The 271332-nt window shown below is 39.3% G+C and overlaps 9 protein-coding genes and 2 long non-coding RNA genes across 36 annotated transcripts; 4 read left to right on the top strand and 7 right to left on the bottom strand.

Annotated features, from left to right (window-relative positions):
- Positions 1-5423: 5423 nt before the first annotated feature.
- garem (GRB2 associated, regulator of MAPK1) lies at positions 5424-19970 on the bottom strand. The gene is made up of 6 exons (XM_062993995.1): positions 19632-19970; positions 14072-14212; positions 13123-13253; positions 9653-10837; positions 8620-8795; positions 5424-6524 (listed from the first exon to the last, which is right to left on the bottom strand). Exons 1-6 carry the CDS (start codon positions 19750-19752, stop codon positions 5714-5716), a joined length of 2565 nt encoding a protein of 854 aa, XP_062850065.1. The 5' UTR covers positions 19753-19970; the 3' UTR covers positions 5424-5713.
- A 4120-nt stretch (positions 19971-24090) lies between these two features.
- ncf2 (neutrophil cytosolic factor 2) lies at positions 24091-42281 on the top strand. The gene is made up of 15 exons (XM_062993994.1): positions 24091-24264; positions 24471-24553; positions 24721-24829; positions 24930-25064; positions 25356-25463; positions 25597-25656; positions 26893-26936; positions 27024-27165; positions 27995-28060; positions 29885-29986; positions 34017-34168; positions 34313-34424; positions 39717-39828; positions 41221-41324; positions 42109-42281. The coding sequence occupies exons 1-14, from the start codon at positions 24091-24093 to the stop codon at positions 41307-41309; spliced, it is 1488 nt and encodes a 495-aa protein (XP_062850064.1). The 3' UTR covers positions 41310-41324; positions 42109-42281.
- A 100-nt stretch (positions 42282-42381) lies between these two features.
- dph2 (diphthamide biosynthesis 2) lies at positions 42382-62768 on the bottom strand. Its single transcript, XM_062993993.1, has 7 exons — positions 62693-62768; positions 57400-57584; positions 52996-53108; positions 52652-52872; positions 50819-51496; positions 42855-43046; positions 42382-42700 (listed from the first exon to the last, which is right to left on the bottom strand). The coding sequence occupies exons 2-7, from the start codon at positions 57550-57552 to the stop codon at positions 42564-42566; spliced, it is 1494 nt and encodes a 497-aa protein (XP_062850063.1). The 5' UTR covers positions 57553-57584; positions 62693-62768; the 3' UTR covers positions 42382-42563.
- A 935-nt stretch (positions 62769-63703) lies between these two features.
- mcur1 (mitochondrial calcium uniporter regulator 1) lies at positions 63704-71151 on the bottom strand. The gene is made up of 9 exons (XM_062993990.1): positions 70769-71151; positions 69610-69729; positions 69399-69502; positions 69139-69240; positions 68605-68646; positions 67309-67380; positions 67150-67203; positions 66947-67061; positions 63704-64858 (listed from the first exon to the last, which is right to left on the bottom strand). Exons 1-9 carry the CDS (start codon positions 71070-71072, stop codon positions 64803-64805), a joined length of 969 nt encoding a protein of 322 aa, XP_062850060.1. The 5' UTR covers positions 71073-71151; the 3' UTR covers positions 63704-64802.
- Positions 71152-73260: 2109 nt separating this feature from the next.
- On the top strand, positions 73261-76659 carry rgs9bp (regulator of G protein signaling 9 binding protein). 2 transcript variants are annotated; one of them, XM_062993992.1, is made up of 3 exons: positions 73261-73350; positions 75611-75917; positions 76040-76659. In XM_062993992.1, exons 1-3 carry the CDS (start codon positions 73261-73263, stop codon positions 76405-76407), a joined length of 765 nt encoding a protein of 254 aa, XP_062850062.1. In that variant the 3' UTR covers positions 76408-76659. The 2 variants fall into 2 exon arrangements, with proteins under 2 accessions (XP_062850062.1, XP_062850061.1); XM_062993991.1 differs by lacking the exon at positions 73261-73350 and adding an exon at positions 74928-75026.
- A 5530-nt stretch (positions 76660-82189) lies between these two features.
- On the bottom strand, positions 82190-83413 carry LOC134312225 (uncharacterized). Its single transcript, XR_010011521.1, has 3 exons — positions 83327-83413; positions 82420-82499; positions 82190-82302 (listed from the first exon to the last, which is right to left on the bottom strand). It is a non-coding gene; the product is annotated as an uncharacterized LOC134312225 (long non-coding RNA).
- A 218-nt stretch (positions 83414-83631) lies between these two features.
- Positions 83632-86073, bottom strand: LOC134312226 (uncharacterized). Its single transcript, XR_010011522.1, has 2 exons — positions 85990-86073; positions 83632-83811 (listed from the first exon to the last, which is right to left on the bottom strand). It is a non-coding gene; the product is annotated as an uncharacterized LOC134312226 (long non-coding RNA).
- On the top strand, positions 85606-122246 carry kif9 (kinesin family member 9). 7 transcript variants are annotated; one of them, XM_062993988.1, is made up of 21 exons: positions 85614-85696; positions 89301-89398; positions 91585-91750; positions 92477-92583; positions 92773-93003; positions 106530-106613; positions 106802-106894; positions 107583-107730; positions 107833-107897; positions 107998-108075; positions 110142-110210; positions 111306-111410; positions 111520-111575; positions 111658-111742; positions 113275-113396; positions 113541-113657; positions 115071-115282; positions 118278-118457; positions 120327-120430; positions 121457-121561; positions 122051-122246. In XM_062993988.1, the coding sequence occupies exons 2-21, from the start codon at positions 89306-89308 to the stop codon at positions 122141-122143; spliced, it is 2313 nt and encodes a 770-aa protein (XP_062850058.1). In that variant the 5' UTR covers positions 85614-85696; positions 89301-89305; the 3' UTR covers positions 122144-122246. The 7 variants fall into 7 exon arrangements, 6 of the variants coding, with proteins under 6 accessions (XP_062850059.1, XP_062850058.1, XP_062850057.1 ...); XM_062993987.1 differs by having other exon boundaries at positions 111658-111751; positions 115074-115282; XM_062993984.1 differs by having other exon boundaries at positions 111658-111751.
- A 2238-nt stretch (positions 122247-124484) lies between these two features.
- scrib (scribble planar cell polarity protein) lies at positions 124485-244835 on the bottom strand. Of its 19 annotated transcripts, XM_062993973.1 has the most exons (48): positions 243740-244835; positions 199144-199261; positions 196162-196240; positions 193766-193855; positions 191799-191855; positions 190658-190721; positions 189261-189335; positions 187720-187864; positions 185843-185961; positions 182255-182454; positions 181888-182054; positions 180088-180218; positions 179827-179955; positions 178456-178635; positions 176039-176425; positions 170191-170253; positions 165495-165584; positions 165332-165409; positions 164859-165188; positions 160479-160559; positions 156093-156338; positions 155678-155788; positions 155423-155599; positions 150284-150400; positions 149976-150164; positions 149753-149872; positions 149608-149664; positions 149119-149175; positions 148820-148900; positions 142886-143281; positions 142047-142118; positions 141217-141276; positions 140709-140756; positions 140487-140612; positions 139544-139654; positions 139106-139156; positions 138803-138946; positions 137888-138047; positions 137593-137800; positions 137106-137195; positions 136837-137019; positions 134733-134867; positions 132922-133061; positions 132784-132821; positions 132362-132436; positions 130420-130471; positions 129060-129093; positions 126502-126591 (listed from the first exon to the last, which is right to left on the bottom strand). In XM_062993973.1, the coding sequence occupies exons 1-47, from the start codon at positions 243896-243898 to the stop codon at positions 129077-129079; spliced, it is 6003 nt and encodes a 2000-aa protein (XP_062850043.1). In that variant the 5' UTR covers positions 243899-244835; the 3' UTR covers positions 126502-126591; positions 129060-129076. The 19 variants fall into 19 exon arrangements, with proteins under 19 accessions (XP_062850034.1, XP_062850035.1, XP_062850040.1 ...); XM_062993964.1 differs by lacking the exon at positions 129060-129093 and having other exon boundaries at positions 124485-126591; XM_062993965.1 differs by lacking the exon at positions 129060-129093 and having other exon boundaries at positions 124485-126591; positions 179827-179952.
- Positions 153035-153771, top strand: LOC134311210 (uncharacterized). The gene has a single exon (XM_062992814.1). The coding sequence runs from the start codon at positions 153061-153063 to the stop codon at positions 153769-153771; it is 711 nt and encodes a 236-aa protein (XP_062848884.1). The 5' UTR covers positions 153035-153060.
- Positions 244836-252740: 7905 nt separating the features above from the next.
- Positions 252741-269992, bottom strand: puf60b (poly-U binding splicing factor b). The gene is made up of 12 exons (XM_062993963.1): positions 269934-269992; positions 267973-268059; positions 267429-267524; positions 266804-266893; positions 264893-264943; positions 263623-263784; positions 262393-262485; positions 257874-258087; positions 256054-256244; positions 255720-255837; positions 255346-255596; positions 252741-253426 (listed from the first exon to the last, which is right to left on the bottom strand). Exons 3-12 carry the CDS (start codon positions 267504-267506, stop codon positions 253127-253129), a joined length of 1548 nt encoding a protein of 515 aa, XP_062850033.1. The 5' UTR covers positions 267507-267524; positions 267973-268059; positions 269934-269992; the 3' UTR covers positions 252741-253126.
- Positions 269993-271332: the final 1340 nt, after the last annotated feature.

The raw sequence follows: 271332 nt of genomic DNA, 5'->3' as shown, positions 1-271332 counted from the left end.
GCTGCTGTGTCTAATCCACTAATACCAGCACAACACACACTAACACACCACCACCATGTCAGTGTCACTGCAGTGCTGAGAATGATCCACCAACTAAATAATACCTGCACTGTAGTGGTCCTGGGAGAGTCCTGACCATTGAAGAACAGCTTGAAAGGGGGCTAACAAAGCATGCAGAGAAACAGATGGACTACAGTCAGTAATTGTAGAACTACAAAGTGCTCCTATATGGTAAGTGGAGCTGATAAAATGGACAGCGAGTGCAGAAACAAGGAGGTGGTTTTAATGTTATGGCTGATCTGTGTATTTGTACCATGCTGTGTAAACCAAGCGACATAAAAACAACCCCAAAACCCATATTTCCTTTTTTGTTTTTAACATTTACTGAAGCTTCTGAACCGTGTCGGTCAGTGCTGCATGACTTTTCTCACCTTAGTAAATATGTGCTTTTAAATGTAGTGTGTAAATCACAATTTTTTCTTTTACTCATTTGTACATATATAAATATCAAACACATCAGTCAGTATGGTCTGTTTAAAAGGTTCAGGTCCTTTGCTAAACACAGAAATAAAATAATGGCTTGTGGCTGATAATCCTGCTTTAATGGAGACACATTTACCCCCAACCACTCTGGCTTCATCACAAATTTCATACTACTGCACTCAACAGTATTTCAGTAGTGACGTTTTCGTTTCCAAGAAACTACATAGGAAGTAGTGTGCTGTGTTTAGGATAGAGCCAAACTAAAGGTTTTTTTTTTTTATACACTGGGATGTGAATTATTGGTATTTGTTGATTTGTTGGTCAGGCCAGCCACATGAGTTACTGAGGCGGGTGGAATTTCGACCCGTAGACAGCTTATTTGTAAAAGTTTTCTGACTTACTTATAATGGTTTACCAGCTGATGTCACCAAGTAGATAATCTATGTAAATGTCTGGTGTAGAAATATCAATGATTAACTGCTTAACCGATCAATCAACAAAGAAATCGACTGTTCGATGGAAGTTTAAAATGTCGTTTTTTTTAATCCATTTCCGACAGCTGCTGTTTGATTCCAATTGAGAGTGCAGCAACAGTCTGTACTGAGTAAGAGCACTGGTTTAAAACAGCCTCAGCTCTGCTTCCAGATACATTCAGAGATTCTAATCCAAACAGGAAACTGTTTTATGCATTTATATCATTTGAATGATGACCGAACTATTAGGCATTAAAATCACAAATGCTGAAGCTGTTTCGTTTCAGTAAAACTCTGCTTATACACTAAAAGGACTACGCTCAAGTTGCCAGGAAGAGCTTTAATATGCAGACTGCATATTTATTATGATCTTTAGCCCTTGTAATTAACTGTTCGGTACCGACTACTGTATACAAATGCTAAAGTGGTTTTGCTCACAATGTTAATGCTCATCTTACTGGTCTACATTACTGGCACGTTCATCACAAGCTTGCCTGTTACTGGTTAATAGAAATTTTCCATAATTGCACCATTAACCTGGTGCCATCAGGTGGTAGAATAGCATGGTGTACACAATGATATACAATATTCTTCATAAAGGTGTGTTCTCAACTATAAATACCTAATTATTATACATGACCTGGTTCAGCTGTGCATTCTGTCTTTGTACTGGCTGCATGAATTATTCATGAATAGTCTCCTCCCTGTCTGCACTTGCTAACCATTGCCTTCTGATTTTCATAATATTCTTTTTTTTTTAATTTTCCAAATAACCACCCAGACACAAAAAAGTTCACAATAGTTAAATAAAGTGGATTCAAAATGTATTCATATGTATATACCCCTGACTTCTTGCACACTAACTGCAGACAGCTGGGCAAAAAAATCTAATCCCAACAAAATAATCAAAAAACTCGTAATAATTAAAAACGTTTTATTAATGAAAGTATTCAGACCCTGTGCTGTTGCATCTCAAATTGTGGTCAGTGCATCATGTGTGATTTAACTATCTTTGAGTCGTGTCTAGAATTTTATTGAGTTCACCTGTTGCTATTTGAACTGATTGAACATAGTTTGGAAAGGCAATCACCTAGGTAAAAAAAAAAAACGGGTTTTGGCTGGGCCACTCCAGATGACTTGATTTAAAGTAAATCAATCAATCAAGTCATCAGGAGTGACCCAGCCAAAACCCGTTTTCCCCCGTGTACGGAGAGCCACACTCTGTACCGCACTCCTTTCCCATCTCCGTGCAGGCGCCACCAACCAGCCAGCAGAGGTCATAATCGCACTAGTCTGTAAGAGAGTCCCCATCCGGCTTAATCCCACCCTTAATTGAACAACAGGCCAATCGTTGTTCATGTGGCCGCTCAGCCTCAGTCGGCAAGGCAGAGCCGAGATTCGATACGATGTATTCGAGATCTCAGCTCTGGTGAACAGCGTGTGTTTTACCGCTGCGCCACCTGAGTGGCCAAAACCCAGACTTAAATCTCATTAAACACTGTAGAGCAGAGGTGGGCAGTTACATTTTCCAAGGGGCCACATAAGAAACTGTTACTGTTGTGTGTTACAGTTGAGCAGAACTTCCTTCTGCTCAATATTAATAAGAGTTATTTTTATTGCCTAAATTTTACAGTTCTGATAAGTTGTTACTGTTAAGAGTAGATGTTACAATCAGAAAATGAAAAGCAGGCAGAGTAAAAACATCAACATTATTTCACTATTTATTCAACTTTCTTGAAAACAAATGTGAACAAAATGTGCATTAACTTTACACATTGCTATTGCTATTTGGATATCACAAAGCTGATCTTAACTGCTTAACTGCCAGTCCTGGATGTGGAAAACTTTGAACTAAACTTTGGTTTGCAGTTTAGTTAGTGAAGCTTCAGATGTGACGCTCTGCATCGTTCAAGTTCTTGTGTTTCTGTGTTTAGCACCGTATCGCCGATATAAACCTTAGATTTAAATTGTGATCCTTAAGCAGCTGTACACCTGACTTTTGACGTTTTGAAGCTGGACACACTCGTCTCGCACACACGTAAATCGAAACTTGCGGAAATGTAAAGAAATGGCGCTCCCGTCAAAATAAAAACAATCCTGTTATATGGCGTGTGTGATGTACATTTATTTACGTCTGATTTTTAATTGGCACTGACCTCATGCATACAATGCCCAGGTCTGCTGTAGAGAGACCTGAAAAATGACAGCTCACAGACACATGGCATCCAAATTTGCCATGAAAAAGGAATAAATTGCCCAAATCTACATGTGTTAAGCTTGTAGACACATATCCAAAAAGACTTGCAGCTGTAATTTACATTTATCGCATTTAGCAGATGCTTCTATCGAAGGTGACTCAGATATTTGGGTTAAAAGCACTTGAGATTTAAAAGCCTTGCAAAGGGGCCCAACAGTGACAGGGCTTGAACCAGCAACTGTTTGATCAGTTCAGTCCTCTAACGACTAAGCTACCAATAGCGTTCTACAAAGTACTGAAACAAGGGTCTGAATACTTCCACAAATAAGAGATTTCAGTTTTTAATTAGTCACAAGCATCCCAAGTGTTCTTTGTAGTTTATATTTTGCACATGCCATCCTAAAGAGAAATTGGGCCAATTTTAAATACATACTTTAAGGTCTATGATAATTTATCAAATCCTGTTTCCAGAACAGTTGGTACATTTTGTTTAACACAATAAAAACATTTAACTGACAAAAGTACAGAGAAAAGACTTCCAGTGTTTGCACTGATCAGCTTCAGTGTAATTAAAACAAAAGTCTAACAAAAGTTGGGACTGATGCATGTTTACCATGAGTTGTTACATCAACTTTCTTATTAATAAAATTTTTATGGTTTGGGAACAGTTGCAGCTTTTCAAGTGGAATTTTCCAAGTTCCGGTGACGTCATCAGCCAAATGGCGGCATAAGAAAGTGTCTCCTGACAAAAAGTAAAGAAAACACCCCTGAACTTTGAAGTTATTATCAAAAATAAGAATAAATTTCACATGGATGAAGGGGCAGGTATGGCGACTAGGTTTAAGGGTAAAAAGACAACCCAACACCCAGAAAAACGTGACGACGAACCTAAATCAGGTGGCAGTGATTCTCCAGCCAACGCTACAGACCAAGATGGCGGGCACGTGGAAAAAACAGTAGAAGTAACGAATTTGGAGTTGATTTTAAGAGAAATAAAAGATTTTCGGCAGGACTGCAAAAGCCAGCTCCAAGCAAGTAAAGGAGAGATTTCGAAAATTAACTCAAGGCTAGACATTGCTGAAACGCGAATTTTACAAAGCGAAGAAAGAATACAGGGCACAGAAGATGTCATGGCTGAGATGTTAAAACTTCAAATACAGCTTCAGGACAAGTTAATGGACCAAGAGAGCCGTTCACGACGGGAGAATGTGAGGATATATGGGGTTCCTAAAGGATCTGAGGGGAAGGTAGGATCTATGATTGCTTTTGTCGAAATGTTGCTACAAGAAAACCTAGAAATACCAGCTACCATGGACATTCTGATAGAGCGAGCTCACCACGGCGTGAGCACGCAGCCCCCCGCCGGGGCACCTCCGAGATCGCTGGTCGTCAGATTTCTGACTACAAAACGAAAGAAGTTGTTTTGAAACTGGCGTGGCAAAAGAGAGGTTTTGTGTGGGAAAACAGCAATTTACGCGTCCGGAATCCTCGCCAAATGACGAGAATACGTAGAGGCGCGTCGGGCTCTGAAAGACAACAACAAAGTTTCAAGTGGAATTTTCCAGCAATTCTTCAGCTGCTCAACAGATCATGGTGGTCATTAGTCTGATTCTTCTCCTCATGATGTGCCATACATTTTAACTGGAGACAGATCTGAACTGCAGGCAGGCCAGTCAAGCACACACACACCATGTTTTTTGTCTACAAAGTCACACTGTTGTAGTGCGTGCAGAATGGGGCCTGGCATCGTCTTGCTGAGTAACCATGGAGGCCTAGGCACAAGATGCTGCGTTGATGGCAGCATATTTATCTCCTGTGTCAATGGTACCTCACATTCACATGTCACCTATTCTGTGGGCACTGATGCACCCCATAGCCAAACCAGTTGTTGGCTTTTGTAAAGTGTAAAAAATGTGTAATGAATATTCTGTAAACCTTTCACTCAACATTTTTTGAATGAGTTACAGGCATCAAATACAAAATACAATCAAGTTGGTCAGTGAAAAACATTAAACACTGGACATCTTTTGTTTATACTTTTGTCAGTTAAATAAAGGCTCAGAAGAATTAATAAATTAAGATTTAACAATTCAATTAAGATTTAATTAATTAAATAACAGATTCTTGTTTTTTTACTGCATTTAAATAAAATGTACCGTTATGTTCAAAAATGGGATTCGAATAAACCATTATAAATTATTACCAATTAAAAACATTGAATCCATGACTGAGTTGAATCAAAGTATATTCATAATTCTTAAAGGCTTTGGGTTTAAACAAAGTGTTAAGGTTGTTGTGCAGGTACCTTAAGGTCACAGAAAGATTACATAGGGACAAATAAACACGAGTTAACACACAAAACACCCCATATTCATATTTTTATACATATTTATACTATACAAACCAGTAAATCAGTAAATCAATACAAGGCTTTAGACTGTGCATAGCATGTGAATACAAAACAGTCTAATGCAATACTGAAGGCCAAAGGGTCATATGCTGCTGCAGCACATTGAATGTTTCACTGTGTACTAGTTCTGTGTGTTTGGTTTGATCAAACTTACATTTTAGGCCTCCAGCCACCAATGAACTGCATGAGTTTTTTTACTTGTAGTTTGCTTAGTTTAAAGTCCTCTGACAGAATCTCCTCTGTAAGCTGCAAGAGCAAATTGCCATCGATTTTCTCTCTGACAAACAACCCGACCACGTCCTCTGACATGCCAATGAAATGTAGTGATTTAGACACTTCTTCTATAGAAAGGCTGGAGAGGTTGCTTGGCGGTTGCCACTGTAGCCCTGTAGCAGCAGGACAGGAGGGGGTAGAACCTTGAGTCTCTCTCTCACCCTGCAGTTGTGTAGTGTCAATACTGGTGACTTTCGCTGACGCACAGGCCCTGTCCTTCTTTGCATCGCTGGATTTAGGGGTTCTTGGTGGTAATATTGGGCATGACCGGCTTTGTTTAGTGTTGCATTCCTCAATAGGTTTGTCACTGTATGTTTCCAAAGAATAACTAGTGGATTTAGTACAAAACTGAGCAGGCCGTTGAGCCTTTGTGGAAGTAGTACTCCTCTTAGAATTTTCTCCTTGATCGAGATCAAAGAAGCCAGAGGAACAAGTCTTAGGGGTGCCAGGAGTCCTTTTCCTTGGGTAGCTGGAATAACTGCGACAATGGGCTGATGAGAAGTCCTCGCTTTTGTGGAAATCTGCCCCACAGAAGTCGTTTGGCCAAGAAAGACGGGAGAGTGCCGTGTCAGCGGAGGGGCTGAGGCAGGATGCATGTCTGGTGCCTTGGGTGCCATCTTGTTGACTCCAGTTGCAACACGTGTTGTTCTGCTCCTCTGTTTCTTTTTGAGACCCACCCTCTCCTCTTCTGCAGAAAGACAGAAGACTGAGCACGGCTAAATACTAAAAAGGTTCAGTGCTGTTAAAGGATTTGACCCTGTTTATATAAAATCTAATATTAGACAGTGACAACCTGACTAAATCCAAAATACAATTTTAAGCATTAAGAAAAAGAGTAATGCATTACTATTGGGCGTGTGTGAACAGTAATTGCCCCACTACACGTAACTGGATGTGCCACTTTCAGCAGCAATCAGTTTTATCAGTCTCACACCACTGTGGAGGAATTTAGGCCCACTTTTCCATCCACAAGCGTTTAGTTCAGCTACATTTCAGCACTTTCGGGCATGAACTTCCTGTTTAAGGTAAGAACTTTGGCCACTCCAGATACTTTTTGTTTCTTTCAAGCAGTTCAGGGGTGGGCTTGCTCTTGTTTTTTCAGATGGTTGTCTTGTTGCATTAACTAATCACTTCCTATCACAGACCGATGAGTGGACTATTTCACTTGTGTGTACCTGTTACCACTTCAAGTGAAAATGGGCTTGCTGGCTGACAGCGACCATCCTCGGCTTTTCCAGCATCTGATAATTTGAAGTTCGTTATTTAGCCATCCAGCTAAATTACCCACATAAATGCACAGTTAATATGGAATATTTTTACACATTTAGCTGCTATTAAAAAGCTAAACTTTGAAGCTTTTGCCAGCCAGGGAGTTGCTAAAGTTGAGAATGTGCATTTACCTAGGGTCAGCGTGCTAATAATATTTTTCCCCTTACTGCTTTTTCCCTAATTTAGTCATGTCCAATATTCTATTGTACTTGCTTCCTTGACAGAATGTACAACACCCACACTGAACAAGTAGGTTCACAGGTCAGCACAGTGGATTACTACAGAGAGATTCCTACCACATAGGAACACACTGTGACCTCTGTATTTGACCACTGCACCACCTTTACATGTTTTTAGTACAGTGTTATGTTTTGAGATTGACCCAACATGCTTTATTTACAGCAATTATAAACAGCAATTATGCAACAGTTTCGAAAACACCCTTTCCAGGCCTAGCATGACTGTTTCGTTCATGCATAAAATCAGATCCATGAACACACAGCTTGATGAGTTTATTGTGGAGAAGCTTAGGTGGTCTGCACTAGGGATGTAACAATGCACCACAAGACAGTTAAAAATTGGTGCACATGTGCCACCATTCGAATTGGTTATTCATTTAAGATGAATCTATATTCGTTTTAAACAGCAGAGGGCACTGGCACTATTCACCTCGCCTGGTTGACGTCACTACAGGGTTGCCAGGTTCGGAATTTTCCAGCCAAATTGATTTATGTGAGGATACTTTCTTCATTTGTATTATGCATTTATTTTTTACTTACTTATATAATGTTGGATTTGTTTTAAAATTTCATTTCCTTTTTTACACAATAAGCATTATGTGGCATAGTTTGTACCTACCTCAGAAATAAAAGGGCATTCATTATTTAGATAAATAAAAGATAAGCACAAATACAGTATTTTATTTTATTAAGAGAAATAATAAAATGAAACTTTGTCATAATTTGTCTTCAATTTCATTTTGTTTAAAAAAACAAATCGGGGAAAAAAACGTATCATGAACCCAGTATCGTGAATCATATCGCATCGTGGGTAGAGTGTATCGTTACATCCCTAGTCTGCACAGATCCCTGACCTCAACTCCATTAAACTCTTCTATGATGCATTGGAACGTCAATTATGAGCCAAGCCTTCTCATCCAACATAAGTGCCTAACCTCACAAATGACATTTTGACAGAATGGGCACAAATCCCCAGAGACACACTCTAAAACATTGTTGAAAGCCTGAGCAATGAGACATCAAAACTGACTAAAGCATAAAAAATAAAGCTAATGTGTTGTTGGACCTATGTACAAAGTTGCACAACCTTTGATCTGGCTTGCCAGACTGAGCATGTAACAGTGGACTGAATATAAATAACATAAAAATGGCTAAAAATCTCATTTGAAAATGCTTAATGTTGTGTGAACCAGCTAAAATAATCGACTTGCAAAATGCAAAAATAAACATTCTCTTCAAGATAAACAGATAACACGTTATTAGTTCTCTACTCACATGCTGTGCAGTCCAGATGAGTAGTAGGACAGTGTTGGGCTTGGGGAGCGAGTGTCTGTCTGCCGTGGTTTGGTGGGTGGGTATGGCACTGAAGCAGTGTTGGAGCTCAGGCTTGTCTGTTTGGAACTTCTCGGAGGAATTGGAGGAGCATTTAAGAGCCGACACTCCTCTCTCACCTACAGAGATGAGTTAAAACCTCATGTTTGTTATTATTATTAATACTACAAGTCAAGTTCAAATCGGACCACGCTATTCCAAAACCTTTTTTTTTCTTTTAAGCCATTGAGAGGTGAACTTGCTCTGAATGCAGCACAGACTACAGAAGGATGATCACATGTGTAAAGGAGCACAGTTTTCCATTGATTATGTACTCAATACAAAAACACATACATCAAACATGGTCAGCACACTACACCAAAAAAAGGTCTGTTACACTAGCAATCCTACGGCAATTCAGTTAGCAATCGCTTAGAAGTCTAAAGCAGCTAAAAACACTACTCGGGTAACGGAGCTTGGAAAACTCCCAACCAATTCTGTCAAAATACAGGTTTATATTCAGTCGTTAAGGTAGGCTGTGCTATGTATTGTAACTTCAATTTATTCTATCATTTAATTTATGAGTGTAGTTTAATGACTTTAATTTATGAGTGTAGTTAAATGTAGCACTTTTTTAAATATCCATGAAATCTGTGATTTTTGAAAAATGTTTGTAAAATTAAGCACATTTTCCCATGAATTTAGTAAATTGTAAATGTAATGAATTAAGTTTGAAGAAATAAAATAAACATGTGTAACAAATATGCAGAAATAGATAAATCCCAAGTACAATAGTTTCACATTCTCTAGAAGAAACACTACACTAAATTGGCCAAGATTTCTTTCTGGGGTGCTTTAATGTAAGGAAGATGGACAAACTGCAACCCTGAACAGAATAAAGCAGTGGTAGAACATGAAAATGAAATAAAATGAAAAAGCTCAACAACATGTGACTGACCAAACATAAAAACAAAGACAACAAAGCTGAAATACTCACAGCTTCAGACTTAGGAGGCACAGGGGGTGGAGGTAGATTGACATCAGCACTGAAGAAAGCAGCACTAGTAGAACCCACAGTAGGGTATGACGAGCCAGACGTGCAGCTAGAGATGTTTACGTTTCCTCTGACGCCCTGACTTTTCTCATGTGTGGGGCTGCGTGTCTCTGCCTGGTCCAGCCACAGCTCCTCGTATGGTAGGTCGGCTTTGGGTGGACTGGACAGGCTGTCTAGCAGCTCTGGAAATGGATAATCGATATCTGGTGCATCAGGAGGCACAAACTCCCCATAGAGACTAACACAGCCCTGCAGGTTCACCTCACTATTGCCATGCAGATTGTTCCCGTAAACACAGACAGACAGTCGGTGGAAGGACTGAGTAAGCTCATCTCTGGCTGAACTGAGCGAGCTGGGCAGGTGGGCAGGGCAGCCGTTGGAGCCAACACCACCTCCGTTTCCTGTTCCACCCCCTCTTTCTATTCCACAGGTGCTACTCTTTTTTGGGCTCTTGGTATCCTCTGGCCAATCACCCTTCACATCGCGCACTGCTCTCGAGTAGTTATCAATATCAAACTGATCCTGGCAGTACGCGAACCATCGGTGAACCACACTTTCCAGCCACGCCTCGCCGTGCAGCAGGCCCTCAGGTACCAGCAAACGTGGCAGCACGGCCGAGACGTGCAAGGGAAAATGCACGGGCGATAGAGCATTGGGGCGTAATATGCAGCACACCACCACCGTCTTGGTCCTCACATTGACAAGCTTGTACCGGTGGCCCTCACGGATTGGGTGCAAGTCATGCGGGTTGCGGGGCGGACACGCAGGCACCGTGACGTTAACCGGCAGCCGTGTCTTCTCAACGATGGCGCGGATGCTGTGCTCGCCTTCCTGCATCTGCAGCTCCAGAGGCGAGCACGTGCTGAAGCGGCCGCGGCACTGGAACGGCAGGCTCACGCTCTCATTGGTGCGGTGGTTCATGCAGATGAGGCACGGCATCTTGCCACGGCCTGGACGAGCGATTGAGTTTAGCTTGCCGATGCGTCGGAAGATAGTGTTGAGGCGTGACTTTTCTCTAGACGTTTTGGCATACAGGATCTCCGCTTGGCCCATGAGGGTTAACTCGTCACCCGTGTTGAGTGTGATGTTGTAGACCTCTGTGTCTTCATTGCATTCTCCTGATGCCATCTGCAGGAAAACGTTAGCTTTAGCAACTAAACACTTTCAGCTGAATTTGACTTTTAAATAAGATCTACAGTGTATCACAAAAGTGAGTACACCCCTCACATTTCTGCAAATATTTCATTATATCTGTTCATGGGACAACACTATAGACATGAAACTTGGATATAACTTAGAGTAGTCAGTGTACAACTTGTATAGCAGTGTAGATTTACTGTCTTCTGAAAATAACTCAACACACAGCCATTAATGTCTAAATAGCTGGCAACATAAGTGAGTACACCCCACAGTGAACATGTCCAAATTGTGCCCAAATGTGTCGTTGTCCCTCCCTGGTGTCATGTGTCAAGGTCCCAGGTGTAAATGGGGAGCAGGGCTGTTAAATCTGGTGTTTTGGGTACAATTCTCTCATACTGGCCACTGGATATTCAACATGGCACCTCATGGCAAATAACTCTCTGAGGATGTGAGAAATAGAATTGTTGCTCTCCACAAAGATGGCCTGGGCTATAAAAAGATTGCTAACACCCTGAAACTGAGCTACAGCATGGTGGCCAAGGTCTTACAGCGGTTTTCCAGGACAGGTTCCACTCGGAACAGGCTTCGCCAGGGTCGACCAAAGAAGTTGAGTCCACGTGTTCGGCGTCATATCCAGAGGTTGGCTTTAAAAAATAGACACATGAGTGCTGCCAGCATTGCTGCAGAGGTTGAAGACGTGGGAGGTCAGCCTGTCAGTGCTCAGACCATACGCCGCACACTGCATCAACTCGGTCTGCATGGTCGTCATCCCAGAAGGAAGCTGACGCACAAGAAAGCCCGCAAACAGTTTGCTGAAGACAAGCAGTCCAAGAACATGGATTACTGGAATGCCCTGTGGTCTGACGAGACCAAGATAAACTTGTTTGGCTCAGATGGTGTCCAGCATGTGTGGCGGCGCCCTGGTGAGAAGTACCAAGACAACTGTATCTTGCCTACAGTCAAGCATGGTGGTGGTAGCATCATGGTCTTGGGCTGCATGAGTGTTGCTGGCACTGGGGAGCTGCAGTTCATTGAGGGAAACATGAATTCCAACATGTACTGTGACATTCTGAAACAGAGCATGATCCCCTCCCTTCGAAAACTGGGCCTCATGGCAGTTTTCCAACAGGATAACGACCCCAAACACAACCTCCAAGATGACAACTTCCTTGCTGAGGAAGCTGAAGGTAAAGGTGATGGACTAAACCCATTTAGCACCTGTGGCGCATCTTCAAGTGGAAGGTGGAGGAGTTCAAGGTGTCTAACATCCACCAGCTCCGTGATGTCATCATGGAGGAGTGGAAGAGGATTCCAGTAGCAACCTGTGCAGCTCTGGTGAATTCCATGCCCAGGAGGGTTAAGGCAGTGCTGGATAATAATGGTGGTCACACAAAATATTGACACTTTGGGCGCAATTTGGACATGTTCACTGTGGGGTGTACTCACTTATGTTGCCAGCCATTTAGACATTAATGGCTGTGTGTTGAGTTATTTTCAGAAGACAGTAAATCTACACTGCTATACAAGTTGTACACTGACTACTCTAAGTTATATCCAAGTTTTATGTCTATAGTGTTGTCCCATGAAAAGATATAATAAAATATTTGCAGAAATGTGAGGGGTGTACTCACTTTTGTGATACACTGTATATGATCGTAGGCATACAAAATGTTTTCTCTACTACCAGAAATTTCGAGCCAACAACAGACAACTTATATAACCTTTCACTCAAACAACTGGACTTGGCCGTTTGGACAAGGCAAATCCATTGTGAATTCAGCTTGGAGGACAATGGACAGTTTGTTTTAGATTCAGCGGCACTGACTATGGTCCCAGTGAAGGCACACACCGCCAGTCAGTGTTGGGGACTAATAGTACACATTACATATTTCTTTTTTTTTTTTTCCATTTACATTAACCGCTTCTCGACCAGGGTCATTAACCGCTTCTCGACCCCCCCCCCCCCCCCCCCCCAGACATAGCCTATTATGTCTTTGCAGATGCACAGCAGGCTAATAGCACCTCTGAGATTCAAACCCCAAACTGAGCGATGGTGGGTTAGCGTAATAGACCACTGCGCCACCAGAGCACCCAGATTAAATAATATAAATATAAAAATGGGAACAATCCATCATGATTACGTGACAAGTCAGAACAGACTACAAACGCTACCAAAAATGAGAGTAAATAAAAGCTTTCAGACACAGAAAAAATTTATACAAGTAAAAGTTGTAAATGGTTGAAAAACAAAAAACAAACAAAAAAACCCAGACCTTAACATTAAACGTAATATCCTCCATGACATAGACCCGTTCAGGAAAAGCTTTGGCCACTTCCTCCACACTGTTGAAGTACTGTACAGGTTCTTTAATGTCCCTGTCCTGCTCCAGCAGTTTGAACTGACCTGCTCAAGAGAAGAAACATATTTGCAATCTCAATACAGCCTGTCCACCACTGTGCAAGGACACAGCAGCTTGTGTATTTAACCCTTTCAAGTTTAACAGCACAGAAATTCCCTGAAATGATCTTTTTCTCCAACTTGAAAGTGATTACTTTACAATGACCCCCCAGATATTGGGGATTGTGATGATTTGGAATTTAAAATTTAATTAAGCTGATTTGTTTTAAGGGTACAATGAAGGACAATGGAAGTGTACAGAATGTACAGAATGCTCTAGTGCCACAGGAAACACTCTGGACAGGGCATACTAACTCACACAGTTAGTTAGAATTATTATTGCACCTAATACATGTTTTAGAAGGTGAGACAAATCTCTCATCTTCTAAAACATTAAACTTTTCAAAGACAGTGAATTGTGGCAAGCATCAAGCTCAGGTCTCAAGAAGTGTCAGTAATTGTATGCCCACAAAGTTCAAATGAATGGCAGGTGTAGCTAATAAAGTAATTAATGAATGTATGCACCAGACAGGTGTACCTAATAAAGGGCTCTGTAAGTATATTTTAAGTAATAAATGTGTTGGATAAATTTCACAAACCAATTATTATTATTATTAATATTATTAATTGACAATATTATTAATGTCAACACTTTAAGGTATTAATAAGAATGGCCTCAATGTCCTGAACATTTGTGCTCCAACAGTCTTTGAATAATAATCCCATCAATAACAGAAGCCTTCTTTACATGGCCAAAGGTTTAACATGGCTAAAAAACTGAGCCTGTGCTATAAAACACAAAACAGCATACTGAGCAGCCTCACCCTCATAATGGACCGGGATCTCGATTTTTGGGCCGATGACATAATGGCCTTCCTCCAGGCTATGGGCGGTGATCGTGGTCCACTGCCGACACGAATGAATCAAGAGGTAGTCATTTTCTCTAAGCCCTTCCACTGATTCCCCTGGGGAGAAGGACAAGCTTTTCAATTACGCTCATCAATATGGAAACAGGACACTATAGTATTGCCCCCATAAGAAAGCATGAAGAGAGAAAATACTGACTATTTACAGACTCTGTAACATGCAAAACCAAACAATATTTTAACCAATTTTAAATTAGGTTAAGATATTTTATATATTTCCTGTGCATTTATTTATCTTAAAATCTACACGTTAACTTTGTACTTAAAGAAGATTCAGAAAGTATCCAGACCTCTTGAATTTGTGCATGCTTTATATTGTGAATTTTATTTTATATTAACATAACTGCCATTTTTACCCAATAATCTACCCTGAATCACCTATAATGAAGTGAAGTAATGAGCCATTTGCTTTGCATCCTGTCCTGTTTGCTTTAATTACATTATGCTTTAAATGCATTAAGAATTCAAGTGAAGTCTACTTAATATGATTGGGTCCATAATTTACACTGCATTGCCATGACAAAAACTAAGCTAAAGTTCAAGGAACTGTGGATCTTTGTGATAAAAATGTGGCAAGAAATAGATCAGTGCAAGTATATAAAACAATATCTAGGGCTTTGAGTGTTCCCAGGACCCCATTGGCCTAAGCAGTTTTGAGTTGGAAGAAGCTATGCTCAACTCTGAACCTTCTATTAGGCATCTGGGCAAAAAGGTCCCTCCTTGGTCATGGAGGTTATTATTAAGAGTCATTATAAAAGGTATAATATCCATTTAAAATGTATGTAACAAAAGTTACGTTATATGATCATTTCAAGTTCTAGTGTCATGTTGTAAAACAAAACACATGTTCTAAGTTCTCGTCTAGCTTAATCATAATAGTTGCCAGTGGTTAGGAACAATTTAAACAAGTACCAAACATGGTAGAGGTAAAGAATCTTAAAGTTCTTAGTGACAACATTATTAAACAACACTTCTCCTAAACATCCTCATCAGTACAAACGATTTAATAATCCGTAAACAGAAAGTGAACAGAGACAGAACTTCCCCACAAATTTTTACAGTGCTTTCCGACTAATGTTTAGAAGGAAAACAGATAAGCTAGCAGTACCATAGTAGAAAAATACATTTTACTGAAATAAAAAATAAAAAGTCCTGTGTGGAAAAAGTCATTTTTATCCAAAACCCTGTGATGGATTGGCATTCTGTCCAAGATATTCCTGCCTTGCACCCAGTGTTTCCTGGCAGACTTGGACATGATGAGACCCCAACCAGGATGAAGTGGTTGATAGAAATTGAAACTTAGTAACTGCTGTTGCCACTTTCAGAAGCAAAAACTGCAACCAAATGCTTTTGATACTTTAGGATTTGTCTTTCACATTGAATTTGCTTTTTGCACTGTGTGGTGCAGTGGAACTTTGTAGCCTTCATTATAAAACAATAAACAAAATGCTCATTTAATACTGTAGTTTGTGTTTACTTAAACTGTCTATCTTGTTTTACATATTGTTTGGCAAGTTAAAACAAGTATGACATGCATACATAGAACAAAGGGAAAATACTTTTTCAAGGCATTGTATGCTTTTTTGGATGTCATTTTGCCATTATTTCCCTTATGACTAATTTCAGCTGTCCAAACCTGTGTAGGAGAATTTATTAAGGACAGTAGAGTAACATTAAAGAGTCTGGGTGCTTACTAATGATTATTCTGCGTGAGCATGCCTGCAGCAGAGAATGAGCCAGTGTGTTTTCAATGGCTTCCGTAGGAGGTTTGTCTCAAATTCCATGTAATAGGACTTGGAAGACATGCATACAAAGTTAGTAGAAGACACATTCCAGTGCTGACAGACAAAAGGGAAGGCACTACTCAATAGAGCAGAAACTGCAAAGAATAAGCTTGTGTCTGTTGTAACGCTATTCAATCAAAGAATCCAAAAATAAACAAGTACTGAGATGTAACTAACAAAAGCTCATACTTTAGTGAATATAGCATAATAAAAGGGTGAACCCATAGCAAAATTCTATTATAGACTTACACTGATCAGCCATAACATTAAAACCATCTCCTGGTTTCTACACACATTGTCCATTTTATCAGCTCCACTTACCATATAGAAGCCCTTTGAAGTTCTACAATTACTGACTGTAGTCCATCTGTTTCTCTACATACTTTTTTTAACCTGCTTTCACCCTGTTCTTCAATGGTCAGGACCCCCACAAGACCACCACAAAGCAGGTATTATTTGGGTGATGGATCATTCTCAGCACTGCAGTGACACTGACATGGTGGTGGTGTGTTAGTGTGTGTTGTGCTGGTATGAGTGGATCAGACACAGCAGCGCTGCTGAGTTTTAAATACCGTGTCCACTCACTGTCCACTCTATTAGACACTCCTACCTAGTTGGTCCACCTTATAGACGTAAAGTCAGAGATGATCGCTCATCTATTGCTGCTGTTTGAGTTGGTCATCTTCTAGACCTTCAGTGGTCACAGGATGCTGCCCACAGGGTGCTGTTGGCTGGATATTTTTGGCTGGTGGACTATTCTTAGTCCAGCAGTAATAGTGAGGTGTTTAAAAGCTCCATCAGCATTGCTGTCTTATCCACTCATACCAGCACAACACACACTAACACACCACCACCATGTCAGAGTCACTGCAGTGCTGAGAATGATCCACCACCCAAATAATACCTGCTCTGTGGTGGTCCTGGGAGGGTCCTGACCATTGAAGAACAGCAGGAAAGGGGGCTAACAAAGCATGCAGAGAAACAGATGAACTACAGTCAGTAATTGCAGAACTACAAAGTGCTTCTATATGGTAAGTGGAGTTGATAAAATGGACAGTGAGTGTAGAAACAAGTAGGTGGTTTTAATGTTATGGCTGATCAGTGTATTTTTAGCTAATCTTGGTGGCACAGATCTAAAGAATACAAGACCGTCTCAAAGAGAATTAAATTATTTCAGAGCTCACTTCAGTCCATCGTCTAGATGTAAGAAACCACAGCCACACTGTCTTTATCAAGCCGTCCCACTAAACTAGGTGGAATTTGTTAGAATGGTTAATGTAACACCAACCGTCTCTCTGACTGTTTTGTTTAGTCAATGGCCACGACCAAATGTTCGTGGATCAGACATATCCAAGGTACGACACCAAAAATGTCTTTATGGAAGAACTGCTGGGAAAAAGGTTTTTGAAATAAATAAATAAATTCTGAATCATCATTTAAAAAACTCCCCTGCCAAAAGGAAGACAGGCCTGTGGTCAGACTAATGTGGAATACTTCAGGCTTGACTTCTAAGTGGTGTGTGTGGGGTAAATTCGACAAGGCCATTAATCAGCCAGGTAACACTGCTCCCACTGGAAACTGTTTTGGTGGGGGTGGAATCATCTTACAGGGATGTTTCCGGCAGCAGGGACTGGCGATCTGATCAGGATCAATGGGAAAGTAAATCTTAAAAAAGGCTTACTCTTAAACCTTTAAAAATACAAAAACTGCTCCATCAAGTTATGCTTGACTTTTTCTCAAAAAAGGCTGATAGCAATAATAGCTACCAATGTGGCTCAACCAAGGTCCTGGGTTCGAACCCCAGGTGGGGCGGTCCGGGTCCTTTCTGTGTGGAGTTTGCATGTTCTCCCTGTGTCTGTGTGGGTTTGCTCCACGTGCTCCGGTTTCCTCCCACAGTCCAACGACATGCAAGTGAGGTAAATTGGAGATACTAAAATTGTCCATGACTGTGTTCAATATAACCTTGTGTGAACTGATGAACCTTGTGTAATGAGTAACTACCATTCCTGTCATGAATGTAACCAAAGTGTAAAACATGATGTCAAAATCCTGATAAACAAACAATTGTTGACATTATGGATGACAATGGTTAAACGATAACCGACAAAGAAATCCGTTTTTGATTACTGCTGTCGGTTTAAGCATAATTTGTATTTATTTTTAACAGCTGATGCTTGATTTGAACTGAGAGAGGGGCTGAAGATCTCTACACACAAGAGCTCAGGCCACTGATTTAAGGTTCAACCTCAGTGGGCATGCGCCACTGAATCATGCAGGACAGAACTGTTGCACATTAAAATCACAAGCGAAAGCTGTGTAGTGTCAGTATGGAGTCAGACAGCATGTTAAACTCTGCACATCTCCATCTTTATGTATTTATTATTTTTTTCCACAAATTATGTGGATATTTTGCATCATGTTGCAGTATAGAGGTAAAACTTTCTTACACTACCTTTATTTTCCATGTATACATACAAGTGTACAGTACAATGAAATTCTTTTTTTTTTTTTTCACATACCCCAGCTCTTTTGGAAGCTGGGGTCAGAGCGCAGGGTCAGCCGTTGTACAGTGCCCCTGGAGCTGAGAGGGTTAAGGTCCTTGCCTAAGGGCCAACAGTGGCTGCACTGCATATAATAACTACACTAATGTTATCAGGAAACGCTTTAATTATACAGACTGCATCTCTCTTCATTCTGAAAACTAAACTTTTTATCCTACATACACATTCTCTACATTACACTGTTTCTCATTTAATAAAATAAAACACTTGTTATTATAAAACTGTGATGTGTTTATTATTTTAATAAGGCGCTATAACTTGTGGATTATTGGTTAGCCGTCGAATTACGTTCGGATATGGGTCAAAAGAAAATGGAAAAATTGCATCCCTAGTTGACATTTCTATTTCAATTATATAGTTTTCTTATTTTTTGATACTTACCGACAAAATACGTGCCTGGTTTAAATGGTAAAAGACTACAAATCCCGGGCTGTGTGGAAATGGGCATAAATAAACGTGTACGGTCTGTCATTCAGTGGATAATGAATCTCAGCTGTGTGGAACACTGTTACTGTGTAATGTTCTTAGCAAGCTGAAGAATTCATGTTGACATGTTTCTACGGAACAGTGTTAACTTGAACATAGATTGTATCGGGTATCTGGCTAGTTTGTGTCTTTGGAATTGTCACCAAGCCTCCAACAAAATGTTAATTGCAGTAAATTTTTATGCAACCGACCAAATTACTGATATTTACTGCTAACTTGTAAGAGGTTATTTTGTGGTGACAGGATAGTTATGTTAGGATACGTCCCAAATAGCATTCCAAGTTACTAAACAGTATGTCCAAACAACCTTTGTAACATATACTACTACTGTAAAAAATGCGTTTAGGGACTACTTAAAACCTTGGTCTCGGTTAGGCACAAGCTAACTACCTGGTTAGCCACGGCCATTGTGAACGCTAGCGAGTGGGCTAACTAGCAAGCTAATGTTAGCAGGCTAGCTGGAATTCCAGCCGAGCAAGATTGCCACCCACGCTCCAAACAGCTCCTGACTTTTAGAGCAAGTTTATACCGAACAAACTCTTCACCTCAGGCACAGTTAACAACACAAACAGGTCAATTTCGCGTGCACTGCATGTTATCGGTTTGTTTCTGTGTAAAAGAGCTCACCGCACTGCAGTCGGACAATCTGAGGCAGTCTGTACGCGCTCACTAGTCGGTCCAGAGGCAGAGTAGTGCTGCTCCATGTCACATCTTTTAAACTATTGTAGAGCATCGAACCCAGGTCCATGTTAGCTCCCTAACTAACACAACCGCACCATCAACCCGCCGCCACATTCATCAGCACCACCAGCGCCTCTCTCATGGAGAAACGCGTCCTCTGGTGCTGCTGTGTTTACCTAAACTCGCTCATGATCCTGCATTAAAGCCATGTCGGGTCAATTCACTCTCACTCTCTCTCTCTCTGTTTACACTGACAGGAAATGCCATGTATCCCCGACCATAGAGATCCTAGCGCTGCTAATGCCATTTCCTCCTCCCAGCTATTGCTCGATGTTAACCGTGCAGTCATTGGTCCAGCAGAGAACAACGACCTCCCAAACTTTATATAGTTCTGATGGAACACCGCAGTGATGCCCTGTCATAACATTTAGACGTTAATACGAACTATTTTAGCTTTTTATTTATTATACTAATACAAGTTTTAGTACCGAGTTCTAACAAGACATTAGAATATGAACGTAGAGTGGTGGGTAGGTGAATGGAAGTCTATGTGTTTGGGTGATAGTTGACAAATGCCTTTAAAACCAGTTGTCTATGATAAAAACTTAATTTTTATTACATATTACACAACTTTATTTATTTTCATGTTCATATAATAAATACATTATAAATCAGTTGCCATAAAAATCTTCTGTTCATTCCTTCTAATGGTATACCTTCCTGAAGATACAACCCCAAATCAGAAAATGCAAATATAAAAAAAACACAGAGTTTCTAACATTTACTTTGGCTTTTATTTAATTGCAGAAATAATGAACCTGATATATTTCATGTTTTATCTGCTCAACTTCATTTCATTTGTTAATAAACATCCATTCCTGCATTTCAGGCCTGCAAGACATTCCAAAAAAAGTTGGGACGGTAAAGCATTTACCACTTTGTAATGGTGCCATTTCTTTTCTCCACACTTAAAAGATGTTTTGACACCAAGGATACCAAGTGATTTAGTGTTTCAGCTTTTATTTCGTCCCATTCTTCCTGCAAACACGTCTTAAGATAGCATTTTTTGTTTCAAAATTCTCCACACATTCTCTATTGGGGACAGGTCAGGACTGCAGGCAGTCCAGCCCAGTACCCTCTTCTTATGCAGCCATGCCTTTGTAATGTGTGCAGCATGTGTTTTTGCATTGTCTTGTTGAAAAATGCATGGACATTCCTGGAAAAGATGACGTCTTGAAGGCAGCATATGTTGCTCTAAGATCTCAATGTACTTTTCTGCATTAATTCTGCATCACAGAAGTGTTAATGACCTTTGCCAAGGGCACTGACACAGCCCCATACCATGACAGACCCTGGCTTTTGGACTTGTTGCTGATAACAGTCCTTTTCGTCTTTGGTCCGGACACAACGTCCATTTTTTTCCAAAAAAGACCTGGAATGCTGATTCATCTGACCACAATACACGTTTCCACTGTGTGATGGTCCATCCAAGATGCCTCAAAGCCCAGAGAAGTCAATGCCACTTTTAGACATGGTTAACATAAGGCTTCTTTTTTCCACAGTAAATTTTAAGTGGCATTTGTGCATGTAGCTCTGTATTGTAGTGCTTGACAAAGGTTTGCCAAAGTAATCCCTCACCCATGTGGTTATATCAGCTATTGTTAAGTGGCGGTTCTTGATGCAGTGCCGTCTGAGGGATCGAAGATCACAGGCGTTCAGCCCTTGGCCTTTACGCACTGAAATTCCTCCCGATTCCTTGAATCGTTTTATGATATTATGCACTATAGAGGGAGAAATATGCAAATCCCCTCCAATCTTTCTTTGAGGTACATTGTTTTTAAAAATTTCAATCATTTTCTTACACATTTGTTGACAAACTGGAGATCCTCTGATCATCTTTGCTCATCAAAGACTCAGTCTTTCCTGGATGCTGCTTTTGTACCAAACCATGATTACAATCACTTGTTTACATCACCTGTTAGGAATCACATCATTATTTAGTTTTTTCACCTCATTACTAGCCCTAAATTGCCCCGTCCCAACTTTTTATGGAATGTGTTGCAGGCCTGAAATGCAAGAATGGATGTTTATTAACAAATAAAATGAAGTTGAGCAGACAAAACATGAAGTATCTCAGATTCATACTGTCTGCAATCAAATAAAAGTCAAAGTAAATGTAAGAAATGCTGTATTTTTATTTTATTTGCATTTTCCATACTGTCCTAAATGTTTCTGATTTGGGGTTGTTTTGTTTTATTTCAAAAGTCCTAAATCAACCAATAAATATGTATAAAAGTATCAAAAAGACATTTCTGTTTAAATGTGTATTACAGACAAAGAAGTCATGTCTTGAGGTCTGTCTCTCTTCTAAGGGGTGGATCAAGCTGTTCAGTTTCTTTATTGTTAAATTAATGTTTAAAATACTACATCCATACAAACACAAACCCCATTTGTCTCATTGAAAATAAGAATCTTTGATTTGATATCATCCTGAATCTTTCTTTGACTAACAAAAGTAGAAAGAAAATTTATTTAATAATTTTATCACCGCTTTATCCTATTCAGCGTTGTGTTGGGTTTGATTCACTGGGCAAAAGGCAAAAAACACTTTGGACAGGTCGCCAGTCCATCATCGGGCAAACACACACACACACACACACACACACACACACACATTTACACACACTCATACCTAGGAGCAAATTTGTATCTCCAGTAAACTTGACTGCATGTCTTTGGACTGTGGGAAGAAACCAAAACACCCGGAGGAAACCCACACAGACACAGGAAGAACATGCAAACTCCCAAATTTTTGAAAGAGACATACCTGTATGCTGCCATTAAGGCAATATAATTTCCTGGGAAGCTCATGGTTATTTCAGCAAGACAATGGCAGGCCTCATTCTGCACACACTACAACAGTGTGACTTTATAGACACTGGGCCTGTTCGAAAACCTTGTGAGCTACCTTGCTGTCTACTGCCTATATAAGCAACTGCCAAAGTAGAGATGATTCTAATAAGTCATCAACTTATAAGTCAGGTTATTCGAACACACTACTTATACAGCGATTACATCAGTTTTCACTTACTAAGCTAACACAGTTAGCCTCATGCCATACAAACCAATGGGATGAGGTGGCACAGTGTGCTAGCATGTCAACTAACATCTCCTTCTGTGTACCAAAAATGGTTAAATTGTCACTGACGAGCCCAAATTTGCAAATAAATGACACTTTACACGGTTATACAAATCGAAAATCAATGTTAATTTATTTACATTGGAAAAGAACTCCATTCGTTGCTCCACATTCGTCCACCATATTTGTAATTTCTTGTTAGAAAAGTTGTGTCGCACCGAATGCTGGGATTGCCTTCACCGCTAAGGAAGCATCTGGCGCTCCCTCGTTATTCAGTCAAAATACAGTTCAAATTTAAGGTCCCTTACCAGGCAGCATTTTACGCCATCTGAGAATTTAAACAGCCTTCTGCTTGGGAGCGCGCGTAGGATGGCGTAAAATGCTGTCTATGTAGAGAGCTCACTAGGTTTTCGAACACACCCTTGCTTGACTAGCCTACATGCAGTCCAGATCTGTCTTCTATTAAAAATGTATGGTGCAGCATTAAGAGGGGAATCTGACAACTGTGGTCACAGACTGCTCAGCTGCTAAAAATCTCGTAGTTTACTTGCAAAACTGCAACAGTTAGTGTTCTCAGTTTCCGATCATTTAAGTCTCATTAATAGAAAAGATGATGGAACACACTGCTAAACCATCCTCTGTCCCAACTTGTTTTTAAATGTGCTGCAAGCAATGTTAAAATGTGTTTATATTTACAATATTTACAATAACTACAATGAAGGTGATCAGTAAAAACATTAAAAATCTTTTTCTTTCTTTTGAATAAGAATTCAAGAGAATGAACAAATCAGTTACTTTTTTTTAATTATATTTTACAAAATGTCCAAGCTTTTTTGGAAATGGGATTTGTACATGTATTAGCAAAATAACAAACAGTAAAAAGCGATGTTTTAAGTTTAAGTTTTTAGACCATCTGAAACTGACAGCAATAGTGTAATTTAGTGTTAGTTTCTGTCACAAACAACACCAATAATCATATAAATTTGAATAAAATAAATGTATTAACACAAAAATAAATAAATACCTTTATTGACACCACTGGTGGATTACAGTTGGATGGTTTACAAATTCGTACATCAGTCCAAACATGTTAAACTCTCTCTCCTTTCTTTCTGATGTAACTGCAGGAAATAATACAAGGTACTAATTAAAGCACTTCCTCAATGTCTGAGATGGGGTTTTCCTGAGTTCAGTTTCAACATTTTATTAGACTGTGAAAAAGGGAAGAGTAGTTTTCAGTAAGTTTTCATGAGCGGTTGAGGGAACATGTCGTTTGTGATCACTCTGCGCCAGTGGGATGAAGCAGTGGCTTATGTGGAGAAAGGTGACCCGGCCTCTGCTCTCAGAACTTTCATGAACATTGAGGAGAAAATCTCAAAAATTAATTACAACATTGGATGGCTTCACCTGAACAACAATGAACTGGATGCTGCTGAAAAGGTAAAGTGTGTATTGCCAAGTTATGTGTAGATGACCAATGGTTTAAAGGTGTATTGTAAATATTGTAAACTGTCTTTTACTGGAATTTAACATGTATCTAAAACAGTCATAGAGAGTAGCTTTGTTATGATATTTGTTAACATTAAAATGTTGTTTAAAAAAAAAAGGAAGTAAAAGTGTCATGGGTAAAGTTCTCTCTTTTGAAGGCTTTTGACAGTAGCATTGGCAAAGATGAACATCTGGCTGTTGCTTTTTTTCAAAGGGGAGTTACATTCTTTAAAAAGGAAAGGTAAGATGCCAGTCATAATGAGCACCACATAAAATACAAAAAGAAAGAGTAAATATCTTAACTAAATCAGTGAACACATATTTATTGTAGTATTGCACAATGAAGACATTTTGTTATTTCTGTAAACAAGTCCATATACATTGTTAACAATGTAAATATATCTCAAGGTTTGAGGAATCACTCATGGATTTCCAACAAGCTTTTAAGGAGTTGAGAGGGAATCAGCTGATAGACTACAAACCCCTAGGACTGATGTATAAACTTTATGCCTGTGAGGTAAGAGATGATTCATTTTTACTGCCATTCAATATATTTATATGTAATTGTAATAATTGTTTTCACAATTATAGCTATTTGATTCTCTCTGCGCTTTGAGGTATTGCACAATATTGGACTTGTTCATGCCCAGCTGGGGAAATGGGAGAAAGCCCAAGAAAACCTTCTCACAGCTCTTAATCTCGGTACAGAGGCCAAATTCAGTCACATCGACAAGGCTCTGGAATCTATTCTGGTTAGCTGTCCTACACCACACATATTACACTACAGATAATAATATGTTGCTTTACTGTATTTGAACATGATTTGAACCACCGGAAATGCTAAAATGCTATTTCTCAAATATTTCTCTATTTATCAAAATACCACAGGCTATGACTGTACATAATTCTGCCATTTGGAAAATTTAATATTGTATGGTAATGTTTTATTTATCACTTTAGTAACTAGATCACAACAACATTTAAGTATTTAAGATAAAGAATTAGTAACCAGTATACCACTTTTTTACTGTGTATGCACGCAGAAGCAGAAGCTTTTTCCTTTAGTAGTGATTCGAGGTGAGCTGCTGTTCAAACCCAATAAGCACTATGTGGCAGAGCTGGAGAAAAAGGACTACCTTGGAAAGGCCAAGGTACCCAAACAAATCATTACACCAGAGCACACTACAATAAGTAACTTTTAAAAGCAAGATACAACAAAGAGCACAAATACTATATTCAAAGTTAAAACTTAATCATTGGCCTAAATGTATTCTCTATCCTCAGGTCATATCTTCTGTTGTTCCTGCTGATAATTTCTCAGGCTTTGCCCCTCTGCAGCCACAAGTGAGTCAGTTCATTTCCATTTCTCTTGGTTTCTAGTCTTTAAATACCCTTTGTTGCTATAAATTAATTAAAAAAAAAAAACCTTTGGTAGAGAAACAAAATTGTTATGCTAGAGAGTGCCTTGAAAAAGTGTCTATTCCAGGCTTTCCTTCCCATGAATGATTTAAGGCAGTCACTTTTTACCAAAAAAGAGAAAAGACAATCTACTTTTAAACTGTAAACACGCATAGTGATTGTAAACAGCATTTGCCAAATGAATAAAGTGTTGGTAATGGCATTGCAGACCTGCATTCCTACTTACACTCACTGAAACTATGGAGTTTGGAACTAAGGGGTTTTGTATAACATTAAACTAAAAATTTTGTGTTAACTTATAAACTTTTGGAATGAAAAGCCTTAAAAACTCGGTATGTCCTTCAGGCAGAAAATGCACAAAAATAGGCTGGACAGCCAAGGGGTACGTTTCCTTGTTTAATACCTGGTTAAAATGTCTTTGGCACATATTACAGTCTCTCATTCTTCATGTAAGTCACAATAAACTTTGCACTACTGATATAGCAATTTTGGCCCTTCTGCACTGGTACAAAATGCAACTAATGTAAAAAAAGACGATTAATGAATGTACTTAGAAAATAGCTATAATCTATAAACATGTACATATCTAGAGACCACTTATGTGCACAGCAAGGGACAAGTAACTGTACAGTGTTTAAAACCTTAGTAACACTACATTACACTTTAACATCATCAGGGCTTTACTGAGGATTTTACACTGATCAAATAACATCTTATCAGTGGTAGTCCTATGGTGGTCACTTTCTACTGATAGGTAGGGTAAAGAGTTGAACTGTGGGAAATGTATACCTACAAAGTTCTAAATAATTGGTGTACAAAATGGTTGGTATAAAAAATGGCTAATAATAATAGATAAAAGGTCAGTACATCCAACACAGTAAAAACAGCTATATAATATAACAATACATAAAAGAAAAAGATAAATAAAAGTGTAAAATCCCTGAATATATGTACATATAAAAAGATACATGCATAGCATACAATAATTATAGGTCTTCTTTATAAATTATTGAATACTTGGAATTACTGATTTTGAGTAAATGTCATAGTGCTGTGTACTCATTGCCAGTTATACAGCATTATAACATCAGTTTTAAGTCACATAATACAATGAGGGATTTGACGTACATGAACATGTAAAATCTTTTCTTTCTTTAATAGGTTGAAGATGTACCACTTACGCCCAAGGCACCTGAAGTGCTAAGGTAAATCCAGTGCATACACTCTGGCCTTTTTATAACATGCTAACCAGTAACAGTTTCATTAACTGCTATTTTACCTGTAATTTACAGAGCACTTGAAGGTGAACCTCACACTGTTCTGTACGAGTTTATTCCTGAGACCAAAGAGGAATTAGCTGTGTTACCAGGCAACGTGGTTTTTGTTCTTCAAAGAGGGACTGACAACTGGGCTTCTGTTATTTTCAATGAAAGGGTATGTATTGTGTGTGAGTGTGTGATAAATCAGTCTACATTTCGTAAAGATTCATGATTTTATGTGGTTTGGGGACATTTACTATTTATCACAGCTATGTTTACTTTTCAGCCCTGGAAATTTGTAACAAAGCAAAGTTTGCATTAAAGAAATTAATTCAAGTCAGACATAGGCATCATCACAAAAAACAGCATAATGCTTACATCTAGATTTACAAATTATTATTATTTAAAACCACACACCAAAAATGCTTATATGATTATTCATTAGCTCGAGGGTGGCATGTGTGCCGCACTGCTAAAATGTCCAGAAAATCTGGGTTTAAACCCAGCTATGAAATGTGACTGTGTAGATTTCCCTAAAATCTCCTTTTTGTCTCACATCACAAAAACGTGAAAAAGAGGAATTGGTTTAATTGCTCTGTTAATGAGTAAATGGGTAATTGGGGCAATTAGAGGAGCAGTTAACAAGTTCATAAGAACTCTGAAGACCCAAACAGAAGAAAGGATGTTCTGATAAAACACCATTTTGTAGCCAGGAGTCAGAATTAACTTGATGGTACTTAAAAAAATATATAATAAAAAATCTATGATAATATGCTTACAAATGATAATGTACAGCTAATGCCTGTTTACACAAATTGCTTGAAACACCATATTCTGTCAGTATGTCTCGAAATCTTTAAATGCTTGATATTTATGTTTTAAATATATAACATTTTTTTCTATAAATAAAATTATTTATTTAATTAATGAAGTAATGCATTAGTATTATTACGTTGATAAGTTGAGATGAACATTTCTCTAAATAGCTTTCCTGTTATTTTCAGAGAGGGTTAGTTCCATACAATTTTTTGGAACCTTTGGATATTACTATGGCATCAAAAACTGTTCAGGTAAGTGTCTGTTTGAATAACTTAATTTTCTTTTAAAATATAATAAGCAGTGTTTACCAATTCCAACCATATAATTTTTTAGAATATAATAAAGCAAAACAATAAAAACTAATCAAGATACAATCTGTGAAACAGGCCCACCTGTTCTGTTGAGTGGTTACTCTATCATGCACCAGCAAATAACTGACAGTCCCTGGTTCCTCAATTGGCAGTCTCTGCACCTCATTAGGCGTTAACTTGTTGCAGCCATGGTGGCGCTTTACATATTGTTCAGGTGTTTCAGGTATCTGCACTCTATGTGGGCTGGTACACTGGGCTGGACTATGCCCAGTTTTTTTTATAGGCTCCTATGCTGGCATTGTTTTGACCTTTTTCTTGGGAACTCAGCCTGTGGGCTTTTATCTTTTTCAGTGGGCTGAAAAACCTCAGGTGGAAGCAGCGTCTCGTTGCAGAGAAAAAAGCTCATTTGTGAGCAGTATAGTTATTCTATTTTAAGTCCGTCCGCCCCCGCCGGTCCGTGGAACTATATTTTATATGAAACCGGTCCGTGGTGCAAAAAAGGTTGGGAAGTGCTGGACTAGGGGATCTGTTTATTTTAAAGTAAGAAAGTAAGAATGTCTATTTTCTATGTCAACTTCTGCATTATGTACAACATACAAACTTGCCAGGAAGGACTGCAAGCATTTTTTAACAGCCATCAGCAGATTCCCACATAAAGCTGTATCAGACATGAATGAACATGCTTGATTTAAGTATTGTTCCACTTCCTTATTCTGGCACCTTGGCCAGACATTAGGGGTCGCTGTTTGATGAGCAATAAGGTAAATCTCTATTCAGCTTTATCTACCTCTGACACAGCCAACTGTGTCTGCAGAAAGTCTGCAAGTCTGAGAAAGTCTGGTTGTGATGGGCTGGGAAAATTGATTTAACAAAAAAAAAAAAAAAAAAAAAAAATACAAATAAACCACACACACACACACACACACACACACACACACACACACACATAAAGCAAAGAACAACATCACAATGCAATTGCTTCCATTTTCTTAGTTTTTTTTCTTAGAAATGGTTTTAATAAAATGACACAGTCTGGTATTACACAGTCATTTCTAATTATAATAAACATGAATCCACTTTCATGTTCAGTACCCGCTTCATTCTGAGGTCATGGTAGGTCTGGCAGCACCCATAAACAATGGGTGCAAGGCTGGAATACACACTGGTATAATCTTTCACATCCACTTATTCACTTGCTCACTTGCTCACTCCTGCTGGCGATTTACAGCAGCCAGTAGAACTACTGACATTTTGAGAGGTTGAAAAAGGAATTCTGTCTAGACCAGAAGAAAATCTGTCAACCTTCTCACAGACAGTGCAAGGACTGACCCCAGGTTTTCAGTATCTCACAGATGTGCAGTACCAAAACAACCGTCTGTGTCACTGTGCCACCCACATGGATGAATTCACACATTGCATAATAAAACATTAACTAATGAACACATGATGTAGACTTCTCTCACACATTCTATTTGTATGTTATGATTGCATTATTTTCAATGTCATTAAATCCCGGAACTGCTAATAAATCTGAGGAACTGAGGTGTGTTTAAAATGCACTTTTTTAATAAGAATGTATTTTAAATGTATTCCAAAATGAAAGTAGAAATCCATTGCTGCTTTATGTACATTGTACTGGTAACAATATAGCACAGTTTATAATGGCATGATGTAATAAAGGGTGTTAAACATTATTATATTTTGCAACAATTTGTTATTTTCTACATTCTATAGAGAAAAATGAATGTGCCCTTTTCTCTATAGGTTGCATCACCAATCATCACTGATGAAATCCCAGCTCCACCCAGAAGAGCAGCACCCAGTAAACCTATAAGTAATGCAGGTGGTGATGCTGCCAAGACAAAGGTAACACGTTCAGCTATCATAAATTATATACTTCATGGGTAAAAGTATTGGGACACCACTTCAAATTTTTGAATTCATGTATTTCAGCCACAACAATTGCTAACAGGTGTAATAATCAATTATATAAGGGGAATTATATGCTTGCAACTTTACTGTTCCAGCATGACTGTGCTCTGTATAAAGGCCTGAAGAAAAGCTTGGTATAAAGAAACTTCACTGGTCTGCACAGAGCCCTGACCTCAGCCCTACTGAATTCATTCCAATGGCTTTCTTGACCAACATCAGTGCTCAGCCATACAAATGTTTTTTTGACTGAGTGGGCACAAATTCCGACAGACATACTCCAATGTCTCTTAAGAAGCCTTCTCAGAAGAGTGAGTAGAGTTGTCACTCTTCTTTAATACCCTTTGCTTTTGAAATGGGGGTCCAACAAGCACACAGTCAGGTGTCCAAATACTTTGCGCAATTTAGCATATACAGTGGGGCCAAAAAGTATTTAGTCAGCCACTGATTGTGCAAGTTCTCCTACTTAGAAAGATGAGAGAGGTCTGTAATTTTCATCATAGGTACACTTCAACTATGAGAGACAAAATGAGAAAAAAAAATCCAGGAAATCACATTGTAGGATTTTTAAAGAATTTATTTGTAAATTATGGTGGAAAACAAGTATTTGGTCAATAACAAAAGTTCAACTCAATACAAAGTAACATAACTTTTGTTGGCAATGACAGAGGTCAAACGTTTCCTGCAAGTCTTCACCAGGTTTGCACACACTGTAGCTGGTATTTTGGCCCATTCCTCCATGCAGATCTCCTCTAGAGCAGTGATGTTTTGGGGCTGTCGCTGGGCAACACGGACTCCACAAATTTTCTATGGGGTTGAGGTCTGGAGACTGGCTAGGCCACTCCAGGACCTTGAAATGCTTTTTACGGAGCCACTCCTTCGTTGCCCGAGCGGTGTGTTTGGGATCATTGTCATGCTGGAAGACCCAGCCACGTTCCATCTTCAATGCTCTCACTGATGGAAGGAGGTTTTGGCTTAAAATCTCACGATACATGGCCCCGTTCATTCTTCCCTTAACACGGATCAGTCGTCCTGTCCCCTTTGCAGAAAAACAGCCCCAAAGCATGATGTTTCCACCCCCATGCTTCACAGTAGGTATGGTGTTCTTGTGTTTTTCTTCTTCCTCCAAACACGACGAGTTGAGTTTTTACCAAAAAGTTCCATTTTGGTTTCATCTGACCACATGATATTCTCCCAATCCTCTTCTGGATCATCCATAAGCTCTCTGGCAAACTTCAGACGGGCCTGGACATGTACTGGCTTAAGCAGGGGGACACGCCTGGCACTGCAGGATTTGAGTCCCTCTCGGCGTAGTGTGTTACTGATGGTAGCCTTTGTTACTTTGGTCCCAGCTCTCTGCAGGTCATTCATCAGGTCCCTCCATGTAGTTCTGGGATTTTTGCTCACCGTTCTCATGATCATTTTGACCCCACGGGATGAGATCTTGACCCCAAGGGAGATTATCAATGGTCTTGTATGTCTTCCATTTTCTTACAATTGTTCCCACAGTTGATTTATTCACACCAACCTGCTTGCCTATTGTAGATTTACTCTTCCCAGCCTGGTGCAGGTCTACAATTTTCTTCCTGGTGTCCTTCGACAGCTCTTTGGTCTTGGCCATGGTTGAGTTTGGAGTCTGACTGTTTGAGGCTGTGGACAGGTGTCTTTTATACAGATAACGAGGTCAAACAGGTGCCATTAATACAGGTAACGAGTGGAGGACAGAAGAGCTTCTTAAAGAAGAAGTTACAGGTCTGTGAGAGCCAGAAATCTTGCTTGCTTGTTATTGACCAAATACTTATTTTCCACCATAATTTACGAATAAATTCTTTAAAAATCCTACAATGTGATTTCCTGGATTTTTTTTTCTCATTTTGTCTCTCATAGTTGAAGTGTACCTATGATGAAAATTACAGACCTCTCTCATCTTTCTAAGTAGGAGAACCTGCACAATCAGTGGCTGACTAAATACTTTTTGACCCCACTGTATATGAAAGTGTTAGACGTGTTCTATTGGGGGTCCTAACTATTTGGCTGATCAGTGTATTTATTAGTAATCTTTGTGCTTTGTGTCATTCACACTTGCTGCATTAATTTAGCAGAATACATACATCCAGATATTTGCTATAAAAAGATACTTAAGATGTAACATAAATTCCACATCTAGCTAACCTGGTGGAATTTACAGTTCAAACTAATTGTCCCGGCATTATCTGATTACCTGAAAATACGCAAATTATTTTGCGTAAAGGATCCATTCATTTAACAATCAATTTTTCCCTGACACAAATGGTAAAAGCATTTTTAATTACTCTATTTGCAACCTGATTTGAAGTTTATTTTAAGCTTTTCTTGTGTCAGTGGTGTGAGGGGTGTGGTAAAGGTTTTGGACTGTTGACAGGCTTGAACCCATTGTCTACCTAGGGCCACTAAAATTATATCTACTTTACCATGCTAATATTTCAAATAATCTATACCCAAGTCAGTGTGTATACAGAAAGGTATGAGGTCACATACTGCTTAACTAATGTGACGCAGAATTTTGCCTCTAGGGTGTATTTTTATACACTGCCTGGCCAAAAAAAAGGTCACACACACTAATATTTCATTAGACCGCCTTTAGCTTTGATTACGGCTCACATTCGCTGTGGCATCGTTTCCACAAGCTTCTGCAATGTCACAACATTTATTTCTGTCCAGAGTTGCATTAATTTTCCCCCAAGATCTTGTATTGTAAGTCTTCTCCAGCACATGTCAAAGATTCTCAATGGGGTTCAGGTCTGGACTCTGTGGTGGCCAATCCATGTGTGAAAATGATGTCTCATGCTCCCTGAACCACTCTTTCACAATTTGAGCCCGATGAATCCTGGCATTGTCATCTTGGAATATGCCCGTGCCATCAGGGAAGAAAAAATCCTTTGATGGAATAACCTGGTGGTTCAGTATATTCAGGTAGTCAGCTGACCTCATTCTTTGGGCACATAACGTTGCTGAACCTAGACCTGACCAACTGCAGCAACCCCAGATCATAGCACTGCCCCCACAGGCTTGTACGGTAGGCACTAGGCATGATGGGTGCATCACTTCAGCCGCCTCTCTTCTTACCCTGATGCGCCCATCACTCTGGAACAGGGTAGATCTGGACTCATCAGACCACATGACCTTCTTCCATTGCTCCAGAGTCCAATCTTTATGCTCCCTAGCAAATTGAAGCCGTTTTTGCCAGTTAGCCTCACTTACAAGTGGTTTTCTTAAGGCTACACAGCTGTTTAGTCCCAATCCCTTGAGTTCCCTTCACATTGTGCATGTGGAAATGCTCTTACTTTCACTATTAAACATATCCCTGAGTTCTACTGTAGTTTTTCTACCACTTGATTTCACCAAACGTTTAAGTGATCGCCGATCACGATCATTCAAGATTTTTTTCCGACCACATTCCTTCCTCGAAGATGATGTTTCCCCACTGTCCTTCCACTTTTTAATAATGCGTTGGACAGTTCTTAACCCGATTTTAGTAGTTTCAGCAATCTCCTTAGATGTTTTCTCTGCTTGATGCATGCCAATAATTTGACCATTCTGAAACAGATTAACATCTTTTCCACAACCACAGGATGTGTCTTTCGACATGGTTGTTTAACAAATGAGAAGCTACTCACTGCATCAGTTAGGGTTAAATAACTTGTTGCCAGCTGAAACATAATCACCCATGCAGTAATTATCCAATGGGAGGCTCTTACCTATTTGCTTAGTTAAATCCAGGTGGTGACCTTTTTTTGGCCAGGCAGTGTATAATCCATCTGCTAATCTATCCAGCAGTTAAAGTGTTGCTTTCCAGGATTATGTAAAAGAGATTTTCTCTCTTTTGTCTAGACAGACAAAGATCCATGTATTTATTCATGCATTAATGTAATAGTTGTCTGCATTAATTACTTGGCTTTGTTCCATATCATCTGCTTTTTCCACCTAGAGTAAGGATGCTGGAGATTCCTCGTGCTGTATTGTGAAAGTGCACTTCCTGTTTACCATAACCTTCTGTATTGCACCAGGACAGCCATATAAAGCCATCCTTCAGATGATAAGTACTAAACTCCAGCGAGCTGCCTCTGAGCTCACACTAACGTAACTACACTACTTACTTACACAACAGTCATAATTTAGAACAGAAGGTCATCTCTCATGCACCTAATATAAGAATATAACACAGTGTGTGCAGTACTTATACATACGGCAATAAGGTCAACCAACGTTTTAATGTCTTTTCAGCTACACTAAGCCTGGCTGTTCAGAAAGAGTGACTGTTGACGAGTCAGAGATGGACGTTCTGTGGAGCTGTGTAAAGAACAATCGCCTCACACTGTGGTGTTCGGCCACTGAGGTATTCGTCTTCCAAATACCTTTTTGTAACAACTTTTCTGTAATCATTATGTTCTGTACTAATAAATCTACATTGTATTTGTGTCATAGAAATTATAAGCAATGCCTTTTATGTGAGGCTTTGGATAAGGTTGGCATATCACCTCTCATTCTCATTTCATAACATAAATACACTGATCAGCCATAACATTAAAACCACCTCCTTGTTTCTACACTCACTGTCCATTTGATCAGCTCCACTTACCATATAGAAGCACTTTGTAGTTCTACAATTACTGACTGTAGTCCATTTGTTTCTCTACATACCTTTTTAACCTGCTTTCACCCTGTTCTTCAATGGTCAGGACCCCCACCGGACCACCACAGAGCAGGTATTATTTGGGTGTTGGGTCATTCTCAGCCCTGCAGTGACACTGATATGGTGCTGGTATGAGTGGATCAGACACAGCAGCGCTGCTGGAGTTTTTAAATACCGTGTCCACTCACTGTCCACTCTATAAGACACTCCTACCTAGTAGGCCCACCTTGTAGATTTAAAGTCAGAGATCATCTATTGCTGCTGATTGAGTTGGTCATCTTCTAGACCTTCATCAGTGGTCACAGGACGCTGCCTATGGGGCGCTGTTGGCTGGATATTTTTGGTTGGTGGACTATTCTCAGTCCAGCAGTGACAGTGAGGTGTTTAAAAACTCTATCAGTGCTGCTGTGTCTGATCCACTCATACCAGCACAACACACACTAACACACCACCACCATGTCAGTGTCACTGCAGTGCTGAGAATGATCCACCACCCAAATAATACCAACTCTGTAGTGGTCCTGGTAGAGTCCTGACCATTAAAGAACAGGGTGAAAGCAGACTAAAAAGATATGTAGAGAAACAGATTGACTACTCTTAGTAATTGTAGAACTACAAAGTGCTTCTATATGGTAAGTGGAGCTGATAAAATGGACAGTGTGTGTAGAAACAAGGAGGTGGTTTTAATGTTATGGCTGATCGGTGTATTTTAGTTTTTCAAACATTTTTATCACAATAACTTGAGTTAACAAAATAGGTCTGATCATTTCACTTATTAAAGAAAATGGTTACTCTACATAATTAACTCCTATGTAAAGAAGTACAGTGGTGTTCAAAAAAATAGCAGTGATTTTAAAAAAGCGAATAAAGCACAAAATCATTATAATAACTTTTATTTCCATAAATGCAAATGCACTGAAAATACTACACTTTCAATTCTAAATCAAAACATTAACAAAATTTAGCCAGTTTGTGTTAAACCTTTACAAAGAATTAAGAAAAATGAATATTAGGCTGTTCAAAAAAATAGCAGTGCCAGCATTTTTCCTTAAAAAACTCAAAAAATGTTTCTATAACATGAAAAAATGTTTGAGGTTTCACTTTACTTTAAATTACTGAACTAATATTTAGTGGCATAATAATTGAGTCGACCAACTTCTGGCACCTCTGAACAGGTATTCCAGTCCAGGATGATTACACTACATTCCACAGTTCTTCTGTAATTTTGGGTTTTGCCTCAAAAAAACGTGTTTCAGATGTCAGAACACAAGTTCTCTCTGGGATTGAAGTCAGGGGATTGGGCTGGCCACTCTATTACCTTAATCTTGTTTGTCTGTAACCAAGATGTTTTGGGTCATTGTCATGTTGAAACACCCATTTTAAGGACATTTCTTCTTCGACATAGGGCAACATGATCTCCTCAAGTATTCTGATATATTTAAACTGATCCATGATCCCTCGTATGCCATAAATAGACGTAACACCATGGTACGAAAAACATCCCCATATCATCATTTTGAACCACCAGGCTTTACTGTCTTCACAGTGAACTTTGGCTTGAATTCAGTGCTCGAGGGTCGTCTGACATACTGTCTATGGCCACTAGACCCAAAAAGAACAATTTTGCTTTCACCAGTCCACAAAATGTTGAGCCAGTCAATGTGTTCTTTGGGAAATTTTAACCCATTCAGGACACGTCTTTTTCTTAACAACGAGACTTTGCAAGGAGTTCTTGCTGGTAAATTGGCTTCACTTAATCATCTTCTGTACTCACTGGTAACTTCAGATGTTCCTTGATCTTTCTGGAGGTGATCATTGGCTGAACCTTTGCCATTCTGGCTATTCTTCAATCCAATCGAACAGTAGTTTCACACTTCCTTCTGTGTCTTTCAGGTTTTGGTTGTAACTTCAAGGCATTTGAGATCATTTTAGCTGAGCAGCCTATAATTTGCTGCACTTCTCTGTATGTTTTTTCCCTCTACAATCAACTTTTTAATCAAAGTACGCTGTTCATCAGAACAATGTCTAGAACAGCCCATTTTACCCAGTATTTCAGAAGGAAATGTGCTATGACCAAGCTGTGCAACATTTGCCACCCTCCTACCTTAAATAAGGGCCAAAATTGACACCCGTTCTTCTGCAGAATGAGTGACTTCACCAATTGAAATCCTCACTGCTATTATTTTGAACAAGCCCCTTTCAATCAATGCTTCAATAACTCAGAATGAGTGGCATGCATGTCCTAATTGTTGGGTTTGTTTTGTTTTCATTACTCTACTACACTTTCAAGAAAATGTTTTGCTATGTAGAAATAGCATTTCTACTGAAAACAGTGATTTATCAGGTTAATGGTGTTGGATTGCTATTTTTTTGAACACCACTGTAAATGCGTTCCTAAAATCATTGCCTGGATGTGCCACATTTAGCATTAACTACAGAAACCAAACAGTTGCAAAACCCCTCTTTCACAACACAGTGAAGTAATTTTGGCCCAGTCTTCTTTGCAAAATTGTCTAAATTTACCCACATTAGAGGCTTTAGAGCATAAGCTGCATCTCAGTGGGGTTAGAGGACCCAAACTGTGATCTCGTTTTCTTTGAAACGTTGAAGTGGGCTTGCTCTTGTGATGTGGCTAGTTGTCTAGTTAAAATTCCAGTTGGACTTCAACTTTATATCATTGAATGAACACTGAACATTTCTTTCTTTTCTTGTAGTAACAAAAATTCATTCTCATAAAACACCTTGGTCAGGGTCGTGACAGGTCTTGTTTCACTGGGAAACAGTGGGCACAAGGCAGGAATATTCTGAACAGGGAGCACATCCATTGCAGGCAATCTCTCCCCTCAGATATCTGTCAGTAATCATGTCTGTGACACCCAGCAGGCAAATAGCACTGGTGAGATTTGTATCTGGACCCTTAGCAGTGGTGGGTTAGTGTAATAGACCCCTGTGCAGAATTCATGGTTACATTTATTATGGCAAGTCACTGTGTTATGTTTTAACTGTTGGTGTAATGCTGTTAATGTAAAATGCTATAGTAACTTTATGCCAACTGTTTCAAGGGTTTCATCAGGATTCACTAATGTGCTGCTTGTTGGGATCTTATAGCCTACTTCACAAAGCTAAAAATCTTTAATTAAAGTGATGTTTAGAGCCAGCGTAGCTGATCAATCCTGCGTGTCTAGTGTAGCTGAAGCCAAATGTTAACTAAACTTGAATGGTTTGTTCGGTTTATTAAGTGACTAAGACAGTAATTATTCTTTCATATAGTTGGTTTAGATTTTTTTTCTAAATTGTATTTTGTGTTTAATTAAGCTATCTGTCTTACATTTAAAGATTGGAAACAATTAACTGTAAAAAATACTTGGGTATGGGTACCACATATCATTCAAAGTACACTAACTCCCTAAAAACTTGCAGGATAGTTTACTGGTAGTTAGTTATGTCTAATGTTAATGGTAGTTGCTGTTGTCCTGTTAGCTATGTGCATGTGTTAGTTACATAAAACAACAATTATTGTGGAATATATTTATATGTTTGAACATTAATCTAAGAATATACAATTATAAATTGAGACTGATATATCCTACTTACACTGATCAGCCATAACATTAAAACCACCTCCTTGTTTCTACACTTACCAGCTCCACTTCCCATATAGAAGCACTTTGTAGTTCTACAATTACTGACTGTAGTCCATCTGTTTCTCTACATATCTTTTTAGCCTGCTTTCACCCTGTTCTTGAATGGTCAGGACCCCCACAGAGCAGGTATTATTTAGGTGGTGGATCATTCTCAGCACTGCAGTGACACTGACATGGTGGTGGTGTGTTAGTGTGTGTTGTGCTGGTATGAGTGGATCAGACACAGCAGCACTGCTGGAGTTTTTAAATATTGTGTTCACTCACTGTCCCTTCTATTAGACACTCCTACCTAGTTGGTCCACCTTGTAGATGTAAAGTCAGAGACGATCACTCATCTATTGCTGCTGTTTAAGTTGGTCATCTTCTAGACCTTCATCAGTGGTCACAGGTCGTTGCCCATGGGGCACTGTTGGCCGGATATATTTTTGTTTAGTGGACTATTCTCAGTCCAGCAGTAACAGTGAGGTGTTTAAAAACTCCAGCAGCATTGCTGTCTTATCCACTCATACCAGCACAACACTAACACTAAAACACCACCACCATGTCAGTGTCAATGCAGTGCTGAGAATGACCCACCACCCAAATAATACCTACTCTGTAGTGGTCCTGGGAGAGTCCTGACCATTGAAGAACAGCATGAAAGGGGGCTTACAAAGCATGCAGAGAAACAGATGGACTATAGTCAGTAATTGTAGACCTACAAAGTGCTTCTATATGGTAAGTGGAGCTAATAAAATGGACAGTGTGTGTAGAAACAAGGAGGTGGTTTTAATGTTATGGCTGATCTGTGTATTTCTACCAGTAATTAATGAGACCTGGTTTATTAGCAGTTGGCTGGAGGGCCTGGTGGTTGTGTGACATTACCTACTGTACAATACGCAAATAAATCTCTATAACTGATAGCCTGACACTAAAATTTTATTAGTTATCTTACCTCTGACCAATTTGAGCTATCAATCATTTATGAGTTATCAAGTGGCAACCCAAATGGCATGCTGCATACAACAAATGTGTCAAATAGTAATGACATGATGGGTAGTACACCAATTAGACTTTTAGGTATAAGTGTATACAGTTTGGGGCACAACATGGAAAGAAAAAAATGCAACCTGCTCAACTTAAGCTCAAGACTAGTTAATGTCCTAAAATTGTCATTTGTTTTCTTAAATCATCTTTTCTGTCAACTTTCTGACAAGCAGCTGTTAGATAATTTCTCTATTGTCTTTGCTTACCAAGAGTTTATTTTACTGTTATTATTTTGTCTCAAATGTGATATGCATATTATGAATGACATAAATACATATAAGACCTTAAGGTTTACCTCACTAATTCATTTAAATCTCTGTTCTAGCACAAAACTGTTACTCAAAAAAGAGACATGGTGGCTCTGTACTCCTACAAAGCCTCCAAAACTGAAGATCTAGAGTTTTCCCAAGGTGATGTCATCACTGTCCTCTCAGAAGGTAAATAACTAGTTGATTAGTTAGATTTCTACATTTTGCTGGGATTTACATCATCAGTCAAAAGTTTGAACAAGGCCTGTTAAAAATACTACAAACACATACACTATATTGCCAAAAGTATTCACTCACCCATCCAAATAATTAAATTCAGGTGTTCCAATCACATGGCCACAGGTGTATACAACCAATCACCTAGGCATGCAGACTGCATCTACAAATATTTGTGAAAGAATGGGTCTAAATATTCCACAGTCAACTGTCAGTGGTATTATAACAAAGTGGAAGCGATTGGGAACGACAGAAACTCAGCCACAAAGTGGTAGGCCATGTCAGCAAATTCTGAGGCGCATAGTGCGCAGAGGTCGCCAACTTTCTGCAGTCTCAATCACTACAGACCTCCAAACTTCATGTGGCCTTCAGATTAGCTCAAGAACAGTGTGTAGAGAGCTTCATGGAATGGCTGAGCAGCTGCATCCAAGCCTTACATCACCAAGCGCAATGCAAAGCTTGTAAAGCACGCCGTCACTGGACTCTACAGCAGTGCAGACGTGTCCTCTGGAGTAACGAATCACGCTTCTTTGTCTGGTATGGACGAGTCTGGGTTGGCGGTTGCCAGGAAAACGGTACTTGTCTGACTGCATTGTCAAGTGTAAAGTTTGGTGGAGGGGGGATTATGGTGTGGAATTGTCATTTGGGAGTTGGGCTCGGCCCCTTAGTTCCAGTGAAAGGAATTCTTAATGCTTCAGCATACCAAGAGATTTTGGACAATTTCATGCTCCCAACTTTGTGTGAACAGTTTGGGGATGGCCCCTTTCTGTTCCAACATGACTGCGCACCAGTGCACAAAGCAAGGTCCATAAAGAAGTGGATGAGCCAGTTTGGTGTGGAAGAACTTGACTGGCCTGCACAGAGTCCTGACCTCAACCCGATAGAACACCTTTGGGATGAATTAGAGCCAGGCCTTCTCATCCAACATCAGTGTCTGACCTCACAAATGTGCTTCTGGAAGAATGGTCAAAAATTCCCATAAACACACTCCTAAACCTTGTGGAAAGCCTTCCCAGAAGAGTTGAAGCTGTTATAGCCATCATATTAAACCCTATGGATTAAGAATGGGATGTCACTCAAGTTCATATGCATGTGAAGACAGACGAGCGAATACTTTTGGCAATATAGTGTACATTTCTCTTCACCAGCTTAATTCGTTAATTCGCAATAAGCACTGTTGCCCATTTTCTTCACTTAATCAGGTGACAATCAGTTCACTTTAATCAAGCATATCCAACTTTTGACTGGTAGTGCATAGGACACAAAAAAACTTGTACTTGTGGGCTATGTACTGTTGTATTCTTTTGGCAATTTGGGTACTATTATAATTGTTCTCTATTTCAGTTAATGGAGAGTGGCTGGAAGGGGAGTGTAATGGAAGGAGTGGTATTTTTCCAGCAGCTTTTGTTGTATGTCATGAAGAGAACCAATAGACAGGAGGATTTTAGGTAATTAATGGCATACCAAAAAGCAATTAACTTGTATTTAAGTAGAATGTGAGGTAATTACATTATATGAACCCTAAATAATCACTTGAGTGTAATTAAATGACTTTTGAATTGTTTAAACAATATGTGCTGCTGAACTGGCTCATATCTTTCTCTGTTGTAGCTCAGTACAGACACACTGTTTTATTTAAAAGAAATACTAAACTGTACAGTACTGTATTCAAAAGCAAAACGTTTCTCAAATACCTTGATGGCCTGAAGCTGCAGTTTTTATGTGATTAGGCCTGAACTCTGATGTGTAAATTAGGAGGTTCCTTGAAATCTGGAAAACATTGAGTAAGAATTGGTAAATTATTGATTTTATTTCCTCAATTCTTGTTAGGGCTGCATGGTGGTGCAGCTGGCATTGCAAGTGCCACATACCAGTATAAATTCCTTGGGAACTGCGTCCAATTTTAGCCTAAATTTATTCAGTTTTGCATGTTCTCTGTGATGTTAACAGATTTTTCCAGGTACTCAGATTTCCATCCACTCTCCAAAATACACCAATAGGTGGCTTGGCTACTCTTAATTGCCTCTAGGTATTAGTGAAAGTGTTTTGCTCTGAGATATACTGACATTATATTGTACCTAGTATTTATGTGTGGTGCCAGGCCCACTAAAAACACAATCAGTTTTTTGTTAGTGGACTGGTGGCAGTGTTAATCTGGTGGGAAACATTATGAATTGCTATATACGACAACTACAACAATTACAAATTATAACAGTTTCAAAACCATTACAGGAAACTGATGAAGACAAGTTACACACATGCCCCTGTCCCAGCTTTTGGAATGTGTTGCAGTCATCAGATTTAGAATGAGCACATATTTTAAACTAAATAAATAAAACTGTTCAGTTGAAACATTAAATATTTTGTCTTTGTACTGTTTTAAATTGAATACAGGTCAATAAGATTTCACCAATTCATTTCTTACATTGCTGTAAACACGGTAATTTTAATAAATATCACTGCTTTAATCAGCAACATGCGCACAGAGAAATTCTGAGAGTCACATTACTTTAGACAGGGCATGTATTAAACTGTTAGGTCCAGTCCCATTGCACTATGATACTCTTACACTGGTATACATAGCATGTACATAGATTATGATGGAGATGCCGCTGCTCATGTATCTTTCTCATTTCCTTTTATACTGCAGACTGAGCATCTTGCACACTTAGGCTGTATGGTCAGGTTCAGCAATCTTTGCTGTCTGTACCCTCCTCTTCATAGGCAATTGCAATACCCCGTCTTCCTTCCACAGCTTTCACTACTGGCGTTTCACCCAGCTTGGGTTCCAAACCCTGCCAACTACGGCCTGCAAGAAACGAAGCTGCCAACAAAAAGCACAAAAAAACATTTTTCTTTACATAAGCAAAAAACAGTGAGAGATTTTGGAAAGCACTGCATTTAAAATTCACTTTCTGTTCTAAAAGGACCATTAAGAGCCCAGGTGTGAACTTCATCTGGTCCCATAAGCTTATTACCTGCAGTGTTAGTGTTGGCCAGAGTTAGAGTCTGATTCCTGGTGACAAGAGAAGAAGTTGAGGAACCATCTGCTTGCTCAGAGAAGGAACGCAAACAGGAAGTACGCAGGGCTCCGGTAATCAGTGACACATCTGTTAGATCATCATTATTGGTCTGATTGGACTCGGGAAAGTCCACATGATTGCGTCCTCCTGTTAAAAATAATTACACTTAGTCACCTACTTACTAGAGTGAATGAGTGTAGTTTCAATACAAAAAATCACTCAATTTCTCCTTTGTTGTTCATGACCTGAGAAGTAGGTGGTTAGTTCTCCTTATTCAAAGGGTCATGATTCATACTTTGTACTATTAAAGTTCTTTTTAAAAACAAAAAGTGGTCATTCTCGTGGTGGGTCTAGGACAGTGGAGGGCAAACTACGGCCCGCGGGCCACATACGGTTAAGGCTGTTTAATCCGGCCCGCTGAGTATTTACAAAATTGTCCTAAAATCGCATTAATTTCACCTTTTTCCTGCAATACCCTGCGTTTCAATTGATTCCACTAGCGATCTTTGTTAAAGCCGAGTCTATCCGGTCTACACACAGATATTCATTCGTCACATTTGCCATCGCACTGAGCCCTACTACCCCCCCTGGAGTCGCCTATCACGCCAACGTGATTTAACCACTAGGTTGGTTTAAAATGTCACACATAAACTGTTAACTTATGTCGAAAGTGCTGCTTTTTTTTTTTATTTATTATTTTTTTTTTACCCCTTTTTCTCCCCCTTTAGCGCATCCAATTGTTCAATTAGCATCGTGCTTCCTCTCTGTCTATGCCGAACCCTGCCCTGACGGAGGTGATTGAAGCTAACCCGTACCCCCTCCGAAACACGAGCAGCAGCCAGATGCATCTTTGCCACTCACACATTGACGAGTTTGGCGCCACCTAGCGTTGCATGCGGAGAGACACACCCTAAGGGCACCCTCTCCCATCTCTGTGTAAGCGCCTCCAATCAGCCGGCAGAGAACGCAATCGCATTCTGACAGAGAGAGACCCACATCCGGTTCTTTGTCCCACCCCCCACATATGAGCAACCGGCCAATCGTTGCTCATATAGCCACTCAGCTTCGAACCGGTAAAGCAAGGCTGGATTCGATACCACGCTTCTCAGAATCCAGCCCTGGTTGCAGCGCGTTTCTTTTTGAAAGTGCTGCTTTAAACGCTAAATTGGTTTTGTTTAGACGGCTATACACCAAGAAGAAAAAAAAAAAAAAAAAGAATAAAAAATACATTTAAAAAAAAATCACATTGATACGTGTAAACATGCACATAATGGGACGGGTCTGGCGTTTCATTTATATTCAAAAATGTATCCTTTAATCACGAAAATAAAGGTACACTGTCAAAAAAGGGTGACCAACAACACTGTTCCCACTGAAAGTGAATAAGGTAGTTGGGCAATCTTCTTAGATTTTACATGAGTTTCACATGTAATTTATATTAGTTCCAAACCCCCACCCCCGCACCCACCCGGCCCGTCTGTCAATTTTTAAAACCCAGTGTGGTCCTTGAGCCAAAATTTTTGCCCACCCCTGGTTTAGGACCTTAATAAATGTATAAAAAGCAGAAACACCAGGGTGTTCTAAACCTCTCTCAGTAGAGCTCATACAAAAGATTACTTTATACATGAACACAATGACATGAAGTCTTATGTAACAGTTTGCCCATTGTTATCATTAATTAAATTTCATGATTTGTTTTTTCTGTGAGAATAACCTAGAGCGGGGGAAATAAGTATTGAATGCATCAACATTTTTCTCAGTAAATATATTTCTGATGGGGCTATTGACATGAAATTTACAAATTAAGTTGTGTAATGTGTAATAAAGTGGACTGACACAGGGAAAAAGTATTGAACACGTGAAGAAAAGGAGGTGCAAAACACCAGCTGAAATCTGTCCGTATTAGGAAGCAATCCTGCTCCTGTCAGTGCAAATTAATATCAGCTGGTTTAGTCCTAATTGATGGCCTATAAAAAGGTTTTTTATTACCAAAGTGTCACACAAGAAGCATTTCGTGATGGGTAAAAGCAAAGAGCTCTCTTAAGACCTTCGCAACCTTATTGTTGCAAAACATACTGATGGTATTGGTTACAGACGTATTTCTAAACTTCTGAATGTTCCAGTGAGCACCGTTGGGGCCATTATTTAGAAGTGGAAAGAACATTATTTCACCATAAACCGGCCACAACCAGGTGCTTCTCGCAAGAGTTCTGACAGAGGAGTCAAAAGAATTATCAGAAGAGTAGTCCAAGAGCCAAGGACCACTCGCAGAGAGCTTCAGAAAGACCTGGAATTAGCAGGTACAGTTGTTTCAAAGAAAACAATAAGTAATGCACTCGACTGCCATAGCCTCTATGCAAGCTCACCGTGCAAGACTCCAATGGTGAAGAAAAAGCACGTTAAAGAATGTTGATGCGTTCAATACTTATTTTCCCCTCTGTAACATATCCTTTGCAAGAAACACTTCTACATATTTTATTGCATAATTTGTTTAAATTAGTATTGGTCATTAAAATCTAAAATGTGGGACACGCAAAAGTTATGACACATTTTATTTAAAGTTTATTTTCAAAATTTGATCAATTCAGCAAATAAAACCTAAAATACATATTTAGAGAAAGTGCTATGAACAAAACCATTTTTTTGCATAAGAAGTGGACTGAATAATTTATTTAACAAACCATTTTGTCCTCTGCTTAACTGCTCAAGAGCTTGTTGATTTCTGAATTCATGTAATCTACACCAACCAGATATAACATTATGACCACTGACGTGAAGTGAATAACACTGATTATCTCTTCATCACGGCACCTGTTAGTGGGTGGGATATATTAGGCAGCAAGTAAAATTTTAACCTCAAAGTTGATGTCTTAGAAGCAGGAAAAATTGGCAAGCGCAAGGATTTAAGTGAGTCTGACGTTAATGGTGATGGTTGATGGTTCCTCAGAAGTTAATGCTGGTTCTGATAGAAAGGTGTCAGAATACACAGTGCATCGCAGTTTGTTGCATATGGGGCTGCATAGCCGCAGACCAGTCAGGGTGCCCATGTTGACCCCTGTCCACCGCTGAAAGCGCCAAAAATGGGCACATGAGCATCGGAACTGGTCCACGGAGCAATGGAAGAAGGTGGCCTGGCCTGATGAATCATGTTTTCTTTTATATCACGTGGATGGCCGGGTGCATGTTCGATGCTTACTTGGGGAACACATGGCACCAGGATGCACTATGGGAAGAAGGCAAGCCGACGGAGGCAGAGTGATGCTCCTCTTCCAGTCCTGCTTCTCTTATTATAGAATATGTTTAGCATACAGACCCATGTGTATTATATATCTTTTCTTTTATGACCTATCTATTAACATCTCTTAGCATACCCACTCAAAACAACCCATATTTTTCCAATGTTTACTTCTGTTGTGTTGTAGTATACATATGTTTATAGTTTTTCTACTCTTTTGCAATATTAAATAAATCATCTGTAGTTTACTTTGATTTGTTTCTGTGTTTTATTCCTAAGTTCTTATCTAATCTACAATGACCTCCTTTAGTTTCATCCATATTTCCTCTGGTTCCCTATTATGTGTCCAGCATTCAAAATTAGTGTCTGAAGTTTTCTTTTAAAGCAGCTGGTATTTCTGTCTCCCAACAAAAATGTGGCACATTATAAAGCACAATATACATACATCAACTGAGATCACTACCTGTCCAAAATAATCATAGAACATTGTTAAACAAAAAGGTGATGTACCAGTGGTAAACATACTGCAGTGATCAAGTTTAGAATGAAAATTTCTATTCAAAAAAGTAGATTAGTTAAAACAGTTACTATTAAATAATATAGGTGAAATATGATTTTCAAATCATTGCTGTCTGTTTTATTTACAAAATTACATTTTATTTCTTGGTGCAAACAGTGTATTCTGTTTAATTTTGGTAAACTCCATCTGCTGTCCAGGTTACAAACTTGTTTTGATTTGTTGTTCTGGCTGCTTGAAAAACATATCAGTAATTACAGTCCTTGTACTTGTGGGAGTTGAAAAGTCATTATCATGCTTCATTTCTGCATTTATTTACCTCCTTCTTGTTTCTAAGCTTGGCATTCTAGTCTTCTATTACCAGCAGCATATATTGTTTGCAGTTTAATTTAAGGCTAAACTTGATTATAAAACATTTTGACCTCATTTCTTGCACGTCATACTTTGTACTATTCTGACAGTAATTTAGTTTGTAGCAACTTTTAATATTTTCAGGCTTGTTAACCTCAGCAACTAGCCATTTAAACATGTTAAAAGGTGCAGAAGCACACAAGCTGTAGTTGTTGTGGTTTCAGAAAGCAACCGTAATGTTTTACTTACTGTGCACTGTTACTTATTGTGCACTTTGTGTTGTGGATTTGATTTGGATAGATATAATTGCTATTTTAGCCATTATCTACACTTAATTACACATAATGACAAAGAGAAGACAGTTTTATAAATGTATAAAAAAAATCAAAATTGAAATCGCTTATTCACAAAATATTTCAGACCCTTTGCTGTGGAACTCCAAACTGTGGAGATGTGTCTCAACTTATTGAGAAGAGTCTAGAACTCAACTGGAGTGTAAAAAGGTCCATAAGGGCCCACAATTTACACTGCATTATTAGGACAAAATCCAAGCAATTAAGTCCAAGAAATTGACTGTCACTTCTTTAAAACTGTGGCAAGACATAGAACTGGGCATGTAAATAAAACAATATCTATGCCTTTGGGCGTCTATCATTATAAAATGGAAGAAGCTTTGTACAACATTTCCTTCAGAAAGTTGGTGACCTGATCTAATTGGGCATCTGCACAAGAATGACCTAGGTCAGGGACATAAGAAAAAACACACCAGTCACACTAAAAGAGCTTCAGAAATCCTGTGCATAGATGGGAGAACCAGTTGAGCAGGCAACCATCTCTGTAGCACCACAGTTCATTATGGCAGTGGCAAGACAGAAGCCACTGTTGAGTAAAGAGCACATGACAGCCTGATTGGAGTTTGTTAAACAACATGTGAAAAAGTCTGGCAACATGAGAAAAAAGATTTTCCGGTCTGATGAAATGGTAATTTATTTATTTATTTTATTTATTGATTTTTGGGCATTCAATTGCCCGATTGCGTCATGCTTCCTCTCCACTAATGCCGACCCCCGCTCTGATTTTTGAGGAGAAAGAAGCTAACCCACGCCCCCTCCGAAGCATGGAGAGCAGCCGTATGCATTTTGTCACCCAGACTAGGCGAGTGCATATATGCAAATCAGCCTTGTGTACGGAGAGACACACCCTGATCAACGCACTCTTTCTCCACCTCTGTGCAGGCGCCATCAATCAGCCAGCAGTAGTGCATCAGTTACGAGGAGTCCCTATCCGGCTTAATACCACACCCCTATATGAACAACAGGCCAATCTTTGTTCATGTGGCCGCTCAGTCCAGCCGGATGGCAGAGCTGAGATTCGATACGATATATTCGAGATCCCAGCTCTGGTGCGCTAACGTGTGTTTTTGCCGCTGCGCCACCTGAGCAGCCTATGAAATGGTAATTGAACCTTTTGTTCAGAACAGCCAAAAACCGGCACGTGCAGATGTATTTCAGAAAAATTGCAGCTGAATTGCTGCAAAGAATTAAATAAAGGGTCAGAGAACTTTTGTGAATAAGAAAATGTTTGCACTTTGTCTTACGGGTCATTCATTGTACATTAATCAATAAAATGACAATTATATGAATGAATAAATGCTTTTATTGCATTATATTTAAAATAAAATTATATTTGAATCTTTTATAAAAAAGATTAGGAGCAGAGCCATTGACCTTTCATTACTGCAATGGCATACACATGTCTTATTAACGGATAAAAACTGGTTTAACTGTATAAGCATTGGTAACAATACAAGAACACTGTTTTCAGGTTGAGCCTGGGTACATGGATTAGACAAAACACTTTAGACTTTCTGTCTATCACAGCTCTTGTAAACCATTCTAACTCGATAAGTTCCTTCAGTGCATTTTTATGAATGGCTTAGTAATGAGCGAATTATGCAGAAGAATTGAGACATCAGTGGACTTCCCCTTTAAAAACTAGTTTAACGGTTTAACTGCATTAGCAGAAAGACAGTAAATTATTTGCAGGAAATCACAGGCTTTACTTTTCATGCTCTCATGAATGGTTCGTGTACACACAGGACCAGCTATACCTGTTTACAATAAGGCAAGAAGCAGAACGTGACCTTTGAAGTACACTTCATTAGAATCACACCCTCAAAACTGAAAGATAAGTCCATGTGCTGTCCTTCATTTGTTTTAGACATAGCATGCTCCTTAGATAAATTATGCTGTTAATAGGGCTGGCTCAATACCACTTTTTTATGTCCGATACCGATACCGCAAATTGAGTATCTGTCGATACCGATACCAATCCGATACCGTCATTTCTCCTCTCAAACAACTAAGCAGTAATAATACATGTCTCAATGCACCATGGTTAAACTAGCTATCTAAATAACAATGCTCACACTGTGAAACAAATATTCTAAAGGAATAAATACAGAACCTACAACATCACACTTATGCAAAACTGCTGTTTTTATTTTAACTTTTACACACAGAACATTTAGCATCATTTTTGGCTTGTTTAACAAAAGTGTCTACAATTGGAAGATGTGGATGTCAATCAAACGCGATGGACTAATTAGAATTGACGCAGAGTTGAGTTTTTTCCGTTAAAGTTCTGTCACGTTTTTAGATGATTAAAAACCAAAGTGCGCTTATTATTAAACCCTGCTGGATTTTGAAAAGGAAAATGGGAAACAGTGTAGTTTGTTTTATTTCATAACACTAATGGATTAATAGTTGACGATGTGAGAGATCTCCAAGCCGAGACAAGACCGATTTATCCAAGTCCGATTTATCATTTATAAAGCGATTTATACAGCGACTTTTATTGTGTTTAAACAAGTGTTTTAAATGTGGCAGTAGTAGATGATTTTTTAAAATGCTAGTAGATCAGTGTGTTTTAATTTCTGAACGGCTGTTGCGGATGAGTTGTAGATCAGTGGCACATGTTAATGATGTCATCAAGTGTGAGTGGCAATAAACGACACTAGTCGTGTAATGTGAATTACATATATATTGTCTGGCCGTTTAAGAATGTTAAGTGTACAATGCTAGGGTATAGGGAGCGAGTGTGTAGGGAAGAGATTAGAAAATTATAGTCTCCGGCTGTGCCTTGTTATAAGTGTTATTTACATTAAGTAACAGTATCGGATCGGATTACACGTTTTTTTCCTTCCGATATCCGATCCAGTGATTTGGGCCAATATCTGACCGATACCGATACAGAGTATCGGATCAGTGCCAGCCCTAGCTGTTAATGAAATTCATTTCACAACAAGCAAAACACTAATCCCTGTACATACTGTGATGTGATGAGCACATGATTTAAGCACCTTTTACTTTGATTATTTATTTAATTTAACAACAAAGACCTAAACACGAACACACAATATAGAGTAATTCAGGGTAGCCAATTCACCTAACACATTTTACTGCAAATGTAAAGAAACCCACCAGAGGAACCAAATAAGTAAAACATGTTTACATGATAAAACACAATGGCTGGAAATATGTAATCACGTTGATTTTATGTTAAAAAATGCCTAGGAAGTTTAAATGATTCTATTTTTCCTGCCAGTCACTTTGCAGAAATTTTCTCAAGGTCTCTTAACTACACCCTATCAACTGCAAGAAGGTTCAATAATGTCGAATGTGGGAAGACTAAATTGTAAAGCTGCTTCTTTCACATTTACAAAAGAAAGTGTTATATACGACGATGCAATTAATGAACATAATTACATTACTGTACCTGATTAAAAAAGGAAATATCTAATAGAAAAGTACATACCAGGCAGGAGGTCTCTGAAATCTGTGACGTATTCTCCAGTCCACTTGCGATGCTTGTTGCAGGCCAGCTCCATCTCAAACGGCGTCACCACTGGCCTGTAGAACTCGCTACAATCCAGCAGTGAGTTCTCTGGACAAGCAACTAACACATACACATCAATTTCCAAGAAGTTGGCCAGCTTTGGTACGTTGATCTTGCCCATTGCAAACATATAGCTCTTCTTGCCAGCTTTGCGAATACAATCTTTCAGCTGTTCGATGATGGTCAGGTAGTTGGCAACACCTAGCGTACCCACTAAGATACCCACCACACTGGCATCCTTTGCCCGCTCAATGGCGTAGTAGCGTTTCATCAGCGCTTTGTTGATGTTGACTGATTCGACTCTGCCTGTTGATGTGGCAGGGTCAAAAGAACTGAAGGTACAATGGTTCCAAGTCATCATGAAGTTTGTAAGGGTGAGACCCTCTCGGCCAATATAAAACATTGCGTAATTTTCTATGCTTTCTCCTTCTTTCAAACAAAACTGCCGGCCACATTTATAAACAAGCCTGTCTTCTGCACAGTCCAAGTCAGAATTACCTCCAAAAGGTCCATAGACCTGACCGTGAGAATGATCTGCTCTCAGGAGAGAGAACACAACGTTGGGGTAAGTGTCACCCAAAAGCTCCTTGAAGTCATCTAATGAGGAAAAAACATAAATAAGGTTTTAAACATGTTACAGACAATTAACCTGATTTTAAATGGTCATTAAATAATGTTTCAGTTAAAAACAGGACAATTTGTGGCTGATTTAAGATAATGCACTAATGAATTATTACGTTCCCCACAATATATTATTACTTAGTTTCCCAGACTGCCTTGCACTGTTTTGTTGACACTACATAAAATGCATAAACCCATTAAGTTTGGTTTAAAAAGGTAGCAACAGAATTAAGTGGGGCCCGATCCAGAAAGAGGCCGTTACTCCGCCTCTGTGGTTGCTCACCTGTCCAGGGCGGCTCCCTTTTGACGCTCTAAACAGACTGCAACTCTAGCTACTTTCCCAGATAGAAATAAAAGTGTGTTGGCCTCATACACCAGCAGAAAACCAGACTGGACCAAGCCTGGCATCATAGTTTCAATAAAAAAGCAGATTGCCAACAGAGGAGCTGGCAAATATGTGAGAAAGAAACTGTAATAAAGGGAAACACTTCCACCTGGAGCGAATTAATGCTCAACGTCAACCATCAACCGAATCATCTGCACCTTCATGCCCCCTGTGCCGACCAAATTTAGACCTCTATGGCAGGTGGGCTTGTTACAATAATCACAGTTATCACAAAAAATTACATCTTAATGAAATCTAATTTATTAAAAGTGACAGCTCAATAGAATCTCATTTATTTGTATTGTCTGTAACAGACAGTATAGAAACAATAAAACTTTTTTAAACTAGCAAAATACATTTTAGGCCCAGAAATCTTATTCACATAAGTTTGGCTTTATTCAGAATCTAAAAGGAAAATGTTTTCAGATGTTATGCATTCATGCTGTCCTGGAAAATTTAGACATGCCTGCCTAAATAGCAGCAAGGTGTCACATCAGGTATTGTGGGTGCTACACGGCAACAGGATGGCCTGCATGGCTTTCCTTCAGGTAATCTGGTTTCTTCCTTCATGATCACTGCTTTAAATTGTCCCTAGATTAAAGTGAATGATGTGTAAGTGCATGGTAACAGAATAGTGCCTGAATACGATGTATATTCCTGCCTTGAAAGAAGGCTGTGTTTGAGTAAAGCAGTCATTAAAAATCAATTAATAAAAGATAAAAGCTGGAATGATGCTGTTAGACTACCTATGGCATGCCAGTAGGTGACATCATACAATATGACCACATGGCTCTCTTGGTCTGGGTAGAGCTCTCTGAACGCTGAAGCACACTTCTGCACATCGATAGTTCGCTTCCCGAACACGTACATGAGGGGTAACCGTCTGGATGGACTGAGACATGAGCGGCCATAGTGCACGATGCAGTCAGCTCCAACATGTTCAGCAGCCACTTCATCTACACAACAACTGAGAGGAGAAAACACTCTTTACAAGCCATTTGTTTTAATTTATGACAACTATAATGATGTTACAACACTGTATACTGTATACAGTTAAACACAGAAGCAAAAAATCAGCACCAGTACTTACCTGCCATATGAGGTGTCACCTAAAATATAAGTTTTTACTTGGGTTTCCTTCTCTATTGTTGCAGAGACTGCAACTGAATCTGCCAGAAGTTCATCAGGAAACTGCAAAGCTACCTGTGGTCCAAAGAGACAATGATGCTTTAAATATACATTAAGGTACTGCTAAGAATTAATTCATGGTCAAAGGTTTGTTGACATCTAACAATTACAACATTGGCCCTTCCTTTGCAACTTCGACAAACTGTACACTTCTGGGAAGGCCTTTTAGTTGACTTAAAAAACGTAATAACAGAAATTCCTATGTATTGAGCCACGACAGCTTTAGTAAAAACAGGAACTGATGTTGGCCAATAACACCAAACAATATGAAATGTGTTGAATGGGGTTGAGACCAGTCTACACCAAATGCCAGTTCCAGAACTTTTGTTTAGGTGAGTAAATTTCTTAAGAATGTCAATAATTTGTCAAAAAGTGTGCACCAGAGCCAAATGACAGTGTGTTTTACATCACTTGTTGAATCTTACACTGAGCAAAGAATATCCATTACATGATGCTGCCAACTAACAATTAAAGTTACTTCAAATGGCAGTTTGTGCTGCAACCAAGTGGCTGGTGGATGAAGCTGGCTAGCCCTTTTGAGCAAATTTTACGATTCTGTGTGACACAAGCATGTTTATAATAAATTCCCAATTTCTTAATTAGCCGTTTTCTCGGTGCTTGGTTAGTTACAGTACTTTATTTAAATTTTTTTTATTATTATTTATGCATCTTCTCCCCTTTTTCTCCATTTTTAGCGCGTCAAATTGCCAAATTGCATCATGCTTCCTCTCCACCAATGCCGATCCCTGCTCTGATTAAGAAGAACAAAGCTAACCCATGCCCCCTCCGACACGTGGGCAGCATGCCATATGCATCTTATCACCTACACCAGTGGTGTCCAAACTTTTTTCTAGGAGGGCCAGATTTGATAATGTGAAAGTGCCCGAGGGCCAACAGTCCCTGATGACATTATTTTAAACAATAAAATATGCAGGCTGCTCAGGTGGCACAGCGGTAAAGTACGCTAGCTCACCAGAGTTGGGGTTTTGAATACATCATATCGAATCTCAGCTCTGCCTATCCGACTAGGCTGGGCGACTGTATGAACAATGATTGGCTGTTGTTCAGGGTTAGAGGGCAAGAAAGTCGGATCATAGGTCCTCATAACTGGTGCGACTGCGGCCCCTGCTAGCTGACTGATGGCGCCTGCACAGTGCTGAGGAATAATGCTGATGGGGGTGTGGCCCTCCATACACAGTGCCCGTCAAGTGTATGAACTCGACCCGTGCAGGTGAAAAATGCACTATCTGTACTGACTGTGCATACCGGAGGGGGGCGCAAATCAGTTGAGAGGCATCCTCAGTCAGCGGTGAAGGGTCAAATCAGTATAGTGGACGCAATCAGGGTAACTGGACACGATTAGGCTGGGGGATAAAAACGGGGGGGAAAAAAGAGGGGAAAAAATATAAATAAAAAAAACAATAAAATATGCATAGGGTTGGGCGATATTGCCGATTTTCATACCGTCTTCAAAAAATACCGCGGTATATGGTATTACCGCGCAGGGGGAGTGTCTGTCTGCTAGTGATGGGTCGTTTGCAAACGATCCGATTCTATTGAACGGCTCTTTGAAATGAACTAAAGGAACCCAAGTCGCGCCTCTGGGAGCTGTTATATAGGGTGTGTTCGAAAAGCTATATATTTTTATTTTATAATGAGCGACACACACACACACACACACACACACACAGATAAAGAGAGCGCTAGTAGTATTATGACAAATAATTGAGAAAAAATTCGTTTAATGATGTTAAATCTGATTGGTTCATGGCGTGTATGTTTTAAAGCAGAAACAAACACAGGCACAAACACATCTCTGCACAAGAGAGGATTTTTATGAAACTTAATGCAATGCAACCAGTCTGTCTCTTTCCTGTAGTTTCCTTTTAAAATAAATCTTTTTTCTCATTGAAGTGTTGTTTGAATTATGCCTACATTTAAGGCAAGGTAGCAAAATGTTCATGATCGTTCATCATTGATATTAATATCGGGGCTGTCTTATACTAAGCTAACAGTTAGCATTTTGCCATTCAAACCGATGGGATAGCACAGTGCGCAAGCATGTCAACTCACAAGCTCGATTTTGCAAATAAAAACACATGTGCATGTTTATACAAGTTCAATAATCATTTATTTACGTTTGAAAATAATTCAGTTTCTCCGCACCGTCAGCCATGTTTTAAGCCAAGGACACTTCCGATGCTCACTCGTTCTTGAAATGTTAAGATACCGAACTACAGCTTATTAAGGCATCTAAGAACAGCCTCCTTCTCGGGAGCGCGCATAGGATGACGTAAAACGCGTCTATGTAGAGCGCGCACTAGTTTTTGTGTTATCGCCTCAGTGAGCACCTCCACAACCAATCAGTGAGCTCCAACCGCCTACCCCTCCCACCCCTCCCTTACTGTGGATGCGCGCATGTCCTAAAGTCTCCGTTTTTAAGGTAAACCTGAAGCAGAAATTTGGCGCTTCACATTTTTAAAAAATACCGTCACCATTTTTAAATACCGTCACCATTTTTAAATACCGCGGTATACCGTAATACCGTCATACCGCCCAACCCTAAATATGCATATAATATGCTGTTATTTAATCATTTTATTTTCACACAGCGAACAACAACCAAATGTAAGCATTCAGGTGCCAAACATGGTTTGGGTTTAAACTATAACAATGCATGGCTACCTTTGAAGTATTTCCTGGCATAAATAACCAGAAGACAAAACAGAAGAAGACGTTCATCCTTGACATTTTGACATCCTTGACATTTTTAGATCTATTAATCCTTGACATTTTGCTTAAGTTATCTGGCTAACTCAGAAATCATGCTATTCAAAATATTTTGATCTAATATTGTGCATCAATAACACTTCAAAACACAAATAGATCTATTAAGAAAACCTTAAATACTGTAATGTGCAGAAACATGACTGGGAAATACTGTTCTAAATTACCATTTAAACACCTATAAATACCTGAAACAGTCAAGTTACCAGACATTATCTTTACTTTGTAAAGTTATTTACTGCTATAAAAAGTTCAATTGTGTTAATAAATACAGTCCGTGTAAATGCTTAGTCCATATAAATATCAGATACAAATGTGTTTTTAAAAAACTACAAACATCACAAATATAAATCATTTTTACAACCATGTGATTGAATAACCTGAATAAACTGCAGAGATGAAACATCACGCAGCAAACGAGTTTCGCTTCTTTCTTAAACAGTACCGGAGGGGAAGGAGGCGGAGATAAGCGGTCTAGCAGCCAATGGAAATACTCGTTAAAGAGATTGCGTGATTTCATTCATCTTTTAATTAATCATTTTGATATTCGCTGCTATGGACAGACAGAGATTTATACCCACAATCAACACGTGTAAAAAAGTGAAAACCGCTAAAAGTGTTTTTAATCAGACAGCGACGATAATTTTTTTTTTTCTGTTTGACTGTGCTGGCGGGTCATATAAAATCCGATCGGGCCGGACTTTGGACATGCCTGACCTACACCATTACTACGCCATCAATCAGCCAGCAGAGATCCTAATTGCATTAGTTATGAAAGAGAGACCCTATCCGGCTTAATCCCGCCCATATCTGAACAACAGGCCAATCGTTGTTCATGTGGCTGCTCAGCCTAGCCAGCAGGCAGAGCTGACTTTTGATACGATGTATTCGAGATCCCAGCTCTGGTTCCAGCGTGTGTTTTTACCCCTGCACCACCTGAGCGGCTTTATTTATTTTATTTTTACCAGTTTCCCTGGTATCACTGCGTGCAATGCAGGAGCACACCTCAGAAAAGACAGCAATCCAAACAATGGCCAATCACGTATGTATGTAAATGCCCGACCAGCTGATAGTACTACTGGGGGTTTAAACCCTGAATACCAACGGTACTGGGTTAGCACAATGTGAACCAAATGTGAACCAAACTTGCCCTCACTACACCATCAAGCCCTTCATATAATATCTTTATGAGTGCAACCAAGTAATGCCTTATTCCATGTTTCAGTACTGTACAGTCCTGTTTTGTGAGCTTCTTTTTATTCCTAGATTTCCAATTTGTAATTACATTTGAACAGTGCATGGCAGAAACATATTAAAAAACTGTTTTTGCAGAATTATAAAAACATTTGAACAGTGCATGGCAGAAACATATTAAAAAACTGTTTTTGCAGAATTATAAAATGAAAAGCAAAAAACAATGCAATTCTATGCTTTCTAAAAGCCTGGGATTGAACACTGAGTTGTTGACATTTTAATATAGAAAGCTTTATAAAAAGTGTTTATGAAACTGTAGCTTTACCTTCTTAAAATCATTACTCCAGATAAAATGACAAGTCTCACTGATCTGATAAATCTTCGCTAGTTCTTCTGCACAGCAGCCTGAATCGGTGCTGCTGACATCCACCGAGCGCTGCAGCACGGTCTCACTGTTACTGCTGAATGCTTCTGTCATGTTCCTGTAAAGGCTGGAACTACATTAAGCACCTAGAGGATTCAACACAAAAATTAGAATGCAATGTCAGAAACTGTGTAGCCTTTAAAAGGGTTCATTAATACTATCCATAACATATACAGTAATGTGAAAAAGTTAGGACACCCCATGAAAACCTTTGTCTTTTTAAACATACAAACATTTGAGCTTCATTTGAACAGTACTGAGAGATGGAGCTTATATAACAAAACAACAAAATGTTAAAAATGACTTTTAAACATAAGTTATAAAATGTAATGAACAAAAATGGAAATTTATTGTAAGGGAAAAGTTAGGACACCCTCACATTTATTACTACTTAAAATGTCTAAAATTATGATTAGACCATCGTTAGAGGACATTGGAGTTTTATTTAAACCTCAGACATTAGTTTGGTTTGCTCTTGATTGTTGAAGTGAGTGTTATCACCATGGTGAGATCTAAAGAGCTTTCTGAGGCCTTCAGAAAGAAGACTGTAGATGCATAAGAATCTGGGAAGGGATTTAAAATGATCTCAGAACAATTAGAAATCAGCCATTCCACTGTCTGGAAAATCATTTACAAGTGAAGAACATTTAAAACAACTGCCAACATGGCCAGGTCATGCCGTCCTAGCAAGTTCAGCCCAAGAGCAGACCGCAAGATGCGTAAAGAGGTCTAATCTAATCTAATCTAATAAATATGACCTAAAACATCATCAGATTTTCACACAAGTCCTAAAAGTTGATAAAGAGAACCCAGTTAAACAAATTAGACAAAAATATTATACTTGGTCATTTATTTATTGAGGAAAATGATCCAATATTACATATTTGTGAGTGGCAAAAGTATGTGAACCTCTAGGATTCGCAGTTAATTTGAAGGTAAAAATAGAGTCAGATGTTTTCAATCAGTGAGATGACAATCAGGTGTGAGTGGGCACCCTGTTTTATTTAAAGAACAGGGATCTATCAAAGTCTGCTCTTCACAACACATGTTTGTGGAAGTGCATCATGGCACGAACAAAGGAGATTTCTGAGGACCTCAGAAAAAGAGTTGTTGATGCTCATCAGGTTGGAAAAGGTTACAAAACCATCTCTAAAGAGTTTGGACTCCACCAATCCACAGTCAGACAGACTGTGTACAAATGGAGAAAATTCAAGACCATTGTTACCCTCCCCAGGAGTGGTCGACCAACAAAGATCACTCCAAGAGCAAGGCGTGTAATAGTCGGCAAGGTCACAAAAGACCCCCAGGGTAACTTCTAAGCAACTGAAGGCCTCTCTCACATTGGCTAATGTTAATGTTCATAAGTCCACCTTCAGGAGAACACTGAACAACAATGGTGTGCATGGCAGGGTTGCGAGGAGAAAGTCACTGCTCTCCAAAAAGAACATTGCTGCTCGTCTGCAGTTTGCTACAGATCACGTGGACAAGCCAGAAGGCTATTGGAAGAATGTTTTGTGGATGGATGAGACCAAAATAGAACTTTTTGGTTTAAATGAAAAGCGTTATGTTTGGAGAAAGGAAAACACTGCATTTCAGCATAAGAACCTTATCCCATCTGTGAAACATGGTGGTGGTAGTATCATGGTTTGGGCCTGTTTTGCGGCATCTGGGCCAGGACGGCTTGCCATCATTGATGGAACAATGAATTCTGAATTATATCAGAGAATTCTTAAGGAAAATGTCAGGACATCTGTCCATGAACTGAATCTCAAGAGAAGGTGGGTCATGCAGCAAGACAACGACCCTAAGCACACAAGTCGTTCTACAAAGAATGGTTAAAGAAGAATAAAATTAATGTTTTGGAATGGCCAAGTCAAAGTCCTGACCTTAATCCAATCGAAATGTTGTGGAAGGACCTGAAGCGAGCAGTTAATGTGAGGAAACCCACCAACATCCCAGAGTTGAAGCTGTTCTGTACGGAGAAATCACACCAGATACTGAAAGCAAAGGTTCACATACTTTTTGCCACTCACAAATATGTAATATAGGATCATTTTCCTCAATAAATAAATGACCAAGTATAATATTTTTGTCTCATTTGTTTAACTGGGTTCTCTTTATCTACTTTTAGGACTTGTGAAAATCTGATTATGTTTTAGGTCATATTTATGCAGAAATATAAAAAAATTCTAAAGGGTTCACAAACTTTCAAGCACCACTGTACAGGTAGCTCTTACCACAGTTGATGTCAAGGTATATACATCTACCATCAAAAAGAGTCTGCACACGTTTGATCTGCAAGGGAGATCTGCAAGGAGGAAACCCTTGCTGTCAAAAAAAAAAATCAGGGCAAGACTAAAGTTTACCAGAGAACACCCTAGACAAAGACCAGGAACAGTGTGCTTTGGACAGAATTATTTGGGCTAAGTAACAGAAGACATGTTTGGCGCAAACCAAACACAGCATTTGATCACAAGAACCTCAAACCAACTGTGCAGCATGGAGGTGGAAATGTCATGGTTTGGGGCTGCTTTGCAGCAGCAGGGCCTGGCAATCTCTACATTATAGAATCCATGATTAATTCTTCACTGTATCAGAGGGTGCTTGAGGAAAATGTAAGACCATCTGTCCAAATACTGAAGCTGAAACGCAGGTGGACCATGCAACATGCCAACAACCCACAACATTCCAGTAAATCCACCAAAGACTGGCTTAAAATAAAGAAATGGAGAGTTCTGGAATGGCCAAGTCAAAGCCCGGATCTTAATCCTATTGAGATGCTGTGGGGTGATTTCAAATGGGCTGTGCATGCAAGAAACCCCTCAAACCTCACACAGCTGAAGAAATTCTGCATGGAGTGGTAAAAACTTTCTCCCAGTCGATGTCAGAGACTGGTAGATGTTTATAGGAAACGTCTAATTAAGGTTATTTCAACCAAAGGGGGAAATACCAGCTATTAGGGCATAGGGTGTCCTAACATCACAATAAATTTCCATTTTTGTTCATTACATTTTACAACTTGTGTATAAAAGTATTTTTTTCAGTTTTATTTGTTTAATGATATAAGCTCAATCTCTCAGTACTGTTCAAATGAAGCTCAAATGTTCATATGTTTAAATATGTCAAAAAGACAAAGGTTCTCATAGCGTGTCCTAACTTTTTCACATGACTGTACAGTGCACATGCAAATGCTGCCACATCCTTTTACCAATAAGGCATCATCACTAATTGGCGTTTAAATTAACCAACAACCTAACAACATCATTGAGTTATATTAGCATTTAAGCAATGTGCTTTATCTAATAAAAACAGTGAAACTTACCAAATGTAATAGTGATGTATAACAATAAGAAACGTCATAGTAACAGCCAAATTTACATAGAATCTAAAGCTCTGCTCTAAAATCAAATCATGCATCAACTAATGGAAGTGCATTTAAGTGACCTTATTAAATTAACAGCATTAAGTGATCAATGACCAGATGTTTGTGTTTTGTTTTAGTATGAGTGTATCAGGTGCAGGAGTGTTGTTGGGATTTTTAAACACCTCAGTGCTAGGAGGAGAATACTGCTCCATCAAAAATACATATAGAAACATCTACAACAAGTGCTAACAGGGCATGTGTTCCTAATAAAAAGGAGTATGTTTAAACATTGCTGTACCTGATACCCTTATACCATAACAACACACACAACCGTGTTATTACAGTTTTAGTGTTGTTACAGCTCTGAATGACTCTGAGAATGGCCCACCACTCAAATGACATAAAGATCAGTGGTCATAGGTCTGTAGGTGCCACTAAAACAGAGACACCTTACACTGCAAAACCAATAAGGCAGCAAGCAAAAACCCCACAAGAACAGCTTCCACACACTCCCATGTTCCACACATTACTGCTAATGAGACACAAAGACTGTATGATTATAAATACAATGAATAAGTGGCAGATTAAGTGCTTATCGAATGTGTATGTGAATATATGAGACAGAACGAGCATGTGCAATAGGCTATAGGCTATTTAATTTAAAACCACCTCCTTGTTTCTACACTCACTGTCCATTTTATCAGCTCCACTTACCATATAGAAGCACTTTGAAGTTCTACTGACTGTAGTCCATCTGTTTCTCTACATACTTTTTTAGCCTGCTTTCACCCTGTTCTTCAATGGTCAGGACCCCCACAGGACCCCCACAGAGCAGGTATTATTTAGGTGGTGGATCATTCTCAGCACTGCAGTGACACTGACATGGTGGTGGTGTGTTAGTGTGTGTTGTGCTGGTATGATTGGATCAGACACAGCAGCGCTGCTGGAGTTTTTAAATACCGTGTCCAGTCGCTGTCCATTCTATTAGACACTCCTACCTGGTTGGTCCACCTTGTAGATGTAAAGTCAGAGATGATCGCTCATCTATTGCTGATGTTTGAGTTGGTCATCTTCTAGGCCTTCATCAGTGGTCACAGGACGCTTGCCCACAGGGCGCTATTGGCTGGATATTTTTGGTTGGTGGACTATTCTCAGTCCAGCAGTGACAGTGAGGTGTTTAAAAACTCCATCAGCGCTGCTGTGTCTTATCCACTCATACCAGCACAACACACACTAACACACCACCACCATGTCAGTGTCACTGCAGTGCTGAGAATGCCAAATAACACCTGCTCTGTGGTGGCCCTGTGGGGGTCCTGACCATTGAAGAACAGGGTGAAAGGGGGATAACAAAGCATGCAGAAAAATAGAAGGACTACAGTCAGTAATTGTAGAACTACAAAGTGCTTCTATATGGTAAGTGGAGATGATCAAATGGACAGTGAATGTAGAAACAAGGAGGTGGTTTAATGTTATGGCTGATCAGTGTATATATATGTATGTTTTACAATTGTATATCTTGTACAAACCAACAAGAAATGCAGTAGAATTGAGTTAATACAGAACAAAAGACATTGAGTCAATTATTAAGTCATAATTATTATTTTTTTTGCAGACTTACAAAATGCTTTTACGTGGTTTGTTCCATATTCTTTCTTCCCAAAGATTTTGCTAAATATTGTTTATTGCCCAAATATTGGCTAAAGTTTGACGTCACACCGCAGAGCACATTACTACCCATATACAAATGCATTGATCTACTGAGACACATTTAAAAATAAAATGTTCATTTACATGATTTGTTATATTTGTAAAGTTTGCTTTACGTACTAAAATAAAAGCCCGCAGTCCAGTCAAATAAACATCCACGTGAGGACATCAACTCTTCCTTACTGTAGTCTTCTTCAGCATATTACCCACAATGCTACAATGTAGTACTGCCCTCTACTGCGGTAAAGTTCATCATGGCAGGTTGAGGTCCTTAGTAGAGTATAAAACATTTACAAGGGAAAACACAAAGCACTTCTGTAAGTCACTCATGCTGTAAATGTTTAAAGGTACTCAAATATACACTGATCAGCCATAACATTATGACCACCTCCTTTTATCAGCTCCACTTACCATATAGAAGCACTTTGTAGTTCTACAATTACTGACTGTAGTCCATCTATTTCTCTGCATGCTTTGTTAGCCTGCTTTCACCCTGTTCTTCAATGGTCAGGACCCCCACAGGGTAGGTATTATTTAGGTGGTGGATCATTCTCAGCACTGCAGTGACACTAACATGGTGGTGGTGTGTTAGTGTGTGTTGTGCTGGTAGGAGTGGATCAGACGCAGCAGTGCTGATGGAGTTTTTAAACATCTCAATGTCACTGCTGGACTGAGAATAATCCATCAAACAAAAAACAGCAAACTCAAACAGCAGCAATAGATGAGCGATCTTCTCTGACTTTACATCTACAAGGTGGACCAACTAGGTAGGAGTGTCTAATAGAGTGGACAGTGAGTGGACATGGTATTTAAAAACTCCAGCAGTGCTGCTGTGTCTGATCCACTCATACCAGCACAACACACACTAACACACCACCACCATGTCAGTGTCACTGCAGTGCTGAGAATGATCCACCACCTAAATAATACCTGCTCTGTGGGGGTCCTGACCATTGAAGAACAGGGTGAAAGCAGGCTAAAAAGGTATGCAGAGAAATAGATGGACTAGTCAGTAAGAACTACAAAGTATATATATTTATATATGTGTGAAATATATATGTGCATCTTTTGTATATGTGAAATACAAAAGAAAACAACAATAGACAAATACAAACAATATTTATTCTTTTCCATCTTTTTATTATTTTTGTCATATTATCAGAATATGGAGATTATTATACAGCTTTTTAAATTGTGGTAGCAATGGAGTATGGAGTGCTATAAACATGGAAACTATAGTGGTTGCATGACCTTGAAAAAATTGAAAACACTAAGCTAAAGCATTACTAACCATAATTAGCTTCTAACAGACTAACAAATGCCCTGTAATTACAAATAGCACATTAAAACACAAAACTGACAAATGCAAGAACTTAAAACTTAGTCTTTGGTTTATTCACTAAATGAATGCGTTGGTTAAACCCGTAGTTGATAAAAGGTATTACTATTTGACAGTGGCAACAGTCAGGGCCCTCTCTAAGGGCCAAAGATATTCTAAACATAATTTGACAATCAACATTTAAATACATATAAGTCTAAGCAAATAAATCATAACCGTTTATTCTTGTTGGAATGTACGGGGTTAGATTAAAGAAGTTTCTTTGTCGCCCTCTGGTGTCGGTAAAAAGAACGTCAGGTCAGCGGTAATATCTCAGAGGCCTTGGCAATCATTTTCTATTGGACACCAATTTCAAATTACAGTAAATTTGTAATACATGTTCTCTCTAAATGGGCAGGCTTTGTTATCGCTAACATTTTTACAAGATCTACCTGCTGTATGGACATAAGTGTAATATAGAATTGTTAATAGTGATGGCTTTGCACAGACAAGTATATAACACAAGTTTGAGTATATTGAAATCACACACTGTAGTTAAGGCTGTAATTAAATAAATTAGCTATTGCTATTTCATGAACTCAAGTTTCATTCAGCCTGAACAGTCACTTTTACAACATAATTATAATAAAAACATGTACTATGTAACATGAAGTGCAATAAAAATTATAATAACTGGACTGCCTCAGTACACAGGTACAAAATAGTGACAAGTTAAAAAAAAATAATTAAAAGAAAGAGTGCAAGAACCTGACAGATCTAGCCGACAGTTAATCATTTTGAATTTAAGTGTTGCTTAAATTCTTGCTTAAATTCATTATGACTCGTTGTCTTGGTAAAGAACTGATTTGGAGTTGCTGTTTGTTCCCGCCGATGTTCCACATCTCTCTGCATTTACATCCATATTCGATAAAATCCAAGTACAACTGTGAGACATGTGAACACCGACCCTGTGAAAAGTCCAAAAAACACAAAGCAATTAGTACGCTTTACTAGCAATTCCTCTGGTGCATACACCCCACCCATGTACAGAAGAACATGCTGTGTTTCTCTGACGCTTGCGCCAGAGCCTTAACCAGACTGTACTTAACCAGCTGCTTTTAGCTTTATACTGGAACATAATGCAAAATATCCACATTATTTTTGTGAAGAAACACAAAGATCCAGCTGTGCAGAGATTAAAACTCAAAATTAAAAACATAATTGTTCATATGCTAATCAAACGAGCAGTTTGTTTAATCAAAATTATTTTATCATGTACAGCAATGAGCCAAAGATCAGGATCAGCATAAAAACCTGACTTTGATGAGAGCCTAATTATTTTGGAAGTGTCTCTTAAACAGGCAGTCATGGCAAGTACCCACAAGCAGTGGTCCAAATTGGAACAACCCACAAACCGCTTACAAGTTGCTGGACGGGCAAGACTCATTGATGAAAAAACATGAAGGCAGTGTAATCGCAAGCCAGTCAAAGTCTCACCCTAACTCCTATCCACTGTCAAAAGCACCTACTATGGGCACACAGGCACTGGACCTAGACATCAGAACAATTGGAGAAGGTCGATTGTTTTAATGAATCCTGTTTTATCCAAGATACATGTGCATGGCCTGCCACGTGTGCACTGTTTATTTGTTGAAATGATGGCACCAGAAATAGTGTAGAACGATCCAGAAGTTGAAGGACCTGCTGGTAATGTCCTGGTGCCCAATACCACAGGACACTCTCAGTTGTCTTGTGGGGTTCACACCATGGTGGTTTAAAGCTGATTTTTTCAGCATATTAAGTGGTTTGCCACATGTTTTGGCATATTAGTGTATTTGTATATATAAATTGATTAAATATCAGACAAAGAGGTTAACTTTAGCTTTCCAAATGATGAATAACAAATATTCTTTAGCTATTTGCATAACCCTTTTCCGTATTCTTTTAATGTAGCTGCCAAAATCACCAGACCTTGTACTATTGATATTCTGTAAATATATCAACCTTGGTTGTCCAGGGTATGTTAGGTTAAAATATTGTGCCAAATGCTAAACCAAATAAGACTCCTACTTGGAAATCTTTAGAATACCTATAATTTTAAAAAGAAAAATAAATAAAATCCTGCTCACCCAAGTCAAATTGCAATGTATCACTCAATTAAGTGTCTGTGTGGTCATGTGATGTTGTCAACTCATAAGGTATCAAGTGCAGGGTTTCTCAACAACTGGGCTACAAGTGTCCACTTGTAGTTCCTAGACATACACTAGGAGAAGCCAATGGGCATTACTCAGCCACAATGGGCATTAGTCACCACAGGAATGAACATGATTATGTTTATCAAAGACTATTCTTACAAATGATAAAGCCAAAACCAAGTAATTTACGTTTGTACATTTTACAATGACAATTTTTTTATTAGTAGTAGTTGTAATGTTTAGCATATTAGAAATTCCATTTATGAATGGAAAAATGGACTGAAAAAAGAAGTGGAAGGAACATAACTGGCCATCAAGTTATTGTGGCCAGCGAAGAGTGAACATTACTATGTGTGCGGCCATCAACCAACGAGGGGTACTCCACCACCATGCCATTTCTGGACCTTAAACACATGCTGGGGCAGTATAATTCAGCTGTTTGGGGTATTAAACTGTACAGTACATTAAGGAATGAGCTAACGTATACATTTGTCTTTTGTGTTCATCAGGTCAACAGGTTTTTGAGGGGGAGATCCCCATAGAACATTACTTATTGTTTTTGTAGTATTGTTTTAAATTTATCTCACCAGTGTGTAAGACTATGTTGTAGTGTGTTTTGTCTGAAAAAGAAATTCAGTTTTTCAGCAAGATTTTGTGGTTTTGATTGAAGCACTTCATTTTGACCTAAAAATAGGAAGTTTGGGTAATTGGGTGCAAAGTTATGGATTTGTGTAAAATTGTACAATTTTGTGAAATAGAGGCATAATTTTAAGAAATGTGTTTAAGCAATCGAGAAGAACTGTGATAGCTTGTCCAGCACTGGATACTGTTAATAACAAAAAATAAGGGTACTTTTAATACCTGCTAGATATTTAATGCTGTCCAGTTTATGGGATTCCAACATGGTTTTGAGGCCAGCCACTTCTGTATCGATTTTAACATTGTTCTTTGTTACATGGCGTTCTTGGTCAGCAAGCTGAGAAAAATGAAACACTTACAATTATCTTTAAATAATTTTTGCATTCATTGTTTTCTTAATATGATACACTATAAAACATATCTACCATCTCCATCATCTGGTTTCTTGCCTCCAGAATCTTCTTTTCATGGTCTGCTTTCTAAAATAAATTTCAGACCACATAAACAGATCCTCACTTAAATCCTTTGAGAATCATATAGGGTTTTTTGATGCATGCAATATGTTTGACCAGGATTTGACTCACCATCTCTTTAACTTGACTTTTTTCCATGTTCATATCTAACTTGTTTTCTAGGCGTACTTTGTTCATCATATCCTAACAGCTCAGATAAAACACTGCAGGTAAGTCACAGCACAAAAGCAATAAAAAGGCAGTTTAGGTACAAAACACAGCAGACAGCCTGCTGAATGTCCGGTTAAGTTGTAGTTAACCGGGTTGTGGTTAATTGTTTCAGGTTAATTGGTTAATCAATTTAAAGAATGCATAAAAATAGTTTTACTTTATTCAAAGCAGTTACTCAGTTTACCCTAAACCCATTTACTTGTAATAACCTTAAAATAATTGTAATGTATTTTAAATATGTAGACATTAATACAACCCCAAATCAAAAAAAGCTGGGACAGTATGGGAAAACACAATTAAAATAACAGTGTTTTTTACATTCTGACTGGTATTTAATTTCTGTTTTCACTCTTGAATGTGTGTGGAATCCAGTTACAGTTCGTTACAGTTCTTTTTGACCTGACAGTTTACTCACAATGTTCATCACAAAGTAATGAGCCACAACCCATCTTGTACCCAGCTTGTAAATACTGAGCCTTTGACAGATCCTCTTTTTTAACCTAATGACTTGTTTACTGTTGAATTTCTCTTTGTATTTTGTCAGTTGATTAAAGGTTCAAGAGAATTAAGAAATCACAAATTCTAGTTATTGCATTTCACAAAATGGTCCAATGTTTCAGAATAACAGGATAAATTATCTTGTGTACTATATTCTTAATATTTTGCTATTATTATCATCTATATATGTTAAATGATTAAATAGTTTTAAAAACTACACTAAAATACATCAACAAAATAGTTGACTTCAAATCATTTCTGTCAATTAACTATATTTAATGAACACAAATATTATTACAATCAAGTAAACTAAAATTACTAACACTAAATTAAAGTAACTTTTTATGTGGAAATGGTTTATGCATTCAAGTCAAATTAATTAAAAGCAACCTTTTTAATGTACTAACTTTTGGAATTTGTAACACCTCTTATTAATCACTACTTTAAACTGAAAATAGCAGGCACATTCATTTTACTTCTTAAAACCTAAACGTGCAAGGACAAAGCCTGGATTTTCTTAACTTGTTCCTAGCTGCCATTATGGTTCCTTTAAAACCAACCTGTAAATGTTTGGTTAAGTGAAGACAGCTACTCTAAAAAATGCTGGGTGTGTTAGGCTACATTCATGTTAAAGCCTCCAGGATTTTGGCTAGGGAGACAATAGACCAGGACGTAATAAACAGATAGTTTGGCACTTACATAGAGCTGTAACTTCAGCTGTGCAAGATCTACCTTGATTCTCTGTAAGGAAACAAATGCAAACAACCAGGATCAATTCAATTCCTTTAATGAAAATACATTTCTCTACATGATAAAGTTGCCAGGTAAAAACTAAAATCAGGTTTTGTTTCAGTTTAATATAACAATGAAGAGGGGTTAACTCTTATCTTGGATACCTGTGTCCACAACCAGGATCAATTCCAGACTTGTTTGAAAAAAGCTGACATTAATGTTTTCATTAAAGTTTTTAAAAGCATGAGATAATATTTTAAAAGCATTAGATAATAAGTATGTCAATGTTGCACTTATTAACATCTGTCATTTGTGTATTAGATAAAATTATCTTATTTATGTTTATTCAATTATTCAATTAAACCTCAGAACACAGATTACAGAAGCAGAGTTTGGTATCTGATATCACACTAGTGTTAAAAATAATCTTTTACACAAAGTAGAGTCCCCTTTAACATGTACTAGACATAGTGTATACTCAAACTGGACAACTTTACTTACTTCATTCTCTGCCAGTAATGTAGAGAATTCACTTTTCTCCAAAATGATCATATCCTTTTTCACTGCAGCAATATGAGACATGACCTTCTGCAACATGATCTCCTGTCAAATACAGATCAGACACCATGTGTGTTCCATCATTTAAATTTTTCATTCATAAACAAAACTTGAACTGATGAAACACCATAAATAAAGCAATGAAAAACTTCTTTAGGTTTGCACTAAATTGCATTTCAAAATGTCAACAGTAAAAATCATACCTGCTGAGTCTTTGTAACCATGTCACTATACATGACATCCATGTTGGAGTTGGTTGCATTCAGTAGCATCTTGACAAGAACCTCAGCCTGCTGGACTGTAAAACCTGAGAAAACCTAGAGTCAATCTAAAACTATAATTACACAACTTCACTACAAGATAAGACTTTAAATTGGCAATGAATATACAATAATCCTTAAACATAATACAAACCACTCTCTTCAAGGAGTTTAACCATGGCGTGTGTATCAAATAGAAGCTTTCTGTTGCCAGATTTGGAGATGTCAGACCTACTCAGGTCATACTGCATTGCTCTGATGGAGGTGTTCAACTCTGTAATAGACATAGTTTATAAGTGAATAGGTGATTAAGCAAACCAACAAAGACAATACAAAAAAGATTACGAAATCTGCAGTTGTGCCTTTTTTTGTCATCTTTTTTTTTTTTTTTTGTAATAACATCAAGGTTATGGTTGGTTGGTTATATAAGTTGGTATAAAGGGCATCCAGTGGCCTGCGCTGAGTCTTGACCAAAACTGTATTTAACACCTTGAAAATAAACTGTAATGTCAATAGCGTCAGAGATTTTCAGTGCCTTACAAATCTTATTTGACTCAGTAGGCACAACTTAATGCAGACACACTTATTAAAAGGCATTCCTTTTACAGAAACAGTTAATAAACTCCACATTAAAGATCATGCTTTTTTTAATAGGATGTCCAATAAGCTCATGTGTCCATGTATGTTTGGTCAAATTTCACATTAAATGGTCCAGCTGACTCAGTATCATGATGATGCAAATCATTAAAGTAAATTTTAAAGGCCAAAGGAAAGTGTAAAGCAGATTAGTACATTGAGTTTTAGTATGAACAATGAAGCATAGTACTTAGTAAATTACATTCTGGCTTTCCTAACTCAGACACATTGACTGTTACCAACTTCTACTACTTACAATTAACTGAAATCTAAATGAAATCTAAACAAAAACATATGTCTAATTTGAAGACATTACGATTTGTTTATGCAATTTCAGATAATGTAATGTAAAATCCGGCACGGATAATAGGCGTTAAGGATCAGGTGCTTTGTAGTAAGTGATTAGTTTGTTTTTATACAACAGTTAGTTCCGACCTTACAATCGGATTGGTTGAGAAGCGTTCTGTCCGTGACTGCTGATATTCGTGATATCGCCTTCGGCTCGTGCCTGCGACCAAATCACAGCCGTGATGTTATTGGCGATAACACACTCCCTCTCGTGTTCTATTGCTTAAATATAATAAGTATCGCGGTATATACAGTTTATGGTAAGTATCGCGACAGTATATTATCATATCGTCCACCAACTGTGTGTATGTGTGAGAGAAAAGTGCTACCTCTGATAATGGACCACCTGACTCCGCTCAGTAACCGGGCGGTTTTGGTTCCACACTCGGACTTGTTTGAATTAAATGGACGGCGCAGTGCCACACTGAGATGTGTTAAAACCTGCTGATATTTAAAAGTGAATATCTGACTGAGAACAGGAGAAACTCTCCAGCAGCGCCGCGCTCCAACACTAACAACTCCCTGTACTGTTCCCAGGTGTCTCCTGTCAAAGTCAAACCGGGGACACACGTTTTTACTGCTGCTCCTCAGACCGTGCAGAAGAATCACTGTTTGATGATATCCCAGAAGCATTTCAGGCTTTATTTCCTTTCACTATTCAAATAAAAATACTTCTTTGTCGACAGGTCATAACTTCCGCTAATGCTGTACGCCGATGTCCGCGCGTAAGCAGTTACGTCATCACGCACAGCCAGCTCGTGCAACTTGAGTAAAACCAAAACAGACTCCGTAACTCCGACCAGCAGATGTTAAAATTTTATCATTTGTCATTGTCTTTATTAGAACACAATCAGAAAATACAGGAAAGTTGTATGCTTAAAAGCAGAAAAAAAATCTAGTGTGATCTCTCCCTACACTTAAGCAAAATCTGGCTCTCTTGAAATGGAATGGAACCCTAAATAATGTCATTACTAACACCTGTATTCTACTATTTTATGTTAGAATGACTGCTGTAATAACGTCTATTACACCAGCTTTGTGTGAGACATGCTTGAGCATTACATACACTTGTATAAGTTTTATTTATTTTGAGTTTGATAATCTATTCCATTCAAGTTTATTTGTATAGCACCCTTCATACACAGTGGCAATTCCTACGACGGCGTATTAGGGCCACTTGAAAGAAAAATATTTTTTTTAGGTTTCGATTTCGAGAATAAAGTCGAAATGATTTCGAGATTAAAGTCAAAATGATTTCGAGATTAAAGTCGAAATATTATAGCCATATAGCAACCTCCTTGTGTTAAAATGAGGGATGTTCTTGATTTGGTAAAGTTATACTTTTGTATCAGTTTTACAAATAAAGAAATCCCCAATCTCCTGGCACATCAGCACCAGTTTGTTATTGGAATAAGGACGCTGAAATGGCTTTGCAATAAACTGTGTTTATTTAGAACGTTATTAAGAACGTGCGCCACTGGTGCGCTCGGTGTCTGCGTCGTCGCCAGTACTTCAACCAAGCCTTATGGACTCGTATGTTAAACTAAAGTCGTATGGCATCGCTATAAATGGTTGCATTGCCGGGTTTAGTTGTCATGTGGATGGAATCATACAATACAAACTACACAAAAAAAGTAATCGCGAGTTACTAAATAACGTGCATTAGAGGCTGCCTTAGTGCTTGTGTGCCGATTCAGGCACTAAGACCCGTGCTTCTCTGAACTGACAAGCCTACAACGGCTGCACACTCTTTGGCCATAATATTTCGACTTTATTCTCACAATCATTTTGACTTTAATCTCGAAATAATTTTGACTTTATTCTGGAAATCGAAACTTAAAAATATTAAAATATACCTAAAATATTTTTTACAGTGGCCCTAATGCCGTCGAACAATTCAAAGTGCTTTACATAAGGAAAAATTAAAAGCATTAAAACATTCCTGAGATCTAGAACCTCAGAAAGGCTTTTTGCAAATATAGTTACAATTAAAAGAACATGAAATAAAACCAGAGAGATAAAATGCTTTACATAAAAAATAAAAAATAAGAACATTAAAAACTAAAAAGCTTATAAAAAGTGCAATAAGAAACATAAAAAAAGCAGCACTTTAAACTCTATTCTGTAACTAACCGGAAGCCAGTGTAGAGATTTTAGAACTGGAGTGGTGCTCTGATCTCTTTGTCTTGGTTAAAATTCTAGCAGCAGCGTTCTGAATGAGCTGTAATGGTCTTTTTGGGAAGTCCAGTTAAGAGAATATTACAAAAGTCCACCCTACTGATTGTTAATGTGACACTGGTGAGTTAGCTGGAACAAGTAAGAATGTCATGGGAAAATATAGCACAATCCCCCAGTCTGCTGCCTTTCACTTGAAAAGAAAGAGGCAGAGTGGGAGAGAGGCTAAAAGGCATGTATTGAGAGAGGGGTAGTTTGTGTAGCTGAGAAGGCAGTGGTGTGTTGTAAGGTTCGGGTATCACTGCACCTCTTAGCAGCAGATAATAAGCTTAGCCAGCTTGCTTGCGTAAATCAGTACACTCGGGTCAACTGCTGGATTAACGCTCAATCTCTCTCCTTCATTATTCATCATTTTGGACAGTTTCAGTTCCATTCAGTTGCAGTTATTATCTGAAACTTCTACAATTCTGATTTTAGATACACCTGTTCATTGTGTAGGTACAGGATGGTAAGTGTGACCATGAGACTACCTGGCCCCAAAATGTGCAGAAGAAGCTGAAGCTGGATCAGATTTAGGTGGGTGACAATTTCACCCCTTTGGATTTCAGGACAGGGGCTGCCCATGTCCACTGGAAGAAAGAACCTTATGGTACTCACCAGTAACAAGGTTGCTGATGATGGAACCTCATCACAGTCCCTCCAAGAGGGGCAAGCTATGGTGGACTCCCTCACAAAGGTGGGTAAAAATGTAAATCATTAGTCAAATTATGCTACATTAAACTATGTGTTTATTGCCATAATTTTTAAACATGGTATAAGAGTAAAAATATGTTAAACATAGGTATTTTATATACTGTTACATAATAATAATACATTTTGAAAAATAAGAATTTAAAAATATTTTTATATAGGTTCTCTTTATTGTTTTAACCATTCATGAAACATATATTCCAACTTATCAACAAAGTCTGTGAAAATTAAACTCTGAAAATAGCCAGATTTGTGCCACATTTAAGCCACACTGACTCTGTCCTCATTTCCCTTTGTGTAAAGCAAGAATGTTGGCTTTAAAGCATCCAGAATCAGCACATGCTCCTGCCCTACGGGTAAAAAAACACTAGCTGTACATAGAAATATTCTATGGTTCAGATGATTTTTTCTTCTATTGTAAACATGCATCAGTACTAAAAGGCTATTCTGCATTGAGCAAAAAAGGCCCAGTTTGGGAACCAGCAAGTGCAACAGTAGTGCTACTCAAATTTGGTATATGCTGTATTGCATTAATAGCAAAGGTGTGTTACCAATTACATTAGGGCATTTCAGCAAAATAAACAGCCTATTTATCATATTTATATATATTCACACATTTACACATTTTATATACATATTTTTAGTGGAATATTTTCCAACAAGGACAATATTTCTACATATTTTATACAGCGTTAAGTAACACTTAAGCAACATAGCTGTAGTTGGAAGACAGGAGTAAACAGATTTGCACTGTATGCTATAACCAAATGTATTTTGAGATTTTGAAATGTATTTTCCGTTAGCATTTGGCATTCTGAGATAGGCCGCAGGGCCTTAATACTCATCCTAAAATAGCCCTCTTATAACAAGTAGATTATCAGTAATATTTGCTGCACATCACAATCTGTCATGCCAGCTAAAATGCTAACGCTACAATGTTTGAAGTCCAAAGACATGCAGTCAGGTTAATTGGAGCTACCAAAATTAAAAGTGTGTGTGTGTTTGCCCTATTATGGACTGGCGACCTGTCCGGTGTCTTTCCTATATTTCACCCGGTGAATCAGACCCACTGTGACTCTGAATAGGATAAAGCAGTGGTAAAACATACAATAAATGAATGTATAAATTTGATTTGCTCATACATTTTCAATTCATAAAATAAATTGTTAGCTTTTTGAATTCCAAATTCAAAATGCTAACAAATATATCCAACCATAAGGGTAAAAGAGTAATTTAGTCAAACTAAATTAAGAAGTAGTACTTAAATGTGATTTTATATAAAACCTTTGAAATTATAGCTACAAAGGCTCTTTTTTCTCATCACAACCAAAATCAAATTACTTTTTAGTATGCTTTAAGGAACGAGGGGACAAAAAATTATAAAAGGTATTAGTATGCTGTGCTGTCTGGAGAAGGATGTAGAAGATGGTAAAATACATTTTTATATAATTGGAAAAGTTGAGAGAGCTTACAATACAGCTTTAGCACCATCTGATTTCCACCTTTCTAGACAGATCAAAGAAGCTTTAAGGGGAAGAAGATTTTCATGTGATGATGATGTAAAAGCAGCGATGCATCAGTGGCTACACGCTCAACCAAAAACAATTTTTTTGCTGATGGCATTAAGAAGTTGGTATGACGCTGGGAAAAATGCTTTGGAAGGTGACTATATAGAATAGTGATGTCATTTGTTTGTGAAATTCTTGAAACAGCAACTCACCTCATTTCATTACAAAAAGTATTTTTGTTCATAATAGGGGCATTCTTTTGTTCTCTTGATGAATATTTACATTATGTTGGTACATTACAACTAAACTGTCAATGTAAGCAGTTATCTTCTAAATGATACAAATAATATTATTATTTAGAGTTATTTCAAATGTTACTCTTTCCAAGACCCTCATATTTCTTCATATAACTTATGTTTTCAACAACTTTTTTTGTTACTTAATATACTGGTACTGGTAAGTTTTGTAGTTCATGCTCAAAAACCAATGTAGCTAAAAATTTCTTGTAATGGTGTAAAATAATAATGCAGATTTAATCTTCCATAAATAAAACATTAGGAGCAGTCTTAGAACCACAGCCACGGTCACCATGCTGGGTAGCTACAGTGCCTCTGAATTTGTAGACCAAATGATGTTGCTATGAAGGAAATGTGATTAGCCTGAGTAATCAAAGTGACCAATGATTATTTACTGAGCTTACTCAGATTTTAAAAGTTATAAAAGTTATATCTCCTTTAGGTTGTGGCATGTTACCGGCACCTGGCTAGCTGTGTTGGTGGATGCACAGACAGTCCAAGTCTGCGGAAAGATCTTCAGAAGACTCGTGCGCATGCTCAGACACTTGCTACATCCTGTCGCAACTACCTAACAACTCGACTACGGGACAAAACCCTGCCTCAAGGGGAAAGAAAGAGCACAGAGCTGCAGTGGGTGGCCTTCTCCTCCTGTCTAGAGCTCTTTTATGCAGACATGTGCAAGGTCTACTACATGGGAAATAGCTTCTCTGTGGCTAACAACAGCACCATGGTTCAGACTGGCATGCAGGGTAAGCATAGAGAACAGTGGGCTTGTGTGACATTGTTATGCTGTAAATCCTTTACACATTAGTGATCGTTTACCAATTCAAATTTTTTGATGGTTGACTGAATGCTTGTTTGTACTGTCTAGGAGGTACAGCAGAAGTAGCAGCCTGTGCCCTGAGCTTGCCTGACCTGCAGGAGGAGCGTGGTGTGCAGACTGCCAGCATGGAAGGCCTTGAGCAAAACCAACTGGAGCAGGAGATTTCACAGGTAGACCGCACTCTGGAGGACATGGAGATGAAAGTGAATGTGCTGCGCTGGACGGTGGAGGCACAAGGGCCACAGTATGGCGATCCAGTCAGCACTGACAGCGCATCCTTAGCGCTCCTGTGCTATGATGAAGAGGAGGCAGTGCAAAAATTATGTGACCGTAGCCAGATGTTTGTGGTGATGCTGCTGTGTGGAGTGGCAGTTATTGCTTTGCTGCTGTCAGTGTGTGTGGTTTTCCTGGCTTGAGGGACAGGCACTGATGTTATTGAATACACTACATATTTTGTAACCCATGTTGCTGTAGGGAACTGGCAAAATACATGCCAACCTTGATATCTTACAAAAGATTTCAAGCCCAACCAAGGTTCCAAGCCTAACCAATGTTTTAAAGACATTTATTTCTGAATTCTAGTGACTTTACATCTGAAAAAACTATTACATTTAAAACAATAAAGACTCACCTGTTTCCAATTACTTGCTTGAAGTTAAAAATCAATAGCTGGTCACTACTGAAGATGGGACTTTACATGGTTATTCTTTAAAGTAATATTTAACTGCATATTAGTCAATCAAAGATTTATTAGTAAAATAGTAACTATGGTTATCAGAATTAACAATGTTGTTCATAAATGAAATGATAAATAAATAAATGATAAATAATCAATGACATTTGAAGTGACTGTCTGGTTAACCAAATAATGTCTAATAACCTAGCTCAATCAAACCAATCTGGCAACCATTTGCTGTTATTAATAACATACACTATATTGCCAAAAGTATTCACTCACCCATCCAAATCATTGAATTCAGGTGTTCCAATTATGGTCACAGGTGTATAAAACCAAGCACACAGGCATGCAGACTGGGTAGCTCTGAGGAGCTCAGTGAATTCCACCGTGGTACCGCGATAGGATGCCACCTGTGCAACAAGTCCAGTCATGAAATTTACTCACTACTAAATATTCCACAGTCAATTGTCCGTGGTATTATAACAAAGTGGAAGCAACTGGGAACGACAGCAACTCAGCCACGAAGCGGTAGGACACGTAAAATGTCAGAGTGGGGTCAGCGGTTGCTGAGGCGCATAGTGCGCAGAGGTCGCCAACTTTCTGCAGAGTCAATCGCTACAGACCTCCAAACTTCATGTGGCCTTTAGATTAGCTCAAGAACAGTGTGTAGAGAGCTTCATGGAATGGGTTTCCATGGCCGAGCAGCTGCATCCAGGCCTTACACCACCAAGCGCAATGCAAAGCGTTAGATGCAGCGGTGTAAAGCATGCCGCCACTGAACTAGAGCAGTGGAGACGTGTTCTTTGGAGTGACGAATCGCGTTTCCCCGTCTGGCAATCCGATGAATGAGTCTGGGTTTGGCGCTTGCCAGGAGAAACGGTACTTGTCTGACTGCATTGTGCCAAGTGTAAAGTTTGGTGGAGGGGAGATTATGGTGTGATGTTGTGTTTCAGGAGTTGGGCTCGGCCCCTTAATTCCAGTGAAAGGAACTCTTAATGCTTCAGTATACCAAGCGATTTTGGACAATTTCATGCTCCCAACTTTGTGGGAACAGTTTGGGGATGGCCCCTTCCTGTTCCAACATGACTGCGCACCAGTGCACAAAGCAAGGTCCATAAAGACATGGATGAGCAAGTTTGGTGTGGAAGAACTTGACTGGCCTGCACCTCAACCTGATAGAACACCTTTGGGATGAATTACAGCGGAGACTGTGAGCCAGGCCTTCTCGTTAAACGTCAGTGTCTGACCTCACAAATGCGCTTCTGGAAGAATGGTCAAAAATTCCCATAAACACACTCCTAAACCTTGTGGAAAGCCTTCCTAGAAGAGTTGAAGCTGTTATAGCTGTAAAGGGTGTGCCACATCATATTAAACCCTATGGATTAAGAATGGGATGTCACTCAAGTTCATATGCGTGTGAAGGCAGACGAGCGAATACTTTTGGCAATATAGTGTATAACACTGTAACTTGAAATAAAAACAAATTGAAATCCCCCTAGTCTGATGTACAGTGTATCACAAAAGTGAGTACACCCCTCACATTTCTGCAGATATTTAAGTATATCTTTTCATGGGACAACACTGACAAAATGACACTTTGACACAATGAAAAGTAGTCTGTGTGCAGCTTATATAACAGTGTAAATTTATTCTTCCCTCAAAATAACTCAATATACAGCCATTAATGTCTAAACCACTGGCAACAAAAGTGAGTACACCCCTAAGAGACTACACCCCTAAATGTCCAAATTGAGCACTGCTTGTCATTTTTCCTCCAAAATGTCATGTGACTCGTTAGTGTTACTAGGTCTCAGGTGTGCATAGGGAGCAGGTGTGTTCAATTTAGTAGTACAGCTCTCACACTCTTTCATACTGGTCACTGAAAGTTCCAACATGGCACCTCATGGCAAAGAACTCTCTGAGGATCTTAAAAGACGAATTGTTGCGCTACATGAAGATGGCCAAGGCTACAAGAAGATTGCCAACACCCTGAAACTGAGCTGCAGCACAGTGGCCAAGATCATCCAGCGTTTTAAAAGAGCAGGGTCCACTCAGAACAGACCTCGCGTTGGTCATCCAAAGAAGCTGAGTGCACGTGCTCAGCGTCACATCCAACTGCTGTCTTTGAAAGATAGGTGCAGGAGTGCTGTCAGCATTGCTGCAGAGATTGAAAAGGTGGGGGGTCAGCCTGTCAGTGCTCAGACCATACGCCGCACACTACATCAAATTGGTCTGCATGGCTGTCACCCCAGAAGGAAGCCTCTTCTGAAGTCTCTACACAAGAAAGCCCCCAAACAGTTTGCTGAAGACATGTCAACAAAGGACATGGATTACTGGAACCATGTCCTATGGTCTGATGAGACCAAGATTAATTTGTTTGGTTCAGATGGTCTTAAGCATGTGTGGCGGCAATCAGGTGAGGAGTACAAAGATAAGTGTGTCATGCCTACAGTCAAGCATGGTGGTGGGAATGCCATGGTCTGGGGCTGCATGAGTGCAGCAGGTGTTGGGGAGTTACATTTCATTGAGGGACACATGAACTCCAATATGTACTGTGAAATACTGAAGCAGAGCATGATCCCCTCCCTCCGGAAACTGGGTCGCAGGGCAGTGTTCCAGCATGATAATGACCCCAAACACACCTCTAAGACGACCACTGCTTTATTGAAGAGGCTGAGGGTAAAGGTGATGGACTGGCCAAGCATGTCTCCAGACCTAAACCCAATAGAACATCTTTGGGGCATCCTCAAGCGGAAGGTGGAGGAGCGCAAAGTCTCGAATATCCGCCAGCTCCGTGATGTCATCATGGAGGAGTGGAAAAGCATTCCAGTGGCAACCTGTGAAGCTCTGGTAAACTCCATGCCCAGGAGAGTTAAGGCAGTTCTGGGAAATAATGGTGGCCACACAAAATATTGACACTTCAGGAACTTTCACTAAGGGGTGTACTCACTTTTGTTGCCGGTGGTTTAGACATTAATGGCTGTATATTGAGTTATTTTGAGGGAAGAATAAATTTACACTGTTATATAAGCTGCACACAGACTACTTTTCATTGTGTCAAAGTGTCATTTTGTCAGTGTTGTCCCATGAAAAGATATACTTAAATATCTGCAGAAATGTGAGGGGTGTACTCACTTTTGTGATACACTGTATTTCCCATAACTAAGTGAATCTGTTAAACAACCTGTGTAGAGTTTAGAACAGAGAGTGTAGAGGTTTTTTTGGCTACCCATACTACGTTCTAACAGTATTATATAAAGTGTTTCTAGAGTGAATTGTAACTGCTCCTCTGCATAGAAATATAGAGGTACAACACATAAACTGTCAGAAAATATTTACAATGCACCTGTCCATCACAGGGCATCACACTTATACACCTACTTAAAATTTAGAGTAGACAGTTCAACCGCTGACATGTCTTTGGGAGGATGGAGGACACCAAAGTACCCAGTACCCAAGTAGTTTTTAGACACCAATAAAACTTTATGTGGTGGTATACCGGCACGGTGGCTAAGTGGGTAGCACTGTCGCCTCACAGCAAGAAGGCCCTGGGTTCGATCCCCAGGAGGGGGAGGGGCGGTCTGGGTCCTTTCTATGTTGAGTTTGCATGTTCTCCCCGTGTCTGCATGGGTTTCCTCCCACAATTCAAAGATGTGCAAGTTGGGTGAATTGGAGACACTAAATTGCCCATGACTGTGTTTGTTATAACCTTGTGAACTGATGAATATCTGGTTTTAATGTTATGGCTGATTGGGGTATATATGTCACAATCACAGCCACCCCTGCATTTAGAACTTTGTGTAACCTCCCTTTGACAAAATAGTATGACTAAGATAAGAATAGAAATGACAGAACATGGTATATAGAGGCTCTTCTTAACAAGAATTTCTCTAGAACCCTCAGTCTCCTACCTTGTTTCTTCTGGACTTCCTGTCTCAGCCTGCTCTACTCATTTTAAAAGAGGTTTAAGTTAGGGACGGACATCTACAATGCTATGTATTTTTACAAGATTTCCATGGGAATAGTGGAAATAGTACTCATCTAATGGGAAATCATTTTGGAGCTGTGTATGCATATGGCATTAGAGTGTATACAGTTTCATTCTTGGTTGCTGAGAAAGTGTTACCAGTGTACTGATCAAGGACAATACGCCAGCTATATTTTGGGGATTATTTTAACCCACTGTAATTGGATTTAGGCTGACACAGAGGTCACTCACCTGTCATACTTACCTGTGTTATGAATTATACAGCAGGCCCACATAGTCTGATATGATTATGATAAACAGTTATATAAAAAATGTAGGCAGATGGACAACTTTATTGATTTATAGCTTAGACTTAGTTTTTTAAACATAACCTTGCTATTACCTTAGCGGAAATCTTACATAAGAAAGGAACAAAAATATGAAAGTTAAATGAGAAAGTTTAGATTGTCAAGGACCGTCTCACTCTACATAGATCATGGTTCTGCCATCAATGGCTGCTTTTGGTCTTTATACTTTGTGGATAAAAACACATTTCTAGACAAACAACAAAGGCAATAGAAAAAATTAAAAAAATTATTTGTAAATCCTCTTAAACCTTTATTTAACTGACAAAAGTACACAGATAAAATTTCCTAATATTTTCACTGACCTATTTAATTGTATATTGTATGTAAAAACAAATTTAGACTTTGTTGACTTTATATATTTACAACACACTTAAAAAAGTTGGGGCAGAGGCCTGTTTACCACTGTGTTACATCACCTTTCCTCTTAATTACAATTTTTCATTGTTTGGGAACTGAGGAAATTGCTGTTACAGTTTTACAGGTTACTTCAGCTACTCAATGATCCATGTTCATCATTGTCTGATTCCATGATGTGCCATACATTTTACATTTTACGTACAATATGGATTTTCTTTTTATTCAAATGTTCATGTCTTAATACGCAGGATATAACTTACCTTTACTTTTGATTAAGATACGTCCACTCTCTCTGAATTTACCCTTTACTAGTTGATCAGTGAAAACATTGAAAAACATTTTCTTTCCACTTTTGTCAGTTAAACAAAGATTCAAGAAAAATAACAAATCACAGATTCTTCTTTTTTTTTACATTTTACAAACTGTCCCAAACTTTTCTGGAAATGGGGTTTGTATTAACAATTAGGTGAACATAAATGATTTATAAAAACAGATTAAATCACTCAGAGCCAGAGGCAATTTAAAGACAGTCCGTTGTAGTAGCTAATTCATCTTCTGCATGTTTTAAGAGATATGAGAAAACAGAGTACCCAGAGGAAACCCACATGGATATGTGGACAACATGCCAAACTGCTCACTGTTAATGATCAAACACAGAAGATCACTCTTATCTAATTATTATTCTACCTATTTTTGTACTTTTTGCTGATTTTTGAGACCAAGACAATCTGATGTTTACCAAGACAATCACAATGGTTTACAATACAGTATATTATTCTTATATCACTTTATGGATATAAATGATGAGCATAATCATTCATGCCAAGTAAGTGTTTCCATACCATTTGCTTTATTTATTTATTTTTTGACCCCTTAGTTAATACATTTTTAAGAGTTAAGCAGTACTCTTGTGTCAGGTTCCCATTGCTTTAGATGTGAACTGTGACAAAAACAAACAAAGAACAAAAAACAATAGAGAAGATGAAAAAGATAAACTGTGTTTTAACAATGAGAAAGAAAATGTAAAATCAATGTAAGATCAATGTTAAGAACTTACTGTGACAATATTTATGGCCATTATTCTCTTGTGGCTTACTGTTTATTTTGGTGTATGACTTTTAAGATCCATTGTTCTTTCTAAAGAAGAAAAAATGCATTATGTCTTCATGGTTACAACAAATAAAGGTCATTGTTCTTGTACTGACTTGCAATTACTTTGCATTTTCATGTTTATTTATTCTCAATAAATCTGCTTTAAGGGGTCAAGATCCCTTGAGTCCAGCACAAACCAGAAACACTGGATGCAAGGCAAAAATACACATCACAACATTTATCAGACGCTTTTATCCAAAGCAACTTACAGTACTGTGACAGTATATTATCTGAGCAATTGAGGGTTAAGGGCCTTGCTCAAGGGCCCAACAGTGGCAATCTGGCAGTGGTGGGACTTGAACCAGCGATCTCTGGATTACTAGTCCAGTACCTTAACCGCTAGGCTACAACTAGGTCCGCTAGGTCACAAAACAGCACAATCACTCATTCACTCTCACACTTGCACCTAGGGACAATTTAGAGCAAGATATTGACCTTCTGCATGTTTTGTGAAGTGAGAGAACAACTTATGTGGAGCCAGAGAGAACATGTCTAACTTCTCACACCAGCGAGATAATTAAATGTGGTTTTGTGGCACCCACTCCATCAACAGCATAAAAGTAATATGACTACTACTACTTCTAATAATAATAATAATAATAATAATTTAGCCTTAGATGTTGTTTTATATCCTAGTCATGATTTATGCCCTGCCACAGGCAGTTATTTTCTTTCTACTTTTGTCAGTTAAATAAAGATGTAAGAGAATTAACAAATAACATATTCTTATTGTTGGGGTTTGCAGTAGTAGAAGTAGTAGAAGTAGTAGTAGTAATAATAATAACAATCATTATAATGATAATAATAATAACCTCTTCAGGGGACATCTTTCCAAAGAAAGGCTTTCCTCCTTCTTTATGTTGGTTTTGTAAAGGTGAATAAAAGTCAATGGGATAATCCTGTTACTTCCAATAAATCAGAAAGTTAATCAGCAATTTCTAGATCATCATTATGAGCATCTCAATTTTGTATTTGTTCATGTCAAATATCAGTATTACTCAGAATTAAGCTACATTCTTGACAATTCTTGAGAATATATGTCTTTAAACTACTTTTATCAAATAAAGTCCATTAATTTATGTACATAGTGCTATTGTTGTTAACAAATAATACTTGCCATGTTTTCTTCCTGCTCTGCAAATGCTGGCAATACTAAAGTAGTGCACAAGATAGAAAGCAGTATTGCTGTCCTCATTTTTACTCAGTGTGTAGCCAAACTGCAGGAACACTGCACATACTGCTTTTTAAGATATTAAGGGATCGAGGAGGAGCTAATCATAAGCTAAAAGTCATTGACCTATGAGGGTATTTACACACAAAAATTTTTTGTTGGTTTGTCAAACTGAAACATTGCATCTTTTAGACCAGACTGTCTCTAGTGTTTAGATAAGAGGAGTTAGAATTATTAGGCAAACAAAGATACATTGTTCATCAATCACTTTCACATTTTCACTCAATCAGCCACTTTATCCTGCCTGATTTTGGTTGAGGTGGGTTCGGTGTAGGAATACAATCTACACATATACATAGTGCTCTAACCCAAACATACATCTATACAGTATAATCACAGTCAGCAACCTAAGATCATTTGAATAGAAGAAGAACAACGGGATATTATGAGGCAGTTGTGTAGTATAAACAATAGAAAGAGCATTGTTTAAAGCCCTTAAACTTTACAACTACATCAATATAACATTGCCAACGATCAAATTAGTGGATGTAGCGACTACTCTGTAGTCATGTTTTGCTAGTTCTTAAATTATGCCAGTCTGAAGTATGCAGTCTTCAGGAATGATCTGTGCACACTGCGTGCTACGCACTGTTTGTTGTTTTTTTTGCGTACGGTTTGTAGTATGCTACTACTTTACTAGTGTATTATACTATTAATACTGTGCTGTTTAAAAAGCCTCTGTTGCAGTTTACCGAGGTATAGTTAGTTTGATTATTGACTAAGAGCAAGAAGAAGAAAGAAACTAGATGGTCAGGCGAATGTCCAATATAAAACTAACATTACCACGGTCATAAGCATTTGTGATCCGGTAGCGTTTTACAAGAAATAGTTCAATATACACCGATGAGGCATAACATTATGACCACCTCCTTGTTTCTACATTCACTGTCCATTTTATCAGCTCCACTTACCATATAGCACTTTGTAGTTCTACAATTACTGACTGTAGTCCATCTGTTTCTATACATACTTTTTTAGCTGTTCTTCAATGGTCACGACCCCCACAGGACCACTACAGAGCAGGTATTATTTGGATGGTGGAGCATTCTCAGCACTGCAGTGACACTGACTGGTGGTGTGTTAGTGTGTGTTGTGCTGGTATGAGTGCATCAGACCCAGCAATGCTGATGGAGTTTTTAAACACCTCACTGTCATGGCTGGACTGAGAATAGTCCACCAACCAAAAATATCCAGCCAACAGCCGACAGGGCAACGTCCTGTGAACGCTGATGAAGGTCTAGAAGATAACCAACTCAAACAGCAGCAATAGATGAGCGATCATCTCTGACTTTACATCTACAAGGTGGACCAACTAGGTAGGAGTGTCTAATAGATTGGACAGTGAGTGGACACAGTATTTAAAAACTCCAGCAGCGCTGCTGTGTCTGATCCACTCATATCAGCATAACACACAATAACACACCACCACCATGTCATTGTCACTGCAGTGCAGAGAATGATCCAACACCCAAATAATACCTGCTCTGTGGGGGTCCTGACCATTGAAGAACAGGGTGAAAGCAGGCTAAAAAAGTATGTAGATAAATAGATGGACTACAGTCAGTAATTGTAGAACTACAAAGTGCTTCTATGTGGTAAATGGAGCTGATAAAATGGACAGTGTGTGTAGAAACCAAGAGGTGGTTTTAATGTTATGGCTACTAATTTAGATTTTGGCGTGACAGAAAGTGCACAATTAGCATTTGAATATTTCACTATCTCGGTATGTTTTCAAATTTCGGAATCGAATAAGGAGCCGACTCTGGAATCGAACAGCGCTTGTTTACCGAAAGTATGCTTATTGTAAGTGTAGCGTTGGTTAGGTAGGCGTCTCCATGCAACACGGTTGTCCTGACAACATTTTCAACACTGGAGCAGCTCACGCATTAGCAATAAATCTGTTCGTAAATGAGTTTGCATTTTAAAGAACTTACGAGTTGAAATGATAAAGGTGAGTTTCTTTCAAAGCCTTCTTGTCCAGAAACTAAATTTCACATCACTACTGGTACGTCCAAACTAAACCTTTAACTATGTATTCAACCAGTATAGCGCTAATCCACTCTTAGGAAAACGTAAGTCACAGTGTTCCACACAGTGCGTTAATAATGTTCTGTACTGCTGTAAAAAAAGCACACTGCTCTATATTGAATTGCTTGTCCACTTCACTCTAAAACTTCAGTTTTGTTCTTCTATAAATCTCAATTACTTTTGGGTTATTTTCCTGCTGCATAACAAATTTTGTACCTCAGCTTTAGCTCCTTAAAAACGTTCTGAGGGAGAGCAGAATTCTTCCTTCCTTTAAACACAAGAAGTTGTTCAGTTGTGCAGCACATCACTCCATGCCATACTTGGCTATTGGAATTGTGTTTGGACTACTTTTTTTGGTCTGACATAACGAGACCCTTATTATACTAAAAAAATATTTTGTTGACTGTCCATACCATGCTAAATGGTTTCGGGATCATTGATATTTACTAGGCGGCCACTCTTACCATGTACTTATTCAAAATGGGTTTTCAATAGCAAGAGCAATAGGTCTTAATGACCTATTTATAAATATGTAAAATATGTCTCTCAGATGATGACTTAATGTTATTAATTTTGAATTGAGTGTTGCTTTTTGCTGACTTTTTTTTATTAGAGGCATGTACCTGAAATTTGTTCATGACAAGTGTTTACCTTTTTCAGAAAAAATGGGACATTGGGACATAAAATCTGGATGCCTGCAACACATTAAAAAAAATTGGGATAGATACTTTTTTGTGTAAAGTGACAGCGGTTTTCAAAAGTACTCCCAAACCCATGTGGCAGTATTTATCACAGTAACATGACAGATTTGAATTCATTTTTGAGGGTGCTTTTTTGTACAACCCAGAATCAAAAAAGTTGGGACAGTATGTAAAATGCTAATAAAATAAAAATGCAGTGTTCCTTACATTTACTTTGACTTTTATTTGATGGCAGACAGTTTGAACCCAAGATATTTCATGTTTTGTGTGCTCAACTTGATTTGTTATACGTACATCTATTCCTGCATTTCAGGCCTGCAACACATTCCAAAAAAAGTTGGGACAGGGGCAATTTAGGGCTACTAATATGGTAAAAAACTAAATAATGATGCGATTCCAAACAGGTGATGTTAACAGGGGATTGTAATCATGGTTTGGTACAAAAGCAGCATCCAGGAAAGGCTTTGAGTCTTTGATGAGCAAAGATGGCCAAAGGATCTTTAGTTTGTCAACAAAATAAAACCTGAAACACTACATCCTTGGTATCCTCGGTGCCAAAACGTCTTTTAAGTGTGGTGAAAAGGAATGGCAACATTACAAAGTGGTAAATGCTTTACTGTCCCAACTTGTGTTGCAGTGTTGCAGGCCTGAAATACAGGTTTATTAATAAATGAATGAAGTTGACCAGACAATGCATGAAATATCTCAGGTTCATCCTGTCTGCAATGAAATAAGTTGAAATAAATGTAAGAACTTTTGCATTTTCAGTGCTGTCCCAAACCCATTCAGATTTCTCTGGATTTCTTAAATCTTTGAAAATGATTACCTATGACAGATGGTGGAAGGTGGTAAATTAAACAGTTAATTAAACAGGCAAAAGATTTTTGTGTTGGAATTTTATGAGTTTGGCCTCATGAAAATTGCAATTAATATTAATAAAAAAAGTACTACAGTGGTGTATTTAATTTGTTTAATTTATTTAGTTTATTTAATGTTTGCTAATAAAACTGGAAATCTGTAAATTTAATAGTAAAAAACAAACAAACTCAGCCATAAAATGAATAAACGGTGCACCTGTAGTTAAAACCATGTCACAAGTTAATGTTGCACAGTCAGTGTTTTGGAAAGTAAGTGCAAAGGTCAGTGTTTTCTAAACATTGTGCTTGCATAGCAAATAAATCCCCAAGACTGTGGGCATGGAGCCTGTAGCTGATCGGAATCTCTTTAACAGTGAAGAGAAATTTACTTTTCAAGGCCTGCAGTGTATGCCTGGCAAATGTACAGATATTAAAGATATAAATTAAACAATGATGATCTGGTTTGGATTCATATTGTAATGTAGAGCAGTGGGAATGCTATTTCCATTAGTATTTTCACTGCAATTTTTAAACTTATTGACGCAGTAATAATAAGGGAAAGGCACAAAGACCACTGGGATTTTCCTGTAAGATCATCACATTGTTTAAAAGTTGTGTAAATGCAACTAATGTAAAGTTTAAAACAAAATGTAAATGTTTTGTTTGGTTTACATGCTGGTTGATTAGGATATGTATGATGTAAATGCAGCCAGTGGTACAATGATCTGAAAGAACCTTTTTTTTGAGGACGTCATGTTTGTTAGAGGGAACGTCAGATTTCTGGTAATCAGAATGCTTCTGAATACTTTTGCCAGATTACCGTTTACACAGATTTTGAAATAGTTTGGACTTTTAAGTATCAGTCTTATAAGCCCCAGTTGGCTCCAGATATCAGAAAAGCAGTCTGAACTTAGGGCAAGGTAAAATAAATTAAGATGTATGCCGTCAGCATTGTTCACATTTAGTAGGCTTTAGAGGTTTCTTCTAAAGGAGAAGCTTTGTATAAGTTTTAAGCCATACTTTCGACATGGAGACAAGCCCAAGCAACTCAACTATGCGTGAAAACATAGGATCTGGGGAGCAGAAAAATGGCAGGTGCTCTGAAATGATTAATCAAAATTTTAAATACTTGGTTGTAACTGAAGGCAGTTCGTCGAAGGCCTGGGGAGAAGGCATGGAGAAGGTTACTTGCACGTTTGGGGCTGCATTTTAGCAAATCAAGCTGGGAATTTGGTTAAGATTAATGGTGTTATTAATGCTGAGAAATACAGGCAGATACTTATCCATCATGCAATCTCATCAGGGAGGTGGCTCCAAATTTACTTTGCTGCAGGACAACGACCCCTAACATACAGCCAATGTCAACAAGGAGTCCTGGATGTAATGATGTGGCCCCCACAGAGGTCTGATCTCAACATCATCGAGTCTGTCTGGGATTACATGAAGAGACAGAAGGATTTAAGCAAGCCTACATCCACAGAAGGATTGTGGTTAGTTCTCCAAGATGTTTGGAACAACCTTCCTGCAGAGTTTCTTCAGAAACAAAAACTGTGTGCAAGTGTACTTAGTAGAATTGATGCCATTTTGATGGCACAGGGTGGTCACACCAAATATTGATTCGATTTAGATTTTACCTAGAACTATTGCACAGTACTGTATATATGTATACATGTTTTATTATTATTGTTGTTGTTGTATTTTTCCCTACAGTTATTAGTTGTTGGCTTATAATAAGTGCAGTCTTTTTACTCACGTTTACACCTAGCCATTTACCAATACTGAATGTTTTAGTAAAGTGAGAACCCACAAAGAAGCAAATACAACATACAACAATAAACCAACCTTTACACAGACAGTTACTGAAGGTGTGAAAGAACTCAGCAATTATGTTAAACATTGTTTCCAATAGTGTATTTGCTATAAGTCCTGTTTATTTTTGATGATTAACTATTTATTTATTTATTTACAGGAGGAATGAGTGCACAAAGTGAGGTTAAGGTGTACGTCCGCACCAGACCCACAGTACATTTTGCCCAAGAGCTTGTAGAATTCTTGCCTGATAAAAAGGTGTGCAAACAAAAACAGAAAAAACACTTAGTTTATAAATTCCATAATTTTTGTTCACCATCATATTAAATCACATTTATTTTAATAATTTGAAATGGCATGAGGGAGATGACTCGGGTGGCGCAGTGGTCTAATGCGCTTACCCATTACCACTAAAGGTCAGAGTAGTGAATCTCAGATGTGCTATCCACCGGCTGGGCACCTACACAGACATGATTGGCTGTGTCTGTTGGGAAGGACTTCTCATTTGCTGGCTAGTTGAAGGCACCTGCACAGAGATGGTGAATAATGGAGAGCACTGTCTGACTCTTTATATGTTTATATGGTTGTCAACTGCACATGTGTTGGAGGGGGCTTGTGTTAGGTACAGCTCTCCTCGTTCAGGTTAAATGTCTGCACCAGAGGAGAAAAGAAACTGGGTAACTGGGTGTGACGAGACTGGGAGGAATTGGAAAAAACATAAAAAGAATATTGACAAAAGAAAAAGCATTGTCTTTCCTGATTTCCATGTACAGTGTATCACAAAAGTGAGTACACCCCTCACATTTCTGCAGATATTTAAGTATATCTTTTCATGGGACAACACTGACAAAATGACACTTTGACACAATGAAAAGTAGTCTGTGTGCAGCTTATATAACAGTGTAAATTTATTCTTCCCTCAAAATAATTAAATATACAGCCATTAATGTCTAAACCACCGGCAACAAAAGTGAGTACACCTCTAAAAGACTACACCCCTAAATGTCCAAATTGAGCACTGCTTGTCATTTTCCCTCCAAAATGTCATGTGATTTGTTAGTGTTACTAGGTCTCAGGTGTGCATAGGGAGCAGGTGTGTTCAGTTTAGTAGTACAGCTCTCACACTCTCTCATACTGGTCACTGAAAGTTCCAACATGGCACCTCATGGCAAAGAACTCTCTGAGGATCTTAAAAGACGAATTGTTGCGCTACATGAAGATGGCCAAGGCTACAAGAAGATTGCCAACACCCTGAAACTGAGCTGCAGCACAGTGGCCAAGATCATCCAGCGTTTTAAAAGAGCAGGGTCCACTCAGAACAGACCTCGCGTTGGTCGTCCAAAGAAGCTGAGTGCACGTGCTCAGCGTCACATCCAACTGCTGTCTTTGAAAGATAGGCGCAGGAGTGCTGTCAGCATTGCTGCAGAGATTGAAAAGGTGGGGGGTCAGCCTGTCAGTGCTCAGACCATACGCCGCACACTACATCAAATTGGTCTGCATGGCTGTCACCCCAGAAGGAAGCCTCTTCTGAAGTCTCTACACAAGAAAGCCCGCAAACAGTTTGCTGAAGACATGTCAACAAAGGACATGGATTACTGGAACCATGTCCTATGGTCTGATGAGACCAAGATTAATTTGTTTGGTTCAGATGGTCTCAAGCATGTGTGGCGGCAATCAGGTGAGGAGTACAAAGATAAGTGTGTCATGCCTACAGTCAAGCATGGTGGTGGGAATGCCATGGTCTGGGGCTGCATGAGTGCAGCAGGTGTTGGGGAGTTACATTTCATTGAGGGACACATGAACTCCAATATGTACTGTGAAATACTGAAGCAGAGCATGATCCCCTCCCTCCGGAAACTGGGTCGCAGGGCAGTGTTCCAGCATGATAATGACCCCAAACACACCTTTAAGACGACCACTGCTTTATTGAAGAGGCTGAGGGTAAAGGTGATGGACTGGCCAAGCATGTCTCCAGACCTAAACCCAATAGAACATCTTTGGGGCATCCTCAAGCGGAAGGTGGAGGAGCGCAAAGTCTCGAATATCCGCCAGCTCCGTGATGTCATCATGGAGGAGTGGAAAAGCATTCCAGTGGCAACCTGTGAAGCTCTGGTAAACTCCATGCCCAGGAGAGTTAAGGCAGTTCTGGGAAATAATGGTGGCCACACAAAATATTGACACTTCAGGAACTTTCACTAAGGGGTGTACTCACTTTTGTTGTCGGTGGTTTAGACATTAATGGCTGTATATTGAGTTATTTTGAGGGAAGAATAAATTTACACTGTTATATAAGCTGCACACAGACTACTTTTCATTGTGTCAAAGTGTCATTTTGTCAGTGTTGTCCCATGAAAAGATATACTTAAATATCTGCAGAAATGTGAGGGGTGTACTCACTTTTGTGATACACTGTAACTATGAGTTTATTTCTCCCTCTTTCTCAGACTATCAGGGTGCGCCAGAGGAAGGATTACAGAATTAGGAGGGTAATAAATCAGATAAGCTCATGGTCTTTTCAGGTGAATGGGGTGCTTCACAACACATCTCAAGAAGAAGTCTATCAGCACGTTGCACAAAGTGTGGTGCTAGGAGCTCTGGATGGCTACAATGGTCAGTAATAATTATGAGTTCTATGAGTGTTACCATAGGCCCAAAATATGGACATTCAATAAGTGGGTTTGAGTACTTAAATTAATATAAATTAATCATACAGCCATGCAAAAAATACATAGACTAACAATGCTAGACAAACAACGCGTCATTCTTGGAGCTAACCGAATTTCAGCATGTCAGTGTCAGAGTCAATAAAAAACAGGCCACACAAGCTCACAGAGGACCACTTTTAAAAGTGTAGCACAAAAATTATTTGTACTTGGTCACATTTACTTTGGCGCCATAAAAACCTGTTTCCATCTGTGTGGCAATACATTTTTGTCCTAACATCAAACCAGTGTAATATCTTTTGGATTGGAGCTGATTGCACACCAGTGCTCACTGTAAAATCATGACTGCCCAACCTTGCTAATACTTTTGTAGAAGATTTGAAGTAAAACTTAGTTAGTTAAAACTTAGAACCCAGTTATGTTCTAGAGAGTGTCTAGTGCAGTGATATAACAAGTAGAGCTCTAAGTCCATCTGTTATCTGACAGCCACCCTCTACTACATTCATCAGTGAAAAGAGACCACTTGGAAATAAGACCAGCACATCTCCTTTTATTATTATATTTAGTAATTACAATAGTATTTGGGAAGTGGTATATGATATTATACCATACCATACACTACTTTGCCACCCCACCACCCCACCCAAATTTTATTATATATGTCTTTTATTAGGTACCATTATGTGCTATGGACAGACTGGGGCTGGAAAGTCGTATACATTGACTGGTGCTATTGACAGCTACCAAAAAAGAGGCATCATTCCTCGTGCCATACAGCAGGTATGCAGCTACCATTCCAGGAACCATACTAATAGTTTTTTAGGTAAAGTCACACACAGTACTTTTTTAGATTGCATAATTGTTAGGTAACTGTCAGATCATATACTGAGAGAACAGGGAAAACATTAATTTACTACAGTAAATTAAAAAGAAGAATATTGTCTGGATGAGGTGTGTCTTTCTGCTCAGGTCTTTCATGAAATACAGAGTCGTGTGGATCACACTTTCTCTGTGCAACTCTCCTTTCTGGAAATCTACAATGAGACACTGGTGGACCTACTATCCTCAGTTAACGGGGGTCGAGTGACACAAGCCGGAAACTTAACTGTAGTGGATGAGCCTGCGGGTGGGGTTTCAGTAAAGGGTCTGTCTCTTCATTCAGTTTACAGTGAAGATGAGGCCCTAAAACTGTTTTTTGAGGTAAGCAATGATTACATTTGCTTTTACATTTACAGTATTTAGCTGAAGCTTTTATCCAGAGTAAATTGCAGAAGTGCTTCTCTCAGTGAACAGCAGTCTTAAGAACACAAATCTGCTGAAACTGGTGAAAATATAGATAGCATAACAGGATTATTTTTTTAATTAATGATAAAGAGATGTTAGAAAAGTGCAAGGTTAGTTTCCATTTATGAACCCAGTGAGAAAGAGGGTCTATGTTTACGAGTTGTGTCTCTTCCTGCCATCAAAAATTGAACAAGTTATTCCTTAACTTGGTGGTACAGAGAAGAGACTTAATGCCTTTTATTCAAGTTCTGAGGAGTAGATAAAGATGAGCTAGATTAGTGGCTCAGGGAGTACATAGTACAGCATTTACATTTAAATTTTTGGCATTTAGCAGATGCTTTTATCCAAAGCGACTTACAATTATGACTGAAAACAATTTTTAATGAGTTTTAAACAGCACAATGTTTAATGAGTGCTTTAAGGTAGATCAGATATTATAGTCTCACCATTCAGATTTGTTACATTAGCACCAGTAATGTTATTTATTACATCTGAACATACCTATTATATGTTTAAATGAATATAAGAAAAGTGCAAGTACTACTCTGATGTTAATTTATACAGTGGCTGCAGTTACTGTGATGAGCCCACTGTACGGAAGACTTATTATGTGCTAATTCAAGTCTGATTTTGTTAATGCATTTAATGTCAACATGCATCCCATACACTGAAAGCCTTTCTTTATAATGTGAAAGACACAATGATTCTACATGTTGCCATTAAAGCACACATTCAGCAACTGTTATTTATTTTATTTAGTACTGTTGAAAATCGTGTTCTTTCATCCAGGAAAAAGGACAAATACAAATTAGTCAAGAATACAATTTATTAAGAATCAGATACATAGATTGGTAAAAGTATATTCTGAGCTCAGGAGACTTGCACATACACCAACCGCTGATGTATCGAGAAGCCTGCCTCTTCCTCGTGTCTCGTTGCTTTTCTAATCTTGACTCCGCCTTCTCTTGTTGTTCATTGCCGGTAAATGTCAAAATTGTTTTTCAAAATATTTCTCTTTTGCACGTACACAGCAGAAAACACAAGGTTTGTGGTTTTCCCCGTCAACTGTTTTTCTCTAACTACTTTGCATAGTGGAGAAATAAACCAACTGCATGTTTCCTGTTTTTAAACATTTTCCCTTTACTCTATGCATAGTCAAGAGAAAAAACACCTACACATATCCTGTTTTTCTCACACCTCAAAAGGTTAGGCTATTCCTGTCTGCTCACACCAGGTGCAGAATGCGTACAAAGTATCAGGTCAATCAAAGTTCAATCTGCATAGACCTCAGACACATTTCTTTTGCATGTAAGAATTCAACTTACAATAGGGCAGTAATAAAGACACACAAAATCCACTAGAACAAGTTACATGTATAATCAATAATACCCAACAATTTCCCCCCTTAATTGTCCTTTTAGGACTATTACAAATCAGATGAATGCATAGAAATATACTTTTCCTAATATAATATGAAAATTAAAAGATTAAGCTAAATAAGAGTACAGACAGCTCCCCGTTATGCGGAAACCGGACTGTGTAGTACTCAGTGACTATGAAACAAAAGCCCGAATAAAAACAACCTAAGCTACAGTAGTATATGAGGATAATCATAAGAATGAAACATAAAATAAAACGGGAGAAGGATGGGCATTAGCCAACTGTGGAGTAGTCAGGTCCTCGCAACCCGGATTGTCCGATGAGATACAATCGCTATTTTCACCCCTCTGGACACAGTGAGAGGGATTAACAAAAAACAACAAAATAGTACACAGGGTTAAGCAATAATAGAAGAAACACTGAAATTTTTTTTTTAATTATTATTATTTTTTTTAACCTCCACTTCAAACTTCCTCCAATTCAACTTCTTCTTCATTTTCAATGTCTTGTGGTCCTAACAAAGGAGTATGCTGTTGGAAAAACTGTGACTTCGGGTCACCCCCCTTGGAGGGAGTAGTCTCAATTAGCCTAGTGAGAAGAGTCCTTATACACGGAATACAACAACAGCCACACATCACGAGCAGAGCCAAAGCACAGCAAATTGAGGACATTATGCTTAAAAATAAGGCTTTGTACTGACCAAACATTTTGGTCATCCAAGTGTTAAATGGATTCTCAATACCACTATTTTTAGCTAATTCATTACTTAAGGAGGTCAGTCCCTCAAGAGCCCTAGTTATTGTCCCATCAGGGGCTGTATTGTTAGGAATAAATGTGCAACGGGGCAAGCCGTAGCCTAGTGGTTAAGGCACAGGACTAGTAATCCAAAGGTTGCTGGTTCAAGCCCCACCACTGCTAGGTTGCTGCTGTTGGGCCCTTGAGCAAGGCCCTTAACCCTCAGTTGCTCAGACTGTATACTGTAACTGTAATGTAAGTCGCTTTGGATGAAGGTGTCTGCTAAATGCCGAAAATGTAAAATGTAAATGCAACACTGTTCCCCAAACATCTTACACACACCGCCCTTTTCAGCTAATAGGAAATCTAAAGCTATCCTATTTTGCCATGCCATTAAGCTAGTTTTATCCAGTTGTTCATGAATTCCTTTGACTGCATCCCTTGTATAATTGACAAAAAGTTGCTGGTTATAGTAAATGTAATTTATCCAATCCACATTTTTGTTAATAGTGGACCACCAAAACAACAAACTTTCAAAGCCGGCTGCGACTTGATCTCTTGCTTTAAACTCATCAGGGACCCCCCTAGGTACTCCGATATAATCGACATATACTTTTGGATCAAAAGAGCCTGATGGGCCCGCTACTGTTCGCTTAACTCGGCCATGTGTGTTCGTGTCCTTCCCCACTGGCTCCCCACCCAGCGGAAGCACATATAGTGACATCACTAGTTGTACGAGGGCACAAATCCCCCTCCAATTCTTAGGAAGCTTAGATCTTAAGACTTTAAGATCACACAGCCACCATACATCCGCACGGGAGACGCTCTGATCGCTGAACCACTCGGAATTGAACCCGTCTGAGTTGTTTTCGGCGTCCACAGTGTCTCCACACCACTTCAGCCGACCCACCTCAACGGTCCCCGAGTTCCTAGCGAAACAGGTATAGTTCCCTTTGTAGGGCATGTATGCTGGGGGTACCACCCTCTGCTTCACTTCTGGGAACAGTTAGTGCACAGTGGTGCAGTTCCCATAGCCTGGAGAGCCACTGAACAAGGAGACCACACATTTTAGACCTTCTAGATCATTATGTCGATTTAATGGGAAAGGTGCAGTACCCAGGTGTGGCCTAGCTGAGGAGCAAGCATAACAATTAGTCTTACCAGCAGCACGAGCAGTGTACATGATCCAATTTAACCACTGTCTCTACTGAGAATGTGTCCTTTAGGTCAGTTATGTTTATGGTCTTTATCAGTGCAGGCGTTTCCGTGGGAGGTCCAGTCACAACACTACTGTTGTCTGGGATGACAATGGTTGACTTAGGTTTTGACTTAGGAATCACTGTCAGCTTAAACACCCCCAGGTTATCAGAGCCCGACTGATAGGATCCTAATATCAAGTATCTACTGTCGAGTAATTTTGGATTAAGTAATATTAAAGTTAATGGGTTGCAATTCCCATTCTCACATGGATGTTTGGCATTGGCTCTCCTAAGGGTTAGCCTACGCCCAAAATCTATTCTCCCTGTTTGACCAGCATGCTCTGTTCCGACATAACCTGCATATGGCCATCTAACAGGACCAGTGTTAGCGAACACTGCAAGCCAGTCTGTGCAGCTACAATGTTTGGTTGCCGCTCTACTTATTTTCATAAAATTTCCTTTCATTGTGAAGGCTTTATTCTTACTACATACATAGTTGGTGTTACACAAATACTTTTCGGACTTTGCTAATTTGCTTTGAACATAACCTTTACAGTCTGAGATCTTACAAAAATCAAACCTAGCCACACAAACTTCACCTTCAGTACATGTAATGGTTGGGGGAGCACTGTTCACACTTCGGGAGGCTCTATGAGAAGTCTGGTTTCTGTGGGATTCTGCTGTGGCTAGGAAGATAATGGACAGAACAACAGCAATTATTATGGACAGTACACACATTGTTATTTTCATGGATGCACATCCTAGTCTCCTAAAAGCTTGGACGGTCACATCAGACGGAGGGTTAAAAGGCATTTTTTTTTTTTTTATTTTTTTTTTTTAAAGAAGTTGTACCTTCGGTAGGTTTGAAGTGTATATTACTGGGTAGGTATCAGTCTTCCACCCTCTAATAGACAGTGGAAATGCACTTATGCATTTTATGAATCAGATTCTACAGTTTTGGTCACACTGTCTGCCAAATCTTTTCTAACTTCCTGCAATGAGCGGGAAGGTGCTGTAGCGGGTACACAATGTGTTAGGTGGTGCCAAACTGCCCCTTTTTTACCTTTTACTTTGACGGTGTGGGTTGTTACCTCAGTGACTTCCCACGGACCCGACCACCTGGGCTCAGACCACTTTCTCTTGTGGACTTTCACCCGTACCCAGTCGCCAGGCTTGACAGTTTTGAACTCCAGCCACTCGCCGTCGTCTGCTGGTGGTTCCGGAGGGGGCTCACTCCGCTGGACCTGTGTAGACAAAGCTTGAGTAAGATTAGTTAGAGCTCGCATGTACTCATCTTCCTCTGTTTGCCAAAGATCCAAAGCTGGCCCTGTAACATTGTCTCTAGTGGGCCCTGGCATTCGTCTCCCCGTTAACAACTCATGTGGGGACAAATGCGTTTTCTCCCGTTCAGCTGATCTCATGGACATAAGGGCAAGCGGTAGTGCATCTACCCATGTAAGTTTTCCCCCATGACAGATCTTTGCGATCTTGCTTTTTAATGTCTGGTTTGCCCTTTCCACTAGTCCCTGGGAGCTGGGGTGATAAACAGCTCCAAACTTGTGCACAATTCCCAAGTGTTCCTCCACTTCCCTCAAGTGCTTGCTTGTGAAATGTGTGCCATTATCAGACCTGACCAGTTTAGGTACTCCATAACATGGAATGTACTCATTCTTGAGCCATTTTACCAGTTTTAGCATCCTCTCATCTGGAGGGTATTGCTTCCACCCATCTGGTGTCTCTGTCAACCATTACCAGAATGTACCTAAACCCCCTTACTACTTTATCAGGTCCCATGTCTGTGAAATCAATGCAAATCTCCTTGAAAGGTGCGTCTGGAACTGGAAAATGTCCCATGGGCCTCTTAAAGGGTCGCTTGCATTCTTCCACATAGTTTTCCACCATTGCCATCAAATATGGGTGCCACCAGTGTAATGCCACTTCTTTCATGGTACGCCTGGCTCCCACGTGGGTGGGTCCATGGGCTTGTCTAATTAGCAGGGTGCATAGCTCTGCTGGAGCCACAAGCCTCCCATCTAATGATCTCCAGATTCCATCCCTTTCTACTGCTCCCCTTGCTAACCACTGGTTTTTCTCATAGGCACCACTGTTCTGTTGCATCTCACGCACGTTATCAAGTGATAAGTCAGGTACTCTTATGTCAGCCCTTACAGTCATTTGTACAGTGTAACCTCCTGCCTTTTTAGCTGCAGTGTCTGCTGCGTTGTTTCCCAGTCCCTCCAAGTCACTTATCTTAGAGTGCCCTTTGCACTTAATTACCGCTACTAGTTTGGGCAACAGAGCAGCACTTAATAAAGCTTTCAGGGCTTCTGCATGTTTTACAGGAGTGTTTTGAGAGGTCACAAATCCTCTCCTCATCCACTGCGGTCCATCCACATGGACTGCGCAGTGGGCATAAGCAGAGTCTGTGTAAACGTTTAGGACCTTGTCCTTTCCTAATTCTAGGGCTTTTGTAAGTGCTACTATCTCAGCAAGTTGGGCTGACGCTGGCTGGGGTATGATTTCTGCTACTCTAGTGACAAAGCCTTTCCCCTGTTGTTCGACAACAGCAAATGAGGCCACATTCCCCTCTTCCCCTCTATAACAACAACCATCACAAAAAAGTACCACTTCAGGATTTTCTAAAGGGTCACTACCCAGTTCTTCCCTGAGTCTCAGGTCCCTCTGGGCCACAGTTGTTTTGCCATATTCACCGTGTCTTTGTGTGTGAATGTAATGTGTGGTTGTGTCAGCGTGTCGCTGATCCTCATCTTTCTAGTAGGTGAAAGGGTGAATGCTGTAGAAGTAAGAAAGGCAACAACACCATGGTTTGTGTTGATCACTAGAGGGTGACACATGACTAAATGAGCAGTTTTGTCAACAGCCTTGGCCAAGGCAGCAATCTGTCCAGTGCAATGTGTTTGGCCCTGTTCCATTACATCTAGTTTTGAGCTGTAGTACATGAGAATCTGTCTATTACTTTCCCTCCCCCCTTTCTGAAAGAGAACGGCATTGATTATACCGTTCCTTTCAGAAACATCTAGGAAAAAGGGTTTTTCATCTGGGGCCTGTAAATGTTCAGCATACGCCAAGGCTTGCTTTAAGTCAATGAAGGCTTTTTCGGCGTCAATGGTCCAGATTAGTTTTGCTTTAAGGTTCCTATGGCCTACCTCGGCTAGACAGTCCCTTAGGGGTTGTGTCAAACCCACATAGTCGAAAATGAAATGACGACTGTAGCCTGTCAGACCCAAAAAAGCCAGTAAGTCTTGCACTGTGCTGGGTTTACCATGGTGCAGGATAGATTGTCGCTGTGTGACTGTCAGAGTATGGCCATTAGCAGAAATCTGCCGTCCCAGGAAGGTCACTACTGGCCTGGCAACCTGCAATTTGTCTTGTTTGACCTTATACCCGAGGTTAGCCAACAGTGTTAACAAGGAGATAGTGGCGGTCAAGCAGTTTTGTGCGTCGGGAGCTGCTATCAATAGGTCATCAACATACTGGACTAAAACAGTGTTATCAGGTAAAGTCAAACTGGACAGGTCAGCTTTAAGAGCACTGTTAAACAGACCTGGGCTATCCTTATAGCCCTGTGGCAGCCTGTTATAAGTGTATTTCTGACCCTCATATGTGAAGAAGAAGATGTCTTGGCAGTAGTTGGCCAGTGGGATACAGAAAAATGCATTTGCCAGAACAATGACAGAGAAATAACAATGGTCAGGTGTTAGATTCTGCAAGGCCAGGTATGGGTCTGGGACAGCGATATTTTCAGTGACAGTAGCTTTATTAATTTCCCTTAAGTCGTGCACCATACGCCATCCTTTTCCTTCTCCTTTGGAGATAGGTAGGATCGGGGTGTTCCAGTCAGAATTGCAGTGTCTGAGAACACCGGCAGTCAGTAGTCCTGCTATTGTGTCTTTTATGCCTAGAGATTGTTCTGATTTCAAAGGATACTGAGGTTTCCATACTGGGAACGCATCAGGTTTCAGACGTACTGTAATGCAGTGATGAGTCACCAGACCTACGTCAAACGGGTCGATGGTCCAGGTACAAGGTGGAACCTTGGCTAGGTATCTGTTGGTCAGTTCGTGGTTGGTGTGTTCCCTACCATGGTGTCTGGACAGCAATTGTTCTTCCAACAGGGCTTTGTCTGTACAATGATTGTCAATTTTCCAGTACGAACCATCTGATGATCTGCTTAGATAGGGAATCTCAGTGGGGGCATATCTGGCAGTGATAGCTTCTTTTACCGTCGGACCTAACGACCTAGCCTCATATCCTTTACCTATGGCTAGAGTGACATGAGGCACAGTGGGGTGACCATTAGTCTCCACAAACCAGGTCAGTTGATCTGGACTGAGAGAGACATATGCGGCCACTCCAACTGTTCCAACATATAGGTCAGTTATCTCCAAATGTTCTACTCGACCCTCCTTTTCCTCCTCCCATGCTTGTTGGTACTGTTCGTCAGGGGAGCGCAAATAATTGTAGGTACAATGTAATGGGTCAATGGTAGGGGAGTAGGCCCCAATGGATAGAATCCAGGGCTTCCAGGACTGATAGGTGCGCAAAAGACGGGGTGTGTCTGGCCCATCGGTCAGCAGTCTAGACCAATAGACAGTAGCATTAGGTGTGGGGTTGTCTGGTGTCAGGGCGTTGGACATGAACAAAATCTGGGATGTATTGGGCGGACGATGACCTGCTAAGCACAGTTTCAGGCCCTGATCTGTACAGTAAATGGTGGCACCTAATTTAGTCAGTAAATCACGGCCCAACAAATTAACAGGGCATTTTGGAGCAAATAAGAAAGAGTGAGTTAGGGTCTGATTCCCAACAGCAGTAACCAATGGCTTTGTGTATTTTTGAGTTTCAATTTTCCCTGAATATCCAATTGTGTTAAGAGTCTTGTCTGTCAGTGGTGGTTGCCAGCCCCCTGCACCCGTAAGACAGGATGCAGTGGCACCAGTGTCCACCAACAACTGAACAAGGCATCCCTCCACATGGCAGGTGACCAATGGTTCTTTTTCAAAAGCTTTTACACCTGCTGTTGGATACCCTGGGCCCCATCAGTATGAATCACTATAGACCCCACCCTGTCCTGGCAGGACTGGGGCCTGGTAGGTCACTCCAGGTGCTAAACCAGGATTTGGGACATGACCTTGGGCAACGGGCTGTGTTACGCCGTATCTCGGGGCACCCTGCAGCTGAGCATTAGGAAACCCTGCAGCCTGCTGGCGTCCTGGTGCTGGCTGGGGGACAGCCATCATTCCAGGTTGTATTGGGGTGTACTGGTTCGGGCAGCTTTTGGAGAAATGGCCAGGTTGGCCACAGGAAAAGCACATGTTGTCCCTTTTGTATTGTTTACCATTAAACCTCCCTCGCCCACGGTTGGTTACGGGCCTATACCCATGGTTTTGGTCATTTAGGTAAGTGGGCTGGTATGCACCTGTCGGATAAACTGTTGGATAAGCTACTGCAGGCGGAGGTAGGGGCTGTACTGGAACGATCGCCTGTAGCTGAGTTTGAGGGGCATACTGCTGAGGTGGGTCTTGTGGTTGTATGGCCACCAACTGTTTTCTATCTCGTTTATTCTGGGTGGCAAGTTTATCTTTTTCAGCGACTTCAAGTTTAAGCAGACGTCTTGAGAGGACGTCCAGCTCATCCTTTTGCTGCTGTTGGGCTTCCCTATAGCGACGCACATAATGGGCCAGAGTAGCTGTCCATTTTCCATCCTCCATGTCAGCCAAGTCAATGACATCCTCTAATTTGGACTGTAACTCTTTAGGTAGCCCCCTTAATACTTGTGCCCTGTATAATAACGTGGTAGCGTCAGTCCTGTCATGTCTTTCACCTGTGTTCTCTAACCACTGTTCTGCACTCCTTTTCAGGTACACATGGATGTCTTCAGAATCCTCTAGTTTCAGGGATGATAAATTTGTCAAGTTTCGGGTAGTTGGAAACAAGGAACGTATGGAATCCCACAGGAAGTTCCTAATGCCATTAAGGGACTGGTCAGATGTCAATTTATTGGTGTTGGACAATTGTTCAACTTGAGCCAGCTTGTGTTTTCCTTCAATACGGAGCAGAAGAGCTCTGATGTCACCCAAGCACAGAGCATCGCCAGCTGTGAATTTTTCAAGTTGTGTGATCCAATTTTGCCCACCTTTATGTAAAGGCGGCAATTTATTCACTAGCCCTTCCATATCCCTGTGACTCCAGGGGACATATTCGACCCCGGAGACGGTGGTAATCAGCGGGAACTGCCCAATTTTGGACTGGACCTTAGACCGAGTATTCGCAGCTGGAGGGTCAAGTTCCAGCTCAATTAATGGTCCAGTGGCAGGGTCAGAATTGGAGACAGGTCCTTTAACTACAAGGTCCGTGCCTGTTATTATTACACTATGAGACTGGCCATGATTACCGTGATGGAAGGCCAGAGCTTCTGGTCTATTATGTACTTCAGTACAACCACTTAGCACACTACTTTCATCATCAGTGTCGCTAGCGCAACTTTTTAGCTGTTCTCTGTCCTTTTCTCGGTGTTCGGGCACGCCTATGGAACTGTGACGCATGTCTTGGGGAAAAGGATCGGGCCTAGTGCCATAAATGGTAGACATTGGGGTAGATTTTGCATTTGGTGATTGGCAATTACGTTCAGGACAGTCTGGTCTCCCGGACCTGTCTATTTCAGTCAAAATCATGTGTTTTAGACGGTCTATGTTTGCATTTTGTTCTGTAACTAACAAATTCAGTCCATCAATTTGACGTTGTTGGTCAATTTCTCCCTTAATCGTTACTTCCAATTCACCTTCTTTTACATTCAATACACCACTATTTATTTGCAAAACTGGGGCTTGTAATTTAACCTCAGGAGCAGATACTATAGGAGAGATTGGGGCAGGTAAACCTGGTAGTAATTGATCAAAACAGTGAACTGCTTCGTTATAAGCGGGAGGTCTCGCTTGTTCGGCCAATATTGGGTAAATTTTACGAATTATTGGGATCAAGGGATCAAAAACGTGGTCCCCAGGGCAGTTACTTTCCTTTGTTTTTTCAAGATTATAAATATGTTCTGCCCTGACATTGGGAGATTCATTGTCTGTGTCCTTCTCAGGTGGGTTATTTATTTTTACAGTGACGGCCTTCATGTGTAGGAGTAAATCAGTGACGGTTGCCAAACGATCATTGGCTTTGTCCAGAGCAAATTTTAACGGACCAAATCTATGTTCTCCTCCTCTACGCCATTTAGCCATACTCAAACCTTGATTTCCTGTCTCTACAGAAAGTATACGCTTTCTGTGTTCCCCAGTAGGGGCGGGATTCGAGTCTGTCGGGTACAAACCCTTGTCCTGCCACTCCAGGAGTAATTTTTCAGCCTTTTTGATTTTAGTTTTTCTGACTTTTGCAATACTGGTACTTTAAATTCTACTGAAGATACGCGCCTTCAGTTTTCCAGCTGTGTCTAATTCCTTTTCAGTACAACCAGACATGATTTTACTTTGTCAGCAAATTCACGTAATACACTACAAAGGCAATGTAATACCACCCCGTCCACACAACGAACCCAAGTTCCTCCTTGTTAGACCTTAATTTGTTTTCCAAACGACCAAGCTTCTACCACTAGGGCGGGAAGTTATTGGCAAACAATTGGTCCAGTCAAGGAGACCCTTCTGTTGGGTTCACATTACTATACCACCCTTATATTCCTAATTTTCTGGCCAGTTCTATTAACCCTTCTGTATCATTAGAGACAGAGACACCAGAAAATATACATATATTCTAAATACATTCACAACATATTCCCATTACAAAAATGATCAAACCAATAACAGTAATTACAGTAATCCACATTCTAATTGATTAAATCAGTAAAACAGACAGACGAACAAAGACAAAATCACAAATATCGAGGTAAGTCTTTCACTGAACCCCGCCAACGTCCTTAGACATTTGGCAAATAACGCGTATCGAGGAAAGTTTTTCACTAACCCCGCCAATGTCCTTTGACACTTGGCAAATAACAAATATCGAGCAGAGTTTCTCTCTCAGGCCCGCCAGGAGTCAATTCTCTACTGGCACTAAAGACAAATAATAATAAGATACTTTTACCAATGTCTCTAAAGGACAATTTCTAGTTATATTGATACGCAATAATTTAAAGACACTTACTGAATAAGAAGAATTCACACACTCACAACTACTTTGTCCTATATAATCCTATGCAGAAATTAAATTTTAATAGGTTTTCTGCTTACCTTTTTAGTTGACCGGCCTTGAGAGTGTGGAATTTCTTCCAATTCAAGGTCTGAGAACTCCTGGTTCCTTTTCCCAGATCACGTCGGGGTCACCAAATGTTGAAAATCGTGTTCTTTCATCCAGGAAAAAGAACAAATACAAATTAGTCAAGAATACAATTTATTAAGAATCAAATACATAGATTGGTAAAAGTATATTCTGAGCTCAGGAGACTTGCACATACACCAACCGCTGATGTATCGAGAAGCCCGCCTCTTCCTCGTGTCTTGTTGCTTTTCTAATCTTGACTCCGTCTTCTCTTGTTGTTCATTGCCGGTAAATGTCAAAATTGTTTTTCAAAATATTTCTATTTTGCACGTACACAGCAGAAAATACAAGGTTTGTGGTTTACCCTGTCAACTGTTTTTCTCTAACTACTTTGCATAGTGGAGAAATAAACCAACTGCATGTTTCCTGTTTTTAAACATTTTCCTTTTATTCTATGCATAGTCAAGAGAAAAAACACCTACACATATCCTGTTTTTCTCACACCTCAAAAGGTTAGGCTATTCCTGTCTGCTCACACCAGGTGCAGAATGCGTACAAAGTATCAGGTCAATCAAAGTTCAATCTGCATAGACCTCAGACACATTTCTTTTGCATGTAAGAATTCAACTTACAATAGGGCAGTAATAAAGACACACAAAATCCACTAGAACAAGTTACATGTATAATCAATAATACCCAACAGTACTAATAATTGCATTACAAGGCAGAATCACTGAATGGAATGCAGTAATGCATCTTGGACAATCTATTGCGGGGCCTGACCCCCACTCCCTATTCCCTCTTCAGACATCATCATACCAATCATGTCTGTAAGTGGAGGCCCAACTGGCTGATAGCACTGCTGTGTCACCCGAGCGCCCCATACCAATCATAAGTTTTAGACAATTTTAACACTAAACAGTTGTCTTACAATAGAATAAAGAAATCTATTTTAAGAGAAAAAGAAAACTATTGCTTTAACTTTGTATTTGTTTATTAGTGTTAGGTAGTAAGGTAATGTCTTTTTTTTCCAGGCCTTGTTGTTGTTGTAGAAAACAGCACCAGCATGAAAAAACAGGTTTTGTTTGCATGTCCCTTGCCATTCTTGTTGCTTGCTAGTTTTTATTTGACCTCAATACTATAGCCTTTATTTGCCCCATTACAAATTTTTAGAATGTGTTGCATCGCTAAAATGCAGGAATGAAGGTATAATATCAAATAAAATAAAATTGACCAAACAAAATATGAATTATCTTGGGTTCATATTGTCTGCAATTAAATAAAAGCCAAACAATTTTTTTTATTTGCATTTTCCATACTGTCCCAACTTTTTCTGATTTTGGGATTGTATATTTGCTTTATTTACATTTACATTAACAGCATTTATCTAGGTTCTTTTATGTAAAGCAACCTGCTTTAGTGACCGAATACAGGCGAGAGTTAGGGCCTTGCTCAAGGGCCCAACATCGGCAACCTGGCAGTGGTGGGGCTTGAACCAGCAACCCTTTAATTTCTAGTCCAGTACCTTAACTGCTAAGATACCTCTGCCATGTATAATGAGGGATCTTCAAAAAGTTTCCGCACTTTTATGTTTTGTTTATATTTTTATATTTTGTTTTTAAAATTCTTAATAAAGTAAAAAAAAGTAAGGAAACTTTTTGAAGAACCCTAGTATATTGCTTTTGCAGCATATTATACTAAACATAATAAATCTAAATAAATCAGGACCTAAGTCTCCAATCGGCCACCTAAAGGAAACCTAAAGCATAGACCATGTGCTACTGACTGAGAATATGTCTTCCTCATTTTTTCTCACATTTCTCATATTTTCCATCTTGCATATTTTGACAGGGTGAGATGAACAAAAGAACTGAAGTGCATCCACTCAATAAGAACTCATCAAGGTCACACTGCATATTTACTATCTACATTGAGGTATGAATCATACAGCCACTCATACAATCAAACTGTACTTTGTGTACTTTTTGCAAAAAGCAGCTTTTTAATGTTTAACAAATAACATTTATATGACCAGGTCATACAAGTAGTTGTTTAACATGGATCAGTGTGCTGCTCTTGAATATATGATCATAGCTTTATGTGTTTGTTTGTGTGTGTAACAGTCTCACTCATGCGTCCTGTCAAATGTTACATATACCACAACCAAACTCAATCTGGTGGACCTCGCAGCTTCAGAGATGCTGAGCAAATCTGGAGTGAGTCTTTTTTATCTTTCGTTAAAGTTCAAATAACTGCAGGACTTTTATGTCTATCTCTCAGTAATAATGAGGTCCCTCATAGTTTAGTTTGTAAATAACTTAGGATGAAAACAAATGCTACCATAACCACAGTATATCCCACAGGTCTAAAATAAAACCAAGAAGAGGACAGAGTGGTGGTAGAGTTGCACTATTTGTGATGCTAAGGCATATTTGAGATCTTGTATGTTACAAATTGGACTATATTTTACAATGTAATTTACATATCCTGGTTGGGAAAGATATTACTTTATCTGATCAGGTGAGGAAGTGCTGATCACAGATAAGTATGGGCTGGCATCAAATTATAAGACCATAAAAGACCATTTGACAGTCTCTTATGTGTCGGTACTCTTGCGATACAAAATAACTACTGTTAATGGAAAATTTAAAAAACACTATAAAATACTAAAAATCAACAAAATCAACCCAACTGAGCAGGAAACTGAGAAAGCTAACTGAGGAACATTGTTGTGCCTTCACAAACTAGAAGTGTTGCACTAAGAACGTCCGTGGCTGCTGGCTAAACTGAGATGAAGTGAGATAACACCTTTGAAGGTGTCCAGATATGTGGAAAAGTTTTTTGCTTTGTGTTGTTATTGTTTGCTTTTATCGTGACTAATCAATCAATGTCTTGTTCTCCCAGTCCGAGGGCCGGCTGCAGAGAGAGGCTGTGTACATTAACACATCTTTGTCATTCTTGGAGCAGGCCATCTTGGCCTTGGCTGAGCCACACCGCGAGCATGTGCCCTTCAGACAAAGCAAGTTGACCCATGCTCTCAAAGATTCTCTTGGTTAGTCTGGTACCAACATCAAAACATTTCAAAGACACAAACAGTTCCAGTGTTTATGTGCATTTTATGATCACCAAAAGAATCATGCGCTTTCCATTACAGGTGGCAATTGTAACACAGTGCTGGTGGCCAACGTTTATGGCGAAGCAGCACATATTGATGAAACGGTAAGCACAAGGACCAGGTGAAGATTGTGGTTTAGCATCTGTACTATTACTGCTCATTACCCAAGCTCATGCGCTGCTGTTTCTTTTATTTGTTTTGCAGCTCTCCACTCTGCGGTTTGCAGCCAGGATGAAGTGTGTGCGCACTGAGCTGTCAATCAACAAACGCATTAACCCTCATGTAGGAACTGCACAGCATGTTTATTTGATCAGGAGTGCTATTTACTGATATCAAATTTCAGTAGTGTTGATAGTTCACACACTTTTTAGATAATAGTACATAATATGTCAATTCTGTCTTTGCCATTTTAGAGAAACTTTTTACCACCCTAAATCTGAAAAAGTTGGGACAGCATGGAAAATGCAAATAATATAAAAACACAGAGTTTCTTACATTTACTTTGACTTTTATTTTATTGCAGACAGAATGAACATGAGATATTTTATGTTTTGTCTCCTCAATTTAATTTCATTTATTAATAAACATCCATTCCTGCATTTCAGGCCTGCAACACATTCCTTTGTAATGTTGCCATTTCTTTTTACCACACTTACAAGACGTTTTGACACCGAGGAGACCAAGTGATTTAGTGTTTCAGCTTTTATTTTGTCCCATTCTTCCTGCAAACACGTCTTAAGATGTGCAACAGTTCGGGGTCATCGTTGTCGTGTTTTTTGTTTCAAAATTCTCCACACATTCTCTATTGGGGACAGGTCAGGACTGCAGGCAGGCCGTTCTTTTTTGCACAGTAAATTTTAAGTGGCATTTGTGCATGCAACTCCGTATTGTAGTGCTTGACAAAGGTTTGCCAAAGTAATCCCTCACCCATGTGGTTATTTCAGCTATTGTTGAGTGGCGGTTCTTGATGCAGTGCCGTCTGAGGGATCAAGGATCACAGACGTTCAGCTTAAGCTTGCGCCCTTGGCCTTTACGCACTGAAATTCCTCCCGATTCCTAGAATTTGTTGACAAACTGTAGATCCTCGGATCATCTTTGCTCATCAAAGACTCAGCCTTTCCTGGATGCTGCTTTTATACCAAACCATGAATACAATCACCTGTTGACATCACCTGTTTAAAGTCGCATAATTATTTAGTTTTTTTTACCTCATTACTAGCCCTAAATCGCCCTTGCAGGCCTGAAATGCAGGAATGGATGTTTATTAACAAATGAAATGAAGTTGAGCAGACAAAACTTGAAATATATTGGGTTCAAACTGTCTGCAATCAAATAAAAGTCAAAGTAAATGTAAGAAACACTTTATTTTTATTTTATTTGCATATCCATACAGTCCCAACTATTTCTGGTTTGGTGTTGTACTTCCTTAGTTTAACAAATGCTTTTTTCACAGTAGTGATTACATACTTTATTAAAATCTATCTTATTACACATGTTTCCCTAAACTAGAATCTTTAAATAGCCAGTTTACATTAATGATTAATGATTATCTGTGTTACCAAGCAAGTCACAAAACAATTAAAATGAATTTTATTCATTTTATGCTTAACATTGAATACTAGTAGAAACAATTAGCAAACTTTGGTCAGTTTTTTTTTTAGATTTGCGTTAGAGTTGAAGGTGATGGGCGCTCAGGTGGTGCAGCGGTAAAACACAGTAACCCACCAGAGCTGACATCTCGAACTTATATAGCCCATCTCTGTACAGTCCCCATCTATAAGCTCCGGAGAGAATTCCTCATAACTGATGCAAATACGACCTCTGCTGGCTTATCTATGGTGCATGTACACAGAAGGGGTATAGTGAACATAATAATAATTAGTGCATGATACGCGATACTGAGCGCCATAAGAAGCAGTCGGCTACTGCACACCTGTTGCAGGGGGCGTGTGTTAATCACAGCTCTCCTCTGGCTGGAGTGAAAGTCAGCAGCAGTAGAGAGGAAGCGTAATGCAATCGGGTAATTGGATATGACTAGATTGGGAGGAAAACTGGGGCAATTGCACGGCATTGGTATATTTAATCTCCTGAACACATTCCTGTCTACTCAGAGGCCTTAAAATATTTAACAACTTACCCCCTTCCACTGCACCCTTAATTCAGATACTCCTGTTTTCTATATTTCTAATTTAATATACATACAAAATGTTGGTTTGTTATTGTACTTAATGAGTTTTAAACCAAAATCTGTAAGTTTAGCAGTTAGATTTTACAGTTTTACAGGATTTTTCTCTGAGATGACATGTGGTTTATAAAAACGTTACTGTTGTTTATTTTACTGTGTTCAGCTCCAGGTTCTAAAACTGCAAAAGGAAATTCAACTTCTGAAACAGGAACTTTTCTTTCATGACATAATGGTTAGTGCATATTTGAATAAACATAAAACTGATATGTTCTGATTTTATCTGGAATGTGTACATATATTTTTCAGCTGTTTTCTATAGTTAGACTTTTTATGTTTTCACTGACCAACTTTATTTTGTAAATTTTGTAAATGTAAAATTTTTTTGAATTTTAATGAGTGCTATACGCTATAGCAAAAAAGCTGAGATAGAGGCAGTGTGTTCCATCACCATTTCTATTAATCACACTTTTTAATGATTTGGGAACTGATGACACTAATTCTTGCCATTTTGCAAGTGGAATTTTTCTCTATTCTTGCTTGATTTTAGACTTTAATTGCTTAACAGTTTGTGGTCCCAGTGATCTGATTCTTTTCTTAACAATAAGCCATACATTTTTAAAAGCAGACAGATCTGGACTGCTGTTTTTAATGCAGTGCTGTCTAAAAGCTAAAAGGTTACACACATTCAAAAGTGGTTTGCAGTCTTGATCTATGCAGGTTAAGATCTTTCCAGATTAAAATTTCACAAAATTATGTGAATATCGTTGATGAAATCCAATTGTTGCAATCTTGCATTAAGAAATGTTTTTTTGAACTGACAATTCTCTTCCATAGTTTGGAACAAATTGAGCCTTGACTTTGTCAGTTAAATAAAGTTCAATAACAGATATTTGTTTTTATGGCATTTTGCAAAATGTCCTAACTTTTCCGGGAATTGGGTTTGCAGTTTTACAGAGGAACTACAAGGCACGGTTAGCTAACAATCAAAAGAAGTCTTTTTAGTATTGTAAGCACATTTTTTAATAGTCACACATTTACAGAATGTCTGTCTGTTTAACTGGACTCTAAACTATTTACTAAGATGTTTTTTTCTTTTTAATAGGGCCTGTTACTGTTTTAAAATCTGTGCTGTACTTATTTATAAATAATAGTTTATCATACAGCATCACCTAGTGACTCACATAAAACAGTGTGAGACAAATGTGGGATGGCTTACATATGCAGTTTGCACAATGCAACATTTGTAAATTATAAAGGTTAATCAGAGTAAATGCAGCTGTTATTACTTAATACTTGGTTTTTTATATGCTGTACTGTTCCCATAAAGACTAATCAGACCAGGTCGATGTATGAGGACCTATCGGAGACGCAGGTAGAGATGGTTAAGAGCCAGGTTCACAGGTACTTGGCTGGCACACTGGATGAGATTGCGGTCAGTATTACGAACATTCTACAAACATTGTATATTAAAAAAAACTACATCTGATTAATTCAAATTCATTATTATTACTGAGACAGTTGCTTTGACTTGTTGTCTTTAGATTGTGAGTATTAGGCAGATCCGGGAAGTTTTTGCCCGGTTTAAAAATGCTGTCCTGTAAGTGAGCTACTGTAAAATTAAATATGTTTTGATGTACTTATTAAAAGAAGTCACATACTCACACTGTGTTTTTTAACAGAAAGGAAGAACAGCGGGTTAGAGAGCAGATCTGTCAGGAATATACTTTGGTGAAGAAAACTCAAAGAATGCCAACTTCCTCTGCTGTAAGTAAAGTAAGCTTGGTTTTTTTTTTACTTTGCAATATTGTGTTTTGCACTGGACAACTGTACTGTATTTTTTATTTGTCCTGTATACAAAAGGGTCAGTTCAGGCCCTTTTTTACTGAGTGTTTGGCTTTTAATAAAGATACATAACCTGCATTTAAAAAAAGAAAGAGCAGCTTGCTTTATACAGTGGATTAAGAAAGTATCCCTTGATGTTTTGCTTGTTGTATTATGCTGTGGATTTGCTTTTGAATAGATATAACTGTCATTTTTACCCATCAGTCCATACTTAATTACCCACAATTATACAATGACAAAATTAAGGACTTTTCCAACAGCTAGTTAAATTTTTTGTAGTTCATTTTAATGAACTGCTTAATCTTGGTCAGGTGTGTGGTGGGTCCAGAATCACTGGGCGCAAAGCAGGAATACCCTGGACCAAATGCCAGTCCATCACAGGGCATCAAGCACCCCCCCAGTCACAGCCAGTAATGTCTGTGAAGACAACCTGTCGACTGATAGCACCTCTAAGATTCTAACCTAGATCTCAGCAGTGGTTGTCTAGCATGATAGATGCTGCAACACTTGAGGGCCAATTAAAATATTAACAACTGAAATCTTCACAAAAGTATTTACACCCTCTGCTGTGGCTCAAGTGTGTCCTGTTTGCTGTAATTATCTTTGGGTTTTATCTAGAACTCAAGTCTACCTGGTGCAACTAGAATAGATTGGACATATACTGGAAAGGCAAACACCTGGGTCTATAATGGCCCACAATTTACATTTTATTGTCAGGATGAAAATCAAAAAATCAAGTCCAGGGAACTGTTTGTGAATCTCCTACCAAACCATGGAAAAGCATAAACCAGAGGAAAAATATAAAACAATATCCAAGGCTTTAAGTGTTTCCAGGACCACAATAATAATCCTGAAGTGGAAGAAGCTTGGCACAACCATAAACCTTCCCAGTTAGGTGTTTAGCCAAATTGGGAAACCAGGCAAGAAAAACCTTGGTCTAGGACTCTCTGGCTAAGCTGGGACTCTCTGGTCTAATGAGTTAAAAAATGAACTCTTTGTGTAGAACAGCAAACACTATGTCTGGCAATAAGAGGCACTGCATATCACTGAACCCACAAGTGAAATTAAATGCTTCTATTTTGCATTTGTCTTGAAGTTAATAAACTGTTTTGGAATTACACTATTTTTCTGAATTAAAAAATGCCAAGCACAACGGTTTCTCTTGATGGCCTATTTGACAAAGTAATAATGTTAGTATGTGAATCCATCAAATATTTAATATAAAAAACATAAGCATTGTTCAGTCTTGTCTCTTTCTGTAGCTTATCTGTGATTGTCAGATGATAATTTGCACACATTTCCATGTACTAAAAAAAGATTGCAGTTTATTTAAGAAAAAAAAAAACACTTCACTTGAAACTCATTTAATTTATTTTAGTTATTCCTCCTCTAAGAATTGTTTTATATAGATTTTTACATTTCTGCATTTACATATGAGTTTTTTTATGCTGAAGCCTGGAGGAGCTATAGAGGAGGTGAAAGACACCAGGTTTGGCCTTGCTGTGACTTCATCCTCACCGAGTTCTAGTCAGTCACCCAGCAAAAGCAAAGGCAAGAAGGGTAAAGAGAGCAGCAGGTGATTTATTCATTAGCTTCCTAATTAAACATTTATGCCTGTAATTCTTTTGGATTTAGCTGAATGCTAAGCATTACTAGAATTTATAAATGATAGAAGCTGACTATATTAGACACCTAAATATGTTTGTTTTATCATGTTCAGAAAGGATGGAGGAAGTTTGTACCCGGCCATGCAACCCGTTGTAACCCAGAGAGAGACAGAATCTGACGGCATTGAGGGCCAACACACAACTACAGAAAAAGCCGAAGAGAGAAATGTGTATGACTGCTTTCTACTGCTATAATTTCTGGGCCTGAGTGGGTGCTTGATGGATTCTTAGAATTTATATCAAGTACATGTTTAACACAAGTGCTCCTGATTACAGAGCTCAGAGAACAGTGACCTCTCACTTTTTTAGGGGAACCAAAAAGTGTGATGGATGTAGAGACCAATCAGCCACAACACTGAAACCAGTCATTTTTTTAATGAACTCTTTGCAATGGCACCTGTAAAGGGGTGGGATAAAATGCAAGTTAACAGTCAGTTCCTGAATTTGATGTGTTCGAAGCCAAATTGTGAGCTTCTCCAAAACATCAGTTCTTGTGGCGTGTTTCCAGCATGCAGAGGTTAATACCTACCAAAAGTGATGGACTGCTAAGTAAAACATCTGCACCGAAGGGCCTTAAAAATGTAGGCTGGCCTTTACTGTTTGACTGTCTTCAGTACAAGATGTTTTCAATTGTTTCACAGTGGTCTATTTTTTGCTAGTCCACCACATCTAAGATTCGGGTTCAAATCTGTCTATACACACATAATTGGTTGTGTGAAGGTGTGTGTTGGTGGTGGCCAAAGCCTAACAGTAGACTGGAACACTGTCCGGCACTGACCATATACAATATTGTAACCCATGGTAAGCTGGGACACCCTAGTTTTTTCATCTAAATTTTAACTAAGATGTTTATTTATGTTTTCTGCAAAAGTGTGAGGTGGCACAGTGGTGCAGCAGGTAGTGGTGTCCTAGAGACCAAGGTTTAAACCACACCTCCAGCCACTGTCTGTGATAAGCTGTGTTTCTCATGTTTAAATTGTTTTTCTCCCACCTCCAGATGCAGAAGGAGTGTATTGGCTATTGTGAATTTTGAAATTGTGCATTAGAAATTGTAAGTAAAGCAGGTGCCAGACCCACCACGACCACGACTATTATAAATCAGATTTTATAAACTGATAAATGCTGTAAGTGCAAACAGCAGAACATTAATTTTGACAGAAAAGATGAATCCAACCGGGAAATGATTTATGATTTTGGATAAAACCAAGTCCACTATGTGGCCAAAAGTATGTGCACTCGAGATCATGAGCTTGCTTAAAATTATACTATCCCTCTACCCAATCCCTCTTGCACTGATATTGAACAAGAGCCAAGCTTACAAACTATGTTTTGGTTTATTTTAAAGCTATTTATTGGTGTTAAGATTAAGACTCTGTGCTTATTTCACTTATTAATTTGATTCTATATTGACTGTTTACTGTTTATAGAAGTTTCGTAACTGTAAAATTTTCATTCAGCTTTTTAAAAGCTTTTTTGCTTTACTTTTTGCTATTTTTGTCTCAAGACTTGTTCACAGTACTGCATATGGTTACAACAACGTAGAGCACATTTTTGGTCATTCATATTTTCCTTTTTCCTTTTAGCAGCACTCCTCCACCTAACGCAGAAGCATTTGAAATGTTTAAGGCAGAGAGGGGTAGTGAGATCAATCGTGTCCTGAAGGAGAACAAGACTGTGCTGCAGGCGCGTCTGGCTCAACTGCATAACCTCGTAGAGACCATTAACTCTACCAAACGGGACATTGATCGCATGAGCTCTGAACTTCAACTGTGTAGAGAACAGAGACAAAGTCAGGGTCAGTATAGTATTTTTAGCAGCCATGCAATTTGGACCTTATAGGTGCATATTGTAGGCATACACACAGATCCTTTCCAGCGTGTCATTAAACAGATTGTTGTACTCAAAAGAGGCACATCTGGCCTTTGTCCATAATCAACCTTACAGAAAACTAAAAATGGCTGATTCATAGGACCCATGTGATTGTCATTCTTTACACCTAAAGAGCAGCAAGAATTAGTATATGGTTTTGATTAGCATATGGCATAGTCTATGCTCAGACTGATGACCTCCAGACATCAGTAAACAGATTTGGAAATTAGGGTGGTTGCTTGTGCACAAGTGTGTGAAAAAAAACAGACATAGCATGTGTCTCACTGCTAAGATGCAGGCCCACTTAAAACTTGGGGTGAAGACTATATTCTTGCTCTTGCTCTCGTGGAAGGCGGTCGCACTTCTCTCTCCTCCCTTATCTTTCCTGCTTGGCTTCTCCTGTATCGTCTTGTCTCGTCTACTCTACTCTACAGGGATTCTCTTAGCACTGCTCTTCAAAGAACAAATTATGGAATTGGTTAAATGGTCTCTGAATGCTATTGACACCATCTTCTCATCGGGAAGTTCGGGTTCGGGGGAACCCACATGCCCCGGCGGAACGCAGATGGCAGGATACGCGATGGACTCGTGGGAGAAGTGGAGGGTCATGTGCCTGGCACCTCTTTCGTTAGAGGACATAGAGGATGTTTACCTATTCGGAACTTTGATTGTGGGGTTTTTGCTGATTGGATTAGGCTTTACCCTGCTGTATCGGAAAATTAAAAGAGTTGGGTCAGTTGTCAAAGGTCCCCAGAAACTGCCCAATTTGATTGATATGATGGGCAGAGCCGTTGGAACTCAGACTGTGACTATAAATCGCAATATGGATTCCATCTTGGAGAAACTAACGGCTTTGCAGAACGGTTTGAACCAGAGACTGACTCAATCTGAGAGCATGTGTTAAAGAAATTTTACTCGTGCTCAGATTAAAAAACAAGTCATTTCTGCTCTTCGGCTTACCCTGTTATCAGCATCGGCCTTGCTGATAAGGAAATTCCTCCAGAGGATCTGTTGCTACGGGTCATCTCGTACCTACCCTCCCCTGCTCTCTGACTGTTTTTCATTCTGGGTAGCAACTGCTGTAAACGCCATCTTATCGCAAACTTTGTACAGACTTTTTGCTTACAGGAATGAAGGGCTGACAGAACATTTTCCCAACCCCCAACCCAACGTCTCCACTCTTAGCTTAATTCCACCAATACGGCAGGACGGGTCTGCAGTGCGCGCTGGTTATGGCTGCGAATCGCCGGATGGCTGCTTGTCGTAGTTGGTTACTTTTCCGATCCCCACATCCCTAACCCGTGGCTGGTTGTGTGACTATGTTATGTTCTTATGTTTACATGTGCTTGTGAGCTGTAAGGGGCTTTTTTTCGTGTTACCATAGTGTGCTCCTCAGGGAGCACAATTTGGTTGCTGTTTTTTTTTTATCTCCTACTCTCCCAATGTGTTATCATTTCTTGTTTCTTATCCTGTCTTCCCGTTCTGTCTCCCCCGCCCCACTTGTCATATTGAATGTTCTGGACGGGTTGATGGCTAATTTCGCTGTAATTGTACCTGTTGCAATTTATAGTGACAATAAAGTTTCTACTACTACTACTACTACTACTACTACTACCACTATATGCACTGGTTTACAGAAATGTGGAAAAGTGACATGATAAGCTAAGTCACCCTTCTCATATTTTACATCAAGAGAGTGGTAATAGCCTGAACCCTTCAGTGAGAGAGATCAGTGAGATGGCTCTGTTATGCTGGGGGGTTACTGGCTTTCCTTACTGCAAATTGATGTTTTCTGATTAGCTTTTCAATATTAAGGGGCATTTCTATACTGATGTGGTGTTTTCCAGGATGACAGTCCTAAAGACAATCTAGTAAATAAAAAATGAAAGACTATGGCCTTTGCGGGATTCGGATGTTAGCTCAACTATACACATTTAAGAGATTTTTAACCACTGTAACAATTTACTAGGTAATTCCATATATATTCCAAAACATTCCATAGTTCCGTAGTTGATCTACATCACATTTGTCATAATCCCCTGATTGGGCTTGGCCAGGACAGTAACTGACCACCAAAATCAATCCCAGCAATCCCTTCAAACGTAAGTGCATTCATGTTTGTGTACCAGACAAACATTTAAGATCACTTCATGAACCTGTTACCCTAGGTTCAATGCGAATAGAGAACAAAGTGATGTGATGATTACTATTGGAAACTGAGCACTGAGCAAAGCGGTAAACGCATTATCTCCGCCACCCTGAAATGGTCCATTTTGTTTTTGGTTTTATAGATAATAGTTCCCACTAGAGATGGAAGACAAACTCATTGTCGTAGTGTCAAACTTCTGCAAATAGACAGCATTGATCGCAAACACAGTTTTCTTGTTATGTTGATGTACTGCACAGGGATCAAATTTATAGATGAGTGATTCCTCTCCAGGATTTTTATTTTTAGCAGAAGCACATCTGATTCATGTTTAAAACTGGGTAAGAAGGAATCTGATTTGTGATCAAATTGTTTTTTTTCTATACACTCTATAGATACTAGCCAGTAAAGTACATTGTATTCCAATGGCATTTGCTTTTTTTAGTGTTAGTTAAACTATGGCAACCAAATGCACACAGGCAATGATGATGCCTTCGGTGTGAACACAGGGCAATGAGCGATCAGTGATTTAGGCTACAAGAGGTGAAAAAATCACTTCCGGTCTAAACGTATGGTTAAAGAAATGTGTTTAGTAGGAGCTAGGTTAAGGCTCTTGCTCAATGTGTTTGGCAATACTTAATCTGTACAATAAATATAAATTGTGTATTATTATCATAAAACAAATTATGTTTTTCTTTGCAAGAATTGAAACATTGATTCTGTGCTCTTTCATTTCTTAGCCATTTATTTAGCCTTTATATGCTGTTCATTTTAGGCCGTTTTCTGAGTGAAGATGGAGAGCCTGTACTGGAGGAGACAGAGGTAAATCTGCACATAAAGCTTAGACAGATGAAGACTGAGTACAGGCAGATGTATGAGGAGCTGCTTAGCACCAAATCTCAAGTGCAATACTGTCGGGACATGGTTGATCAGTGCAGGAAACGCCTGCTGACTGGTAAGTTTCTGCCTGTTTAAAGGCTAAGCACCAGCTAATATTGAAATTTTAAACACATACATGCATCGAAAGTTGAGTTCCTAACTTGTGATTATTGATAGTTAGAAAACATTTTTTTTTACAAATTCAAGGAATACGGCTTAAAATTCTGATGTTTTGCGTCGCTCGCGGTGTTCGGATTCTGTCACAGGCGTCGCACGTGTGACGTAGATGGTGGACAACAACTCAAGAAGTTGAATGGAAGGCGATGCAAAATGATTAAAAGGTGCGTTGTGTTTGGCTGCAATAATTCAATTCAACACCAACACCGATTTGATATTATCGCCAAATATATAAATATTATATATCTAGATAGATATATAGATGAGGCAGCTTTAGGACAAATCAAATGCGTGTTTATTGGTAAATACTGAACAGAGCAGGAATGCGCAATAAGAATGCGCGTCTTTTCTCTATTAAAAAAGGTTTAAATTTAGCTTCTATCCTAGGCTAGATATACACTGTAAAACGAAAAAAAAGTGTTTAGGCTAAATATTTTAAATGCACTAATCTGATCAAAATATGGTATACATAAAAATAGAATAAAGGCTGAAAGACCTTAAACCTGCGTTATCATGCGCGCTAAACCAACACATTCACCTGATGTGCCAGTGATAGCTCAGTGGTTAAGGTACTGGACTAGTAAACAGAAGGTTGCCGGTTCAAGCCCCGCCACCACCAAGTTGCCACTGTTGGGTCCCTGAGCAAGGCCCTTAACCCTCAGTTGCTCATTGTGTAAGTCGCTTTGGATAAAAGCGTCTGCTAAATGCTGAAAATGTAAATGTAAATGATGTGGTTTCAGAGAGGATCTGAGAGGGGTAGCGATGTTCCCCTCAGCACTAAATCTCTCTCTGATGGTGCTCGGTGCACTAATACACACCTGTGCTGTACCTGCATGCATACTTTACAGAGCAGAGCAAATCTAGCCTGGTTATCGCGCCAATATTACCCATCTATTTAGTAGGTATAATTAACATAACAATATATACTACATTTTAAGTTATTATTCGTTTCAATACATTTTTATTCAACGAAAAAATACATTTCAATCATTCCAGCAAGAGAGTGTCTGCAGGCTGCAATGCCATATTAACCGTCATTAAGTGTTTTAGTACGCCGAGGCTGTTTAAATATAGTCTATATTACAATTATTTTATTGAGTGTGAACCATTAATAAACTTGCCTATAATTACTGTTGCCATTGTTTCCATTTTAAAACACAAAGCCTGACACTCAGAAAGAAAGAAAGAAAGAAAGAACGTTATACAGGCACCCCCACTGTCACTGCAGATTAATCCTCTTCATTAAATTCAGAAATAGCTTCGGAATCTGAAAAACCAGCACTGGAAAATTCGCTGTCCAAGTCAGTCATAACGGTGTAGTAGTACACTGTTGTCCACCAGTGACGTCACGCTGCAACTTCCTGGAATTTCCGGAGCGACCTCGGGTTTTTCCGTCAATTTACTTGAAATCGTCGATTTTTGAGTGAATTAAACAAGTTATTTACATTTTATTCACGTGTATGGTTTTTAACTAGCTAAAATAATGTGAAATATTTAGAGAGGTCCATTAGGTGGTGCTTAGCCTTTAAAGTCTTAAAATTCTTTACATTTTGATTGTTAAGCTTAGAGCTGTTGTTTAGATTAAATCCAGAAGAATAATCAAATGTAAAGTGTAAGTATTTGTGTTCTATGTGAAAGCCAGTAATGCTCAGTGTTGCTAAACAGAGGCTAATATTAGCACCTTAACCACTGACCACCACTATCTTGCAGCACCTCTGCACACCATTATAACATAACTAAGCATTTTCTGTGTTTGGGTTTGTTGCAGACTTTGAGAAATGGTACAACGAGTCCTTCCTGTCACAAGTTGAGTTTCAGCCCCTCATCCTGAATGTTGAAGAGGTGGTCCCTGTGGACAGAGCTTCGACTTTGGTTAGTAACTCTTTTGCAATACTGGTGCCTTAGTGTTCCGTTTCAAAACATTTGGACATTACACATACACACACTATTTGGCCAAAAGTTCGTAGACACCTGACACCTAAAACCATGTACATTAATAGGTAGTTGCTCTTTATTTTGTTGTTGTGAATGAGTTCATTCATGCATTAATGAAGTAGAGCAATGATGTAGCCAGTTAAGTCTGCAGTTGGTGGACTTTTTTTTTGTCCCTAAGGCACTGTTTTGCTAATGCTTGGCATGGAACGTGGTGCTATTAAGATTTTCATGCACAGCCATGAAAGCCCAGTGTATGAAGTTTTATTTTAAAAAAAGGCAGTGCTGAGATTAGGTGAGATGGTCGAGTGTCCACATACCAGTAGTGTGCTTTTATTAAGTGGTGTTTCCCTCCGCCACAAACATTTAACTCTAAACTGAAATTACTCTGGACAAAAGTATTAAAACATGCCTTCTAATTATTAAATCATGTGCTTCAGCTACCACAGTTAACAGCTAATGTGTAATAGATCAATTATTTTAAGGAAATTATATGCTTCCAACTTTACAGCAACAGGTTAGGGAAGGCGCTTTCCTGTTCTAGCATGACTGTGCCCTTGTGCATAAAACAAAGTCTATAAAGACTTTAAAAAAAAAAACTTGGTTTAAATAAACTCCAGTGGCACAGAGCCCTGACCTCAGCCACACTGAACAGCTTTGGAATTAACTGGAACATTCATGAAGACTTTCTTGACCAACATCAGTGCCCAGCCATACCGACTTTTTTTGACCGACTGGGAACAAATTCCCACAGAAATACTCCAAATTCTTGTAAAAAGCCTTCTCAGAAGAGGGCTGTTGTAAAAGCTGAAAGATTACATAGAGGTTCCTCAGTTAATACCATTTGTTTTTTAAATTGAATGTCCAACAAGCTGATAGCCAGGTGTCCACATACATTTGTCCCTATAGTGTTTGTTCACTAGTGGCCTTAAACATTTGGCACCCAGTGCATATGTTTTTGTACAGGAGAGACTGGAGCAGGACCACTTTGAACATCTTTACACTGGTTTGGCTGAAGATGATCTTAGTGCCATGACATTTTATAACATGCATAAGAGAGCTGCACAGAGGGTGAGATGTACACATGCACACAGTGAAATATATAATACATAAAATGTATCTAATATACTATTATACTATCATTTACACTCAGTGATTTGGAATTAGGCACTCAGGTGGTGCAGTGGTCTATCGCACTAGTCCAGCACTGCTGAGATATGGATTCGAATGCCAGCTCTATTAGCTGGCCGAGCATCTACATAGACATTTCACACTTTATGTTTTTTATAAGCTGAATCAGGTGACCTAGGACTAGGAAAACAGAAAGCTGGGCAGAACAGTATGATTCCAGATTTAAAGTTAAGAAACGTTGTCCTACAGTAGCCATCATGCATAGTGTTTAATATAAGCACATCTATCAATTCGATAAACACCACTGCTTGTAACGTTTTACGTTCAAATAAATATAAAATGTGTGTTATTTATATGCATATAAATGTAAGTTGAAACATATGGATACCAAGTGTTGCCTGTGTAATGGTGTTTGTATAACTTTTACAGAGGACCAGTACACCAGTTCCTGTCAGTCCTAAGAAGAGGAGCATAAAATCTGGAACAAATAAACTCACCATGGTCAATGGGAGGAGGTGCTAACATAACCATAACCATCATCAACTCATGTTATCCTGCCCAAATTATATAATTTAAATATATAATTTGACCATCAACAATTAAAGCTCAGTATGATTATGGGAAATTATTTGTAGTTCTAACGTTTCATATACTGTGATTCCTTGCTTACAAAAATAGTAAGTTGTTCGTTACTGTACTATGTTTTCCCTCAGTTTGAGGATCCAAGGGTTTCACAGCTGGTAGATTAAAAATATTGGAGAAAGAAACCCAGAAAGCTCCTTTGGTTCTGCAGAAACACATGATGTGTTCAAGTTAGCCTGACTTCCCACCACTTACATACAGTGCCACACATTTAGTCGACTAACCACACCAGAACTGTAGGCATCATACAGCAATTATCATTCATCATTATTCCCTGAACAACACAATATAAGAATAGGCTACATTGTAGTTTGTTTGTTTATTAGGATTTTAATGTCATGTTTTACACTTTTGGTTACATTCATGACAGGAAACGGTAGTTTATCTTCACACAAGGTTCATCAATTCACAAGGTTATATCAACCACACTCATGGACAACTTAGTATCTCCAGTTTACCTCACCCGCATGTTTTTGGACTGTGGGAGGAAACCGGAGCTCCTGGAGTAAACCCACGCAGACACGGGGAGAACATGCAAACTCCACACAGAAAGGACCCGGACCGCCCCACCTGGGGATCGAACCCAGGACCTTCTTGCTGTGAGGCGACAGTGCTACCCACTTAGCCACTGTGCAGCCCGCTTTAAAAGTATGTGATTTAAAAGTATGTGGGAGGGTGTGTGCAGATTATATGCAAATATTATATTATTTTATATAAGGGACTTGAGCATCCATGGATTTTGGTTTCCACAGGGGGCCATGGAACCGATCCCTGCAGAAACGAAGGGTAACTAACTTCCTCTACTCAGCACAGCACATAAAAATGAATCTATTGTATTCTGTTTTAACTACATTTTAAAACATTATTTGGAGCAGCTTTGGAGCAGGTCCACACAAAGTTGGTTTGGCTAAAGTGTGTATACAGACTGATTGGACTGTTAGTGATCCTGCTTGTCACTCTTGCACAAATATCTCACTTAGTATCAAGTCCAACAGTATTTTAGCAGAGAACATAAATTATTCTGATTATTTTGATTTGATTATTGCTAAGCAACAACAACAAAAAAGATTTCAAAATATGCTTTGGCTTTAAATTATTCTTGATTTTCGTCTATGCTGGGAAAAGTATTTGTACATCTGACCTAATGCTTTTATTCAAAAATCAAATGCAGTTAAAATCAAAGATACTGTCAATAATTTCCAACACAATGACACAAAACACTAAAATTAGTTGACACCAAGAGCCAAAAAAGAAAGAATCTGTGTTTTGAAGACGCTCACTTTTCTTGCAAGTGTAGCTGCAAATATACACCGATCAGCCATAACATTAAAACCACCTCCTGGTTTCTACACACATTGTCCATTTTATCAGCTCCACTTACCATATAGGAGCACTTTGTACTTCTACAATTACTGACTGTAGTCCATTTATTTCTCTACATACCTTTTTAGCCTGCTTTCACCCTGTTTTTCAATGGTCAGGACCCCCACAGAGCAGGTATTATTTAGGTGGTGGATCATTCTCAGCACTGCAGTGACACTGACATGGTGGTGGTGTGTTAGTGTGTGTTGTGCTGGTATGAGTGGATCAGACACAGCAGCACTGCTGGAGTTTTTAAATACCATGTCCACTCACTGTCTACTCTATTAGACACTCCTACCTAGTTGGTCCACCTTGTAGATGTAAAGTCAGAGACAATCGCTCATCTGTTGCTGCTGTTTGAGTTGGTCATCTTCTAGACCTTCATCAGTGGTCACAGGACGCTGCCTACGGGGCGCTGTTGGCTGGATGTTTTTGGGTTGGTGGACTATTCGCAGTCCAGCAGTGACAGTAAGGTGTTTAAAAACTCCAGCAGCACTGCTGTGTCTTATCCACTCATACCAGCACAACACACACTAACACACCACCACCATGTCAGTGTTACTGCAATGCTGAGAATGATCCACCACCCAAATAATACCTGCTCTGTAGTGGTCCTGACCATTGAAGAACAGCATGAAAGCAGGCTAAAAAATATGTAGAAAAAGAGTCAGTAATTGTAGAACTACAAAGTAATTCTATATGGTACGTGGAGCTGATAAAATGGACAGTGAGTTCAGAAACAAGGAGGTGGTCATAATGTTATGCCTAATCGGTGTAAACTGAATACATTAGTGAATTAGTGGATGCTTTGGGCACAAATAAACATTCAAGTAAAGAGACATTCTAGAAGCTCAGACTGTTAAATGAAAAGTAAACTTTATTCCTGAACCACAAAATAGACTTCTTTGGTTGTACAAATTCACTAGTTACAGTCCTGAATGAACTCTATTCTCAAGCTTTCAGCCCCTCCATCTCCTATGTAGCAAAAAAGCCCCCCGCCCGATTGAAATCAAAACAACTGTTCTGCTGCAAAATGTAGTGGATCACATAGCATGAAAATGTGTTTTCTTTTTCTTTACAAAAATACAATACATGATTAATTAGCCATTCGTAAAGTGTTATCACTCAAAACTGTTTTTTGAGTTAGCAAGAGCAAGATGAAAAACTAAGATTAGAACAGTTAAATTAAAGCTATTGTTTTACATAGTCGTCACCTAACCACAGAACGGTCAAGTGATTTATTAAAGATGACAAATTCCTCTTCTTCTATTTAACCTCACCCAGGATTGAAAATAAAATTAGCATTAAGCCAGACATGCAAGAAGCACCCAGTCCACACAGGGTGTGGATGTCATAGATGCTCGGTCTCTGTGCTGACTGGCTCAGTTCCATCTCAAGTTTCGCTTCTCCCAATGATTTATACATTATTCACACAGTAAAAGCATTTCAGTGGCTTCAGTTTACATTAGATTTAAAAAAACAAAACAAATAAAAAAAACCATCAAATCACCCAATAAAACCATTACCGACTACCTTCACATGCCTGTCAGGAGTAACCAATCCAGAGATTATAGACATGAGATTTGTGAAAAACCAAAACCCAAGTGAATGTAAAGTTCATTCTCAAGCCCAGTGTTACATTAATGAAAAGCACAGTACCATATTTGATACTGACAGCAAGACAGACACCTAGATCTTTTTATTGGACTTGTACTTTTGATGTTCATGGTCAGAGATTGCGTTTGCAGTTTGAAAAAATGTGTATCTGTGTCTTTCAGGCTGATAATGGGAATGTTCCAGTAACAGCATGCAACATGGTCCAGAAAACAGAAAAAAACAAACAGCATATTCAAGGACCGCATACTTTGAAACAAACCTAATATCGAAGTACATTTTCTCTGTGCAATTTTATATTGTCCTGTGTAGACTTTAATCCTCTAGTTCTGGATCAGGGAGACTAAAAAGCCATTTAGTTTAATTAAACTCACACTTATACAATGTGAAATATGACAATGTTTAAAGCTTAAATGGTGGGAAGGCCTCAGACCAATAACAAAAACATACATTCATTCGCACCACTGATCCAAATCCAACTCTTGGATTAAAAGCCAGTGACTAATTTTTATACTTGATATGGTTATTCGTTTGATAAAGAGCTTTAGATCACTAACGTGTCTGTGCAATTAACAAAATCTGATATAAAGGAAGTTGTCTTCGTGACTGATACATTAACTGACAAACGCCTCAAATGCATTTATTTTGATCGGGTAAAAATAAAATAAACTGCATTTATAAATTATGCACAAGAAGAAAAAAAATTCTGTCCTTTATAAGGCAGCAAAGGTAGCAAAACGATTCCTTTAGAAATGGCCGGTTTTCTGGGAGACGGGTAGTAAAAGTTAACACTTTCTTTTCTTAAATCAGGATTTTTTTTTTCATTAAAATCTGCAAAATTTTTAAATTCAATTATTAAAAAACCCAAATCAACATCATTTAAAAATAATTTAGCATTTAAAAGGCAAACTAATGCATGTAAGGAAAAAAACTAATTATGAAGTGTGCATGGTATAGTTATCATCCTCTCCCACTATGCTAAGTGTTAGCTGTAAAGGCAAGGCTGGTGTGCAGGACACAAGAAGCTGTAGTGTTTTACTGTCTTTGTGATGGTCGGCACTGAAGCGGAGAGAGTTTGAGCATCTTTCACACCTTTCTGTGAATTGCCGTTATGTTTTCTCTATAGCTCATAGCATTCCTAGTTAATGTGCACTACCATTACAATCTGTATCACAAATGAGTGTGTGAGTGAGTGAAAAGAAGTGTGTGCGGGTGTAGTTATGTAGGAACGGGCGTCTCGAGACTGCGGCGGCCCTGGCGGAGTTTGCGCTTGTTGCTGTACAAAGCCATCTCCTCCAAAGCAGATGTAGCAGCCACAGTAGCTACCGTCACCTCAGATTCACCACAGGAAACTACGGAGAGAAACAGGACGAGATATGTATGTCAGTCATTGTACGTTTCTCAGGATACTAATTTGTAAATGACGAGACCCTTTCACCGTTTCCCCAAGCAAGACTTCCCAGGTAAGCACAATGAGCAAAGGAAAAAAATGCACCCAGACCCCAGCCAGCATGTTTAGGCATAACCAACAACATATCACAACTATGCTGAATATTATTACTGATCAGCTACTCCGTCAATTCATATAACATGCACTTGTATACATACTAAAATATGTATACATCTCATCTAGGTATTGCATTCTGTTTTTTGAGCCACACCCATTGCTAACAGGTGTATAAAATCAATTATATAAAAGAGTGTAAGAGTTTTTGTGGCAGCAGTTAGGAGAAGGCCTGTTCCAGCACGCCACTGTGCACAGGTCCATGAATACATGGTTTAACAAGATTTGGTGTGGATGAACTTTTAACTCCACTAAAGCCCTTTTGGGATAAATCAGAATCGAGACTGGGAACCAGGCTTTCTCGTGCAACATAACTGCCTGACATTAACAAAACAAGCTGTTAAAAAGTATTTGTAATGTTTTCAGGCCTACCAATATTTGTTGGAAGAACTGTTCTTTAATCTCTATGGTATATCAGAAGGCCAAACTAATTCTGAGCCTAATGCCAGCTCAGCCCTTCAGTAGGATATCTGCTACTCTAAAACTAGTCATGTACAAAAAAATTAACCTGACCAGTTAAATGTCATGTAAATGATGATTTTACTAGGACTACATTAAATCTATTCTTAATAATATATTATTCATTTAATTTCCATCAGCTGCATCATCCTGGTCAGGGCAGGTCTGCTTTCACCTGATAACACTGGGTGCAAGGCAGCAATTCACCCAGTGACCCCCTTTCCCAGGTCATAATAATTATGTAGTTGATACATAACAGATCAGCTGTACAGTTTAAGTGCACAACATCCTGTAAGGTTCTGTGTGTTTTAGTAATATAAATACACCAAATGATCACAGTTTGTTGCAAAGTAAATGTTTGCAAATTACATTGATCAGGTATAACATTATGACCACCTCCATGTTTCTGCACTCACTGTCCATTTTATCAGCTCCACTTACCATATAGAAGCACTTTGTAGTTCTACAATTACTGTCTGTAGTCCATCTGTTTCTCTACATACTTTTTTAGCCTGCTTTCACCCTGTTCTTTAATGGTCAGGACCACCACAGGACCACTACAGAGCAGGTATTATTTGGGTGGTGGATCATTCTCAGCACTACAGTGACACTGACATGGTGGTGGTGTGTTAGTGTGTGTTGTGCTGGTATGAGTGGATCAGCCACAGCAATGCTGATGGAGTTTTTAAATACCTCACCGTCACTGCTGGACTGAGAATTGTCCACCAACCCAAAAACATCCAGCCAACAGCGCCCCGTGGGCAGCGTCCTGTGACCACTGATGAAGGTCTAGAAGATGACCAACTTAAACAGCAGCAATAGATGAGCGATCGTCTCTGACTTTACATCTACAAGGTGGACCAAGGAGAGTAGGAGTGTCTAATAGAGAGGACAGTGAGTGGACACGGTATTTAAAAACTCCAGCAGCGCTGCTGTGTCTGATCCACTCATGCCAGCACAACACACAACTGTGTGTAGAAACCAGGAGGTGGTTTTAATGTTATGGCTGATTGGTATAAGTGTATGTAAATAATCAGTGAAAATAATCGTAATTATTTTAAATAATCTTGACAGGCGTAGTTCTAATCTGAGCTGTCAGAAGGTTAGAGTTTATAGAATGACTCCCATTTTTAACATTTTGCACCCAGTCCCAACAAAAAACCCCGACGATCACAGTATGATGTAGCTCATCACACCATGCCAACATCAAAACTTTGATTAGATTCACTTTAGACCCACAGCAACACAAGTTAGAGCTGAAGATGGTACACAGATATTACTCAGAAGTCTACAGTGCTTTTTGTAAAGCGGAGAAATGCACAATGTTGTCTTAGAGCAGGGTTTCTTAACTCTAAAGGGAAAGTTCCATACAAGGGGCTTGATAATTAGCTAATAAGCCACATCAGGTGTGACAGGAACAGGAAACTCTGCAAAGCAATGCACATTCAAAACTAAAAACCTGCTCTAATGACTTTAGTTTACTAGAGTGAGAGCTGGTGCTGGAGTAAGCATCGTCTTGTGACAATATATGGTACAGCTTTACTGATCTTGGTATTCAGTGATCAATGTTAAAGACTTTTTTTTGGAATGAAGGAGGATGTATGTACAATGTTTTATTTTTCAATAGAAATGTTTTTCCCCCCACATTCAATTATTTTCCGCACAATCATAGTTAGTGAAATCCAAAAGCATTAGCACGTAAGCAGGCGTTAAGCTTCATGTACAGGTTAAGACAGCATATAGCTCTTGGGAATAAGAATTCACACAAACCCAACATGCACATATATAGACTCCTACCAATTTCAGAAGATCACCTATCCTAGGAAACTACCTGTGTCAAGGGGATAAAAACTGTCAGAAATGTAGTAATCTAGAGTGCATACTTACAGAATCTTGCCATCCCAAATATTTATTACATAGCTCTTTATTAGGTCATCTGAATTTGTATGCTACCATAGAAAAAAAACATTGTGTATACAATTATTGACTGTAGTCTATTGCTCTGTAAACTTTGTCACCTCCCTGTACCCCATTTATCAATTGAAAGGAAACAGCATAGAACCCCCATCGATCAGATAATGTTTGGGTGGTGGAGCATTCTCACCCCCAAAATGGTAACAACAAGGTAGTGTGTGCTGTTATGGTATGTCAGGTGCAGCAGTGTTGTTGGTATTACTAAATACTGATAAATTGACTGGCCTTTTTATTAGGAACACATACCCTGTTAGTGCTGGTTGTAGGTGTACAGTGAGAGACTAGAACTATTGTCTGCAGATGCTTTCTTTCCCCGGAATCGACACCAATGTGTTTAAAAATCCCAACAGCACTGCTGCACTTGATACATTCATAGCAGAAAATACACTATCATGTCATGAATCACATGGTGATTTAAGTGGTGCAAATGGTCCACCACACAAAAACCATCTGGTCAGTCGGGGGCCTACAGTTCCTTTCAACTCATACAGAACCAACAGATAGGCTGCAGTCAGTAACTGTATGTTACTAATGGCATAATCAATACACAAACACACACTGCCAAGAAATATAATCTTGATCTGTCTGGAATTACCTGGATTGTTAAACTTTTACAACTGTACAGCATTAATAATATGACATACTACAATTTTGTTAAGTTTATTACTCTGGGACTTTAAGTTCAGGCCCAGACAGAAGTCACAATGGTCTTACCACCATGTGAAATAAGGTTTTGATGCTGGTGTGCAGTTGTACCTCCAAATGTAGCATGTATGGCAACATTGGCTTATTTTGCATTAGAGCTGTTGATGCAATTATGCACAGCTGAGACATGAAGCTTACAGCAAGATCCTTGGTGGTATCTTTGCTGGATACTCAATCTGATGAACATCCAAGTCCTTAGAAATACTCTAGTTAAGAATTATCTTTGTAATGTTCTCTGAAATTTGGTCGAACTCTTTAAATGAACTGTTTTTCTTGATTTTCTATTATCTAGATGTTTGCCTTTTCTTAATGAAACAGCATCATAAAACGCCACACCATCAACCTTGTCTCAATAAACCAGTGTTTTAAGAGAAGTCTTTAGGCCTGGAGTGTAAAAGTTGATTTATTACTAAGTAATTCCTGATTAAACACCATTTTACTAGAAACTATAAGTAAACCAGAAAACTCTGCAACTTACCAGGGTTAGTGGAAGCATCAATGTTATAGTAAAGATCTGTGGTCTCTGGAGACTGCAAGAGAAAAGAAAAACGTGAGAACAGGAAGACTGAAGGACGCATGAGCATAGAGTAAAAACCAGCACCACTGTAGCAGGCAAAGCTATCAACAGGACCAGCAGCTAGAGGGCAGAAAAGTGGGGTTTAAAAACCAGAACAAACAGCAGGGTACAATTTCATTTCTTCAAATCAACACAGTAAAAATGAACAATCCAGTTTAGACCCACCAATGTTTCTTATTCTGCTATAAGCAGTTATTCATTAGTCGTATTAGCCTATACAATCCAGTTAACCCACCTGCAGCATGCACAGAAGTTTGTCAAAAGAACAATCATTCCTTACAACAGGGATTAATAACATTAAATATATAAACATTGTGTGGCCTGCCACACCTGAAATCAGTGATGCAATTCACAACAGGTTCACAGCTGTCTGTTACTAGATAAAAATAGCATGCTGTGCTGTGCTGTACTGTCCTTCACACTTAAAACAACTTTACTGTAAGTGAACTGGTCTGTACTGACCAAGTACTACACCAGCACAGCTCTAGTCCATGATCATAACCTAAGTAAGAATATTGCAGTAACAACTGTAATAATAATAACTATAATTATAATGTGCATCACTGCATAGCACTGAAACATCAAAGACATCAAAAACAAAGCCAACAACACACATTCCAATGATTACACACTGAAAAGGCCACCAAAAGCAGATCATAATTCACAGTGCATCTCAATGTTCCTCCAATTCAGTTTTCTTTCAGTAAGGATTAGTTATTGTTCTATAATATAGTTCTTACACATACATTCATTATTAATTATGTGTAGAAAATTAGTAAGCAACGCTTTTTTTTTTTTTTACCCCAAACATTTACAGAAGTATATTAGGCATCAGATTTGTTGGTCTTTAGTGTGGAATCACATAAAAAAAAACATGATAATAACTGTAACCCATACATTAGCCCACCACATTTGAGCAACATTCATCTTAACATCCACAAAAACACCAACACCAAATAAAGAAACATTTCCTTTCTTCCCAGCTCCCCATGTTCCCTCGCAAGCCTAGTTTATTTCCACCAACAGCAGCTAGGCCACCAAAACAGTACTATGCAAAGGTCTGGACACCTCAGATTAAATTCCATGTTTAATTGCTTTCTAGGTAAAAATACAGGAACAAAGCTTACATGTTGGATAATGTTGCAAATTAAATGTATTAGGTTTTGATGTTTGACAAACCAAGCAAACTAGGGGAGAACCTCATTAAATATTACAATATGCCATGCTGCATATGACACATTTTGTTTAACCCCCCCCCTTCCCCCAAAAGAATAAATCTGGCAAATAAACAGCATCTTTTGTTGAGTGTGGAGGATGTGGAAATGCATTAATACTCAATGAACATGAAATTTGTCCAGGGTTTTCAAACTTTTGCACAGGACTATATGTATGCCAAAATATTACTTAAATATTTTACTTTTTGGAACCAAAATAATCCAATAAGAAACACTCAGTGAACAAGGCATTGTTTGGTGGAAGTTGCTGAGGGTGAGTGAGAAGACACATTTTGAGTAAAGTAGGTCTGTGGTTCTGCCATCTTTACATTAGCATAGCATCTTGTGCTAATTAGAAGACAGCCCATTCAGGTAAATGCTTCCCTTCTTACACCCTCACACTAAGGATAAGGCACACGAGAAATAACCAGGTTGACAGGGTGATAGCTTAAAGCAACAATGCACTGAACATCCACAAGTGAAGGAGCAGAAGGCCCAGTTACCAGTGACTTTGCTAATTATTAGCAGGCCAAAAGGGAGAGAGGTAACAGGGAAAGCCGGGCAGACAGAACTGATATGAGGGGTTTAAGGTGCGTTGGGTTCCTGGGAACTTGGCATGCAGGCAATACCTGAATGTCGTATACAGGTTTGGAAGAAGGAATGGCAGCAAATTGTCGGTAGTCAAACTTCTTTTCTGGTTGAGACTAAAAGGACAGCAAATATGTTGTGGGTAGAGAGATAAAGTATGAGAGAAAGAGAGAGCAAGAGAAAGAAAGAATCAGAGAGGGAGAAGAAATAAATGAGATGGAGAAATAAAGAGCAAGCATGGATGAGAGGAATGAAAACAGTAAAGGATAGAAGCAAATGTGAAAAGTGGAGGCAGAAAGGAAAGGACGAGGAGGCAGTTTATGGAAATGAATGAACTTTGATGTTGTACATTTAGTTGGAGAATCATCTAACAAAAAATCCTGAAATAAACAGTGCAGAGTGATTTCCTCTCAACCAATCCAAAATAAAAGTCAATAACGGAATCAGAAGAAAAGTCTCCTACCAGTCGACCTGGTGATGTTACAGCTCGCGGGCTGAAATCTGTTCAGAATGAAAAACAACATGTTTAAGTTCTCCTTAGCAACTTCAAAAGTTTGAAAGACGATGCTGTCTGGGAGAGGACTGGAAACACAGCACTCACCTTCAATAGGGGTGGGAGAGGGTGTGGGAGCAGGAGAGGGTGATTCAGCTAACTGGTCCAAGTTGCCTCGCTTTTTTCCTTCCTTAGACTTAGCAATGACCATCTGAGCCTTGAGAGCATCCTGTTCCAGAGACTTCATCCTACAATAACAAAGAGGAACATTAAAAAGAATAACATCTTACAGATTAAAAAAGACAGGCAACGAGTACGATGGAGTTAGTGAGTTAAGAGTATGCCTAGTTATGGTTAACCAACTTACCAAAGTAACATGCATTACTTATATAATCATGACTTAATCAGCAAGCTGATGCATATCTTGCACAAATCATATCAAATAGAACACCTTTTCTAATGATGAATAATTTTTTGTAGCCATAAAGGCTATAGTATGCTTGCAGGAAAGAAGACAAGGTGCCTTGCACAGCTGCAGCAGGTATGCTTAATATGAAATATCCTAAACTACAAATGGCCAAAAGTATTTGAGGACAACCCTTCTAATTATGGAGCTTTATAAATACCTTAAAAAACTAGAAAAAATATTCTTCTAACTTAGTTGCAACAATTCGGGGACTCCATTCTTGCATGACTTACTCTTTGGACAATACAAAATCATGCTTTGCTAAGTTTTGTGTCCACCACAGAGAGCCCCAATGAGCCACTACAGAGAACCAAATTAACACCCTTGGAATGAATTGGAAAATTAATTGTGCAGACCTTGAAGTCCAACATCGCTGACTGACCTCACAAATGCTCTTTTGACTGAACAGGCAACAGTGGCCTTGACAAGCTGGAGGATGTATAACATTACCATGAGTGATTCTCCAAATCCACCAAACAGTGCATGCAGTGGACTGCTAATAAAGACCAATCTTAGCCTGACGTTTGTTTCCTAAGCAGTTTCACTTTTGTTAAGGTACATTTGAGCTGAGGATATAAAAGAGCTGTAGCCAACTAGCCCCTTTCGATTTGTGTTTCTAGATGGATTTTCAGTAGAGTTGCATCCAACAGTTTTAGACCCATAAAGATCCAATGGTTTCACTGGCTGTGTACCTAAAGCTACTGGGTAGGCCTTAATAGGTTTTTAACTTCCATCCAGGTGAGTCAATAACTGAAAGATCTTAAAATTTCACTCAGTATAATATAGATTCTCACATTGTTGTATTAAACAGAGAATTAGGGACTGGGACAGATAGTCGTTTAAAGACTGGAGAGTTGGTCCATTCCTGTGTACTATGGTTTAAACCCTGCCTGTTTATAAGAACCAGGGGCAGTCTCAGATTACAGCCACAATGACCTGGTGCCCCAGCAATAAAAAGCAAATATCTCATAGTTCCATTGAAATAGTTATTTATTTTAACCAGTGTTGCAATATGCCATCATACTGACAAAACACATAACAAAGCCATGAGAAAGCATGAAATCGAGAAAAAGATGCATGGCACTACATTGACATTTAAGAGAAAAGGTCTGACAGCAACAGCAGCTGAACAACCTTTAGAACACAGATGACATTTGTTTTGACAGTATTTAAATATGCCCAATCACAAGCAAAACAAAGAGTAATGAGATAATGGGCTATATGCATTGGTTTTGCACATGTGTAACTGTAGGTTTAAATCCCATCAACGTGCATGTTCACACTGATAACACTTAAAAACAAAAAGAAATAAAAACTTGCAATTTGCACTCTAGGCACTTTCACAGAATCACTATGAGCACTACTAGCTTTTCAAATCACAGCAAGCACCAAGACAGCTAAAAAAGCACCAGAGCTCAGCCCCCACAATGCTGTGTGGTTGGGCAGGGCAGACCTGGGCTGAGAGGTAGAGGAGCAGGTAGTGGGAGAAGCTGCGGCACTGTTTAACGATGCCCTCACGCGTGACTGGTAGAGCCTCTTGGCCAGGTCTTGCTCATACTGCTTAACGTCCTCCTCTAGACCATAAGGCCTTGGGAGCAGCCGACCAGAGGGAGGAGAGTGGGAGCAGAAAAGAAGAGACAAAACATAGAAAAGACATACAAAGAGAAAAGGGGAAAAGGGAAGACAGATGGAAGGTAAAATACTATGGCAGACAGTAAGAACTGGAAGGAAAATTTTACTGTGGAATGCCACTGTCTGGGCTTCCAAAGACAAATCTTTAATTATCTACTATTTGTTGCAAATGCCACTGTGGTATTGAGTTGAGTTCTATGCATCAAGCCACACTGATGCCATTTGCTACACCATTAAAGTGATAGTCTAAATAATTAGCATATTTAGTAACTTAAGCTGTACAGAATATATAGATAACAGTTTAGCTCCAATTTATCGTATTCAATTTCCCATTGTGTACAGAGATGTGTTCTGTGTTTACCAAAATTAACTGTATTATGTGTTGATACTTGTTGGCATTTTGCCTGAACAGACGACACAACACATGCTTTCTTCCTCTCCTTCAAACACTTTTTTTTAAACTCTTAAGAATTTCAAAAAGAAATGACATCACTTTTCTATATAGTCACCTTCCGATGCATTTTTCCCAGCATCATACCAACTTCATGATGCCATGAGTGTGTAGCCACTGATGCACCACTGCTTTCACATCAACAACTAGGGATGTAACGATGCACCACAAGACAGTTAAAAATCAATGCACATGTGCCACGATTCAAATCAGTTATTCATTTACATTTACATTTTCAGCATTTAGCAGACGCTTTTAACCAAAGCGACTTACACAATGAGCGGAACACGATGAGCAATTGAGGGTTAAGGGCCTTGCTCAGGGACCCAACAGTGGCAACTTGTGGTGGTGGCGGGGCTTGAACCAGCAACCTTCTGCTTACTAGTCCAGTACCTTAACCACTGAGCTATCACTGGCCCGTCATTTAAGATGAATCGATATTCACTTTAAACAGCAGAGGGCACTGGAGCTATTTGCCTCACCTGGTTGACGGCACTTTACAAAGTTGCCAGGTAGGGGGATTTTCCAGCCAAATTTATTTATGTGAGAATACTTTCTTTATTTGTATTATTCATTTATTTATATAATGTTGGATTTGTTTTAAAACTTTTTTTTTTTTTTTTTACACAATAAGCATTATATGGCATAGTTTGTACCTACCTCAAAAATAAAAGAACATTCATTATTTAGATAAATAAAAGATAAGCACAAATATAGTATATTTTATTTTATTTTATTAAAGAGAAATAATAAAAGGAAACTTTGTCATAATTTGTCTTCAATTTCATTTTGTTTGAAAAAATCGTATTGTGCACCCAGTATCATGAAACATATCGCATTGTGGGTAGAGTGTATCGTTACATCCTTATCAACAACACATGAAAATCTTCCTCCCTTAAAGCCTCTTTGAGCGGTCCAAAAAGGTGGAAATCACACGGCGCTCAATCCGGACTATAAACTCTCTCTCAGTCTCTTAAACACGACCACTTGCTACCCCTCCCACCCTCTCTGCTTCCAACCAAAATATAAAAGTGCAGAAACTTTTTGAAGGTCTCTCGTATAAACCAGACCTGTATGATCTTAAACTCTTAATCTAAACAAATGTTTTGTATTTATAGCAAGCTGTGGTTATAGATGGCGGATATTAAGCACGGTTGGCACTAAATTCTTTATCTAGGGAGAACAAGCGGCCACCGTTAAGCACTGCTTTGTTATGTATGCTGTCTGGTAGTAAAAGAGACAGCCTTGTATTAAATCTTCTATCGTGTCTTTGGAAACCCTGACACATGGATAAAAACAATGTGAAAGACTACACAGAAAAAGGTTTGTCTAAAGAAAGGGGGTCAGATGAAATAAATCTCCAACCACAGGGAAAGTGGTGAATTACAGAGATGAAACGGAGCTTCCTTCCATAAAGACCAGAAACGCTACGTGAAACAAACAATTTCTGGACTGTGTGTTAAGCTTGATCTACCTGGCAGCTCTCCACATGGCTCTTTTCTCAGCCTCCAGGGCCCTTTTCTCAGCAGGAGACAGGTCCTTGTCTGAAGCCACAGAAAGCTCAGGGCTCTGCATGCGCAGCCTTTCCTGGTGCCTGCGCTCAGCCTTAGCTGTACGAATAGGAGCAGCAGACTCTCCGGAGTAGACGGGTATCAAACTACAAACACAGAAGGATGCGTCAAAGCACGAAGAACACCCACACAATTCTAATGTACAAACACAGTAGAGTGCTTTATCAGTTACCCTGTCATGGAATTGGGTCTCTGGTCCAGTCTAAAGCTGTCCTCCATGGAGTTACGCTGGGAATCCACTTTACCATCTACTGAAGAAGTCCTAGACAGTTTCAGAAGAAATTAAGAATAGTTGTTAATTTCCAATCAATCAGACAATGGAAGGGTCTCAGTCAATTTTGGTAATTTCAACACACCCCTATCTGTAATGCCAATGTACCATTAACATTCTGCACAAACTCATAAACATTCCTTCCAAGACAGCAGATGTTAAAACTGCAGGTAGGACATGAGATTACTGCTGCTGTGCAGAGGTTTCAATTATTCAGCAGCTGTATCAGCGGCTAGCAGAAACTTTATAGTATCATTGCTGCCAAGCAGTTACTGCTTGAATGGATAATTTATTTCAGTCCTCTTAAGCGTTCATTTTAATTTCATTGCTTCACATTGTTACCCCACCCGCCATTTACCATGTTCCTGCGGGTCTAGGCGTGACCTACCCTGAGCTGCCACAATAGCTGGGAGGCGTAGAGCACTGTCTGGGCGGAGTATTAGTGTGGCCGCTGACCGGCTCCACCTTGTACTCCACTCCATCTAGGATGACTTTGCCCTGGGCCTTCATATGTGCCACTTGTTTAGCCAAATCTTCCTCATCATCCTCTTCATCCTCATCCACCATGTACCCCGGTACCCGCTCAAATCGTTTAGCTGTGAATGAGAGGAAAAAACGAGTTCAATAACGTGTCAGTCGATGATGGTGAATTTAAACATGTAAAAAGCGAGAGCAACACCGACCTTCCTCCTCCTTCATTTTCTTCAGATCATCCTCTCCTACAAGTGACACACGTGGCTTGGGCTTGTCTGGCAATGGCTGCTTCACATCAATCTCAAAGTACTTCTGCCTGTCTCGGAAGGATCGCTGCTCCGGGCTGCCTCTGCCGCCGAGGGTCGGGGTCTGCATGAGGAATGACAAAACTCTTTACAAAGTAAACACACCAAAAGACAAAATGCTGTGTAGGCTAACATTTTGTGGGTCAAGTTTAATTCCTGGGTAATATCAGGATTCAGGTTTATGTATGAATAAAACCTGGTAGTCACCCAAATCCATTCTATGTGAAATTTATTGTGTCATGTTATGTCCTTCATTACTTTCACGTCAGAAAACCCAGCAATTCCCATGTAAACCAACATGTGTAAATAGCTTAAAGCTGGGTCATAATCAGTAAAGGTAACCTGATATAAGAAAGTATAAATAAGGGTTACAACATATGAAATACCAAAATGTGACAAGCATATTCTGAACTGTGCAGATCATACTTGGTAATATTATATGAAATCAACAATCCCAACCATTTTCCCTTTAGAGGGAAGCATAATTATATAAATTACATAAAGCCCAAGTGGATACTTATTGGATACTTATTAGAGCATGCCTATGAGGTTAATTAAATTGCCAAGAACTTGAAATAAATAGATGAGGAAATTTTACACCTAATTACATTGTTATCCTGCCACCGATTTAAATGACTTCACCTGCAGATTGATTAATCAAGCTTTGCTGATTAAAAAAAGATCCCACAATCCATGAACAGTTGTTATGAGCCAATACAAACCTCTATCCCACCACCACAAAAAGAAAATGAAATATCATCCAGCAGAGCCGTGTGAGAGAGTTCGCATGCCGAGCGCTGACCTTGGGAGGTAGCGTACCTTAGACTCCAGGGAGGGACGAGACAGGCGTGGCACGGCTGCCAGACTCCTGTACTCGCGGCGATCGGATGAGAGGGAGGGGCGAGGGCTCAGGCCCTCTCCTTCACCCTCCTCAACTAAAAATACTTCATTACACAGCTCAGGCTGAAAAAGCCATTACACGCATATCATCAGTACATCAGCTGGCACACCCTTCTGTTTTTAAAAGGTTAGTGCAAGTGCACTTTACAAGAATTTGGTCAACAATTACTTAACATTACCTTCTGTTTAAAGAACATTTTTGGACAAAGCACAGAAACATACCTCTGGTGATAGCTGATTCGGGTGAACGTTGTTTCTTTGGCCATACAAATCCTAACAAGGACACAGATGGAAAAATTGCAATGTGTAAGGAGGTAACATGTTCAAAAACCCCACCCAAGCTAGACAAAACACACACATAAAAAGGAAACAACAAGGCATTTGGGTTGAAACACCAATGGCTTCAATAACAGGAAGCTTCTTATAGCACACACCATCAAAGACTGAAACAACCAGCAAAAAAATCATGATTTACAGATGGACAGTGATATTCCTCGGAAACAGTCAATGGAAACAACTCCACCATGTCAGTGATTCATGCAAGGAACTGGAAACCAGTAGACACATTTGAATGGATTTCAAAGGGTAGGCTTTAAAAGCAGGAACCAGATGCTAGAAAGACCATGCCATGCTGAGAACCTCAAAAAGCATCTACCCTACCTGCGGGGGCTCCAGAACAGCCATGGAGTGGGGCACAGCAGCAAAGGTCTTATATGCCTGCTTGACATTGACAGGGAATTGGCTGAAAGTATCAGGGGATGGGGGTCGTTGCTGCACAAGGGGTGCAAGAAGCAAAAGGTCAGATGAATGGACAGAGGACAAGAATTAAAATAGGAAAATATCAGTAAAAGGCTGCATGCTATCTAATTATAATGTTTGGCTTGATTGAATGCAGTGGACTTTCCTTCTCTAAATGAAAGAGCGGCAGGAAAGAAATAACGTTTAACCTTTGGCCCTGAGGTAATAAGTGCAACTCATGTCAAATAGGATGTACATGCAGTGCTAGACATTGGTTGCTGTAGCAGTGAAGCAGATCCAAGGTACATTCGGAGCTAGAAAATGAAACAAAAGTTGAAATCCTTTATATTTTTTAAAAGAAAAACTAATGTGTGTATCATGCAACACATTCATTTAAAAATTGGGGAAAATCTTATATTATTTTCTCGGACTTTCTGGGTCTAGTGTTGTGTATGAACAGGGAAGACCTGTGTGCAAATATAGTCCAAGCAATCAGAGAATGTAAGTTGCCAAAAAAGCATGCATCTTCATTCACATACATTCAGAATTAGCAGCATTTACTGATAAAAAGAAGTGCCATTTTTGTTTTATTTATAGTAACTTTGTTTTGATCGGGAATATGAATAACATGTGATCTTTTTTTTATGTTTTCATTTTAAAGGTGTACAACATGTATGCACTCCACCGTTTCCTGACTTGATAGGTACAACTCAAATCTCATCTACAGCAACTTATCTACAGCAACATGACACGACAAATGATGGGCGAGCACATGTGTCTTTCAGTGTCTTGATTTAGTGCTTAAGGGCAGCTGTTGGAGGAATTGTGAGTGGAATGTGGTCTAGACAGTCATGATAGATCTTACAGTGATTTGGGAGTTGATGGGGGAGGGGCTATGCCGGAAAGGTGTAGGACTACTGAGGCCATCCTGACTTGATGGAGACGCCGGAGGTCGCACCCTTGAGATAGGCTGAATGGCACCAGGCTTGGTCTAAAAGAGGAAAGGAAAAAAAAGGATTTAAGATATATCCATGACCGTGTAGTTTAGCATTAAACAGATTAAGCACTCGCATATTTGGACACTCACTCCTGAATGGTCCTTTGTAGTCACATTGGAGGTTAAATGAATGCTTGCCTGGAATACAGCACAATCAAGCATGGTATGAAATGGATATAAGATATGAATATGTTCCTGAGCAAGACTTTCCAGCAGACAAGCATAACTTAAACCTAAACCCCAGCCCGGCTCGAAACAGGCACCACTTGGGCAATATCAAAAGCATTATTGCAGAACTTGCAGAGCCCAAGTACTAGAATTACAGTGCTGAATTACAGAACTAGCCAAGTTTCCAGTCCATAAAATATAGCCACCCTGGTCCTAATCTAAATACCTTATGTTAATCCGTAGCTAAACTAGAAAGATTCAATAATGCAGTACGTAATGAAGTAGCAGAAGGTTATTAAGCTTCATACAAATGTAGCTCTTACAGTCATATCGTCAGTGCACAGTTTTAAGCCTGGAAGTCTCATTAACCATAATCAGAACCAGCCGAGAAAGCCATAAGTAGCAGGTCATGCGCAGACAGACCACTTACGAAACGTGTCTCTCTGCCCAGTGCCACAGGGGAAGAGGATGAAGACTGATGAACTCTTGGCTATGAAAGGAGGTGTCATGATGGCAAGAGATGAACAAGAACATGTACATAATCCTTTTTTGCTTGTTCAGTGAGTGCATTTACATGCGCACTAATAATTTGATAAGTATCTGATTTTTGGCAAAAAATGTATTCAAATGCTTATATGAACAGCACATCAAACCTTCAATCGGAGTACGGCCTTATTGGATTTTCAGCCCTGTGAATTGAATCCTTGTGTTTAACCTGTTCTGTGCCTACCCGTCACTGATTTTTTTGTTTGTTTTCCACAACTGTAAAGAATCTTGGCTGTGCTGCATGATACTGTGATGAACAGTGTGTAAAACAACATTTTAAAGTGTAATGAAACTTATTTGGACTGTTGTCTGATGCGCACAGGTCTGTTCAGACATGTAATCTGGTCAGACCAGTGTCAGACACAGCACATTAAAACAGTAATATGAACAGCCTAAATACAAATAATGAACTGAAGCAGAAAATCTGACTTCCGGTGATTTAGTTTCCTATATTCCAGATTACTTTAGTGCTTGTAAGTCCAAAATCAGATTCCTTGAGTTCTTTATTTATTCTGTGCATGTAAACACACACTGTGTTTTTCCTAAAAGCCTTAATCAGAAATGGCTTTAAATTAAAGCCTGCTAAATGAGAGTTTTACATTTCCGGGTGAGATGGAGGCAAACTACAAATGCTAGCATGAAAATAAGGAAAACTCTTAATGTTGTAAAATGATGAAAGTACATAATAACTTAGTGCGCACAATCTTGACTTACCAATTGTGGGCTGGGGGAGTAATGTCCCTCTCTTACAGGACTGTCGACCCTTTGGCCATCAGCTGGTGATGCCTGTTGTAAAATAGTTGTAAAATATAAGTACATAAAAGATACACAAATCCTGCTGAAATGTTTGTTAGCACATGCAGACACTTTAACATACATTTTTTTTTTAAGTGACACATAGAGTCAAAGTTTATAAGATATGTACTGGTGGGTTAGCATAATAGACTGCTTGCCATCTGAGCACCTTTAAAGCATTAATTTAGAGCATTAATGCTAATCACAAAAAAAAATATTACAGATACTTCAGGTCAGTGCATCTAGTAAATAGTTTCATATTGTTTATTTTTGTCACTGGAGTGTATGGATTAGTTTATTGCCATAACTGGGCAGCACAATAACCTGATTTCTAAACTGCTTCGACCTAGGTAGTAAATAAGGAAGAGCCTTTTATTCATGTAAAACACTTGTCCAGGTTACATTTTAACCATTTAAAATTCTCACACAGATGATTCAATTCCAAAGACTTTCCTTAAGCCTGGATCAGCAAGTCAATTGATGCAAAGAAACACGGTACACAAACCTTAAAAAACCTTAAAAAGGAACACAAATATAAAAATATAAAGCAAAGCAGAACATGCTTTTGGCTAAGTATCTCTTTTAAAATACTATGGCAGAATTTTAATACTGCAGTAAAGGAATCAAAATTGCCTGCACCAGAATATGCAGGCAGTATGACAGCAACTATTATTACATTTTTACAGGACATGCTGGTTCCGAACCAAAACCAAACCCACACTCATAGCAACAGACACACACTGCCCAGTGGGGCTTGCCTTGTTATACAGAGAGGTCTGAAGCTTCCCCTGCCTGCCATAGCCCGTTGGTGGCCCTGAAAGGATTCGCTCACTGGGAGGGTGACCCTTGCTCTTGCGATTAGCAACCAGAAAGGGATTTTCAGTAAAACACATTGGCTGAGAGTCCACTAGACACTCCTCCTCCTCCTCTGGTGCAATAGTGGGTGCTGGAGCAGGGTCCTGTGTCATGGCTGAGGAGTGTTTGGGAACCGGCGAACTTGTAATTAGGCAGGGTTGTGATGAGGGATGAACAGGGGCATCTACATGGTACAGGACAGCATGAGCCTTCTCAAACACAAGAGGTTCTATAGCAGCAGCCGGTCTGGCCTGAAGAGCACACTCCATTGGACAGGATTCAGTAGAGGAAAGAGAAAGCTAAAGAGTGAGAGAAAAGGAATGAAAAATAACAGACTAAAACCACAGAGAGAATGAAACATCAAAAGAAACAGCAAGAAATTAGGTAAAAACTGACACAGTAAATCTAGGTTATTTATTCTACACTGACTCCTCAATTCAAGTAGCAACCAATGAATCAATGATCTATATACAGTCATCCCAGCTTCATGAGACATCTCACACACAACGGTTAGCAAATTCCACAAAGCCTGTTTCATTATAGATAATGTTTCATGTGTGGATCTGTCCAGACTGATATTACACCTATAAACTGCATTTTACTGGTTTCAATTGACGTTTCCAATGCTATAAGGAAATATGACTCCATGGTATGCAACCAAAACACAGGCACCAAGGCAACAAGTATACACCAACTAGTTTACTAGTTTTACTATTTACTACAGTTAGTGCATCTAAAAGACTGGTTTCCATACTGCCATTTGAAAATCATGACAGTGCATGTTTTGTTTAAAAATGTAAAGTCCTTACATATTTAAAATGCTTATTTAAATATAGAGATGCATAAGTACGGATACTAGTATCGGGTATTTGCCCGATACCGCGCTCATTAACTTGTACTCGTACTCGCAAACGAGGCTCCGATACTAAACATCCGATACCGTGTGCCTAGTGCACGTTGCTGCGTTATGCCTGGTTCACACTACACGATTTTTGCCCTGATAGTTTATATCAGAATACACCGGCACACACACGTTTTAAAAAAAAACGGTATTTGTGAGACCGTTGGTTTCTGTTCAGTGCGTGTACTCAAAGGAACAAATCAACTGTTCCATTGCACTATTTTACACTAAAAACTACACTATTCCATAATGCTCCAGATTGCATCATTCTAAATCAGAGGTGGAAAGTAACGAATTACATTTACTCGCGTTACTGTAATTGAGTAGTTTTTTTGTGTACTTGTACTTTTTAAAGTAGATTTTACAGCCTGTAATTTTACTTAAGTATGTTTTGTACTAAGAATTGTAATTCGCTACATTTTAAATAACATCCGTTACTGAGTAAAAAAAAAAAAATCGCGTCTGGGAAACTGCTGCAGTGAATTCTGTGATGGGGAGTTGGATCTTTTGTCTCGGTTCCTTTTAAAGAGCCGTATATACTGTATATATACAGGGGTTGGACAAAATAACTGAAACACCTGTCATTTTAGTGTGGTAGGTTTCATGGCTAAATTGGACCAGTCTGGTGGCCAATCTTCATTAATTGCACATTGCACCAGTAAGAGCAGAGTGTGAAGGTTCAATTAGCAGGGTAAGAGCACAGTTTTGCTCAAAATATTGCAATGCACACAACATTATGGGTGACATACCAGAGTTCAAAAGAGGACAAATTGTTGGTGCACGTCTTGCTGGCGCATCTGTGACCAAGACAGCAAGTCTTTGTGATGTATCAAGAGCCACGGTATCCAGGGTAATGTCAGCATACCACCAAGAAGGACAAACCACATCCAACAGGATTAACTGTGGACGCAAGAGGAAGCTGTCTGAAAGGGATGTTCGGGTGCTAACCCGGATTGTATCCAAAAAACATACAACCACGGCTGCCCAAATCACGGCAGAATTAAATGTGCACCTCAACTCTCCTGTTTCCACCAGAACTGTCCGTCGGGAGCTCCACAGGGTCAATATACACGGCCGGGCTGCTATAGCCAAACCTTTGGTCACTCGTGCCAATGCCAAACGTCGGTTTCAATGGTGCAAGGAGCGCAAATCTTGGGCTGTGGACAATGTGAAACATGTATTGTTCTCTGATGAGTCCACCTTTACTGTTTTCTCCACATCCGGGAGAGTTACGGTGTGGAGAAGCCCCAAAGAAGCGTACCACCCAGACTGTTGCATGCCCAGAGTGAAGCATGGGGGTGGATCAGTGATGGTTTGGGCTGCCATATCATGGCATTCCCTTGGCCCAATACTTGTGCTAGATGGGCGCGTCACTGCCAAGGACTACCGAACCATTCTGGAGGACCATGTGCATCCAATGGCGGTGCCGTGTATCAGGATGACAATGCACCAATACACACAGCAAGACTGGTGAAAGATTGGTTTGATGAACATGAAAGTGAAGTTGAACATCTCTCATGGCCTGCACAGTCACCAGATCTAAATATTATTGAGCCACTTTGGGGTGTTTTGGAGAAGCGAGTCAGGAAACGTTTTCCTCCACCAGCATCACGTAGTGACCTGGCCACTATCCTGCAAGAAGAATGGCTTAAAATCCCTCTGACCACTGTGCAGGACTTGTATATGTCATTTCCAAGACGAATTGACGCTGTATTGGCCGCAAAAGGAGGCCCTACACCATACTAATAAATTATTGTGGTCTAAAACCAGGTGTTTCAGTTATTTTGTCCAACCCCTGTATATATATATATATATATATATATATATATATATATATATATATACATATAACGACTCCCAGAAATGTGAATCGGTTCCTTTATTTCAGTTTAAAGGGCCGTTCAATAGAATCGAATCATTCTACGACACATCACTAGTGGTTATTCAGTTTGAAAAAGTTTTATGGGACAAAAATGACACATTACACATCCCTAAATGTTTTAAATGTTGTATGAACATGTTTTTTCTATTATATTTTAATTAAAAACAACTATTGTGAGATTAATATCCACTTGTCCTGTTTGCATTACACAGAAGAGACACGCCCTCCTGTTAAAAAAATCACGAAGTAACGTTTACTCTGAGCACATTTTAAATGAGTTACTTTTTACTTGAGTATATTTTTAGACTAGTAACTTCACTTGTACTTAAATAAAAATTCATTAAAGTAATAGTAATTTTACTTGAGTACAATATTTTAGTACTCTTTCCACCTCTGTTCTAAATAGGTATCGGTATCGTATCGGCAAGTACAAAAATACATGTACTTGTACTTGGTTGGGAAAAAATGGTATTGATGCATCCCTATTTAAATATATATTTTTTATTTTTGTTAAATTAAGCAGTGTGAATTTGTTAAGTCAATTTCCCAATGTAACTTAGCATATTAGCATTATTATTATTGATTTCTGTGTTTTGTTTGATTTATTCTATATGGTGTATTCATTATAAAATGTAATCCTTTTTCTTTCACTTCCTTTACTTATTGCGTGGTTCTGTTTCTGTGTTTTCTCCAGCTAAGTAAATAAATCCAACATGTATTTAGGAGCTCCCACTTATACCATTTCTAAGACTTCTAAATCCAGCCAGGGCAATAGCACTCTGCTAAAAATAACAGCATTGATAACAGTTGCGCTGTACCATGAGGGGTTCGGTACTCTACGCTATGAGAACAAGGTCAGTAGAGAGGAATGCAACCCAGGGACCTTTGACTTGCAACAGCTGCACACTTATCTCATGGCTACCATGACCATAGCTACACTTGTCCACAGACAGACAGACAGAAGTGTGAATTATTGAGCTCACTACAGGTCTACCTGACAACTGTCAGGTACATGATTACACCCTTGTTGTCTAATGTTAGCAGCAAATGTTCAGCCACACACTTCAGCAAATCAAAAGTAAACCAAACCAAGATGCCACTGTCTTTATCTAATAGCAAAAAACACCTTAGCTCACAAAAACTTTAAAAAGATAAATATCAAGAGAGCCGCCTGAACGCCCATTGTGAAATACATATTCGTAGAAACCTTCTTTTAAAACTGTGAACCTTAACTCTGGGCAAAACATACATACAAACAAACTTCCCCTTCTTTCATCGTTAGCCTTCTGTATCTATGAATAGTTTTACAACAGCTGCAAGGTTAAAATAACCAATAGTCTCAAAATACAAACCGAAAATCAATTTACACAGTTTCATGTAATCATACTAGCTATACAACTTTAAAAAAATCAGAAATGGACTGAATCTAAACATGTGTTATTAAAAACTTGTACAATATAAATTCCAAAGAATTTAGTCTGTATACACAATGTTTATACAACACGAGAACTATACCACTTCAATCTACAACTATAAACCTCAAACTAATTATCTGTCAAACACAAGAGCAACATCAAAGTCAAAACAATAAATTCTTCCCTACTCAAAATGATGAATGTAAAAAGACCATCATTTCAAAAGAAGGAAACAAACAGAAGAGAGAATGAATTAAAATAAAGAAATAAAGGAGGACTTCAACATAGCACAGGAACTTACTTTTAAGAAGAATTACAGGTTCAGAGAGTCAGACTGCTTGGCCTCTGCTCACATGAAACGCTAGGAAGATATTTGGCTCTATCATAAGAACTTCCTCCCAATGGCCCACCCACCCATAAGCAGCGTGCCCTCTCAGTCTCTGCTTTTAAAATAACCCATGAGCTTGTCAGCTGTCACCTTAATATCCCTGCCCAGTTTGGTCCAGAGCATGACACACCATTATTATGAAGAATCACCAGTTTGGCCCGAATAATCAAATCAAAAGTCATTTATGTACTATTAATAATTTCTGGTAACATAAATAGGAATTTCAGTTGAGAACAGCTTTACTATTGCTGCCCACTTGAATGAATGTCATGATGGAGTGGGGTTTCAGAAAGCAAATATACAGCACAGCAACTTTTTGAAAGGGCTGTTATTGGTAGGGATGAGTGACAACACCACACCGGTTAAACAAAATAATTCACATTAGTTTCTGGGATGTGAACCTGTTAACATGCAAAAGACAAATCAGACTATATATTGTTCAGTAAGTTCAGGAAACGGAGAGAAATAAGCATAAAGTACTGATCAGACCGACAGTAAGACTGACTTCTTAGTGTAAATGTGCACATTACATGACCTGGGATATACCATACCTTTACTGTTGGGCTAATAATGGAAAAACATGTTATGATCTTAATCATTTTTTCACTTTGCTTACTTTAAACCTGTCCCCTTACATACACTTACTCAAAGCTAAACTAGTAACTTAATTTGCTTTTAATTAACTAGCTTGAATAGTTTAAATAAAACACCAGGGACCTAGGGATAGAGAAAAAATATAAACTCTTTGGAATGCCCTTATCTTTAATCATTTTAGAGGACCTTACAGTAAAAAATCCTAGAGATACATGAGCATGTAAAAGACTGTAAACATATTTCTCAATGCCACATTTTACAATAAGAAAAACTGTCCACAAATGAATGAATGAATCAGTACTGTTGCTTCTGTAGTAATGGCAAAAGACCTGCAAAAATCTCTAGAATGTCTTACATTTTCTGCTTGTGTGGCAAAAAAGCTAAATAAAAACGGCACAAATGAAGGGACACCAAAGAGAAAACAACATTTAAAACATCACTTAAAATGTTGGCAAGCACCAACACATCAACATAATATAAAGCAATATTCCAAACTTTAAAGCATGTTGGAGGGTGCATTATAGTTTGTAGCTGTTTTGCTGTATAATCACAACAATTTACAGCAAAGACCGAAAGCTATTTTGAAGTCATACTGTTCTCTTTTTATGGTCAGGGTACTTGGACAAAATAAATAAATAAATAAATAAATAAACCTACCCGGTTGACCTTCTGCAGGCTGGTTGTAGGAAGAGCTGCCAGTGTCTTGTAGTCCAGTTTCAGAGGTCCAGTGTTTAAATTCTGCAGTAAATCATAATATGACTAAATGATAGTTTTAATTTCTACTATAAAATAAGGCTGTTGTACCATTGTATCATTTTTGTTACTATATGCAGGAGTTTTCCCCCCATTTTTTTCAAACCCAGATTTACAGGCAACAAGTTAATTTGGGGTCAACTCTCAGTACTGCCCGTAAGCAGTCAGAGTCATCCTAAAGCAGCAGGAGCATAAGGCCTCACCTCTGCTTCCTCTTCCAGCAGGCGAGTAGCCTCCTCGCGCTCCAAGCGCATACGTTCCTTCAGCAAAATTTGAGGGGGCAATACGGTAAAGGGAGGGGGTGTCCAGTCACACGTATGAGGATGTCATTATCCGGAAAGGAGCATGCGATGGACACAAGCGCACATCCATTCAAATCATTACGAATGGAATGAAATGTGAGCGTGGTGAATAATGACGTGTAAGATTTAATGACAAATGAATCAATGGTGGAATTAGAAAAATGGTTAAAATTAATAATGATGGAAAGGTCGAGGGTGATATTGACATCCAAGTCCATTTAGGGATAGGTGGGGAGAACAGAGGGGATAAGAGAGGAAAGAGAAGGATACAACCCACACATATTAGCAAATGTCATAAGGGTAAGAGTATGACATCAGGAATTTGGAAAAACTAAAGACAAGTTCTTTATAATAACCCAACAATTGCCCTACATTTGTGAGGTCACTTACCACTTTCTCCATGTCCTCCCGCTCCCACTGAGACGTCTCCCTTACCATCTCAACCTCCTTGGAAGAAAAGACAAATTTTTTTTCCTTTCTGGTTCTCTTATATTTTTACTAGTATTGTTACCATCACATTGTCCAAACATCTCACCTTCTGCATAATGTCCATCTCCTCTGGGCTCAGGTCTCTGTCTATAGAGGAGATGCTCTCCATGCTGTTCTTTCGAACAATTCCTGAAGCAAATGGGTTTGCGATGATGCCAGGCGATGCCTATGCAAACAACACAGAGGCAAAAACAAATGTTTGATTCTGTTCAAATCCTTCTAGTGTATGCTAATATTACACAAAGGTTTTTCCCCATTTAATGCTTTACCTCCATGCCGGCCACATTCCTGGGGTCAAATCCGTCACACACCAGCATTAATAAGGAATCTCCTGTGGATCGCAGCACCCTCACTGCTTCAGTATGAGTCATGCCCAGGAGACTGTGATTGCCCACCTCCAGGATTCGCATGCCTACTTTCAGGCGGGCGTCCCGTGCTGCAGCTCCACTGGAACTCACCTAAGTAGCAAGAGAAATGGTTTGTCATTTAATAAGCATGAGCAACATCAGGCATATAAATGCTCAATTGCCTACTAAAAGATGCAAGTTCCTAATATGAAGGGCTTATTGATTTGTACCTTAGAGATGAAGATTCCCTCATCTGTTGGATCGAAGGGGTTCCCTGGGTGCCCTCTGGCTCCACCACGAATGCTAATACCCAGTTTTTCTCCTGGCTGCTTGTGAATAACAATTTCCTACACACAGAGAGACAAATATCACCACCTTGGATCACCACCTTATCGTGGTGGAGGGGTTTGCGTGCTTGAATGATCCCAGGAGCTATGTTGTCTGGGGCAAAAGCTCCTGGTAGGGTCTCCCAAGGCAAATTGGTCCTCGGTGACAAGTCAGACAAAGAGTGGTCCAAAGAACCTCTATGAAGAAAAATAACAGGAACCTGTGTACCCTGCCCGGATTAGGGTTACCGGGACCCCACCCTGGAGCCAGGCCCGGGGGAGGGGTTCGCCAGCGAGCGCCTGGTGGTCGGGTACTCTCCCATGGTACCCGACCGGGCCCAGCCCGAAGGAGTTACATGGGTCCCCCCTCCCATGGACTCACCACTTGTGGGAGGGGTAGTAATGGGGGTTCGGTGCATTGTGGATCGGGCAGTGACCGGAGGCGGGAGCCTTGGCGTCACGATCCCAGGCTGCTAAAACTGGCTTTTGGAACTTGGAATGTTACCTCACTGGCGGGGAAGGAGCCCGAATTGGTGCGGGAGGTTGAGAGATACCGACTAGATATAGTCGGGCTCACCTCAACGCACATCTCGGGCTCTGGAACCAATCTCCTTGAGAGGGGCTGGACTCTGTTCTTTTCTGGAGTTGCCCATGGTGAGAGGCGTCGAGCAGGTGTGGGTCTTCTCGTAGCCCCTCCGTTTGACGCATGTACGCTGGGGTTTTTTCCGGTGGACGAGAGGGTAGCTTCCCTACGCCTTCGGGTTGGGGAACGGGTTATGACTGTGGTTTGTGCTTATGCGCCAAATGGCAGTTCAGAGTACCCAGCCTTCTTAGAGTCTCTGAGGAGGGTGCTGGAAGGGGCTCCTCCTGGTGACTCGGTTGTCCTACTGGGGGACTTCAACGCTCACGTGGGCAATGACAGTGAGACCTGGAAAGGCGTGATTGGGAGGAACGGCCTTTCCGATCTGAACCCAAGGGGTGTTCAGTTGTTGGACTTCTGTGCAAATCACAGTCTGTCCATCACGAACACCATGTTCAAGCACAAGGGTGTTCATAAGTGCACATGGCACCAGGACACCCTGGGCCGCAGTTCGATGATCGACTTTGTTGTTGTGTCATCAGACCTGCGGCCATGTGTCTTGGACACTCGGGTGAAGAGAGGAGCTGAGCTGTCAACTGATCACTACCTGGTGGTGAGTTGGATCAGATGGCGGGGGAAGATTCCGGTCAGACCAGGCAAGGCCAAACGTATAGTGAGGGTTTGCTGGGAACGTCTGGAAGAAGAACCCGTCAGACAGATTTTCAACTCTCACCTCCGTCAGAACTTTAACCGCATCCCGGGGGAGGAGGGGGACATTGAGTCTGAATGGGCCATGTTCCGTTCCTCTATTGTCGAGGCGGCCGATCGGAGCTGTGGTCGCAAGGTCGTTGGTGCCTGTCGTGGCGGTAATCCTCGAACCCGGTGGTGGTCACCCCGGGTGAGAGATGCCGTCAAGCTGAAGAAGGACTCCTATCGGGTATGGTTGGCCTGTGGGACTCCAGAAGCAGCTGACAGGTACCGACAGGTCAAGCGATCCACGGCTTTGTGTGTCGCAGAGGCAAAAACACGGGCATGGGAAGAGTTCGGTGAGGCTTTGGAAAGTGACTTTCGATCGGCTCCAAGAAGATTCTGGCAAACTGTCAGGCGACTCAGGAGGAGAAAACAGTGTGCCACTAACACGGTATACAGTGGAGGTGGTGCACTGTTGACATCGACTGGTGACGTCATTAGGAGGTGGAAGGAATATTTCGAGGACCTTCTCAATCCCACCAACAGGCCCTCCACAGAGGAGGCAGAGCCAGAGGACTCGGGAGAGGAGTTTCCCATCACTGGGGCTGAAGTTGCTAGGGAAGTGAAGAAGCTCCTTGGTGGCAGGACTTCAGGGGTGGATGAGATCCGCCCAGAGTTCCTTAAAGCTCTGGATGTTGTAGGGCGGTCTTGGCTGACACGCCTTTTCAACATTGCGTGGTCATCGGGGGCAGTGCCTCTGGACTGGCAGACTGGGGTGGTGGTGCCCCTTTTTAAGAAAGGGGACCGGAGGGTGTGTTCCAATTACAGAGGAATCACACTCCTCAGCCTCCCTGGTAAGGTCTACGCAGGGGTACTGGAGAAGAGAGTCCGGCTGATAGTCGAACCCCAGATTCAGGAGGAACAATGCGGATTTCGTCCTGGCCGTGGAACACTGGATCAACTCTTTACTCTCTGCAGGATCCTCGAGGGTTCATGGGAGTTTGCCCAACCAGTCTACATGTGTTTTGTGGACTTGGAGAAGGCATTCGACTGTGTTCCTCGAGGTATTTTTTGGAGGGTGCTTCGCGAATACGGGGTACATGGCTCCTTATTATGGGCCATTCAGTCCCTGTACAAGCGGAGTAGGAGTTTGGTTCGCATGGCCGGCAGTAAGTCAGACTGGTTTACAGTCAGAGTTGGACTCCGTCAGGGCTGCCCTTTGTCACCGATTCTGTTCATAATATATATGGACAGAATTTCTAGGCGCAGCCAGGGGATGGAGGGGGTCCGGTTTGGTGACCTCACAGTCACGTCACTGCTGTTCGCAGATGATGTGGTCCTGTTAGCGTCATCGAACTGTGAACTCCAGCTCTTGATGGATCGGTTTGCAGCCGAGTGTGAAGCGGCTGGGATGAGAATCAGCACCTCCAAATCTGAGGCCATGGTTCTCAGCCGGAAAACGGTGGATTGTCCTCTCTGGGTCAGGGACGTGTTCTTGCCTCAAGTGGAGGAGTTTAAGTATCTCGGGGTCTTGTTCTCGAGTGATGGTAAGATGGAACGGGAGATTGACGGGCGGATCGGTGCAGGGTCAGCAGTGATGCGGACTCTCTACCGGTCTGTGGTGGTGAAGAAAGAGCTGAGTCATAAGGCAAAGCTCTCGATTTACCGGTCGGTCTATGTTCCTACCCTCACCTATGGTCATGAGATTTGGGTAATGACCGAAAGAACGAGATCGCGAGTACAAGCGGCCGAAATGGGTTTTCTCCGCAGGGTGTCTGGGCTCTCCCTTAGAGATAGGGTGAGAAGCTCGGTCATCCGGGAGGGACTCGGAGTCGAGCCGCTACTCCTGCGCGTGGAAAGGAGCCAGTTGAGGTGGTTCGGACACCTGGTAAGGATGCCTCCTGAGCGCCTCCCTAGGAAGGTGTTTCAGGCAAGTCCAGCTGGGAGGAGACCACGGGGAAGACCCAGGACACGCTGGAAAGATTATATCTCCCAGCTGGCCTGGGAACGCCTCGGAATCCCCCCAGTTGAGCTGGAAGAGGTGGCTGGGGAGAGAGAGGTCTGGGTTTCTCTACTTAGGTTGCTGCCCCCGCGACCCGAACCCCGGATAAGCGGAAGATAATGGATGGATGGATGGACAGAGAGACAACTGGGTTAATTCAAAGGTACAGAACTTTTAACACTCTTATGTGCGCATTAGGAGCAGTGTGCACCTTGCTTCCAACCACACCTATGAAGCATGAATAATGTCTGTTTTTGTGTTATACAGGAGAAGTGAGTGTACTTAAGCAACACAAACAAACAAGTGCCAATTTTGGGACTCTATATATATTTCTACTGGTCAGCTGTGATTATTAGGTTCTGTAAAATTACAGGGATTTAAACTGGCAATCTTGTACCAATGCTGCCAACCTTTTTGATGCATTTACTCACACAATCAACACAAAATAAAAAAGGAAACATTGGTCAAAGAGAGCTGAACACACCAGCTTTGAATTAGATGGATCCTGGGTGTGTTTCAAAAGCCTTACTACTACCAAGTAAAGATTTTTACCAAAATGCACAGCTGACAATAAGTAATTAATTATTATAAAAGCATCCGGGTAGCACCATGGTAAGATACACTAGCCACAGAGATTGGGGGTTTAAATATCAGAAAAGCGAGTAATTAGCTATCTCTGAGGAAGAGGTGGCTGAACAGCCTAGCCATTAGGAGGTGGACTTCGCAGTGCACTCTTAGTGCCAATTCCAAAACTGGATAAAAATAAAGAGGGTTGTGTAAGGAAGGGCATCCAGTGTAAAGCTGTGCCAAATCAGGTACAACCTACTGTAGCGACCCTATAAATACAAAAGCAGCTGAAAAAATTACAATTAAACAACTCTGCCTATTGGTGTATGACAAAAATGCCACAAGCTGGTTTGCTTTCTATAGGTGAACCAACATTACATTAGCTTGAAAATATTTTAAGGTGATCTACAGTATAATGCCTGCAACAATGGCCATTGGAATTATTTTGCCCCTATAACATTAATGACACCACAGGGTGTGCACAATGTTATTTGGTAGTATGCAGTTTGAGACACAGCCCCTATGGATGTCAACACACATACAGTAATCCAGTAACGAACTGATTACAATATTTTATTGTCTAGTAAATGTAAAGCATCAAATACATATATAAGACTATTTACATTAAAATATGTGGTATGTGAAAAGCAAGCATTGAGTGCCCTGTTTGTAGGGTTGTTGGGTGTTTTCTGACCAGGCAGCACACTTAGCACACTTAGCTGTCTGAATTAAGTCTAAACCTGCCACTGATGTGTAGGTGCAAAGTTGTAAAATGACATCATGTTTTGTTTTGGCAAACTTAATGATAAAATGTTCAAGATCATAAGGGCCAGTCTCATCATATGAGCTTTGCCAGAGTCAAAAACTGTCAGCACAAATTCTGAAGTACTAATAATGCCAAGAAAACAGCTGTGAACTACAATCAGGAATGCTCACAAGTGACCAGCCAGCATAATGACATTACACTGACAGTGTTAACACAGGGTTAAATGACTGTGTTACTTGAGTAGCCACAAATTAAGCTGTTTAAACCTACTCATTTTTAAAAATTCAGTGCCATGAAAAAATAAACTATCCGTGTAATTGATTCTAAGTGATAAACAATTTTTTTTTGATAAATAAAACAATTTGATATTAATAATCATTTAATTAGCTCCCCTGGATAAGTGTGAGTGAGTGAATGCTCCATGTCCAGTGTGTTTACCTGCATGCCAGGGGGTGAGGGATCCCTGCGCACCAGCATGTGGATCTCCTTACTGTTGGAGAGCAGAGCTTTAACAGCCTCCTGGTGGGTGGCATGTCTCAGGTCGATGGAGTTCACCTCTAGAATGCGATCACCTACACGGAGCCCACTTTGACAGGCCAGACCATGGGGAATGACCTGCACGAAGATGGTCAGTAAATCATGCATGCTTAGAAATGCAGACATGTCAGCTGGTTAAAGACTGAACCAAGTTACCTTTGAAATAAACACTCCTGGTTCGTTGACGCCGAAAGGGTGGCTGGCGTGGTCACTGCCGCCGACAATGCTTAGGCCTAATGGACCACCTGTTTTGACCAGTGTCACCTCCTGTGAGGGTAGAATATAACGCCATGAAACAAAGCAAACGACACAATAAGGCACTGCATTAAACATACTGTTAATTGGCCTCTAATAATAGATCTAGACATTAACCTTTAAAGCAGTATCAAAAGGAGACAATGTCCTAATATAACAAACCTACGAGTTAGCAATCATATCATGAATTAATTCTAGGATGCAATCATATCATTGTCTAAACAACTATTAGCTAAAATACTAGACCTATAGTCATGGGTAAACACAAGTTTTAGCTAGCCTTTACTGCTCTGGCTGACAACTTAGTGATTCTTACCTCTATGGGGTACTCGTCCTCCATTGGACAGCTTATATGGTTCTCCAGGTGCTCATCTCCGGCCTCCTCTTGCTCAGGTGAGTCTGATGGCTCTGGAGGAGGCGGGGAGTGGGGGCGTCCTCGGGGTGAGGACCCACCGGCACTCGCTTGTTCCCTCTCCACCAGCAGCGTGATGGTGGGAGAGGTGCCAGTAAGCAGAGCTACTGCTTGGTCATGTCTGGCGTCTGTCATGTCTACACCATTGATCTAGAGCAACAGTCATACCAGAGAAATCATGAATATCCAGCACCACCAGATTGGATGCAGGTCATGCTGAGATCTAACTATGATTATGTTCTACACATTATGTTGGACAATGTCTTTAGACATATTTGTTTTGTCTGGCTGGCAGCTAGAAATAAGTTGCAATATGACTAATGCACCATAAGGGAGTTACAAAACTTTAATGATCAAATGATCTACAGATTCAAGGGCATTCATGCATTCCTATTCATAATCAGTGTTATATCTTTAAAAACTACAATTGTAGCGATAAGCATGCATGCAGACCCAACGAGCAGTTTGTTGGATCAAAAGGGCTTTCTTTTTAGGGTGAAAGTAAAAGCAAAACAAAGGAACGAGCTGCAGTCACTAGATGTGTGTAAAATGTGTGCATACAGGCTGGGAAGGACATGTCTGTTAAAGCAGTCATCACCAAACTGAATAGAAAATAAAAGCTTTTTTAACCCTTTAGAACTTAGGACCAGCGAGACTGACACTGTTCAGTTATTAGGAACATACAGGGGTTGGACAAAATAACTGAAACACCTGGTTTTAGACCACAATAATTTATTAGTATGGTGTAGGGCCTCCTTTTGCGGCCAATACAGCATCAATTCGTCTTGGAAATGACATATACAAGTCCTGCACAGTGGTCAGAGGGATTTTAAGCCATTCTTCTTGCAGGATAGTGGCCAGGTCACTACGTGATGCTGGTGGAGGAAAACGTTTCCTGACTCGCTTCTCCAAAACACCCCAAAGTGGCTCAATAATATTTAGATCTGGTGACTGTGCAGGCCATGGGAGATGTTCAACTTCACTTTCATGTTCATCAAACCAATCTTTCACCAGTCTTGCTGTGTGTATTGGTGCATTGTCATCCTGATACACGGCACCGCCATTGGATGCACATGGTCCTCCAGAATGGTTCGGTAGTCCTTGGCAGTGACGCGCCCATCTAGCACAAGTATTGGGCCAAGGGAATGCCATGATATGGCAGCCCAAACCATCACTGATCCACCCCCATGCTTCACTCTGAGCATGCAACAGTCTGGGTGGTACGCTTCTTTGGGGCTTCTCCACACCGTAACTCTCCCGGATGTGGGGAAAACAGTAAAGGTGGACTCATCAGAGAACAATACATGTTTCACATTGTCCACAGCCCAAGATTTGCGCTCCTTGCACCATTGAAACCGACGTTTGGCATTGGCACGAGTGACCAAAGGTTTGGCTATAGCAGCCCGGCCGTGTATATTGACCCTGTGGAGCTCCCGACGGACAGTTCTGGTGGAAACAGGAGAGTTGAGGTGCACATTTAATTCTGCCGTGATTTGGGCAGCCGTGGTTTTATGTTTTTTGGATACAATCCGGGTTAGCACCCGAACATCCCTTTCAGACAGCTTCCTCTTGCGTCCACAGTTAATCCTGTTGGATGTGGTTTGTCCTTCTTGGTGGTATGCTGACATTACCCTGGATACCGTGGCTCTTGATACATCACAAAGACTTGCTGTCTTGGTCACAGATGCGCCAGCAAGACGTGCACCAACAATTTGTCCTCTTTTGAACTCTGGTATGTCACCCATAATGTTGTGTGCATTGCAATATTTTGAGCAAAACTGTGCTCTTACCCCGCTAATTGAACCTTCACACTCTGCTCTTACTGGTGCAATGTGCAATTAATGAAGATTGGCCACCAGACTGGTCCAATTTAGCCATGAAACCTCCCACACTAAAATGACAGGTGTTTCAGTTATTTTGTCCAACCCCTGTATAGTCGGCTACAAAGGACATTAAGCAAAATGTTTATACTAATGCTGACTCATGTTTTAGACATGTTCACAAAAGTTGACATTATACAATGGTAAATTGGGTGCACAGAGTGATGCACATGGTCAACTACTTTGCAACTATCTGCATGTTGCAGTAGAACGTGTCTTTTTTATTTTAACTGTTCAGATGTGTTGAGACTGTGCGTACTGTAGCCTCAACTTCTTGTTATGGGCTGACAGGGGTGGAACCTGTTGTGGTCTTTTGCTGTTGTGGCCCATCCACCTCAAAGCATTATATGCTGTGGGTTCTCAGAAGGTGTTTAAATACAGAGATTGTATAGAGTGGATATATAAGTTACCAAAGACATGTTGATCATTTTCCTCATTTTGATGTTCGATGTGAAGCTTTTTTTTATCCACTGGGCTGGATAAACAGACAGGCTACAGGTATTACTAATCAATTGGCCGGTGAGGGTGTTTTCATTTGCAAAAATATTCTTTTTGCACGGTCCATGAACGTAGCACTTGAGCACTTCAGTACTAGTCTGACAACCTTTCGGACTCCACAGGTAAAAATCCTGTTTTGCCCTTACTGATTTAAACCACTAAAGAATGGTTTCTTTGGCCTTGAAGAGGCATATACAATGACCGAAATAAAAGAAATAAAATACAAAATAAAAGAAATAAAAGAAAATTCTTCTTGGTGAACGCAATCCATCCACTGGACTACAGAATATGTCTGGCATTTTGATATACAGTGCCTCCAAGTAGTATTCAACCCCCTGCAGATTTTTTAGGTTTACACATTTAGAGTTAACTTAGCATTTTGAAATTTGGACTGTAGATGGGCCTGGACATGTGAAATGCACTGCAGCCAAAAAGAATGTCCGAAAGGTCAAGGCTGACCCAAGGACAACAAGGAGGGAGCTCCGGGAAGATCTCATGACGGTGGGGACATTGGTTTCAATAAATACCATAAGTAATGTACTACACCGCAATGGTCTCCATTCCAGGCGAGCCCGTAAGGTACCTTTACTTTCAAAGCGTCATGTCAAGGCCCGTCTAAAGTTTGCTCATGATCACTTGGAGGACTCTGAGGCAGACTGGTTTAAGGTTCTCTGGTCTGATGAGACCAAGATCGAGCTCTTTGGTGCCAACCACACCCGGGCCATTTGGCGAGAGGATGGCACTGCATACGACCCCAAGAATACCATCCCTACAGTCAAGCATGGTGGTGGCAGCATCATGCTGTAGGGCTGCTTCTCAGCCAAGGGGCCTGGCCATCTGGTCAGCATTCACGGGAAGATGGATAGCACGTCCTACCTGGAGATTTTGGCCAAAAACCTCCGCTCCTCCATCAAGGATCTTAAGATGGGTCGTCATTTCATCTTCCAACAGGACAACGACCACAAGAACACGGCCAAGAAAACCAAGGCCTGGTTTAAGAGGGAAAAGATCAAGGTGTTGCAGTGGCCTAGTCAGTCTCCTAACCTTAACCTAATTGAAAACTTGCGGAAGGAGCTCAAGATCAAAGTCCACAAGAGATGCCCAAAGAACCTAGACAACTTGGAGAAGATCTGCATGGAGGAGTGGGCCAAGATTACTCCAGAGACCTGTGCCGGCCTGATCAGGTCTTATAAAAAACGATCGATAGCTGTAATTGCAAACAGGGGTTATTCCACAAAATATTAAACATAGGGGTTGAATAATAATTGACCCTCTGGTAAACTTTACTTTTTTTTTTTAATTAATAAACAGAGAAATAACATTCTTTTTGGCTGCAGTGCATTTCACATGTCCAGGCCCATCTACAGTCCAAATTTCAAAATGCTAAGTTAACTCTAAATGTGTAAACCTACAAAATCTGCAGGGGGTTGAATACTACTTGGAGGCACTGTATGTTCACAACATGAACAGAGACCAGCACTGACCATTCAGTATCGGCGCTTACTATTAGCTGCATGCTGCTATGCTAACCAGGCAAGCAGTTACCAGTAGACCCACACAACCACCACCAAGCGGGCAAGAAGAATGGTTAATGTACAAGGACAGTAAAGGAGCATTAACTCAAACAGACAGGGGTTTAAAAGAAGAGATGAAGAGCAGCTGGTATTCTTACATTAGAAGAAAAAAAACATTACAGAACAAGAGGGCGAGAGCTATACATAATTCCACATTGGTACAAGTTTCTCAGAAAAAGGGCAAAGGCAGAAATCTGAATACATGTTATTTGTTGCAGATCCTAAAAGTTCTTACTCTTTGTTAATTGATATTTGAAAGCTGCATTGAGGGTATCTGCAGCCAAATGTTTAATTTGATCAAACCTTTAACAGAGCAAGAAAGAGAGCGCTGCACTTACAGATATGACTCTGTCACCCACGTGGAGGATGTTATCTCGATGGGCAGCACCACCCTCAGCAATACGTGAAATGAAGATTCCCTAAAGTGATAGAAGAAGAGCATTAAAAACTATTACTGGAATTCCTACATGCATATTTTAATAATACTGTTTCCTCTTACAAAAACTCCTTAAATTATGTTAACACGTATGCAATGTATGCTTTAATTTTTTACTTTTGTAGTAAATTTGAAGTACTACAGATTATAGCATAAAAATATTTTAATAATTGCGGCCAAACATTAGATGTATTCTGTTGTACCTGACCTTTCAAAAAAGATAAAAGTGTTAAATGATTGTTAAGAGGTCATACAAGGACTCCATGTTTGAAATTTCCTTCTGGTTATGACCACCTTGACCATAATTGTTGTTAACACGCATTAAAGAATATTTATTGATATGTATAAGCTATATAAAAAAATGTATTACATAATTTTGAGTTGAAATAAAAACATTAGTTTTTTGACAAACATCCATTATTCAACCCTCAGCCTCAGTATTTGGTGGAATATCCTTCTGCCTTGATAACCTCTAATAAGCAATTTCAGTAGTGGTAGCTCAGTGGTTACAGTACTGGACTAGTAATCGGAAGGTCGCTGGTTCAAACACCACCACTGCCAAGTTGCCACTGTTTGGCCCCTAAACAAGGCCCTTAACCCTCAATCGCTTCACTGTACTCAGCCAGTATTGTAGGTCGCTGTGGATAAAAGTGTCTCTTGAATGTCATGAATACAACTGTAAATGCTAAGGGCCAACAAGCTTCTAACAACTCTTTTACACATCGGTTGGATGATCTTATTGTTGTCACTGACACATTTATCCCAGCCTTTATCAGGGCATTTTCTAAACCTTTTGCAGTAATAGAGGATTTCTCTCCTCTTCTCCATCTGATGAGACTGCTAAGGCCTTTGAATGAAATTTGGGGCTTTCTCCCACAACCAGGCAGGTTTGCTGCTGCATAACAGTTTGGAATATTCAGACAATACTCCCAATTATGTCTCTAAGAATCTTTAAGACTTGCAAAGCTTATTATACCCACTGACTTTCTGGTGCAATTAAATGATCTCTCTCAGCTTATGTTCCTTAGCTTTCACCATGGTTGCAACAAACATTAAACAATTGAATCTCTGAGTGGTATTTATTTAACACATCACAGCTGAATCAAATTAAGGGTGGTTATTAAGTTACCAATGGTTTAATCATGTGGCAACTCAATTTTAGTCATACACACCAGCATTAGTATTAATAAAATATCCTGCTGCTCTAAATTACTACGTCATTCATTTTCTTTGTTTACTTACTAATTTTTTGAGACTTAGTTTAAAACCAAAAAGTAGCTATAAAGCCATATCTTTTTTTTTTTTAGAATATTTCGGACAGCAACTGTATTAGACTTTATAGAGTCACCAGACAAGTAAACAACCCACAGTGCTACCACACTTAAAGATTTATATGCAGACATGATAAAGACTACAATGAAAAAAAACTTATTAGACTAAGTGCATTATTTTAGTCATGTGGCATTAAATGTAATTTGTGTAACTGGCAAAACACTCTTGAGGTGTTTTACAATTTTTAAAATCTCTTTAATTGTATAAGCAAAATACACAAAGCCAATCAAAATAAAAACTATTTCTTTCTGTTCAGCACATCCATGAAAAAACCAATTACAGCACGTGAGAAACCACAATAAGCCTAAAACAGACAGAAAGCAATTATTAAGGCATCCAGGACCATAATATAGGTAAATATTGCTAGGGTAAATCAGACTACGAAAATGTGTTGCACCATGCTGCAATAGCTACATAAACAGATCATTTACACCAACACTGAGCAGATATCATTTGCCAAACACATGAAATCCAAACCATTAAACAACATTTAGTGTTGGTCAAAAAGTCTATATAAATTAGCAATTTCAATAAAATAAAAGTAAGATGCTGTAAGACACTTCATTTACCCTAGTTAGACCTGTTGCTAAAACAAACACATAAAAGCATAAATAAAAAGTGAGTCATTTCAACTCACTTAAGACAGTGCAAGCAAAGCCAAACATCCAATTACTCATCAAAGCACGAATGTTTGTATGATTACATGCCAAGTTTGTGCCTTCTTTAGTCCTTTCAATGTGAGCGAGCGTGTATTTATATTAATATGATGTGAGCGAGAAGGCAGAGCTGCAAGTGTTAAAAATACCCTTCTCGGCCTCTGTGCCTCGAACACTAGTTTCCTATCAAATGTCAGCTTGCTATTCATATCTCTGTTACCTGGGTGGCACCATAAACCACTAAACTGGAAAAGGTTGCTTGAGAAATACTGGACCAAAGCATTTACTGTAACTTTTGCTGTTTTACAAGATTATTAATACACGAGGAAAGCATAAAGCAGGGTGTACTCGTCCTAAAGATAATTTTATCACAAAGGAGCAGAAACTAATGCAAGCAGGAATTAGTTCACCCAAACACAAAGCTATAAAAACCCACCGAAATCTGATGTATTAAAAAAAAAAATACATTGATTACCCCTCATTACTTTAATGAGAGAACTAATGATGAGGCCTTTTTACTGATTCGGTTGGTGACTCCGTTCAGTTTAAATGATATTATGAGTAAACTGTGTGTATTACGTAATAAAACCACCAGCAAGCAGCTCAATCCACTTGGAGACAGAAACTAGCATTGACTGGTATTAGGCAGTAAAACGTACTCTTTATCTCTCCACTGAGGTAGGTTTTAGCATAGAGAATAAAGGATCTTAATAATACTGATTAATGCATTTTATACTTTATACAATTAATGCAATGTATTTATATTTGTAGTTTTTAAATTTATACAAATTAGTTTTCAAACAGGATCAAATTTAACACAGCAAAAGTATTAAACTGTGCAATCATCCATTCGACTAATCTTTGTAGTATTTAAATAAAATGATAATATTATAAATTCTTGTTTGCTTTAGATATGTATTAATTCTCTATTATTTTGGGGTCATACCAACGGCTATGGTAGACAGAATCAGACCAACCATAATTCACAATATTTAGTATAAGGGCTATTGGCCTTGTCTTTGTGTGATTAGATGTTTTGTTTTCAGACGCAAAGAATCTAATAGATCTGACCCAGAATAGCCTAAAGTTAGCAGGTGGTCTGTGCATAAGGGAGAGCACTATAATCAGGTATATTATGTGAGAGACAGGTGTGGCTCATTCACTTGACTTTTACATAAATAGAATTCTGTCCTCTGTACAGTTAATCTAGCAAAAGGTTTTTTTGACAAGTGAGATATTTTGAAATGTGGGCTTATATAAACAATATATTAAACATGCTGGACCCATACATTTAAAATTTTATCGAAGCCTCTGAGGGAAAACTCTATGCTTCCAAATATGCACTAACAAACATATTTAAATAAGGATCTTAAAATGAAATTAATTTTATTTAAAAGTAGTCACATAAATCAAACAAATTGTCTTAGCTTAGTAACAGTTTGTGTATATAAACCTGTGGATGTGTTTTAAAGGCACATTAATTTTGCTGCTGGTTGGCATTAAACATTTTTGTTATTGTTTTGGAATCAATTAAAAGCTCTGAAATAATGTTTTGAAAATCAATATTATTGATTAGGATACTTAAGATTTCTATAAAATTAAAAGGTGCACTCTCTCAGACTAAATGCAGAATGATTGCACAGCTTAAGCAATGCCTTGGTATTTCTAGGGGGTTTTGCTATTAGCTGGTTGTTATACTGTTTCATGTGTTAGCGTGAGTGCTGCTAGGTGATTACTATTGTAATTCCAGGTGACTGCTGGGGAGTAGCTTGTTTTTATTGTAGTGCAGGTAGTTCCTGGAGCATTGCTAATTGGTTGTTTTGACCTTACAAATAATGTTTCTAGCTGTTGCTAGCTAGTTGCTATTCCAGGTGGTTGCTTGAGTGTTGCTATCTGGTTGCTAAGATATTCTCAGTAGTTGCCAGGGTGTTGCTAATAATTTTCATGTGACTGCTAAGTGTTTGCTATGAAAACCAGTCAAATTTGGTTTTGTGTGGTTGCTGTGTGTGCACCAAATCAAAAAGTTGTATACAAGTACACGCAAAATTGTGACTAATACAAAGCAATTGAGGGTTGAGGGCCTCATTTAAGGGCCCAACAGCGGCAATCTGGCAGTGGTGAGGCTTGAAACAGCGACCTTTAAATTACTAGTCTTATACCTTAACCGCTAGGCTACAACTGCCCTAATACAAATCCAATACAAATCAGAATTATTTCACATTTAAGGTGCCTCTGAGATGTAAGGTTCATATAAATATCAGTATGTGGTATATCTGTATGTGTTGCTGTTTTACCGTGTCTCCAGTCCGGTAAAGAGTTGAGCCTTTGCCCCCTGCAATACTAAATCCTAAGCCCTTGTCGTTGCGGATCAGGCTAGTGGCTATTCGTTGGCAGGGCCCCGTGCTGACCGCATTGGATCCAGACTCCAGATGAAAGGGAAGGCCACTGGACCTCCTTTCTCGAGGGAAGTAATCATCTTCAGGTCTCAGGGGTGTAGTGGTGATAGGGTTCTCGGGCTCTACCATGCGTTCACGCAGTACCGCCATGGTAACTGATGTTCCTGAGCTCCTCAAAGCCTCCACTGCTGTGTGGTGCTCTGCTCCATGCAGATCTACATTGTTTACCTAAGATATAAACTAACATTACAACTGTGCTCTTCTGTAGATTGTTGGATAATACAGAAACAGATCACTATCAACAACGATAAATATGCATTATAAGATGCACATACTACAGTACTATGTTACTGATTATGATTCAGTTTTACCTCAAGTAGTTTGTCTCCCACTTTGACCCCAGCTCGTGCAGCTGGGCCATCTTCTGACACTCTGGAGATAAATATACCCTACAAAAAGACACAGAACCCTATTATTCAAGGAATCTGCAATTAATAAAAATATCTATTAGTAGCTCATGACATAAAAATGTACCTCATCATCTCCCTTGTAAGGAGTGGATCCTTTCCCTCCTGCTATACTGATTCCTAATCCACCAGTCTGTCTCAGGATAGTCAGAACCAGCTAAGGGTAAATCACACAAATCAGGCACTCAACAAAGCCACAATCTTTTCTCCCATCTTGACGAAAATGGAAAAAGTGGTAACACAGTTCTTCCTCCCAACCATTCATTTACTAAATTGTGCTTCACTAATTGTATGCTGTTTGGGAACTGTAATGTATTTTTCATGCCATGCTTTTTATTCTAAACAGAGATACATCTCAGGGCAAGGTGAACAGAAGATTGGTTAGACAATCCAATCCAAACATTCACATGGTTTCCTTTCATTATTCTTGAGGCCAGTATTTAAAAAAAACAAAGGGGAAAACAGTTTTGTTGATTAATTGGGTAATTATTTTTAACTAAACACACAAGAGTTCAGTTTTTTTTTTTTTTATAATTTATGTAAGACAACAAGGGTAATGAAAAAAGTAAACTCACTAAAAATAATTTTAAACATTTTAAAAACCAGATACTAGTTACCATAAAATTCAGGGATAATGCTGATTTAAGACTAAAATTAAATTAGCCAAAGAATGATCTTATGCACAAACAGTCTTCATCCTTGAGAAGTCACTGTTAACAGTAAATAAAATTATTATTATTTTTTTTTTTTACATTTTGTAAAGCCTGCACACTGCATGTTTATGTTAATGAACTAACATTTAGGGTCATTCTTCTGATAGTAGCTTAGTACGTTTTTTTTTTTTCTTTTACTAAAGATTCAGAAATTTTTACCATAAAATCTAATTTGTTTTATTAGTTTATAATCCCTGCTGACTGACCACTGAGTCACAATGTGTTGGTTATAACTGATTAACCAATAAGCAAAAAACAGTAACTGTTTAATTATTGCTCTCAGTTAAAAAAAAAAAACATTAAATTCATTATCAACAGCTGGAGGTTGATTTGAATTGAAAGCCGAGCTACAGACTTTAAACATTTACAAGCAGCGCCAAGAGTTTAAATCTCCCTTCTCTCTCTGTCTGTTGCATAGGAGGGGGGAACCATTAGCCTGTGCATATTATTATGCTTGGATGGCACATGGGTCTATTATGTTAGCCCACCATCCCTGAGATCTGTGTTTGAATCTGAGCAAGTGATTTTAACCGGCTGGGTGCCTACACACACAGACATGATTGGTCCTGTCTGAGGAGTTGGGGACGTTGGATTGGCGTCCTGTCCGGGGTGTATTTCCAGGGAAACAGTGCCCACCACAACCCTGATGAGGATAAAGTGATAGAGATATATGTGAAATGAAACAAAATAGTGACAAATATACACTGATGAGCCAAAACATTAGGACCACCCACCTACTGCACTGTTAAAACAGCTCTGACCTCTGATAACATCAGTCAAGATTTGAATGACATTACCAGCAGGGTCTTCAACTTCTGTATGTTGGGCAGCTGAAGCCTAGTGTTTAAGGTACTGGACTAGTAATCAAAAGGTCTGTGGTTCAAGCCCCACCACACCCAGGTTGCCATTGTTGGGCCCTTGAGCAAGGCCCCTAACCCTCAATTGCTTAGACAATATACTGTCACAGTACTGTAAGTCGCTTTGGATAAAAGCGTCTGCTAAATGTCGAAAATGTAAATGTAGAAGCAGCACTGATTTGAGACCTAATGTTCTCTCTTTGTTTATGTGACAGGTGTTTTATTGAATTGTTTACAGATGTACCCCTCTCAGTAGAGCATGCTGCAGTTGCAACCAGAACAGTAAAAGTATGCATTTATATGATTTACGAGCTATTATACAATTTATTACATTACCAATAAATCATTTATTCCAAATGAATATAACCATAACCAATGATTGTTTCATTAGTATGGAGTCTGCCTGCCTGTAATGAAGTCATCTTTCTACAAAAAAAATTTGAATATTTAGCATCATCCTCCAGCTGATCATCTTATATTAATCACACTAATGTCAGAAAAAACTTTAAGGGAACGGCTGCACCTTTAATCCATGGTTGGCATGTTTGCTAAGGTGTGTCTTCTAACAGTAAACAGTAACAATAGTTCAGGTAATTATGTTTATGTTACGTGTAAATTGCTGCCATGCTTGCTTTGTTAAGATGTTTTACATGTGAGTCTTGTTGACCACTGAATATTACGTTCGGTTAATCATTAAAAGAATCTGACAACATTTACATTCCTAATTAGTTAAAAAGCCTGGTTTAATTGAGGTTGGTAAGTTACACTGCTAATGGACATAATATTAGATTATTATCCTATAATAATATATATACTATATTATTACCTATTATCCTATAATATATTAAAGCACGTTTCATCAGCCTTTTAAATTGATTAATCTCTCCTAATAAACAAGATATTTACTGTTAAAGTAGAGTTTACTGTTAAACCTACTAAGGTTTGTACAGTATCAGTACTCAAAAGCGTGCCATTTGTCTATCGAGAGAAACGGCATGCAGCTGACTTAAATGTACAACTCAACTTTTAACCCTATAAAACACTAAATTAATATCCCCAAAAAATAAGGTTCTAGTAAACTGTATGATTACCCAGTTGTCTTCAGTGGGTGCAGTATATTAAACAATTTTGTGAAGGTCAGCAACGTAAAAAAAATTGGATGCATTTAACTATAGCTGCTGTAGCAGAAGAGAGAATAAGCTGTCAGAAAACCTTACATATGGCTGGCATTAAGGTTTACTGTACTGTCCATCAATAATTAAAGAAAGGAAGCCAAGAATGTAGGAACAGGATGTAGTGTATCCAAATGTACATCGATCCATATGGGCAAAGCAAACGGAAATAAACAAACAACCATCGTAAAACAGCTTAAGGTAAATTCATTAGTAAATGCTTAAAGAAATTCCATTCACTATTTGCCTACACTACATGTGTACACCTAGGACATGAAATAAAATGAGAAATTTGCTACATTTGCTAGGAGATTGATTGGATGCAGGCAATTCTATGTAAGCAAGCCATGCACAGTGCACAGTGAACGTCGACAAGACTAAAGATGAGCTACATGTATAAAAAGAACAATACAAGAATTGAAATAAGGTAAAATGTTGCTCTGGGCCAGTGAAGGATTTTTTCCTTAAATAATTTCACAAATGCTTTCAAATTATTTAGACAGTGTGACCAAGGAATTGTTAGTGTGACAACTCCAGGGAAACTCGCTACAGGCAATACTTGTTTTTCATAGCATAAGCATTTTTGTAGCTTGCCCCCCCCTCTCTCGATAATCATACATTTTAGCTAGTTTTCTTTCTTCCCCTCCTTGTCTTTATCATCCATCTAATTAGCATATCATATGAAAACTTAAAGAAAGACTTAAAAGGATTTAATTCAAAATAATTTTATCTTCTTATAATACATTTTAATTACATTTTAATTTTAATTAATTTTAAAGTAAATTTAATTAACAATATACAGGTAGTTGTATAATGCTTTTTGTACCCAGTTTATTTGAGAACTTTTATTTTCTGTTTATCATTTTATATTCTGTAAATAATCATTTTGACTGAAGTCGCTTGTACAAGAACCTTGACATACCTGTTCTACTTCTTTTAATTTTTGGTGCATGTCCATTTAACATTTAACAACATAATGAGATTTATCAAATATCCAGATGAATACCAAATTAAAATGTAGTCAATTTTAGGCTATGACTAGAATAGTTAGAACTGTGAAACCCTGTCAATGTACTCACCGACAGAAGCAGACTTCATTAAATACTCTTGCAGCATAGTGCTAATGACTTAAGCAAGAAAGGGGTTATCACTGAGAACTACATGTTCCCTTTGATGGGGATAGTGCCTCAGTCAAACGTTTCCACCTGTACAGTGGTACTACGATAAAACTTAATATTTCAGTCCTTTGTTACTACTTGCTCCTGGGCCACAGAGCCGGGCAGATAGAAAAAGGTGAAGAGACAGACGCACAGAGGTGAGAAAAGAAATGAATAAGCCAGCCATCATGGAACCCTAGTTTGAAACAAACGGGCATTTAAGGATACGTGCCAATACTTAAAGTTAAACATTGCTTTTGAGAATTTAAAGTGGTCGCCACCATTTTCCAAATACGCATTTAATTCTTTTGTTTTAGTCTTTCTCCCAATGTTGCAGCCCCCAACCACCAATCAGAGAGAGCCACAGACGGTCAAGCATCCCCCATTGCAACCAACACTTATGTTCTCCTGCCTGAGGTCTCACAGGGTGCAGCATCACGTATTATTTCCATGATCAGCCGCACCCTGTGCAGCAGCAATGAGAAACCCCTGCTAGACCCTTTCCCTCCCCCCTACATACACACAACCAATTTTGTTTGTGCAGGCACCTGGCTGGCTGGCTGGCTGACAGCACAGCAAAGGTTCAAACTCGAATCTCAGCAGTGGTGGGCTTGGCACATTAGACCAGAGCACATACACAACTATGTTCATAACTTAAATACTTACATCTCAAACAGGGTTCCACCACACTAGCGGGTTATGAGTTAAGTGATGGTGAGCAGTTCTTAGCCATTGGCTTTTGATTATTAAAATTTTTCAGTGGGATGTCTCCTCCACTGTCTAACTGAGGTGATTGGTGAGTAAATGAGAAAGCAAACAAGAGAGGGAGAACGACAGAGCTGGATGGAAAGAGTAGGTACAGACCTCTTCCTCCTCAATTCGAGCAGGCTCAATCAGCAGATTATTGACTTGATCAAATGACACCCCCTGTTAGGACAGGAACCAGCAAGAGGGCATGCGGATTAGTGAGGCCAAAATAAAAATGAAAACTAAAAATCATCTGGGCTCGCTCCATCCAGGACAATACCCCCAATTAAGATAAATGGAAAAATTTAATTTCACCCAGACAGACATTCACACTCCAGAACAGCACGCTTGAATTTGATAGCCCCCAAACACACCTACACCCACACACACAGAATACCCCATGATAAGAACATTAAGCCCCATTAAGAAAATCAATTAATCATAATTAAACAGAAATAAAAAGCAGATTGTGCATTATATTATATTGACTGTTAGTGCATTTAATAGCCAAATTAATACATGTATTTCATGTTAATGCAAACAATACATCCAAACTCCACTGGATGTTAATCATCACAGAAATGTATCCTTAATTTGTTGAGAAAATCTCGCTTATTGGAAGTATTTTCTGTTCTTTGACCCTCACCTCCAGTCACAGTCTGTGAGGAGTTTGAAATATTGCTCATTTTAAGCTGTTTAGGATTTCGCAATACTGCTGTTAAACAAAAGCTAAACATGACTGTAATGACAGTCTGTTGTAATAAATATGTTTGTTTGTTTATTAGGATTTTAACGTCATGTAACGTGAGTTACTCATTACACAAGGTTCATCAGTTCACAAGGTTATATCGAACACAGTTATGGACAGTTTAGTGTCTCCAATTCACCTCACTTGCATGTCTTTGGACTGTGGGAGGAAACCGGAGCTCCCAGAATAAACCCACGCAGACACAAGGAGAACATGCAAACTCCACACAGAAAGCACCCGGACCGCCCCACCTGGGGATCAAACCCAGGACCATCTTGCTGTGAAGCGACAGTGCTACCCACTTAGCCACCGTGCCCCCCTTGTAATAAATATACTAGTTGGCCAGTACGTATTAGAACCCAAATATTGTGGCAGGAATTTGGTGTATTGTGTATATATTTGGTAATTGCAGTCACAGGTTTTAGACCAGACTGCTAATCTTGCAATCAGATTTACATAAGACTATATATTAATGATGTTTTTATCTGTACAACAGATGTTAAGTCCGTAATGCAGGTAATACTGCACACTGCCTGTGTGCTCAGTCACCCCCTCCGCCTTTCTTAAATGGGGCTTAGATTTATTTAACACATAAAGACACATGTACACATAGAACTGATGAATTAACACAACAGTGGCCCCACAAACCAGTAAAATTAACATTCCCAGACAATCTTTTTCTTACTGCCACCACACAAACCACAAAGATCACCCAAACACATACGCACAGACACATTCATTTCCTGGGTCCCTTATCCCATTTGGTTTAGGAATGCCTTCAGTTTTATGTGTGTGATATTCACCAAAAACTGGTTTCTTATTGCTTTTTCCTATTTAATGCGTCTTCTCTATGCTTCAAACTCGTTAAGACTGATTTTAACTCTCCTTAAGATTATATAATAGCATTATTTATAAAAGCATTGCTCTATATACACATTGCTCAAAAAATTAAGGGAACACTTAAATCACACATCAGATTCTGATGATTTAATTTGATCATCTTTGGTGATATAAATTTCTTGAGAAGAAAAAGATGTAACAATGCTCAATGGAAACCAAAATCATCAACCCAGTAGACTTGGATTCAAAATCACACCGAAAATCAGTGTAAAGAATTAAAATCACAATTTGCAAAACTTATTATGTGACTCAGTGGTGTGTATGACTCCTACGTGCCTATATGCACTCCCAACCAGGTCTAGGGCATGCTCCTGATTAGATGACGGTGTCCTAGGAGGGTCTCCTCCAAGACCTGGATCAGGGCATCAGTTTGCTCCTGGATAGTCTGTGGTGCTTCTAAGTGGCATGAGATACACTGATAATTAACGTACCAGAAATTCACAACTAGACATAAGGGCATTGTCCTGCACCACAAGGAACTCTGTAGAAGCTCTAAGAATTTCATCCCAGTACCTAACAGCAGTCAGGGTACCGTTGGCTATCACATTGAAGTCTGTGCAACCCTCCAAGGATATGCCTCCCCAGACCATCACTGGAGCAAATACCAGTCCTGCTGCTGGGTTGATGCCTTTCTACAGCTTTGTCCAGCTTTGCTCCATGCTCTTAAAACTGTGCTGGAAGACACAGCAAACCTTTTTGCGATGGCACATATGAATGGGCATCCTGAAAAAACTGGACTTGCAACCTGTGGGCTGCAGGTACCACCTCATGTTACCAGTAGTGACAATGACACCGGCAAAATGCAAAACTACAGAACATTTAGGACAGATAAGAAGAGAATAACTGTTATTTGCTGGCCACCACCAACAAAACCATTCTCTTTTTAAGGGTTGTCTTGATGTTGCTTCCTCAGTGCACCTGTTGTCACTTTCATTTGCACCAAACCAGGTGAAACTGATTCACAATAGGTATTTTTCTGTGATGACTAAGTGTTCCCCTAATTTTTGAGCAAAAAATCCTTTCATTCATTAAAATTTAAATCAATTTCCAGCAGCTGATGGCTGGTAGAATTGGGAGTGGAGCCATCTCTCCCTCGCTGACACATACACAAGTGGTTCAGAATACAGAACTGTAGGTCACCCTCACCCACCATCAGTGTGAATGATCTGTTTACAGATGCGTCCAGAGAGCATGCTGCATTTATAACCCAAAAAGAACTTCTTTAATGCTTAGGTATTCTTCAAATAATAAACTATGGCACTATTGAGCATTAAAATCCCAAACTCTAAAGCAGTAGAGTCAGACTGCAAATTAAATGTTCTAGATATTTCACATCACGTGGGGTTATTATAAGCTGTTAAGCAGACTGCATTTCTGCTACTGACTCTCTGTAAAATCCTAATTCTGTAATAGCTAAACTTGTCCTTCTCACAGTGTTTTATGTTTATCCCATGCCTAATTTACACCAAGACCAGCATGTTGGGTACTAAAAGCAATTCTAAACAAATGAGATTAGGGATCCAGGAAGAGTTTCATATAGCCCTTGGGTGGGAGAATAACTCAGTTAAGCCTCATGGTTTAATTCAAATGTGATTTGAGATGAAATGTTATCAAGGATCAGCAAACGTTGATGAAATGAACTGCCTTTCACCCTTTCACTGTCACACATAACACTTGTGAAAAAGCAGAGTAATTTCCTGGGAAGCAAAAAAGAGATGGCAATGATGAGGAGCAGCAGAACATGGGGTGGCAGAGGCAGTGCTCAAAAAGAGCGCAGCAAGGAGCTGAAGAGGTTGGAGAGCATGTGTAAAACTAAAAGGGAATAGGGCAAAGGGAAATGGTTTTCATTATTCGACGTCCGTGTCTGTTTTTCAAACATAAAAAGAACTTCCTTTCGCCAAGCATTAATTTATCTATATAAAAGTGTTAATTAGTACCATTTAATGATTTAACAGTGTATTTTATTGACTGGTGGTACATTAATGATTATGGTGCTACTACGGCCCAGCTAATATGGGAATATTCTGACTAAGATAGACAGATTAGAGATCTAAATATATAAATTACAATAATGATAATATTGGTTCATATACAGTGTATCACAAAAGTGAGTACACCCCTCACATTTCTGCAAATATTTTATTATATCTTTTCATGGGACAACACTATAGAAATAAAACTTGGATATAACTTAGAGTAGTCAGTGTACAACTTGTATAGCAGTGTAGATTTACTGTCTTCTGAAAATAACTCAACACACAGCCATTAATGTCTAAATAGCTGGCAACATAAGTGAGTACACCCCACAGTGAACATGTCCAAATTGTGCCCAAAGTGTCAATATTTTGTGTGACCACCATTATTATCCAGCACTGCCTTAACCCTCCTGGGCATGGAATTCACCAGAGCTGCACAGGTTGCTACTGGAATCCTCTTCCACTCCTCCATGATGACATCACGGAGCTGGTGGATGTTAGACACCTTGAACTCCTCCACCTTCCACTTGAGGATGTGCCACAGGTGCTCAATTGGGTTTAGTCCATCACCTTTACCTTCAGCTTCCTCAGCAAGGCAGTTGTCATCTTGGAGGTTGTGTTTGGGGTCGTTATCCTGTTGGAAAACTGCCATGAGGCCCAGTTTTCGAAGGGAGGGGATCATGCTCTGTTTCAGAATGTCACAGTACATGTTGGAATTCATGTTTCCCTCAATGAACTGCAGCTCCCCAGTGCCAGCAACACTCATGCAGCCCAAGACCATGATGCTACCACCACCATGCTTGACTGTAGGCAAGATACAGTTGTCTTGGTACTTCTCACCAGGGCGCCGCCACACATGCTGGACACCATCTGAGCCAAACAAGTTTATCTTGGTCTCGTCAGACCACAGGGCATTCCAGTAATCCATGTTCTTGGACTGCTTGTCTTCAGCAAACTGTTTGCGGGCTTTCTTGTGCGTCAGCTTCCTTCTGGGATGACGACCATGCAGACCGAGTTGATGCAGTGTGCGGCGTATGGTCTGAGCACTGACAGGCTGACCTCCCACGTCTTCAACCTCTGCAGCAATGCTGGCAGCACTCATGTGTCTATTTTTTAAAGCCAACCTCTGGATATGACGCCGAACACGTGGACTCAACTTCTTTGGTCGACCCTGGCGAAGCCTGTTCCTGTTCCTGTACCTGTCCTGGAAAACCGCTGTATGACCTTGGCCACCATGCTGTAGCTCAGTTTCAGGGTGTTAGCAATCTTCTTATAGCCCAGGCCATCTTTGTGGAGAGCAACAATTCTATTTCTCACATCCTCAGAGAGTTCTTTGCCATGAGGTGCCATGTTGAATATCCAGTGGCCAGTATGAGAGAATTGTACCCAAAACACCAAATTTAACAGCCCTGCTCCCCATTTACACCTGGGACCTTGACACATGACACCAGGGAGGGACAACGACACATTTGGGCACAATTTGGACATGTTCACTGTGGGGTGTACTCACTTATGTTGCCAGCTATTTAGACATTAATGGCTGTGTGTTGAGTTATTTTCAGAAGACAGTAAATCTACACTGCTATACAAGCTGTACACTGACTACTCTAAGTTATATCCAAGTTTCATGTCTATAGTGTTGTCCCATGAAAAGATATAATGAAATATTTGCAGAAATGTAAGGGGTGTACTCACTTTTGTGATACACTGTATTAGTATGTCAAAATGAATAAAAATGCCAAACATTTTAGGTAATAATTTTACTAATAAATAGTGTCTGTCTCAAAACCTAGTGAGCTGCCTTGCTGCCCACTGCCTACCTAGACAGCTGCCTAAGAAGAAAGAATTCTGACTTTAGAAGATTTAGACCATTTCAATATCGCCCCTGCCCACCTCCTCAGTTTTAGCTTACTAACTAAAGCCACAGGCAATTAAAACCAATGGGCTGAGGTGGCACAACCTACTAGCAATCCAGCTAACATCTCCCTTTGTAAACCGAAAACGGTTAAATTGTCACTGACAAACCCAAAATTGCACAGAAAATACACACGTACCTTGATATAAAATTTAAAATGAATAAGAATTATTTACATTTTAAAATAACTCGCTTGCTGCTCCAATTTCGCCGCCATACTAGAAATGTTTGTAAGAAAAGCTGTGCCAAACTAACTGTTGGGATTGTCTATGCGGTTAAGAAAGCATTCAACCAATATCAACCAATATTAATGCCAACCTAAAACATCAGCACACTTTAGCTAAACATTTACCTATTAAAGCCTGTTATTGTCAAGACCAAGTTGCACAACCAGCCAGCCAGGCAACCACTTCAGTTTAGTCTTACCTTTACCGGTTGTAACGAGGAGTTTGCCTGAGTCAGCCGACTGTCCTCCAGCTCAGCTGCCTCCAGTCTCTGTAAAAAAGGGCTTTTAACTGATACTCCCTCTTCCTCCTCGTCAGCCTCACTCTCTTCCACAGACATGCGAGGGGCTGGAGGGGGTGGATCGGCGCGAAAATCCTCCAGTAAGGCAGCCACCGTCTCGGGTTTGGGGAGCTTGGTGATCTTGAAGTGCTTCTTGTAGTGTGGCGTGTCTTTGCGGATGAGGCGCTGTTTCTCTGAGGGAAAAGACTCGTTCCGCTCAGGAGCATCCTCGTCTTCCCCATCGTTTTCATCATCGTCATCCTCATCGCCTCCGCGGATGATTGGCTCCTCAGCAAAGTGCACAAAGGGCTACAAGAGCGTGATGGAGAGGGATAAGTATGCATGCAAATGTCAATAAGAGATGAATAATTAGCAACCGTTAAAGGAACAGTGATACATTCATTATACCATTACACATCTGACCTTTAACGGTTTTCTTATTAATGATTTTGGGAAACAAAGTCATCAAACACCCATATCACCCTTGTGAGAAATGGAACTGCTTAACTGATTGTACAACTGTCAATCGTATAACTGCAGAATTCGAAGATTTTGATGTTGATTTAGAAGATTTTCATGTGAGTGAAGAAACAAATTTTAGGCCACTCTTCTTTGCAGAACTGCATTAAATGTGACATGAAATGCTAGTTTCTGTTCTAGCCACAGCACTTATTGGGAACTTATTTGACTAAGCCAAAATAAACTTTCATTTAGTGTCTTTGTAATACATTCCTTCCTTAATAGTGGCTTTCTTACATTAAAACACTTCCATCACCATCAGCCTTGTTTATTTATTAGGATTTTAACATCATGTTTGGTTACATTCATGACAGAAACTGTAATTACTCATTACACAAGATGCATCAGTTCACAAGTTTAATGTTAATTAAACATCATCATGGACAATTTTGTATCTCCAATTCACCTCACTTTCATGTCTTCGGACTGTGGGAGCTCCTGGAAAAACCCACACAGACACGGGGAGAACATGCAAACTCCACATAGACATGTGCCGCCCCTATCAGTCTTGTAGCCTGAGAAGTTTTAAACTTCGAGTATATGTTCAGAGAACATAATTAGATTAAAGGAACATGCTGTTGATTCAGATCATAAGCACTTATGTTTTTTTCGTTGGCAGTGGTTTTATCCTGGCAACGCTTTGCCAAATTTCATTTTTGCCTTATCTCTTTCATAGTGAGTCATCACTGGAAATCAAGGATCCCAAAATAATCTAAAGACATGTAGATGACACTAGACTTAGCTGACATCAGTTTTTTTAAGTAAGTCCCTGAGCTGGTTGAAAGTTTCCTTTGTTTAGAGAAAATATCCTTTACAATTGTTCAGTGAAGTCCAAGCATTTTTCCCTTTTTCGCCCAATCTATCGTATCCAATGAACCAGCTGAACATCATCTACTGCTCAAGACTGCTCTAACGCACCTCACGTTTAGTAGCAACCTGTTCTTTTCACCTGCACGAGGCAGATTCACAAAAAGAATTGTATCATGTACAGAGAGTCATGCACTAATCTCCATTATTCCCCGTCTTTGTGCAGGCACCACTGACCAGCCAGCAAAGGCTACACTTGCAGCAGCAATTAGGAATCCCTTCAGCCATCCCACCCTCAGACAGCCAATGATTTCGGTGTGGGCACCCAGCCATATCTAAGCAGTGGTGAGCTAATGTATTTTACCACTGTGCCACCTGAGCGTGAGTCCAATGATCTTTAAATTGCTTTTTTCCTAGAATTTTCTTAGCAGAGTATTAGCATAATAACCAAGGTGACTATTTGATGGTCTGGTTAAAGATGAGTGAAACTGTTTTTCTATGAGGCTGGTTAAAATCCAAAATTATTTTCCTTTCTTAAGTTTCCTTGGTGTAATATGATGTTATGTTCAGAGATCTAAAATTATTAGGTAATTAGGTAAAAAACGGTAAGGAACAATAACTTTAGGACATAATCCAGTCCTCAGAACATGAAGATGTCTTTGTAGTTTTGCCACATTTTCATTGGTTGAGAATTTTCTGTTACCTAATATATACTGCCAACCACTGCATCTTTGTATTTATGTGGTTATTATATTACTTTAATAAATACATGTAAAGTACAAACACTCCCTAAACCTCTTAGTTTAATAATTTAGACAGCTTTATGCTCAGTCCCTAACACCTGGGCTTGCCTTCCCCCCCCCCCAAGTATTTGCATGTATGATAATGAATAGGAACTAAAGCCACTTTAAACATCTTTAAAGGTTTTTTTTGGTCCTAAATGCAATAAATTGCTTTGAGACAACATCTGTTGTAAAAAGGGCTATATAAATAAATTTGTACTTCCACATTACCTCATTATATTCCACCTCCATGTCATCATTCTCCTCATCTTCTGGCTCTTGAGCATGTCGGTTAGTAGATTCTGCAATGCCATTTACTCTCTGCTTCTCATTAGGAGAATTATCGGAGGCTGTGCTGTTGGAAGCCTGGGATTCGTGGCTCTGATTGGACAGTCCGCTCGACCGTTTCTCCTGTGAATAAAAAAATCATATTCATTCAAAATCCTGACAGACTCATGACAAGTATCTAACCTATTGAAAATAACTTTTAATGCAATCTACATTTAAGCCCAATTTTTTATGCTCATCCAATTACACTTGGGAAAAGTTTAAGGTAAACACCCTGCAACATGAACGAGTTATTAAGATGCCTGATGACACAAACAGTACAAGATATTCTGAAGAAACACTATTCATATGATCGACAGGAGTCTGAATCAAGTTGACAGTACTTATAACATTATATAATAATAATGACAATAATAATGTTAATAAAAATGATAATAATTATAATTTTGTGTATGAAATTAAATACATATAAACATTCTGTTCATGTAAAAATGTAGTATATTTTGTATAAAGCACACTACACTATTTAAATTGTCCAGCTGATTATACAGTAGGTCCTCTGCATTCACGTGTTTTTGGCTTAGAAAATTTAAACTACTGTAATTTAATGTAATTTTAACAGTAGTTAGGCTTTTCTCTTATTAAAAAAAAAGAAGTAGTCCAGGACTGAATAAACTGAGAGATTATTGACTGAATAATGCAGAGCAGGATTTTCTATATCAGATTACTAAAGTGAATAAATTACAAGGAAGAATGAAAAAGAATGCCTTTATTTGTTATAAATACATAAACACATGTACAGTACAATGAAATTCTTATGCATATCCCAGATTGTTTGAAAGCTGGGGTCAGAGCTGGGGTCAGTCATTGTATGACACCCCTGGAGCCGACCGGGTTAAGTGCCTTGCTCAACAAAGCCCAACAGAGGCTGCATAGCAGAGACTGGATCTGAACCAACAATCTCTTCCCACTAGGCTACCACTGTCCTATCACAGGTTACCACTGTCTCATCACTATCCCTAAGGATTTATGATCCCTAAGGAAATATGTTGAAGACTTATTAATTAACCCACACTCCATCCCGTTTTTCTCCCAGGCATGCTTCCTGTCTGAGAAGTTCAATAACTGAATGACTCCAATGGCTCTTATCCCAGGTTTCCAAGCTTCAGATTGCTTAAATACATTTTCGATTTCCAGCAGATTATAATGTACATGTAAACACACTTTCTGTGCACTATTGCCTTGTTTTTATTCCTAACTAGCCAACCCGGGTAGTAAATACACAGACTGAAATGTTTATAAACAGATACCTACCTCACTGTCTGGGGACTCTGCATCTTCATCTGGCTTGGCTGTATAAGCCTCATTTCTTCTGGCCTCTATCACATTCTTCATCACCTTCAGCTCACTGGGGTGAGGAGTCGCTCGCCGCTGCAGGCCCTGCTAGTTCAGGAAAAAAATGGAAGAAAAAGAAGATTCGAAACGGAAAGTCAGCCTGCAACTGCTGCATTGTGCACACACATTATCAATGGCAAACCCAAAACCACGAGAACATATGCAAATGCCGTGCCTCACCCTCCTCTCTGCAGCAGTCTCATCATCCTCCTCTTCAGGCTTGGTCTCCTCCTGAAACTGAATGACTGACACTCTGTTCAGATTTGTGTCTGTGGGCCAACTCTCATCCACACTGCTCTGCAGCAGGTTCTCTGAAAGACACATAAAATAGTTCAAATTATCAACATGTTAATTGCTACTATAATTTAACAACACAGTTGGCACGCAACAACTTCACACAAAGGACCTACAAACAATTAAGTTCACAAATGCACATGCCAAAAGTATTCGCTTGTCTGGCTTCACACGCATATGAACTTGAGTGACATCCCATTCTTTATCCATAGGGTTTAATATGATGTCAGCCCACCCTTTGCAGCTATAACAGCTTCAACTCTTCTGGGAAGGCTTTCCACATGGTTTAGGAGTGTGTTTATGGGAATTTTTGACCATTCTTCCAGAAGCGCATTTGTGAGGTCAGACACTGACGTTGGACGAGAAGGCCTGGCTCGCAGTCTTCGCTCTTATTCATCCCAAAGATGTTCTATCGGGTTGAGGTCAGGACACCAAAATGGCTCATCCATGTCTTTATGGACCTTGCTTTGTGCACTGGTGCGCAGTCATGTTGAAACAGGAAAGGGCCATCCCCAAACTGTTCCCACGAAGTTGGGAGCATGAAATTTTCCAAAATCTCTTGGTATGCAGAAGCGTTAAGAGTTCCTTTCACTGGAACTAAAGGGCCGAGCCCAACTCCTGAAACACACCACCACACCATAATCTCCCCTCCACCAAACTTTACACTTGGTAAAATGCAGTCAGACAAGTACCGTTCTCCTGGCAACCGCCAAACCCAGACTCATCCATTGGATTGCCAGACGGAGAAGCGTGATTCGTTACTCCAGAAAACATGTCTCCACTGCTTTAGAGTCCAGTGGCAAATGGCTTTACACCGCTGCATCTAACGCTTTACATTGCGCTTGGTGATGTAAGGCTTGGATGCAGCTGCTCGGCCATGGAAACCCATTCCATGAAGCTCTCTACACACTGTTCTTGAGCTAATCTGAAGGCCACATGAAATTTGGAGGTCTGTAGCGATTGACTCTGCAGAAAGTTGGTGACCTCTGCGTCCACTGACCCCGCTCTGTCATTTTACGTGGCCTACCACTTCGTGGCTGAGTTGCTGTCGTTCCCAATCGCTTCCACTTTGTTATGATACCACTGACAGTTGACTGAAATATTTAGTAGCAAGGAAATTTCACGACTGGACTTGTTGCACAGGTGGCATCCTATCACGGTACCACCCTGGAAATCACTGAGCTCCTGAGAGCGACCCATTCTTTCACAAATGTTTGAGAACTCTATTTTCGAATTCAATTTTAGGCCACACAAAGGAGGTTGGAGGTCTCTGTGGAGTCTTGTTCCTTTTAAGGTTTCTTCCCTCACTTTTTCTGGTGGTTTGTCGTATGGTCGCTGCTGTGTAATAATTTTTGTTTTATTGTACGTGGAGCGGAACGTATTATGTATTTCATCTTCTCCAATCTTGCATCATGTGTATATACTTTGCTCCCATCTGCTTTCCAGTTATTTTTTAACTATTTTCTAATATAGTTTGATTGGGTTTTTTTGTTTATTCAATTCCACTGTCCATTTATTTATTGCGTTTTTAAAATTTGTTTATGGACTGAGACTGAGTTTAAGGCCTTTTGCTGTATTGTCTGCTTTTTCATTTCCCTCGAACCCACGGTTTCCAGGTACATACTATGCTCCATGTGCCCCATAGTAACCCGTAGTACCCAAACAAAAAAAGGAGGCAGGTCTTACCTAAGCTGGGTGTAGGTTGTTGGGGAAGCAGATAGCAGGTGAGCACCTTCTCACCCGTGCGCTCATCATCCTCAGTCTGAAACTTGAGCATGGGCTGGGACTGGTTCTCTGCCAGCCACATGGCCTTCAGGTTTAAATTGGCCAGTGAGAAGGGCAGGTTCGGCAGTCTAAGAGAAGATATTTAAACAATCTTATTTCTATCAGGCATGAGATAATACAAAACATATTTTACTATACCTATAGCATCTTGCTACTTCATTTCCTAACATGAACTCATCCTGTTAAATTTCTTTGATGAAACAAACATTAATGTAATTGTAACAGAGAGCCCTTCTTAAGTTAATACTTTCAGATCTGCGGCTTTTACCTGTTGCCTGCCACATCCAGTACATGTAGCTCAGTGGCATTGGCAAGCTCAGCAGGCAGTTTTCCCACACGGTTGTCTCTGAGCGAGAGCACATTGAGACTGGTACAGCCACCCAACTCAGCAGGCACACTGCTTAGGCGGTTACGGTCCACATTTAGGTTTGTCAGCTTCTTTAACTTTCCCAGAGAACGAGGGAGAGACTATAGGAAGCAAAGGAAACAAGAAAAAGGTGTGATTCATATAAAAATGTATTTTTTTTTATTATGTATATACACAGGCACAACTTATTATATAGCTATGGCAAAACTTTAGAGACAATTGCAAACTGGTCAGTTCTGCTTTTCTAGGTGTTCGAGTAAATGTTTTTGTTTTATTCAGTACATTACTCTCAAAATCTTCTAAATACAATTATTTCTAGAAATGACTGGTACATGAACTGGTAATAAACTGAAATACAGTAGACCCTTGACTTACGAATTTAATTGGTTCCGAAGGGCTGTTCTTAAGTAAAAATATTCATTAGTTAAACCTATTTTTCCCATAAGAAATAATGTAAATACAATTAATTCGTGCCAGACCTCCCAAACCACCCCCTTACCTAACCTCTCTAATGTCTTAAATGCTCTTTTTTGTTATAAATACAAGTATATTTGCACAGTTGTACTGTACATAAACACACATCAACATTTCAGTACAGTACATGTGCTGTACCATACACCATAATACATTGTATCTACCAGAAACAACAATAACTCTCATATTTCTCTATTATTTCCTTCATTTCAATAGCGTTGTATTTTGTAGGTGTAATTTCACGAAAGAATAACTTCCTTCTTCTCTCTTACTCACTGTCCCCTCTGTCTGATACACAGTGACAGCTACTGGCAGGAGTAATTATACAACAACAACAAACTGCGCTTTCTCTGCACCTTCTCTGGGGACATTTTAATATAGAATTTTACAAAATATAAAGTAAACACCGGAAAAACACCGTCCACTGTCCGAATGGTCGCTCACTGTTTATATATATATATATATATATATATATATATATATATATATATATATATATATATATATATATATATATATACATACAGGGTTGGACAATGAAACTGAAACACCTGGTTTTAGACCACAATAATTTATTAGTATGGTGTAGGGCCTCCTTTTGCGGCCAATACAGCGTCAATTCGTCTTGGAAATGACATATACAAGTCCTGCACAGTGGTCAGAGGGATTTTAAGCCATTCTTCTTGCAGGATAGTGGCCAGGTCACTACGTGATGCTGGTGGAGGAAAACGTTTCCTGACTCGCTTCTCCAAAACACCCCAAAGTGGCTCAATAATATTTAGATCTGGTGACTGTGCAGGCCATGGGAGATGTTCAACTTCACTTTCATGTTCATCAAACCAATCTTTCACCAGTCTTGCTGTGTGTATTGGTGCATTGTCATCCTGATACACGGCACCGCCTTCAGGATACAATGTTTGAACCATTGGATGCACATGGTCCTCCAGAATGGTTCGGTAGTCCTTGGCAGTGACGCGCCCATCTAGCACAAGTATTGGGCCAAGGGAATGCCATGATATGGCAGCCCAAACGATCACTGATCCACCCCCATGCTTCACTCTGGGCATGCAACAGTCTGGGTGGTACGCTTCTTTGGGGCTTCTCCACACCGTAACTCTCCCGGATGTGGGGAAAACAGTAAAGGTGGACTCATCAGAGAACAATACATGTTTCACATTGTCCACAGCCCAAGATTTGCGCTCCTTGCACCATTGAAACCGACGTTTGGCATTGGCACGAGTGACCAAAGGTTTGGCTATAGCAGCTCGGCCGTGCATATTGACCCTGTGGAGCTCCCGACGGACAGTTCTGGTGGAAACAGGAGAGTTGAGGTGCACATTTAATTCTGCCGTGATTTGGGCAGCCGTGGTTGTATGTTTTTTGGATACAATCCGGGTTAGCACCCGAACATCCCTTTCAGACAGCTTCCTCTTGCGTCCACAGTTAATCCTGTTGGATGTGGTTTGTCCTTCTTGGTGGTATGCTGACATTACCCTGGATACCGTGGCTCTTGATACATCACAAAGACTTGCTGTCTTGGTCACAGATGCGCCAGCAAGACGTGCACCAACAATTTGTCCTCTTTTGAACTCTGGTACGTCACCCATAATGTTGTGTGCATTGCAATATTTTGAGCAAAACTGTGCTCTTACCCTGCTAATTGAACCTTCACACTCTGCTCTTACTGGTGCAATGTGCAATTAATGAAGATTGGCCACCAGACTGGTCCAATTTAGCCATGAAACCTCCCACACTAAAATGACAGGTGTTTCAGTTTCATTGTCCAACCCCTGTATATATATATCGGTTCGTAATCCGAAATTTGTTCATACATTAAGTTGAAAAAGATCGTTCGTAACCCAAAATGTTTGCATGGTAAATCGTTCGTAACTCAAGGGTCTACTGTAAAGTAAATCATAAACTAAAAAGAAATTTTAATAATGCAGAACACACCTGTTCATATTCATTTTTTTTTTTTTTTTTTTTTAATTTTTTTTTACTTTTTTTTTTTAATTTTTACCCCTTTTTCTCCCCTTTTAGCGCATCCAATTGTTCAATTAGCATCGTGCTTCCTCTCTGTCTATGCCGAACCCTGCCCTGACGGAGGTGATTGAAGCTAACCCGTATCCCCTCCGAAACACGAGCAGCAGCCAGATGCATCTTTGCCACCCACACATTGACGAGTTTGGCGCCACCTAGCGTTGCATGCGGAGAGACACACCCTAAGGGCACCCTCTCCCATCTCTGTGTAAACGCCTCCAATCAGCCGGCAGAGAACGCAATCGCATTCTGACAGAGAGAGACCCACATCCGGTTCTTTGTCCCACCCCCCACATGAGCAACCGGCCAATCGTTGCTCATATAGCCACTCAGCTTCGAACCGGTAAAGCAAGGCTGGATTCGATACCACGCTTCTCAGAATCCAGCCCTGGTTGCAGCGCGTTTCTTTTTACCGCTGCGCCACCTGAGCGGCCATATTCATTTTTACAGAACACAAATGAAAGAACAGTTCACTTTGGTGGAATAACTCGGGTTTTCAATCACAGCTTTGCATGCTCTCCACAAGTGCCCCATTCCTGCCTTGCTGAACCACTCATCGGAGAAGTTAACTTTACTCCAGTCCAGACTTCCGTCCTGCACCACATAAGTGTTTTAAACTGCCCTCGCCATGCACTTTAACCCAGCTGACATTTGTAGGGCACTTGATGTCATCCTACGATTGTTAAGTGACATTCAAATGAGTCGGCGATCATCTGGAAAGTCATTTTCGACCTTAGCTGGTCTGCAGCTTTGTTGTCCACAGTGTCTGCTGCTTGATCTTGCTCTTATGAATTGACATATTGCCATATCTGAACCCTTTTTTAATCAAAACCAATTTAGTCTAGGTCTACAGGAGGGCCAATAATAATTACTATTGGGACAAACAATCATTTTAGAATCAAATTGCTAAAACAGTGCATCAGATGTTGGAAGCAGATCAAAATAAATCAATCTCTCTGTATCTTAGTGTTTTACCTGTAGGACATTCTCAGTCAGGATCAACTCTGTGAGGTTTTCACATTCGCCTATTGAGTCGGTCAGATGCACCAAACGGTTCTGGTCCACTTTGAAAATTGATAATTGCTTTAAGGAGCCTAAAAAGAAGAAGATATGTACAGTGTTAGGAGCAGCCCAAACAGTTAACAGTTTTTAAATAAAGTTTAACCAGTTAACAAGTTAACAACATGAATTACCACACTTGACACGAGTTTTTTTGGGCCATAGTTAGTGTGGCAATCATTCTGATCCACAAAAAAACTGCAGTGGTTGCAAATTCAATGCACTTCAACCAGCCGGCTACAAATCAGGCGAATAAAACTTTCTGCAGCATTTTATTTCATTAAGCACTTTATCCTGGTCAGGTCTGAGCCGGTTCCAGTTTCACAGGGAAACAATGGACACAAGGTATAAAAACCCTAGACAGAGCACCAATCCTTAGCAGACTTAAGCTGTCCCCTCCTCCCCAGACATAGCTGATTATGTCTGTGTAGACTCCAGGCTGGCTGATGGCACTGCTAAGATTTAATCTCATCAGTAGTGAGTTAGCGTAATAGATGCCTACAATTGAGCGCCCCAGTTTCAGTATTGTTTGTTACCCAAATAATCTTGCTCTAGAGTCATAGAAGCAAACTGCCACTAGAGGGCAGTGGTGCAAATGTTATAATAGGAACACAAACTATCTGAAACTGGTAACAACTGCCAATGAGGCTGAAGAAGCAAGTAAGAAGTAGTGCCAGACTTTGCAATTATATTATATAATATTAATTTTAAACTGCTCGCATACATTCCGTAAATATTAAAAAGTGCCATGTTTTCTCTTAATGAAGAAAATGTTTTAGATCTTTAAGGAATAAGTAAGGTCTAACTCGGTCTGCACTCCAGAAGCTTTGTTTAAGTGTGGTTATTAATTTTATGGGGAGCATGATCATTAGATATGGTAACATCTTCAGACAAGTGTTGATACTTTAGAGTGGACCATGTCCTGTAAAAATGTTTCATATTTGTTGGCTGTAGGCCAACATTTAAGTCATTACATGGCTACTGATAGCATTTTAGAGTCCATACTCTCCTGATAAAAACATCGTAAAAACGTCATATGACTCAAAACATGAATCCACACGGAAGTAGGAAATTTGGTAAAAATTGTTCTGTCCAACCACATAATGGTCTACATATTGTGCTCCTAACTCCAGGTTATTGCACTTATACTAGTCTTTCATACAATTGTTTGTGAACTATAATTTTTGCCCCTGTTGTAACCGTTCATGTACATGAAGTGCAGCTGTTTTTGTAATTGTCATTTTTTTGTGGTGTTACTACTACATTATTTGTTGTACCCAGTAACAGTTTTTAGCATTTCTAGGATATGAACCTTTTGATCACTAGCCCATAAAATTAATTCATGAGTCCACATTCCATATTGTGATAGCAAATTTCAGCAAAGCAACGATTTGTTTTGCGACCATTTCTTACATCACCAGGGGCGGCACACAGTGGGTAGCACTGTCGCCTCACAGCAAGAAGGTCCTGGGTTCGATCCCCAGGTGGGGCGGTCCGAGTCCTTTCTGTGTGGAGTTTGCATGTTCTCCCCGTGTCCGTGTGGGTTTCCTCCGGGAGATCCGGTTTCCTCCCACAATCCAAAGACATGCAGGTGAGGTGAAATGGAGACACTAAATTGTCCATGACTGTGTTCGATATAACCTTGTGAACTGATGAATCTTGTGTAATGAGATTAAGAGAAATAACTACCGTTCCTGTCATGAATGTAACCAAAGTGTAAAACATGACGTTAAAATCCTAATAAACAAACACACAAACTTACATCACTATAACCAGATGTTAAACTGGCTTACCGATGCTGTCAGGCACAATTTCCAGATGGTTCTGTGAGAGCAGCAGGTCAGTCAGGGCAATGAGGCCGCTGATCTCGGAGGGCAGCAATGTTAGTCGGTTCTCTGAAACATCCAGGCATACAAGCCGCCGCAAACTTCCCAGCTCCTGTTAAAATGAAAGCCAACTATATTACGGGACACAATATTAATCGTCCACAAAAGACAAACCAATGTTGCTTGTCCTAAGCAAAACAACAGTAACTACTGTTACGTAGGAGGGAAAAAAAACAATTGTCAAGCAAACAAGGTCAGGTTTGCAGTATGGCGCTACCCAGAAACACTTGTCTCAGGGCAGAAAAACACCCTGGACATGGCACCAATTCATCACTGGCCACAGATGCCTGTGTAGCCAGTAGAAAATTTAGAGGGGCGTGCAGAACACACCAAACTTTTCAGAGATGATGACAGAGCATTGCAAGACTCAAACCCAGGCACCCAGGACCCATGTTGTTCAGTGGCACCTACTCTACAAGCTGGGCTACCACCTTAAACAAATTGTTTTCCAAAAACTACATTGGATTTGGATTGCTGCATCTGACCAAGTAAGACTATGATCATCAGTGTGTGATGGCATGCTGCATGGCATTCAGTGAGACACACAAGTTCTCCAGATCATCCATTGCTAATGCAGGCACTACAACTTGACAGCGGAGCCCGCTATAGCACTTCGACGTAGCTAATTGTGCCTATGTGTGGGTACCTGGCCGATTGACAGAACAGCTGAGATGTAAACGCAGATCCCAGCTGTGGTGGGCTGGCGCATTAGACCTCCCACAATAATAATGTTCATTCAGTCAAAGTCAACATGAGTAACTGCATATAAATCCTTAATATTTAATGATGCTAGCTATTTCTATTACCAGTATAACTTAGAAACAAATGAGTACAAATGGCATGTGAGGTTCCCCTCAGCAGGAGTTAGGAGTTTGCTTGATCAGGAAAGATATAGTCTCTCAGGGCCAGAACAATCTCTAATACTGTATCTTCAGTTAGGACAGGAACAAAGTCTGTATGATTTTTATAAGCCAATTACCCATCATGAGGGGGAATGCAAAATACCAGTTTAAGTTGTTGTGTTCCAAATTATCTACTACTGTTCTAAACTGTACACCTGATTAGTGAACAGCACTGTAACTAAACAATGGTTTAATTACAAACAGTGTAGCACATCCATGAATCAATCTTTTACAAACAATGCAGCATAAACTAATATCTTCTGCAAGGTGTCTTGTATTGCTTATATAGAAGAAATGTCTGTAGAGGATATAAAGTGAGGAATATGGCTGCCTGTCCGCAGTGTTGTAACCCCCCTCTTCCCCAAGTAATAATGGTTTTAGCACCAGAAGTCAAATACAGCTCCACGTCAGTCAACTTGAACATCAATTTTCAAACAATGTAACCAGGTAGATCAGTTACAAAGTGTCTCATAAAAATAGTACTAAAGTCCTAAAATTTAGTCAGATTTTTTAGCCATCAGCAAGTTAAATCATTAGTGTACTTACTGGAGGTAGAGAGGAAAGTTGATTTCTGTCCAACCAAAGCTCACGAAGGTTGGGAAGTGCCCCTAGTGTGTCCGGCTAGAATAGAAGGGCAAACACAGTGTGAGGAACACAGAAAGACCAATTTAAAGAGCAATCAGTTCCAAATACAGTTTTAACACCTGTCATTTTGCTTTCGTGAGCACACTCTGGTTGAATCTTACATTTTTTTCATATTATGACTATACAGAACTGAACAGCTAGGAACCATACCTGTAATACTGCATAATATTGTAAAATATTGAGAGCAAACATGTATTCATTTGTTTTTACATTTACATTTTCGGCTTTTAGCAGACGCTTTTATCCAAACTGACGTGCATGTGTAGAGTCCCACTTAGTATACATGTTACCAAGACGAGCTTTACATGAGTCCAGTCTGTAAGAGGTATGCATTAAAGAAGCATTCTGGCTCTGAGCTTTGTAATACGCTGTTTTTAGAAACCATCATCTATAGTTTGTGTTGATCCCACATTCCTTCATTTGCTTTAATACTTGTGTAAACAACTCGTTATTTCATGGTACACACCCGTTACTATTTTTAAGTCTTTTATAGTTGGCAGCATAAACTTGTTTTTGCTCCCACCACGTTGAATTTTGTAAACTTCCCCTATAATGCAAATGCACATGTGCAAAAAGTACTTTCTGTACTTAAACTGTTTCACAGATTATTTAAAGGATATCCCAGTTTGTTCAATCAGACAGAAACTGCATTTGGAATGGCCTCAATTGGACTAGTCTATTCCGTATGAGGTGTATACATGGACGTGTTTTTTTTTTTTTTTTTTATACCAATTGAGTTTGATTATTAATGGATTATGAGGCTGCATGTAAACGTGGCTAGTGAGTCTCATGCATGGCTGAGATGATGTGATGAATTGTTCATTTAAGAACAGTGTTAGTGTAACGTGCAACCAATGTCCTTTAAAAGAAGCACACATCCAGTGGCTGTCAAGGATAATAATAATAACAATTTACAATAATAAAAAATTAAAGATAATAAAAATGCAAGGATGGACATCTTGAACATATGATTGAAATTGTGACTGGTGGCCTAATTAATTATTGGCTTTTATCGATTAATAGAAGTCAACAAGACGCTGCAATTCCATCACAGCAGCATCCACAGACGTTTTTAGAGGCTATTGCTGTGATGTATGTTGTATGCAAAATGTAACTATGGGTAGTGGCTCGTGATTACATCACCGTGATTGCCTGGGCGACGCCTTTGTATGATCCCGTATTGTTTACCCCATCCCACTGAGAAAACTACCGAGTGTTGCCATGACGGCATGAAAGAAAAACACACACACTCACATACATACAAACACTCGGCCTCAGAGAGAGTAAATGTGCGTTACCAATACTTCCAGTTGATTGCTGCCCAAATCTAGCTGTTCCAGTTTAACCAGGAAAGACAGAGAGCTGCAGATCCACAGTGCACATTCAAAACACAAAGAGACAAGGAAAAATTATATCAGCATGAATGCTTTTTGTTTCAAAGCACAAGCACCATGTTGGGTATCAATTCTGGAATGTGCATTTTGCATTTGCATGGCAAATGTGTAGGGCAATTTCATTTAAAACATATCTGACCATGTTTAGCTGTGTCTTGTAAGAAAAAAAATCACACTTATTTGCCAAACATGAAGCAGTGATGTTTCGTTAATACAGCATAGTTTGAATGATGTACCTGTACTGGTAGTAACACTGTAAAGTCAAATCTCTGCTTGTGGGCACCTTTCTATCACCAGTAGAAGTAGAAGAAAGGAAACTGACGATCTTGATTAATTAAAGAAAAGTCTATGTGTAAGGATTAAATTGTGTATATAAAAGCAACAGGTAAGTCTTATTTGCAAACTGGTCTAGTTATAGGCAAAATAACTTCCAGCAAAACAGCTGCTGAAAGTTCAGACCAAGATCCTGTTCAGGCAAAGTAGTAAGTGACAAATGTAACAAGCTAGTATACATAGGGGCACCCAGGTGGCGCAGCGGGATATTCCGCTAGCACACCAGGACCGAGTTTCTGAGGCTCGGTGTTGCCACCATCTGGCAGGCATAATTGGCAGTGCCCGCAGCAGATACTAAACTGTCTAATACTAATATCTGCAGGGTGGGGGCCGGACTATGTGTGGGTGGGTGGGTCTTCATACGCTGTGTAAGGACCCTGATTGGCGGAAGAGACGCCTGTGCAGAAAGCAGGGGCGAGAAGAGGAGGGCTGTACACGTGTCGGAAGAGGCGTGTACATCAACGTGCTCTCCTTGAATGCAATCTGGTATCTCTCAGCAGCGGAAGACAAAATTGAATGCGCTAAATCGGGAGGAAAATGGGGAGAAAATGTATTTAAAAAAAGCTAGTATATATATAACGACATTCCAAATTTGATGCGTCAGGGTAGCTTATTATTTAAATGAGTGAGACAGCCGCTTTCAAATGAATAAAAAGTATAAATGACTTATGTAGAAACAAAACTTACATTTTACAGAAAGGTGTATACTTACGTGGGCAAAGTCTTTAGCAGATTCTCTCTCAGCTCCAGAGTTACCAGGTTAGCCAAGCTAAAGAGTAGTAAAGCCAACAGATTAGAGGGACAGACGGCTGTGTGTGAGTCAGATGGAGAATTAATGTTGTGGCAGTTGGTCAGACAGAGTGAGGGGGTTCTCCGTCTGTTTGAACAGCACCAAGAGCCAAAACCAGTCTAGAATCTAAGCTTCTGATGGTGTGTCTATGAACATGGTGACCATTTAAAACATCACACTGTGTATATGACATGGGTGGGTCAACATTATTGGCACCCCAAAATATCTCCTGAAGTGAAGTGCTTAGTGATTAGTGTTTGATACAGACAAGCACAGAAACACAAAAATAACAAAAAAAAAACTTATTCATCAACCTGTGAATAAATAGAAATTAAACTCACCTGTCCCATCTTGTCAGTTCTCACATGACTTTAATTATCCTGTAAATGATGGCTTTGTTGCTCAAAGACCAGTTTTATTCTGTTACTTGTTAACAATGGCAAAGACAAGAGAGCTGTCTGAGCAGATCAGAAATGCTGTTATCAAGAACAAGCAGTCTAAAGGGTACAAGACAAACTCTAAAAATCTTGGCACTCTGGCTTCAACAGTTATCAAGAAGTTTGCTACTCATGGACCAGTCAAGAACCTTCCAGGATGTGTAGGAAAGACAAAAAATGATGAAAGAACCCTACGGAACATGTGGCAAAGAAACCATGTACAACATCCAAGGACTTCAGGCTGAGCTGGAGACATCTGGAGTGACCATACTTTATACACTAAACAAAACAGGGCTCTATAGGACCCCACTGTGTAAAGAAAGGCATTAAACTGAACTTTGCCAAAACTTACATAGACAAAGGACAATCCTGTTCTATGGACAAATAAAAACAAACTAGAGCTCTTTGATAATGCATACCAGCATTATGTTTATAGACGATGATATGAAGACTATAAAGAAAATAGCACACTACCCACAGTGAAACATGGTGAAGGATTCATAATGTTGTGGGGCTGCTTTGCTGCTTCAGAGACTGGAGGCCTTGAACGTGTTACAGAATCAATGAAATCATAGGATTATCAGAGCAATTTAGAGCAAAATGTACTCCTAAGTGTAAGCGAAAAGGGTCCTAAAGCAGGTTAATGAGCCAAAGCACACATCCAAAAGAACACAAAAAAGGATAAAAAGGAAACAATGGACAATGACCACAATGAGTCCTAATCTCCATCCAGTTAAAAATATTTAGAGAAAACTAAACCCCCAAAACATTCCAGAGCTTGGGAGAAACTTGGAGGCTGTCGTTGTTGCCAAAGGTTGTGCAACAAACTATTAGGAAATAGCGACTTTCTTTTTTTTTTTAAATGACTGCATGTGTGTTCTCTCCGTTTTCCTCCCGATTTAGCGCACTCAATTTGTCTTCCGCTGCTGAGGGATACCCGTTTGCATCCAAGGAGAGCACGTCGCTGCACACGCCTCTTCCGACACGTGCACAGGCCTCCTCTTCTCTTCCACCAATCAGGGTCCTTACACAGCATATGAAGACCCACCCACCCACACAAAGTCTGGCCCCCACCCTGCAGACACGGTGGCCAATTAGTATCTGCTGCAGGCACTGCCAATTATGCCCACTAGATGGCACCCACTAGATCGGAGGCGACGCCGAGTTTCAAATCGAGGAGTTCAAAATCTTGGCGTTGGTGTGCTAGCGGAATATCCCGCTGCGCCACCTGGCCACCCCTATTAAAAATCATCAAAACATTCATTTATTTCTGAGGATATTGGCTTTTTACTCTGAACAATCAAGGGTACCAATAATGATGACCACAACAGTATATGCTTTCTTAATATGGTCATCTTGCCCAACATACTCTTTGTGCAAATAACAACATGAGCTATAAGACCGGTTTGTGTGTGTGTGTGTGTGTGTGTGTGTGTGTGTGTAGACACTCACTTTCCGATATCATTGGGTAGTGATTGTAGTGACACGTCGTTGAGTGCAAGGTGGGCTAATGCTCTGAGCTGGGTAAAGCCATCAGGCAATCTGCCAAAGAAGGAGAAATATGACACATTAACATTCCACATGACATTTTACTGTTAGCATGGCACAATTGAAATTTTGACCATAATAGTAAAAGTATAAAATACTACCAAAACCATGAGACTAAAATATTATTGCTAGAATTTTATATTATTGCTGTTTTATGAAACAACATTTAAATTTTTTTTCCACAAATCAATAATCTGATGACATCCCATAAAAAAGATATTATACTGGGCTCAGTAAGCACAGGCCATGTCAACCCTAAAAACAGAACACTGTGCAGTGAAATTCATCAGTTCTAAACACAATCAGATGCTTACAACTTTGTGGTAAAAAGTTAGGGGAAGGTCATTACCTGTTCAAGAAAGGCCTATGGTTTGATGAGTTTAATAAGCCCTGAACTTATTCCTGCTGAACCTGCTGAACAACCCCCCATCCAACATCTAAGTGCCTGAAATCTTTCTTTTGACTGAACAGACACAAATTCCCCCAAACACATTCAGAACCGTGTGCAGAGCTTTCCCACAATAGTGGAGGTTGTTTTACGGAGATTATTACATTCTTTTCACTGTTAACCACCCGTTGTTAGTTGACAGCTAACCATTAACTGGCAAATTTATAGCACCCTATAACATTTTAAACATCAGTTAGTTTCTTGATGTGCCAATTTATGGTTTGTTAAATGAAAAACACCTTAATGTGATAGTAATGAAAAACAATAACAAGCATAAATATTGTCAGTGCTCAGATGGCACAGCAGCAAATTACACTACCGCAAGGATCCAGCTAATGGTAGCATCTCACTAAGTAACTAATATAATCATCACTATATATAAATTTACTTTGGTTTATTTTTTGTAGTATGCAAATCTTAACTGTGTAAGCCAAGTGTAAGTAAATGTGTAACATTTAGATTTCAATTTTGTATCCCAAATTGCTTTCTCACATGAGTGAAAGCCACAAACACAACTGCACAGACAGGGAGTAAAGTAGTATACAGTCCCTAATAAGCTATGTTTGAGTTAAATGACTTTGCCTTAAAGTGTCTGTAATGTAACTTACATTTTTTTATCAGTAGATAAGGGTGTCGCATGATTCGAGTAGTAGATCTGCCAGTTTTAGGCAACAGATATGACAGTCTTATTTCAGTCATATCCTAGTCAGTCATGGCAGGTCCAGTTCCACTGAGAAATACTGGGCACAAGGCAGTGGAATACCCCGGACCGGGCTATTCCCCCATCAGACATAGCCATTTGTGTCTGTGTAGATGCCTGGCAAGCTGATATGGCTGGGCTAGACTAATAGACCACTGCAATACCTGAGAACCTAGAGCAGTAGTTTTTCTGTAAACCATTCTTCTATTCAAATATCTATATTGTTAATCTATGTTTTTTATTAAAAGTTCATATTTTTAAGCCGCTCAGGTGGTGCAGCAGTAAAACACGCTAGCACACCAGAGCTGGGATTTCGAATACATCGTATCGAATCTCAGCTCTGTCATTCGGCTCGGCTGGGCGGCTATATGAACAACGTTTGGCTGTTGTTCATACAGGGTAGGGAGCCGGATAGGGACTTCATAACTGATGCAATTACGACCTCTGCTGGCTGATGGCATCTGCACAGAGTAGAGGAATAATGCTGATCAGGGTGTGGCTCTCCATGCACAGGGCCGATTCGCATATGAACTCGGCTCGTGCAGGTTAAAAAATGCAGTCGGCTACTGCTCATGTGTCAGAGAGGATATGTGTCAGTTTGCTCTCCTCAATCAGGGGTGGGGGTCAGCACCAGTAGAGAGGAAGCATAACGCAATTGGGTAAAAATTGGACATGCTAAAAATCGGAGAAGTAAGAGAGAAAAATGCATAAACAAAGTTCAGATTTTTATAGTAACTAAAAATTCAATAACTTCTTACTGGAACACCTGCTTATTTGTATTGAACACTTGATTAGGTAATTCTACATCTTCCAAAATTATCCTTCTCAGTTATATTATTGTTTTTAGGTATTTCCCTGATGATAAAGACAAAATGTATCTAGTTACATTTTGCTTTTTTAATACCCTTAACCTTGTAATGTAACCGAATGACCAGTTGGCTTTTTATATGCCATTTTGTCTCCTTTTTAATCTTATAATTAGCACATCTTTAGCACTTATCCAGGTCTTGTCCTTTGTCAACTAAATCAAACTCTAATAAAGCACAATGCAACACTTCCTGCCTTTTCCCACCATACACCTCCTTACTTAAAAATGGCATTTGCATTGACCCAATGGTCTGATAAAATCCAGAGTTCCACCAGTTCACAAACCTGGAAAGTGGGTTTCCACTGAAGTCTGCAATCTCCAGTGCCTTACAAAACTTAATGCTGTCAGGGATCTCGGGAATGTCTAGGAGAAAAGAAAACAATAGTAGTAAGTAAAAGGCTAGATGCAAAGTCAGCAAGATCTGCTCAAAGATATGTCAGCACAGTGTTCAAAATGCTTACCAGATTTTTAATGGAATGAATGTTTTAAACATTTTATTTACATTGCAATTAATGTCCTTACAATTACGTTAACATTCCACTCCACATAAACTCAATATTGAGCATATTATTAGATATCTGATTATTCCCATTCTCTACCTACTTGCATTTTACAGTATCTAAAAATAAGAGTACGGCTGTTATTTTTCCCAAGCGTCACGTTCTCTCACTTGTTGGCCACTGTTCGTTCAGGTGTGCAATCTTCCAAACTTCATGAACATGCCTCCCAATCATATTTCAGAATGTTTATTTACATTTACAAAAGCAGATAAAACCCAAATATTCCCAAACCACAATAATACAACTGCTCAAACTGTTCAGACCATACAGTAAAAAACTAATTTAGATCGGCCACAAGAATAAGGAGTAATTGCTTATCACATTTTTGGAATTTCAGTTGTGTATGTCTAAATAACACTAATTTCAAGAATCAAGCAGAGGGATCCTGTTGATGAACAACAGTGCACTGTGCCTACAAACGTCACTCAAAGGGATTATAAAGTATTAAAAAAAGAAAACACTTCAGTTCTATGTTTTTATTTATCAGAGTCTAAATAACAATTTGTTCCTCAACAACTCATATAAACTAAAAATTAACACTAGGTGACTCTTTTCCCATCTAGACCCCTCCTTCAGCAACAATAACAAACATGTTCTGTAAGAATTTATCAGTCTCTTACATTGTTAAATTGGTCATTCTTAAAGATGTCTTGGCCCACTGTTCTGTACAACATGCTTTAGTTCACTGATGTTTGAAGGAATTTCGTTTATGCACAGCATTCTTAAGTTGGGCCATTTTGTAAAATGCAATAAAAGCAAGAATCTGTAATTCGTTAGTTGTTGTAAAACTTTATTTAACTAATAAAAGCACAAAGGATTCACCGTTTCTACTAAGCAACTTTATTTTGTAAAAAAAAATAAACACTTTTAAACCTTAATAGCTGCAACACACTCAAAAAAGGTGAGATATGAAAAGATGTCAATTTAGCACTTGTTTTGCTAAGATCCCAATATATGCCTCCACATCAATGCACCCCCATACCATGACAGACGTTGGCTTTTGCACCTTTCGTGCAAATTCGTGCAAAGTCATATAACCACAGCAAATGTTTCCTCTGTTTTTCAGTCCATCTGAGATTAGCCTGAGGTATTTCTAAACAGAAGTAATAGATGGCATTCTCTTTGTGAATCAAATGCTCAGAATGCATTTCTTTATGAAGAGGCAAACTGTTACGTAACAATGTTTTTTTCAAAGTTTTCCCAAGTCCATGGGGTTTATTTATCACAGTTCCATGATGATGTCTCAAACAAAGCTGAGGGCTCAAAGGTCAAGCACAATTTTCCCTGCCCTACAATGACTGAGACATCTGGATTCTCCAAATCTTTTCACAATAATGTCCGATAGATCGTGAAAGGCCTAAGTTACTTGCAGCCTTGCATTAAGAAATTTTCTTTTTAAACTGATGAATTGTCTCATGAGGTTGGACACAAAGTTGTGAGCCATGAAAGACTTCGGTTGAGCCTTTGGTTGATCTTCCTTTTTCCTTTTCTAGCCATTTATGACACTCACCTGCTACCAGCTCACCTGCATATTGTGGAATGTTTTAAAATGATGTAACAGTCTGTTTCACTCTTATTTAGGGTTTGTCCCACTTTTTTTGGACTTGTTATTTTGGCCCTAATAAATAAAAAACATAAAACTGCAGAAGGGCCAGCTTTCTTTTTCCCATGACTGTCCCAAATTTTTATAAGAATGTATTAAAAACTTGTTTATGTTCACACAGTAGAATTAAGCTGGTCAGTGAATGCATTAGAAGTTAAATAAAGCTTTGATGGGATTGATAAACACAGATTCCTGTTTTTTCTTGTCTTTTAAAAAATGTCCCAGTTGTTTTCCCACTTCTTTAGTCATTCAAATAGTGATTTGCTGATTTGATCACTGTCCTGTTGGATGATCCAATCTTGGCCTAGCTTAAGCTGCTAGACCCATGGTTTCACATTTGTCTCATTGTTTTGGTTCATTACTCAGGTGGAGTTTCTGTCATTTCAATAACTCCAAGTTTCTCAGTTCATGTGGCTTCAAAAGTAATCCACAACCTCTTAAATCTTTCTTTATATCTCTGAGCTGTCTGGACTTGGACATGAATTTCGATTTGTTTGGAGATGGCTTTATAACCCTTCCCAGATAGATAAACAGCACAAATGCTTCTCTGGCTGATTCCCTTTCTTTAATGTTGGTTTAAGTGTGGAACAAAATGACTGCATATTGAATTCTGTTTAGTTTGTCACCTGTTATTGTTAGTTTAGAGAAGTTGGTGAGGACTTGTTAGTCAAACCCTAATAAATAAAAATACAGAAGTGATGGAGGATATGACTGTTCCCCATGAGCATGTACTGAATAACATGATTACTGAGCTAAAACCCAAGCAGCAGAATCAGATTTCCTGTAAGTTATGCAGTGTAAATGAAGCACCAATGAATTCACTGCCAAAATCTGGTAGTGATTAGATTATTAGTGTGCATGTCAATGCAATAATGAAGTTGTGTGTGTGTGTGAGCGTGTGTACAATGCTTGACACTCGACAACAAGGATAAACCAAGGACAACTATTGTCAGCATGCTGAGAGCATATTTTAATGCTTGTTGTAGGAGAGACCACATTTGTAGATTATACAAATACAGGATATTTCAATATACTTGGCATTCTATGTGTGAAAGATTATTTGACTATAATGTGTTTAACTGTGTGTGTGTGGGGGGGGGTACCATTTCGGGAGATGTCCAGCTCCACCAGCTGCATGAAGTTGGCCACTTCAGGAGGAAGTCTTTGGATTTCATTGTCGCTCAGGCCAAGCTTTCGAAGGTTTAGCAGCCTGAAGAAGGGCTACAGGGAAAGACAAAAAAATGTAAGTTAATAAGAGCCTAACATGAATTAAGGATGTACAATAAACTGTAACAGCTTAAAGATCAGCCAGACAAAAAGAACTTAAGGTACTTGAGCAATTTAATTCCAAGAGACAAATTTAGATATACAAAGTTGGAAACATTTCCAATGTATATTTTTTATCAAATACAAGTGTTGGCAATAAGTGTGGCTTAAATTAATAATACAGAGATGTGTCCACATACGTTTGACCATAGCTCTAGCAATACGCATGCAAGCCTGGACAAATCTATATAAGTTTGCAACTGAGAATATGTTAACAGTAACACCGTTTATAAAAAAGCTAATCTGTCAAAATAGCAATGCACAATTGCTGTTAATTTTCAGTATTATATGTTATTTTTTTCTTATTGTGAATTAATTTCTAGGTAACAATGTAGTATTAGTTTTATTAGTTTTTAATTGGAATATAACCAAAACATGAAACTTAATGCTAATGTTAAACATTTTGCATATGACTGGCAAGGTCACAAAGATGAAAAGGCATTAAAGGTCAAAAAGACATTAAGTACTTTCTTCTAGGGCAATTGAACAACTTGGAACACAAGCTTCTGTGTGTGTGTGTGTGTGTGTGTGTGTGTGTGTGTGTGTGTGTGTGTGTGTGTGTGTTACATGCTGTCACGCCTACATTGCAGAGGCAGTACTTGTCTAAGTGTGAAGCATTGTTGGATCACAAACAGCAGGAAGTTATATATAATGCAGAAGTGAAAACTCAGGTAATTTCTTTTCTCAGTTCACTAGATTATTATCACAGACTTCAACCTCAGTATGCATCAACACTAATTTCTAATATACTACAGTGCTGTGCAAAGTATTTGCATATTTATCACATATGTTATGTACAGTGTATCACAAAAGTGAGTACACCACTCACATTTCTGCAAATATTTCATTATATCTTTTCATGGGACAACACTATAGACATGAAACTTGGATATAACTTAGAGTAGTCAGTGTACAGCTTGTATAGCAGTGTAGATTTACTGTCTTCTGAAAATAACTCAACACACAGCCATTTATGTCTAAATAGCTGGCAACATAAGTGAGTACACCCCACAGTGAACATGTCCAAATTGTGCCCAAATGTGTCGTTGTCCCTCCCTGGTGTCATGTGTCAAGGTCCCAGGTGTAAATGGGGAGCAGGGCTGTTAAATTTGGTGTTTTGGGTACAATTCTCTCATACTGGCCACTGGAAATTCAACATGGCACCTCATGGCAAAGAACTCTCTGAGGATGTGAGAAATAGAATTGTTGCTCTCCACAAAGATGGCCTGGGCTATAAGAAGATTGCTAACACCCTGAAATTGAGCTACAGCATGGTGGCCAAGGTCATACAGCGGTTTTCCAGGACAGGTTCCATTCGGAACAGGCTTCGCCAGGGTCGACCAAAGAAGTTGAGTCCACGTGTTCGGCGTCATATCCAGAGGTTGGCTTTAAAAAATAGACACATGAGTGCTGCCAGCATTGCTGCAGAGGTTGAAGACGTGGGAGGTCAGCCTGTCAGTGCTCAGACCATACGCCGCACACTGCATCAACTCGGTCTGCATTGTCGTCATCCCAGAAGGAAGCTGACGCACAAGAAAGCCCGCAAACAGTTTGCTGAAGACAAGCAGTCCAAGAACATGGATTACTGGAATGCCCTGTGGTCTGACGAGACCAAGATAAACTTGTTTGGCTCAGATGGTGTCCAGCATGTGTGGCGGCGCCCTGGTGAGAAGTACCAAGACAACTGTATCTTGCCTACAGTCAAGCATGGTGGTGGTAGCATCATGGTCTTGGGCTGCATGAGTGTTGCTGGCACTGGGGAGCTGCAGTTCATTGAGGGAAACATGAATTCCAACATGTACTGTGACATTCTGAAACAGAGCATGATCCCCTCCCTTCGAAAACTGGGCCTCATGGCAGTTTTCCAACAGGATAACGACCCCAAACACAACCTCCAAGATGACAACTGCCTTGCTGAGGAAGCTGAAGGTAAAGGTGATGGACTAAACCCAATTGAGCACCTGTGGCGCATCCTCAAGTGGAAGGTGGAGGAGTTCAAGGTGTCTAACATCCACCAGCTCCATGATGTCATCATGGAGGAGTGGAAGAGGATTCCAGTAGCAACCTGTGCAGCTCTGGTGAATTCCATGCCCAGGAGGGTTAAGGCAGTGCTGGATAATAATGGTGGTCACACAAAATATTGACACTTTGGGCACAATTTGGACATGTTCACTGTGGGGTGTACTCACTTATGTTGCCAGCCATTTAGACATTAATGGCTGTGTGTTGAGTTATTTTCAGAAGACAGTAAATCTACACTGCTATACAAGCTGTACACTGACTACTCTAAGTTATATCCAAGTTTCATGTCTATAGTGTTGTCCCATGAAAAGATATAATGAAATATTTGCAGAAATGTGAGGGGTGTACTCACTTTTGTGATACACTGTATGTATGTTAGGTATATATCTTTCAGATCATCAAACAATTAATATTAGACGAAGATAACTCAAGAAAACAAGCCGCTTTTTAAAAAATGCTGGTTTTATTTATTAAAGTGAAAAAGCTGTTCAGCCCTGTCTGGATCTATGTACAAAAAAATAATCATACCCTTATCTACCAAATAAACTTGACAATTAGGTTTAATTTCACTAGGCACATCCAGACATGATTCCTGCCAGGCCTATTGAATCTAAACCTGTCTGAAGGTGCTTAGAATGTCTTAAGAAGCGGCACATGATGCCACATTCTAAAGAAATACAAATACATGATGTGCTACAAAGTCATTAAAATCTACCAGTCTGAAAAGGCTTACAAAGGTCAAAAAAGAACATTTAAAGAAATGTAGGCCTGAGCTAAGGTCAATAAACATGATTCCACAATAAGATAGACACTGGGCAAAAATGGCACTCATGTCAGAGTTGCTGAACCAAAAGAACACAAAAGCATGTCATTTTGAGTCAAGGGTGGAACTTTTTGGAAGACATGAAACCTGTTACATCAGGTATAAAGCTAACACTGCATTCCACTATAAGAACATCATTGTGGTCGTCTGGGGCTGCTTTGCTTTTGCAGGACCTGGATGACTAGCACACAAGCAAGTGAATGACTTCACAATTTATTGCAATTTACAATAACATATACACCGATCGGCCATAACATTAAAACCACCTCCTTGTTTCTACACTCACTGTCCATTTTATCAGCTCCACTTATATAGAAGCACTTTGTAGTTCTACAATTACTGACTGTAGTCCATCTGTTTGTCTGCATGCTGCATAGCCCCCTTTCAATGGTCAGGACCACCACAGAACTGGTATTATTTTGGTGGTGGTTCATTCTCAGCACTGCAGTGACACTGACATGGTGGTGGTGTGTTAGTGTGTGTTGTGCTGGTATCAGTGGATCAGACACAGAATCACTGCTAAAGTTTTTAAACACCTCACTGTCACTGCTGGAAGATGACCAACTCAAACAGCAGCAATAGATGAGCGATCGTCTCTGACTTTACATCTACAAGGTGAACCAACTAGGTAGGAGTGTCTAATAGAGTGGACAGTGCTGCTGTGTCTGATCCACTCATACCAGCATAGCACACACTAACACACTACCACCATGTCAGTGTCACTGCAGTGCTGAGAATGATCCACCACCCAAATAATACCTACTCTGTGGTGGTCCTGACCATTGAAGAACAGGGTGAAAGCAGGCTTAAAAGGTATGTAGAGAAACAGATGGACTACAGTCAGTAATTGTAGAACTACAAAGTGCTTCTATATGGTAAGCTGAGCTGATAAAATAGACAGTGAGTGTAGAAACAAGGAGGTGGTTTTAATGTTATGGTTGATCAGTGTATTACGCCCTTTCTTCTATCAGCCTTACTGTACACATCTGAACAAAGCAAGTCAATAAAGAAATCATTGCGTTTGTCATGAATGAACTTCAGTGGTCTGCACAGTGACCTGACCCCAACCCTACCCTACCCTACCCACCTTTTGGATGAAACTGAATCCACCCAACATTAGTGCCTGACCTCAAAATGCTCTTAGACTAAACAGACACAAACTTCCACCAGTACACTTCAAAAAACATTCCCAGAAAAGTGAAGGCTGTTATAGTATATAGCATTAGTAGTATTTTAGTAATGGATGAAACAAAAAACCTTTAAACATGTGCATAGATCAGATCACAACACATTTACATAAAGAAGCGCTCCCTCAGGTAATCTACCATAGTGCAGGCCATAAAAAATAGTTAAGTCTGTAATGGGTTAAAGGTATGCACACACGTGTTTGAGTTTGAGTGTGTGGGGCCCCAAACTATATCAAGAGGTCACTTGTTGGACACCATTTAGTACATTCCAGCTGCTGCAACTTGTATCTCTCTCTCTCTCACTCTCTCACTGCATGGTATGCTGGCAAACTGTTGAACCATGCTTTACCCAACAGAGAGGCTAGTGTGTACAGTACCGAGCAAGAGCCGTTCAGCTTGTGCCAATACAGATTCAAGAGAGCTCTGTAAGATGCACATTTCATACAAACTTTTATAAACTTTTACATAATAAAAAAAAATGTCTAATGCTTAATGCTCTTATTGAGATTTCTTTAGCATTGTGGTTCAAAGTAAAAAGTAGGTTGCCAAAAGAGGAGCAGGCAAATCTGTGAGGAAGAATTAATAGATTAATGATTAATAGAAACACTCCCACCTGGAGCAAATTAACACTCAACAAGATGCAGGTGAGTGTCAGTTAAAAATCAACATGTCAATCATCTGTGCCTCCATACCCCATTTACAAGTCATAAATGCAAAACAAAACAGATTAAGGATCTATCTATCTATCTATCTATCTATCTATCTATCTATCTATCTATCTATCTATCTATCTATCTATCTATCTATCTATCTATCTATCTATCTATCTATCTATCTATCTATCTATCTATGCTGTGTTTACTCTTGTGAGTTACATTCATGGCAGGAAAGGTTTATGTGGGTGCTTTGTATCCGTTAGGTACTCTCTGATATTATGTGTGTATTCCTAATTTAGTAATTGTAATGACGTTCAAAGGTTTTTCTGTTTTTCCAAGGTTTAAAATGTCTTTCATTGGGCTGCTCAGGTGGTGCAGCGGTAAAGTACGCTAGCTCACCAGAGTTGGGGTTTCGAATACATCGTATCGAAGCTCAGCTCTGCCTCTCCGACTAGGCTGGGCGGCCGCATGAACAACGATTGGCTGTTGCTCAGGGTTAGAGGGTAAAGAAAGTCGGATCATAGGTCCTCATAACTGGTGCGACTGCGGCCCCTGCTGGCTGACTGATGGCACCTGCACAGGGCTGAGGAATAACGCTGGTGGGGGTGTGGCCCTCCGAGCACAGTGCCTGTCAAGTGTATAAACTCGACTCGTGCAGGTGAAAAATGCACAATCCGTACTGACTGTGCATACCGGAGGGGGCGCATGTCAGTTGAGAGGCATGCTCAGTCAGCGGTGAAGGGTCGAATCAGTATAGAGGATGCAATCAGGGTAAATTGGACACGATTAGACTGGGGGATAAGTGAGGGTGGGGGGTGGGGGGGTAAAATTAAAGTAAAATTTAAAAAAAAAAGTTAGTATGTGTTTAATCGTGATGGGTAATTGGCAGGATTCGCATTGCGGGGCTGTACTCTTGGTAACCCTGACCTGCCCTGCTAGGTGACATATGATTGCATCCACGCATGCCAAAAAAATGAAAAAGCAAAACTTAATATCTAGCATAACTAACAGAGTGAAATCAAACAAAATAATGACTTCCTCACATGGTATCAACTGAATGCATGAAAACGGCTTCTGGGAGAAGTATAATATTTCCGTTTTTATGCTGGTTTTGCTATGCACTGGATAGGTTAGTACAGGGCCAAGATTGGCCGTTAGCGTACGGCTGTTGTTCACAAAGCAGCCTGTTCTCTGGCTGGAAGATGATGAGGTCTAGGAGGAGAGGAAGCTCTGCAGTGAAGAGCTGATTATATACACAAACAATGAGTCTCTTTCATTAGTGCAGCCAAATCAGCCTTCAAGATGGAGACTCTACACTCCCAACACTGGCTGCTCTTTTTTTAAACATACTCACATAAAAAACACAATATTGTGCTTTCTTATTTTTTTTGTTTTTCTCTCTATGAGTCCCATTCAACATGAAACACAGACCAGATGACAGCTGCAGAGAGCCAAGATCCTTTTACTATCAATTACCAAAAAAATAGCCTTATTATTTTCCTCAAAGAAGCTCTCTGTAAGTTGGTTCGCCTGTATCAAGTCTGGTATAATTTCAGTGCTGGGACACCTACAAAAGCTTTCAAAAACATCCCATAGGCATTATTATGGGGTTGGTCCCCCTTTGCACTTTTCTGGGAAGGCTTTCTCCATGATTTGAGTGTGTGTGGAATTTTTTATAAGAGGGCCTGGCTTGGAATCCCCATTCTAGTTCATCCCAAAGGTGTTCAGAAGGGTTGAGGTCAAGGTTCTGTGCGGACCAGTCAAGTTCCTCTACACCAAACTCGTCCAACCATGCCTTTATGGACCCTTTTTAGTGCACTGGGGCACTAAACAGAACAGAAAAGAGCCTTCCCCAAACTCTTCCCAAGGTTGCAAGCAAATGGTTGTCCAAAATGACTTGATATGCCGAAGAATTAAGATTTCCTTTCACTGAAACTAAGGGGCCTAGGCCACCCCCTGAAAAACCACCCCATAGCATGATGCCTCCTCCAGCAAACTTTACAGTTGGCTTCAAGCAGTCAAGCAGATAGCACTCTCCTATCATTTGTGATTAGTCACACCACAAAACATGTTTCCACTGCTCCAGTGTTGACATGCTTTACACCACTCAATTCGATGCTAGACATTGTGGTTGGTGACATAAGGCTTGCATAGAGCTGCTCGCCATGGCCTTGGTAACCCATGTCATGAACCTCTTAACACAGTTTTTATCGTGCACAGTGCTGATGTTAATGCCAGAGGAAAATCTGGAGCTGTGTATTTATTGAGTCAGTTAGTTAGTTAGTGTTTAGTTTTTAACGCCATGTTTGCCCTTTGGGCCATGTTCATGGCAGGAAAGGTTGTGATCTGTCTTTTATTTACTTATTTCATTTGACTTAGAGAAGTTATGTCTGTTGTCTATGTATGTTCATTTATATGTGGACTCCAAATGCGGGGGCCGCTCAGGTGTTGCAGCGGTAAGAACACACGCTGGAACCAGAGCAGGGATCTCGACTACATCGTATCGAGTCTCGGCTCTGCCTGCCGGCTGGGCTGAACACCCACATGAAGAATGATTGGCCTGTTGTTCAGATAGGGGTGAGCTATTAAAAAGCCGGATAGGGACTCTTTCATAACTAATGTAATTACGACCTCTGCTGGCTGATTGATGGCGCCTGCACAGAGATGGGTAAAAGTGCTGTCAGGGTGTGTCTCTCCGTACACAGTGCTGATCCGCATTGCACTCGTCAAAGTGTAGGTGATAAGATGCATACGGCATGCTGCCCACGTGTCGGAGGGGGCATGGGTTAGCTATAGTTATATATATGTAAAGAAACTCCAAATGCGTCTGTACACAGAACTGGCTGATGTACACTGAGGGTATGTTTATAAGGGTTATATTGTTATATTGTAGGAGGGATAAATATAAATGACAGGTATATTTTCAGCCTGAAGTTATCAAATTTACCGGCACTTAAATTTTACCCTTGGCTAAACTGCAATTTATAAATTAGTTCTGAATTAGTTTAAAAAACTACATCTTGCCGCTCAGTTGGCGCAGCGGTAAAGTATGCTAGCTCAGGGGTTTTCAACCTTTTTAGGCATGCGCCCCCCTTCGTGTGCCGAGCATGACTTGCGCCCCCCCTCACCTTGGTAGAACAGCACTCGGTCGCGTGTACCACCACGCCCCCATCCTCTGGATAAGGCACGACTCGAGCACGGATGCCAGGCGCCGGTTCCGCCACGCTCCCCTCCCCTGGATAAGGCACGGCGCGCCCCACAGGTTGAAGACCCCTGTGCTAGCTCACCAGAGTTGGGGTTTCGAATACATCGTATCAAACCTCAGCTCTGCCTTTCCGACTGGGTTGGGCAGCAGTATGAACAACGATTAGCTGTTGTTCAGGGTTCTTCGTCGGATCATAGGTCCTCATAACTGGTGCGACTGCGGCCCCTGCTGGCTGACTGATGGCACCTGCACAGGGCTGAGAAATAATGCTGATGGGGGTGTGGCCCTCCGTACACAGCAGTGTTCATTTTGACAGCAAATTTTGATTTAGATTTAGTCAGTCTTTTGACTAAAATGCAATTTAGTTTTAGTCATAATTTAGTCATCTGAATTGTTTTAGTTTTAGTCTAGTTTTAGTCGACTAATTATCATAAGAATATAGTCGACTAAATCTACAGTCGATTCAGTCGACTAAAATACATATTTGTTTGTTTATTAGGATTTTAACGTCATGTTTTTACACATTGGTTACATTTATGACAGGAACGGTAGCTACTCATTACACAAGTTTATATCGAACACAGTCATGGACAAATTTAGTATCTTCAATTCACCTCACTTGCACGTCTTTGGACTGTGGGAGGAAACCGGAGCACCCGGAGGAAACTCACACAGACACGGGGGGAACATGCAAACTCCACACAGAAAGCACCCGGACCGCCCCACCTGGGGTTCGAACCCAGGACCTTCTTGCTGTGAGGCGACAGCGCTACCCACTTAGCCACCGTGCCGCCCTAAAATACATATAAAGGGTGTAAAATGTAAATGCTTTTTTATCACTTCCCTTAAATTATTTAAGTCATTATATACACTTACACAAAATTAAACATTTTTTTAACCAGTTATGGAATATTATTAATGTTTGAATGTGCAATACACACAAAAACAGATTTAACTTATTTCAAACATCTTTATTTACCTGACCCTGCTTATTGAGCATAACAATAACAAAATATGAATGACCAGTAGGCCTGCTCTGCCTGAAACATATATGCATTGTTCATAACAAATTGCATATTACATTCTTTATTAAACTGGGTACCATAAAAGCTGCAGTGCCATTATGTTTCCATTATACTGCCAGCAGTGCCAGATGTTTCAGATTTGTTGTGTTTTTACTCGTCGCCCCACATGGTTTACACATCGTCTTGTTTTTCATGACGTCAAATGAGAAATGTGTCCATATATCGGCTCTCCTCTTTCTCCCTGTTGACATTGTGGAGTTAACCTAGTTCCATGAGTAACGACAGTTCACAGGCTTGTCTGGTCTTCCCGGGTTTAGATCAAACTTGTGCGAGTGTGTTCTTACCGCGGTACAGAGCTATCTCTATCTACGGCTCTGCCGCGGTACTGCAAAAGATTAGTACTGATTGGATGGCTACCCGGCTTGTCCCGCCCCTCCACATACGCTAAATCAGTTCTGATTGGATGTCGTCCCTGCCAAACATTTTCGTCTCGTTTTTATTCGTTGACAAAAGTGTCGATTCATTTCGTCATAGTTTTTATCTTTTTTTTGTAGTTTTTATTTAGTCATCGTCTCGTTTTCGTCATGAAAAAAAGGTTTGTTGACGAAAACTATGACGAAAATCATTCGTCAACTAAATTAACACTGGTACACAGTGCCCGTCAAGTGTATGAACTTGACTCATGCAGGTGAAAAATGCACTATCTGTACTGACTGTGCGTGCCAGAGGGGGCGCATGTCCGTTGAGAGGAGTCCTCAGTCAGCGGTGAAGGGTCGAATCAGTATAGAGGACGCGTATTCAGGGTAGTTGGACACGACTAGACTGGGGGATAAAAATTGGGGGGGGGGGAAACTACATCTTAAGACTAAAGCTAAGCAAACCAGATACCCATAAATAACATCTACACATGTAATTAAGCCTGCATACTAACTGCAAACAAGGTCGGTACATTTTTACTGAAAGAAGTTGGGCTGGGTATTTTTGAATGTCGTGTTTAGCTGGTACATCACTGTAGTTGGCACTTTTTGATTATAGACCAATTGTTTTGCAACATAAGGTAAAAAAGTCAAAAGTCAGCTCAGCAAAGCAGCTCTGCTTTTGGTAACATGCCGCCTTTTTAACAAATCAATACAGCAACGCAGTTCTGCTATTGGTCAACAATGTGGACTCCAACCTTAACTGAATGAGAATGTGCCTGCAATGTGCAATAAAAATAAATGAAACAAAAGGTGAAACAATTTCATAACATTATTAAAGTATTTTTCCCAAATGTACACCTGCTCTTTATTAGTTTTCTAGTTTATGTAGTTGATTCTTTCTGTTAGAAAAGAGGCTAAGAGAAAAAATAAGTTTTAGGCAAAATGAGAAGAACAGATTATTTTTCAAATGGCAATTTTTAATAACAGCAGAGAAGAAAATAATGGGCATTATTACATTTCTTGCAGCACTCTGGTATAATATGCATTCATTTACTGCGAAAGTAGGTTTGCATATATTTAGCCATTTAATTTCCACAAACCTACAAATTCAAACACAAGAACAGAACTAGTGTTAGTTTAGTTATGGCTGCTCCCTAACTGGCTGTTCCAGTTACATTAAGGCTGAATACATTGTTATAATTTTATTACAATAGAAGATCCACATAAACCCAGGACTAATTAGAGGCTTGAGAAAGATGGCTAATGTCAAATTCACTCATGTAAATCCCAAATCAAAAGTGTTTCCTTATCTGTGATTTTGTAACTGTAAACAGGTCAATTAGGTAACAGTTGTCTAATTAACAACTTAAAAAATCCAACCCTCCTACACACAGGCTTTCCAGCCCCCACACATACACATATATGGATGGATGTGGGAGACCAGGCATGGGGGAAGGGTGTGGGCAGTCAATGCTTTTGTTAATTTGGCTTAAATATTAAATGGGAGGAACAGGAGGTGACTGGGGATTTGAGATGCCTCTTTTCAAATGCAAAACCGCAAAATCTTATATAACAAGTGATCCAACTAGCTATTACATTACTCTGTAATCTACTTCAAGTGGATCGCCACTGTAGAATACAACACAAAACAACTAAAATGCATTTATGTGCCATGACTTACTAAAGGCTAACAATGTTTTACTACTACAACTGAATGCACAAGATTCCCACAACAATTCATTGGATTGGTCATGTGACAGACGAAATCTAATTGTGTGTGTAAATTCAAGAATTTAAGCAGCAATAATAGAACATCAATTAGGGTGCCTGATCTGAAGCAGCCTTGATTTGTTTTCCAAATCAGAATGAATTGTGTTTAAAATCAACCAGTTTGAGTTGTGTTTTATCATGTAAGTAAAGTTAGACAGTGTTTTTGCTGCTATTGACTTTTGTTGCCACACAGGAACCAAAATATTAAAACTGTTTTTAAGTCCAAGGTGCAAATAACCACAGTAACATAATTATACACGGCTAAACATGTCCTAAACAGCCTGTTACCTATTAAAACAATGCAATTTGTTTGATTACATACAATTTAAACAGGCAAATGGCTTTCAAAGAATAAACAATGTTTACGTTGAAAATACAACATAATACCTGAAATGTGTGTTTCATGGATTCTTTAGAAAACCTTAGGGAGTGCATAAGATTCAGACTGTTGTAAAAGATCAGTACATACCATATGCAATTCATGAATGATAAACCCTAACAAACATTACTTTGCCTTTTTGAGATAGCACAGTTAAGGCTCTCTAGCAGGATAATCATTTAATAAAAAACATCTAACGTTCAAAGTTGTGTTAATGTGGAAGAAAGTCCCCTAGATTTTCTTTCCAGCAGCAGGAATTACCCCAAAGGTCTCTCATATGAATGAACTACTTCCCTTTTCCAAAATCCCCCCAATCCTACCCCCCCGAAAAAACCAGGCAACAGACTCCACACGATTTCTTTTGCGATCTCCCGCCTTCCTTCTTGGCAAGAGGACATGGGCTATGCCGTCAATCACAAAGAAGCCCTTAAGGGGCCTCCAACCTGCAGCACCACTGAAGAGTGAACTTTTCTATTGTCCACAGTGGAAAATAGAAAGTGATGAATACAACAGTGAAAAGATGAAAAATGAGGACAGGGCTAAAGCACTGGGTTAATGGAAAGAGAAAGAGGAAAGTGAGAAAAGAACAGGAGGAGGAAAACAATGACAGAAAACGTGATGCAGTTAAAGAAGAATGATACTGAGGACTTACTTGTTTGTTGTAGTATTAAAGTTTTTGGATTTCATGATATTTTATCCTTAATTATAGTTTAGGATAATTACGACTAATAATTTCAATGACCTAAATAAAAATTTCCACTGAATGTTATTTGCCCCACACAGCAGTGTGAAATATTTTTATATTAAATAATAAATATTGAATAATAAATAAAATGTTAAAAAGAAACTTTAACTGCATGCAAAAAAAAGAGATTAAACTTGGGCAGCTTGGCAGTTATACTTGGAGATAAGCTAATTAATTAAAATATACACCAGTCAGTCATAACATTAAAACCACCTCCTTCATTCTACACTCACTGTCCATTTGATCTGCTCCACTTACCATATAGAAGCACTTTGTAGTTCTACAATTACTGAATGTAGACCATCTGTTTCTCTGCATGCTTTGTTAGCCCCATTCATGCTGTTCTTCAATGGTCAGGACCCCCACAGGACCACTACAGAGCAGGTATTATTTAGGTGGTGGATCATTCTTAGCACTGCAGTGACACTGACATGGTGGTGGTGTGTTAGTGTGTGTTGTGCTGGTATGAATGGATAAGACAGCCATGCTGATGGAGTTTTTAAATACCTCACTGTCTGACTAAGAATAGTCCACCAACCAAAAATATCCAGCCAACAGCGCCCTAAGACCACTGATGAAGGTCTAGAAGATGACCAACTCAAACAGCAGCAATAGATGAGCGATCGTCTCTGACTTTACATCTACAAGGTGGACCAACTAGATGTGTCTAGGAGTGTCTAATAGAGTGGACAGTGAGTGGACACGGTATTTAAAAACTCCAGCAGCGCTGCTGTGTCTTATCCACTCATACCAGCACAACACACACTAACACACCACCACCATGTCAGTGTCACTGCAGTGCTGAGAATCATCCACCACCCAAATAATACCTGCTCTGTAGTGGTCCTGTCCATTGGAGAACAGGATGAAAGGAGGCTAAAAAAGTATGTAGAGAAACAGATGGTCTACATTCAGTAATTGTAGAACTACAAAGTGCTTCTATATGGTAAGTGGAGCTGATAAAATGGACAATGAGTGTAGAAACAAGGAGGTGGTTTTAATGTTATGGCTGATCAATGTAGGTTTTATATGGAACTTAACCCCTATTTCCCTATGTAAGTTCAACAGAAGCACATTTCCATCACCACCAGTCTTCCTTCCACAATATTTACAACTCGGTCAGTGTACTCTGAGAGTCGATCCCAAACCTGGATAAAATATGGGGGTTGTGTCAAGACTGTGCCAAGTCTGGTATGCGGATGAGAATGATCTACCGTGGCGACCCCCTAAATACGGGAGTAGCCAAATTTTAAAAAATTACAGGTAACAGTGCATCCGTATCTTTTACAGTAGCTTGTAATACTTAAGCAGTAGTGATCACAGGGTCAGTATCAGCTCTGCTAACAAAGTATTTTGACATGTGACTCTTGAGGCAGTTTCTGGTTAGGAACAACCAGTGTCAAATATTTACTTTGCTAGTAGATCCTGTTCACTGGAAAAACTTTGCATGAGAGCAAAAAAAAAAACCAATTCAAACAACAAAAAATGAAACGGAGGGGGTGTAAAAAAAAACAATGTAGAAAAGAATGGTAATAAAAGTGCAAAAGTACATAAATAAAGGGTTAGGATGAGCAGTCTTCCCAGAGAGAGGAATCCAGCAAAAAGCCACAGCACCAGTTTTACCCTCACCCCATGTGGAGTAGTGTACATGTAAATGTGGCTGACTCTGTAAAAGCAGTCAAGCCTGTTTGATTTGATCATGTGTTAACTATTATCTTAAATGCTACAACTCATGTGACCGCAACGTAAAGACAGAACAGACAAATGAGACTGGATGTAAAAGTGTGTAGACGTAATTATTTAGTCAGGAAGTCTTGCACAATTTACAGATGAAGATTTATGTTATGCTGTATTCACACATGCATGGTTACATTGGCATTAACTAGCAATTTCCCAAGACAGCCTTCTGTGTAAAAGCACTCCAGAGTCAAAATTGATGACGCATTCAAATGAACATGTCGGATGGGTACGATTTTTTAATACACATCTGCACAGTAATGCTACTGGAAGACAGCTGTAACTATAAACTGATTATATCATATCAGAACATAACATATAAAATGAAATGACGGTAAGTTTTATGTAGGAACATGACACCCCCTCATCTGATAAAGCTTTATTAATGTTGTCCATAATTTATTCATCATTTAAAATGTGGCCAGGGTTGGTGTGTGGATTAACAGTACAAACACACAGCACCTGCCGACGTGGCTTAACACTTCAGAAAACCACAAAATCCCTAAATGGTCTGCATGTACTGACATGCTAATTTTCCAAAATGATTTAATACTTTTAAGGAGATGCTGTAACATGAATTTTTCCAAACAGGAATGTACAGTTCACATAAGAGAGAGAAAACTCCGAGTCACATTGGTAATATCGAAACGAATCAGCTTGCCATGTGAAACTAAAGAACAGGAGAAATCGCCGCTAGAATGGCTGGTACAAGAAATTAGTGACGGTAGCTTTTTCAGTAGTCATAATTAGGAATCATTTAATAGTGAATCAAGTGTGAACTCTTTTCAAGCAATGTAAACACGCCGTACATGTTTTAAACTAAAATGACCCTAGACTTATTTGAATTCTCATACATTATTTTACCCAGTATAATCATGTGCTAGGTGAATAAGTGCTAGGCAGTAAATTGCCTCCTAAAGCAGAGATGCGTGATTGACACAAGGCCACGTCATTACAAATAACTGGTACCCAATATTTACACAGGATGTGTGCATGTGAAAGGAGGTTGCCAGCAGCACAGAGTTTGTTTGGAAACTTTATTTTCTTTTTAAAAGCATCTATAAAAGCAAGTTATCATATCTATAAGGCAGAGATGTTCACAAGTCACAAAATACGAGTCCGAGTCGAGTCACGAGTCATTAGGCTAGAGTCCGAGTCAAGTCACAAGTCAATATAATCTACACAAAACATATATTGGAAATGTAGCATAGAAAAAAACAAATAATATGTAAGTTATTACAGATGCTATTAAATTTATAACCGTGTATAAAACACAAACTCATTAGAAAGCCAATCAAGCGTTCCTCACACATCATCTGTGTGACGCTGCAAACTAAATACATGCAAATAACAGCATTTCTTACTAAAAATTACAATCAGAAGGTCTGATTGGTTCAGAAAGCGTTTTTTTTTTTTTTTTTTATCATCAGCGCCAATTCTGTAGGAGCATTCCATTCACATTATCTGTTACTGTGAAGTGCACTACATATTCCACCATTTTAAGTGAGATTCATATTGAAAGCAGGGAGTAGGGAGCGACGCTTCATCACTACACTGGAAGCTGGCTGGAACATTTACCCATTGCGTGCGTTGCGGGTTATATATATATATATAAATATAATTGTCACACGTAACTAATGTTGCTGATTTTTGTTGTCCACAAGTCATTTTTTGCGAGTCACGAGTCGAGTCTGAAGTCGCTGTGTGTCCCCATCTCTGCTATAAGGTATTTAATGTAAACAAGTTGCACTAATAACTTGCATTGGAAATGTACAAATAAGACTGGAAGTGGTTTAATAGTATTTTCATACCTGATTTTTTAATTCCAGTTGGTCAAATACAAATGTGGTTATGAAACCCTATACATTCCTGACATTTATGTGGCTATGTGTAGAGGATCATGAACAAACTTATAATACTTAAAATTCGGTATGATCCATGTAAATATTGAATTTATGGGATGAGTAAAAACACCATGGGCAAAATCACTGAGATAAAAAGACAGGATGGTGTGATCTGCTTCGATTAGCTACCACATTTAACAAAAACTGGAAAGCAATGTAATAACATTATCCTAAAACTGACCTAAGTAGTTCTGTTTGGTCTGGTCCACAAGCCTAAATTAGCACAGTTTTACACTGGATCCACTTTCGAACTCTCCTTATTGCATCTAGATTTGGGACTAGCACCAAGAGGGCACTGACAAGTGCACCTCCAAATAGCTAGGCTGTTCAGCATAGCCAATTGTGTGTGTAGATGCCTGATCAGCCGATAGCTCTGACTAGCATGTTTTACAGCTGCGCCACCTGCACGCTGGTCCTAGGCAAGTGTATAAGTTAAGAATGAGGGGATAAAAGGAACATTCACATGTTTAGGACATAGAGAAAAACAAAACTTGTTTATTAAAGTACCTGACGCAGAAAACGCTCTTTCTTCTGCAACAAATTTGTCCTCCACCAATCGAGAGAGTCTTTGTTAAGCGCACGGATCTTGAGCATATCTCTGGAGCTACGTCGTTTCCCTAGCTGTCTTTGCATTGTATCCTTGGCAAAAGAAGACTGCTCCAAACATTCGTGGTTAAAACAAAAATAAAAAGCTTACTCTCCTGTAGCACATCGACACACATGTGTAGCGCTAAAGATGTTCACTTGATGTGAACATAAATGAAACTAAAAGGTTTAGAAAATATAAAAATAAATGTAATATGAATAAAAAAAAGGTAATAATGTACATATTAACAAGTCACTAATCTCACTACATGTTGCAGGACCAGTCAACAAGACTGGTCAATTGCCAAACCCAACTCTCGTTTCTGTTTTTTACTTAAACGCTCTCACAAAAGTACTCGGTGAAGAGTGGACTGACGTTTACTGGTTTGCATTCCAAACCAAAAGCAAATGAGACTCAGCTTTGTTGTGTTGCATACAGAGTCTGCACTCAGACACAATATAAAACCGCCCTTAGAACATAAGGCCAAAAAGCATAAACTTAAAACATCTTTAAACTAACTTAAGCAACACTGATCTAGTATCTAATACCTGGTGCCAGACAAACATTCTGCTACACCAGTAAACCAAAACCGAAAACCCTTTAAACATTTGTATGGCAAAGGTCATTTTCACATCTGTATTGCTACAAATCTTACTGCCTTGCATACCCACAAGCTATCAAGAAATAGCTTGTGGGTATGCACAAGCTGTAAGTGGCTGTAAGTAAAATAAATTAATAAATGCATATCAGAAAATGGGTAAAGTATAATTGTGTGTGTTTAGTTGGGTAATAATTATACTTTAACTACAGTACTAATTACTTTATGTCCTGTACCCCCCCCCCCCCCCCCCCCCCCATTTATGATGATTGTCACCTAAAATGTAAAATAATGAATTTTGTTTTTTATTAAAACACAGTGCAAACATTTTCCCTAAGACTTTAAGCTTTCCAAAAATGTCATAACAAAACATTTTTAAAGCTTTCCTATGTTGTTCGGATTCCTAAACACCCAATCACTCAGCATAAAGCCAAAAGCATCTTGTGATCAGAAAGTGTCCACTGATAAAAGACAACAGGAAGATTAACACATTGTGTTAAAGCTCAAGTCTTTAAATGTACACCTACAACCAGAGATAAAAATAAAATACCAGCAAACTGGTAGAAATACCAGCAAACTGCTGCACCTGACGCACTCAAACCAGAACACAACACACTATCCTATTACCGTGTTAGTGTCATTGCATTGCTGATCATCATCTGGTCGGTGGGGGTCCAGTGTGGGTCCCTTGCATTTATAAATGTTAGTGTCAATTTAGAAAATAATACACAGAATTACTACTTACTGGTAGTGCACACTCACAATACAATGAATGTGTTGGTGTACAGCTTAAACCCATGTTTAAACCCAAATAATCTAAAACACAAATTATTTTTATTGTTTCTATCCTACTCCAACTTGGTGCCATTTTGTCTGACTTTTTTTCAAACGCCTTTTCCTGTATAAGACTGGACTCAGATAAGTTTATTAACAATTTTGAGAGGACATTACACACTGCAAATACATTTTGTCTCATGTCTACTAAGCGTCACAAAGAAAAACTTAGGAATGAGGCAGTTTGAAAATACAGAACTCAGTTTTGAGAACAAAGCTTCATTGTGTTTAAGAAAGTGAGTAGGCCTGTCATGTGACTGGCTCTTTTCTGTGGTTGCACTGACCTACTGTCCTCGCTTAGCAGTCATAAGATTTAACACAGGACTAAGATTTTACTTGCTTCTGACTTCAGAATCAAGGTTAAACACCAATTTCCACCTGAATGACGATGTTAGAACACCAACCGTGAAAAAGCGCTCATATTTTAACAACACCCTGTCATCACATACAAATTTAACCTGAACCAAAGAACATCTTTGCAGTGTGTACAGGTTCTGGCAGTTTCACAAGCTTTACTGTATTGCTGGTGGCAACAGAGTGACCACACCCATTAAACAAAAACTCAAAGTAAGGCTGAGAAAGGTGCCCTTTAATGCTAAGCTAGTCTTTAAACAGCCTCTAGTGATGAGCTTTGGAACAACACTGCTGCCAAATCTAACAGAAAAGCCTCAATGCTGCCAAACGTAGTTATTAAACTTAAAATAAGTTACATAATGTAGGACCAGCTTCAGAACAATCTGACTGCTAATATCAAGTCAAATAAAGAATTATTTGTCTCATTTGTAGTTATGCTGTTATGCTGTGTTTGATGAAAGACCAAATCGATATAAATCTTACTCAGTGTGTTTGTAAATCAAGCTGAAAGCATAACTCAGATAAGCAATCAGAAGTCACTATATTACTCAACGACAATGTGTTCCTGCTCAGTTATACTTCTGACTACCTTTTCCAAAACCCAAAATACATTTATACACATTTAAACTACAGAGTGAACAGTAATAAAACTGAGAATGAAAGCAAATTCACCTTGACCCATGTGCTGTGACCATCAGATAAGTGTCACAAGGTCAAAACCTACCAAAGTCAATTTAAACCGTTTTCTGAAGCTGTTCAGTTTCTGATAGGGGTCAAAGACCATTTCTGGTCAAATATACCGTTTCCTTTTGCAACACTACTGCTAAGTTCACACTACATGACATTCCAAGTTGTCAGGTCACTGTACAGTTCACACTACACAACTAGATCTCTTTCAAGTCGGTGTGGCTTTCACACTACACAACTGATCGGCAATAGGGGGTCACACACTACACGATCTATCACACAAACAAACGCGAGAAGTGACGAAAGGTTTAATGATATCGCGGCCAAAAATGCACAACAAGTAGCGAGCGATCAAAGTTTGTGCGCTGATGTGCAGCATAACCAGTCGGCGAGCGAAAATCAGGGCAAAAGTCGTAAAGTGTGAACTAGGCATAAAGTGAGGCTGTGCCACCTGGAGTCAAAGTTTACAGATAGTTTGTAACTACTTAGTTTTGTCCTGCATTGCTGAGATGGTGGGGTTTAATGGTTGTACATTATGGCCAAATAAGATAAAATCAATTTAAGAACTGACTTTAAAAAGAATGAAAGGCAATTTATGGTAAATACATATTCATGTCTAACAAAAAGTGAGTTTTCAGCCATGACAACTTGTTTACTAATCCATTTGTCTGACAATGCTGTGTGTAAATTCAGTGCTTGTACTGTAGGCTGCAAAATCCTAATGGATATGTGCAAGATAAATGGTAGCAACAAAGCATTTGTAGGAAATATCCACACTACATCAATGCTTTTTTTTAAGTAATGTAAATCTGAAAAACTGACCAATAGCAAAAAATTTACCTTAAGAAGTAATAGCTATATATAATTATAACTTCGAAAGAAGTGTGCAATTAAATACAGGGGGGAGGGGGGAGATTAAACTGAGATGTTACTAATCAATAATAGCGCACAGTTTTAACTTGATTGCAAATGCGAGTAAAGAGAATTATAGCCAAAGCCATAGCAAAGCAACAACGCATGTTGAGTATGTACAACAGAACCTTACATTGGTCAAGGGTTTACAAACTTCATTCACATCCTATTCTCATGACTAAAAGTCATTCAGCTCCATACAGCTTATTTAAACTCCAATCTGTTAAATACTGTATCCCAGAGCAACAGGCTAACGCAATCAGGGACTGGGCCTTAGAGAATAGAGATCGGCTTAATTACATTTGTGCTAGAATGAAAATAGGGCACATTTGGTTTTATAACACCCTGGAGTCAATTTTAAAAAGCATAGCTGAGGCTGCTTTGAGGTAGACATTAATCAAATGCACTGTACAGTTTGTTTTGCTTTCAGATGAGAGAAAATGTTTACCAAAAAAACTGTACCAACGTAGATGTTCTGTTATGTCCGAAACGAAGAGCTGTTTCTAAAATGAAAGTCATGACCCACAGAACACAAATATTACAAGCACCTTAAAGTTAAACAAAATAATGTCTGGGGTATGCATGAGTAAGTGGGCATGTGTGTGGCCTCTAGAATGAGAGCGGAGCAGGCAGTGCAGGCTCCTGCAGATTCCACTCATACCTGCATATCCTCAAGCCACAACCCTCTGACTGCCAAGTATGTAAAATTTGTGGATAAAAAACAAGTGAACAGGAATCGGGCTACAATTATGTACTGTGCAAATTACTTTGTTCAAAATAATGCTTACACTACCATAACTAATAGCCAGAAAAGTAAAATAATTTAATGTTGCCTATTTAGTCTTTTTATTTTTTTATCTTATTTCAGTTACTTCTACTATTTTACCAGATGTTGTGAGGTTCTAAACCCTAGGCAATTACTGGGTCATAATTAAGTGATTACATGATACTTAACAATGCTCACAGAAGAGCCACTCAGGTGGCACAGTGGTAAAAACACACGCTGACACCAGAGCTGGGATCTTGAACACATCGTATTGAGTCTCAGCTCTGCCTGCCTGCAGGGCTGAGCAGCCAAATGAACAACAATTGGCCTGTTGTTCATATAGGGGTGGGTTAAGCCGGATAGGGACTCTCTCATAACTGATGCTACTACGACCTCTGCTGGCTGACTGACGGCGCCTGCACAGAGGCGGGGAAAGAGTGTGGATCAAGGTGTGTCTCTCCGTACACAGAGCTGCAGCTGATCTCGTCTGGTGTGGGTGACAAAATGCAAACAACTGCTGCCCACGTGTCAGAGGGGGCGTGGGTTAGCTTTGTTCTCCTCATTCAGAGCCGGGGCTGGCATTAGTGGAGAGGAAGCATGACGCAATCGGGCAACTGGACGTGCTAAAAGTCAGGAGAAAAAGGGAACATTGAATCAAAATGTTTTAAACATAGCCATGGCTTCGTAGCCATTCAATACAATCTAAGACACCTTTCAATAGCACACTTTATTCTTCTGCTGGGTATTTAGCTCCTCCCGTCTCCAAATGGCAACAATGCAGAGTTTTCTTATTTTAAACAAAAATACATTTTATACAAAACTGCGTGTGAATAAACTGTCGATACTATCAGTAGTGTTTATTATTTCAAGCTTGCTGCTCAGTAGTACAGCCAGCAAAAAGTCTTGAATGCTGCAGTAAGCAGCAATATGTGTCCAGTCTCATGTGAAAGCACCTTTTATGTCAGTGTAAAATAAGATTCCTTTTTAAATCAGTTGTTTCTGGATGCCAAAACTGCCAACATCTGATGTAATAAAAGACAGTAATTCCTATGCTGTGTGTACCAATTTTTGTAAACTGCACGATTTGCAAAATAACTACTAGGCACAAGTGGATGTATACTTGATTCTCTGTGTTACAGTTTGGTAATACTAAGGGTTCAGCCATAATAGACGTGATGGCGCAAGGCGCTAAGCGGAGCGCCTCCTCAAAACAGAAACACCACATTCCACAGCTCACTCTATTATTCGAACTTCCTGCCTGCCACGGCGCTCCCTGCACATAGGAATCAACAAGACAAACATGTCAACAAATGTCAGCACAGCCCGAGCTCTGCAGTACATAATTGTCCAGGTAAACAAGAGATGTTCTTGCCGTTCCTGTACTGTCTAAAACGAAGCAAAGGAAGGCAAAAATTACACTCTATACAGCAAAGCACTGCCCCAAAGCAAAGCCTTGTCTATACAAAAGCAAAGAAAAACATTACACACCCAAAAGAAAAAGCTGTTAATGTTAAGTTAAGGAAGGTTTAGGGGATTACAGAAGATTAAAAAAAAAATGCTTTCTTCACACAGCAGTTGGAATGTGTTGTACGGGTATACCTTTACTTCAGTCCCTTTTATTTTTTTTGGATTTGATTTTAAATAATAACTGACATTTTCTATCTACCTACCCTTAAATCACATTATGACAAAGTAAAAACAAAAAAATCAAAAACTGAAATTTCTTGTTCCCAAAAGTATTCAGACCATTCAGGCTGCGACACACCAAACAGTGATCAGGTGCATCCTGTTTGCTTACAATTTTCCTTGCTGTATGTCTGGAACTCAAGTGGAGTTCACCTGTTGCAATTTTAACAGACTGAACATAGTTTGCAAAGGTAAACACCACCTGGGTCAATAAGGACCCACACGTTCCACTGCATTATCAGAACAAAAAACAAGCCACAAGGTTCAAGGAACTGTCTGTGGGTATCCATGATCAAATTGTGGCAAGGAATAAATCAGGCCAAATCAGGCCACTTTATCACAGACTTTCAGTGTTCCTAGGACCACAGTGGTCTCGATCATTTTGAAATGGAAGACGCTTTGCACAACCTTAAAATGACATATGAAAAGAACTCGATGGTCACTCTTAAAGAGCTCAAAGCAACATTGGAAAACCTGTTGGAAAAATAATCAACTCTAGAAGAGTTTAGCAACTCTTGGAGTTTGCTAAACTGCATGTAAAGGACTTTGGTATTATGAGGAAAAAGATTTTCTGGTTTGATTGATGAAAACAACAGCACAACAGCAAGCACTATGGTGAAACAGAGACATTGCTCATCAACAGACTCCTACCATCCCTGCAGCCAATACAGGATCACTGAAGATAACCACCTCCAGAGCACACACAAACTCAAAATAGGATAACAGTTTAGCTTTTAACAGTCAAGAAAACATTGGTGTTCAAGTTACTGAATGACCTTGAGTGGCCGAGCCAAATCCTAGATTTAAACCCCATTAAAGATCTAAATAAGGCAGTTCACATACATTCACCATCCAATCTGACAAGAGCTTGAAAGGATTTGACATGAAATTAACTACCCAAATTCAGGTGTGCAAAGCCGTAACCTAAAGAGGTTTTATTGCAAAGTACTAAATATTTTTAATTGGGACATTTTCCAATAATCACTATGGGCAAAATAAATGTATATTGATAAGAAAATTGCAATTACATCCACTCAAAATTAAATTCAGAACACAAATGTGCAAAATTCCATTTGAGGTGAACCTGTTAGTAAGTAAGTTTGCAGCAGCAGCTTGTCTTTTATTTTTGATGGTGCAGCAGCATTAACATTTTTTTTTAAATACACGCCAGCTTGATGACGATCACATAAAAACTCGTGTAGTATACACTATTTAAAGAAAAACACCTAAACAAACACCTACGGACTTCATCACAGCACCTGTTAGTGGGTGGGGTATATTAGGCAGCAAGTGAACATTTTATCCTTAAAGTGTTAGAAGCAGGAAAAATGGGCAAGCGTAAGGATTTGAGCGAGTTTGACAAGGGCCAAATTGTGATGCTACGCGACTGGGTCAGAGCATCTCCAAAACTGCAGCTCTTGTGGGGTGTTCCCGGTCTGCGGTGGTCAGTATCTATCAAAAGTGGTCAAAGAAAGGAACAGTGGTAAACCAGCAACAGGGTCATGGGCAGCCAGGGCTCACTGATGCACGTGGGGAGCGAAGGCTGGCCCGTGTGGTCCGATTCAACAGACGAGCTACTGTAGCTCAAATTACTGAAGAAGTTCATGCTGGTTCTGATAGAAAGGTGTCAGACTCCATGCCTCAACGGGTCAGGGCTGTTTTGGCAGCAAAAGGGGGACCAAGACAATATTAGGAAGGTGGTCATAATGTTATGCCTAATCAGTGTATATGATTTAGGTCAGTATATTCACCCTGCTGCTGATTCCACTCTCATCTGGTCATTAGGTTCCCACAGTAAAAGGGGGATCTGTGTACACATTCGCACAGTTAACATATGTATATCCTGGCCTAAAAGGCAAACAGTGCAGTTCAATGTCATCTGGCTTTTAAACCTCAAAGGTTTATCAGGTTAGTACACTTACAAGAAAGATTAGCCAGCTGTGCAGAAGAAGAATTTAAGATGTGTAAACCTCTCACAGCCACTAGTGACCTACTTTCAGCTAAGGTTTTAACCAGACCAAACGCAACTACAGTGAATTAGGAACTTGATCAAACGTAAGAGGATACAGGTTTAAGTTACTAGGTTAAATGCTTCCCTTAAAAAATAATTCACTAGAACGCACAGTACAATTTCACTCACACAAAAAAGTCTATGTTTTATATGCTTCTGTTGTCACCTGTATGGCATTTGACTGATTTGTGAAGACTCATGAGTGTTTGTCATATTGTGCCAAAGAATTGTACCCTAGGTGCAAAACATTTAATTAACTTTTTTTAGCTTACTTGGCAAACTTGAGTTTTGCTTTTATCCTTGCGCAATCTCCTGTATTCTGTTTGAAACAATAAGTTGACATCAGTTTTATCCACTGAGTTTTTAAACTCAGTCCTATCAGGCTCAAAGCCACATAAAGTAGCACATAAAGACCCTTCATTAACACTGCGCTGAACGTCAAAGCTGGAGAGGTAATGTTAGCTGGCTCTGATCTAATTCCACAAGACAAGCACTAAAACACCTGAGATTAGGTTGCTGATGCAGAGACAGCTGCTGAGTCACATACAGTCAGAAGTGTGAGGTAGCCAACCAGCATGTACTTATCAGTGATGTTGCTGCCCCAGCACACAGCAGCATAAAAAACGCCGGTCAACACTACTAACAGTTAAACCTATAGACAAATGGACTTCAGCCTACTTAAAAAAAACATAAGAGTGGCCGCTCAGGTGGCGCGGCGGTAAAAACATGCGCTGTTCACCAGAGCTGAGATCTCAAATACATCGTATCTCAGCCCTGCCTGCCGGCTAAGGATGAGCGACCACATAAACAATGATTGGCCTGTTGTTCAGATAGGGGTGGGATAAAGCCGGATGGGGACTCTCTCTCAGACTAGTGCGATTACGACCTCTGCTGGCTGGTTGGTGGCGCCTGCACGGAGATGGGAAAGGAGTGCGGTAGAGGGTGTGGCTCAGACACAGCGCTGTACTGCACTGCACTCGTCAAGTGTAGGTGGTAAGATGTTCGATTGCTGTGCACGTGTCGGAGGGGACCTGAAGCAGCCTCGTCCTCCCCAATTAGGAGCAGGGACCAGCATTAGTGAGAGGATTATTGATAGGCAGAAACTGGATGCGCTAAAGTGGGAGAATAAAGTGGGGGGTATATATATATATATATTAGAGATGGACCGATCGGGGTTTTTGGCACTGATTCCGATCTCCAATCTCCTTTCAGGGACATCGGCCGATAGCCGGACAAACGAATGGAGTTATTATCAAACGTAAATAAAATATTACAGATTTTTAACCTGTATAAACTTGTACCGAGTGTTTTTATTTGCAAGTTCGGGCTTGTCAGGAAATTTAACCGTTATCGGTACCTGAAGGGAGGTGTCATATTGATGTTAGCGTGCTGTGCTACCTCAGTTCATTGGTTTTAATGGCAAGATGCTAAACGCGAAACCCGATGGAAGCGCTGTCTAAGTAGCGCGTTCGAATAATATTGACTTATTAGAATCCTCTCTACTGAGGCAGCGTATCGGCCCCATGGATCGGCCTAATTATCCGATACCCGATCTATCTCATTTTGGTAATATCGGCACCTATATCCGATCTTAATATCGGATCGGTGCATCCCTACTTTTAACACAGGTAAAAACCTAGGTACTTACAAGCTAGTAGCACTCTTCTATTCACAACCTAGATTGTATGTTCTTTAAAAAAAAAAAAACTTGTGTACATCCATGTATGTTTACCACATCAGATGATCCTCAGATAAGATTTGACCTTAACAGGAACATGTTAGTGTAATTTATGTTTAGAATAGAATGCTGGGAGATCTTACTGTGCTTCAAATTCGACAGTAAGTCACCAGTATGGCAGCATTAGCCACCATGGCATCAAAAGATGGCCCTGAGCAACTTGTAAGACATTTTCTTACTAAATACTTAAAATTATTTTTTGTCCGTTTGCACATGTATAAACATATAGGGCCGGCATGCAAACATACTTGGAGCTATTTCTACATTGATAAAAAAAAAAAAAACAGGTCAACACAGTGGTCCAAATAAAAATCAATGAGAAGTCTAAGACACAGATAGTTTAGCTGGCTATAACAATTTTCACTCAATAAATTGCACTGCAATATGCAAAGACTACCATTAAAGCTGGCTCCAGTAAAACGCTGGTATCACACATCGAATGTGACATCATTACTGCCTCTGCAATGCCACAAACTAAACAGCTTTTATAAGAGAACATGGTGTACTGACAACCTTGAACAGAGTACTTTCATGAAGTTCCCTGAAAAGATTATTCCTGGTGACATCTATTTGTAGAAAGAGCTGTTCCAACTGTAAAGAGGCAGAAAAGAAGCTCTTATTTTTTAGGAAGCAAAGCATTTGCCTTTATCATGTGCTAGATACAGTATTATATCATGCAGCATTTACATGGCTGACATGGCTTAGATTTTCTGCTATGGTTCACATACTTGTTTAAAAAGAACACCTAATAAAAGTGCATATTAAGTAATGGCTTATTGTAATTACATGAAGTGGGTTGAGCACAAAATAATAAACACAAGGAATTATGCCATTACGTCTGCCAAAAATTCAAGTACATTTAAACCGGAGTGCTACCTAAGCTTGGTAATTAAAAGCCAACCACATTTGGTGTTTTAATTATAATGTGAGAATAAAATTTTAGAGCTGGTTAGTTAGCTAAACTGTAAGCCATGTATTAACAATACCTCGAAAAATTTGTCTGCATGTGTTGTCTGTGTGTTAGCATTGTGTTTTTTACAACACGGACAGCTAAATATAGTCACAGTAAGCAAGTGAACCAAGATCACCAACATTACCGTTATCATTATGTTAATTCACTTCCTATCACTTTCTAATCCTTTGCAGTACAAATGAGCTAGTGATACATGCATTTGCATGTACAGATGCTTTGCCTCGAGCACTTTATCACTCCACTAAACCTGTTTGCTTGGTACTAGTGCTGGACAATAATTCGATATCGATATATATCGCGATAGAAAATGTTTCAATAACGGTGATATGATTTTTAAACAAATTCGATCAATATGCATACGTAAAGGCATGATGACGTGCGTGGCAGGCACGAAGCCAGAGTTAGCGCTCTGATTACACCACCTACAACACGGTGGATATTAGCGGCTAAATGAGTTCAGCAGCTGTGATGAACGAGCATCCACAGTTTAAAAAGAGTCGGATCTTTTGTCTCGGTTCCTTTTAAAGAGACGTATATACATAACGACTGCCAAAAGCGCGAATCGATTCCTTCATTTCAGTTTGAAGGGCCGTTCAATAGATTCGAATCATTCTACGACACATCACTGGTGGTTATACAGTTTGAAAAAGTTTTATGGGACTAAAACTACACATTACACATCCCTAAATGTTTTAAATGTTGTATCAACATGTTTCTTCTATTATATTTGAATTAAAAACAACTATTGTGAGATTTATATCCACTTGTCCTGTTTGCATTACACAGAAGAGACCCCCCCCCCCCCCCCCCCCGCTGTTAAACAAGTAACTAAGTAACGTTTACTCCGAGTACATTTTAAATGTTGTTACTTTTTACTTGAGTACATTTTTAGACTAGTAACTTTACTCGTACTTAAGTAAAAATTCATCAAAGTAATAGTACTTATACTTGAGTACAATATTTTAGTACTCTTTCCACCTCTGTTTAAGACATATGTTAATATATTATATTATATATTGTCAAAGCTTATGTTTATTTGAGAATAATGATGTGTTTTTGATGCTGAATACAAGTAAAAGGTGAAAGCTAATTTATTTGTATTATTATTATTATTATTTCTAAAATATTATGTAGTTGTAAAGGGTGAGATTTCATAGACTTTGCAAATAAATTTTTCAGAGGTTTGCAGTTACAACTTTCCAATGTTGGTGTTCTTGGCAGTTTTTCTGACATTTGTATTATTCATATCGTTATCGGAATTATATCGTATCGACCGAAATTAGGAGTTACAGTGTATCACAAAAGTGAGTACACCCCTCACATTTCTGCAGATATTTAAGTATATCTTTTCATGGGACAACACTGACAAAATGACACTTTGACACAATGAAAAGTAGTCTGTGTGCAGCTTATATAACAGTGTAAATTTATTCTTCCCTCAAAATAACTCAATATACAACCATTAATGTCTAAACCACCGGCAACAAAAGTGAGTACACCCCTAAGAGACTACACCCCTAAATGTCCAAATTGAGCACTGCTTGTCATTTTCCCTCCAAAATGTCATGTGACACGTTAGTGTTACTAGGTCTCAGGTGTGCATAGGGAGCAGGTGTGTTCAATTTAGTAGTACAGCTCTCACACTCTCTCATACTGGTCACTGAAAGTTCCAACATGGCACCTCATGGCAAAGAACTCTCTGAGGATCTTAAAAGACGAATTGTTGCGCTACATGAAGATGGCCAAGGCTACAAGAAGATTGTCAACACCCTGAAACTGAGCTGCAGCACAGTGGCCAAGATCATCCAGCGTTTTAAAAGAGCAGGGTCCACTCAGAACAGACCTCGCGTTGGTCGTCCAAAGAAGCTGAGTGCACGTGCTCAGCGTCACATCCAACTGCTGTCTTTGAAAGATAGGCGCAGGAGTGCTGTCAGCATTGCTGCAGAGATTGAAAAGGTGGGGGGTCAGCCTGTCAGTGCTCAGACCATACTCCGCACACTACATCAAATTGGTCTGCATGGCTGTCACCCCAGAAGGAAGCCTCTTCTGAAGTCTCTACACAAGAAAGCCAGCAAACAGTTTGCTGAAGACATGTCAACAAAGGACATGGATTACTGGAACCATGTCCTATGGTCTGATGAGACCAAGATTCATTTGTTTGGTTCAGATGGTCTCAAGCATGTGTGGCAGCAATCAGGTGAGGAGTACAAAGATAAGTGTGTCATGCCTACAGTCAAGCATGGTGGTGGGAATGCCATGGTCTGGGGCTGCATGAGTGCAGCAGGTGTTGGGGAGTTACATTTCATTGAGGGACACATGAACTCCAATATGTACTGTGAAATACTGAAGCAGAGCATGATCCCCTCCCTCCGGAAACTGGGTCGCAGGGCAGTGTTCCAGCATGATAATGACCCCAAACACACCTCTAACACGACCACTGCTTTATTGAAGAGGCTGAGGGTAAAGGTGATGGACTGGCCAAGCATGTCTCCAGACCTAAACCCAATAGAACATCTTTGGGGCATCCTCAAGCGGAAGGTGGAGGAGCGCAAAGTCTCGAATATCTGCCAGCTCCGTGATGTCGTCATGGAGGAGTGGAAAAGCATTCCAGTGGCAACCTGTGAAGCTCTGGTAAACTCCATGCCCAGGAGAGTTAAGGCAGTTCTGGGAAACAATGGTGGCCACACAAAATATTGACACTTCAGGAACTTTCACTAAGGGGTGTACTCACTTTTGTTGCCGGTGGTTTAGACATTAATGGCTGTATATTGAGTTATTTTAAGGGAAGAATAAATTTACACTGTTATATTAGCTGCACACAGACTACTTTTCATTGTGTCAAAGTGTCATTTTGTCAGTGTTGTCCCATGAAAAGATATACTTAAATATCTGCAGAAATGTGAGGGGTGTACTCACTTTTGTGATACACTGTATATCGAGGTATAAATTTTAGCCATATAAAAGTGATCCAGGTTTATGGTGGTGCAGGATGAACACAGAAACAAGCTTACAGATACCTGCTGCCTATTTTGTATATCATTATAGCATTCAAATCATTTGGCGTTATGGCTCCCAAACTGTAGAACTGACAAGTCATTACATCACAGCTAAAAGCCTCTCCCTTTCACCCAGTCGTATCTTTCTAATTCTGCTTTGGTGGAAGTTTTTTGGGGCTTTTCCCTCAATGTTGGAATTGTTGGGCATATGTATGTTTTAACTAGTGTAAAGTGTTCTTGAGCTTTGGAATGACACATTACAAGTGAAACACAGAATAGCCCCATCCTTAAAGATAAAAAATGGGTTATCACTCTACAAATAATTTTAATGGTTCATTTTCTCTGCAGTTTGGTTCCCAGATAATCAACGCGTGGTGGGAAACACAAACAGAGCCGCAAAGCAGCAAAAAGGTGTTGAGTGACAACTGCCTGAGAATAAATCTAGTTACACCGAGTTCATCACACAGGTTGGACCATATGCGGACTATAACAGCACAGCCCACTATGAGAATGGTCTGACCATTAACACTAAATCAACATTTACAACAGGAACAGAGAATTAGTAATGTTAAAAAGCCAATGCTGGGGGTTTCATTTGACTATTTATCTTTAATTAAGTGGTGAAATTGTGCACACAACCTCATACAACAATGTCCATTCGGGATCTTGAAAAAAAAAAAAAGAAAGGGGGTTGGGGTTTTTAGACCAAATTTCTTATACAGGCCTTGATGCACTTTCATCTCACATGTACTTCATAGAGATGTAGAGTAGCTTGTCCACCAACACCAAAACAGCTTTTAAATGACTGTGGAAGGGAGGTTGTTTATTGTGGTGCTTCAGTGAAGACACATTGTGCTGCAACGGAAGTCACCTGATGCCACCCATATTTACCTACAAACACAGCTGATCTGCTCAGCTGCCTGGTGTACGTGTGAAATTGTGCTCACTGACAGCAGCCATGTTCCCCTTTATTTTAATGAACGCTTCACTCAACATCTAAGGTAAGAGTAGCAGACTAATACTTCAGTGCTTTGGTGTGAATTTTCTGAACTTTGGTGAAACAAACCCAGTCTGAAGGGGGACCCCAGTGCTAATCCTTCTCCGGAATTAGACTACCTCAGAGCAGTGGGGGCAGGATGTGGGAGGCAGCTGGTCATCGGCTCAGACAAAAGGTGGCAATGCTACGTGCTTCCAGCAAGTTAATTAAATTTTCCAGCCCCCAAAATACTCACCACCACACCACTGTAGACTTTGAGAACTGAAAAAAAAAGAAGAAAGCTGTGCACATGATTCCACTGTAATGTCATCGTCCAGCTCCTGCTTAATGTAAATGTTCCAGAAACTGCTAGATTTTTTTGAGTTCATGGTGAATTACAATAACACACAAAATTACCATTGTTTTAGATAAGTAAGCATAGTGGGGCAGATACTGCAGTAAACATCTACTAACACTTTTAAAATACAAACAAGTCTAATGCTGATAAATATGGCATTTACACCAAGCACTTTATGAGGTACACCTATCTGGTGAGTACATTTATTGATTTTATAAGCTTCTTTTAATGGGTATACATGTACAGACTGTAGCCTATCTGTTGGTCTGAACACTGTCACCCCCTTTTCAATCAAAAAAAGAACCCTACAGGACTCCAATGGATGAGATGTTATTTGGGTGGCGACCCATTTACAGCACTGCAATAACACTAAGATGGTAATAACATGATGTGTTGTACTGGTATGAGTACATCAGGTGCAGCACTGAGTGTGACACCTCAGTGTCAACACTGGAGGGGAAATAGTGCTCCTAACAAAAATAATAAGACAACAGCATCCTTGAACTGAAATTTTCCACAGATAAAAGCCTAGAGGAAGATTAAAACACTGTACACCTATAACCAGAGACAACAGGGTACGTGTTCCTAATAAAGATACAAACATTTTCCTAATCCATGTGTTTTAAGTTTTGTATAACTTATACCTAATAACTGTAAGAATGTCTGCATAGACTTCAGGGAACACTTAGGACTTTTTAATAGTAATCTAAATGGGAGGAAAATGGAATCAGCGCATTCTAATTCAGTCAAATATTTAAATACCTTGGCATTTGTGCATTTCTTTGGTATTCAAATCAACTGCAAGACAAAGGGTTTCTAGAGAAACAATGTACCAGAGAAAAAAAGAAAGACTGATCTTAACACCCTGTCTATGGTTTGCGCCTGAGCTCAGCTGGGAGAAAAGACTGAAAGCAGGAGAGGCGTGATGATAGGGCAGGTTTACAGCAAAGCACACAATGGCAGCTGTGATTTACGGCAACTGCTGGGCCAGTTCAGGAGGCTGCAGCCGGAAATCCCTCCCTCCAACAGATTAACTTGTCCTTCCAGAGGATCAGATGTGGATACATGCCACACACACCTCTCAACCATCCAAACAGACAAATGACCAACTCTAAGGGAATTCCTTAATTGAAATATTAATGACAGTAAAGGCATAGCAAGTAGGGCCCTACAATTCTCCAGAATGCAGAGAAGACTGATAAAAAAGCAGAAATGCCTCAAAAGTCTGATTTTACATATACATTTAGCCATAAGAAGATTTTCACTATTTTTGAGGATTAATACAACAATAAAAACGTTATGCCTAAGTGAAGTGAAGAGATAAACAGTTTTTCAAATACAGACATTTCTACCCCTGAACTCTCAATTACTTTTATAATGTATCATGTGGTAATGTAAGCATCACACAGAGTATGGACTTGACTTGTGGAACAAGGAGTGCAGTGTTTATATTGCTGTTGTAAGACAAGGCACAGTTCATGGTTGCAGTACAGCCGTGTGTAAGTGCAGCTGACATAACGTATGCCACTGAATTAAAAGGTGGAAAGGGGTCAATTTCTTTCTTCTGAAACTAAATCTGGATCAACTCAGACTAGGTTACACAAAGAAAGTCAAAAATACCACACTATCTACTAATTGGTGTACTAAATTAGTCTTTTACTGATGTAAGGTACTTTTTGAACACACTATAATAGACAGATAGTAGTTGGAGACACAGGTCTCAGCTCAGAGGTTAAACAAGCTAAGACAACAACAATAATGAGTTTCCAAGTTTATTTAAGATTAAACAAATAGTAAAGAAACAAGCTTCTTTATTAAAATTAATGAATATCACAATTGATCGTTACATTTATATACTTTTTCTGGTATTAGACAGTTGCATATTTACACAGAATTATGCAATTATCTCCTGGTCAAATATCATGTTTTGTTGACATACGAAGCAAAAATGAACACAGACATTAAGACTTAAACATGCCGTTTTATCCCAATTTTAGAGCAAAAATTAACTTACAGATTGTACAGTTGTGCTTACTATATTTACCCAAAATACCTATTTAAATACTATATTTACCCACTAGACACCTTAGAAGTTGGGCTCCTCCTCTGTTTACACAGACACATTGACAACAGTCTTGTTTTCTCAGGCTTTTTTTCTAATAAATTGTTTTAGCTGTAACTGAGATCATTTAAAGCTCTAGCTCTGATACAAATCAATTAATTATAAGCATCATATTAATCAAACACTGACTAAAATGAATCACTATAGGACAAAGCAGATCCAACACCAGTTTACACAGGATTCAGGAGAATTATTGCTATTATAAATTACAGTAAATTCACATCATTTACAAGTCCTCAAGCCATCAAATAGGTGGCCTAATAGCACTCGTGTCCGAAATGCATTCAGCACTTCCAGACCTTTCAGAGGTGTAAAGGTGAACATGGAGCCCTCAAGTGGAGACCTCGGAGGTACACTTGACTTGCACACAAGAAGGAAGCCTGTTTGAATGTGTGTGAGAGTGTGGGGGCACTAAAGCATGTTTTCACAGACAAATGAAGCCTTAATCTGACTCATGACAAAAGACAAAGACGGGATGTTCAAACATGGGGGATGGGACTTTTTTAAAGTAGCATGTGTTCATAACTGTCATAAGTGACTGTGGGTTTTCCTTTTTCTCATAATTGTTTCTACTTTTACATGAACACAGCACTACACATATATTTTATCAGAGCAAGGACCTTGCTCTTGGGCCCAACAGTGGTAACGTAATGATGGTAGGGCTTGAACCACCAACCCTTAGACCAATAGTGTAATACCTTAAACACTAAGATACCTTTGCCCAAAAAAATCTACAGATGCTGCTCACATGTGAATCACTAGTATGCTTTCCCTTTTTAAAGAGTCACCAGCCAGTTAAAATACTACATACATGTAACATAGCCAATATTGTACTGCTGATTACAGGGACCTTTATTTAGAAAGGTCTTTTAAAACAGCTTATAGTGACTAACATAAACCTACACATGTGTGAGTATAACAAAGCAGAAAAATAACCATTAACAAGGTTTACCTCTGGCATTAAAAATCCATTGTTTTTGTTTCAGCAGGCCAGTGAGCCTGAAAGCAGGACGCATAGGCCACCCAAACAAAATGTATGTATAATGGTATAGTAATAATAGGCATCATGTGAAGAAGTGCAGGCTGCACTGGGCTGCAAAAAGACGTCCAGTTGAAAGCCACCATTTCAGACACAGAACAAAGGTGTTGGCTTGAAAAATGATTACAGTGGGAAAACAGTTATATGGTTAAGGGGTTATGGCTATTTATTCTCTAGGTCTGTCTGCTCAATGAAAGTTTTGAAACAGTTGTTAGGATAAATCTTTTGTTCAAAAGGTCCTGAAGAAAGCAGTCGGGAAGTCCAGAAAGTACTCTTTAAAAACACTTTATTAAGTGTAAAAATTATCTGTGAATATATATCAGAGCTAAGCCGACCGACGCACCTTCCTCCTGCAGTCTAGAAAAACCACGTAAGAAGGAGGCCGAGCCTCTCTCCCCGCCGGTTTTTAAACTCAGCTAGGCTCCTCCTCCTTTACTGCTGGTGGAGCCAATGAAGTGTGCTAACAAGCCCCGGGCTCTGCCTCCCCCCCTCAGTAGGAGTCAGGGAGAGAGCCTAGCCGGCGCCATGTTGGACAAAAGACCACGTGGCCTGGATGTCGTAAAGCTTGGAAAATGCCGTAAAACTTCCCATATTAAATGTACGTTTTTATGTTCCGAAAAACCTAACACAGTGCAGCTCCTTGTATTGCAGGCTTATTTAGCGACCTAATTAAATATAACCTTTTTTTAAATGTCATTTACATAGAAACTAAACTCCTAATTAGTTGGTAGAGATAAAAAGTAAATTTAAGGCCACGTAAAAAAAATCCCATAAAGATTAATGTTGCCATTTACCGTGGGGAGTCCTAAAACAATTTCTGAGAAAATAACTAGAACGCTTGTGTAAACTAAAGTTAAAACATTGCTGGGAAAAGCAGTGACAGCTTTTCAGAAGGCCAATTTAAAACACTGGTACAGTGAAAAAATAACAGGAGCAAAGCCTTAGGTCAGTTTAAGTGGACTAAAGATGCAGACTAAATGGAAGTCTTTAAACGGTTAAAACAAAATTTATGCTACACTAGTAAATGTTTGCATGTGGCAACATATTTAAAGGATGGCAGTGGGACTAATACAGGTCAAAATCACACTACAAGATATCATACAAGAAATCAGAATACTTCCTGGCTTCACCAACCTTTTCCACCATCTTAAAGTCATGAAAGCTTTTATGGGAAATTTAAACAAAGCTAGTTGTTGAATAGCTTTTTTTAATTTATTAATGCTTAACATTGCGCTCAGGTGGCAGAGCAGTCTAACGTGCTAGCACACCACTTCAGAGTGTTCTTCTCAGCAGAGCTACTGACAGTGTTTGAGAACTGGTCCGGGCACCTGTGAGAGTTGAGTAACATGGAGCTTAGCATGGCTCTCAGTACTCGATACGGCTCTGTGAAGAAACCCAACACAGGCAGCTGATAAGAAACGCCTTCAGATTGGAGGGGGGGTGTGGTGATCTGGCTGATCAGATCAGGGGTTGTTCAAGCAGCAGCAGATTCACAATAAAAATTTGGAAATGACTACAGAAAAATATAATATTGTTTAACATTAATTACAAACAATACACCATGAAAAAAGGATTAACTTAAACTTGTTTTGCAGAACACTGAGCTATAATCCTTTGGATAACACACCCACTGAGTCTGCTGAGGCTTATTTTAGCTTTCTTGTTTTAAAATTACATTTGATATAGACAAAAGACTGCACAGCTTTTTGACCTGCACAAATCGAACCCAACACTAACAGCACTGGCCTGCCAAACTCTCAACCTTGCTAAATTCTACCCAGACTAGACTCTTTTATTATTATACCTTTTTGCTCTTGGATAATGCATTAGTATTCACAGATTGAGGAACTTTAGGTGTGGTAACATTCTAAAATTTTTGCAATCATGACTGTGCTACTAAGAGAAATTCAGGTATTTAGACATGGTAAAACTATACACTAATAACTACAGAGGGTTTCAGTCAACAAGGGCTTAGGTGAAGCAATTGGATAATTAGTTTATACTAGACTAAATCAATCTACTATGCCTACCATCCTAACACTCGATGTTGCTCAATAATAAATGTGTAATATCAGTTTGTAGGACTCCAAATATCAGAGAATATACTGAATGGGCAGCAACAAATAGGTGTCAAAGATAGAAAGCGGCACCGGCCACTGATCAAATCATTCACAGTGCACACTCTTGTTAATTCGACATGGCATTGACAATGACCTACAGACACCTCAGCTAATTTGTAACTTAGGTTTTAGCCTGATGAAAGTGTTTATGTTTTCACAGCACTTACACAAACCATTTTCAACCAGTGTCATTAAAATTTTAGTCTAAGCATTTAGCACCTACCAAAAAAAACTGTATGTGTATGGACCTCTAATTTAACGAATGCAGAAAGAAACAGAGTTTTAGTTACTCTGAGAGCGAGTAACAGCATGTAAATGATTAACATGAGTCAACTTGCATATGCTGGAGCTTTTGGTGCGTATGAGGCCATGGATATGCAGGGTTAATCTTAGCTCTCAGACTTCCTGGAATGAAGTATTCAGTGTACACAGCAGAGGATTAACTATTACTAAAGGACATGTTTAGAGACGGCAACTTATGGGATAAATAATGAGAAATCAAATACAGGTTTCACAGGGACGGGGTAGGAAATTCCTTAGTGATCTTGACTGTCTCATAATACTAAACTTGATTAGTAGCAACTGCACAGTTTCCATAATGGGTATTTCTTAAGAGTAAGCTCAAATGAAACTGATTTATTAATAAAATAAAAAAATAGGAAGATAATTTGCTGTTGTATTGAATCTTGTTTTATGACCTGAGGTGACAAATACTATGCTTCATGTGGAATTTGGTACTACACAGCAATCTATTTTCTAATAAAATCAGTGATAAATAAAAAAACCTGGAAACCATAGATCTGTTAACCCAATACTGATTACAAGAATTTCACAAATAAAAGCAAAATATGATAATCCTTGCTTTAATTTGTAAGTTATGCATGCCATTATCCATTAGAAAGATAGAAACCAAACTTAATCTAAGTTTTAATGAATGCACCCACAAAGGCTGAAATAAGGTTGTGGTAAATTTGGCAGTGTAACTCCTCCAATGTTGCTTCTGTAGTGTTTATCATTAGCACTAATTGACAACTACAACCACCAGAGAGCAATTTTACAGGTTCCTTTACGCATCAAAAAAAAAAGTGAGTTTACTCAACCTCAACGCACATTTTCGGACCGGGAATAGTAATGGTACATCGCCGTGCCACACTTGCATCAGTGTCAGCTTATCTACTAATTGCAACCCATACTTAGCATGCAGCTATACAACACAAAAAACATCAATGATAATCAGGGTAATCAATGTGCTTAAGTGCAGAGCTACAAGTTTCTACACATGTGAGCTCAGACCACTAGTTTGAAGCTCATCCTCAGTGCGTATGTGCCAGTTTCTTTTACAGAAAGAGCGCTGCCGATCTGAGCAGAAAAAAAGTTTTAATGTGCTCTCAACTAGCATTGTACATTATTAACTACATTCTCTATTGTTTTACCCCGAGGGCATTCTGATGGAAACCTGTTTACCCGCCGAGGTTAAGGATTGAAGTCGTGACTGCAGTGCCAACGATGCTGCTCCTGCCGGATGTGACGGATCTGGAGTAATTGCACCAAGAATGACCAGAACTCACTACAGACTTTATTGAAGACTAGACCGAATAACAACTCTATTATTATTATTTATTTATTTATTTATTGCCAGTTATAAATTTTAGTTCATTTAATTGTTTGTATGATTTGTGTAAATCATGTATTTATTTAAAGTATCCTCCAGACCACCCAAGAAGGATGGGCCCTGCTGGGTCTGGTTCCTCTCAAGGTTTCTTCCTGTAATTTTAAGGGAGTTTTTCCTTGCCACAGTCGCCCTCGGTTTGCTCAACAGGGGTTTTTGTATCTGTTGGTCCTGGATTTTGTAAAGTTGCTTTGAGACAATGTCTATTGTAAAAAGCACTATATAAATAAAGTTGACTTGACTAATATCATTTAAATCATAAACAACGGAACTGCTTCACATTTAAAATCACAAATGGTTTTGTTACACTATGAAGTCTGACTGCATGCTAAAGATCTCTGTATTGTTTTTTTTTTTAATTATATTTTGCATCATGTTGCAGTATGGAGGTAAAACCGTTTAAATAAATTTTATTAACTAAAAATGTCAGGAAAAACTGCATCTCTAGTCATTAAGATTAGTTTAGTAAGCGCTTGTAATGAACTGTTCAATACTAGCTACTGTATAAAATCTACATTATGAATGCTGAACTGGTTTTGCTTAGTGTTTATGTTTTACATTTTAATAGTTTGATGTTTATCGGTTAAATGAAGTATACTATACAACTTACAACTTAAAGTACAATCTTAATCAAATGTTATGGTGAATGTGAAAAGACATACATTTCACTTAAAATTACAGGGAAAACACTGAATAATTCTAGTGGCCTGACTGTAACAAGCTGCCCTTTATAGGAGAACAGAGCATCAGGGCGAACTTTATTAAACACAGCAAGCTCAACCAAACTCCATCTGCTCAGACTAATGGGACCTGGCAGCCCTATCAGTCTTGCACTTACATGTAAGCACATGCACACAAATTCATTTTTTCCTCTCAACTAGTCAGGTGACTTCTGATTACCTTGACTTTGTTTAAAACAACTATATATGCAACTATAAGGTATGCAGCTCCAACGCTTGAATCCCATAACGGCATTGGAGGTTGTGGGAGGAAGGCATGACCTTACCTACTACTTAAACTAAATTAAAGAAAGGTGCCAAAAGCAGGGGCTAGCTAACATCTCAACAGCAATGCCATTTTCTGTAACCTGGAATTTAACTGATTAAACATGCCACACATAAACACTTGGGAAGGCTTCACTTGAGACGTATCAGTAATGCACATCATGTGACCATTCATGATTAACACTCAAGAGGGGAGGGTGGTTTTGTGGCACAAGCACCTTACACCATATCTTGCACCACATGGCAGAGCCACTTCACACTGAGTCAACATATGGCACATGCAGGACTAAAGCACTGCAGTCATTTTCTAACCCTGTCCATGCACCTCCATAAAAAGAGCACACTAACAGCTTTTAGCTTTTTTTAAAACACAGAATAAAATGCATTCCGGTCCATTCCATCCATTTATTTAACACACATTAAATGATTGTGAAAATGAAATGATGGTCTGACAAATGTAAATTTTAAGGCTGCACAAACCCAAGTCACTGTTCAATGTGTCTCTTCCATTTTCACATCATTAGTAGTTGATTTAACATTTAACAAGAAGCAAACAGTCCCTCATAAGTGCTGCCTTCCTTATGCAATCAGAATGCAGTTCTTACCCTAATGTATTAAATTTAAAATTTGAATGTTTTATTTTCTCTGTTAGAACAGAGCAAATCAGAGTTGAATTGCAGAGTTTAAAATACCTTTAAGATGCTAGTGCTAAAGTTTAGAGTTTAATGGATCTTCCACTGTGCACAAGCCTTACACTATTTACTGTGGAGTAATTTTACCCAAGTTTATACAGTAAATACCAGACACTGTGTACAAAATAGCATTCCTCTAGAGTGAAAGTGCACCAGGCACTACAAAACTGAACCAATCTCTGTAACACAGCTGTCCTGATTATACAAAAACACAACAATAAAATCATAAAAATGCTTCATCTAATACAGCCTACCCTAAACATAAAAAGCAACAATTAACAATCTTTATTTTATATTTGGTTCTTTGATTTTTTTAGTCATTTGATACACAGAAATAGCCACAAAGAAAAGCATTTTATGACCATGCCGTTAAAACTAATGAAAAATTTAATTAAATAAAAGCAGTGTTATTGTACTGTTTTACATCTTAAGATGCATTTACAGGAAGAATGGAACAAATTAAAACCTGAAACATTCATAGCTTTGCATCCTCAGTGCCAAAACATCTTTTGAGTGTTGTGAGAAGGAACAGCAACATTACAAAGTGGTAAATGCTTTACCATCCCAACTTTTTATGGAATGTGTTACAGGCCTGAAATGCAGGAATAGATGTACAGTATATTAACAAATAAAAAAAAAGTTCACCAGACAAAACATGAAATATCTTGGGTTCATACTGTCTGCAATGAAAGAAAATGTAAGAAACACTGCAGTTGTTTTTGCATTTTTCATACTGTTCCGATCTTTTACAGATTTTTTTTTTATATACTTTGTCATATATACATTTACAGGTGTACAGTACAATGAAATTCTTTCTTCGCATATCCCAGCTTGTTTTGGGAGCTGGGGTCAAAGCGCAGGGTCAGCCACCTTACAGCGCCCCTGGAGCAGACAGGGTTAAGGGTCTTGCTCAAGGACCCAACAGTGGCTGCATAGCAGAGCCTGGATTTGAACTGCCAATCTTCCAGTTGATAGCCCAAAGCTCTACCCACTAGGCTACCACTGTCCCTAAGATTTGGTGTTGTATAACTTTAATAGATGCAGCTTCACACTACACACTATTTGGTTTGTTCACAGTGTCTCAAAGGCTCTATTTACAATAGTTGAACACCACCGATTTGATTTTTTATGTTGGAGGCGCAGGGGTTAATTATGCTAGCCCAACACAGACATGATTGGCTGTGTGTGAGAAGAAGCACTGTGATCAACTGGCAACCTATCCAGGGTGTTACTGCCTACATTATGCTGTGCCCAGTGTTTCTCAGTGAAACCAGGCTCAGTGCAACCATGACCAGGCTAAAGCGGTTAATGAATATAAAGCAATAATAAAAACTGGGGAGGATATAACATTTTCAGCACTTTCACTAGATGATGTTGCCATTTACCATTAATTAGTACATGAGTAGAATGTAGAGACAGCACACATATTTAGATGATCTGACCCGATTTACAGAGAGATCAGATTATGTACACAAACCAAGCTCAAATCTGACATTTTGCATAAATTGCTAACAAAACTGTCAAAGTGCAAAAATCTACATATAGTTCTGGAATGTATGTTAGTAGTGTTGACATTTATTTTAGTTGACAATTGACAATAAACTACAGGTCAACAATTAAGTAAAACGTCAAATGTGTTTTGATAATTCTTTGAATTTTGATAAGTTCTTCCTCTGTTTCTCTTTGCCAACTAAGTAACATCCATGTGCCAGCAGTCCACACAATAAACATCAATCTCTGAGCATAGCCTACATCATGCTGCATCAGTGATTCTGTTTCCTTGTCAGCAAACTCTGCTTCCAGGATATCTACACTAGCAGCGGCCTGGCTAACACAAACCTGTGTGTGATGCTACAACACAGTTAGCCATGGCAGCTCCCTTGTTCCATCTGGACAGCCTGTAGGGTTTGTTTAGCATGGTACCTAAGCTTTGGTCTGTGGGTATTACTTTTATCCTTCATATAGCACTTGCTTAAGGACACGGTGCTTAACAGCCACCCTCCCACCAATTTATCCAATTTCAGAACACAAACAAAAGCCTCAGGTAACGCTCGGTGTGCTCAGTATTGACACTACTACAGCCTGCTAGCAGCCGAGTCAACAGAATCTCTCACGCACATGCACACACCCACACACTCCCACAACAGGAGTCTAAAAGTACTAAAAAGGCAAATGAAAAGCATTTTACATAAGGATGATATTGGATCTTAGTTAGCTTATAAAATTAATTAAATAAGTGTTTCATGACAGAACAATTAAATTCAAACATGAGCAACGTTTACTACAATCTTACAAACATATATATTGTAATAAATATATGTTTGTGTATTTTACTAATAGGTTTTATATCATATTGTTATTTTTTTTCTGTAAAAACAGCCATTTATTTATGATGAATAGCTGTTTCTTATAATGTAATCATCCATTATTACATTTTCACTAGGCTCATGTTATGAGGGGCTTCAAATTGAAAATGAAAAAAAGAATACACCTTTATGAAACAATTAAGCAATCAGTTGAATCTTACTAATTATATCAGGCCAATGTACAAAATAGCAGCATTGTAATTACTGGATCTTCTTATTCCCCATCCTACACCTGCAGTATGTAAGAGTCTGTGCACAGGCAATTCCATACAATTGTGAATTCATCAATGGAGAAACGTTATGAAAACTTCATATGCAGTGTCAGTTTCAGGGTCAATAATGGCTCCTTCAGACAAAGCCAAGAAACAAAATACTATCACTTAACTACGACAACGTAACGTTATTAACAACTGGCTTGCAGTGAATCAACCACCACTATGAGGATGTCAGTATATTGGTATCAGTGAGTATATTTACATGCACAGAATGTTATTTTAAAATAATGCAGTTAGAGCTGATTATGATAAACCTCTAGTTTACATCAGTCAGCAATTAATTCTAGTGCAGTTCAACTTCAATAAGAAAAGAATTAAATCAGCCAAATTACAGTAGATCTATTACATAGCAAGCTAATAATGCAAACTCCACACAGAAAGGACCCGGACCGCCCCACCTGGGGATCGAACCCAGGACCTTCTTGCTGTGAGGCGACAGTGCTACCCACTTAGCCACTGAGCCGCCAAGTAATGGATGTAAAACAGAAAACACTGGACCACTGCTAGTCATTCACTAAGGTTCAATATATGGTAAACCTATGTTGAGGCTCAGTTTTGGATGTGTATGCAGCCATGTGATTTCTGCAGAATGAAGAACTTTTACTGGTTACCACACTACCTTTTTGTAAGTCAGATGTTTACTTCCAAGTGTTTACTTCTTTCATATACATTTTTAATATTTATAAACGTCTAAATCAGTTAGTGTTTGTTTAAAAATTAGCCATTACTTTAAAATGCTGCTGACATTAATAAACTGCAACAAGAAGTCTTGGTTTTTTTGTTGTTGTTAATATTGGTTGAGGTTTATCCTAAAAGGTTATATGCCCAGATATGCAAACTCTGTTACTGTTGCTAAGCTTGTCTTTCCAATGAATCAAAGACTTTAAGGAAATATGCAGTACAACCTGCAGTAAGTTATTTTTTGTTGTAAAATATTTGAGGCACTATGTGCTCCCCTGAAGTACCCATAACAGTTCATTGTCATAAGGATTTTAATCCAAATGTCAAGCATGGATTGACACCTCGATTGTAAGAACCACAGAACGCATACTGACTTGCTTATTTCAACTACAACAGTGGTCCCCAACCACCGTGCCATGGTCATTTATTACCGGGTCACAGAGAAAGAACAAATAATTACAGATTCAATCACCACTAGGTGTAAGCAGCATCTCATTGTATCGAAAAAAAGCTCAGGCTTCCCACTAATTTTCCATTCTACTGTATAGTTATTCTATTTTAAATCCTCCTGCCCCCGCCGGTGCATAAAATTATATCTTATATGAAACCGGTCCATAGTGCAAAAAAGGTTGGGGAGCGCTGAACTACAATGATCTGGGCTAAAACTTTTTTTTTTTTTTTTTTATATATACATATTTCTGCCATAAAGGACTCAAAGTTCAATGCTGCAGTTTTAATTAAAGAAGCATACAAATGTACATAATCAGTAAGGTGAATAAAACAAATAGCTAGTACAAATGTCCTGATCTACGTCTGGGCCAATTCTAGCCTTTGTAAGGTCACATACTTGTGACACCCCATGTCACGTCCGAAACGTTACATTGTCATGGAGTCTTTATGAAGCTGACAGTAGAACATCATGTGCATCTTTCTCACCACTGCCTAAATTATTCCTGTGTTTTGAGCACCAGCCATGCACAGCAGGTCTGAAAAAGAAACCCTCCCAATAATGTTGCAGCAGCTAGGTTCCAGACTACCAACGTAAAAGCCTTCCTTACCTTGGGTAGTTCTCGGAGCTGGTTGGCATCTAGCAGAAGCTCCTCCAGGCTGCGGCTGTAGCGGTAGATCTCGTCGGGTACAGCATGCAGAGAGCAATGCCGCTTGTCCACCGACTCAACGTGGCGGTTACACCGCCATAGAGGGATGCACTTCAGCATGGCGGGCCGCCCGGGCCGATCAGACTCTCCGCATCAGAGACCAGGGGGGCGATCACGCCGTATAATCCCTCAACTGTATCCCGAAAGGAAGGTAATTTAAATTCCTGGGAACTTCTCGGTACGCGCTGTTCTTCTTGGTGGGTCCAGTGATCAGTCCTGTCCAGCAATGTTTAGTCCACTAAACCCACACTATTCCCTTGAGGGTAATAAATCCCACACAATCTCCAATTCAACGCTAATAACATTTCATTTAGGGGCAGGACAATTAACCCACTAACTCTCACATCTTACTGGAGTCTATTAAAACCACAGTTCAGAAACACTTACCACATCAATTTAGCTCACAGCTAATGGAAATAAAATGCCAAATAACAGAAAAGTGGCGGTGATGTTGTTGTTGTTACACAACATAAAGTGAAAATGTAAAATCCTCAGTGTGCATGTGATGTAACCCAGCAAAGGCTGCTGCTGCTGCTGCTGCTGCTAGTCTCGCTTAAGCTAGTTCGCTTGCTAACACATGCTAGTTTAAAAACGACGCGGCTTTTAATAAACAAAAACAGCACTCGGAAAATGTGTAATAAAACGTTGCTCAATAAAATTAATGGAATTAAAAACTAATCATTATATAGTTCCAGTAAAGAGACATAAAGAGCAGTGGGGTTTGTCCTGTTGCTGCTCTTAGCAGTACGGTAGTGCTGCAGCCTCCGCCGGCTTTGTGCGGCTCCGCAGCCCCTCTGCCAAACAAAGTACGAGACCAGTCCGAGAACAAGCACCTAAAACTACACTTACTTCCCCCCAACTCATATGGCTGTTTAATCTAGCTGCGCCTCTGTGAGTGTTTATTTTCCAGGGAATTTCCAGGTTCCTGTGGCTGAGTCTGGAGGTAAAGAAGAGCTTCAGGTTTACCAGTCCATTCTCAACTCCGCCTCAGCGGACTGTCTGTATACACAGCTCTAACTGTGTACTTTCCACACCCGTATTCATACACACTCTCTCACACACACACACACACACACCCTTCTACTGCCACTCTAACAACGTTACTGAAATTAAACACACTAATAAAATCAAATACATCAAAATTAAAACAAAATCCATCCAGGGTTCAGTATTTCTACTTTAAATTCACAGTGTACTTTCACATTTAGCCAGATAGTACTTTACTACTGTTAAATTACGCTGAATACACGTTATGGTCTGGTTAAGAATGTAAAGTTGAACCAAGTTGTAAATAAAATGTCTTTTAAATAAACACACGCTACCAACCACTTGAAATAACACAAAAATAAAACTATCACAGTCACACCAAAAACTGAAACCTAAGCTCAAAATATAATAATTAAAAAACAAAACTAATAGAAACTACTGTTTTCAAGTAAAAAATAATTTTATGAAAACTGAAAAATACAACACACTCACTGTCTTAACTTACTGCCTATCCCAGCTTTTCAATGGGAGCAAGGCACACAGTAAAACCCTGGACAGGGTGCCAGTCCATCGCAGGGCAGACACACATACATACATACACACACACACTCACATACACACACCCATTTACCTATAGGGCAATGCAGTGTCTCCAATTAACATGACTGCATGTTTTTGGACTGTGGGAGGAAACCGGAGCTCCCGGAGGAAACGCACGCAGTCACAGGGAGAACATGCAAACTCCGCACAGAAAGGACCCGGACCGCCCTGCCTGGGGATCGAACCCAGGACCTTCTTGCCATGAGGCGACCCACTAAGCCACGGCACACCTTGAAATAAAATATGGAACAAAATTTAGAAAAAGAAGAAGAAAACTAGAGAACTAAAATTAAATTCTTTAATTAAAATGCCCAATTTAGGTTTAAAGGCAGTGTTGACTTCTATAAAGCAAAAACAAGTTTAGACTTGTTGATGAATAATGACAATATATAGGCCTGCATGTTAATTAATGATACTGTGAATAGGCGTACAGCAATACTAATAAAACAAGAGACACACTAAATCACAAGTGCAAACAAGTATAATCTAATTTAAAATTGCCAGAAACAACCGCACCCACAGTAAAAACAAAGTTTGAAAAAGTACTCTTGTAAATCTGATTTAATACTAAATGTTTTACAATAACTTAAAAAAAAAGGAAACACAAAATGTAATATAAAATAATATATTAGTTGAATGGAAAAAAGCCTAGCTAGAAATTCTTTATTTAAAAGTAAATAAACATGCAATAGCAGCATTATTTTTTCCAACAAAGCAAAACTGCCAACATGAAGTATTTGTTTTTGGGCAGAGCAGTGGTTCGGTGATTAAGAATGAATTAACAACAAGAAGGTTGATGGTTTAAATTCTGTCTCTGCCATGAGCAGGGCGGCACGGTGGCTCGGTGGGTAGCACTGTTGCCTCACAGCAAGAAGGTCTTTGGTTTGATTCCCCAGGTGGGGCGGTCCGGGTCCTTTCTGTGTGGAGTTTGCATGTTCTCCCCGTGTTTGCGTGGGTTTACTCTGGGTGCTCCGGTTTCCTCCAACAGTACAGACATGCAAGTGAGGTGAATTGAAGATGCAAAATTGTCCATGACTGTGTTTGACATTAAACTTGTGAACTGATAAACCTTGTGTAATGAGTAACTACTGATACATGCAAAGAAAATAATGTCGCTGTACTGTACACATTTCTAAATATCACGTTTATCCAAATAGGTATTATTTGTCAGAACATAAAAAGTACTATTTGTCTAAATGTTAAATACAACGTGTAAATGTGTCTATTAAATCCACATAAAACTGTAAAACCTGAAACAGATACAAGTGAAACTGAGCTCAATAAAAAATTTAAATCCTTTTTTAAAGAAGAAACGTAATGTGAACTAGCCAATCCCAGTGAACGACGCTGAAAATACTAGCCAATCACCAACAATGAATCTGAATTGACATAAAACGGGTGGTAAATAAATACTGTTTTACGCTTACACTGTTGTTTTTATGTGTAAACGGTTGTAATCTGGAGATGAGGACACCTGCAGGTCAGGAGGAGTTTCTCACGGCCGAGTAATTCTGTAAGCTTTCTCTCTCTGTGTGTGTGTATCTATCTATCTTTATTTATTTAACGTCATGTTTTACACACTTTGGTTACATTCATGACAGAAACGGTAGTTATTCGTTACACAAGATTCATCAGTTCACAAGTTTTAACGTCAAACACTCCAAACAGAAAGGACCCGAACTGCCCCACGTGGGGATCGAACCCAGGACCTTCTCGCTGTGAGGCAACAGTGCTACCCACACACTACATATAGTGTTGATAGTTTGTGATCTAAACATTATGTATAACGTTTAGATTACAAAATATTAACACAATGAATTACAAGATTGCAGATTAAAGTTAAATAATTTATTATTCTATGTACAGTGGTGTTAAAAAAAATAGCAGTCCAACACCATTAACTTGATAAATCAGTTTTTAGTAGAAATGCTATTTCTACATAGCAAAACATTTACTTGAAAGTGTAGTAGAGTAATGAAAACAAAACAAACCCAACAATTAGGACATGTCGTTCATTCTGAGTAATCGAAGCATTGATTGAAAGTGGGTTGTTCAAAATAATAGCAGTGAAGAGTTCAATTGGTGAAGTCATTAATTCTGCAGAAGAACGGGTGTCAATTTTGGCCCTTATGTAATGTAGGTGGGTGGCAAATGTTGCACAGGTTGGTCATAGTGCATTTCCTTCTGAAATACTGGGTAAAATGGGTTGTTCCAGACATTGTTCTGATGAACAGCGTACTTTGATTAAAAAGTTGATTTTAGAGGGAAAAAACATACAGAGAAGTGCAGCAAATGATAGGCTGCTCAGCTACAATGATCTCAAATGCCTTAAAGTGACAACCAAAACCTGAAAGATGCAGAAGGAAGCGTGGAACTACTGTTTGAATGGATCAAAGAATAGCCAGAATGGCAAAGGTTCAGCCAGTGATCACCTCCAGAAAGATCAAGGAACATCTGAAGTTCCCAGTAAGTACAGAAGATGATTAAGTGAAGCCAATTTACCAGCAAGAACTCCTGCAAAGTCCCGTTGTTAAGAAAAAGACGTGTCCTGAATGGGTTCAAATTTCCCAAAGAACACATTGACTGGTCCAAAGAGAAATGGCTCAACATTTTGTGGACTGATGAAAGCAAAATTGTTCTTTTTGGGTCTAGTGGCCGTAGACAGTCAGACGACCCTCGAGCACTGAATTCGAGCCAAAGTACACTGTGAAGACAGTAAAGCATGGTGGTACAAAACTATTACGCCTATTAATCACATACGAGGGATCATGGATCAGTTTAAATATATCAGAATACTTGAGGAGATCATGTTGCCCTATGTCGAAGAAGAAATGCCCTTAAAATGGGTGTTTTAACATGACAATGACCCAAAATATCTTGGTTACAGACAAACAAGATTGAGGTAATAGAGTGACCAGCCCAATCCCCTGACTTCAATCTCATAGAGAACTTGTGGGCTGATATCTGAAACGCGTTTTTTTGAGGCAATACCCAAAATTGCAGAAGAACTGTGGAATGTAGTCTAATCATCCTGGACTGGAATACCTGTTCAGAGGTGCCAGAAGTTGGTCGACTCCATGCAACACTGATCTTGGAAACAATTGTTATGCCACTAAATATTAGTTCAGTAATTTAAAGTAAAGTGAAACCTCAAACATTTTCAGTTTATAGATACATTTTTTGAGTTTTTAAAGAAAAATGCTGGCACTGCTATTTTTTTGAACAGCCTAATATTCATTTTTCTTAACTTTCTGTAAAGGATTAACACAAACTGGCTAAATGTTGTTAATGTTTTGATTTAGAATTAAAAGTGTAGTATTTTCAGTGCATTTGCATTTATGGAAATAAAAGTTATTATAATGATTTTGTGCTTTATTCACTTTTTAAAATCACTGCTATTTTTTTGAACACTACTGTATATACATATGGGTTGTGGAGAAAATGTGAAATGACTGGAAAAAACATGCATAAAACAGTTATTAATATTTATTTTATTTATTATAATGACTATTTAGATTTAGGGTCACTATGAATCTGGTGCCTCTTGGAAACCCTGGGCACAAGACAGAAATACACCTTTGATAGTGGGTGAAACCATTGCAGTGAACCAAAAAATGATACATTTACCCACCTACACCTGGGGCAATTTGGATGACCCAATCCACCTTCTGCGTGTTTTTGGTAGGTCAGAGGTACACAGAGCTATATTACAGCTACTGTTATTATTTTTTTTTTTTTTGTATTTTTCCCCACTTTTTTGGCACGTACAGTCAGTACAGACTGCATTTTTCACCTGCACGAGTCGAGTTCATACACCGACGGGCACTGTGTACGGAGGGCCACACCCCATCAGCATTATTCCTCAGCCCTGTGCAGGCGCCATCATTCAGCCAGCAGGGGCTGCAGTTGCACCAGTTATGAGAACCTGTGATCCGACTTTTTACCCTCTAACCCTGAACAACAGCCAGTAGTTGTTCATGCAGCCGCCCAGCCCAGTCGGAAGGCAGAGCTGAGATTCGATACGATGTATTCGAAATCCCACCTCTGGTGTGCTAGCGTACTTTACTACTACTTTAATAGTGCGAGCGGCATTATTATTATTTTATTTTCATGCACAATCTTTTTAACCAATCTCAATCTTTTATTAGTGGATATCCTTTTATCAGTCTCTCATCACTAGACGCTGTTAGCTCTATATTTTTGGCTGAGGCACTATTTTGCTCAGAGAAGTAAAATTGTCATTTTTTAATTCTGATGAACACTGATGTGTCTAATGCACTAACATTTTACATAACAGACTTTTTTGATGGGTTAACCGTAAGTGCATCTACAGTGGCTATAAAAGTCTACAGAACTTAAAATACAGTAGTAGGGGTAAATATAAAGATAAATAATGTGGTTGATTTTTATAACTTGGGATGTTGTGTAAAGAATAAACAAATCATATTAAAACTAATGTTAAACAGTAGTCGGTACACAACTGTCATTAATTAAAGGGACTGATTAATACCATATAAAGTTCAGCTGCTCTATAAGAATTTTCCTGACATTTAATTGGTTGCATCTCACAGCAAAAGCCATGGTCCACAAAGAGTTAGCAAAGCATCGAAGGGATCTAATAACTGAAAGGTTTCATTCAGGAGAAGGGTACAAAATGTCCAAGGGAATTCATACACCAGGGAACACAGTGAAGACTGCAGTCAACAAGTAAAAAAATATGGCATTGCACTCTCTCCGAAACCCCTCACATGGTGGCGAAGGTTCATGGAGCAGGCTCATGGCAGTCAATCTTTTATTTGCTGGCGTGTTTTTCGCTGTCTCGTCTATTTATTATTTGTGATTTTGATATTTGTTTCCATGGCTAGAAAGAAAATTCCTAAAGCCAGTGTTGGTGCTACTACACGTCATGTTATATCAAAGAGCAGAAAGTTATTTAATAAAAAGTTAGGAGGTTGTGGAAAGTCTATCTTTTTTAAATGTGGTCTAGTAAATGCAGCATAATGGTGTTTAATAAGAATAAAAAAAAATGTATTAAAACATAAAATATAAAATAGTTACTTTTAGCAACTCTAAACCGATTCAGACTCCTAGAGAATATGTAAATAGTGTTTCTCCAGAATATCTCGTTTCCTAGTTGCGTCTTAAGGCTTCCTAATGGCTTGTTCATTATTCCTCCAATTATATTCATCCTTCTTGTTGCTGGTCATCCTCTTTCTCTTTTACCTTTTTTTCTTTCAAGCATAACTGTCTGATGCCAATGAATTGGTTCTTCTCATAATGTATTTAAAATAGGAAAGCTTAAGTTTAGTTATCTGGGATTTCATCGAGAGGTTAGGTTAGATTTGATTAAGGATCTATTTGTTTGTCTTCTTTGTCATCCAATTTGACTAAGCAATAAAAACCAATGTTGGATGTGTATACAACAGGTAATTTCAAGATATAAAGCTATTTCGGGACTGCACAGAGGCTCAGTGGGTAGCACTGTCGCCTCACAGCAAGAAGGTCCTGGGTTAGATTCCCTGGTGGGGTCTTTCTGTGTGGAGTTTGCATGTTCTCCCCGTGTCTGTGTGGGTTTCCTCCGGTATCCTGCCCCAGTCCAAAAACATGCAAGTGAGGTGAACTGGAGATACTAAATTGTCCATGACTGTGTTTGACACTGAACTTGTGAACTGATGAATCTTGTGTAACGAGTAACTACCGTTTCTGTCATATGTGTGTAAAACATGACGTTAAAATCCTAAAAAATTATTAAATAAAGGTATTTCTACAAATTCAAAATGCAAATTCAAATGCTTTATAGACATTTACAAAAAAATAAAAAGCCAAACCAATATGAATTATTGACATAATAGTGACAGTAACAGTGTAACAACTGTTATTTTTTTCAGGAATGGGAAATCCATTTTTATTTTATTTGCATTTTCCATACTGTCCCAACTTTTTCTGATTTGGGGTTGTATATATACTGTAGGCCTTTTGTACTTCCAGTAAAGATACCAGGTAACAATTATGTAATATTATATGTAATTATGTAAATATTATATTTTTATATATTATTTTTAAATATTATGTTTTAGACAGTTGTCTACTTTGCAAATATGTTAGATGTTTCTGTAATATTTAAATTCAGAAGATTTTAAATAGTGTCTTTCTTTAAATAGTTCTGATAGATTTTTTCCTGTTTGATGTACAGTAATGGTTTAATGTCCATTGTGTGAGACAAAAACCAGGCGCTGTCCAGTAGAAAACTACCACACAGGCTACTGTTCACCCTCAAGCTGGAGGTTCTTCTCATGCAGTCATCATCCATCTGCAGAACCAGAGAGCCAGATACACTTCCACAGATAACACTGCTTCTAGTACATCATTTTTGGTCAGGAATAATGCCATAAAAGTATTTATAAAAATGTATGGTGTGTGAGTAAAGAAGAGTGAAAGTGTGAGAAAAGAGTTTAAAACTTGTAAGTTAGAGTAGAAGTGAGCGAGTAAATGAGAACTTCGAGCACGAGAGCCACAACAGTTGTCGCGAGCGAGCGATACAAAAGAAATATGTCAGATAAGGAGTCCTACTTGTGCTCTTGGTTTTTGAGCAGTAAAATATTAATGCAACAGATGTTTTGGTAGATTAGTGAAGACTTATCTAAAAGTATTTATCTTGTTAAAATGTTTCTCTTAGTCACTGGATTTAAGCATCATTGCAGCTACACTTTGTAGAAGAGTGTAAAATAAACATGCACCTCCTTCATCCCTCAATTGGTGGCTCAGTGGATAGCACTGTCACCTCACAGCAAGAGGGTCTTGGGTTCGATCCTCAGGTGGGGCGGTCCAGGTCATTTCTGTATGGAGTTTGCACGTTCTCCCCGTGTCTGCATGGGTTTCCTCCGGGCACTCTGGTTTCCTCCCACAGTCCATGCAAGTGAGGTAAATTGGAGCTACTAAATTGTCCATGTGAATTATCTATTACTGCTTAAGTGAGGTTTTAATTAGTTACCTTTTTAATAATCTGATGGAATTAATTTTGCTTAAACAAAGTCATAATTAGTTACCTTTTTTATAACAATGTGGTGTGATTATTACTGCTTTAATGAGGTTATAATACTGTTGTAATACATAATACTGTTTTAATAACAATCTGATTTAATTATTATTCATTTAATGACCAGGTTATAATTAGTTGCTGTGTTAATGACAGTAGCAAAAATAGTACTAAACACAAACACACTGATAGTCATTAACAAAGCAATAATGTATTTATGGCCTTTTCATAAAACTGTTGCCACATTCCATAACAACAAATAACAAGCAGAAAGCCTGGCAGATTTAAAGAATTTATTGTGTTGATGAATTCAGAACTAATAACTCCAATACAACATTAATGATACTAACATAATGTTAGATGAAAAATGTTTCTTTAAAAAATATTTGGGTCGGGCCAGTAAATAACAAGTGCAGCATGAGCCAAATTAACAAATTAGCCATTAAAGGTAAAAAAGAAAGAAAGAGAAACCTTTCACAGTAGGTGATGACCAAAAACAATCATGAGGTGCACATATTTCCTAAGCCAAATCCCAGCAATAGGATCATCCCCAATATTATTTACCACGATAAAAAAAATAATTACAAGTTTAAAAGAGGCCCAGAACTCGAGCAGCATTAATGATGGCTGAATGAGTTCAAGCGGGAAGAGAGGGTTGGTCAGTCTTAGGCGGTAAGGTCACTCCTATTGAAACGCTCCTGATCGTACACCTCAGCCACGACCTTGCGACCTGCAAACCACCGGTTGTTTAGAGCCTGGATGGCCTTATTCATTTCCTCAGCGCTGGAGAACTCCACGAAGATCTTAACAATGATCTGAGCATCCTCTTCCTCACCCTGTCGCTCCTGGTAAATGATGACTCGGTTTACGCCACCATATTTTCCGCATTCCTCAGTCACCTCCCCCTCCAGGTCATCGTCTATGTCTTCGGGGCCGACCATGTTGCGCAACACCATTACAGTGGACTACAGAAAAATAATCAAAACAAAAAAAACAATCAGAAAAGTTACAAAACTAATGAAATTGTTAGCATTACTATAAAATCTTACTAGCCCACATGCAACATTATCTTTAAATAATGCAGACTAAATAAACTATAAACAAGATGTTTATCTCTGCCTAAACTGAGTGCTGTTTAATCAGGTTGCATCCTAATTCACTGTGAATTAGTTGTTCAGTTTCTAATCTCTACCAGGCAACAAGCCACCTTTTGTTCCAAACTGGCAGTTGGCATTGGACACAGCCACATAATCTACTAAACTTATACTAATAATAGTGGTGAAATACTAATTATTAAAACTTTTAAATAGACCACAGCGGGTCAGAAAATATCTAAGCAATTTGCTTGCTCCCAAATATTTTACATTTTAGTCTCTAATGGCATTACTATCATCAGAGCTGTCAAGTTAATTCTGACTCCTGGCTTCCATGTGGATAGTGTTTCTCCAGAGTTAGGTTGGGTTAGAAGCTAATGTTATTGCTGGCCATTATCTTCTTTTTTAACCTCCAAATCTTCCAAGCATAACTGTCTTTCCAAAGAACTGGTTCTTCTCATGATGTGTCCAAAATAAGAGAGCTTCAGCTTGGTTATCTGAGCTTTAAAATGGAGGTTAAGTTGGTACATAAATAATCATTTTTTACTGCTAAATCTTTTGCTGTTAATAATTGGTCCAAGCAGACAGAACCTGTCCACCACTTCAACATCTCAATCAATGAAAGTCAGTGGTCTTTCCTGTTATCATAACTGTTGTCTTTTTGTCTTTATATTGATCCCATGTTTTCAATTTGTTTTTTAACTTTTCTTGTAAGGGCCTTTAGGTTCTTCCTGATTTTCTGCTGAATGTTGCTTCAACTGCATATCGAATGTTGTTGCTTATTTCACCGATCATGTCCTCAATCATCATCTTCCTTTCCTGCTATTCTCATTATCTGTACAGCATACAGATAGTAGATAGTGACTGAATAAAGTCTTGTATCCTTTGCCAATGTGGAACATTTCTGTTTCCAAGGCTGTGTTCTCTAAATGCATTTCTCTTCTCCTTTCATGGCATCTGCTGTTGGGCAAAACTTGGATGGTAGTAATGTTGAATGGTTGTGCATCAATTTGGATTAACAACACTCGATCATTCATAGATCCAAAAACTGCCTTGGTGACATTCTTTGTTGTTCATGATCTGGGTAGTAATCAGTGTGTTGTTTGGACTGAAAGTGTCCAGTTTATTTTTGTTGGCTGATCCAATGGATGTTGAGGATTTTATCTTCACTTTTAACTTGTCATGATTCATGCCTTGAACATAAGGATGGAAACTACAGGGCCTCAGCAATGGCTTTTTAAACTTTTCAGACAGATTTTAATGAATGTTTCACATATGTATTTAAATCTCTTTCAAATGTGGCATTATGTGCTGCTTTTTAAGACCTTCTAGCTTGCTTCACATTACCAGGCAGATTCTATTTAAGTAATAATTAAATCCAACAGGTCTGGCAGTAATCATGCATGTTGCTAGTAATACTGTCAATTGAACTGGTTTATTTAGTAACTATAGAGGCAATTACCTTATCACAGAGGACCAGGTAAGGCTGAACAGCATTTTTCCCATCATAAATGAAAACATCATTTTAAAAGCAGTTAGTCTTTAGATCAAGGGTACTTTTATACTATAGGTCTATTTCTACATTAATTCAGTTGTGTGGATTACAAGACTGGATTTTGAATCTTTTTGTGCCCCAGCTGAGTTGACTGTGTAACCTATTTAAAAAATATAAAACACTAGTGCCTATTTATTCGAACCAGTACAGTAATATTAAAATTTCTCTATCAACCTAGCCAATGTGTACTTGTTTAATTCTTTGTTAAAAAAAAAAGCTTTGTAGTTTATTTTACCCCAGACTGTGTGGCTGTGGGTTTGCCTTCACTGCTGCTGAGCTGCTCAAGCTCATCCCCGAGCTTAGTCTGGTTCTCGTGCTGTTTGTCCTCTACCTCCTTTTTAATCTCACTGGGCTGCTGCCGCTGCGTCGTGCTTGTTGGGGTCCCTGTGGGTGTAGCATTAGACGTGATGGGTGGTGAGGACAGCACTGGGTTTACGAGGCCAACTTGCGGCACCATGGGCAGAGTGGAGCGAACAGGCGTGACACCTTGGAAAGGGGAAGCAGGGAAAAAGATGCTTAACCACAGTACAGTTAACACAAGTTGAAACAACATTGTAGTCTTTAAGCATATAATGTGCTAAATTCAATTCATAAAAAAGTGTGTCAGACCTGTGATTAAACCTGGGGCCTGGGCTGCCAGTACAGCGTGGGGGAGCCCCATCTGCTGGCTGAGGAGATGAACAGGTGATGTCAGGGAGCCCAGCACAGATGCTCCTGCTACAGCCTCCTACAAATAACATAACAGTAATGACAAAACCTTTCATTAAGAATAAGGTTTAGTATATACAGTATATTCAGAATATATTCTGTTATATGTTACTTCAGTACAAAGCTTCAGAAGCAATTTTTGCACACCAAACATGTATTGGCCAACTGGGGAAAGAAACAAACTGTAGAAAGAGGCAGGCAAGAAATTTAAAATCTTAAACTCAAAAGTTCTCACCTGGGCTGTGATTTTAGCGGTGGCAGCAGCAGCCGCTACTGCGGCAGCAGGTGGCAGACCTCCAGGGGTCATTGGGGCAAGTAGGGGCATGGGAGGTGTCACAGCCTTTCCCACTCTGAGGTACTGGCCTCCCAAGTCAAACAGGTTCATGGAGGACACGGCATCTACCGCTGACTGAGGCTTTTCATATTCTAGCAACAGAGAAGGGAAATGTTTTACCAACTACTGAGTTTTGTTTTAACTATAGTCAAATAAAATCAATTTATTGAACTCGACACTAATATTACTTGGAAATGGGATGATGCTTTTTGTACAATATTGCCTTCTCTTTCCATTACATTTTGAAGAAAACAAATCACCCCATAGTAAAAATATGAAGTACTTATTACAATTGGATGATATGCAATTACATGTATTTGTGTTGCTAAAACCAGTAAGAATACCAGTATTTAAAATACCCATTCAGAATAAAAATGAACTATTATATGAGCAGAAATTATATGGAGGAGCAAATACAGTTACTTTGTTTTTTATTAATGCTTGTCCATTTATATCAATAAGAAAAAATTTCTTAGTTTTAGATAATAACCAAAGGCAGATAAAATGCCTTTATTTGGCACATATACATACACAGGTATACAATGAAATTCTTTATCCGCATATCCCTGCTTATTTGTAAGCTGGGGTCAGAGCGCAGGGGCAGCCATTCTACAGGCCTTGTCAACAGAGGCTTTAAGGCAAATTATTAAAGAATACTTTTGCCTCTTTTGTAGGCATGTTTTATTTATCCCTTCACCTCCGACAATAGGCACACAACAACCTAGAAGCAATATGTTCACAAAACTAAATTTTTCTTAACAAAGTATTCAATACTAGGGAGATTTAAAGTTTAACATATGGTCAAACCAATTATAAGGGCATTTTAATGCTTTACACTGAATAACCATAACTGGCCACAGGGTCTGATTCTGGGTTTATCTGAGGTAATGCATCAGCACAGGTTAATTGTTTATCATTTTCCTCCAATTCATGGCTCAGTTATGCAATTAAACATACATTATTTCAAATATGCAGTAAATAGATGTGTACATTGTTGTATACATTTATGTTAATTTAATATTCAGATTATTTACAGACAGTTAAATTTGGGTGAACTCATTTTCCTAAAGCTTTTGATGGTTAATAAACAGATAATAATTGTGATCACTTGGATTTAAATAAGGCATTTTCTGTACATAAAATGCAGTCTTTTTGTGCTATTCTGGAAAATTTAAATAGTATGAAATATTTCAATATATAAATATTTTAATAGAAAAATATATAAATACAGTAAAAATATATTTTTAAAAAGGATGAATTGCAAAGCATGCTTGCATTAAAAGCAAAAAAATTGCTCTAGTATTAAAATAAATCGTTATACACAAGGTAAAAATGAATACCGGTCTTTTTATTTAGCCAAATTACAGCTGGCCTAAATAGAGCTGAAAGGATATGGCAGCTCTGATAATGAAAATATGAATACTAGAAATATTGTACATTCGAGCCAAAGTTCTGGCCAGAATACAGAACTTCTGTTACCCATAAGAAAGGATATAAGTGCATTATAACTGCTCAGAGAAACTGTTTTGCTTGTTTTATAGATTAAACTACAGGGGTGAATTGGCTAGGCCAAGACCTTCTACAGACGTTAATATGATTAGAGATCACAGCTGGCCTAGCAAGACCAATTGTCATAAAATCTCAATTTTCCGCTATGCTCCTTTAACACTGTAAAACTTAAAATATACTCTTATATTCCAGACCATTTCACCCGTGCTTACCAATGAAGCAGTAGCCCTTGTGCTTTCCTGTCGTGTGCTCTCTGGACAGCATACAGGACATTATCTTGCCAAAGGCTTCAAACACACTTTTGATGTCGTCGTCGGACAGGTCTGGATGCACTGAGGCTACATAGATACGATTGAATGCACGCGCCTCCTCTGCCAACTGATCGATGATGGGCTGTGCCTGTCCGATGTTACCTGGCCGCCCCACCTACAGCACATATACCAGCACAGGAGCTATTGAATGGAAGTGTACGCAGATCAACTATTGAGAGTGTGGCTGTGGGTGGAAAATCAAATGAGACGCCTTAGTCTGCTGGTTAATGCACTGACTTGTTAAAAGATGCAGACACAACAATCCAATCCCCCCAATCCCCAAAACTAACCCTTCTGTGTTTAGATTTACTATTGATAAACTGTAAGTTCACAAAATTAACCCATTTAGACTTTTTTTTTTATTTATGACCAGAAGTCACTTTTTAGTTAAAAAGTTCACACATTAGTCTATTTTCTGCACTGCATTTATAAATATAACTGCTACAGGTACAGTGGGGCCAAAAAGTATTTAGTCAGCCACTGATTGTGCAGGTTCTCCTACTTAAAAAGATGAGAGGTCTGTAATTTTCATCATAGGTACACTTCAACTATGAGAGACAAAATGAGAAAAAAAATCCAGGAAATCACATTGTAGGATTTTTAAAGAATTTATTTGTAAATTATGGTGGAAAATAAGTATTTGGTCAATAGCAAGTTCAACTCAATACTTTGTAACATAACCTTTCTTGGCAATGACAGAGGTCAAACGTTTCCTGTAAGTCTTCACCAGGTTTGCACACACTGTAGCTGGTATTTTGGCCCATTCCTCCATGCAGATCTCCTCTAGAGCAGTGATGTTTTGGGGCTGTCGCTGGGCAACACGGACTCCACAAATTTTCTATGGGGTTGAGGTCTGGAGACTGGCTAGGCCACTCCAGGACCTTGAAATGCTTTTTACGGAGCCACTCCTTTGTTGCCCGAGCGGCGTGTTTGGGATCACTGTCATGCTGGAAGACCCAGCCACGTTCCATCTTCAATGCTCTCACTGATGGAAGGAGGTTTTGGCTTAAAATCTCACGATACATGGCCCCGTTCATTCTTCCCTTAACACGGATCAGTCGTCCTGTCCCCTTCGCAGAAAAACAGCCCCAAAGCATGATGTTTCCACCCCCATGCTTCACAGTAGGTATGGTGTTCTTGGGTTCTTCTTCTTCCTCCAAACACGACGAGTTGAGTTTTTACCAAAAAGTTCCATTTTGGTTTCATCTGACCACATGATATTCTCCCAATCCTCTTCTGGATCATCCATATGCTCTCTGGCAAACTTCAGACGGGCCTGGACATGTACTGGCTTAAGCAGGGGGACACGCCTGGCACTGCAGGATTTGAGTCCCTCTCGGCGTAGTGCGTTACTGATGGTCCCTTTGTTACTTTGGTCCCAGCTCTCTACAGGTCATTCATCAGGTCCCTCCGTGTAGTTCTGGGATTTTTGCTCACCGTTCTCATGATCATTTTGACCCCACGGAATGAGATCTTGACCCCAAGGGAGATTATCAATGGTCTTGTATGTCTTCCATTTTCTTACAATTGCTCCCACAGTTGATTTATTCACACCAACCTGCTTGTCTATTGTAGATTCACTCTTCCCAGCCTGGTGCAGGTCTACAATTTTCTTCCTGGTGTCCTTCGACAGCTCTTTGGTCTTGGCCATGGTTGAGTTTGGAGTCTGACTGTTTGAGGCTGTGGACAGGTGTCTTTTATACAGATAACGAGGTCAAACAGGTGCCATTAATACAGGTAATGAGTGGAGGACAGAAGAGCTTCTTAAAGAAGAAGTTACAGGTCTGTGAGAGCCAGAAATCTTGCTTGTTTGTTATTGACCAAATACTTATTTTCCACCATAATTTACAAATAAATTCTTTAAAAATCCTACAATGTGATTTCCTGGATTTTTTTTTCTCATTTTGTCTCTCATAGTTGAAGTGTACCTACAGTGTATCACAAAACTGAGTACACCCCTCACATTTCTGCAAATATTTTATTATATCTTTTCATGGGACAACACTATAGAAATAAAACTTGGATATAACTTAGAGTAGTCAGTGTACAACTTGTATAGCAGTGTAGATTTACTGTCTTCTGAAAATAACTCAACACACAGCCATTAATGTCTAAATGGCTGGCAACATAAGTGAGTACACCCCACAGTGAACATGTCCAAATTGTGCCCAAAGTGTCAATATTTTGTGTGACCACCATTATTATCCAGCACTGCCTTAACCCTCCTGGGCATGGAATTCACCAGAGCTGCACAGGTTGCTACTGGAATCCTCTTTTACTCCTCCATGATGACATCACAGAGCTGGTGGATGTTAGACACCTTGAACTCCTCCACCTTCCACTTGAGGATGCGCCACAGGTGCTCAATTGGGTTTAGTCCATCACCTTTACCTTCAGCTTCCTCAGCAAGGCAGTTGTCATCTTGGAGGTTGTGTTTGGGGTCGTTATCCTGTTGGAAAACTGACATGAGGCCCAGTTTTCGAAGGGAGGGGATCATGCTCTGTTTCAGAATGTCACAGTACATGTTGGAATTCATGTTTCCCTCAATGAACTGCAGCTCCCCAGTGCCAGCAACACTCATGCAGCCCAAGACCATGATGCTACCACCACCATGCTTGACTGTAGGCAAGATACAGTTGTCTTGGTACTTCTCACCAGGGCGCCGCCACACATGCTGGACACCATCTGAGCCAAACAAGTTTATCTTGGTCTCGTCAGACCACAGGGCATTCCAGTAATCCATGTTCTTGGACTGCTTGTTTTCAGCAAACTGTTTACTGGCTTTCTTGTGCGTCATCTTCCTTCTGGGATGACGACCATGCAGACCGAGTTGATGCAGTGTGCGGTGTATTGTCTGAGCACTGACAGGCTGACCTCCCACGTCTTCAACCTCTGCAGCAATGCTGGCAGCACTCATGTGTCTATTTTTTAAAGCCAACCTCTGGATATGACGCCGAACACGTGGACTCAACTTCTTTGGTCGACCCTGGTGAAGCCTGTTCCGAGTGGAACCTGTCCTGGAAAACCACTGTATGACCTTGGCCACCATGCTGTAGCTCAGTTTCAGGGTGTTAGCAATCTTCTTATAGCCCAGGCCATCTTTGTGGAGAGCAACAATACTATTTCTCACATCCTCAGAGAGTTCTTTGCCATGAGGTGCCATGTTGAATATCCAGTGGCCAGTATGAGAGAATTGTACCCAAAACACCTAATTTTACAGCCCTGCTCCCCATTTACACCTGGGACCTTGACACATGACACCAGGGAGGGACGACGACACATTTGGGCACAATTTGGACATGTTCACTGTGGGGTGTACTCACTTATGTTGCCAGCTATTTAGACATTAATGGCTGTGTGTTGAGTTATTTTCAGAAGACAGTAAATCTACACTGCTATACAAGCTGTACACTGACTACTCTAAGTTATATCCAAGTTTTATTTCTATAGTGTTGTCCCATGAAAAGATATAATGAAATATTTGCAGAAATGTGAGGGGTGTACTCACTTTTGTGATACACTGTATGATGAAAATTACAGACCTCTCTCATCTTTCTAAGTAGGAGAACCTGCACAATCAGTGGCTGACTAAATACTTTTTGACCCCACTGTATGTCAAATAGGAGACACCCATAAATGTGTTATTGTAAATAAAAAAAACTGCTTTTTACTATGCAACAGCTTGGAGTTTGCACACCAGTTCTTCAACATTACATAATGAGAAGCTGGCAAAAATGATTGGAATGAGTTCTAAAACTAAAAAAAAACACCAGAGGCCCTTTATGTTCCTAAATGTCTCTGTATGTGCATTGTGATTGCTTAAGGATGAATCAGTTTTCTCCGCCTTGTGCGGTATTTGTGCTGCAGGTGGGGTGGCCAGACAACACCAGCCAGGCACAGCCCTTCAGCGCACTCTGGCATGAGAGCAGCGCATGAATACATCACGCATCCATTCTTTGCTGGTCCTGCAAGATACAGGACTCCAAAACTTATCAGCATAGTATCCAACAGAACACAGATGTTAGTAAAACATGGAATGCTCATTTAGCTTAAACACCAAGACAACTCAGAGTGAAACAAAAGCAAAGCTCAAACTTAAAAAAAACTTTTGTTGCTAAAAAATAAGACACAAATACATAAAGACGCATGCATGCCTTTAACACAAAATAATGCCTGCTACTCAGATGCTGGAAAAATAGCCACCTGAATAAAAAACAATAAGCATGATTTTAAAAGTTACAGTATGCATAGAAGCATGTGTGATTTCAGAGCACTGATGACAATATCAGCATACAAGAAAATATCACAGGGCTTGCAAAAAGATTCCTTAAAATAATAATAATAATAATAAATTGAACCAATATATCAAACTTTCGAACACACCAGTTTTCAGTGAAACTGGTGTTTGTTTTAGATATACCTTAATGTTCCTACCACCCAGCATAACCGAATTCATCTGCTCCAGAGCCAGCTGAGCAGCCTCAGGAAGCTCATACTCCACAAAAGCAAAGCCCTGCCAGAGAGAGATTGAATTATGATTTCATTATACATCATTTACTTGGTATCAACATTAAAAAAAGCCACACACATGTACAGTGCAATTCTTTTTCCGCATACCCCAGCTTATTTGGAACACAGTGCCACAGAGTGCCTGCATTTGAACCATCAATCTACAGACTGATAGCCCAAAGCTCTATCCACTAGGCTACCACTTAGCGCCACAGAGAACAAATTTCCAGCACAATTTACCAATTAATGTCGGCATGCTGTGCTAATATAGGACTGAACTAAGAATCAGATTGTTACTGATTTAAGCCCCACACCTGCCAAGTTGCCATGGTTGGGCCCTTGTGCAAGGGCCCTAACCCTTAACTGCTTATACTGTATTTAACATAACTTAGACGCTTTAAACAAAAGTCCTCAATGTTTGGTCAGGAGAAGGCATGGGCACACCTGAGATACAGATAGGAATGCATAAGATTAATAAAACTTAACATGAAGCTAAAGGCTGATCAATTTAACTTGGGTCATTTAAAATTATTTCTTCTACCAAATGTATTATCGTGGGCAATTTTTTTTACATTTAAATCTTCTTCCATGTGCATGACAGTGTCAGCTTATATGGTTAAGACTGCACTAAGCAAAAGAGCACAGTTAAATGTGTAGAGAAATTTCTCTTTATATGATATTGCTATTTAATGCGCCAGTTTCTGCATGTGGACGTATACAAAAATGCAAACAACAATGATGACGCAATTTTTAAACTGAGATAATAAATAAAATTTAAATTAAAGCAAATTCTTAAAATAGGTACAAAAATTACTGTAAATAATGTAAAAACCTTATTACTTAAGCTTGTTTACTTTAAAAAAGCTTGGGTGATATAATAACCGTGCAAGACAATTAAATACGAATAAAAAAGAGAAAGTCTATGAACTTTCTAGGCAGGAACATTTTAATAATAATAACAGCAATAAAATAATTAACAGGTAATACAACTATAAAAAACCAAATGCTCAAAATATGGTTTAAAGTTGTATTTTTGAGTAACCGGTATTTGAGACTAATTATTAACTGCTAAAATGCCAATTATTAACATAAAAGTACCCTTGAATAAATTGTGGCAAATATAAAGAAAACATGGCCACACCTTGTGCTTCATTGTGACAGAGTCCCAGGACATGTCGATGCTCTTAATGGGGCCAAATGGGGCAAAAGCTTGTCGAATGGTGTCCTCGCCAAGTTCATAATAGATGGAACCCACATAGACACGGCACATGATGGCCAAAGCTCGCTGCCTCTGCGCTGCCGCCTGGTGGTCATGTAGAGGAGAGACAGAAAGAGAAAATACTAACTGTTTAGGAATGTTAAACAAAGAGAGAAAAAAAACCACACACACAACAGAAAAATAACAAAAACTTGTCTATTTTCTTTTTTCAAACAAAGGCCTAGATCTAGTCCTCTTTGGTTTTATTATAAGAACTTACAACTTAAGCATAAATGCCAGGAAGTAACAGAAGATGAAGAGAAGCCCTTTGGTTCAGTTTAACAGTGAGCTCATGGGGTTTTACTTTGAGCCTGCACAGCACACATTTCAAAACGTATAGTTATGACTAACCTGAAGTGCAAAAATTTCAACAAGACATTTTCAACAAAACCATACCAGCAAAACCATAACAGTGAGCTGAAACCTGAGGTGCCTTCCTTCATGGCTTTTGGACTTACGCTGGAATTCTCCAAGAGGAAAGGTGAATCTGCACAAACCACATAACCTAATAGTGATTAATGTACACAGCGTTTATATTTTCTGGTGGTTTTCTACCAGAACAAACCTATACGTAGTTCATTTTGCACTACTGGGCTGACGGCTAGCCGTCTTTGACATCAGAGATACCACTGAGAGTTTAGTTCACAGCATATTTGCAAAGGAGACATGGATTTGAAACATCGCCAGAACACGCGCACACACACACACATAAATGCTGCAAATGTTGTTGAGTTTATGAGCCTTGAACTGTGATTACACTAAGTACTTGTAGTCATGCACTGACAATGAATTTAGATGTGATAAAGTGTAAACCTGAGCCCTTCAAATGTCCCCAATATATCCTTTATAGTCCTTCTCTCACCTACAGCTGTACACTAATGTACATTTCCAGAGCTAAAAACTAGAACTGTAAAAATCAGGTGAAAGTATGCCTTTGAAAAAGAAATTACAAAGGCACTGAAGGCCAGGCAACTTGTGATGAAATGAGTGAACAAACATACACATTTCATTCGCCGAGAAAAGCCATGTCTACGTTTGAAATATGCTGAGACAATGGACAGGTCATCAGCTTTAAATATCTGGACTGGTAGGTCAGTCTATGTCACAGTACCAAAAATGCGGACAGTGAAAGAAAGTTTAATATTCTATTGACCGAATGTAAAGGTGAGAGAGGATCTCCAAAGCCCATAGTCACTGCTGCCATCTGAAACACAGTAAAATGGAAAAGTGCTGAAAAGTAGGTTAGATATTTCTTTTGCAAGACAGATATCAGATTCTACAGAAGACAAGTACTGTAATTACCAGTCTAGTCTGCAGCTGATCAGTTCCATGCTTCATTTTAAGGGCTTTTTAGGAACTAGTGTTATCAATCTTTATACATCACTCATAACTAAACCACACAGGCTCGGCGAGGAGGGTAAGCAAAGGCACCAATCTGACTTTGTGTTACAGGGTGACGTAACAGTGTATACCCAGTTGACGTGCTACTTAAACACGCATCATGTCACATTTAAGATAAAACCCAATACCAATACATAGGATCTCTGGACCTTACAAATTTTTAACATATTCTTATTCAGCCATGAATCATTAGACATGACACTACAGGACTGGAGACTTGGAGAAGTGTGGGTAGTATATATTTTTTTCGTGCATTTAAAAACAAAAAAAGAGAAATTTATGATGTCATAAATAATTGCTTTTTATTTTTATAAACAGACTCTATGTATATTTGTGCTATTATTCCCGTTCCTAAAGGGATGTTTTGTCTACATGTCCCTGCTTCACATGCAAAGCAGATTAGTACATACTAAGTACTTTTATTACAAACAGTATGATAGAAATGATTCTTCTACTGGTGGAAAGTTAAAACCGATGCATAGCATCTATGCTCTACACTCTACTACACAAATGTACAGGAAATAAATATGTCACCCCTATTGTTTGTTACTTAATACACTCCTAGTGTATATATTATACCCATCTTAAATTATCAGGTGTTTTGACTTTCTGATAACGAATATGGAAAAAAAAATTGTATGAAACAAAATTAATAGGAGACAATACTACACCACAAATTTGTGACATTTATTTGTTGGAAAGCAATTACAGCTTTGTGATGTCCACAGCAAGAAATTATTAGCTTATGCAAGCCCTTTAACCTTCATTGCAAATAGTTTTGGCAAATTTGGCTGTATGTAAAAGAGAAATCTTTTTGTTAGTTGCATACCGATAAAAGGATGGCTTTATGTTAAATACTTAGATTATCCTCAGAAGTGTTTATTTTAAACCCAAAACACTTCTAGTCTTCTATCAGATAAAGTGACTATTTGTCATATGTTCATATACATATGCACAGCTGCTGTAAAGTTGCTTTGAGACAATGTCTGTTGTAAAAGACGCTATAGAAATAAAATAAGACTTGAAATTTGACTACAGTACAATGAAATTCTTTTTCAGCATATCCTAGCTTCTTTGGAAGTTGGGGTCAGAGCACCCTTGCGCAGACAGGGTTAAGGGCCTTGCTCAAGGGACCAACCGCGGTCGCATGGCAGAGCCAGGAACCCACAACCTTCCAGTTAATAACCCACAGCTCTACCCAGGCTCATACCCAAGTACTGCAGTATGACTTTTAGGATGCAGCCTGAACACTGCTGGTATTTATGGTTCTGTTGTAATGGAAATCACCTTCACATGAGAAGGTGTAACCACACAAAGGAACAAAAGGGTCTGTAGGCAAGTATGTGAAGAGTGTTGCCTGTGTACATGTACCACATGGCAAGAAGTCCTAAAATTATTAACCACGTATAAGCACACCTATCTGAACTAGCTGATACCTTCAACACCACGTACACACTAACTTCTACCTTTGAAGAATAACCAAAGAATTAAACCCCTATGTTTTAAAGGGAAGGAGACATCAGCCACTTAGCCCAAAACAGGCCAACATAAAGAAACGACCTTAAACAGCCAACTTTTGAGTGTCAGACTTTTCCAAGATACTCAACTCACTGGTATTGTGGAGGAAAGGTTGTACAAGAGTAGATTTTTATTTTTGGCTCACCTGCAGGTTAGTTAGCTGCTGCTGCTGATGAGCTATGGTCTGTTTCACCAGGACACTTTTAATGCTCTGCTCCATGGCATATTTCTTTGCCTGCAAAGTTACAAAAAGGACAAAAGTGATTAGCTTTGTGAGTGAAGTAACAAATGAGTGTTACACTTACTAAGGTTAGAGTGTTAGGGTTATTACTCCTAACCTCCAAGAATGTGTGGGCTGTTTTTCAAATATCATGTTTATCCTTATTTCTCTTTTTAATAGGCATTTTACATAATGTCCAATAGTTTTGATTTTAGGATTATATTGTTAATTCTGACCAGGTGGCTTTATATATTTGAGGTTGTGTTTAACTATTGTGTATGAGGCACAGCAGTTAAGCCTTTGAATGTGGAGCAGACAACAATAAACTAAAGACAAGTAAAATGCCTCTTAAATATCCTTCATTTGCAACCCTAACTGCACTTTATCTATCATGGATGTTAGGTGAGTTATCTGCCAATACATCTGCAGTGCATGGCATTACAAGTGACTCTAAAGGTATAAACAGTAAATACAAAATAAAAAACATAGCTTCTCAGCTAGTAATCCAATATATAACTTAAAATAGACCCAAACAATTAAAATGCATTACCCTCTGCAGTGCTTCCTGCTGCTCTGGAGTGAGGGGTGGCAGACCCAGCTTGGAGCCTGTGCCTTGACCATTTTCCATGTTCAGAGCTTTGCCTCTCTAAAGAAACCATAAAAAAGAGAAAAAAAACATTATTAATAGGTATTTGGTTCACACAAAATGTCAAGCCTATTTTATAAAGTTTTAAGAAATAAAAGGTTGATCACATGTCATGAACTATCACTCATGACACTTGCCAGTAACAGAATCCATCACAAGCCATTACTAAACCATAGAGTGCAGCTGATTGTCTAAAGACATTGTTACACAAGCCCTGGAATACAGCGATTCACTTTTAAACAGCATTCTTATAGGCAGCCAGTTTCAGGAAAAAGTAATACATATTAATACTATTTCAGTTACTGTATCCTAGTATAAGTATACCTATAAATGTGGCACTAATATTCAGCAATTTATCAACAATCTGTCATTTACTCTGCATCTATGATCCTTGTACCAACTAGAAAGCTATAAAGGGTATAGAAAAATCCACAAATGAACAGCTCACCTTTGAGGCTACAGTTGACTCAAGAAGACCAAGGCAGTGATTGTGCCAAGATTTTAACAACACACTTACTCACAACGTCTTAGCAATCTAAAGTTGATCAAATAAAACAAAAAAGAAAGAAGAAATACAGATTGGTGTCAGTATCTAATATCTGCTTAACAGAACTCCCAACTAGTAACAACTATCCATTACGTTTGCATATTTGTACCTGCTTGATTTGAAGTGAGAGCAAAGCTGCAGATCTTTACACACACAAGTTTATTTCAGAGAAAGTAAGCTGCTTTTTTAATCTGAGCATGAATGACTGAAGTGTTACACATTGAAATCACAAACAAGCTGTTTAGTGTCAGTATGGAGTCTGACTGCATGTAAACTCTTCGAAAATGATGTAGATATTTTGCATCATGATCGAGTATGAAAGTGAAACTGATTATCATCTTATAATGACTACACTTTTGTCAGAAAGAGCTTCAATATACAGACTTAATTTCTATTTATTTTGATTAGAATGTTTAGTTAGCACTTGCATTTGAACTACTGACTTCCATATAAAATCTGCATTCTGAGTGCTGAACTTGTAGTATATAAAGTATAAAGACTTATTGATGTGCTTTATATGTAAGGCTTTTGAGTTGACCACCAACTAAAGGAAATTAACCCGCGGACGTTTAAAAAGGATTACATGACAGGATTACATTTAACTGGTTAATCCCTGACATCCCTAAAACATTGTAGTGCTGTTTGAGACAACTGGATGAACGTTTCATGTGTTTTCGCAGTATATTACAGAGCGTGACAATATTCACCTGCTGCCAATTGACTAAATCTTGTAGTACTCATTCTACATGCTGTGCACGTTACTGTTATTTTTAAATATTCCACACGCTGCTAGCTTACATTACCTGTATATTGCCATTGGTATGTTACCATATATTGTGTACCTCTGCTTATATGTACATACATTGGTCACTGAATACTGTACATACATACATGCACACGTCCATACATTTTCTATATATTGCCTGTATATAATCTTACAGTTTGTATATTTTTGTGTTTATTGTTCTTGTGCATTGTCTGCAACTTGTACATTGCTTGTATACTGTATTTATATTAGAGAGATACCATCAGTCGGAACCAAATTCCTTGTGTGTATCCACATACTTGACCAATACATCTGATTCTGATGAAAGATGACCAGTTAGTGCTGGACCTCACGTTACTGAGCACTGCAGCAGCAATCCGGCGGTCAATAACTAGCCGAAACCGTCCAAATAATGGATTAAAATACAAGTAGGTCATTAACCCGGCGACTTAAACCATTAATTCAGCTGCTGTGTCCTCACACCAATGTATGACCGAAAGAAATAAGCAGAAGAGGTAAAAAAAAAAAAAAAGAGTATACTGTAACCTTGTAATACTCGAGAAGCATCCAGAATAAAAGCTTAAACTATAAGTATAGTTAAAGCTGCACTTTGAGCTGTGTCCTAAACTACACGCTATACACTAGATACTATAGCCAATTTAGAGCATCCCCCAACGGTCTCTTTCCATGCTACTTAGTAAGCAACAAGCGGTTTGGGACGCGGCCACTGTACAATAGCGCTAGCTACCGCTAATCGTGTTTGAACAGACAAACAGCGTTTATACTGCCAAAAACGGTCAGTTTAGCATATATTTAATGTATTTTTATGACTTGCTGATTCCATAACATTATTTGGTAAATTAGTGCGCAAATATTTCAGTTATGTTGGCTAAAAGGGCTAATTACGTGGTTAGCTCGCCTGTGGCTAGTTGGCTAACGAGAGTAACGTCCTGACTGTTGTGGAGAGCCGCGACTGAATGCGAGAAATCTTTAATTTACAGTACAAATAAATGTAAACTACAAATTCAAAACCAAACGTAAATAAACACTCGGTTATTTAATTTAATAAAAAAGAAAAGATCAGTGAAGTAACTACCGCAATGTGCTCTGTTACCGCCATGTAGCTGCACTCCGTTCTCTTCACTTCTTCTTACAGCACCGTGTGTAGTACAACAAGAGCTGCAGCCACCCAACACCACCTACAGTCCTCAATCAGCACAGCAACACTGTAACGTACATTTAACACCAACGGAAAACGTCTGACTCGCAGTTAACATTCCAATGAGGGCATAGAAACACAAAGAGGGATTTAATAAGGCTTCACGCTTCTTTTAGGTAAAATAAATTTAGTTTTTGAGTTCATTTGTTTGTATGAAATAACATTAAACCACCTCCTTGTTTCTACACTCACCATCCATTTTATCAGCCATACCATATACCATATAGAAACACTTCTACAATTACTGACTGTAGTCCATCTGTTTCTCTGCATGCTTTGTTAGCCCCTTTTCATGCTGTTCTTCAATGGTCAAGACCCCCACAGGACTACCACAGAGCAGGTATTATTTGGGTGGTGGATCATTCTCAGCACTGCAGTGACACTGACATGGTGGTGGTGTGTTAGTGTGTGTTGTGCTGGTATCAGTGGATAAGACACAGCAGCGCTGATGGAGTTTTTAAGCACCTCACTGTCACTGCTGGACTGAGAATAGTACACTAACCAAAAATATCCAGCCAACAGTGCCCCATGGACAGCGTCTTGTGACAACTAAGGAAGGTCTAGAAGATGACAAACTCAAACAGCAGCAATAGATGAGCGATTGTCTCTAACTTTACATCTACAAGGTGAAGGTAGGAGTGTCTAATAGAGTGGACAGTGAGTGGACACAGTATTTAAAAACTCCAGCAGCACTGCTGTGTCTATCCACTCATACCAGCACAACACACACTAACACACCACCACCATGTCAGTGCCACTGCATTGCTGAGAATGACCCACCACCCAAATAATACCTGCTCTGTAGTGGCTCCTAACCATTGAAGAACAGCATGAAAAGGGGCTAACAAAGCATGCAGAGAAATAGATGGACTACAGTCAGTAATTGTAGAACTACAAAGTGCTTCTATATGGTAAGTGGAGCTGATAAAATGGACAGTGAGTGCAGAAACAAGGAGGTGGTTTTAATGTTATGGCTTGATGGTGGAAGTAGGGTGATTGTGTGAAACAGAATTTCCTTCCTAAGGCACTTAACAAGAATACTGTACATTTACTTTTAAGTTGCTTAGATGACTTTAAGGTCTTGTAAAGATGCATGATTTGACCTGATTAAGCCATTCCATAGAATATATTTGCTGGTTTTAAATTATTAACATTTTCTAATCAAACACATTGTTCTCATCAAATGTATCGGACCAGTTTTGTAATAAGAAACAAACTTCAACATCTTTAAGGTGACAATTTTGGAGCAGTGGCTTCTTTTTTACGCAATAGCCCC

Source organism: Trichomycterus rosablanca, chromosome 4, assembly GCF_030014385.1.
Source record: "Trichomycterus rosablanca isolate fTriRos1 chromosome 4, fTriRos1.hap1, whole genome shotgun sequence".
In the NCBI taxonomy this organism is placed as follows: Eukaryota; Metazoa; Chordata; class Actinopteri; order Siluriformes; family Trichomycteridae; genus Trichomycterus; species Trichomycterus rosablanca.
The sequence above is the reverse complement of the archived record's forward strand: the minus strand, read 5'-3'. Positions and strand labels throughout refer to the sequence as shown.

Bases quoted from the DNA above. Each gene is read 5' to 3' on its own strand.
- mcur1 (XM_062993990.1), bottom strand. From the start codon at position 71,072: ATGCTTCTGGGATATCATCAAACAGTGATTCTTCTGCACGGTCTGAGG. The intron at 67,204-67,308 runs GTGAGTCAAATC...AATTTATTTTAG, and splicing joins AAAGTCAAGTTAAAGAGATG to AAAGCAGACCATGAAAAGAA. The intron at 67,062-67,149 runs GTAGATATGTTT...CATTTTTCTCAG, and splicing joins GAAACCAGATGATGGAGATG to CTTGCTGACCAAGAACGCCA.
- rgs9bp (XM_062993992.1), top strand. From the start codon at position 73,261: ATGGTACTCACCAGTAACAAGGTTGCTGATGATGGAACCTCATCACAG. The intron at 73,351-75,610 runs GTGGGTAAAAAT...TATCTCCTTTAG, and splicing joins TGGTGGACTCCCTCACAAAG to GTTGTGGCATGTTACCGGCA. The intron at 75,918-76,039 runs GTAAGCATAGAG...TGTACTGTCTAG, and splicing joins GGTTCAGACTGGCATGCAGG to GAGGTACAGCAGAAGTAGCA.
- LOC134311210 (XM_062992814.1), top strand. From the start codon at position 153,061: ATGAGAATCAGCACCTCCAAATCTGAGGCCATGGTTCTCAGCCGGAAA.
- garem (XM_062993995.1), bottom strand. From the start codon at position 19,752: ATGGACCTGGGTTCGATGCTCTACAATAGTTTAAAAGATGTGACATGG. The intron at 13,254-14,071 runs GTGAGGCTGCTC...TCTCTTGAGCAG, and splicing joins GATCCCGGTCCATTATGAGG to GTCAGTTCAAACTGCTGGAG. The intron at 10,838-13,122 runs GTCTGGGTTTTT...GTTTTCCTGCAG, and splicing joins ATATTACGTTTAATGTTAAG to ATGGCATCAGGAGAATGCAA.
- kif9 (XM_062993984.1), top strand. From the start codon at position 89,306: ATGAGTGCACAAAGTGAGGTTAAGGTGTACGTCCGCACCAGACCCACA. The intron at 89,399-91,584 runs GTGTGCAAACAA...CCTCTTTCTCAG, and splicing joins AATTCTTGCCTGATAAAAAG to ACTATCAGGGTGCGCCAGAG. The intron at 107,898-107,997 runs GTAAGCACAAGG...TTTGTTTTGCAG, and splicing joins CAGCACATATTGATGAAACG to CTCTCCACTCTGCGGTTTGC.
- dph2 (XM_062993993.1), bottom strand. From the start codon at position 57,552: ATGACAGAAGCATTCAGCAGTAACAGTGAGACCGTGCTGCAGCGCTCG. The intron at 52,873-52,995 runs GTAAGTACTGGT...TTCTCCTCTCAG, and splicing joins GGTGACACCTCATATGGCAG to TTGTTGTGTAGATGAAGTGG. The intron at 43,047-50,818 runs GTATGTACTTTT...TATTTTTAACAG, and splicing joins TTTCAGAGACCTCCTGCCTG to GAGGACGCAATCATGTGGAC.
- ncf2 (XM_062993994.1), top strand. From the start codon at position 24,091: ATGTCGTTTGTGATCACTCTGCGCCAGTGGGATGAAGCAGTGGCTTAT. The intron at 24,265-24,470 runs GTAAAGTGTGTA...TCTCTTTTGAAG, and splicing joins AACTGGATGCTGCTGAAAAG to GCTTTTGACAGTAGCATTGG. The intron at 34,425-39,716 runs GTATTCGTCTTC...TCTCTGTTCTAG, and splicing joins TGTGGTGTTCGGCCACTGAG to CACAAAACTGTTACTCAAAA.
- puf60b (XM_062993963.1), bottom strand. From the start codon at position 267,506: ATGGAAAATGGTCAAGGCACAGGCTCCAAGCTGGGTCTGCCACCCCTC. The intron at 266,894-267,428 runs GTAATGCATTTT...GTAACTTTGCAG, and splicing joins AGCAGGAAGCACTGCAGAGG to GCAAAGAAATATGCCATGGA. The intron at 256,245-257,873 runs GTAAGCACGGGT...CTCTGTTGCTAG, and splicing joins CAAGGGCTACTGCTTCATTG to AATATGAAAAGCCTCAGTCA.
- scrib (XM_062993964.1), bottom strand. From the start codon at position 243,898: ATGCTGAAGTGCATCCCTCTATGGCGGTGTAACCGCCACGTTGAGTCG. The intron at 149,873-149,975 runs GTAAAGCATTAA...TTGTTTGCATAG, and splicing joins GGAATGTGGCCGGCATGGAG to GCATCGCCTGGCATCATCGC. The intron at 139,655-140,486 runs GTAAGATCTATC...CCCCTTGTGCAG, and splicing joins CCATCAACTCCCAAATCACT to CAACGACCCCCATCCCCTGA.